At 39.5% G+C, this 266,943-nt stretch overlaps 2 protein-coding genes, 1 non-coding gene and 1 pseudogene across 10 annotated transcripts; 2 read left to right on the forward strand and 2 right to left on the reverse strand.

Moving 5' to 3' along the window:
- Positions 1 to 12,711: 12,711 nt before the first annotated feature.
- Positions 12,712 to 157,407, reverse strand: ATP6V1H (ATPase H+ transporting V1 subunit H). 3 transcript variants are annotated; one of them, XM_032846579.1, is made up of 14 exons: positions 157,262 to 157,407; positions 155,797 to 155,952; positions 147,857 to 147,959; positions 146,279 to 146,368; positions 136,170 to 136,283; positions 135,232 to 135,336; positions 131,889 to 131,942; positions 110,517 to 110,614; positions 102,040 to 102,232; positions 87,707 to 87,885; positions 84,990 to 85,115; positions 72,926 to 73,027; positions 53,576 to 53,689; positions 12,712 to 13,073 (listed from the first exon to the last, which is right to left on the reverse strand). In XM_032846579.1, the coding sequence occupies exons 2-14, from the start codon at positions 155,907 to 155,909 to the stop codon at positions 13,013 to 13,015; spliced, it is 1,452 nt and encodes a 483-aa protein (XP_032702470.1). In that variant the 5' UTR covers positions 155,910 to 155,952; positions 157,262 to 157,407; the 3' UTR covers positions 12,712 to 13,012. The 3 variants fall into 3 exon arrangements, with proteins under 3 accessions (XP_032702470.1, XP_032702471.1, XP_032702473.1); XM_032846580.1 differs by lacking the exon at positions 157,262 to 157,407 and adding an exon at positions 156,537 to 156,572; XM_032846582.1 differs by lacking the exon at positions 131,889 to 131,942.
- Positions 108,148 to 108,255, reverse strand: LOC116860553. Its single transcript, XR_004381320.1, has one exon. It is a non-coding gene; the product is annotated as a U6 spliceosomal RNA (small nuclear RNA).
- On the forward strand, positions 143,613 to 143,978 carry LOC116860533 (annotated as a pseudogene).
- Positions 157,408 to 181,785: 24,378 nt separating the features above from the next.
- RGS20 (regulator of G protein signaling 20) lies at positions 181,786 to 257,424 on the forward strand. 6 transcript variants are annotated; one of them, XM_032846591.1, is made up of 6 exons: positions 181,786 to 182,060; positions 205,856 to 206,158; positions 241,365 to 241,513; positions 248,446 to 248,532; positions 253,925 to 254,159; positions 256,932 to 257,424. In XM_032846591.1, exons 1-6 carry the CDS (start codon positions 181,908 to 181,910, stop codon positions 257,118 to 257,120), a joined length of 1,116 nt encoding a protein of 371 aa, XP_032702482.1. In that variant the 5' UTR covers positions 181,786 to 181,907; the 3' UTR covers positions 257,121 to 257,424. The 6 variants fall into 6 exon arrangements, with proteins under 6 accessions (XP_032702482.1, XP_032702483.1, XP_032702487.1 ...); XM_032846592.1 differs by lacking the exon at positions 205,856 to 206,158 and having other exon boundaries at positions 181,893 to 182,060; positions 256,932 to 257,422; XM_032846596.1 differs by lacking the exons at positions 181,786 to 182,060; positions 205,856 to 206,158 and adding an exon at positions 206,975 to 207,053 and having other exon boundaries at positions 256,932 to 257,417.
- Positions 257,425 to 266,943: the final 9,519 nt, after the last annotated feature.

Consider the following 266,943-nt stretch of genomic DNA (forward strand, 5'->3'; position numbering starts at 1 on the left):
ACTTATCCACAGAGACTGGCAGGCCAGAAAGAGCTGGCATGATATATTCAGAGCACTAAATGAGAAAAACATGCAGCCAAGAATACTATATCCAGCTAGGCTATCATTGAAAATAGAAGGAGAGATAAAAAGCTTCCAGGACAAACAAAAACTGAAAGAATTTGCAAGCACCAAACCATCTCTACAGGAAATATTGAAAGGGGTCCTCTAAGCAAAGAGAGACTCTAAAAGTAGCAGATCAGAAAGGGACAGAGACAGTATACAGTAACAGTCACCTTACAGGCAATACAATGGCATGAAATTCATATCTGCTGCTGCCCCTCGGAACAATTTGTTACTTAAACTGTAACCCCTGGAGGATTTTACTAGTTGCCAAGCACATTTAGATATGGCCTTAAGAAATACATATACTGGCAACAAGTCTTTGGGGAGAAGGACGATATACAACTGTGAAGCTGGGCAGCTGGGTATGCCTGGCTCGCTCAGGGCAGAACACTGCCCCTTCACAGAAGCTGGGCTGCTGGGGATGCCCGGCTCGCTCAGGGCGGGAGGCCGCCCCTTCAGAGAAGCCGGGCAGCCAGGAACACCCAGTCCACCCAGGGCGGAACGCCGCCTGCTTCAAGGAAGCCAGCACCCAGGAACACCCGGTCAGCTCAGGGTGGAACGAAAACCGCCTACTTCCCTTTTCTGTTATCGCTCCTTTCTCTTCCCAGAAGCGCCCGTTGTTAGTTAGATGAGTCCTTTGAATGTGCTTGGTTAATTATAAACTTTATCCTCCTCCTTGCTTGTCCGCAAGACATGACTAACGTTTGACCTTCAACGGTCCTTCTGTTGGCTATTGTTTCTATCTAATAAAAGTGAGACTGTGGAGTTGCTCATGGCAGCAGTCCTTTTCAACTGTTGTCCCCTGCTCCCAATCTCTTGCAGCTGACTTGTTTGTGCCTAATTCTTCTCCCATCGCCAACTGGAAGCAGCAATATCTCTCAATAGTTACCCTGAATGTTAATGGGCTAAATGCCCCAATCAAAAGACACAGGGTATCAGATTGGATAAAAAACCAAAACCCATCAATATGCTGCCTACAAGAAACTCATTTTAAACCCGAAGACACCCCCAGATTTAAAGTGAGGGGGTGGAAAACAATGTACCATGCTAATGGACATCAGAAGAAAGCTGGGGTGGCAATCCTTATATGAGATCAGTTAGATTTTAAGCCAAAGACTATAATAAGAGATGAGGAAGGACACTATATCATACTCATAGGATCTGTCCAACAAGAAGACCTAACAATTTTAAATATCTATGCCCCTACCATGGGAGCAGCCAACTATATAAACCAATTAATAACAAAATCAAAGAAACACATCAACAATAATACAATAATAGTAGGGGACTTTAACACTCCCCTCACTGAAATGGACAGATCATCCAAACAAAAGATCAGCAAGGAAATAAAAGCTTTGAATGACACACTGGACCAGATGGACAACACAGATGTATTCAGATATTCCATCCCAAGCAACAGAATACACATTCTTCTCTAGTGCACATGGAACATTCTCCAGAATAGATCACAACCTCGGTCCTAAATCAGGTATCAACCGGTATCAAAAGATCGGGATCATTCCCTGCATATTTTCAGACCACAATGCTCTGAAGCTAGAACTCAATCACAAGAGGAAATTTGGAAAGAACCCAAATACATGGAGACTAAACAGCAACCTTCTAAAGAATGAATGCGTCAACCAGGAAATTAAAGAAGAATTGAAAAAATTCATGGAAACAAATGATAATGAAAACACAACGGTTCAAAATCTGTGGGACACAACAAAGGTAGTCCTGAGAAGAAAATATATAGCGGTACAAGCCTTTCTCAAGAAACAAGAAAGGTCTCAGGTACACAACCTAACCCTACACCTAAAGGAGCTGGAGAAAAAAACAACGAAGAAAGCCTAAACCCAGCAGGAGAAGAGAAATCATAAAGATCAGAGCAGAAATCAATGAAATAGAAACCAAAAAAAAAAAAAAACAATAGAACAAATCAACAAAACTAGGAGCTGGTTCTTTGAAAGAATTAATAAGATTGATAAACCCCTGGCCAGACTTATCAAAAAGAAAAAAGAAAGGACCCAAATCAATAAAATCATGAATGAAAGAGGAGAGATCACAACCAACACCAAAGAAATACAAACAATTATAAGAACATACTATGAGCAACTCTACGCCAACAAATCTGACAATCTGGAAGAAATGGATACATTTCTAGAAATATATAAACTACCACAACTAAACCAGGAAGAAATAGAAAACCTGAACAGACCCATAACCAGTAAGGAGATTGAAACAGTCATCAAAAATCTCCAAACAAACAAAAGCCCAGGGCCAGACGGCTTCCCGGGGGAATTCTACCAAACATTTAAGGAAGAACTAATTCCTATTCTCCTGAAACTGTTCCAAAAAATAGAAATGGAAGGAAAACTTCCAAACTCATTTTATGAGGCCAGCATCACCTTGATCCCAAAACCAGACAAGGATCCCATCAAAAAAGAGAACTACAGACCAATATCCTTGATGAACACAGATGCAAAAATTCTCACCAAAATACTAGCCAATAGGATCCAACAGTACATTAAAAGGATTATTCACCACGACCAAGTGGGATTTATTCCAGGGCTGCAAGGTTGGTTCAACATCTGCAAATCAATCAATGTGATACAACACATTAATAAAAGAAAGAACAAGAACCATTTGATACTCTCCATAGATGCTGAAAAAGCATTTGACAAAGTACAGCATCCCTTCCTGATCAAAACTCTTCAAAGTGTAGGGATAGAGGGCACATACCTCAATATTATCAAAGCCACCTATGAAAAACCCATCGCAAGTATCATTCTCAATGGAGAAAAACTGAAAGCTTTTCCGCTAAGGTCAGGAACATGGCAGGGATGTCCGTTAACACCACTGCTATTCAACATAGTACTAGAAGTCCTAGCCTCAGCAATCAGACAACAAAAAGAAATTAAAGGCATCCAAATCGGCAAAGAAGAAGTCAAACCGTCACTCTTCGCAGATGATATGATACTATATGTGGAAAACCCAAAAGACTCCACTCCAAAACTGCTAGAACTGGTACAGGAATTCAGTAAAGTGTCAGGATATAAAATCAATGCACAGAAATCAGTTGCATTTCTCTACACCAACAACAAGACAGAAGAAAGAGAAATTAAGGAGTCAATCCCATTTACAATTGCACCCAAAACTATAAGATACCTAGGAATAAACCTAACCAAAGAGACTAAGAATCTATACACAGAAAACTATAAAGTACTCATGAAAGAAATTGAGGAAGACACAAAGAAATGGAAAAATGTTCCATGCTCCTGGATTGGAAGAACAAATATTGTGAAAATGTCTATTCTACCTATAGCAATCTACACATTTAATGCAATCCCTACCAAAATCCCATCCATTTTTTTCAAAGAAATAGAACAAATAATCTTAAAATTTATATGGAACCAGAAAAGACCTCGAATAGCCAAAGGAATATTGAAAAAGAAAGCCAAAGTTGGTGGCATCACAATTCCGGACTTCAAGCTCTATTACCAAGCTGTCATCATCAAGACAGCATGGTACTGGCACAAAAACAGACACATAGATCATTGGAACAGAATAGAGAGCCCAGAAATGGAACCTCAATTCTGTGGTCAACTAATCTTCAACAAAGCAGGAAAGAATGTCCAATGGAAAAAAGACTGCCTCTTCAACAAATGGTGTTGGGAAAATTGGACAGCCACATGCAGAAAAATGAAATTGGGCCACTTCCTTACACCACACACGAAAATAGACTCCAAATCGATGAAAGACCTCAATGTGAGAAAGGAATCCATCAAAATCCTTGAGGAGAACACAGGCAGCAACCTCTTTGACCTCAGCCGCAGCAACTTCTTCCTAGGAAGATCGCCAAAGGCAAGGGAAGCAAGGGCAAAAATGAACTGTTGGGATTTCATCAAGATCAAAAGCTTTTGCACAGCAAAGGAAACAGTTAAGAAAACCAGAAGACAACTGACCGAATGGGAGAAGCTATTTGCAAACGACATATCAGATAAAGGGCTAGTATCCAAAATCTATAAAGAGCTTAGCAAACTCAACACACAAGGAACAAATAATCCAATCAAGAAATGGGCAGAGGACATGAACAGACATTTCTGCAAAGAAGACATCCAGATGGCCAACAGACACATGAAAAAATGCTCCACATCTCTCGGCATGAGGGAAATACAAATCAAAACCACAATGAGGTAGCACCTCACACCAGTCAGAATGGCTAAAATTAACAAGTCAGGAAATGACAGATGCTGGTGAGGATGCGGAGAAAGGGAAACCCTCCTACACTGCTGGTGGGAATGCAAGCAGGTGCAGCCACTCTGGAAAACAGTGTGGAGGGTCCTCAAAAAAAAAAAAAAAAATGAAAATAGAGCTACCCTATGACCCAGCAGTTGCACTGCTGAGTATATATCCTAAAGATACAAACGTGGTGCTCCTAAGGGGCACGTGCACCTAAATGTTTATGGCAGCAATGTCCACAATAGTCAAACTATGGAAAGAACCTAGATGGCCATCAACAGATGAATGGATAAAGAAGATGTGGTATAGATATATAATAGAATACTATGCAGCCATCAAAAGAAATGAAATCTTGCCACTTGCAACTACGTGGATGGAACTAGAGGGTATTATGCTTAGCAAAGTGAGTCAGTCAGAGAAAGACAACTATCAGATGATCTCCCTGATATGAGGAAGTGGAGATGCAACATGGGGGGTTTGAGGGGTAGGTAAAGAAAAAATGAAAGAAGATGGGATCGGGAGGGAGACAAACCATAGAAGACTCAATCTCAAAAAACAGACTGAGAGTTGCTGGGGGGAGTGGATACAGGAGAGGGTGGTGGGGATATGAACATTGGGGAGGGTATGTGCTATGATGAGTGCCATGAAATGTGTAAACCTGGCAAGTCACAGACCTGTACCCCTGGGGATAAAAACACATTATATATTTATTTAAAATTTTAAAAAGAAAAAAAAAGAAAAGAATGGGAGAAGAAACCCTTTTCACAAAAATTAAATTAAAAAGTAGGTGGAGGGGCGCCTGGGTGGCTCAGTGGGTTAAAGCCTCTGCCTTCGTCTCAGGTCATGATCCCAGGGTCCTGGGATTGAGCCCCGCATCAGGCTCTCTGCTCAGTAGGGAGCCTGCTTCCCTTCCTCTCTCTGCCTGCCTCTCTGCCCATTTGTGATCTGTCAAATAAATAAATAAATAAATAAATAGGTGGAAATAATTTAACAGAATTTGTAGGCTTTGTATGTTGAAGCTATCATCACTTTAAATGCCCTGACTAAATGGAGAGAGCATTTAATTTTTTTGGATGGGACAAGTTAGTGCTATAAGAGCCTTCCCAAATTTATGTAGATTAAAATAAATTACATAAAAATCTCAATGGTCTCTTTTGAATCTAAAGAAGTAATTTAAATCTCATCTAGAAAAATCTAGGGAAAATCTAGAGAAATCTAGGGGAAAAGGAAAAACCTACAAAGTGAGCGGAGGAAAGCATCACTCACCTGCCAGTACCAGATATTATAGTGTATTTTAAAACATCAATAATCAAGCCAGCATGAACTGGAGCTGAGACATAAGACAGCTCTTTGTACTATTCTTGCTACTTTTCTGTATGTGTGAAATTACATAAAAATGATGAATAGTATTATGTCAAAATAAGTCAGCACCTGAGCTTGTTATGCTGCCAAGACTAATTGGCTATGTCCGCATGCATTCCAACTCCATGGTCCTTGGGAGGGGATCCCATTGGAGCTAGGCTACCTCTGGGAGGGAACAGGAATGTGGAGTGCCCACTCGGAGGCCAGGGGTCCTTTGCTGGGTCAGGTGGGAGATTGTTCCTGGAGGGTGAAGCTGGAAGCCATTGCAATGGCGTATTTGATGAGGCAAGTAGACTGAACACTCACTGCCACAGAGCTCTGTATTCAGGAGTTTCAGCGTCTGCTGTGGAGAATGGAGGCCAACAAGTCCATCTTCATAATCACTGCCAAGTCTTGGAAGCACTTAGCTCTCAGTAGAAACAAACCTCAGTAAGATGATTCAAGTGATGGATGGGTAGATGGACAAATATGCAAAGAGAAAGATGGATGGACATGGGAATAAACCTCCCTCGATGGCAAGGAAGAGTTCTGAACTTTCTACCATGCCCCTAAAAAGTTCCCTTTCCTTCAAAATCATCCTGACTCTGCAAGTGACAGAAACTTGTTTGCCCAGGTAAGTTCATCCCATCATGCAAACCTGACTGCACCAGCCTCTTGTCCACCTAATGTGGATTGAGACCACACACAAGACACTCCTAGGGCATCCTCCAGTGCGTGCTTCAGCCTCCTTCAGAAGGAATGCTCAGGTTAACCAGCCAATGAGAACAGGTAAATACACTCTGGGAAGCAAGGGAGGCAGAAGCTCCACCAGCACACAGGAAGGACCCTGTGCCAGCAGTGCCCCAGGTCCCCAGGGCTGCCAGCTTTCAGCCAGGTGAAGAAAGGGCCACCTCTCTGCCTCCCTGCTGCTCCCACCTAGCTGTCATCCAACTCACCTGTCCACTCTTCACCCCCTCTATCTTCCTCTCTAACTCTTCTGTCTGTATCATCTCACTGCCTGTTACTTCTATCCATCCTACATGCCATTGGCTTAAAAGAGAGGTCTGAGTCAGCCGTGATGGTCCTGCTGGGCCCCACACCTGGACTGGGATGCCCCAGTCCCTACCACCATCTCCCTATTTGCTGCTTGTAGGTTTAGTCAGCGGTGCTGATGTACAGGGCGCCTGAGCGCCACCAAGGCAACACCCCTGCACAAAGCCCCTGTCCAGACCACTCCTTTTGTGGTGACCAAGGGCACAGCCCAGCTGCTCTCTCTAGAGGGCTACCTCTAACACTTGCAAATGCCTTCCTTTAATGTGGTTTTGGGATAACCAACCAACCAACTCAAAACTTCACTTCTGCAATGGTTTCTCCAGACAGTTCCTGATGTCTAGGCTGCTGGGAGGAGGGCCACGTGACACCTGTTTTCTTCAACTTTCTACATCAGAATGTGATCCAGAATGTTTAGCATTCAAATAGAAATATTTTACATGACAAGGAGTTATTATTTTAGAATGAATGCTTTTAAAATAAAGTTGAACCTGAAAGATCAGACTTGTTCTATTATTCCAAATACTTGGCTCAAATGTTGAGAATTACTACAAACTGATACTGGCTCAGAGGGAGAAAACACTCTAACTAGAGTTGTTTGCAATAAAGCAGGTTGCCTGTTGCTGGTATTAATCACGAAGAGGCAGGATATCCATCTGTCTATGATGCCAGCTAAAATAATCCCATGTAATGATTACAATCTGTTTTCAATCCTTTACACTAACACAAATTTAATTCTCACTTCAGATGGTAAGCGTTGTTGGAACAGACTCTAAAATCCTTCCAGCTCTGAGGCTATACACTCTGGCAAATCTGCCCTCTCACTCCCAAATTTAATCTCAAGCTATTCTCAAATGAACTTTACATGTCAACTTTGATTAAAAATACAACTTTAGGGACTTTAGGTTAAATATAGTGAACGTTCTAAACACACACATTTGGGTACCTGGGTGGCTCAGTCAGGGATAAGTATCTTCCACTCAGGTCATAATCCCGGAGTCCTAGGATCAAGCCCAGCATCAGCTCCCTGCTCAGCAGTGAAACTGCTCCTCCCTCTCCCTCTGCCTTGTGCTCTTTCCCTCTCTGTCAAATAAATGAATAAAATCTTAAAAAATAGAAAAAACAAACACACACATTTATCTCTGCTTCTTCCCCAACCTGGGCAAACAGGTTTCTGTCACAAAACAGGTTTCTGTAGCAAAAGGCTACAAAGGATTAAAAAAGGAATAAAAAATAAATCAAAAGGAATAAACCTACAAAGACAGAGACAAAAGAGATCATAGCCAATGCTATCATGAAAATTTGGGAAGCTGTACAAATGGTAACTAACTTCAATGTCTGCTTTTCTACTCCACTAAACAGCCTGCAAAGGGGTAGATGAGAGGAGGTGATGGCAACCAGCCACATAGCACTCCAGGACATACCCTCTTCTCAAATCTTGGGAACTAGAAGCAGTGGGGCTTCCTGGACGTGGTAGGGCTAAAGAGTTAAAATTCTGGAGGTATATAGATGGGCGGGAGACCAAGACCCCTTCTGTGAATGTAGTTATTGTTGGGTTAAATCCATTTTCTCTTTACGTTCTGTGTCCCTTCCTTGTTCCTCCTCTCCTGCCATCTTTTATGTTAATCAAGTATTTTGAGTACACCATTTTATCTTCACTAATGGCTCCTTAGCTATACCTCTTAGCTTATTGACTCAGTGGTTGTTCTAGGGAATTATATATGCATCCTTAATTCATCATGGCCTATACTCATGTTACACCACCTCACGCGTAATGGAAGAACCTTACAAAAGCGTAATTCAATTTCCATCTCCTTCATATTTTCTTTCTACCTGTTACTCAGTAATCTTTGTGCATTGGTTCTTTCAACCAAATTCCCTGATCCTTTCTTCCTTTGGGAGGGAAAAAAGACAATGACATAGATGGTTACTGGAAGGTAAAGTATCTAGAATCAGTATTCCTCAGTCATGAAAGTGGCTATTCCACTTTTATTCCATTTTTGGAAAAGTAGTCAACATTCTCTTCTAAAATCTGAAAGAGAATGTAAATTCCATGTCAGTTTTGCATAAATGAAGTAACATTATTTGTAGCTCATTCATCTTTCTGACTTTTCCACTGGGACCTTGTTCAGAAAGTTAAAGGAGCCACATCTCTTAACCAGAACAGAACATTTTGTACAGCAAAACAAAAGAGAACTTTGAAACTAAAAAGTGATTTCATCAGAAGGTTCAGATTTGGAAAATAACTTTGACACCTACTAACATTGAGTGGTTTCAAAATTCAGTCTCAAATATTCTCTATTTTCAAAGGCAAAGATAAGAACAGACAACCTTTTAGGTGATTATGAAATAAATCAAAAGCATTAAAACTTGGCTCTGAGCTTTCCAAGATTTGACAGCTAGAGGTTACAGAATTATTTAAATTTTAATTACATGAAAATTAACTTCAATTATTCTGCTGTGGCTAAACAAGAAGGAAAGGAGTTTTTTCTAATTGGACATATTCTATCAATCTGATACGTGTGACTGGCCTGGTGCAATGTGTAGGACGAGGCTTCACCTGTCAATGGGAAAGCTTTTCCCAAATTTTAAAATATAAGGGTCAACAAGATCCCCACAAGGGGAATTTTTCAGAAGAGTAAGATATTATTTCATTCTCCCTTTAATGTGAATGTCTATGTACCTCTTAAGATCTGAAAATCTGGTCTTTTTTTTTTTTTTAATTACTGTGCATATCTACTCAGGTTAATTTTACTATAAATGATCAATGTATGATAGTTTAGAAATTTATTGAGTTTTCTCTCAAACTTTGTAGAACCTACTGTGCCCTCAACAAGAAAACCAATAACACCTGAATTCTATAGCAACTTTTTTCTAATATATTTTACTTTTAGCAAAATTATTTTTCACAAGTTGAAAACAGACTGATAGCCAATGAAACACAAAAGGATTTTTAAAACTACATAAAAATAAGTACAGAGAAACTGTTGAAATTATTCAATCCTGTATTTGATGACACTGTGTAAACTGTGTTTATTTAGATGGATTAACAAATTCTATAATCATCATGCTCTTTGTTTAGACTATTTTTAAAGATGTTTAAAAATGCTTAACAAAATTTGTTCTACTAAATGTATGCCTGATTAGATTTATAAGCATTAACTACTATCTGTTTGTCAAATTTATAAGTCTACCCTGTCAGGTGTTTGCAGTTTTGTTGAACATACAAGTGGTATTAAATTTTTAGGCAGATTTAGTTAATGAATGTTAAAAGCCTTAAGCAAAGATAAAAAATGTTTTTGTAATTCTTAGAAATAAGTTCTATAAGCTGAATGTAAAGATTTGAAGGAGAAAAAGGTGCCTAGAGATCATTTTATTACATGGGATAATAATTAAAATATGAGGACATGGGAGTATTGCTTCCCATGTCCAAAACCATTTCTTGGGAATTAAAGCATTAACAATTTCCATCAGAATGACTGTCATTAAATCTACTTCAGAATTTATGCAAAATGAAACTAAAATCAGAATGATGTGCTCTTATGAAATTCAGAAAACTGCACTCATTACCAGAACTTCTGAAAACTGAATGTCTTTCAAAACCTAATAATGTTACAGACCATTATGTTAACATGAAAACTGATCTTCTGCTGACGCAGAATCTGTAATTACTACATAGGAAACTTTTTTATCTCTTGTTTTTCCATGTTTGGGGAAGTAAAAATTTCTAGGTCAAAGCAATTTAGAAAACTTTCAGTCAAAAAAATTGGTTTGGGGTGCCTGGGTGGCTCAATTGGTTAAGCATCTGCCTTTGACTCAGGTCATGATCCCAGGATCCTGGGATCAAGCTCCGCCCTGGGCTCCCTGCTCAGCAGAGAGTCTGTTTCTTCTTCCTCTCCCTCTGCCCCTCTCTCACTCTTCTCTCTCTCAAATGAATAAAATGTGGAAGGGAGGGTGGGAGGGAGGGAGGGAAGGAGGGAGGAAGGATTAGTTCAATCAGACTACCTATTTTCTTGGCAAATATGAAGTCAACTCTCAAAGAAAACCCTTTCATCTTCTTTATCCATTCATCTGTTGAAGCACGTCTTGGCTCTTTCCACAGTTTGGCTATTGTGGACATTGCTGCTATGAACACTGGGGTACATATGGCCCTTCTTTTCACAACATCTGTATCTCTGGGGAAGAGATGTGTCCATATATACAATGGAATATTACTCAGCCATCAAAAAGGATGACTACCCAACTTTTGCATCAGCATGGACGGGACTGGAGGAGATTATGCTAAGTGAAATAAGTCAAGCAGAGAATAATCTATCATATGGTTTCACTTATTTGTGTAATATAAGGAATAACATGGAGGACATTAGGAGAAGGAAGGGAAAAGTAAAGGGGGTAAAATCAGAGGGGACGATGAACCATGAGAGACTGTAGACTCTGAAAAACAAACTGAGGTTTTTAGAGGGCAGGGGAGGTGGGGGGGATGGGTTAAGACTGGTGGTGGTTATTAGGAAGAGCACGTATTGCATGGAGCACTGGGTGTGATGCATAAACAATGAGTCAAGGAACGCTACATCAAAAACTAATGATGTGGATGCCTGGGTGGCTCAGTTCGTTAGGCGACTGCCTTCAGCTTGGGTCATGATCCTGGAGTCCCAGGATTGAGTCCCGCATTGGGCTCCCTGCTTGGCGGGGAGTCTGCTTCTCCCTCTGACCTTCCCCCTCTCATGCTCCCTCTCTTATTCTCTCTCTTTCAAATAAATAAAAAAAAATCTTAAAAAAAAGAAAAAAACAAATGATGTACTATATGGTGACTAACATAATAAAAAAAATAAAATAAAGTTCTCCTCATTAAAAAAAAAGAAGAAAAGAAAAACCATTCTGGCACATGAAATCACTAACCAAGAAAAACATCCATTATCTTAACTAACTTTTCCCATAGGATCTCTATGCTGAAAAGAAAACAATATTCAATCGTTGAACACTACATCAAAAACTAAAGATGTACTATATGTTGGCTAACTGAACATAAAACAATAAAAAAAGAATAAAAACAAAATAAATAAATTAATCTATTAAAGACAAAAGGCTCAGATTTGGGGGTAGGGAGGGGGGACGTATATGCTAGGCATGCCCTGTTCAAGGCCTGTAGTTCCAGAGTAAAGAGGGAAGAGGACAGAAATAAATATCTACTGGCAATATTGAAACCAAAAAGTATTAAAAGAAAACGGACTTGAGGGGTGCCTGGGTGGCTCAGTGGGTTAAAGCCTCTGCCTTCAGCTCAGGTCGTGATTCCAGGGTTCTGGGATCTAGCCCTCAATTGGGCTCTCTGCCCAGCGGGAAGCCTGCTTCCTACTCTCTCTCTCTGCCTGCTTGTGATCACTCTCTATCAAATAAATACATAAAATCTTTTAAAAAAAAGAAAAAAAAGACAGACTTGAGGTACTAAAATACAAGAATGAAAGTACAGGAAATCAATGAAATAAAAATAACTCTAGGGGCGCCTGGGTGGCTCAGTGGGTTAAGCCTCTGCCTTCGGCTCAGGTCATGATCTCAAGGTCCTGGGATCGAGCCCCACATTGGGCTCTCTGCTCAGCGGGTAGCCTGCTTCCCCCTCTTCCTCTGTCTGCCTCTCTGCCTACTTGTGATCTCTCTCTCTGTCAAAAAAATAAAATCTTTTAAAAATAACTCTAAAGCTAAAATTCTTCACTGAGCTCCACAGGCAAATCTTTTGGACCATAGCATTATGTTAAAAATGTATTTAAAATTTTAAAGTTCTTTAAATATTAGCAGAGGATTGCTGTAATGTGTATGTGCACATGGACAGATGGGTGGATGGATGGGTAGATGGACACAGATATGCAGAATTTCAGAATATTTACTTACCATTCACTACCTTACAACAATTCTCCCAAATTGGCTAGGAAAAAAGATGATTTTTGTTATAGTTTGAGTAAGGAATAAGTAAATAGCAAAACCTTTTGAAGCAAGAATCCTTTAATAACGATACTCATTTCCAGAGAACAATAAATACAGAAATTACAAGCGGTACATGTAACAGTAATCTTTTCCTTAGCAACAGAAAGCACCTACTTTTATACAACTTACAGGGCAAACCCGTTTAATGAAAATCAGCACTGTGAAAAGCGACAAAACAGAAGAAAATTGCAAGTAAAATGAAAAATTACTTGTTCTTGACACTAACTAGTGAGATTCACACTCAGGTACTCCGTCCCAGGTGAAACAGGAAGGCTGGAGATTCTGAGGTTGGAGGGCATGTTCAGCTTCGGGCAGCAGCAGTCTGGGGCTGCTCAGATTGGAGCTGTTTACCAAGATATTCCCTAAAACAGTAGGAATAAAATAACAAAGTTGTTTAACAAAGCTTAAAGTTTAAACAAAGTTTCGAAATCAAAGCACAATACACCATGTCATCTATACTTACTTTAACATCTAAAAATTAGTGAAATACCTCCAGAAAAGTAAACTTTTCCAGATTTGAAAGGTACCTGTACTGCATGAATCTGAAACACTCTCTTTACCGTGCATAAGTCATTACACACACAAACAGGTGATTCTGCATGCAACTACAAGGCAGTGTCTACCTCCCTGTCTGGGTCAAGTTTTGTTTACTACAGTCATACTTTTGCAATAAAAGAAGTTCAAAATAAACTGAAGCAGGATTCCAAGTAAGTGGACTGATACATGAAAAACACATTTCCTGATACCAGTGAATGAATATTAAGTATCTAGACCTCAGGATGAAAATAAATCACTAAAAAATACCATCAAGATTGACAACATGTAACGAAACTTCTCATTACTGAGCACTTTCTCTGCACCAACATAGTCTAAAACCTTCACAAAGATGGTTATACTGAATCCACAAACAACCCCAGGAGCAGAGAAGTAGTATTCTCATTGTACAGGTAAGGCAACTGAGGCTTAGAGCAGAGGTTTCCAAACTACTTAGGTCACATTCTCCTTTAGAAAATGAACATCTGCCCAGAGAACGTGTATACTTAGCTCTAAATTACACACAGGTTTCACTGTTAATTCCAGGGGAAAAAAAATCTCTTTCCTATTTTCCTGTGAATAACTTGCCCCAACTTTTGTTTCTGAACAAAAGAAGAGATTTTGTGAATAACATTTTAAAAAGTCCCTGCTATGAAAAGGAAAGAGCGTGAGTTTTGGATAGAGACCTGGATTTACATTCTGGGTGCATGGCCTCCCATGGACATACTGGTTCCAGAGGCTGTGGGATGAGGGCACCTGCTGGTGATGAGCAGCAGGCACACGCAGTCACACTGTCATCTTCTCTCCTCATCAGCTCACATTCAACCTCTCCTTGTCTAAGCACCTCCAGGAAATGACCTGTGGGCCACCAGCATGGACCAGTAATGTAACCCTACCTTTCTCCACAAAGGTCCAGAGAAAGGGGAGAGAGGTGGTCCAAGGATTTTACTATGTTGCTCTACCTCCACTATCACGGCCTTTGTCCAAAGCTATCAAAGATATGAAGCAAGACTGAGAAAAAGAAGACGTGTTTGAGATAGGAACCAGAGGGAATTCTGTGGACTTGGGCCAGTGAGGGTTTAGGGACCCCCAGCTCGCGAAGGTAAACTAGGACTGAAAATACTGAGGGACTGACTGAAACCTCCTATAGCATGAACATGATTTGTGTGGGTTTTTTTTTACCCTTATACTGACTTACTAATTTTGGGTGTCATATTAAAGCACATAATATATTTTTGTGTCAACTAGGAGCTACACAAACATAATCTAGACAATGGGTATAGATCTTACTTTCAACCAACAGTAAGGAAGTAGTTCTGTCTAACTCACGCAAGGGCAAAAAGGGAGACCACCTATAAAGTTTATTAGGAAAAAAGTAAGTTTATTGTCACTATAAATGCCACCACTCTGGAGAGGCCTGCAACTATGGAGTATGTGTGACTGCATAAGTTTGATGTGCTGTGCTATATTGCTGTTCTTGGGGGTGGGGGGGAGGAAAGATGAGAGGTAGGGTATAACAACATTTACCACAAAATTTCCAGATCTTATATATATATTATATATGCATATATAATATATACATATATTTTTTTCTCCTATATGTATCTAAAAAATCAAGCCTGAAATTAGACATGCTTCATTGCAAGAGGGCCCTCTAATATTCCAATTTTAAAAGTTAGACTCTTTAGTGTAAAGGATGAGCAGAATATGCCACCTCAAAATATGCCACTTTGGTGCACTATTGTGAACTGTAGATACTTGAAAATAGCCAAGTGCAGGGAGAGGCTTTCTCTGAACTCCCCTTATCTACCTAAAGACAGGTCCTCCAAAAGTGTCCTAAGTCCCCTCCCTGGGAGTTTCATCAAACAGGGAGGACTGACTCTTATCACAAGAGAACAGTCTTAAAGTCCACATGACATCCAGAGAGACCTGACAGACCATGTCACAGTCTCGTATCTCCCACCTACTTTGCTATGGGCCCAGCCATCATTCCTAAAAATCAAATACTCTCTTATAAGAGGCCTACATCCCCACTCCTTGTTCCCTATTAAGATGGAATTTAATCTTAAATTCTAAAGCTACACCTTTAAGTTACCCATTTTTTCCTGGGTATCTCCCATGTGTATGTGAGGCATACATGTTAATCAATAGCTTTTTTCACGTTCATCTGTCATTTACTACAGGGTCTCAGCTAAGAACTCAAGAGGGTAGAAGGAAAATCAGTTTTCCTCCCTTCTTAGAAAACATTTAAAAAGTGTACCTAAAGATACCATGCCACCCTTCAATTATAATAAGCTGTGGTACTTTCAGTAAGGACCAGTGCAAAGAGTCATGTTCTAAATAGAAGTTTCCAAATCACAAGGGAACAGAACAACGCCTTCCAGAGCTCAGTGCTCTGAACTGCCAAGAGATGGAAAAGGGTCTGGCTGGATCTGGTCATACACAAAGGCTCCCATCAACTCCGCACCTTAGAGAGACATGAAGGGTGGTTCACTTCCCATACGAGATTTAACGGATACTCAGGGATGAGAGTGAATACTTGGGAGGTGAAAAAGCTAACTGATTTCCTCACAAAAAAGACATCGTTGAAATAAGGGTCAAAGAGGAATAACAGAACAAAACAAAGATGAGCTGTTCTGGCAGAGTATTGTCCAACCATGGCTTTTTGCCCACTGGTTTTCTGCTTCTTTGTTTTTCCTGGTCAAAGGTCTTTATTATGGATGACATGCTCTACTATACTCTCATTTTATTCCTACATACAAAGTGGCCCTGAGGCATCTACTTCTTTTTCACTACCTTAGTGCCTGGGATGCAGAAAACACAAGCCTTCCTTTGTGTCTGTTAAATAGAGTTTATGCAACTTAAAGATTCAGACAAAGGACAAGAAAGAACACACATAAGGGGTTCAACTGTGAATGTGTACATCAAGAATCCCAGAGGAAACTTTGTGAGCCTAACTTGTAGGTCACAAAATGCTGAAAGTCTAATAGGAGAAGAACCCAAATGGGACCCATGGAGAGAAGAATCAAATCTCCTCAGGCTTTTCTGAAAGTACTGTTTGCAATGGCTTACTGAGTTGTTAAAATATCAGAAAGACAGGAAACAACATGTGTTGAAGAGGATGTGGAGAAAGGGGAACCCTCTTACACTGTTGGTGGGAATGCAAGTTGGTGCAGCCACTTTGGAAAACAGTATGGAGATTCCTCAAGAAATTAAAAATAGAGCTTCCCTATGACCCTGCAATTGCACTACTGGGTATTTACCCCAAAGATACAGATGTAGTGAAAAAAGGGCCATCTGTACCCCAATGTTTATAGCAGCAATGGCCACGGTCGCCAAACTGTGGAAAGAACCAAGATGCCCTTCAACGGACGAATGGATAAGGAAGATGTGGTCCATATACACTATGGAGTATTATGCCTCCATCAGAAAGGATGAATACCCAACTCTTGTAGCAACATGGACGGGACTGGAAGAGATTATGCTGAGTGAAATAAGTCAAGCAGAGAGAGTCAATTATATTGTGGTTTCACTTATTTGTGGAGCATAACAAATAGCATGGAGGACAAGGGGAGTTAGAGAGGAGAAGGGAGTTGAGGGAAATTGGAAGGGGAGGTAAACCATGAGAGACTATGGACTCTGAAAAACAATCTGAGGGGTCTGAAGGGGCGGAGGGTAGGAGGTTGGGGGAAACAGGTGGTGGGTATTGGAGAGGGCACGTATTGCATGGAGCACTGGGTGTGGTGCAAAAACAATGAATACTGTTACGCTGAAAAGAAATTAAAAAAAAAAAAATATATATATATATATATATCAGAGAGAGCTGACCTGAGGCCCAACTGAAAAAGATACTAACTGTAGAAAAAGGATTTGGCCTACCCAAAGCTTTGGCAAAGATCTACTCCTTTGAACTTAGCGTATAAAATGTTACAGTCTGTTTCCCTCATGTCAATTGGCAACATGCAGTCCATTAAAATATTCCCCAAGATTGATCTAAGCCTGCCTGTGAACTCCCCCATGACCCCCCAGCCATAGGGAAGTCTTGGCACTAAGTGCCTGGGGCAGAGAACACAGGACGGTTACCACATTCCACACATTATTACAGCAATCATGGACACTTGCTCGTAGGTATGCCCACACGTTATCCTATGTTTAAAGCATCCGTGTGAGATGAGTGTTATCTCCATTTACAGTGAATCAAATGGAGCCTCAGAAAACTTCTAATAACAGGCTCAAGGATAAACTGAGCAAATGGCTGGACAGGGCTCAGATCCTATTCTCTTTAATACTGTGAAGCTGCCAGGCCCCCAGAAAGAGCCCCAAAAGGTGTGAAAAGCAGCCACTATTCCTAATTTTACACATTAGAGAATAAGAAGAGGTTATGAATAATTTCTTCAGGTTAAGGTAACATTACTGTCAGGCAAAAGGTAAAATAATTATGGATTTTACTTCCAGGGATTATAATGGATCCATAACAAAGGACTCAAGAAGACTTATTTTAAGTGAATTATCTATGTATTGAGTTGGTCTTTCTCTCTGTACCTGAAAATCAATACAAAAATAAAATTCAACTCATAATTTGCTCAGAAAGTACCCAATTTGTACCAGCAATCCACAGGAGTTTGACATTAAATCTTTACTTCTACTAAGAAGCAAAATTTGAGAAGTATAATATTTTCTCCTCTTTAACTTCATCCATAATTTATATCATTTGGGATTCTAAATCTCTGAAACTGAAAAAAGAAAGGGTCTGAAGACCTACTCCCCTTTTTAAAAATCCAAGTACAAAATTTCTCACAAAAGAAACCATGCTGCATGCTGGGAAAGCATTGACATCTAATTAAGAAATATCTATTTTAAGGGGCACCTGGGTGGCTCAGTCCATTAAGCATCTGACTCTTCGTTTTGACTCAGGTCATAATCTCAGGGTTGTGGGACTGAGCCCTAGGTGAGGCTCCATGCCCAGCAGGGAGTCTGCTTGAGACTCTCTCTCTCTCTCTGCCCCTCCCCCCACAGGTGCCCATGCACGCACACATGCTCTAAAATAAACAAATCTTTACCACCCCCCCCCAAAAAAAAGAGGGGCGCTTGTGTGGCTCAGTCAGTTAAGTGTCCAACTCTTAATTTTCGCTCAGGTCATGATCTCAGAGTTCTGAGACTGAGCCAGTGTGGCGCTCCATGCTCAGAAAGGTGCCTGCTTCAGGATCTCTCTCCCTTTCCCTCTGTATCTACCCGTGCTCACACTTGCTCACATGCATGCTCTCTCTCTCTCTCTCTAAAATAATAAATAAAATCTTTAAATTAAAAAAAAAACACCTATTTTATTCTCTTGTTAATGGCCATAAAAGATCTATACTTTGGCACTGACCATAATACTGAAAAATCACTTTCCAATTCCTGATAAAGCTACACAGGGCTTGAAAGAGGCAGTCTGAAGATGACATTAGCTACCTAGGTTCCAAGCTGTTAGCAGCTAGCATATCAAGAAGTGTTTACTGTGTATTTTTAACTCTTAGACAAGAAAGGCCTTCACCATATTACAATTTTCACATACTTAGAGCTGTGTAAGTAGTCGAACATTTTTATTCTTTCTTTAAAATTATAGTTGAAAAAAAAAAAAACCCGTACTTGAAGGAACTATGTTATCATCCAATATGCTTCACCTATATATAATTTAAACTCACAGTGACTTCACCCATACAATTTAGTGCCCGGAAAAAGAGAATTTTCTCCTGACAAACATATTAATCTGTGAAAACTACAATCTCCCTTATTTCCCTTTTTCTGTTGGTTGCCAAAAAGCTCAGTAGAAATTCCATGGTTACTCTCATTTTTATATTATTTTCTTTAGTCTCTATTTGATGTGTAAGCTTTCATAACTAAAATTATGAAGGACGTACAGAAAGAGCTGATATCCCACATCCTTCTGTGAGTTTATTACAATAATTATTAAAACTACAACTGAGGTCTAGAGGAGTTCCCTGTGAACGATAATCCTTCTGCTGTGTGGCTACTACAGAACATCACTCAACACAAACTACTATCCAGCCCCAACTGTGAACTGTGAGAAGGAGAGGCCCAAAGATGGCAGAAGAGGAGGGGATCCTATCTCAACCAGTGCTGAGTTGAGCTGAATATCTACCAGGCCATTCCAAACACCTATGAAATCAGCCTGTGATGTAAGAAGATATATCTGGATCCCTACAAACACAGTATCTCCAAGGTTGGTCTAGAGATATGAAACAGGGAGCCAAGATTCTGCAGGCAGATATCAGAAGATAAACAGAAGGAGGAGGGAGCCTCCAGGATCCCTGCACCACTGGAGCACAAAAGCCTCCGGTGCTGGGGACCAGGCACAGACTGGTGGACTGGTCGCAGCAGGGAAAGGACTTTAGGTCAGCTCCCCAGCCTTCCAGTCTGAAACCTAGAGATTGTGAACTGAGGGGCAGCTGGCGGTTTTAGAAGCACAAAGGGCAGAGATGTGCCTGGACCTGGAAGCAAGGGCTGGTAATGCTACTGTGGGGCGCACAACCCAGGATCCTGCCATTTTTAGCAACACAGACAAATGGAGACAGTGTGGTCTGGAGAGCTCACTGAAGAACAGACTGTGATCTCTCTGTTCTGAAGAGGTTTGGATAGTCACTTCTGCTCTGACTCTCAAAAGAAATGTGGAAAGCCACTAGGGAAAACTGCCAGAGAACAGAAGTCCCAGGAAAACTGTTTTCACTGACCCCATCGCCCCCTGCCCCCACAGAGGAGGCAAGGCAACTCTGCCCAAACAGAGTTGCCTGAGTAACATCGCTGCAGGCCCCTCCTCCAGAAGACAGGGTGGAAGTACAAGAGGCCGACAACCCTAAAGTCCCTATAAAACAGGTGCATCTTGCTTCTATTGTGGTCAATAATCTGGAGTCTATATATTCCCTCAACCACCCCTCAACAGAATAACTAAGAGGAGGAACCCCCAATGTAGGAAAAACTCAGACTGCGACCTCTGCCACAGAACTAACTGTGGATATAAGAAAGATGTCGGAAGCAAACTTCAGCGTTCTGAAGACAATAGCTAAGATGGAGAAAACTATTAATGGCAACATAGATTTTCTAAGGGCAGAAATGAGAGCTGATCTGGCAGAACTTAAAAATGCTATCAATGAGATCCAATCTAACCTAGATATTCTAACAGCTAGGGTAAACAAGGCAGAAGAACAAATTAGTGATCTAGAAGACAAACTGACAGAAAAGAAGGAACAGGAAGGAGGCCTGGAACAAACAGCTTAAAATCCATGAAAACAGAATTAGAGAAATAAATGATGACATGAAACCTTCCAATGTCAGAATTACTGGGATCCCTGAGAGGGTAGAAAGGGGGGGTGATCATTAGATATTTGACCAAATCATAGCTGAGAATGTCCCTAATCTGGGGACTGAAACAAACATCCGTGTCCTAGAGGCAGAGAGGACGCCTCCCAAGATCAAGGAGAACAGACCAATACCCTGGCACGTAATAGTAAAACTTACAAATCTTAGAACCAAGGAAACCATCTTAAGGGTAGTTAGGGGGCAGAGACTCCTTACATACAGAGGGAGGAACATCAGAATAACATCAGACCTGTCCACAGAAACCTGGCAAGCCAGAAGGGGCTGGCTGGCAAGACATATTCAGGGTACTAAATAAGAAGAACATGCAACCAAGACTCCTTTTATTTTTTTTTTTTTAATTTCTTTTCAGCATAACAGTATTCATTGTTTCTGCACCACACCCAGTGCTCCATGCAATCTGTGCCCTCTCTAATACCCACCACCAGGTTCCCCCAACCTCCCACCCCCGCCCCTTCAAAACCCTCAGATTGTTTTTCAGAGTCCATAGGCAACCAAGACTTCTTTATATGGCAAGGTTGTCACTCAGAATGGATGGAGAGATAAAGAGCTCCCAGGACAGGCAGAAACTTGAAGAACAGGTAAACCACTAAGCCGGCACTACAAGAAATATTAAGGGAGGTTCTATAAAAGGAGAAAAACCCCAAGAGTAATACAGAACAGAAATATACAAAGACAGTCTACAGAAACAGGACCTCACAGGAAACCTGGTAACAATAAAATAGTATCTCTCAATAATCACTCTCAACATGAATGGCCTAAATGCTCCCATAAAGTGGTACAGGGCTGCAGATCGGTAAAAAAGACAGGACCCACAAATATGCTATCTACAAGAGACTCATTTTGAACCTAAAGATAGATCCAGACTGAAAGTGAAGGGATAGAGAACTATCTTTCACGCCAAGGGACCACAAAAGAAAGTTGGGGTAGCAATTCTCCTAACAGATAAATTAGATTTTAAGTTGAAGACTGTAGTTAGATACACAGAAGGACACTATATCATTCTTAAAGTATCTATCCAACAAGAAGATCTAACAATTGTAAATATCTGTGTCCCCAACATGGGAGCAGCCAACTACATAAGCCAACTGTTTACCAAAAAAGACATATTGAGACATAAAGAGACATATTGGTAAGAATTCATTAACTATAGGGGATCTTAACACTCTACTCTCAGCAAGAGACAGATAATCTAAGCAGAAAATCAACAAAGAAACAACAGCTTTGAATGACACATGGGACCAGATGGACCACATAGATATATACAGAACATTCCACCCTAAAACAACAGAACACTCATTCTTTTCAAGCGTACACAGAACTTTCTCCAGAATAGACCACACTGGGTCACAAATCAGGTCTCAACTGATACCAAAAGATGGAGATCATTCTCTGCATATTCTCAGACCAAAATGCTTCAAAACCACAATTCAATCACAAGATAAAGTTTGGAAGAAATTCAACCACTTGGAAGCTAAAGACCATCCTGCTCAAGAATGTCTGGGTCAACCAGGAAACCAAAGAAGAATTTACACAATTCATGGAAACCAAAGAGAACAAAAACACATCGGTCTGAAACCTATGATACAGCAAAGGTGGTACTAAGGGGGAAATATATAGCCATCCAAGCGTCACTCAAAAAAAATAGAAAAATCCTGAATACACAAACTATCTTTACAACTTTAAAGAACTGGAGAATCAACAAGAAATTAAGCCTAATCTATGCACAAGAAGGAAAATAATTAAGATTAGACCAGAGATCAATGAATTAGAAACCAGAAATATAATAGAACCATCTATGAAACTAGAAGCTGGTTCTTTAAAAGAATTAATAAGATCGATAAACCACTGGCCAGATTTACCCAAAAGAAAAGAGAACAGACCCAAATTAATAAAATTATGAATGAAGCGGGGTAGAGCACGACTAACACCAAGGAAATAGAAATCAACATCATCAGAAATTAGAAGCAACAGCTATATGCCAATAAGTTAAGCAACCTACAAGAAATGGATGCATTCCTAGAAACCTATAAACTTCCAAAACTGAATCAGGAAGAAACTGACAACCTGAATAGACCAGTAACTAGAACAAGATTGAAGCAGTAATCAAAACCCTCCCAAAAACAAGAGCCCAGAACCTGATGGATTCCCTGGGGAATTCTACCAAATATTCAAAGAAGAAATAATACCTATTCCCCTGAAGCTGTTTCAAAAAACAGAAACAGAAGGAAAACTTCCAGACTCTTTCTATGAGGCCAGCATTACCCTGATCCCCAAACCAGGCAAAGACACCATCAAAAAGGAGAATTTCAGACCAATATCCCTGATGAATATGGATGCCAAGATTCTCAACAAGATAATACCCAACAGTACATTAAAAAAGATTATCCACCACGACCAGGTGGGACCAGGTGGGATTTATCTGTGGGATGCAGTGGTGGTTCAACATTTGCAAATCAATCAATGTGATAGAACAAATTAACAAGAGAAGAGAGAACCACATGGTCCTCTCAATGCCGAAAAAGCCTTTCACAAAATACAACATCCTTTCCTGATTAAAACTCTTCATAGTATAGGGATAGAGGGAATATTCCTCAATTACATAAAATCCATCTATGAAAAACCCATAGCGAATATCATTCTCAATGGGGAAAGCTGCGAGCCTTAAGATCAGGAACACAAGAAGGATGCCTACTCTCGCCACTATTGTTCAATATAGTACTAGAAGTCCTAGCAATAGCAATCAGACAACAAAAAGAAATAAAAGGTATTCAAATTGGCAAAGAAGAAGTCAAACTCTCTCTTTTCACAGATGGAAAGCCCAAAAGACTCCACACCCCCAAATTACTAGAACTCATACAACAATTCAGTAATGTGGCAGGATACAAAAATCAATGCACAGAAATTAGCTGTTTTCTTATACACTAACAATGAAACTGTAGAAAGAGAAATTAGAAACTCGATTCCATTTACAATAGCACCAAAAACCATAAGATAACTGGGAATAAACCTCACCAAAGAGTTAAAGGATCCATACTCTAGGAACTACAGAACACTCATGAAAGAAATCGAAGAAGACACAAAAAGGTGGAAAAACATCTCATGCTCATGGATTAGAAGAGTAAACACTGTTAAAATGTCTATGCTGCTCAGAGCAATCTATATTTTCAACACCAATCAAAATACCATCCCAATCAAAATACCAATGGCAGGACACCTGGGTAACTCAGCTGGTTAAGCAACTGCCTTCAGCATCTTCAGTCCTGGGATCGAGTCCCACATCAGGTTTCCTCTGCTCTGTGGGGAGCCTGCTTCTCTCTCTCCCTCTCCCTCTGCCTGCCACTCTCCCTGCTTGTGCATATTCTCTCTCTCTCTCTCTCTGTAAAATAAACAAATAAAATGTTTAAAAGAAAAATACCAATGGCATTTTTCAAAGTGCTGAAACAAACAATCCTAAAATTTGTATGGAACCAGAAAAGACCCCAAATCACCAAGGAAATGTTGAAAAAGAAAAACAAAGCTGTGGGCATCTTGATGCCTGATTTCAAGCTATATTATAAAGCTGTGATCAGTAAGACAGCATGGTACTGGCACAAAAACTGACGCACAGACCAATGAAACAGAATACAGAGCCCAGATACGGACCCTCAACTCTATGGTCAACTAATCTTTTACAAAGCAGGAAAAAATGCCCAATGGAAAAACAACCGTCTCCTCAATAAATGGTTCTGGGAAAATTGGGACAGCTCAATACAGAAGAATGAAACTGGACCATTCTCTTACACCATATACAAAGATAAACTCTAAATGATTGAAAGACTTCAATGTAAGACAGGAATCCATCAAAATCCTAGAGGACAACATAGGCAGTAACCTCTCCGACATCGGCCACAGCAACTTCTTTCAAGACATGTCTCCAAAGGCAAGGGAAAACAAAAGTGAAAATGAACTTTTGGGACTTCATCAAGATAAAATCTTCTGCACAGCAAAGGAAACAGTCAACAAAACAAAGAAGGAACCCATGGAATGGGAGAAGATATTTGCAAATGACAATATGGATAAAGGGCTGATATCCAAGATCTATAAAGAATTTCTCAAACTCAACACCCAAAAAATAAGTAATAAGTCAAAACATGGGCAGAAGACATGAATAGCCACTTTTCCAAAGAAAACATACAAATGGCTGACAGACGCATGAAAAAAATGTTCATCATCATTAGCTATTAGGGAAATTCAAATCAAAACCACATTGAGAGACCACCTTACACCAGTTAGAATGGCAAAACTTGACAAGGCAAGAAACAACAAATGTTGGAGAAGTTGTAGAGAAAAGGGAACCCTTACACTGTTGGTGGGAATGCAAGTTGGTGCAGCCACTTTGGAAAACAGTGTGGAGGTTCCTCAAAAAATTAAAAATAGAGCTACCCTATGACCCAGCAATTGTATTACTGGGTATTTACCCCAAGGATACAGATGTAGTGAAACAAAGGGCCATATGCACTATGTCCACAATACCCAAACTGTGGAAAGAGCCAAGATGCCCTTCAATAGCCATCTGTGTTCAAGAAGCTATGTCCACAATAGCCGAACTGTGGAAAGAGCCAAGATGCCTTTCAACAGATGAATGGATAAAGAAGATGTGGTCTTCTCTGGAATACAATGGAATATTCCTCAGCCATCAAAAAGGATGACTACCCAACTTTTGCATCAGCATGGACGGGACTGGAGGAGATTATGCTAAGTGAAATAAGTCAAGCAGAGAATAATCTATCATATGGTTTCACTTATTTATGGAACATAAGGAATAGCATGGAGGACATTAGGAGAAAGAAGGGATAAATGAAGGGGGGAAAATCAGAGAGGGAGGTGAACCATGAGAGACTATGGACTCCGGGGAACAAACTGAGGCTTTTAGAGGGAATGAGGTTAGGGGAACGGGTTAGCCCAGTGATGGGTATTAAGGAGGGCACGGATTGCATGCAGCACTGGGTGTTACATGCAAATAATGAAACATGGGACACTACATCAAAAACTAATGATGTGCTGTATGGTGACTAACATAACATAATAAAAAAATACTAAAACAAAAAAATAGAAAAATAAAACTACAACTGAGCCATAATTGTATTCCTCTTAACCTTTACATATCCCGTCGGAAAACAAATGGGTATAATATAAATCAAAAATGAAATAACTTTCTCTGGATGTAGAAAAACAATTTTTTTTAATATTAAATTTATATTGGCTTACAACACAGATTTCTATTGGGTGAAGAGTAAACAATATTTAAATATTTTATACAGGCCTGGGTTTTTTAATGCTAGTTCACTATAGTTATAAGTTGAGTTATTCCTCCAGCTTTTGTCATGATTTTCCATATCATACACAAAGCAAATTTTGTTTTTACAAATCAGTTTTCCTATGTAACTACCAAACTATGTAAAAAATCAGTGTTCTCTCCCATCTGCATCTGATTTACATAGTTAGAGACACAGTTAAATTCCAAATATAAGTATCTTCTCCCATTCCATGGGTTGCCTCTTTCTTTTGTTGACTGTTTCCTTTGCTGTGCAGAAGCTTTTGATCTTGATGAAGTCCCAAAAATTCATTTTCGTTTTTGTTTCCTTTGCCTTTGGAGACAGACATATCTTGAAAGAAGTTGCTGTGGCTGATATCGAAGAGGTTACTACCTATGTTCTCCTCTAGGATTCTGATGGATTCCTGTCTCACGTTGAGGTCTTTTATCCATTTTGAGTTTATCTTTGTGTACGGTGTAAGAGAATGGTCGAGTTTCATTCTTCTACATATAGCTGTCCAGTTTTCCCAGCACCATTTATTGAAGAGACTCTCTTTTTTCCACTGTATATTTTTTCCTGTTTTGTCGAGGATTATTTGACCATAGAGTTGAGGGTCCATATCTGGGCTCTCTACTCTGTTCCACTGTCTATGTGTCTGTTTTTATGCCAGTACCATGTTGTCTTGGTGATCACAGCTTTGTAGTAAAGCTTGAAATCAAATAAAACTTGATGGCCCCAGTTTTATTTTTGTTTTTCAACATTTCCTTAGCGATTCGGGGTCTCTTCTGATTCCATACAAATTTCTGGATTATTTGCTCCAGACCTTGAAATTGCACTACTGGGTATTTACCCCAAAGATACAGATGTAGTGAAAAGAAGGGCCATCTGTACCCCAATGTTTATAGCAGCAATGGCCACGGTCGCCAAACTGTGGAAAGAACCAAGATGCCCTTCAACAGATGAATGGATAAGGAAGATGTGGTCCATATACACTATGGAGTATTACGCCTCCATCAGAAAGGATGAATACCCAACTTTTGTAGCAACATGGACGGGACTGGAAGAGATTATGCTGAGTGAAATAAGTCAAGCAGAGAGAGTCAATTATATTGTGGTTTCACTTATTTGTGGAGCATAACAAATAGCATGGAGGACAAGGGGAGTTAGAGAGGAGAAGGGAGTTGAGGGAAATTGGAAGGGGAGGTAAACCATGAGAGACTATGGACTCTGAAAAACAATCTGAGGGGTCTGAAGGGGCGGGGGGTAGGAGGTTGGGGGAACCAGGTGGTGGGTATTGGAGAGGGCACGTATTGCATGGAGCACTGGGTATGGTGCAAAAAACAATGAATACTGTTACGCTGAAAATATTTTTTTTTTTTAATTCCAAATGTAAGGACATAGAATCAAACTGTTTCCACAATACTTTAAAAATCTCAACCTAGGAATAGTGACCACCATGATGTGTACCATTTCCTAGTGCCTGCTATTTACTTAGCACTGCACTAACAGCTCGATGTACATTTTCTTATTTACTCTCCACCATAATATTCATAAAAGCTGTGGATGAGCCCCATTTTTATAAATAAGGAACAGGAATTGAGCAAGGAAAATGACACACTGCAATGTTAGGGTAACTAGTTAATGGCCAGAGGGCATTTGTATCCACGTCTGTCTGTATTAAAAACTCAAAGTCTTAATCACTATATAGTACCACCTCATGGTACACTATTCTACCTCACACTGACTAAGGCCGTATTATTGTGTAGATGTAGGAGTAAAGAGCTTAAGAACATCACAATGTGAGTCCTCAAATTTATTTCTCAAATATATTTTCCAACCACCAGCCATTTTATTTCCTAACAGCATCTAAATTCAAAGATTAATAGATTAGCAGTATCTCTAAAGAGGTCAGTGATTGTAAAAGTAGAATCTGTTTATGTGAATTCTGGTCCTAAGAAACAAAGATGTACATTTTAAACTCAATTGCATTAGAGTCTATTACAAAAGCAATTTAGGCAAAGCTTACAATAACAAAGTTATTTTTTCACACAGGAATTCCAACAATCATTTTAAACTAGCTACTTAATCTAAAACATCCAGCCATAAAATCTATAAAATCTAAATATCCAGAGTTTCTTTAGCTCCAGCTTATTTTCAAGATTAGTCCCTCTTTACCTATTACCACCAGCTTTATCATTAGATCAGCAGTGTCTTTCATACTTTATCATTTTTCCAACATATGGCAACGATATGCAATGCACTGAGCCACTGAAAGTATCAGAGTTGGCAGCAGACACTTCTTTTCCTTTTATCTTTCTTTTTAAGACTTGTTTTAGTAGAGCAGTTTTAGGTTCACAACAAAACTGAGAGAATGGGACAGAGATTTCCCATATACACCCAGCCCCAATGCAGGCACAGCCTCCCCTACTATCACATCCCACACCACACTGGTACATTTTTTTACCAAGGATGAACCTGCATTAACATATTATAACCATCCAAAGTCCATAGTTTACCACAGGGTTCATTCTTGATGCTGTCCATTTTATGCCCTTGGGTGACTGTATGATGACATATATCATCATCATACCAAACAGTATTTTTAGTGCCCTCAAAACCCTCTATAGTCCAGCTATTCATCCCCTCCTCCTTCCCCACACAATTGATCTTTCTATAGTCTGCACAGTTTTGCCTTTTTAGATGTCACATGGTTGATTTATACAGCATGTCGACTTTTCACTTTGGCTTCTTCCACTTAGTATGCGTTTCAGGTTCCCTCACACCTTTTCATGTCTTGACAGCTCATTTCTCTTTCATGCAGAGTAATATTCCATTGCCCTGACGGACCCAAGTTTATGCACTCACCTACTAAAGGACAGCTGGGTAGCGTCCAAATTTTGGCAATTATGAATAAAGTTCCTATAAACATACCTGTGCAGATTTTCGTGTGGATTTAAGTTTTCAACCCCTTTGGGTAAATGCCAAGATGCATAGTTGCTGGACCATAAGAATATATTTAGTTTGATAAGAAACCACCAAATAGTCTTCCAAAGTGGCTGTACTATTTTGCATTCCTACCAGCAATAACTGAGACTTCCTGTTACTACAGTAACAGTATTTGGTTTTTGTCAGTGTTCCAGATTTTGGCTAATCTAACAGGTATATAGTGGTATCTCATTTTTGTTTTAATTTGCATTTCCCTGATGACATATGACGTGCATCTTTTCATATATTTATTTACCAAAAGTGTATCTTCTTTGGTGAGGTGTCTGTTAAGGTCTTTGGCTCATTTCTTACTGAGGCTGTTTTCTTATTGTTGAGTTGTAAGAGCTCTTTGTATATTGCAGATAATAGTCCTTTATCAAACGTGTCTTTTGCAAATAAATATTTTCTCCCAGTATGTAGCCTGTCTTCTAATTCTCTTGACATTATTTTTCATAGAGACGATGTTTTTAATTTCCATGAAACCCAACTTCTCAGTTATTTCCTTCACAAATCATGCATGCCTTTACCATTGTATTTAAAAATGCATCACTATACCCAAGGTCATCTAGGCTTTCTCCCATATCATGTTCAAGGAGTTTTATAGTTGCACATCCTGCAGTTAGGTCTATGATCCATTTTAATTAATGGAGTTAATTTTTGTGAAGTGTGTAAGGTCTATGCCAGATTCATTTTTGCATGTGGACATCCAGTTATTCCAGTACTGAGACTATCTTTGCTGTACTGTATTGCTTTGCTTCTTTGTCAAAGGTCAGTTACCTATATTGGTGGGGGTCTATTTCTAGGTTCTCTACTCTGTTCCATTGCCCTACTTGTCTGTTCTTTCATCAATACCACACTGTCTTGCGTACTGTAGGTTCAAATGAAGTCTTGAAGTCAGGTAATGTTAATCCTCTTAACTTCATCCTTCCCCTTTAATACTGTGTTGGCTATTTGGGTGTTTTGTTCTGCATATAAATTTTGGTATCAGTTGGCTGAAATCCACAAAATAACTTTCTGGGATCTTAACTGAAGTTGTACTGACTCTATAGATCAAGCTGAGAACTAACATCTTGACAATACTGAATCTTCCAATTCATGAACACAGGGTCTCTCTCTACTTAGTTCTTTGATTTCATTCATAGAGTTTAGTAGTTTTCTTCATGATGTAGCTTATATAGTTATATATTTTTTGTTAGATTTATACCTAAGTACTTCGTTTTGGGGGAGGGAATGGCTTTTTAATTTCAAATTCCACTTTTTCATTGCATGTATATAAGAAAGTGATTTACTTCTGTATATTAACCTTGTACCCTGCAATCTTATTGTAATCATTTATTAGTTACAGGAAAGTTTTTCTGTCAAATCTTTAGGATTTCCTACATAGACAATACTGCCATCTGCAAACAAAGTTTTATGTCTCCCTTCCCAATCTGTATACCTTTCTTCCCAATATTAGTTCCAGGAAAGTTTTTCTGTCAAATCTTTAAGATTTCCTACATAGACAATCATGTCATCTGCAAACAGTTTTATGTCCCCCTTCCCAATCTGTATACCTTTCTTCCCAATCTGTATATTTTTCCTTTCCTTTTCTTGCCTTACTACATTAAGCAAGAATTTCAAGTTTGATGTCAAAAACGGAGCCACACGTGAGAGGGGATATCCTTCTTTGTACTTGATCATTGTGGTAAAGCTTCCAGTTTCTCAATATTAAGTAAGATGTTAGCTATAGGGTATTTTTTTAAGATTTTATTTATTCCTTTGAGAGAGAGAAAGAGCAGGAGCAGGGAGAGAGGCAGAGGGTGAAGCAGATTCCCCGCTGAGCTGGGAACCTGATGTAGGGCTCTATTCTGGGACCTAGAGACTGTGATCTGAGCCAAAGGCAGAGGCTTAACCATCTGAGTCACCCAGGCACCCTTGTAGGGTTTTTTAATAGATATTCTTTATTAAGTTGAGAAAATTCATCTCTATTCCTAGTCTACTGAGAGTTTTTATCATGAATGCGTGGTGGATTTTGGTGAATGCTTTTTCTGCATCTATTGATAAGATAATGTGATTTTTCTTCTTTAGTTTGATTACAATAATTGATTGTTTTTGTTCTATTGTGTTACGTTAGTCACCATACATCATCGGTTTTTGATGTAGTGTTCCATGATTCATTGTTTGCGTATAACAGCCAGTGCTCCAAGCAATCCGTGCCCTTCTTAATAGGGAGGCTCACCCAACCCTTCCCCCCCTTCTAAATCCCTCCGTTTTAGAAGGTTCATCTCCCACTCCAATTTCTTCCCCTTCATTTTTCCCTTCTCCTAATGTCTTCCATGCTCTTGCTTATATTCCATAAATAACTAAAACCATATGGTAACTGACTTTCTCTGTTTGACTTATTTCACTTAGCATAGTCTCCTCCAGTCCTATCCATGTTGATGCAAAAGTTGGGTATTCATTCTTTCTAATGATTGAGTAATATTCCATTGTATATATGGACCACATCTTCTTTATCCATTCGTCTGTTGAAGGGCATCTTGGCTCTTTCCACAGTTTGGCTACTGAGAACACTGCTGCTATGAACACTGGGGTACATATGCCCTTTTCACTATATCTGTATCCTTGGGGTAAATACCCAGTAATGCAATTGCTGGGGGATAGGGTAGCTCTATTTCTCATTTTTTGAGGAACCTCCTGCAACTGCCCCTCAGAACAATGTATTAATTAAACTATAATGCCTGGAGGGTTTTACTAGTTACCAAGCACATTTAGATACGGCCTTAAGAAAAACACATGCTGGCAACAGGTCTTTGGGGGAAAGGACGATATACGGCCATGAAGCTGAGCAGCTGGGGATGCCCAGCCTGCTCAGGGCGGAAGGAAATACCGCCTGCTTCCCTTTTCCGTTATCTCTCCTTTCTCTTCCCAAAAGTGCCCGTTGTTAGTTAGATGAGTTCTTTAAATGTGCTTGGTTAATTGTAAACTTTACCCTCCTTCTTATTTGTCCACAAGACATGTGACTAATGTTTGACCTTCATCGGTTCTTCTGTTGGCTATTGTTTCTATCTAATAAAAGTGAGACTGTGGAGTTGCTCATGGCAGCAGTCTTTTTGACTGTTGTCCCCTGCTCCCAATCTCTTGCAGCTGACTTGTTTGTGCCTAATTCTTCTCCCGTTCGCCGACTGGAAGTGGCAACCACCACACTGTTTTCCAAAGTGGCTGTATTCCCACCAACAGTGTAGAGGGTTCCCCTCCCTCCACAACTTCTCCAACATTTCTTGTTTCTTGCCTTATCAAATTTTGCTATTCTAACTGGTGTAAGATGTGGTTTTGATTTGACTCTCCCTGATGGCTAATGATGATGAACATTTTTTCATGTGTCTGTTAGCCATTTGTATGTCTTCTTTGGAAAAGAGTCTGCTCATGTCTTCTGCCCATGTTTTGACTTATTACTTATTTTTTGGGTGTTGAGTTTGAGAAGTTCTTTATAGATCTTGGATATCAGCCCTTTGTCTGTAGTGTCATTTGCAAATATCTTCTCCCATTCCATGGGTTCCCTCTTTGTTTTGTTGACTGCTTCCTTTGCTGTGCAGAAGATTTTATCTTGAAGTCCCAAAAGTTCATTTTCACTTTTGTTTCCCTTCCCTTTGGAGACATGTCTTGAAAGAAGTTGCTGTGGCCGATGTCGAAGAGGTTACTGCCTATGTTGTCCCCTAGGATTTTGATGGATTCCTGTCTCAGATTGAAGTCTTTCATCCATTTAGAGTTTATCTTTGTGTACGGTGTAAGAGAATGGTCCAGTTTCATTTTTCTGTATAGAGCTGTCCAATTTTCCCAGTACCATTTATTGAAGGGACTGCCATTTTTACACTGGATATTTTTTCCTGCTCTGTCGAAGATTAGTTGACCACTGAGTTGAGAGTCCATATCTGGGCTCATTAACTGATTTTTTTAACATTGAACCAACCTCACATATCTGGGATAAATCTTACTTGGTTGTGGTACGGAATTCTTTTTACACAAACATTTAGATTCAATTTTTGTTGAGGAATTTTTGCATCTATGTTCATGAAAAATACTGGACTTTAGTTTTCTTGTAATGTCTTTGTCTTTGGTTTCAGTATTTAGGTAATGCTGGCCTCATAGATGAGTTACGAAGTATTTGCTCTACTTACATCCTCTGAAAGAGACTATGGAAAACTGGTCTAATTTCTTCCTTAAATGTTTGGTAGAATTCAACAGTAATCCCATATGGGCCTGATGCTTTCTTGTTTTGGAAGATTATTAATTGCGGATTCAATTTCTTTAGTAAAGGCCTATTCAGATCATCTGTTTCTTCTTCTTTGAGTTTTGGCAGATTGTGTTTTTCAAGGAATTTGAAATTTCATCTAGGTTATCAAATTTGTGTGTACCAGACTATTCACAGTATTCATTTATTATCCTTTTAATTGCCATGAGATCTGTTGTGCTGTCCCCTCTTTTGCCTCTGATATTAATTTGTGCCTTCTCTTTTTTTCCTTCAATAGCCTGACTGGAGGCTTATTAATATTATTGCTTTCTTCAGAGAACTAGTTTTTGGTTTTATTGTTTTTTTTCTATTTGCTGTTTTCAATTTCTTTGATTTATTCATATTATTTCTTTTCTTCTACTTATTCTAGATTTAATTTTCTTTTCTTTTTCTCATTTCCTAAGTTGGAAACAAGATTACTGAGTTTTCTTCTTTGCTAATATATGCACTCAAGGCTATATATTTTCCTCTAAGCACTGCTTTCAGTGTATCCCAGAAATTTGGTCAGTTATATTTTCATTTTCATTTATTTAAAAATATTTTTATGAAAGAGTCTGGAAATTTTCCTTCTGCTTCAATTTTTTGAAACAGCTTCAGGAGAATAGGTGTTTTTTCTTCTTTGAAAGTTTGGTAGAATTCCCCAGGGAATCCATCAGGTCCTGGGCTCTTGTTTTTTGGGAGGTTTTTGATCACTGCTTCAATCTTGTTACTAGATATCGGTCTATTCAGGTTGTCAATTTCTTCCTGGTTCAATTTTGGGAGTTTATAGTTTTCCAGGAATGTATCCATTTCATCTAGGTTGCTTAGCTTATTGGCATATAACTGTTGATAATAACTTCTGATGATTGTTTCTACTTCCTTGGTGTTAGTTGTGATGGCTCCCTTTTCATTCATAATTTTATGAATTTGGGCATCATCACTAGCCATCAGGGAGATTGAAATTAAAACCACATTGAGATACCACCTTACACCAATTAGAAGGGCCAAAATTAGCAAGACAGGAAACAACGTGTGTTAGAGGGGATGTGGAGAAAGGAGAACCATCTTACACTGTTGGTGGGAATGCAAGTTGGTGCAGCCACTTTGGAGAACAGTGTGAGATTCCTCAAGAAATTAAAAATAGAGCTTTCCTATGACCCTGCAATTGCACTACTGGGTATTTACCCCAAAGATACAGATGTAGTGAAAAGAAGGGCCATCTGCACCCCAATGTTTATAGCAGCAATGGCCACGGTCGCCAAACTGTGGAAAGAACCAAGATGCCCTTCAACGGACGAATGGATAAGGAAGATGTGGTCCATATACACTATGGAGTATTATGCCTCCATCAGAAAGGATGAATACCCAACTCTTGTAGCAACATGGACGGGACTGGAAGAGATTATGCTGAGTGACTTAAGTCAAGCAGAGAGTCAATTATCATATGGTTTCACTTATTTGTGGAGCATAACAAATAGCATGGAGGACAAGGGGAGTTAGAGAGGAGAAGGGAGTTGAGGGAAAATTAGAAGGGGAGGTAAACCATGAGAGACTATGGACTCTGAAAAACAATCTGAGGGGTCTGAAGGGGCGGGGGGTAGGAGGTTGGGGGAACCAGGTGGTGGGTATTGGAGAGGGCACGTATTGCATGGAGCACTGGGTGTGTTGCAAAAACAATGAATACTGTTACACTGAAAAGAAATTAAAAAAAATACATATTTTTAAATTTCTCTTGTGATTTCTTCTTTGACCCATACATTATTTTAGAAGTATGTTGTTTGATCCCCACATGTTTGGTAATTTTCCAGTTATCTTTCTTTTACTGATTTCTAGTTTAACTCCACTGGAGTCTGAAAGCAGACAATGAATGACTTCTAGTCTTTTAAATTTGTTAAGGGGGGTTTTATGTCCCAGAATGAGTGTTACTGATTGTTCCCTTAGCTTGAGAGAAATGTATATTCTGTTGTTGGTGGGTGAAGTAATCTATAGATGTCCATTATATCCAGCTGACAATGTTGTTGAGTTTAACTATGTCCTTAGTGATTTTCTGCCTGCTGGATCCATCCATTTCTGAAAGGGATGTTGAAGTCTCCAACTATAAGTGTAAAATTCATCTGTTTTTCCTTATAGCGCTATCAGTTTTTGTCTTGCATAGTTTGATGCTGTTGTTAGGTGTATACATGTTAACAATTACATTATCTTCTTGGAGAACCCACCCCTTTATCATTTGTAAAGCCCTTCTTTATCCCTGATAAACTTTCCTTAATTTGAAGTCTGCTTTCTCTGAAATCAATACCCGACTCCTGCTTTCTTTTGATTACCGTTAGTATGGTATATTTTTCTCCATCTATTTACTTTTAATCTATATTTGTCTTTGTATTTGAAGTGGATTTCTTATAGACAATATAAAGTTGGGTCATAATATTTTGATCCCCTCTGACAATCTCTTTGGTACAGTTAGACCACTGACATTCAACTGATCATTGAGATAGCTGGATTAATATCTACCATATTCATTACTGTTTTCTATGTGTTGCTCTTGTTTTTTTGCTCCTAGTTTTGTCTTCCACTCTATTTTTTTTTTTTTTTGCCTTTTGTGGTGTTAACTGAGCATTCTGTATGATTCCACTTTCCTTCCTTTCTTACCATTATCAATCATACATATATTTTTATATATATATATATATTTTTTTTTTTTTACTTTTTTAATGGCTGCCCTAGAGTTTGCAACACATATTCACAATTAATCTATGTCCACTTTTAAATAACACTATATCACTTCATGGGTAGTGTGAAAACATTGCTGTCACCTATTTCAATTATGTATAAGGGTACATAAGCGTATACACACACAAACATCATAATCAAATATAGTGTTGCTATTAGTATTTTTGAACAAACTGCTGTTGCATTAATTAAGAAGAAACATTTTTATTTTACCTTCAGCTATTCCTTCTTTGATGTACTTCCTTTCTCTATGTAGATCTGAATTTCTGACCTCTAATATTTTCCTTCTCTCTAAAGAACCTCTTTCCATAGTCCTTGCAAGAAAGATCTACTAGCAACAAATACCTACAATTTTTGCCTGAAAAAAATCTTTATTTCTCCTTTACTCTGGATAGTTTAGCAGAACACAGAATTTTAAGGTGGTAGGCTTTTTCTCTCAACACTTCAAATATTACACTCCACTCTCTTCTTCCTTGCATGGCTTCTGAGAAGTTTTGTTCCTCTACAGGTAAAATGTTTCCACCACCGAGCCCCCACCCCTACCCCAGCAACTTTTTTTTTCATTGACTTCAATTTTCTGTGATTTGAAAATTATATGCCTCAGTGTAGGTTTCTGGCATTTATCCTGCCTGGTGTTCTCTGAACTTTGTCAATCCATGGTTTGAGGTCTGTGATTAATTTGAGGGAACTTCTCAATCATTACTGTTTGAGCATTTCTTCTGTTCTTCTTTCTTCCCCTTCTGACATTCCCATTACATGTATTTTACACCTTTTGTAGATGTCCCACAGTCCTTGGTTATTCTGTTTCTTTCAGTCTTTGTTCTCTTTGCTTTTAGGGTTTGGAGGTTTCTACTGATATTTTTTCTAGCTAAGAGATTCTCTCCTCAGCCAAGTCCAGTACATTAATAAAGCCATCAAAGGCATTTTTCATTTCTATTATGGTGTTTTTTTTTTTAACTACAGCATTTCTTTGTGGTTCTTTCTTAGGACTTCTAGCTTCCTGCTTACACTCTTCACCTCTTCTTGCATGCTGTTTATTTTATCTGTTAGAACCATTAGAGTCCTTAGCATAGTAATCATAGTTGTTTAAAATCCCCTGCCTGATAATTCCAACATCACCGCCATGACTGGTTCTGATACTTATTGCTTCTCCAAACTGTGCTTCTTGCCTTTTGGTATGACTTGTAATATTTTCTTGATAGCTGAACATGATGTACTAGGTAAAAAGAACTGCTATAAATAAACCTTCAGCAATGTGGTGGTGAGATGGAAGGAGGGGAAGTATTCTATCGTCCTATGATTAGGTCTCGGTCTTTTAGTGAGCCATGGCCTCTGGACTGTGAACTTTGCAAGTATTTCTCAGGGTTTTTTCTCTCCACTTGGGTGGGACAGGATGGCTGGAGTGAGCTAAAGTTGGTTATTTCCCCTCCGCAGGCCAAACAGACTCTGATAATATCCCAGCAGATAAGGCTCTATCTAGTTAGCTAGTTTCCCCTTAGGATACGCTTTGTTAAGAAAAACAGGGTACTCAGGCATATTTCAAGATGGTCTTGTCCCCCTGCTTCTGCCAGAAGCATAAGGGGATTTTTCTCAGATATCTACTGTGGGAACCTGTTCTAACTTCTGGAGATAAATCTCACTGTATGGTAAGGACTTACTATGACTGGGTCCCCCTGGAGTTTTTAACTCCAGACCTGCCCACACTGAGCTTCCTGAAATTCCTGAAATTCAGTACAGTTCCAAATCAGGCACTGGTTCCCTCACTGGTTTCTGCTTATGGGTCTGCTCCAATATGCTTAAACTCTGTATGTTACCTGTCTATCTGTCTCTCCAGTCTTGAGAGCTGCTAGCCCAAGTCTTCCTCTCTCTTATGTATCCAAGAAGAGTTAGTTTTTCAGTATGTTCAGCTTTTTACTTGTTAGGATGGAGTGGCAAATTCCAAGCACCCTACACGCAGAACCAGAAATAGAAGTCCTTCCTTTTCCTTTTAAATGCTGGTCTGAATCAGCACGTGGTTATAACCAAAAGTAATCTGTGCAATGCAGAGTATATACCCTAAATAACCTTAATACATACAAATCTAGTTATGCACAATGCAATGTGGGAGAAATGTCTGTGTTGTTATAGGCACTTTTTAAAAAAAAGTTTATTTTTTTATTAGTTATCAAAATAGTATGTAGCAAAGTCCTTATTTAGAGCTTATTACAGACTCTTTTTTCTTGAATTATATTTAGAATGTTAAGACTTTTAAGTACATGACAGTAGAGAGATTGTCCATTTATCTTCTTTGAGTATTAGTCAGTACCTGGCATATTCTAAGAGGTCAATAACTATTGAATGAAAATAGCTGACGAAATCCTACAGGGAAGTTAGAACCCGAAAAAGAATGCCTTTTTCTCATAACAAGAAAATGTTCTGAAACACGAGATGAGACAAAGATGCCAGCAGTTAAACCTACCAAATACTTCATATCTAAGCCAGTTCATTACTAGCAGAAACCTCAAAATTTAACTTTTAGAATCTGCTTAAAATACAAGAAGGCTCAACTAAATCCACAATAAAGAAACAATATTTTAGAAGACAAGTTCAATGTTTTAATGGTATGTAGCAGAAAATGTATTAAATTAGCTTTATAATTAAGCATAAAAGATCCTCTAAGCCTACAGAATTATTCTTTAGAGAAGAATTTCCCTGCAATATATGCAAAAACAAAAATAAACCAAAACATGTGGGCCAGTTGTTCCTCTAATATGAATTTATAATCACCTGAAATGAATCTCAGAACTATTTAGAGAACAAAGTAGATTATGCAAATTTGGAAAACAACGTGCACAGAAATAAGAGGTTTTTGATTTGCTTGTCTGTTTCATAACTAAGAGTATCAACTATAAACCTTTAGTGTCACAGGTCTCCTCCCTCTTTTTCCCCCATATCCAACTTACCTCTAGGTTTTCTAGATTCTATTCTCTCTAACCCCTGACCTGCCTTACTAAATGGACATCTTCATAACCCACCGCCTGGCTTGAATCTGTATTCTCCTTACTGATGTTTTTCCCTCCAGCCTTATCCTTTCAATTCCACCAGCCCCTGCTATCTCTAAAATGATCTTTCTAAAATGACAGTGTGATTATTTTTACTAACCTCTGTCATTTTCCATAGTCTTCAGAAAAGAGTCCAAACCTAGCACAGCAAAGATAACCATCATCTGGCCCCTACTGTCTCCAACTATATTTTCGGCTTCATAACCAGATTCCAGCTGTCTGGAACCAGTGGAAATTCCCCAAATGGGTCAGGACCTCAATGTAAGTGCACACATAACTCTCTCCTTAGAATCCACCACACACATCCTGCTCTCCCCCTCCCCTTCATTAGCTACTACCCCTTCATCTACCAACAGCTCCTATATCCCTTCTGCCTAAGACCTGCCAGGCCTGGACTAGGGCCACTCTCCACATGGCCACACAGCCTCTCCCCACATTGCTACAATGAAGCATGTGCCTGTCACACTTTACACACAGGAGTGGCATTACATTACTGTTCAATGAACAGTCTAACTTTCCCTTGAAAAATACCCGTAAAGTTAGCTTTCTTCAAATTCAGAAGTCCAGTATAAATTTTTTAAGTACAAGATTAATGGAGTTGCCAATTATATCATCAACCTTCTCTGTCAAAAACTACCTTTCAAATTAAAGTAAAACGAATTTCATTTAAATAAAAACAACAAGCTAATTTTTTCATTAATCAATCAGTAGTGGTAGTATAACTACTTCAGTGGTTTTAATTTCATAAACATTTCAAATATCAAATCTTAAGTTCTGGCAATGCCTATTACCATAAGGATTCCCAAACATTAACTTTCAAGGGATTATAAATAATTTTTCTAAAACCCTTAAAGGAAGAAGGGATTTTAAAAGAACATCAACCCCAAACATAATCACAGCTTCCTCAATTAGCTATGACAATGGAGGTAGGTCATATTGGTCCCAAAACCTAATAATCAATATCAAAGCACATACTTATCATTTTAACACGTAAGATTATATAAGCATATTTAACTTTTTTGAGTTAAACTTCTTGTTCTCCAGCAGCCTTTTTCTCTCCTTCTTCCTCAAAAATAGAACCAATGAACTTTTTTAGTAGGACATGTGACTTTAGCAAAGCCTTCATTTTCCAGTACCTTAGCCACATAACTAAGTACTGACTAATAAGGAGAAGTGTTGGGGGTGCAATTCTAGGAGACTCCCAGTTGCCTGGCCCATCCATCACCACCCAGAGTGATAAGAATGAGGGCCACACCCTAGGAATGGCAGCATGCAGAGCAATACCTCTGTACTATCAGTTCTGGACTACCTAGCCCTACCCTTTCATGAGAGACAGTTTAGAACAAACATCTATCATGTTTCAACTACTGTTATTTTGGGTCTCTGTTATATCATTAGCTTATCATTAACTTATCCTTCCCATTATTTTTCTTCTTGAATAAAAATATGAGTATCTATACTAGATACACACTGGCTTTAACACAAGTGTATGTGACTAGGTCAATTAACCTGGCATGTAAAAATATGCTAAAATAACAGTTCCCTGACAAACTTAAATAAATCCAAACAGATGGCAGAACTCAGATTTTTTCCAAATACTGAAATTCTGACATTTTCCTCAGTGTCCTGCTTTAATACATAGTGGTCTCTGACACAATTTCCAACTGATAGCTCATCATTTATGTGTTGCCTGTCCTAATTCTCACCCATGCAGAGATGAGCACAAAGGCTGACTGAGACGTCAAGCCAGAACTAACAACAACAAAAAAAATTTAACAACAAACAAGTTAGAAAGCCTTAAGCACCACAGAAAATAGCAAATTATGACCATATAATATGATCATCTATCCCAACTGAGAAACTAGCACATTATTCAAGACTAGTTAAACAAAGAGACAGAAAAGCAGAAATCAAACAAAAATAGGTACAAAAAAAATGTCAGAATGTGATGACTTGCTTTTATATTATCCTTTGGGAAAAGTTCGAGGTTTCAGGTGGATTTTAATGATGTTTCTAAAAACATGATATTACGAGCATCTTGGTCTGAAGAGCATTAATCACTGATAAGAAATCATTTATTGGAGAAAACACAAAGTAAATTATTCATTAGCAAAATGAAGGGGAAATCAAAATTCTTTGTTTTAAACATTTCAGGCCACAAATTATATTCAAAACTGTGCCAAAAATCATTCAAGTAAAAAAAACCAGCAGCTACTCTAATAGCTACCTATTTTCTAGTGCTCTGCCACAAATACTTTTGACAGTAAATATTCCATTCTACAGACAAACCTATTTGTTTTTATTTATTTGTTGACTTTAAAGATTTATTTATTTGAGAGAGAAAGAGAGAGGGCAGGGGGAGGGGAAGAGAAGGAGAGAGAGAGAGAGAGAATCTCAAGCAGACTCCTTGCTAAGTGCAGAGCCTAACTCAGAGCTCGATCTAATGACCCTAAGATCATGACCTGAGCTGAAATCAAGAGCGGGTCACTTAACTGACTGAGCCACCCAAGCACCCCTACAAATGTTTTTATATTTAATAATCAACCTAATGCCTATTATTTATTACACTCACCCTAATTTAACATGATATTAAGGTAAAATAACTTCTCCTAACAATTTTCTCCAAATTGGGAGCTTTGTTCTAAAGCTTCAACTTAAAAATTGATTTCAGGAAAGTAATTAGTCTCTTTTGTCACAATGTAAGATGTCTATTCTTATAGTCCCAATTTTTTAAAGTATATATTTAATAGTTAAAATCTAAGTTACTTAAATTTTTTTATTTCTACAGGGTTAAAAAATCAACAACTTTAACCTTGTTAAAGTAAATCATGGGTACCAAACAGTAAATAGATACTATTCTATCATGATACCTAGAGGAACCTCAGAATATTATTCATGAACAAAGGCCCAAACAACTAACATGTTTGCTATCACCCAACAAATAACTTCTGTATTCTTGGAATCCTCAAGCATTAAAAAAAAAAATAGTAAGAGAAGCGTGAGAAACATTACTTCAAAGAGACTATAAATGATAAAAAGGTGTTCCAAAAATGTATGCTAAGAGGGGCACCTGGGCAGCTCGGTTGGCTGGGCAGCTGACTCTTAATTTCAGCTCAGGTCATGATCTCAGGGTCATGAGATCAAGCCCCGTATTGGGCTTTGCTCTGGGCATGAAGCTTCCTTGGGATTCTCTCACTCTCCCTCTGCCCCTCTCCTCCTGATTCTGTGCATGCTCCCTAATGAAGGAAGATAGGAAGGAAGGAAAAATGGGAGGGAGGGAGGAAAATGTATGCTGATATATAATAAAACACATATAGTTACTTGGGGTGAGAAAAAACAGGTCCTGAAATGGCTACTGGGGCCGATCCATGAGTTCCTGTGTGTAGGAAAGGAGTGTCTGATTGCTGGGCAAGATCTACACACTGCTAGCCTTTCTGCACAAAAGACAGGGTGTGGAAGGAACAAAAGGAATGAAGAGATTCCTGTAATTAAGTCCAGTCAGCAAACAAACCTGGTTTCTGCAGTCGAGACAAACATAGCAAGGACTTGGGGGCAATGGGACGAGGGTGAGGGGAATGATCAATACTCACAATGTTGATTGTCACTGACACTGACAATAAAATAGACACTGACAATGAACAGGCAGAGAGGAGACAGAAGGTGGGCTAGTGGTACAGCAATGTCACCTGAACACCAAAGCAAAGCCCTGCCAAGTGTCTTAAGAAGTGTCTTACTATTTAGGTGTAAAATGGGAAAGTGTATACTCATTAGGCCCCCAAGTATGCTTTACACAACAGAATGACAACTTGGAATTTGAATTATACAGATGCATGTTCAAATCTAACTCCATAAATGGGAGAACCTGGGAAATCACTTAACCATCGTTATGCACTGGACTTCACATCTGTAGAACTGAGAACAGAAATGTCCATCTTGCAGAAATGTGTGAAGACTATGTACATCCCTGGCTACTGCCTTAAGAGAATTCTCTTCTCTCTCACAGTTGGGAATAGAACTGTTCCACTCCACCTTCATCTATTATCTATATAGCACACCCAATAACTGGTAAGAGTGGGAAATATTCTGAACACTTAAAGAATTGTGTTGCTTCCTAGCCACTTCCTAGTGCCACCTTCAAATATAAAGTCTGAAACATACAAAGTGAAATCTTTAGCTAGGAGGAAAACATGTGCTTGGCACAAACTGGACACCTACCCTCCCCAATTTACCAATTCATTTCAATAAATATTTATTTGCTAAATTGGTTCAGACAAGAGTTTTAATCTCACCAAGAGAAGAGGTACTGGCAGGGAGGTTTGTCTACACAGTTAATAGTAGACAATCTCCACCGAATTACCTTTCCAAGTAACAATCCCATCCAGCTTCTTCAAGGCCTTCCCTTTATCAGTTTCTCCCATCTAACTGCCCCCCCCCCACCACCAATTGCATTTAAACATTTCTTAATACAGAAATAAGTGATGACAGCAAACATCCACTGTCTACCTCAGACCCCCCACGAAATGCTGTCCTTCCTCCTCTTGTCTCCTAGAGGGAATGACCACTGTGACTTGCTTTAATTCTTCACCATCTCTGGGGCAATCTGCCTGCTCATGACCACCAAGTGCCCTGGGTCAGGGCACCAATGGTTTTCTTGCTGTCACATCCAAGATGCATGTACATGCCTCCTTGCCCTGGTCCCCTTGGTGGTAATTTACACTGCCTACCACTGACCCAGTCTTGCTTGAAATATACTCTCTTTTTCTTCCCTAATAGCATATGTTCCTGGTTTTCTCCTAACCCCATTTCTCATTAGAATCAGTCTTTCTCCCACCCCCACCCTCCTTGTGTAAATCTATTGCTATTCTGTCGACACCTTAATACTTTTGTCTCAGTCTCTAACAGTGGTTCTTAACCTCTTCTGGCCCCAGACCCCTTTGCAAATTTGAGGAAAAGCATGTACCCTGCCCACAGAAAGTATTTATACACAGGCTTTTGCATACAATTTCAGGGAGTTAATCCAAATACCTCCTGGAGAAGAGTCCCACTCTTACATATATTTGGGGGGTAATCTCATCTACTGCCATGACTTCAATCCTCTATTATAGCTTTAGCTCTATAAACTCTAGCTCACATCTTGCTCTGGAACACCAAACCTGTATTTCTATCTTTTGAATTTCTCCTTGGATATAATACAGGGACATCAAATTTGGGGGTCCAATATATCAACTCTTCACTGCCATTCATGAATCCTGTTCCTCCTTCATCAGGTACAGAAGAGACAAGTGACCAAGGAACAGGCCCAGCAGGAAGCAGGGAATCTGGAAGGGCATACATATAGTCAGCTCACTACAGGAAGCTCAAGTAGACAATCATGAAGACAGTGAGGGGTTAGCCTGCAACTGTGGAGAAACCCTGAGAGGACCCTGGGCAGAAAAGCCAGCCTACAGAAAATAACTAAGCATATGGGCTACAGATGTGAAGATCCATGTGGTCAGAAGGAAAAGGAGGTAGAAAAACTTGCTGCCTTGCTTCCCACCAGCTTTCTGGTTCCCAGTTTCAGTGAAACTGTGTGACTTCACCTACTAATGGATTCCGTGAGCGAAGCCGACATCCTTCTAATAGAGTTTCTTATATTTATACTAACTTGAGTAGATTTTTGTTTCTTATAAATAAACCACTCCTGGTGAAGTAAAGCACACATATACAGAAGTTCAGATCATAGTTTACAAAGGTACTCTCACTAGTGTACTAGAACCAATCACATTCTTATTTTGCTCTCACAGAAACTTCTAGTGGCTAATTTGTTTCTATAATTTTATCATTTATATTACTTCTTGTGCAGCTCCTATTTAAATATGCGGCCTCTACTGGCAATCCACAAAAACACTGCAAATATTTTTTATTGTCATCTAAGAATAAATTTTTACCACCCTTCAATTTTATCAGAAATATAAGTTAACAAGTTAGCACACATATTCTTACTTAAAATAACTTTAAAAAATAGCAAAATTGCTGTAGGTTGTCAAAACATAATAAATTGGGTATACTTGATTCTAAACATGCAGAATATACAGAAAATATCTTAGAAAATAGGTATATATGATGCATCTATACACACATGCATATACACACAATTCTCTTATGTAGGCAAAACAAAATGAGACAATGAAAAAGTAGTGTCAAAATAATGTTTGGGGCGCCTGGGTGGCTCAGTGGGTTAAGTCTCTGCCTTCAGCTCAGGTTATGATCCCAGGGTCCTGGGATCGAGCCCCACATTGGGCTCTCTGCTCAGCAGGGAGCCTGCTTCCCTTCCTCTCTCTCTGCCTGCCTCTCTGCCTACTTGTGATCTCTGTCAAATAAATAAATAAAATAAAATAATAATGCTTTACTAACATTACTAACACAGTAACCATCAACATATAACCGCCTTACCAAATAAGACATCTCATTAATTTATATGTCTAATATGTCTGAAGAAAACAGATGTCTGCTGTCATCTAAATACCTTATGATTAAACTTCCTTAAAACTGTGTTAATGTTTGAATACATTAAAACAACACATCGCTCGGTGTGCCAAATAAAACCTCTACTACTAACATCTGATGAAAGGTATGGTTAGGAAATGTTTTTTGAACAGCTTTGCAATGTCTATTATAAAAACACTCCTGAAGAGATCAAAGATATAATGTCATTTTCAGAAAATAATAACTAAGATAGGAAGCTGCTATCAAGTCACATTTCTCTCAACATCACCACCAGTATTTACAGTCTCTAAGTACTTCCCCAAAGATTACTTACTAATTACAAGAGGGAGAGAAGCTCATTACAGTAGAGAAACCTTATGCCACTTTAAGCAGGTGTAAGTTAACACTACCAATAATAGGGTAAATTGACTCAAATGCTTCCTGATTAAGACACTAAGAAGAACATGACATCCCCTCTGTGGTATTCCTGAGAAAAATGCATACCCTAAATCTAATCGGGAAGAAAGAGCAAACTGAAATTGAGGGACATTCTACAAAACAGCTGGCGCTGTAGTTATTAAAAATACCGATGCTAAAAAAAACAAAGAAACACCAAAGAACTATTCTATTTAAATGACACTAAAGAGATAGGATAATTAAATGCAATGTATGATCCTAGACTGGACAAAACATATTTGCTACAGACAACAGTGCAAACAATAGACAAGGAAATATGAATATCAACTATGGATTACAGAAGCACATCACTGTGCTAAAGTGATATAAAAAATCCAGGTCCTAGGACTTACGTGCTGAAGCATTTAGGGCTAAAGGATCATAATGTCACTTAGTCTCAAATTCTTCAGAGAGAGAGACAGGGAGACAGAGACAAAAAGAGAACATACAAATGCAGCAAAAAGTCAACAAGTGGTGAATCTAGAGAAAACAGCACTAGTTCACCGCATTGTTCCTTAACTTTTCAGTAGTTTAAATTTTTTCCAATTGAAATGTTTTTTAAAAAAAATAGAAGTTTTTTTTCATATCCCCCTTCTCTTTTGCAACTGGGGGGTGAAAACTACATCCGAGGGATAGGGGAGCAGGAAACTGAACAATCCTGGTTCTTTTATGACCTTGTTCACTCACTCAGTGATTATACCAGCTCTGGATTTGCCTTGCCAACAAGTACAGTTCACATTCCATGAGAAAGATAAATCCCTGATATAATCCCTTCTGTAGGTACAGAGAATTATAGGGAAATGTTCTAGAACTCTGATACCATGTATGTCTAAGGAACCTGAAGAAATAAAATTGTGTTCAGATTACTGTGGTTGCATTAAATCTTCCTGCAATACTAAGGCATATGACCTCAAAGGTGACCTTTTAGGAAAAGCTCAGCCACTCCCAGGCTCCCAATTTCCTTTCTGGTGACACAGCTGGGGCTTCCCATATGCAGCGTGCTGACAGAGTGCCTCTGCCTAGAAGTCGTCCCTATCTAGACTCCTCTTCACCAGCTAACTCCTTCTTGATCCTTAAGAATAAGCCTGGGCATCATCTCCTCGGGAAAACTTCCCTTTTGAAGGCCCGGGAAGAATGAGCCACAGTTCCCAAGCTCCGATGGCACCTACTCATACTTCTGCCCCAGCCCTCATGACACTGCACTGAAGGGGTGCTATGTCATGTGTGCTATGCCCTTATTTTCTACTTCCTATCTATATTAGCACATATTCAATCATCTAGTAAGTATTCCTGTCCATGTCTAAATCAGAGACAAGAGTAATAACTACAGAGATAACAGTAACCACTCCCTCAACTGGGAAAGTAACTGCTACAAATAGAACAGCACAGTGTTTAACCAAATGCTAAAATATTTTCTCATAAGATATTTCTGGGCTGTTGAGCAAGGCAGAGGAAACTGTCATTCAAGACACTATTTTTGTTCAAGCATCTCCAAATACCTGCCCTTAAGGAAAGTGGGGCAAAAAGCTTCTGTAGGTACAGAGAATTACAGGGAAATGTTCTAGAACTCTGCTACTGTGTATGTCTAAGGAACCCAGTCTTTTAGGAACACCACTGGCTCCTATACTAACTCTTTTTACTGAATTCATTTTTTTTTAATTTATTATTTTTATTTTTTTTAATTTAATTTATTCTTTTTTTTAATTTATTTTCAGCATAACAGTATTCATTGTTTTTGTACCACACCCAGTGCTCCATGCATTCTGTGCCCTCTCTAATACCCACCACCTGGTTCCCCCAACCTCCCACCCCCCCACCTCTTCAAGACCCTTAAGATTGTTTTTCAGAGTCCATAGTCTCTCATTGTTCACTTCCCCTTCTAATTTCCCCCAACTCCCTTCTCCTAACTCCCCATGTCCTCCATTTTTAAAAATAACAAGTGAGGGGGCGCCTGGGGGGCTCAGTCATTAAGCGTTTGACTTCACTCAGGTTATGACCGCAGGGTCCTGGGATTGAGCCCCACATTGGGCTCCTCGCTCGGTGGAAAGCCTGCTTCTCCCTCTCCCTCTGCTTGTATTCCCTCTGTTGCTGTCTCCGTCAAATAAATAAATAAAAAATCTTAAAAATATTAAAAAAAAAAAGTGAGGACTGGTGATGAACATTATATAATTCACGATGAGGGTTAGTTATATAGTAGGTACCTAATGCATCACTGTATAATTCTTTTAAAAAGTAAATCTAATACAAACTTAATTAAAGGAAATTTACATCAAAAGCTGTCTTTGTTTAGACGACAGACTTATCACCATTTTTTAAATGTATACCTCAAAATTTCAGTGGTGGTGAAAACTTACCAATTCATTTGTTACCCATAAGATTTTGTTCCCCATCAAGAGAACATCTGGATGATCTACTTAAATGGAAACTAAGAAAATAATTCAAAAATTTAATTAAATCTCTAAGATGAATAAATATAAAGTTTGCTAAGTCTTTATCTAATTTTTAGCATACTCTAGTCTATGGAGCTTTATTTAATACACACACATAAAGCCCATGACACATTCATGTGATCACAAACTAACTGTCCCACCCGCTGAAAGAGAAAGGAGAAAAAGCATTTAAAAGCCAAGCATGTTAGTCCATTTTTCTCTGCCTCCCTCACTAGACAAGACTTTTCTTTTCCCCACACTTTACTGACCCTTCAAAACCCCAATCAGGTGTCTGTCTGTCTAAAAAGCCAAGCCTAATGGAACAAACAACAACATGAATTTGATCCACAGATACACCCGTCACATGCCCTTAAATGTGAAATCTGCATTTGATTTTACACTTAATTATAAAGTACAGCGACTCCATTGTCTATCAGTGGTTTTATACTCTTTTCTGTCTAAATGCTCATTGTCTACTTCTTCCAAATGTTTACTTAGGCTGGTACTTTGCAACAATTTAGGATTTATGTTATGCTGCCATCTCCAAAGCAATTGTAATTAAGTGGACATAGTGTCCAGACAAATTAGTACAGCCTCAATACATCTCTAACTAGCAAAGAAGAAGCAATTTTAGCCACCAACTTCATGGTGAAAAACAGGCTATACAGAATTCTTCTTTACTTGGAATTGGTTTTGATATATTTTCTAATTGAGTTATATTTGTTTTTGAAAAATACACAAACTGATACTAAAGACATTTTCAAAGATTCTTCCACTAAAAACATTGTATGAATAATGTGGAAAATTCCAACACCCAAAGGGTGGCCACAATTTTCTAAATTAATCCTGGAAAATGTTAAATCTGGAAATGTTTTATGCTTATTAAAAATCACAAGGAATGTTTTAGTAACATGATTTTTAATGATAAAAGGCTAATGTAGAATTTTTTCCCTTCAGTTCAGTTCATAAGTAACTATTTCAATCACTGTATTTATGGCTATGTACTTACAGAATAATATTCTAAGCAGACATAGGCATTAGAGAACAAAGTAGTATCACTCATACACTTGGCTTGGTGAGGTCTCTGTTACATTATTTACCTACACATAAAATAACTGGAGGGAACAACACTCTTATAACTTATTATTCAGCTTAAAAAAAACTGAAAAATAATCTAGAAACAAATAGAAAATTCTACACAAGATCCTCTACCTACAAAATTCAGTGTTTCTTTCCTGAAGTCCTGAGCTGTCCATATGCACATACTGTTGCTTCTGAATTAGAGGCTGATTACATTTAAAATCATTCTGTAGGAGAAAAATGATGACATTTTATGATATTGAATTATAAAGTATAAACTAAGGGTATATATAAAAGTTCTCTAGAGTATGTTGTTACTGTTTATATATTTTGGCAAATTTATTAATATAAAAATCTGGAGCTGTTCAAAGAATAAGAGGCACAGAACAAATGCACAGTGGGTATGGGAAGAGCATTTAGAAGGAGGTTGTTAAGTGGGATTGACCTGCTCAAGACCTCCTGAACTGAGGAGACATGGGTGTGTTCCTACCATCCCGTCCCTCCCTGGCAACTCGATTCCAGCCCCCATCGACTCCCCAACCACATCATTGAGCCTTTTTGTGTTCCATCACTCCATGTAAACATAGGAGAAGGGGATAAACAACAGCAACGCTAAGACCTGCAATTCATGATACTTTTGAAATCAACCATAAAATCGTGAAAAGAATTAAGAATTTTCCCATGATACACAACTCTGTTACATAAACTCAAATCCATCTCTATATTATCAAAAACTTAGTATTTAACTCCTTAAAATTAAGAATCAAAATCAAAATCCATAGACAGCTCAGTTCTATAATTTCATAAGTATCCAATTTATTCTTAAAATGTAATTTTAAACACATTTAAAACAAAAAATATTCCATGCAGTAAAAAATAAATATTATTTTACCATATCCAAAATTATGATTTAGTCTCATAAACAGAAGCTTTAGAAGGAATGCAACATCAAAAAAATCTAAAAATCACGTAGGGTAGAAAAGTGAAAGAAAATCCAGAGTGTGTGGGAAATCTGAAAAGTGTGGCCTAGGAGCAAACAATGAGTACAAATAAACGTGCAAAAATGTCATGAAAAGCTGCTATTGCCATTGAGGCAGATTTCCATTCTACTTTGATCTATGATTATATTTTAATTATGCTCAACTAATTTCTTTCACTACACAGTACTAACATAAATCATTTATAAAAACTCATTTTAATTAAAACAAACAAAATGCCAGAAGGAAACAAAATCAACTCTGTTTTCATGTTTGTATCTGTGTGAAAATAAAACAATTCCAAGAGAATTTTGTAAGACTCAATCAATAAACATCTTTAAGACACCAGTGCCATATTTTCAGGGGGAAAAAAATCATTTACTTTAGGCGAGTAAGAAAGGCAGTCTCCACCAGCATGATTTAATAAAGACAAATTAGATACCTGCATAAAGGCATAAGCTCAAAATCCTTTTTACAACCGGGGATACACTTTGCGGAAGATTTACTTTCCAAACTGCATTCTATTTGATCTCATGTTAATCTGACATTTAAATAAACTGCTATTACTTGAGCAATTTTCATACTCTGGCACAAAGAGACATGGAAATGTATATATCACAACAAAATACATGTCACAAAAAAAATTTTCTTCATACGAAAATTTTTTTCAAAAAGTGTAGAAAAATACTGACATTAAGCTTCTCCATCAAAGGAGATTTGTCATAATTAAAACAAAGTTAAAAGAGCTTAGCATATAATTAGAGAGGAGGAAAAAGGATATTCTCTCATCAGCTAGTCAGTGATAGAGAGCAAAGAACCAGTTTCTGGCTATAAAGACATTTATTTTTTTCTTTTGTAATCATACACTGAAAAATGTACCAAGAAACTAAATCAAGTTCCTAAATTCAAGGAAAATATTCCAATTGCACGTGTCATCTTCAATGCATGATAATTTTCAACCAAAAAATTTTCTCCACTAGTAAAGAAAAAAGGTTAACTAACATCTTATCTTATACCCATCTTTTCTTCCACATCAGAAGTATATATCAAAAAAAAAGATAAACCCAACAATAAATCCTTCATGAGAAAGAACTATTAAAATGAATTTTTCTTATTGACAAAGCAGGATTTATATACTTCAGCAACCTTAAATTCAACAAAAAGAGAAAGTAAAATTGTGTTTTACAGAAGGCAAATATAACTTTGCTGGTTGCAAAAGCCTCAAATTCTACTAAATGCAAACATTCTTTAAACTAATTTCAAGAAAGAGGCACAAAGAAACCAAGAGATATAAAATTACTAATGAATTCATTTTTGTTGAAAATGTGGCCCATGGTAAAGTGAAACAAGGAGAGAAATCCAGTGGAGTATTCTGTTTTATTGATAGCCTTGAAAAGTTTTTTCCTCCTGCTAAAGAGATAAAAACCATTTCTAGTGCCCTCTGCCTTGATTCCTTTCTTCTTGCACTGAGTATATGAAAACAAGTAAAAACACCTTCAGTCCATCAAGTGCAGACAGCACTAGCTCTGAAATCTATCCAAGTTCACCTACTTGTCATCTCAACTTTCAGTGTTCTAGTCCAAGCCACTAGCCATCTCTACTCTCAACCACAATGAGAATCTACTAAAATAGTCCTTTGCTTTCACATTTACCCATATAATCCACTCTGCCAGAGAGTAGCCTAAGAGATCTTTTTAAAACATATATCAAATATTCTCGTTCTCCCATTTTAAAATTTTTCAAAGGCTTTCAACTCATCTTGTAAAAGGAAGAGCCAAATGGTAGCCCACAAGACCCTACATGATCGGTTCTCTGACAGCATCTTCTTTCCCATTTTGTTCCATGCTGGCCCTCATACCACCCTCAAATTAAAGTCTCTCACACCTGGTGCTGTTGACAGATTGGGAAGAACACTTGTGATGGGGGGCTGTCCATGCATTTTAGGATATTTAGCAGCACCCCTGGCCTCTACCCACTTATACCAGTAGTACCAGCACCCCCCATTGTCTCTGGACAACCAAATATGTCCCCAGACATTGCTTTTAAAGAAGCCCAGCTTCATGGCCCTTTCCCTCTCATCCTCTTTACCTGAAATGCTACCCCTAATACCTGGATTGTATGGCTAGTTCCTTATCATTACAGTGCCAGCTTAGCTGTTTTGGCCTACTCGGAGAGGCCTTCTCTATTCATCCTATGTAAAGCTACACCTATTTCCATCATATCTATAGCCCAGCATTTCATACAGGGTACAAAGTCCTCAAAAGGTGGTTATTGAAAAAATGCAAAATGTATTTATGAAAAAAAGTGCTTAAGTGGCAACATCTTCATATCTCATGTATGATGCCACAGCAGCGCTCCTGGATAGTCCCCTATACAGCATTGCCTGCATCTTTCAAATGCATGTCTTCCAAAGCACCATTAATTCTTTCCTTGGAGGTACTGGTAGTGTTACTGCCAGTTACAAGGAATGTTATTTGTTCCCTGTGCCTTAACAAAAACAGCCCAGCCCTAAAGCATCCTTCCAAATGGTGAAGAACAGAGAGGTACATGACCTCTTCAGTAGAGGATTGGAAGCACTCAACACCCAACTCACAGTGAAAAACAGCCAGAGCAAAGGGAATTCCGGTTTGTTCCATCATGGACACAAAAGGCTCACCACTGTATCTAAACAATCACTCTTCAATTTATCTTGTTTTAGGTAGGTACAAAAGGTCCATAACTTTTATTTGAAAAATAAAAACAAATGAGAGGAAAAACTGACTTCCATTACTTCAAAAGCAAAAGGCTATAATGAATGAGATGTGAGAGAGATGAATCTTAGTTGATCAATCAGCTTTTAGCGTTTTCTTTAGTGTTTTCACATGAACCAGTAAAAACCATTCAGGTTAACCATATGTTGAATAGTTACACTGTGCAAAATTGTAAAGCCTCTGATTAGTAATCCAACTGGATTCCATTCAACTCCAAAAAAGCTGGATTCCCTTAAGCCACAAATATCCTTTTAGTTATTTCTAGAATTGTTTTTGATATTAGTACTGTGAATACACATTTTTTGAGAACATCAATGCAGTTAGTCTTCCCAAAACATTATCATTGCTCTTGATTACTAAAATATATTTCTAGATATTTCATCAAAACTGCTGATTTAAAAAACTATCATTCGTCATTGCATTTATCAGAGAACTTTTCAAAGGGACAAGTGAGAGCTTACAGATCAATATGGGAGAGGAAAGAAAAAGCCAGCACATACCAGTTGTGCACCATGAGTTTCTGCACAGCCAGAAGAGCATTGTAGCGAACCTGCTGGTCCTCGTGGTGCATGTGGTTCATGACCAGCTGCTTCCCACCAAGCTGTTCAATGACCCTGTGGAATAGAAGTCACTTTGTGAAGATGCTACAATTCCTTGCTAACTCACATTGTTAGTCAGCAGAGAGCCCATATACCAGAGTGCCAAGGGATTTTAAAGAGAGAAGTTCCAATATAGGTGAGTAAACCAACACGTCTTTTTCAATATCATTTTTCCTAACTCACAGATTTAACATATTCAAGTATTTTCTCTTTTGAATTCTTACTGGGGAATCCAGCTGTTATTCTCATTTCCTAATCCAGGCAAGTATCCTCTACCTGGATACCTCACAAACTATTGTAGTATTCTAGAGTACAGTTTTCTAAGTTGTTGAGTATTAAAACTGATTACCAGTATTTCTGGCCTGCTTAAAAGCAGTATACTGAACACCACCTAATGTCTGTAACAGTATCAGATCAGCATTAAATCCACCAGTTGCCGTGCTGTGAGCGAGGCTCAGATGATGACAGCAGGGAACAGAGGGTTAAAAAACACCCAGCAGAAGTCGTGTTAATTTCCTAAAAAAGACTTGGTTTATAAGATATCTGCCCTTTCTTATAATGATGAAAGATGCCACATGACCTCCTGGCCAGTGAAACAGAGGAGAAAATTCCTATTGTCAAGAGCACCAAGGTGTTGACAACTGACACTGCTTTTTCGAAAATGGTGATTTGCTTCATGAAAAGAGGTTCTCTGTTCGTTACAATGGTGCAGCTGTGGCTAGAGCTGTGGAGGCTTTTAACCCAGCCCAACAGTGTGGAGTCTTCAGCCCACACCCTCTCGTGGGAACCACCATCACTACCACACAGTCAGCAATAATGCAGGCAGGGCTTTGGTGGTTGCAGACAGTCTCAAGGACAGGTGGATGGCAGTCAAGAGTGTGAGAGAGAGGCTTTTGTCTGTAAAGCTTTTTATACTTTATTGTTAAAGCATCTTTTAAAAAAAAAAATACACTGAATTGAGGGGGGAAATACAGTATAAGTATACCCAAACATCAGTTGAGTGCTTGTTATGCACCAAGTACTATGCTTTAAAATGTTACTTATCTAACACCAGCTCTGCTCATTATTGGATAGATTACATTAAGTCATTTAACCTAGTAAACTCCTTCCTGCTAAGTGAGGGGAACAAAGACACCTCTTTCATGGCATTGCTGTGAAGACCAAAGGCCATAAAGCCCTGGTCCCTGCAATATGGTACGCCCATGTCTGTTGTTATAATGATAATGACACTGGTGATGTGATGGTGATGCTGGTGATAAGGACACAGGGGCTGCTTCCCTTCAATCCATTCTCCTCCAAGCAATCTTTCCAAAAATCTGAATTATCACTTTCCCTGCTTAAAACAATGCCTGACTGGGTCCTTCACAGTCTGACTTGGAGTCACAGTCACACACCTTTGCTCTCTGCACTGACTCCCAGGCCTTCTTTCAGGTCCTTCAACCACAGGTTCTTGGCACATGCCAGAAGCTTTCCCACTTCATATAACATCCCACTATATAAAGATAACTTCTATGCACCTTTAATATCTTGCCTCAATTGCCACTTCCTCAGAGAAGTCTTCTCTCAGCCCATATTAATCCCTCAAATATGCCCTTTCATGGCGCTATGTATCTTTCCTTGTACTCATCTGAGTTGCAATTTTATACCTGAATGACTTCATAAACTATTAAATTTGTCTTCCTCATTATACAAGAAGATCCATGAAGGACAAACTATGCATGGTGTTGCTTACCCTATGTTCCCAGGGCTCAAGACAGAAAGTCCTCATCAAATACCTATTAACTAGATTATTGTATTTTCTTAATATGTACTACATTAATAACAATATCTATTATCATCCAGGTTTTTTTTTGTCAAAATGACATCATTAAAGGACAAATAAGCCTTCAAAAAAGATAGCCTTTTATTGTAGCAAAACTGCCTAATGATAACCCTCCCTCAATTGCTCTAGCATACTATTACCAGAATCCCAACAGCGAACATTTACGCACCACTTACTATCTGCCAATTGTTCATCTCTGCACTTTCCATTATTAACTCTTCCAAGAGTTTTAAGTAGCCTAGGATGGCAACTGGGATTACTGATGGAAAACGAAATTTAAAAGAAAAACATACAAATTAGGCATAACATTCAGGAAAAAAAGTCATAAGGTCCAATATGCCTTTTTCTCGCATGTGCTTAGAATTATCCATTGCCACACTAGAAAATAATGATCTCCCTAAGGGGATGATTTAACTAGACATCAGTTTACCTAACATTTTTGTAATCATATTAATTTTGTGGAACTGCTAAAACTCATAGGTATACATGTACACATGGGATGATGATGATAATATGGAATTCCTTCTGCCTCAATATCACTGAGATGCCAAATCAGTAGATATCAGACACTAAAGTGAATCTGTGAGAGAACATCACATACAGAATTCATAAAGAATTCTAATAATTTTTAATCCCCTTGGGGAATTCTATGTCAAATATTAAAGGATCCAGGAAGGAGAAGGATGATTTGTAAGTGCTCTGTGGAACGTGATGAACCACATGGTAGGTCCCTCCCCAGCAGAAAAGAAAAAGATGGTGATGGCTTCTAATCCCATGCCAAGGAAACCACACACAGAGACAGGCACATATTCCCTGCAGTGGCCCAAGCCTGAGAGGTCATGGTAATCCACAGCAGCAAAGTAGAGGGAGCCGCGTCATGATCAGCCGACATTCCCAGAGCCTGGGGGTACAAAGAAGTTTGAGTGGCACCACGAGCCAGATGAAACACAATACCCAGCCTAGGAGAGCTGTGGTGAATGGCCCAGAAGAGGTACCTCCAATATACCCAAAAATGTGCTCCAAAGAGAAATTCTCAGCTTCAGACATCCACCAAGGTGGAAAAACATAAAGCAGCCATCAATAATACCAAGTAAAAAATCCCTGCTTCTCCCTGTTGCCTCTTCCTTCCCCATTCACAGCCTCAGGAAGACTGAGGCAGCAGTAGGTAAGCTCAGGGTAACAGAGCCAGGGGGCGCCTGGGTGGCTTGGTGGGCTGGGCCTCTGCCTTGGGCTTGGGTCGTGGTCTCGGGGTCCGGGGATCAAGCCCCATGTCAGGCTCCCTGCTCAGTGGGGAGCCTGCTTCCCCCTCTCTCCCTGCCTACTTGTGATCTCACTCTCTGTCAAATAAATCAACAAATCTTAAAAAAAAAAAAAAAAAAAAAAAAAAAAAGAGAGAGAGAGAGGAAGAGAAAGGACTGTGGGCCTGCACTGCTGTGGGCATCACAGATAAAACAGAGAAGTACTATTTTTGAATAAGTAGCATGAAGGGCTACCAAATGTCTTCAACCAAATCATTTTTGTGATTTAAAATGATTATAGGGCTGTGAGGGTAAAAGTCATAACCCACCTAGGTTTTCATCCAAAGGCATGAAAAGATTATCATCCCTGAATAAGTTTTAAAGGGGTTTGGGGGAACAAATGTGAAGACATTCTTATTTCACCACAACCTCTTATTCAACCAACCAATCTGGTATTAGTATGTATGAGCTACTTTGGGGGGTGCTGGCACAGCTGACTTCTTACTCCCCCTAGTTAAGGTAATGCCCCTGTCTTCCCCTGCCTGTGCCTACTCCTTACAGGGGATACTTCTGTGCATGGTGATTTTGCAAGCAGGAATCCATGACACAAAAATCCACTTTCTTTTCTCTTCCACACTGGTTCAGTGCCACCTGGGGCTAACGGGTTCAGTAACAGGAAGGCCATCTGTCTATTACTGACTTTCTCAGGGAAGATTCTATTTCGGCCTCTATCTGTTATCTCCTTTGTCAAGTTTCTCAATAGTCTGGAACTCAGACAAGTAGGAAGGGATTTATTTATTGGGCCCCATCTGGATCCTCCAACACATGGAAAATACAGCCGATTCTCATTATTTATGGAGGTTGTGTTCTATAAAGTCACCATGAATGCTAATTTAGTGAATACTGAGATTCTTAGGGGAAATACAGGATTATGGTCCTGCAAGCCTCTGGTCATGACATTCCCAACAACTTTTCAATACATAGCCTTGTTTTACGTTTCTGTTTAAAGACAACTTAACATCTATTGTTGATTCATCAACAATGAACTCATAGCCAACAGCACCATAACTCACGCTGGAATAAGCCTTATCTAACACATGCACTTCCTCCCTAAGGTACATCCCAGCCTTCATGTGCTCAGGACACCAGACAGCACTTCAGCTTGGAGGCCATTTTACACAGTGAAATCATCAAAAAAGGCACAAAAATGCAAAAAACATGGCACTAAACAAATCTCAAAAAGGGCACCAGTTTATAGTATAAGAGCTAAGACAAGAAGGCTGAGCATTGCCCTCTTGGACTTCAGTTGTGTGCCCAGCAACTCAAACTTTCCTCTGCCCTGCATGTGTCTAAAAATGATCTTGAAAGCATGAATATTAATTTAAGGATTATCCATAAATTTTATTTTTTCAGTGTTCCAAAATTCATTGTTTATGCACCACACCCAGTGCTCCATGCAATATGAGTCCTCCATAATATCCACTGCCAGACTCACGCAACCTCTCACGCCCCTCCCCTCCAAAACCTTCAGTTTGTTTCTCAGAGTCCACAGTCTCTCATGGTTTGTCTCCCCAGCCAGTTTCCCCCAACTCACTTCTCCTCTCCATCTCCCAAAGTCTTCCTGTTACTCCTTATGCTCCGCAAGTAAGTGAAACCATATGATAATTGACGCTCTCTGCTTATTTCACTCAGCATAATATAATAATTATACATAAATTTTAACAAACAGGGAAATTCACAAATACAGAACCCATAAAAAACAAGGACTAACTATACATGAATAAACATAATCTCAAAAAGCCACCATCATATATGTACATTATGATGGGTTTAAAAAATCAGAGATCACATACCATTTATAACAACAACAGCAGCATATACATGCTGGGCACAAAGCTAAGCATATTTTTTTATGTCATGTAATCCTCACAGCAAATGTGCTGCCTACCCCTCTACACACTGGTGTTTTTGACATTTTAAACCCTTGCCCTTTATACTATCTTCTCATATTACCAGCAGCAAGTAAATTTTAAAGAATTTTGCTTTTAATAATTTATATTATTATATTTATTCATCAAGCCTTCATTTCCAAACTCCAGAGATTCCAACAGATCTCACAGAGGGATGGACAATCTCCACTCCATGGAAATTCAGTGCTGTAAAATGAAAAGACATTTCCTGTCTTCTAAATTTAATTGAAACACCAATTACTTCTAGATTATACAGATGTCCAAAATCATTGATGCTTGAAAAAATAGTGAGAAAAGAATCTTCCTAGTTAGTATATTAATACAAGATATCATTAACACAAGACACCATAAAAAGGCAGGATAGTTGAATGATTTAATTTAGGACTTAGATCCAAGTACCTTGTTCATAAGGTATTATCTAATAACAGAAAACTTGTTAACTGTATTCCGAAGCAAGTCCAGTCACTAGCACATTAGGCTTTAAAGACCGCAGTATTTAACAAACTCAGTATTGGCAAGAATTTTTTTTTTAAGCGACTGAGAGAGGGGTTGGATAGAGAGAAAGAGAATACACACAAGTGCATGAGTAAAGGAGGGAAGGATCAGAGGGAGAAGCAGACTCTCCACTGAGCAGGGAGCCTGATGTAGGGCTGATCCCAGGACCCCAGGATCATGACCTAAGCCAAAAGCAGATACCTAACCAACTTAGTCACCCACGTGCCCCCTGGCAAGAACTTTTAAGAAATGTGCAGCTGGTGAACAGAGGAATATAATTTTAGAGTAAACTTTAAATATCCTAAGAAGCACAGCACTATTTTTGTTTGTTCTAAAGGTCTTTTCCCCTCTTAATGTAGTTCTACAATATATAATAGAGTTACATAAAATATCTTGATAAGGATTCTACTGCTCAGTATGCTACTCATGGTTAATGAAGTTATGTCACACTATAACATATTATGATTTCACAACTTATTGCCAAAAATGGTTAAGTTGCATGTACTTACACACAAGTGGATACTTGCGTATCTATGAAAATAATGCACCCTCTAGAGTTTGTAAGTTTAATAACACAGAAATCACTATTTTGTTCACTATTTTGTATTATTCCATTTTGTTCCCCTTAAAGAAGGTCATTAACTTTCTAAAAATAAAAATAATTTAGGTAAATATTTACCAGGTTTCTAAACGGGAACATTCCTTCGAAGCTTAAAAGTGGAAGAAAACACAAAGATTTTTCACTGCAATGTAAGCTCCATGAGACAGTACTGAGAATGGTGCCCAGCACACAACTGATGTCAAATAAAGCCTTAACGCCTAGTGAATTAATGAATTTCACCATATGGTTAACTGACATTAACATGATAAAAATTTTATGAAAAAAAATGAGGTAAACAGCAAACTTTGAAAATCTCTATCTCAAATGTAGCAGCTAAATTCCCAATAAGTCATATAAATAATTAAAGTACAAATTAAAAGCACCAGGTACCAGTTTCCCCCATGAGAGTTTAAAGAAAAATGGTAACACTCATTGCTGCAGATAAGGTGGTAGAGATGCTATTCTCACACACTGCTGCTTGGAGCTTGAAGTCTTCTCTATTTAATAATGTTTTTAAAATCTCAGGGCGCCTGGGTGGCTCAGCCATTAAGCGTCTGCCTTCGACTCAGGTCATGATCACAGGGTCCTGAGATAGAGCCCCAAATCAGGCTCCCTGCTCAGCAGGAAGCCTGCTTTTCCCTCTCCCACTCCCCATGCTTGTGTTCCCTCTCTTGCTGTGACTCTCTCTGTCAAATACACATACACAAAAAAAATCTTTTAAAAAAAAAGTAAAATAAAATAAAATTTCAGAAGTACTTATATACTTTCTCTCAGTGAATGTATTTAAGGGACCAGAAAAAAAAATAATCAGAAATGTCTGCAAAGATGTTCGCTCTGTTTTTATAATAATGAAAAATTGGAAACATACCAAATGGCCATTTAGTAAAATTTGAGCACAATGGAATACATTTATCTATAGGCAGCATTAATATATGTGTTTTAAAATTTGTAGATGGGAAATTCCCATGAAAAATGAATAAAAATAGGAGATAAAATAGGAGATATTACATGATCAATATTCTGGAAGGAAAAAAATGTACGTATAGAGGAAAAAAACCTGAAAATAAACTATTACTTTTACCTCAAAACTACAGTCTTGTTTTTTTATTATTCTTTTCTGTATTTTTCAAGTTTTATATAGTAACTTGTTACTTTTCATGATAACTCTCAGAAAAGATAAATGAACAAGTTATTAATTTTTATTTGTACATACTATGCTAGGCTTTGTACAAAGGGAAACAGAGCTATTTGCCTCATATTAAAAATGTGCATTTTAAGAGAACAAGCAGGAATTCTTTTGATAGCTCTTTCTCTCAACATTTACTCTGCCCTACTATGGTCAATGATATGCCTCATCAGATATATAGTTCCTCTTTTTGAGAGCTCAGAGACCAGTTTCAGTGGGGAGAAGGGATATAATGAGGAGATCATTATGTATAAGCTGAAAAGGGCTATGGATATATATACTGAACACCGGCAGCACAGAAAATTGGACAGATACTGTGTTTTGTTTTAATAGCAATATACTGGTTTTCCAGGTTAAAAAGAGAAGCATTTTTTTATCAGTCGGTATTTTTACTTGAAGAGATAGAAACTTGCCTACCTAAAGACAGTTAAAGAATCCCTGAAAGGCAAGTACAGCTTGGAAAGCTGGGGAGCCAAGCATGAAGGCTGTCCAGACTGATTCACAAGCAAGTGACCAAATTAGCAGTCCAGCAAGTGTGCTACTGGGGCAAGGCACAGAACCTTAAGTTTCCTCTGCTCATCCCAAGACACAAGGTGCTACGGTCTCCCATCTTCATGGAGCCCAGCCACGGCTCCTGCCTGAAGGCAATGCCTGCCATACCCACTTCCCTCCACTCCTCATTCCTATCAGAAGTCTGGGGCAGTGAGATCTGATTTGCTGACTGAGGCCATAAGCATGTGGCTGGAAGCAGAGGAGTTTAGGAAAGCATGCTGTTGGCATTTTTATCTTTTACAACGAAAGGGAACACATGCTTTGGAAGGTGGGAATTCCTTGAATATAGGAAAATTGTTTAGATGTTGTACTACTTAAAAGAAAAAAACAAACATTCACTACAGTATTCGAGGCAGAGAGGGTAGTGCACTTGCACAAGGAGGGTTGGATGGAGCTCTGGGTTGCTGTTGTGATGTTCTGCTGCCTGGAAAGATGTTCACCACACCATCTGCACCAGTGAATTACGCATGCAAAGGGGGAACGCTCTCTTCTTCGGGACAACTCTCAGGCACTAGTCATCAAAGTGTGATTTCTGGGTATTCAGCAGGGCCACAGGTGGTCTTGTGTTTTTCGAGGACAAAACAATGGAACAGTTTTATTCACATCCCATCATACACACACATTTGAAAAATAAGATTAATGAGTGGTGTTTGTTTCCTGGAAATTGTATCACAGTCTTAAAGGCTGTGGGTCCTTCATAAGAACTGAACTGGCAAGTACAGTTGACAGAATAAATTCATTTGGATAGTTTACTTTCATCTTATTTGCATTTACTGAGAGCACTTATTAAATTCGCAGTTTTGGGGGAAGTTATGTTCTACACCTGAATTTACAAAAACAAGTTACTGAATCAAAATGGTTTCTTTAAACTACAAAAGGAGTCATGAAAATAACAACAAATAGGTGAAACAACAGTAAATAGGACTCCATTTTGAATATCATATGTAAATCTGCATGCCAAGACAAATCTCAGTGTGATGAAAGAGAATGACATATAGGAAATACGGCGGTATTGCTACCTAAATATTCATCACTGGACCAGCAATATATTCACCTGTAGTCTCCAAAACACTTTTGATATGAAACTTTGTCAACTGATCGATTTTCTGTTTGAGATGGAGAAAGGGACAAAATTCAAAAGGAGACAATGCCTGCTTTGTGATGAGTATAAATCATTCCCAAGAAACTTGTAAAAAGAAAAAAGTCCACCACAAGAACACTATATTCTTAGAGAAAGCCAAATTTCCTTATTAAGTAATGTTTAAAATCACATGGTATCAAAAAATTACAGTGGAGAAGAGTACAGCTAAGCTTTGAACAACATTGGGGTGGAAGAGGTTAGGGACACCAACCTCTCACACAGTTAAAATCCACATATAATTTTTAACTCTCCCATAACTTAAGTACTAATAGCCTACTGTTGAACAGAAGTCTTACCAGTAACATAAAGAGTCAATTAGCACATATTTTGTATGATACACCATATACTACATTCTTACAATAAAGTAAGCTAAAGAAAAGGAACTCTTACTGAGGAAATCGTAAGACAAAATACATTTACAGTATTGTATTATAAAAAATCCACATATAAGTGGACCTAGACAGTTCAAACCAATGTTGTTCGAGGGTCATCTGCAATTGCTATTGCGCAGGAGAGCAGATACTTAACAAATGGACAAAATTACTCATTTAACTGGTACTTACTATGTGTTAAGCGGTGTTTAAAGCACATTACATATGAACTCATTTAGTTCTCATATTTACAGAGGAGGAAACTGGCACAGAGAGGATATATGGCAAGGTCGTACAGTTACCAGGTGGCAGGGCTGAAATCTGAACTTAAGCAGGCAAGTTTAGTCTGTGCACTTAACCACCGGGTAATTCAGTACAGATGACTGTGGTACCCATTAGCTATTAGCATATGTACTGTGCATGTATGGAGGAGATACTCCTGATTTCTCTGGAGGGCATAATGTGGACAAGAAGTTGTTGGACTTAGTACTGACAGAGGACTAGTTACGTTTGCCAGGGAGAATTAGTACTACATGGACCAAGAGATTAACTCAGTTGGACCTTGCCTGCCTACTAATCTTGTTAGTGTTAAAAGAAATTCAAGTGTGAATTTGATCGAGTTATAAGAACTGAGTGAAGAAAAACATGGGGGAGCATAAGACTGCCTTTCCAAACAGAAATGTCATTCTTTTTTCTGGGGGTGGGGAATTTACTTTCTTTGCTCATATTGTTTTTCCTCAAGTAGTAGGAAAGGATAATTATTGGTTTCCTCAGTATGTGATACATAAGACAGCACTTTCAGTGATAAAAACCAGTAAAAATCCTTTCCATTATTCTAAGCAACTTAGCAATGTAGTAGTCATCATCTGAATAGGTTAAAAAATATCAACATCAGAGTGCCAGGGTGGCTTAGTCGGTTAAGCATCCGACTCTTGATTTCAGCTCAGATCAAGATCTCAGAGTCCCGAGATCAAGCTCCACATCAGGCTCTGCGCTCAGCGCAGTCTTGCTTGTTCCTCTCTCTTTGCTCTTATCCCACTTGCATTCTCTCCCTCCCTCTCTCTCTCTAATACATAAATAATCTTAAAAAAAAAAAAAAAAAAAAGAAAAAGAAAAGAAAAAAGAATATTGGGACACCTGGGTGGCTCAGTCAGTTAAGCAGCTGCCTTTGGCTCAGGTCATGATCCCAGGACCTTTGGATCAAGTCCCACATCTGGCTCCTTGCTCAGTGGGAAGCCTACTTCTCTGTCTGCCTGCCACTCCCCCTGCTTGAGCTCTCTCTGTCCCTCTCTCTCTGTCTGACAAAGAAATAAAATCTTAAAAAAAAAAAAAGTATCGACATCAAATTTAAGATACCAATACAATTTTTTAGGGTGACTGATTTGTAATGAAAATGGATATATCATTGAAAGTCTGAATTTTTCCAAATCTAAATGTTTTTATTTTATTCATGAAGGAAAAAAAATGAGGACTATAGTTAAAAACACATCCACAAGTTACAATTGAATTTAAAGAGATACTTTTATATGGCCAACTGCAACCACAAAGTAGGTTGGGAATTTTTTCACCTCTGTCTCACAAGTAGCAACATTCAATTTCCCTGCTTTTACATGGAATGGGCCAGTCAACTTAATATATGATGAACTGTTAAAGCAGGTTTCAGGGAAAAGTCTTTCTGAGTCCACATATGATCTGAATATCCAGAACTATCTGCAAGAGACTTTAAACTGTTGTAGCCATTCCTGCCAACTTACTGTAATGGGTTAACATTTTTTTAAATTTAGTAGCAATAAAAAAGAGAAAGTGAATAGAGAACTTGACTTATGCATGACTCAAGCATTCTATTCTTGATACCTTGGTAAAAGATCATGAACAAAATAATTCCTATAACTGACACGAAAGAGTTATCAGTACTTCAAACTATAATTACATTTTTTGAGTATTAATTAATTTTATTACTGTTTATTTCAAACTGTGGGTCTGCAAAGCCACCAACAGTCTATTTATTAAGTTTGAGAAATACTCCTATGTAGGAAGATGTGGGAATGACTTCACAGAGAGAATGAGAGTCTTCAAGGGGCTATGTGATGAGGAGAAAATAATTTGAAAATATATTTCAAAGAAGGAGGAACAGAAAACTGTACAGAAATTAAGTTACTCTCAGATAATACTGGTGAGTGACTTCAAAAAAGAATGAATATACTGGTCCATGGATCCATGTAAGCCACTGGAAGGACAAAGAAAAGTAGTAGCAGTGCCAGAGTTGCAGGCAGGCAGGCATGAATGAATGAATAACTGTTTTAGGAAGTGTTTTAGCACTGAGGATTGATGTATGTATGATACCAGCGATATGTAGGCTGAAGAAGTTAAGCCTGGTGTCCAAGATAATCCTTAACTGGGGGAGACACTTGGAAGGGGAGAAAAGAAGGGATGTGGTAGAACTGGATGATGTGAAGGCATAACAGGTTTCTGATTAGCAGCAGATACGGTGTAAACAGTGTATCCATAAGACACAATTGAAGTCTTAGGGTTCAAGACGTTGGTAACAAGTCAGTACTGTAAGAAAGTAAGTTCTTAAATAAGCTTTTCACCAGTTTTATGATTTTAGAATTAGGATATTTTATCTATATTTGCTTTTTCCCTTTCCAAAAGTACTATAAATAAGCGATTATATAATTATGGAGGATTCACCTATCCTCTCTCTGTTTTTCATGTTAAACACATCTTAGGTGTGCCTGGGTGGCTCAGTGGTTTAAAGCTACTGCCTTCGGCTCAGGTCATGATCCCAGGGTCCTGGGATCGGGCCCCACGTCGGACTCTCTGCTCAGCGGGGAGCCTGCTTCTTCCTCTCTCTCTGCCTGCCTCTCTGCCGACTTGTGACCTCTGTCAAATAAATAAATAAAATCTTAAAAAAAAAAACAAAAAACCACACATCTTAGATGGGCTAGGGACCTGGGTTATTAGCTATATTTATATAAAAGCAAAGTTCATCTTTGTCTTATCTGAAGATTCTCAATTTTTCATAATAAAATAGGCTATTTTAAAGTGGTATTAATTAATGTTAGATAGTTCTTAACATCAAAGTGTCAAGAACTACAAAAGGTCTTGGCTTTCATCCCACTTGCAAGCTAGCAAGTAAAGCTGCCATAGTTTCATGGAGACCTGTAGAAGACACTGAGCCTCTTGGGTCAAAGATAAATGCTAGTTTGTTACTCAAAGCAATTGCAGTAGCAAGAATATTAGAACTTTGTGCTGGTTCCCCAAACCACAATTTCACAGGAAAACATGAAGAGAGTTCAATGAGCCCTGCACATACAGTGTAAAGAAGAGGAACCCTGAACTTAAGGTACCCAAATCTCTCCTAATGGACAGTAAGCATCCTGCCCTTTGCTCCCAGGAAGATATCTATTTGAAAAGAGCATTCAACGTGCAAGAAGGACAGAAAGCTGAGAGAAATATCTCCCCACATATAAAATCTTTATTTATACTTTATCTTCCTTTCTGGCAAGTTTACCTATGAATATACATCACTACACTGGTCACTGTGATTAATCTGGCTGATGCAGGCTGGAATCAAATCCATAGCACCAGGATAAAGCACAATGATCTTATCCAAGTCCCCCAAGGTCCTGGATCTAATCAGCTGGAAAAACGCCATAAACCACCAGGGTCTACTTAAAATTCACGGGCTTTCCCCTTAAGTTTCTGTAGTGACCTTTACACTTGGCATTAATCCAAGTATAGATGGATACTTTATAAAGAATGTGCAGATTCTTCCTTGGCGCAAGAAGGAAGTCTAGGGCAATTCTGTCAACTATAACAAATGCAGGCCAGTGAATTGAATGGCTGAATAAGACATCCTTCACATGTATCTCTCTTCCTCTAAAGCAATAATTTGCTATCCATCCATGGAAAACTGCCTTCCTGGGAACTGTGGGATACAGGTAGGGACTATGAAAGCCTGGTGCTCTCTCCAACTGAAGAAAGACATTTTGAGAGGGCAGGATCACACCCAGGCAGCTGATTCACTGTGGCCCTGGCTACAAACCCAGAAACAGCTCTAGAACCCTGAGAATTCTACCATCCCCACTGGCTCTGATTCTACCAAAATAAGGGACCTTGGAAGAGTCACACCTACCCATCCATCAGCTAATAGGCACAGAGACCTCAGTCCCAATTGTGTGGACCCTGAAAGAGCCTTTGAACAGGCTCCAGTATCTCTCTGCTGAGTTCTGGGAGTCCCTCCCTTACCCAAGAAGTAAAGCCTGATTAACTTTGTCAAACTGCAGATTCTGAAAGGGTCCTATAACTGGTCTCCAGCTTATTCTGGCCAGTCCCCAAACATACTTGCTGGCACAGAGACCTAGCAGGAAACTTCTGGCTGCACCCTTATAGATTCTGAGGGGTCCTATACATGGCTCTAGCTCCATCATAGATGGCCTGCCAGCAGGCCAACCAGCTTCAGGGACCTAGCAAGAGATGCTCTGACAATACCCCAGAGATGGTAGAAAGGGCCCTATATTCAGGTCCATCCCTTCCCAGCCAATCCATGAGCAGTACTGCTGGCCCAGAAAACCAGTGGGAGACACTCCCGTCTGCACCCCAAGATCCTGGAAGGGTCCTATACTTGGTTCAATTCCCTCCAACCTGCAGTTACAGGCAGTCCTCCAACATAGGGACTTGGTGGGGGACACTAACATCTGTGCCTCAGGATATCTTGAAACGATCCTATACTCAGCTTCAGTTCCTTCAGCCAAAGTCAGGGAGTAGTTCCACCCACCCAGGGACCTGTGGCACAAATACCCATCTGTGCCTCTAAAACCAGATATGCAGACTTCAGTTGTGGCTGGGACACCTGAATCAGCCCTGGAGCTTGGTTCCAGTCCCTCTCAGCCATGGCCCAGGGCCTATCCTGCCCACCCAGGGATCCATCAGTGACCAGGTAGCAGTGCTCCCTGGGACCTGCAGGAGCTACACCCAACCATACACCTGGTAAGGGGATAGCTAAGGACACAACTGTGGAGACTGAAATGGATCCTTGTCCCAGCACTATCCTACTAAATAAGGTACCTGAGGCAGTCCCAGCCATCTGAAGACCAGACAGGAAACACACCTACCTAAGACCCCAGTAACAAACCTGCCAACCACGGACACCCCTGCAGACTCATATCTGTGCATAACCCACTCCAACTCAGCATGAATGTACTTTCAAAGGTAATGCCACCCATTAGCCCAGGCGACAGAGAAGAGTTCATTATCTGCTGAAAATGGTCTTAAAGACTAGACGAGGTACTTACTCCTTTAAATGCACAGACATCAATGTGAGGCTACACAGCCCACAAAGAATCAGGTAAATATAACACTACCAAATGAAAATCAATAAAGCTCCAGTAACCAATCCTATAAAAATATATATCTAAAATTTGCCTAATAAAGGATCAAAATAATCCTCTTACAGAAACTTAATGACATGAAAGAGAACACAGACAACTAAACAAAATAGAAAAACAACACATGAACAGAATGACAATAAAGAAAGAGAAATAAATAGAACCAAACAGAAATCTTGGAGCTGAAGAATACAAGGACAAAACTAAAAAATGCAACAGAGATCTTGTACACACAGACTTAAAAATCTGCTGTATCTGTGCCATTTGCTTCTGACGTGCATCCGGAATAAAGTTCTGTGTAAGACCAGTAACAGCTCTATACAGAAAATTGAAACTGAACCAGTCTCTTACACCAAACACAAAGATAAACTCTAAATAGAGGAAAGACCTCAGTGAGAGACAGAAATCCATCAAAATCTTAGATGACAACACAGGCAGTAACCTCTTCAGCACTGGCCACAGCAATTTCTTTCAAGACATGTCTCCAAAGGCAAGGGAAACAAAAGCGAAAATGAACTTTTGGGACTTCGTCAAGATAAAGAGCTTCTGAACAGCAAAGGAAACAGTCAACAAAACAAAGAAGCAACCCACGGAATGGGAGAAGATATTTGCAAATGACACTACAGATATCCAAGATCTACAAAGAACTTCTCAAACTCAACACCCAAAAAACAAATAATCAAATCAAAACATGGGCAGAAGACATGAACAGACACTTCTCCAAAGAAGACAAAGAAATAGCTAGCAGACACATGAAAAAGTGCTCATCATCATTAGCCATCAAGGAAATTCAAATCAAAACCACACTGAGATACCAACTTACACCAGTTAGAATGGCAAAAATCAACAAGGCAAGAAATAACAAATGTTGGAGAAGATGTGGAGAGAGGGGAACCTACTTACACTGTTGGTGGGAATGCAAGTTGGTGCAGCCACTTTGGAAAACAGTGTGGAGGTTCCTCAAGAAGTTAAAAATAGAGCTACCCTATGAACCAGCAATCGCACTACTAGGTATTTACCCCAAAGATACTGATGCAGTGATAAGATGGGCAACATGCACCGCAGTGTTCATAGCAGCAATGTCCACAATAGCCAAACTGTGGAAAGAGCGGAGATGCCCTTCAACAGATGAATAGATAAAGAAGATGTGGTCCATCTATACAACGGAATATTACTCAGCCATCAAAAAGGATGAATACCCAAACTTTTGCATCAACATGGATAGGACTGGAGGAGATTATAATGAGTGAAATAAGTCAAGCAGAGAAAATCTATTATCATATGGTTTCACTTACTTGTGAAACATAAGGAATAGCATGGAGGACATTAGGAGGAAGAAGGGGAAAATGAAGCAGGGAAAACCAGAAGGGGAGACCAACCATGAGAGACTATGGTCTCCAAGAAACAGACTGAGGGTTTGGGAGGGGAGAAGGGAGGGGGGATGGGTTAGCCTGGTGATAGGTATGAAGGAGGGCACATATTGCATCAAGCACTGGGTGTTATACACAAACAATGAATCATGGAACACTACATCAAAAACTAATGATATACTGTACAATGACTAACATAACATTTAAAAAAAAAAACAGTAACAAAGGCTTGCTGGGTCAGAATGAAAACATCCTGCAGTTCAAACACTGAGTGATTCAGTAGCTACACTCAAGAATTTTCTATTTTTCCTAAAGTAGGTATCAGTATCCTGAGTAGTTTCCCATATGACATTTGCCTAATGTTCTCTCATTTACCCTCCATAAAAGAGGCATTTTGCACATTTAACCATCATATGGAGTTCAGAGATGTTCATGCTCATTATTCCCACCCAGAAAAAGTGCAAGAGAAACTCTTCACTCCAAATGGACATGAACAACCTCTTCTCATTTCTGAGAGCAAAGGTAGGCTGACCCTTACTAACCTCAACCTACTTCTCCATATAGCAATGTCAATCCTGACAACTCAGCACATGATCCATGTGATATCCCACAGCCCTGGCAAATTCTGCTCCAGATGAAACTGTCATAATTTTGGAAATGGATTTTACCAAGGTCCAATACAAAGCAGCCCGAGCAGCCAAATCAGATCTAGAAAAAAACAAGTTGAAGATCAAAAATAATATAGGTCAGAGACACTTGGAGAGAAAAGATAATTTCTCTGCATCTGGATCCAGTCACTGACATGATGTTTTATAATGCTTAAATATTTATACACTATAAGGAGAAGAGGAAGTTATGAAATAATTGTGGAACGTTAAAGTATGCAATTACTTCTGTGGCTCTGCCAATTTTTCCTCACATTCTAAGATGTTCTGGGCTTACTTGACACTGTTTAATAATAAATAAGATTAATACTGTCATGTCTTCCTTATAGATAGTTTTGATGAATATAAAATATCCATATTAGTAATAGTAAAAGTAGCTAGTACTTACTAAGTACTTGCTGTGTATCTCCTGGCACAACTCTGATCACTGTATTGGGTTAACTCATTTAATCCTTATATCAGCCTCATGAGAAAGGAATATGACTATTGTCCATGGGAAAGGAATATGACTACCATCCCAATTTTACTCATTACAAAACAAACTAGCAAGTGAAACAGCAACAATTCACACCAAGGCACTATGCATTTCTGCTTTTCCAAATAACAGAAAACACCCTTTTCTACCTTAAATGTTTTCTCCCTTGATATAATATTGGTACCCTGATTTCTTATTTTTCCCAGAAAAAGCCTAACTTTTCATTGTTGATATATTTAAATGATTTTAAATTATGTGGCTACCATCACCACATCTGTAAAGTCTTACCTATCTCATCCCACATGGAATTCCTCTCTTCTCAATACTCTGAAATATGTAATTTTATCACTATACCTCTACTATAACTTTTCTTTACAGGTATTATATTTTCTTCAATATTGTGAATCTAAGAAGAGAATCTAAGACCCTCTCTCTCACTCTCTCTCTGCCCCTCCCCATCATGCACATGTATGCACACTCGCTCTCTCTGAAGGAAGGAAGTAAATTTTTTTTTTAAGATTTTATTTATTTATTAGACAGACAGAGATCACAAGTAGGCAGAGAGGCAGGCAGACAGAGGGGGAGGGAAGCAGGCTCCCTACTGAGCAGAGCCTGATGCCGGGCTCAATTCTCAGCACCCTGATATCATGACCTGAGCTGAAGGCAGAGGCTTAACCCACTGAGCCACCCAGGTGCCCCAGTAAGTAAGTAAATCTTTAAAAAAAAAATAGTAACAATAGGGGTGCTTGAGTGGCTTAGTCGGTTGGGCTCTGCCTTTGGCTGAGGTTGTGGTTGTGGCCTCCAGGTTCTGGGATTGGTATCAGGCTCCCTGCTCAGAAGGCTCCAGCGGGGAGCCTACTTCTTCCTCTCCCTCTTTCCCTTCCCGCTCAGTTTGTGCTTAATTTTTCTCTCTCTCTCTCTCAAATAAATAAAATCTTTTTAAAAAATTAAAAATAATAATAATAATAATGTCTCATCGTCTCTGTAACTAGCAAGACAGGAAACAACGTGTGTTGGAGAGGATGTGGAGAAAGGGGAACCCTCTTATACTGTTGGCGGGAATCCAAGTTGGTGCAGCCACTTTGGAGAACAGTGTGGAGATTCCTTAAGAAATTTAAAATAGAGCTTCCTTATGACCCTGCAATTGCACTACTGGGTATTTACCCCAAAGATACAGATGTAGTGAAAAGAAGGGCCATCTGCACCCCAATGTTTATAGCAGCAATGGCCACGGTCGCCAAACTGTGGAAAGAACCAAGATGCCCTTCAATGGACGAATGGATAAGGAAGATGTGGTCCATATACACTGTGGAGTATTATGCCTCCATCAGAAAGGATGAATACCCAACTTTTGTATCAACATGGATGGTACTGGAAGAGATTATGCTGACTGAAATAAGTCAAGCAGAGAGAGTCAATTATCATATGGTTTCACTTATAACATGGAGGACATAGGGAGATGGAGAAGAGAAGAAAGTTGAGGGTAATTGGAAGAGGAGATGAACCATGAGAAACTATGAACTCTGAAAAACAATCTGAGGGTTTTGAAGGGGCAGGGGGGTGGGAGGTTGGGGGAGCCAGGTGGTGGGTATTATGGAGGGCACGTATTACATGGAGCACTGGGTGTGGTGCATAAACAATGAATTCTGTTATGCTGAAATTTTTAAAAAATTAATTAAAATAAAGGGAAAAAAATTTTTAAAAATAATAATAATAATGTCTCATGTCTCTGTAACTACTAGTAGTAGTCGAAAAATAATGAGTACTCACAAAATGGCTACTAAAAACCAAAGAAAATCATGAATGTGAAATTTCTAATGTGATCTCTGCTAGCCACCACACAATAGTGTTATAGTTGTACTGATACTTTTATACCACCCATTTTTAGTTAGGTTTATTATAATTACCCATATTAATTAGGCATTTTGATTTCACTTACTCCATTAGTTTCTCTGTTAGACTACTTTTCCCTTACCGTTTGCCTCGTGGATAATGCCGTACATATTCTCCAACATCATGAGCAGCAACAGCTAAGACTTGTGGATCATCCGACACCTCCAGAAGTTTTGTCAAAATTCTGAAATAAATTTAATCCAAAGAGAGACTGATTTCTAGTTGTTCTAGAGGGCACAACAGAGCACAGTGTATTTTCAGGTATCTCCTGAAAATAGACATTTACAAAAGGATTTTCTACAGCTCTTACTATTACACATAATATATTACGTATGAGTTAGCAGTTTTCAAATCTTTACACATTATTATATCAGGTTACTTTCAAATTCATAATATATACCACACACAATCCCCAAAATATCAAAAAATCCCCAATGTAACTTTCCTGCTCTCTCAAAAAAGACAACTAGAATGTGAGTTAATATTATTTTAATATACAGTTACCAGCAAATCCTTGCCAATTATATTTTGAAGATTAATCATTTGTAAGCCTTTTGTTAGTATTAAGAAGTTGCTTTAAGTTGTGATCAAGATGGAACATGAGCCCTCAGCATAGACATTCCTTGTGCCCCTCTCTCCTGCCTTCTTTCTCACTCCAAGTCTCAGGAAGAACTTGAACGGGAACTTCACAAGTAAAACAATGCAAAACAGCAAGTAAATGTTTCTGAGAAGATGGGCACCCAAATTCATAATCCTGGTTCCCTTGCTGTCCTTTCTCCACAGCAACTGCACAGGCAGAGTGAAACCACTGCAGGAGCCTGATGGTGTTTCTAAGAACAGGAGCCAACCAGACACAGAGAATGCTCTCTTCTGCTGGGAGCTGGAGCCTTGACCACTGATTTCTGCTTCCTCGAGGACCTTCAGGAAAAGGGTTCATCTCACCCAGGAGATATTTCTGGGTACATGTTTCCTCAAGAGTGAAGGCAAAGAGGGAAATGTGCTACCCAGAATCCAATCCAGTGGGAGAGAGAGTCTTCAGCATGAGTGTGAGGGAGATCACTCAAGGAACAGATCATTCCTGTGTTACTGAAACTACTCAAGGACACAGAAATTGAAAGAAAGCTCAACTCATTCCACAAACAGAACATACTGGGATAATCAATCAGAATCAGTAATTATTTTAATTGCCAGGCAGAAGACCAACATATAAAAAAAACTGCTTTCTAATATGCCAGCAACAGTCACTCCCTTAGACACAGATACATGAAAACCTTACAGAACTAGCTAATTCAATCAGTACAATACTGAGAGAATATCTTTTCAGTTCTCAGCTCAAATATCACCTCTTGCTTAACAATCTCCGATCCCAAGATAATACCCTCCCCCTCATCATTTTCTATCCCCATTTCTTGATTTATTTTTCTTCACAGGACTCATTACCACCAGCCATGGTATTATGTAGTTTCTTGACTATCTGTTTAGTCTCTTTCTCTACAAAATACAATGTAAGCCTAATGATAATAAGAAATTAATTTCATTTGCAATTGTGTTTGCAACACCTAGAAAAGTACTGACCATACAACAGATGCTCAATACATACTTGCTAGAAAAAATGAATACACAATATAAGTATAAAATGGTGATGCCGCCAACTGGGGAAACAATGTGACAGCTCCTAATGGAATTTAAAATGCACAGACCCTTTGATCCAGCAATTCTACTTCTAGGAATCTAACCTACAGAAATACCTTCACATTTCTACAAGGATAACTATGTACACTAGCTTAAAAAATGACTAAGAGGGGCGCCTGGGTGGCTCATCTGCCTTCAGCTCAGGTCATGATCCCACATGGGCCTCTCTCCTTAGCAGGGAGCCTGCTTCCTACTCTCTCTTTCTCTGCCTGCCTCTCTGCCTACTTGTGATCTCTGTCTGTCAAATAAATAAATAAAAATAAATAAAATAAAATAAAATAAAAAATGACTAAGAGAAAAGGTTAGGGGGTAGAGTCCACATGCAAGAGTTAGGCTTTTCCCTCCATTTCTTCTTGCATGCTGGTGGCACCTGCTTTGTCCTCTGTAAACCAACTATGTCATGTACAAAGCAGTTTCACATTCACCATTTTATCAAAATCTCTACGACTTAGGATTATTGATTCTTCCTATTTTACAGAGCGGTAACACCAGAGGCTCAGTGGAATAAAGTGGCCCAATTAAAAAGAAAATAGATTTCAAATTTTAAAAAATAATAAAACTAAGTCATTTTTTAACAGACCCCAAGCCATAATTAGTGAAAAACATAAGTCAAAGACTAACATATTTAGATGGAACATGTATAAATTACTCTACATAAAGATGCAGATACAGATATGTCTATGAATGAGAGAACACTGGAGAGTATATCACCTGACTCTGGTTACCACTGGGGAAGACTATGAGAGAAAACAGCAGTGAAGAAACCTTTTCACTTTACTTCTGTATGCCTACAAGAGTACTTAAATGACATGGCCCAGGCTGTTCTATATAACTTAGAATTCAAAAATTCAGCACACATATTTTTTCTAAGTTACTTAATTTTACTATGATGCTCAAGAAGTTACTATCCCTTAGAATTTCTAATTTTTTTAATTTAAATTCAATTATCCAACAGATAGTACATCATTAGTTTCAGATGTAGTGTTCAATAATTCATCAGTTGTGCATAACACCCAGTGCTCATCACATCACATGCCCTCCTTAATGCCCATCATACAAGTACCCCATCCTCCCCTACCCTCCTTCCCTCTAGCAACCCTCAGTTTGTTTCCTATAATTAAGGGTCTCTCATGGTTTTTCTCCCTCTCTGATGACTTCCCATTCAGTTTTCCCTCCCTCCCTATGATCCTCTGGGCTGTTTCTTATATTCCACATATGAGTGAAACCATATGATAATTGGTTTTCTCTCACTGACTTGTTTTGCATAATACCCTCCAGTTCCCTCCACACTGATGTAAATGGTAAGTATTCATCCTTTCTGATGGTTGAGTAATATTCCATTGTATATATATACCACATCTTCTTTATCCATTCATCTGTGGATGGGTACCACTTGGCATCAGGGAAATCAAATCAAAACCATAATGATATACCACCTCACTCAGTCAGAATGGCTAAAATTGTCAAGTCAGGAAACAACAATTGTTGATGAGGACGTGGAGAAAGGGGAACCCTCTTACACTGCTGGAAGGAATGCAAGCTGGTACAGCCATTCTGGAAAACAGTATGGCAGTTCTTCAAGAAGTTAAAAATGGAGCTACCCTATGATCTAGCAATTGCACTATACTGGGTATTCACCCCCAAGTAAAATGTATTGATCTGAAGGAGCACCTGCAGCCCAATGTCCACAATAGCCAAACTATAGAATTGCAAATTTAAAGTTCAAAATATTTAACATAAAAAAAGTTTTGAAGCTATTTAATTGCCTATTTGCATACAAACTCTTCAATTACAAAATACAAACCTTATTTCTTAAGATCTGTATTAGAAAACATCTTGAATCACAATGATATTTGCTCATATCATTTGCATTAAAACAAAAACTTAAATACTTAAAATACTTAAAGTAATAAGAATCTACTTTAATAGTTCAAAAACCTGTACAAGTCTATGAAGCTTGTGTACTTCAGTTTCTGCAGCTCATTTATTTGGTAACATCTCCTAAGAGTATGGATCAACACTTCTTTGCCTACCTTTTTCGATCATCATCTCAGCATGTCACATATCTAACTCTATAAACAACAGGAAACACTAATAAAAAACCTAACCGTCAATCAGGGAATTATTTCTTTAGGAAGTACTTACATGCCTTTTATCTTCCAGACTAACTGAGATATCTGCATTTCCAAATAACAGAAGAGATAAAATGAAGATTTATTATATGCATATATATTCCAAATTCGATGTAAATATATACCTCACAAGAACCCGTAAATGAGAAAATGAGACCCAGAGAAGTTCCACAGTCTGCCTACAGACACAACAAATGTTGAAACAGATTTGAATCACTCAGCTGTTGACTCTAGTCCACGCTAAGCACAACTGCACCATGATGGCAGTTCACTCAACTGAAGCACATGTAAACCCACAAAGAAAAAGCAAGACATACAGTCAATCTCCCACACAGTTACTTTAATTTCAAACTTGCTCTTTTTAAAAGGCCAACTTGCAAAGTATTCTAAAATTACATTTAATTCAACTGAAACATTTTAATAATTTCAAAAGGTTGAAGTACTTTGATGTTATTTTTATTATTTTGAATTTTTATTAAGATATCATTTTAGGAAATAAGAAAATAATCAACATAATCAACATAAGATTCCCTAAAAGCATAACAGAATATTTGTTCTGAGTACCTTAAACCAGAAACTAGCAAATTATAGCTGAAGTCCAAAGCCAGCAGCTTCCTGTTTTTGTACATGAAGTTTCATCAGAACACAATCACACTCATTAGTTTACATACTGTCCACAATTGCCTTAGCACTTTAGTACTGATGCTCAGTAGTTGTGACAGAGAACAAATGGCTCACAGAGTCTCCACTGTTTACTTTCTGGGCCTTTACAGAAAAAGTTTGCCAATGCCTGCCTTATACAACCTGAGCCATTCTTCATATAGCAGAGACCTCTGATACTCAAAATATGGCCTACAAAATCACAGCATTGGTATCAGCTTAGAAATGCTGAATTACAGAACAAATCTTGGATCTCCAGAGCTAGAATATGCATTTTAACAAGATCTCCATTAACATTTGAAAAATATAGTCTTAGACTCAAAAAAATGGTGAAGTAACTAAAATCAAATCTAGAAAATACGGAAATGATTTTAATGGCTATCCTTTACGACCATTTAGGCCACTGAATATGTTCATCAACAATGAAAATATTTTTGTATTATTATGTGTAAACTGAGCATGCTTTCCATTTCTATATTCAAGTCATCAATGGAAATTTTCAAAAGAATAGGTTCAAAAAAAGAAATTCTGTGGTAAGCAAAGAAAGAGCTCCCTCCAATTCTTCTCTGAATACGGTTTTTTTAATTGTTTTTTTTTTACATTTTTAAAATTTTATTATGTTATGTTAGTCTCCATATGGTACATCACTAGTTTTTTTTTTAATTTAATTTTTTTTCAGTGTTCCAGAATTCATTGTTTATGCACCACATGCAGTGCTCCATGCAATACATGCCCTCCTTAATACCCACCACCCGGCTAACCCAACCCCACACCCGCTCCTCTCCAAAACCTCAGTTTGTTTCTCAGAGTCCACAGTCTCTCATGGTCTGTCTTCCCCTCTAATTTCCCCCAACTCACTCCTCCTCTCCATCTCCCCATGTCCTCCGTGTTATTCCTTACGCTCCACAAGTTAAGTGAAACCATATGATAATTGACTCTTTCCACAAGTAAGTGAAACCATATGATAATTGACTTATTTCACTCAGCTTAATCTCTTCCAGTCCCGTCCATGGTGATATAAAAGTTGGTTATTAATCCTTTCTAATGAGTGTGTAATATTCCATTGTACATATGGACCATATCTTCTTTCTTTAATTTCTTCTCAGTGTAATAGAATTCATTGTTTATGCACCACACCCAGTATGCAGTATGTGCCTTACATAATATCCACCACCAGGCTCCCCCAACCTCCCACCCTTCACCCCTTCAAAACCCTCAGATTGTTTTTCAGAGTCCATAGTCTCTCATGGTTCATCTCCCCTCCAATTTCCCTCAACTCCTTTCTCCTCTCCATCTCCCCATGTCCTCTGTGTTATTTGTTATGCTCCACAAATAAGGGAAACCATATGATAATTGACTCTCTCTGCTTGACTTATTTTACTCAGCATCATCTCGTCCAGTACCATCCATGTTGATACAAAAGTTGGGTATTCATCCTTTCTGATGGAGGCATAATACTCCATAGTATATATGGACCACATCTTCCTTATCCATTTGTCCGCTGAAAGGCATCTTGGTTCTTTCCACAGTTTGGCGACCGTGGCCATTGCTGATACGAACATTGAGGTACAGATTGCCCTTCTTTTCACTACATCTGTATCTTTGGGTTAAATACCCAGTAGTGCAATTGCAGGGTCATAGGGAAGCTCTATTTTTAATTTCTTAAGGAATCTCCACACTGTTCTCCAAAGTGGCTGCACCAACTTGCATTCCCACCAACAGTGGAAGAGGGTTCCCCTTTCTCCACATCCTCTCCAACACACGTTGTTTCCTGTCTTGTTAATTTTGGCCATTCTAACTGGTGTAAGGAGGTATCTCAATGTGGTTCTAATTTGAATCTCCCTGATGGCTAGTGATGATGAACATTTTTTCATGTGTCTGAGAGCCATTTGTGTGTCTTCATTGGAGAAGTGTCTGTTCATGTCTTCTGCCCATTTTTTGACATGACTATCTGTCTTGTGTGTGTTTAGTTTGAGAAGTTCTTTATAGATCCTGGATATCAGCCTTTTGTCTGTACTATCATTTGCCAATATCTTCTCCCATTCCATGGGTTGCCTCTTTCTTTTGTTGACTGTTTCCTTTGCTGTGCAGAAGCTTTTGATCTTGATGAAGTCCCAAAAGTTCATTTTCATTTTTGTTTCCTTTGCCTTTAGAGACATATCTTGAAAGAAGTTGCTGTGGCTGATATCGAAGAGGTTACTACCTATGTTCTCCTCTAGGATTCTGATGGATTCCTGTCTCACGTTGAGGTCTTTTATCCATTTTGAGTTTATCTTTGTGTACGGTGTAAGAGAATGGTTGAGTTTCATTCTTCTACATATAGCTGTCCAGTTTTCCCAGCACCATTTATTGAAGAGACTGTCTTTTTTCCACTGTATATTTTTTCCTGTTTTGTCGAGGATTATTTGACCATAGAATTGAGGGTCCATATCTGGGCTCTCTACTCTGTTCCACTAGTCTATGTGTCTGTTTTTATGCCAGTACTATGCTGTCCTGGTGATCACAGCTTTGTAGTAAAGCTTGAAATCAGGCAATGTGATGCCACCAGTTTTGTTTTTCTTTTTCAACATTTCCTTAGCAATTCAGGGTCTCTTCTGATTCGATACAAATTTTAGGATTATTTGCTCTAGCTCTTTGAAAAATACCGGTGGAATTTTGATCAGAATGGCATTAAAAGCATAGATTGATCTAGGCAGTATAGACATTTTAACAATGTTTATTCTTCCGATCCAAGAGCATGGAATGGTCTTCCTTCTTTTTGTGTCTTTTTCAATTTCTTCCATGAGTGTTCTGTAGTTCCTCGAGTACAGATCCTTTACCTCTTTGGTTAGGTTTATTCCCAGGTATCTTATGGTTCTTGGTGCTATAGTAAACAGAATCGATTCTCTAATTTCCCTTTCTGTATTCTCATTGTTAGTGTATAAGAAAGCCACTGATTTCTGTACATTGACTTTGTATCCTGCCACGTTACTGAATTGCTGTATGAGTTCTAGTAGTTTGGGGGTGGAGTCTTTTGGGTTTTCCATATAAAGAATCATGTCATCTGTGAAGAGAGAGAGTTTGACTTCTTCATTGCCAATTTGGATACCTTTTATTTCTCTTTGTTGTCTGATTGCTGTTTCTAGGACTTCTAATACTATATTGAACAAGAGTGGTAAGAGTGGGCATCCTTGTCATGTTCCTGATCTCAACAGGAAGGCTGTGAGCTTTTTCCCATTGAGGATGATATTTGTTGTGGGTTTTTCATAGATAGATTTTATGTAGTTCAGGAATGTTCCCTCTATCCCTATACTTTGAAGCATTTTAATCAGGAACGGATGCTGGATTTTGTCAAATGCTTTTTCTGCATCAATTGAGAGGACCATGTGGTTCTTCTCTCTTCTCTTATTGATTTGTTCTATCACATTGATTGATTTGCGAATGTTGAACCATCCTTGCAACCCAGGGATGAGTCCCATCTGGTCATGGTGGATAATCTTTTTAATGTGGTGTTGGATCCTATTTGCTAGGATGTATCTTGATATCTTTGTTAATGGACTCAACTTTCCTAAGATAAAGGGGGATTAAAAACTGGTTTACCTATAGGGGTTGTATTGATTGGGGAAAGGGAATTACCTTGAAGATTAACTCTATATGAATATTTTTTTTAAAAAGAATAAACTAAAATAAAATAAAATTAAATTTAAAAAAAATTAAAAAATAGAAAAGCAGAAGAAAAACACAGGTATATGTATCAAAAAGTTCAGGTTAGGGGCACCTGGGTGGCTCAGTGGGTTAAGCCTCTGCCTTGGGCTCAGGTCATGATCTCAGGGTCCTGGGATTGAGCCCCTCATTGGGCTCTCTGCTCGGCGGGGAGCCTGCTTCCCCCTCTCTCTCTGCCTGAATCTCTGCCTACTTGTGATCTCTCCCTCTCTAATAAAAAAAAAAAGTTCAGGTTAAAAGGTTATTATGGAATTTAATGTACTGGACATCTCACTGTGATGGTAAATAGGTTAAAAAGTTTTATATATTTCTATATATATATATATATTCTATTTATATATTTCTATATATATAGAAATGAACCAGTATTGTGGGAATGAATTAAAAATAAAAGTTGTATCTATGAAGTAGTGGTGGTTGTCCTCTTGTCCTTTTTTTGGGGGGAGGGGGTTAGTTTTCTGGGGGAGGGGCCTGCTGCAAGGGTTTTCAGGCAATGTCCCTAGAGTTAAGTCCTCCGGCCCCCATCAAGGGGGTGGGCTCTGAGGAAACCGGTTTTTCAGGCTTTTGTTCTCTGGAGATTTTGTTTGTTTGTTCATTTGTTTTCTCTCCCCTTGGCAGCTTTTGTTGGTTTTTGGAGATTTAGAGGAAAGAAACTGTACCCAGACCTCCCGCTCAGAGAGAAGCCTCAGTCTGTTCCCCTCTGGGTGCTGCAGAGCACATAAATTCCCCCTCGGCCGCTGGCAGAACACGTTCCCAGGCATGTTCCCAGTCACGGTCTACGGGGTCACAGGAACTCCTGCTTGTACCCAAAACCACCATAGCCTTGGCTGTCTGGGCAGCTCCAGACCACCAGAGAGGTTCTAAGCAGCGAGAGCGCACTGAGATTTTCCCGCTGGCCCGGGCTGGGAGTGTTCAGACTCCCCGGTCCAAGAGAGCACTGGCTGGCCCCTGCAGACACCTCTCTCAGGGAGGGGTGTGGGGGGTGACTCAGACTCTGGTAGCACGGTACGCGCGGAGAGTGCAAAAGGCTGTGGTTCTGCCGGCTGGGGAGGCTCCCTGCCCTTCACGCGAGCCACCACCCAGATGCTCTCAGGGACTAAGACCTGGTTTCTTCACAGCACTCTCTCTGGCTCAGCGCCAGGGGTGGCTGCCCTGGGTCTGGGGACTTAAACCCCTGTCCCTAACCATGCCGATTCCCACAATTTCCCCCCACGATCCTTTGCTCTTTGAGTGCTTTCAACCAGACTCCAAGTTAATGCTGGTCCCCAGTCGCAGGGCACTCTTGTATTGGGGTATTACTTTCCAATAGGTCGCTTCTGGTGGCTCCCTCCCCCTTTTGTTTATCTTCCAATATCAGTCCGCCTTTCCCACTCTGCTTTACCTGCCCCCATAGAGATCCAGAAGTGTATAATTCTAATCTCAGGTTGATTTCATGGGTGATCAGAGTTCTTTGGTAGGTAATCAGCTCACTTTAGGGTACAGGTTGAAATGGCACCTCCTCCTACTTCCCCGCCATCTTGTCTCCCCCCTCAATACAGGTGTTAAGTCAATGATAGATTCATTAATCAAGAGCCAAATCTCAATTACCACATTAACCACAGCTGAGATTCTGTCAGACACTCCAATGGGATCAAGACAGCAACATAGCTTTGGAGTTAGAAGAAATGTGAATTCTGACTCTGACATTTGGTCGAAAATGTAATCTTGGAAAGTAGGCTTGTTCAAATCCAAAACAGAATTTATATTATTATTCTGACTGATCACTCCACAAATTTGTTCTTGTTCACTTTCACAATGTTTTTCCTCTGTTTTAAAAGCCTGTCTGCTCCTTCAGATTCTGCTTTTATTTTTAACATCTTAATTTTATTTTTTTCAGTGTTCCAAGAATCATTGTTTATGCACCACACCCAGTGCTCCATGCAATACATGGCCTCCTTAATACACACCACCAGGCTCACCCATCCCCCACCCTCAACCCCTCCAAAACCCTCCGTTTGTTTCTCAGAGTCCACAGTCTCTCAAGCTTCCCCTCCGATTTACCCCACTTCACTTTTCCTTTCCTTCTCCTAATGTTCTCCATGTTATTCCTTATGCTCCATAAGTAAGTGAAACCATATGAAATTACCATCTACATGGTTTCTTACATTTCAGAATATTTCCTTATTCAAAATACGTACTTATTTCAAAATTTTAACATGGAAGATTACAAAGTACTTTCTGTATACTATCATACTAAAATTGATGGAGAAAAAATGAACTTACACTGTATACTTATAAGTTTGAAATTACCTGATAAAAGAGGTCAAAGTCTCAGGTAAGTACAGTTCTCCACAGATAAAAAGAAGGCTAGTATTCACTGGGTTTTGTTGTTGTTTTTTTTTTAACAACAGAATGAAGATTTCTCCTATATCTATTTTATCAGCTAGTTTGAAGAGCGGCACTAGCATGCCCCTCCTTGCCAATCATCTCCATACAGACAACTTATAAGAACAGAAGCTGAGGGGGTGCTGGGTGGCTCAGTTAAGTGTCTGACTCCTGATTTCAGCTCAGGTCATGATCTCAGGGTCATGTTAAGCTCCATATCAGGAGTCTGTTTGTCCCTCCTCCGCCCCCTCACCTGCTCCCAACTCACACAAATATACACACTCTTGCTCTCTTTCTTTAAAATAAATAAATTTTTTAAATCTTTAAAAGAAAAAAAGAATGGAAACTAAGAACAAACAATGACTTCAAATTTCTCTAAAACTGAAGTTCGACATGTCATTGTTTCTGGTTATTTAGAAAAACCACAAAGGCTCATAAGAAGGTAAAGAGTAATATGAAGGAACTACAAAATTTAAAACCTAATGACAGAAAACAGAACATGCAAAAGGCTCTTTAAGTGTATCATAATAAAAATACACGTAATGCTTTAGTAATAATTTATAAAACAGCTCCCCTCCATTATATTCAAGTTCTCCAAAAACTAGATTTAAAAGCATTATTCAAGCTCATTTTGCTACTTTTAAAAACTCAAAGGAGCACAACAATGCTGAAAAGATAATCCACTTCTTCCCCCATCCATTCTCCATCAGTCGCCAACGTCTATCAATCACTCACTCTGGTTTGCCAAATGTTTAAATAAGCATAATGTAACCTTTTTGGTAATACAGGGAAAATAAGTATAAACAATAAGGATAAATCTGTGTAAGGTCTACATAAAACTGCCCACTGGACACTTGTATATATTTCGTCTCCTCCTTCTAGATATCTCATTAAAATGACAATAAAAGAATTTTTTTTTTTCTTCAAGTTTTTATTTCAATTCCGGAGGAGAGTATGCCTTCTTGAAAGGCCCTAGGGGGGCCTTTTTGGCTCAGTGGTTGTGTGTCTTACTCTTGGTTTTGGCTCAGGGTCTTGAGGGTCTCCATTTCAAGGTCTTGAGATGGAGCCCGGCATCGGGCTCCAAGCTCAGAGTGGAGTGGGCTTGAGATTCTTTCTCCCCTCTCTCCCTCCTCCTCTGAGCCCCCCCACCCTGCTCGCAGGAACACTGTCTCTCTCACTCTCTCTTTCAAATAAATAAATAAAATCTTTTAAAAAGGGTGTTTTTTAAAAAGATTTTTATTTATTTATTTGAGAGAGAAAGTGCCCACAAGAGAAAAAGAATGAACAGGGGAGAGGGACAATCAGGCTCCCCGCTGAGCAGTGTTCATGACCTGAGCTGAAGGCAGATGCTTAACTGACTGAGCCACCCAGGTGCCCCTAAAAAATTTTTTTAGATGCTTGAACAGTCGATTCTGGAAAAACATATATCTAAATGACCAATAAGAATATGACAATGTATCCAACCACATAAGGAAACAAGAAAATACAAATTAAAATCATGAAATGGCTAAAAATTTTTAAAGACTAACAAAAACATGTTGGCAAGGATGTGATACAACAGGTATTAACAGTGTAAACTGGAATTTAACGACTTACTTTAAGAGCTCATAATTCTTCTCATTCAACCTCACAGCATTTTCTCTCCAAAATTTCTCAGATTTGTGCACAGGACTCCACTCCAATCTTCCAGATTTAAGTTCTGAACTGTATTCATCAAATGAGCTAAAAAAATTTTTAAAGAATTCAAAGTTTAGGAGAATTAAGAGTTACTCAAAACTTAAGCAAAATAAAACATTTTTACCATATCAACTATACCTTAGTAGGAAAAAAAAAAATCTTCACTGATGATTTAACTGCAAAGACTGACAAACCTTTGTACATTAACAAACTACCACTAAACAGTTTCAACAGCTTGAATAATCTTTAATAAATCATGTGAAATTTATTCAAGGTCCTAATGTCCAATACTCCTGTCAATTTGAATGCTCATCATGAGATATTAAAAGGAGCACCTGCTTTCAAATCTTCATCCTAATAAATAAATGAATACCAGCAAAGTATCTGATAATCTAGCAGTTTCCACCATGCCACTTAAAATAATGCATCTGCCACCCACTAGATACATTAATGTAAATTTATATAAAAGTATGTTACCTAAACATAAAATAAAATAGCATTTTCTAATACTACAAATGTCAAAATCCATACACCACACTATACAAATAAAAATACACATATGAATATAATATTGAATAATGTGATTACATATACTGCAGAGGTAATTCACTAAATTAACACATTACAGATTAATTAAAAACAAAAAACCCTGTGCATATAGCAAACTGCAATGCAATTTAATTCAAAAATCATTCACTATGTATCAAGTAACTTAACTATTCAAAATTTTATAATATAAAACATGTTTAATGTTGTTAGCCAGTGGACAGTGACAGGATAAGCTTGAATATCCCTTCAAGTGAAAACTTAAAAAAGAATTAGCCATTTCAATACTGATTGGTAATTCGTAATAACCAGGATTTTACTGGTCAAGTTGAATAGAGTGTCTTGTTGAATAAAATAGTAATTCATTTTAATGTAAAGTCAGTCTATGTAAGAAGTAAGCTAATATCATTTAATATTAATATCCTAAACCTATAACAGGAAAACAGAGACAAAGCTATTTTACCTGCTCCCATCACCCTACTGGCATTAATGTAAATACCAGTATTTTTCAAATTACCAAATTCAACATGAAAAAATCAGTAAGTATTAAAAATTGGCTAACATGGATTAAATAACTTAGAAAGCTAAGTATCACTAATATTATTTTTTTAAAGAGACCTTAAATCATTATTACAGGAGAACTGATAATAAATTTTTTTAAATGAACTTATAAAACATAATTTATAAAAATTGCAAGTCTACTGCTGGCCGGGCTACTTTATTACAATCAACTTATTCATATTTAAAATTATAGAGAGACAAAAAATCATTCACTTCTCCCCACAAAACTCCATTACAAATCACTGACGTGAGTAATACACCCCTCTCCATAAAAGCATTTGGGCCTTGGGATTACAAACTGCATTGAATTATCTTGTAAATTTACATTTCTGGAACACATACTATACTGAAGGCTAGACACTTGCTAGACACTTGAAAATTCACAACAAATCCTACGAGGTTAGAATTTTTGTTGCTATTTTACCAAAAGGAAAACTAACACTTTAAAAAGTCAAGCAGCTTATGAAGGCTACACAGGAAGAAAGTAGCCAAACAATTCAAGCTTGGCTCAGCCTGACTCCCAAACCCAAACCACCTACAAAGAAAGATCTACTTCTAGACAGTTATTCTCTTCTAAAGATGTATCAATAGTTTAAAAACAAAGAATACATAGATTTAGGGGAAAGACCACCAATACATTATGAAATAAAAAGGAACAAGGTCCAGAAGAGTATACAGAACCCCATTTGTATGTGTGTTTAGCATGCTGGAGGGGCAGAGCTAGGATTTTTTGGAAGTAAACACAGGAAATGAGGCTGGGGACAACTATGTGGAGGAGACATGAAATCCCTTCTGAAGGGTTTTTTTTTTTTTCCTTATTGCATTGTACATCATTTGCATAATTTTTAATATAAAAAATAAATAGAGGCACCTGGGTGGCTCAGTTGTTTAGGCGTCCAACTCTTGATTTCCACTCAGATCATGATCTCAGGGTCTTGAGATCAAGCATTATACTGGGCTCATGCTGGGAATGGAGACTGCTTGAGGTTCTTTCTCTCCCTCTCCATTTGCCCCTCCTACCCAACCACCCCCACACCTCTCCCCCCCAACACAAACACACTGCGTGCCCTATCGCTCTCTAAAAAATAAAAAATAATGATACCAACAGGAACTTACAAAAGTAGGGAAAAAAAAATACTCATTTCATTTATGGCCAAACCTCCTCCACAAATTAACAACCAGTACTGCTTAAAAAGATTCTAAACCGGGGGAGATTCTTAAGGGGTTCTAGGGTGACATGAACATCCTGTGGGAGACCAACAGTCAGATTTCAGATAAGAGAATGGTGGGAATTTCTCCAAAAGAGAAGAGATAATACGTAGCTAAAATTAACTGCTACCATAGTGATGAGCCAGTCTGTTTTGAGTTTTTGTCCCTCATATCCCCCAATCCTTAACAGAAGACACAAGAGTTTTAGTGAACTCTTTTGAGTTTATGGTTAGTAACAAATTAAGACTTTCTTAAAATACTAGGAAAGTCAAACAAGGCCCTATATATCCAGCCTGTAAGAATTTTAAAAAATTACATACCTAAGATCTTGGACACTCTCACCAAGTTTTTCCAAAAGAAATTTTATGTCTTCACTGATATCTTCATCATCATACTTCTGCTGTTCCAAGTTCTCCAACTGTTTCAGAACTTTGCACTGAATCATAGCCAGAGCATATTCTTGGCGAGTTTCTCTTTCAGTCGATTTTTCCAAAAAGTTCTGAGTTAGACAAAGACACGAAAAACTGTGTAACTTCTTACATGTGATAGTCTCAGGTCTCTGAACTTTCTCTTGCACTTTCTCTCCTCCTCTATTCTCAAGTTAACTGAGAATATGCAATGACTGTATCACAGATCCTTATTTCTTTGCTGTACACTTGTCCCATAATAAAATCGAACTTCTGATTCCTTGCTTACTTCCTGGCTTAACCAAACGTTTTAAATTACTGACCGAGACAAGTCTCAAAACACTGAATATGTTTACAATTAAATCCATCAAAGCCTTTCTCACAGCCTGTTCCTGAGCTTCTGAGAGTTTCCAGTGAACTCTCTGTTTGTTCATTAGCCACCTAGAGTACTCAGGATACTAAGAGTTTCTTCAAGTTATCTCTATTAGAGGTTCTCAGTCAGTCTCCTTTTTTCCCTTCCAATTAACTTAAAAGGGACAAAGGGCAGTAATTAAAAAAAAAAAAAAAAAACTCTCTTGCTTGAACAATTATGAGAAGAGTTTTGTGACATCCTGGAAAATCCCCTAGTTTTCTTCTGTGATTTTTCCATTTATTAAGTACTTACAAAAAGAGCAAAAGAATCCTAAATACACTTGACCCAAAAACAACATGGGTTTGTCTTGTGCAGGCCCACTTACATGAGGATGTTTTCAAAATTCCAGTACAGTATTGGAAATGTATTTTCTCTTCCTCATGATTTTCTTAACACTTTCTTCTTTCTAGTTTACTTTATTGTAAGAATACAGTAATATAATACATATAATATATAAAATATATATACTTGGCCATTTATTTTATCAGTAAGGCTTCCAGTCAACAGTACGCTATTCATTATTAAGTTCTGGGGAAGTCTAACGTTATACATGGATTTTTTTAACACCACAGGGGGTCAGCACTCTTACCTCTACATTGTATAACTGTATTTATACAAATAAACTGTTCATTAAATTGACCAGTATTTCTAAGCGAAGACCATGCTCAGGCTTAGGGACAAAAACAAGCTCCGAAGAAAGCTACTTTCACCAAGATGGTAAAGAAGACCTGTCAAATGCCTCCCCTCAACCCCACCAAAAAAATCCTATAATGACAATTTCAAGTCAACAATACCAAAATATGAAATTTTTAAAATTTATTTTTTGTAGGCAAATTATATTCCTAATAATTATACTAAATAAACACAGAAGGAAATTTAAGTTAACATATGGAAATTAGTGAAGTCAATCCTTACCAAAATTCCAATGACATTCTTCATAGGAGTAGAAAAAACAATCCTACAATTTGTGTGGAATCACAAAAAACCCTGAATAGCCAAAGCAGTCTTGAGAAAGAACAACGAAGCTGGAAGCATGATACTTCCTGATTTAACTAAACTACAAAGCTATATTGATCAAAACAGTATAGCAGTAGCATAAAATAGACACACAGACTAGATGAACAGAATAGAGTACCCAAATAAAAAACCCCATGTATAAAGTCAGCTAATATTTGACATGGGAGCCAAGAATACTCAATGTGGAAAGGATAGTCTTTGTAACAGCATTAGGAAAACTGGATAACAACATGCAGAAAAATGAAAATGGAGCCCTATCTCACACTTCTCACAAAAATTAACTCAAAACGGATTTAAAGACTTAACCATAAGATCTGAAGCTATCAAATTCCTAAAAGAATACATAGGGGAAAGCTCCCTGACCCTGGTCTTGGCAACAATCTTTTATATATGACACTAAAGCATAGACAACAAAAGGAAAAATTAACAAGTAGGTAACATCAAACTAAAAAGGTCTGCACAGTCTCCTAGATCCACTACATTTAAGAGACTCTGCACAGGAAAAAATAAAAAAATTTAAAAAATAAACAAAATGAAAAGGTATCCTATAGGATGGGAGAAAATATTTGCAAAATATGTATCTGACAAGAGGTTAATATATGAAAACTCCTACAACTCAATAACAACAAAATTTTAAAATGGGCAGAGTATCTGAACAGACATTTTTTCAAAGAAGGCATACAAATGACCAACAGGTACATAAGAATATCACCATTCATCTGAGAAATACAAATCAAAACCACAATGAAATATCACTTCACAGGGTGGCCTGGATGGCTCAGTCATTAAGTGTCTGTTTTCCACTCAGGTCCTGATCCCAGGGTCCTGGGATGGAGCCCTGCACAGGCTCCCTGCTCAGCAGGAAACCTGCTTCTCCCTCTCCCACAACCCCTGCTTCTGTTCCCTCTCTCACTGTGTCTCTCTCTGTCAAGTATATAAATAAAATCTTAAAAAAAAAAAAAAAAGGAAAAAATACCATATCACATATGTTAGGATGGCTATCATCAAAAAAACAAAAGACAACAGGTGTTGCCAAGGTTATGGAGAAAAGTGCACACTTGTGCACTGTTGATGAGAATACAAACTGGTACAGCCTCTGTGGAATACAATATGCAGGTGCCTCAAAAAATTAAAAACAGAACGACTACATGCTCCAGACATTCTACTCCTAGATATTTATCCAAAAAAAGTGAAAACAGAGGATATCTGTATTATTATCTGCATTCCCATGTTTATTTCACCATTATTCACAATAGCCAAGATTTGGGAATAATCTACCTGTCCATGGAAGGATGAGTGGATAAAGAAAATGGGGTATATGAGTGTGTGTGTGTGTGTGTGTGTGTGTGCGCACACACACACACACACACACACACACACACAAATGGAATATTATCCAGCCATTAAAAAAAAAAGGAAATATTGCCATTTGTGACATCATGGATAGACTTCCAGGTCATTATGCTAAGTGAAATGTCAGAGAAAGACAAATGCTATATGATCTCATTTATATGTGGAAGGTTAAAAAAAGAAAAAAATTCAGTTAAAAAAAAAAACCAATCTCATAGATACAGAAAACAGAGTGGTGATGCCAGATTGGGGGGTGGGGGCGGTAGGGGGAGAAGGGAAGCAAACTAAATGAAGGGGATTAAAAGGTACAAATTTCCAGTCACAAAATAAGGAAGTCCTGGGTGCCTGTCTGGCTCAGTTAGTTGGGTATCTGCCTTTGGCTCACAACCCACGCCAGGCGCTCTGTTAGTTGGGTATCTGCCTTTGGCTCACAACCCACGCCAGGCTTCTCCCTCTCCCTCTGCCTGCCACTCCCCCTGCTTGTGCACATGCACGCTCTCTATCAAATAAGTAAATAAAATCTTTTGAAAAATAAAATAAAATAAGTAAGTCTGGGGATATAATATACAGCATGACGACTGTAGTTAATAATACTATATGTATTCCCGAAAGGTGCTAAGAAAGTAGATCCTAAAAGTTCTCATCACAAGAAAAAAAATTTGTAACTATGTGTGGTAATATATGTTGTTAATTATTAATTAGACTTACTGTGGTGATCATTTTACAATATATACAAATATCAAATTATTATTTGATAATAAAATGTATGTCAATTATATCTCAATTTTTATTTTTTATTTTTTTTTAAAGATTTCATTTATTCATCTGACAGAGATCACAAGTAGGCAGAGAGGCAGGCAGAGAGAGAGGAAGGGAAGCAGGCTCCGTGCTGAGCAGAGAGCCTGAGGGGCTCGATCCCAGGACTCTGGGATCATGACCTGAGCCAAAGGCAGAGACTTTAACCCACTGAGCCACCCAGGCGCCCCTATATCTCAATTTTTAAAGAATAAAGGTAAATAAACAATTTTTAGATATTGAAATTAAGATAACTGGTCACTAGCAGACCTGTGGTAGAAGACATGCTGAAGCATGGGTGGGCAGACTTTCTAAGAAGTGCCAAACAGTCAATATTTTAGGTGTTGAGGTCTCTATCACAGCTATTCAATTCTGCAATTACAGTGCAAAAGCAGGCATACAAAATACAAAAAAATAAATAAATAAATAAGCATAGCAGTGTTCCAACAAAGCTTTACTTATAAAAACCGGTGGTGGGCCAGATTTGGCCCATGAACTACTACAGACTGATGAGCCCTGAACTAAGGGAAATTCTGCAGGTGGCAGAAAATGACACTGTACAATGGAAAGATGAATCTACAAGAAAGAAATAAAGAACCACAGATACGATAAATAGCTGAATAAATATAAAAAACAATTTTTCCCCTCTTCACTTGGTACCTTCACCATGAAAGACCATAAGATGAGCCATAAAACAAGTCTCAAATTTCCAAGAACTGAAACTTATTAGAGTATGTTCCCTGGCCATAATGAAATTCAATTACAGACCTTATTCTGTGGGGAGCCCTAAATTCTGATACCCTCTCCCTTTATGAAACTCTTCCCTTGTTCCTTTGCTTTTGTTAAGACTTTACCATTATTTTACTGAATTTTCTGTTACTTTTTTAAGTTATTTTTCTTACTACTTTCTTCTAACTTTAGAAACATACCAAAACTCTTGCTCATATGATCCTTTGTTATTTTTACTATCTATCTGCTGACTAGAGAATTAAATTTCATATTTGAGGTATTAGCATAACTAGTGATTTCAACTCTAACCTCAACACAGTCAATATAATAACTAACATAGAATACCACTATTATATTCTTCTAAAACCACCTCTTCTCTCAACTATCCAAAATAATAGTACTCTAGAACTTGGTCATACTTGATTCTCCCCTTTACTTTAACCCTATGTCAAATCAGTCAATGAGCCTTATCATTTTCCCTTTATGTTTTAATTTCATCTTTGGCTCTCATTATAAAGAACAAAAAGGATTGAATGAATTATGAAAAGCACTTAAGAAACTGAACTTGCCAAAAACAAACCTAGATAATCCAGCAGCAATGTACTCTTTAAAGGCCCTAAAATTCAATGTCATCTTCACCTCAACAAACTCAAAAGTATAAATATATCATTTTTATCTTTTTGTCCAAGTAAAGGTGCAGAAATCTTCCCTAAGAGCACAGAGGAATCATGTGACAATTCAGCTCTTTCCTTCACCAGAACTGCTATAACTTGTGAAATTATACAAAACAGGGCTTATATTATATATATATATTATATTACATTATATTATATCATATTATAACAAGACTTCTCAAACCATCTGTGGTGAAAACCAGTTGTGTTTGTTTTTTAACTTCCAATTAGTCATGAACAAATAGTTCTATAAAATACAATAAAAATGACTTTCTAGAAAAATGCATTTTAAAATACACACAAAATACAAGCTCAAATTTCATATTATTAAATTTAACAGATATGCAACTATTCCATCAAGTTACTGTAAGCTTCTAACAGCCACCCCTTACTTTCTATATGTACCCACTGCAGACTGCTAACAGTTCACAGCTCTGCACTGACATGCACACCACACTTGAAGTATCACTGTATAAACACTTACCATTGAGATTAAAAATTGTCTCAATATTACTATACCTCATTCAAACTTGGTACCTAATGAGCAAGATAGATAAATCCCTGAAATAAGGAGTGAGGTACAGACTTGGGAGTAAAAATTTTTTTTTAAAAGATTTTATTTATTTATTTGACAGAGAGAGATCACAAGCAGGCAGAGAGAGAGGAGGAAGCAGGCTCCCCGCTGAGCAGAGAGCCTGATGCGGGGCTCAATCCCAGGACCCTGGGATCATGACCTGAGCCGAAGGCAACTGAGCCACCCAGGCGCCCAAGGAGTAAAATTTTTTGATAACAATACCTCCATGCCAAAGCAGTAGGCAAAACAGCACCCACACATTTGAACTAGGGTGGACCTACCTGAAAGGGCGACAATTATAAACAGCCTGTACAGAAAGATGTAGGTAAGTACAGGTCTGTGTCTGCTTGTTCATGTGTGTGGGTGTAAATTAAATATCATGACTACTATAGCCAATAAAAATCCAAGTCCAATTTGGTGGTATTTCTTTTGAACTAAGCCTTTCTGAAAACCGCTGAGTTGTAAAAATATAATTTATCTTATTATCTGACATATTACGTAGGCTCTTGACTAAGGGGAGCCAGAAAGAGAAATAATACTCACAACCGATGTAAAACTCTAAACAACAAATATGATCTTTGATGTCTCTTTCAGCCACAAGCTCAAAACATACTAATTTATTTTAGGAACTAAAGATTGACAAATCAATTTAACCAACAGAATAACATTTGCAGAGACCTGGGGTCCAGCACCTGCTATGAATAAGTGAGACTGACATTTTCAAAAATAAAATTCACCAAGCCAAATGGAAAAAAAATAATTAGCCATTTTTCCAGCTCACAGCAACTCAGCAAGCTTCCTAAAGTGTTCAGCACAAAAATTTCCTTCCTGAGTTTCAAGATGTGGGAAAAAATACATGACTAGACCATCCTTAAACAACCTCATCAGTGAATCTTCTTTAACAGTTACAGGAATGTGAGAATGATAAAGAAAAAAAAAAAAAAAGACATCATGTTTTCACCTACTGATGGTCTAAGTCAAATGGCTTTACTATGCCACTACTAACTACTTAATTTTAACTTGTGTTAAATGTTTAACTTGTGTTAAAAAGTTACGGATGTCTAAAGATATTCTTCTGATTTTCGGCCCTTAGAATATTCCCCTAATGACTGTGCTGTCCCAAATTTAGCACAGCAGAGTCTAAAAAACCAATATTCTTGCCAAGAGATTGAATCTATTTTACATAATCTGAAATCCAAATGAGATAACAGAAGCCCAGGAATTAGCCTAATAATTAGTTCCATGTGCTGTGGGTATAAAATTCAAACTGTAAATAAAGTTTAAATAAGGTTTTTAAATCTTGTTAAATGTTAGTTAAATATTCATGCTGCCTCTTCTAAATCAAACAGGTCAGCACTAAATCTTTGCCTATGTTCAACACCAAGCAAGAACTCAATTTACAGAGGTAGGGGATTTAATAGGCAAACTGCTATTATTCTCTGACTTTCTGGAGAGAAAAGGCAAAAACTGTATATTTACTATTGCCAGGCTCCTGCTGTCTCACTGAATCCTTCCCTAATCTCAAAATGAGTTAAGTATTACTAACGACCTTTCACAGACAGAGAAATTCATTCTAAGTTCAGGTCATTCTCCCAACAACACAGCATCGAATTCACACCGACATCTTATCCACTTCAGAGACTACACTCTTTCTAATAAACCATACTGAAAGGAAAATCAGAAAAGAGCTACACTATTGTACTTCTCAAATTTCCATAAAAAGTAGATAAGCAATCTAGACAGGTCAAAAAAAAAAAAAAATAGAAAAGAAAAGAAAAAACCCTAAGAACCTCCGTCTGGCTCCATAGTTCTTTGGGACTTTTTGAGCTTTTTATGTTGTAAACCTTCTTCATGATGACTTCATGAAGTCACTGCATAAAGACAAGAATTTTTTTTTAGAGATTTATTTAGATGAGAGAGAGAGTGCATACAGGAGCAGAAGGAGGGGCAGAGGGAGAAGAAGAGTCCTTGCTGAGCAGGAAAGCCCGATGCTCAATCCCAAAACCCCGGGATCTTGACCTGAGCGGAAGGCAGCCACTTGACCAACTGAGCCGACCAGGCACCCCTAAGGACAAGCATTTAAACACAATACAAAATTCTGAGAAAAAGTATCTTATCTTATTCATTCTTCTATTTGTTGAGTAACTAACACATTGCCCGTTACCACAATTGGTCTTTAGTAAACATCTGATAGATGAATAAAATAATCCATGAAAGAGGAAGAAAGAGTGGATGGGAGAAGGAAAAGGATAAGAAGACAGAGGGAGAATCTCAAAGGTAGGATTCAATTAATATCAACTAACACCTCTCTTCTATGATGCGGCAATATTAGAAATACCTGCTTCCGATGGCCCCTTTATTTTACATAATAATGGTCTAAAATGAAAATTAATGAGAGGGAAGAGGAACTAGGCAGGAGCAAAATATTAAGCAGGATTTGTAGGCTCAGATAAAAAAATGACCATATATATTATATTTAAGGCAGCTTATCCTAAGCTTTAGATTAGATCTTAATCCATTACTATAAATTACTAGTAACTGATTTCTTACTATAAACTCACAGAAGTTACTATATTACCTAAATAACATTTATTAGAAAATACAAGTTTATTGGGGCACCTAAGTGGCTCAGTCGGTTAAGCATCTGCCTTCAGCTCACGTCAGGATCTCAGTGAGGGTCCTGGACTCAAGCCCCACCTCTGGCTCCCTGCTCAGTGGGGTGTCTGCTTCTCCTCCCTCTGTCTCTCCCTCCTCTTCTGCTATCACTCAAATAAATAAAAAAAAAAATTTTTAAACAAAGTGTAAATTTATGAAAACTGAGGGGAAAAAGTTAAAAGTGTAGAGATCTACTCTTTCAAACAACGGAAGAGCTAAATTAAGACCCTGGCTTTTAGACCATTCTCTCTTCCACATCTTACCTTTAAAAAACAAGTTACCTTATTATCAAATTATAGGAAGAAATAACTTTCGATAAATGTTTACAATCATCAACATTTAGAACAAACATTTTAAAATATATAACTAACATACAAAAAAGGATAAGTAGATATAAACTGAAAAATACTATTCATTTGCAAGTTAATTACTTAGACAACTGTTGATTTATTTCCCAGAAAAGAAAGTCATACAAAGAAAAAAGTAAATAATAATGATCCAAGTCATCTTTCTAGGATAATCTAATTGCAGACATGGAGCTAAGGGTAACTAACTTTCTGAGCAATTTAGCAATTACTAAATATATCTCATTTTCAAAAAGAGTTTTCATGACAACTTAGGAAGAGTTTCCAATTTAGAAAAAAGTCTGTGCACTAACAGAAAATGGGGACTCTCTCCTTCTAGTCTTGCTTTCCACAGTAAGTTTTGTTAATTAGATTACTTTAATAAAATTCTAACATATCAGTAACCTTAAATACTCGTGAAAACTAGAGTAGGAGACTCATGGGTAGGTTCATTCTCAGTGCAGAAGTATTTGCAAGTAGATATTCTGTCACTGAATTTTATTATCATATTTTTAAACATGAGAACCAAGCAAAGCAGCCAAAAATTTAAAAAGGAATTTAACTCAGTCAATAAAGAAAAAAAAAACAATAAAAATACCAATAAATTCAGTACCACTACCCGACTCTTTATACTCATACAGTCACAGATACTTGTAATACTTATCGAGGGCCTACTATGTGCCAAGTACTCATTTAGCAGACATTTATTTTTTCAAAGGGCATTATCATATAAGCATAAAGTCCAATGAGAGACTTAAGACAGATGATACTACTCTCACCAGACAAACAAACCTGAAGCATGGAAAGGCTAAGCAAATTTGCCAAAGGCACAGAAGCCAGCCCAAGAGCCCAATGAACATGAACAAGAACCCACTGTGCATGCTGGGCATACACACTACCACCAATCTGAGTGCACACACTCTTCGTAGAAACTGACACCCAGCGTGATCTGCCCAAGCATGATCTGCGAAGAGATGATAATTCAGACCCCCTCTTAACCATTGTTTTCAGTGCCCACTACAATTCATCCAAAGTTGATCCACCATGTAGAAAGGGAACAAAGATCATAAATTACAGGTATTAAAATATCAAAAGGCTTAGGTGCCTGGGTGGCTCAGTGGGTTAAGCCTCTGCCTTTGGCTCAGGTCATGATCTCAGAGTCCTGGGATCAAGTCCCGCATCAGGCTCTCTGCTCAGCAGGAAGCCTGCTTCCCCACCACCCCTTGCTCTGCCTGTCTCTCTGCCTACTTGTGATCTCTCTCTGTCAAATAAATAAATAAAATCTTAAAAAAAAAAAAATATATATATATATATATATATATATATATATCAATAGGCTTCCATTTCTGGGAGTGAGACTATGTTTAATGTTTATAATTTTTCTTAATATTTTTCTACAGTACCTTTTTTTAACCATAAAGCATATTATTTTCATAAATAGGAAAAAATCAATTTTTTCCATTTTCTTGATTACAGGTGCTTAATTTGGAACAGGAAGTTTTAATAAATTAAAGACTCCTATAACTACCACAGGACAGAAAGGAAGAGAAACAAGGGAGAAACTCAAAACAAAGACAACCTTTAAGCCTTCAGAAAATAAATACATGGAGTTGAAAAGATATAATCCGTATTCAGCCATAATGAATAGATTTTAAAAATGCAATCAGCTCTCCCTCATGTCCGTCAGAGTAGGCACAATATACAATAAAGTAGCACGAGCAGATCTGACAGAGCCTTGTTCAGACACACTGGGCTTTGGTGGGTAATGCTCCAGAGCATGAATACACCTTAGGGTGATGAAGTGACAGGACGGCTGAAGGATTTACGTTGGCCCCACCAGTTCAATGCCCAGAAGCATAATACAGATCAGCAAAGCAAATGCTCCATTTTACAGAGCATGTCTGTTCCTTCAGGAAGCAAATGGTCACAAATCAGGACCATACCTTCAACAGCCAGACTTATGTGCTCCATTTATTCCCTTAATATTCACTTCAAGGTGGGGACAGGGGGCAATTAATAATCAATCTACAATAACAAATTACTGACAATTCCAGAAGTCAGCCTCTTTATTTGTTAACATTTATTAACCTCTCTCCACCTTTGTATTAAAACATCCTTCCAAAATCTCTGGGAACCTTCTCTTCTCCAAAGCTTCTCCTTAAACCCACCATTCTCACCCTCCACCTTTTTTTTTCTTTTAAGATTTTATTTATTTGACAGAGAGAAACACAGCGAGAGAGGGAACACAAGCAGGGGGAGTGGGAGATGGAGAAGTAGGCTTCTTGCCAAGCAGGGAGCCCCATGTGGAGCTCAATCCCCAGACCCTAGGATCATGACCTGAGCCGAAGGCACACACTTAACTGACTGAGCCACCCAGGTGCCCCCGCCCACCTCTTTTACATTACTTTTCTTCTTATACATTACTTAATGCTCCATTAAACTGACATTATTTACTTACATATTCTGTCTTCACTAAACTACATGCCTTCCAGTGTCAAGCTATATCTCAGGCATTTGTGTTCCCTATTAATTATATAATGGCTGAAATATAAAAGGTACTCAAAACTTGGTTTTTGTGAATTAAATTGAGCTCTAGCAATGAAAGGAAACTGTTGGAAGATCCTAATTCTAGAATTCTTCTTTATTAAATAAATAAGACAATGAATAATGAAACACTCAAGTAGAAAAAAGAAGTATACTCAACTTAGCTACTAAAATACTTCAGCGTAGAGTCTTATTAATACACCTACTCTGATTTAAAACTGATTATTGGGGTGCCTGGGTGGCTCAGTGGGTTAAGCCTCTGCCTTCGGCTCAGGTCATGATCCCAGGGTCCTGGGATCGAGCCCTGCATTGGGCTCTCTGCTCAGCAGGGAGCCTGCTTCCCTTCCTCTCTCTCTCTGCCTGCCTCTCTGCCTACTTGTGATCTCTGTCAAATAAATAAATAAATAAAATCTTAAAAAAAAAATAAAAATAAAAATAAATAAAACTGATTATTACCTTATCTGGACTTAACTGAAATTTACCTTGACAATTCACATAGTTTGCTAGAAAATCTAAAGGCAGAGCCAGTATGGTGAGGCATAGAAGGTACCAATTTACCTATTTCTTAAGAGTAAACTATAGAACAATTTCTACATGAAAAAGAATGTATTTTCTTCTTTTTTTTTTTTAAGATTTTATTTATTTACTTGACAGAGAGAGATCACAAGTAGGCAGAAAGGCAGGCAGAGAGAGAGAGAGGAAGCAGGTTCCCTGCTAAGCAGAGAGCCCAATGTGGGACTCGATCCCAGGACCCTGAGATCATAACCTGAGCTGAAGGCAGAGGCCCAACCCACTGAGCCACTCAGATGCCCGGAAAAAGAATGTATTTTCAAGTAAGCAATCTGAATTCCTCTCTCAGCAGGACCTACAGTTCTCCTTTTCATGGTTTCCCTCCCTTTTAATGCCACTCTTTAAGATTCCTAAGAAAATGCACTAAGAAAAGAAACAAAGGAGATGACAGAGTTGTTAAGATGGTGGCTTTGGAGCCAGACAGCACTCACTAAAACTCCAAATTCCAATCCTACTGCTTACTAACTGAGGAATCAATCTGCAAATCTGGTTTCCTGATCTATAACATTAAAATAATCACAGAATGTATTGGATGATCATGAAGATTAAGTAAGGCAATGCATGAAAATTATTAATAAATTACAACAGTTATTATTCTTAGCATCAAAGACAGGTTAGCATGATGGTTGAGAGCATGAGTTATACTGCCTGAGACTTAATTCCTGCTCTGCCACTTCCCAGCTATTTTGGCAAATTACTTAACCTCTTGAGGCCTAACTAATGCCCATTACATGGCGTTCTTGGGAGATTAAATGAGTAACACATTTAAAGCAAAAAGAACAGTGCCTGACACTGAATAAGCTCTCAATAAACATTAGTTATTATTGCTATTAACTATAAATATCTAGAAAAGAGTTCCTACACATCAAATTTTAAAATTTTAAAGGTGACAAATGCTATAAGTAAGCAATTTATAGGAAGAACAGAAACAGCTGATAAAGATACTAAACAATGCTCAGCTTCATTCATTATTAACAGAATACAAATGTAAAATAATGATTTCACTTTTCAGCTCATCTTTCACAACAATTAAAAGAAATGCAAGTGAAAGAAAGGAAAAGCATGCACTCTCAATATGTAGCTGATGGAAACGTAAATTTGCACATTAATGAAAGGTGATTTGATGTTACCCTAACAAAACTGTAAAAGTTTATTACTTAATTCAACAATTCCATCTACAGAACTATATCTCAACAGAAATATTCATCAAAGTGGGTAGACATGTAGAAGAAACTGAAAACACCTCACATGCCCATCAATAGGACACTGGTTAAAGAAACCACTTTATATCAACATAGAAGAATGCAAACATTTAAAAAATTACTAAAGACCCACATATATGAAAATGAGCAGATATTCATTATATATTATTAAGAATAAAGTTATGGAACAGTACTTATAATATGATGTCATTTTATTTTTAAATACAAAATAAAATTACACACCTATTTATATATTTATCTCTATGTGCTTAGAAAAATCTGGAAGATGTTAGTCACTATGTTCAGCAAATGTGATGTCTATGCTATTTAAATTTCTGCAACACATCTGTACTATTTTCTAGTTTTGATTTGCTGTTGTTTATTTAAAGAAAGCATAAAGAACAAATAATAGTTAAAAGGAGACTGTGAAGCCATTAACTTGGATTTGCATGTCTATCAGCAATGTGCCTTCTCTGTCTCAGTATCCCCATTTTTAAAATGAGAAGACCAATACTAATACTAATGATACCAATATACTAACAATAACAACAATAATCATCATGTTATAGGGCAGTGGTAAGCATTAAATGAGTTAACAAATGGAAAGCCTTAAAATGATGCACTGCACAGAGTAAGCACTCTCTGAACTGCCCACTATTATTACTCTTGGGTAGCATCCTTAAAAGACACTAGGTCAGCCAAGTCATCCCTCAGAAACCCAATTAAATCCTAAGGTGACCAACAAAATAATCAACACACAACTGCTACAGCAAATACACTGGGTCTGGACAACCGATTAACAATACTTTATTTCTGTGTTATAGCTTCCTGGCAGCCAGAAGACCTAGAATTCCGGTTCTAACTCTAGTCCCCCTCTTGTCCTCAATTCCCTCAACTGTTCAAGAGAGGAAGCTGACTTAAATATCACCCAAATTCTAATATCCTAACAGGAAAACTTTACTAAACAAAATGATTACAGATCTTTGGAGTTGCTTCAGAAATACACTCATCAGCTCATCAGCAGATCCAGAATCTGAAATACAACTCTATATTAAAACAAGGGCCCCTGAAGAGAAAAGCTTCCATAACAGCGTCTTGGAACACTGCAATGAAAAAGAATTTCCTCTATGTGAACATCATACAATTACATCTCCTACACATTTTATCCACTTAAATGGCTATTCCCCAATCCCAGTCCCCAATGCCACCATGAATTAGTGAGATTTTACTCTGTGTTCACTAAGGCCCCATAGTTTCATAACTACATGGAGAACAAGCAATTTTTTCCCACCTGCTAAAAGCCCTCAAATGTACTTCACAGGAAAAATGCCACACACACACAACTGAAAAAAAAAAACAAAAACACAATAAAACACTTACACGGAATGCTGCAAGAATAATTCTTGTCACTTTCTCTTTGACGGATTCTTGAAGAATATCAGACAGGACAGGAATGATATTATAGCGCCGCAGGTGTTCACACATTTGAGGACTGAATGCCAGGAGCCATATTGAAAAAATCATTTGATATTGGAGTTGAAAGCCACACTTGTTACTCAAAACTCCCATGATGCTAAAAAGGAAAACACGTTAAGAAGACATTTACTATAACAGTGCAATAAGAAAGAAAAAATCATTGCTTATTCTCTTTCTGCACTAACAGAACAAGTCTCTCTGAATTATGTCCTCAGTTTCTTTTCGGCCAGATATAAACAAGGTAGATCTCTACTTATAGAGGCCCATTTCCAGCACAGCCTCACTTAAATCTCTCTCCAAAAATCACAGGACTTCAGTGTTCAGCAGCAGCTGCTACAGGGAAGCAATGAGAAAGGAAACATAGACCTGCAATACAGTGGAAGAAATGGTAAGACAGACATTAAAAAAAAAAATACAAAAGGATTTGTTAACACAAATGGATGTAGACCTTGATGATGTCAGAAGGTATATCAAGATTTTGAGTATGGATAACCAAGAGGATCATTTGTAGACTTAAAAATACTTAGGAACCTCAGACAGAGAAAGGGGAAGATTGGGGAAAAACCTGTCATGAATCTGAACTGGACACAGCCAATCTTTAACTCTGGGGGTTAAAACCTCAGAAGCTTCTAGATGAGCCTCCCATTTTACTGATAAGGAAACTGGGAAAGCCATATGGAAATGGTTACATCAAGGAAGAAGACTAAGGAAATTTCCCTGGGGAATGTCTACATTCAAACAAAAAAGAAGATAAACCACTAAAAAATGACTAAAGGAGTTATGGGGAACTCAAAACAGAACACAAAGAGTGAATCCTAATGTAAATATGGGCCTTAGTTAATAAGAATATATCAATACTGGCTCGTCAAGTGAAAGAAATGTACCATACTAATGTAAAACATTAATACAGGAGAACTATGGGAGGGTAAGTATATATGGGAATTCTGACTTCTGATTTCTAAACATAAAACTTCTCTTTAAAAAGTCTAGTAAGGGCACCTGGGTTAAGCAACTGCCTTCAGCTCAGGTCATGATCCTGCAGTTGCAGGATCAAGTTCTGCCTGAGGCTCCCTGCTCAGCAGGGAGTCTGCTCCCCCCTCTGACCCTCCCCCTTCTCCTGTTCTCTTTCTCTCTCATTCTCTCTCTCAAATAAAAAAAAATAATAAAAATTTAAAAATTTTAAAAATAAATAAATAAAAAGTAAAAAATAAATAAAAAGTTTATTAATAGAGCTACCCTACGACCCAGCAATTGCACTGCTGGGTATTTACCCAAAGATACTGGTTCATTTGGTAGAGTATGAGATCCTTCCTTCCTTCCTGTAAAATCAATGTAGTGATCTGAAGGAGCACCTGTACCCTAATGTTTATAGCAGCAATGTCTACAATTGCCAAACTATGCAAAGAGCCCAGATATCCATCAATAGATGAACAGATAAAGATGATGTGATAGATATATACCACAGAATATTACATGGCCATCAAAAAAATGAAATCTTGCCATTTGCAACAACATGGATGGAACTAGAGGGTATTATGCTAAGTGAAGTAAGTCAGTCAGAGAAAGACAATTATTATATTGCTCTCACTGATATGTGGAAGTTAATAAACAGGGAAGATCAAGGGGAAAAAAAGAAATAATGAAACAAGATAAAACCAGAGAGGGAGACAAAGCCTAGAGATTTTTTTTTTTTAATTTCTTTCAGTGTTCCAGAATTCATTATTTATGCACTACACCCAGTGCTCCATGCAATACATGCCCTCCACAATAACCACCACCAGACTCACCCAACCTCCCACCCCATTCCCCTCCAAAATCCTGTTAGTTCCTCAGAGTCCACAGTCAACTCTAGAGACTCTTAATCTTAGGAAACAAACTGAGGGTTGCTGGAGGGCAGGCTGGTGGGGGGAAATGGGGTAACTGGGTGAGGGACACTGGGGAGGTTATGTGCTATGGGGACCACTGGGTATTGTAGAAGACTGATGAATCACAGACCTATACCCCTAAAATAAACAATATATATGTTAATAAATGAATTTTTAAAAATAGATAATAATAAAGTCTATTAATAAAAATAGATTTTTAAATATAATCTTACAATCTGCAACTACTAACTTATTGGAAGGCTTATATTTATGCCATTTCTCTATTTTTGTGATTTGTATACAGTTATAAATCTACTGAACCGCCCTTAATTTTCTCAGGCTTAATTTTTCCCTTACCTCTTTTCTATTTGGGGATGTTATTTAAGACTTGCTTTTATTTAATATTGATGTCAGTGTTTCAAAAACTGTAAAATCAAGTCATTTTATACTATTAATACCCTAGTACCTAATTTCCTTTTGCTCTCTTACTGTTCCACTTATTAAGGTAAGCCTTCTACACTTTGCTTTGTGACACTGTGGCTGAGACTTTAAGCCACAGTTCTGCTCTGCCAGCTGGTTCTGCCAACAGAAGCAGCTAGAAGCTGACTGCCAAGATGGAGGAAGAAGAGGCTTTGTCTGTCAGCTTCCTGCTCCTGTGGGTGTCACTTCAGCAACAGTCCTGCACTTCCACAGCAGCAACTGCGCTGGCTGAACAGCCTCACTGCACACGCTCACAGAGAGCAGCACCAGCTGAGGCCCTTCCTCTGAGTTCAGGAACACAAGCCCTGGATTAAATTTCAGTTGAATACACATGTCTTGAAGCAGGAAAATTTTAGTAATTCCAATCTCTTACCTTTGCTCCCCAACTGCAGGGGAAGCATCTCTACTTGCTACCTTTCTTGACACTTGAGAGTACTTTTGTTTTCAGAAACCTAGTTAACAAATTTATACCTAGTTAACTGTTCTTTGTATTAAATTAACTCTGTTAACAAATCATGTAAATGTCCAGAGGGGTTATACAGAGCTCTAGATCAATACACTATTGCTGACACCAAAAAGGAAAGATTCCAAAGAAAGCAGCAGTCAACAATGAACACTGCAGAGAAATTTCAGAGTTCAAAATCTGTCTACAATATATATGATTCTACTGAAAAAATAAGGAAGTCTTCTATACCCAAATATTAACCACAAGAAAAACTTTAATGAAGCAAAATAAAGTTCCTAGTTAACAGGAAAAGGAAGGGTTTCCCCTAGGGGCAGGAACCCTACCTCTGAAGATAGTGGAGCATGAATATGTGCTAAGGGGATACAAAGGACACAAAGGCCTAAGATAAACCTAATTTAGTAATTTAACAAATATTTGTTGAATATCTGTATGGCAGGTACAGTGCAAGGCACAGGGGACATAATGGTGAACAAAAACAGACACTGTCCATGTTCTCAAGGAACTTACAATCTAGCAGAGTGGGAGGGAAGGATTCTTAAAGGAAGTGACCCTTGAGCTGAGACCTGAAGAATGAATCATATCTAGTCCCATTTAGGTCTCCACTATCCTTCTTAAACTGATGAGTTTAGTGTTATTTTTAATCATTGAAAAAGCTTCCAAATGATGCTACAGAATCCTGAATGCTACCTTTGTTAGCTATATAATACTTTCTAACTAGATTATAATTTTTTTAAAGGAAAGGGACCATCTGTTTCTTTGTATTTCCTATAATATACAGTACAACATTAATCAGAACTCAAAAAACACAAATGGTCAAATCCAAAATTAGAAGGCTAAGGTCCATGCACCAAAATAGTTATTTAGTGTTCTATGTTTTTTTTTAATCCAGTGACATTTTATTTTATTTATTTTTTTTATTAAGTTTTTTTTAAATTTTTTTTTAATTTTTTTTTTTTAAATTTTCAGCATAACAGTATTCCTTGTTTTTGCACCACACCCAGTGCTCCATGCAATCCGTGCCCTCTCCAATACCCACCACCTGGTTCCCCCAACCTCCCACCACCCACCCGTTCAAAACCCTCAGATTGTTTTTCAGAGTCCATAGTCTCTCATGGTTCACCTCCCCTTCCAATTTCCCTCAACTCCCTTCTCCTCTCTAACTCCCCTTGTCCTCCATGTTATTTGTTATGCTCCACAAATAAGTGAAACCACAATATAATTGACTCTCTCTGCTTGACTTATTTCACTCAGCATCATCTCTTCTAGTCCCGTCCATGTTGCTACAAAAGTTGGGTATTCATCCTTTCTGATGGAGACATAATACTCCATAGTGTATATAGACCACATCTTCCTTATCCATTCGTCCGTTGAAGGGCATCTTACTTCTTTCCACAGTTTGGCAACCGTGGCCATTGTTGCTATAAACATTGGGGTGCAGATGGCCCTACTTTTCACTACATCTGTATCTTTGGGGTAAATACCCAGTAGCGCAATTGCAGGGTCATAGGGAAGCTCTATTTTTAATTTCTTGAGGAATCTTCACACTGTTCTCCAAAGTGGCTGCACCAACTTGCATTCCCACCAACAGTGTAAGAGGGCTCCCCTTTCTCCACATCCCCTCCAACACATGTTGTTTTCCTGTCTTGCTAATTTTGGCCATTCTAACTGGTGTAAGGTGGTATCTCAATGTGGTTTTAATTTGAATCTCCCTGATGGCTAGTGATGAACATTTTTTCATGTGTCTGATAGCCATTTGTATGTCTTCATTAGAGAAGTGTCTGTTCATATCTTCTGCCCACTTTTTTATATGATTTTCTGTTTTGTATGTGTTGAGTTTGAGGAGTTCTTCATAGATCCTGGAGAAAGGATGAATACCCAACTTTTGTAGCAACATGGACGAGATTGGAAGAGATTACGCTGAGTGAAATAAGTCAAGAAGAGAGAGTCAATTATCATATGGTTTCACTTATTTGTGGAACATTAAAAATAGCATGGAGGACAAGGGGAGTTAGAGAGGAGAAGGGAGTTGGGGGAAATTGGAAGGGGAGGTGAACCATGAGAGACTATGGACTCTGAAAAACAATCTGAGGGTTTTAAAGGGGCGGGGGGTGGGAGGTTGGGGGAACCAGGTGGTGGGTATTGGAGAGGGCACGCACGGATTGCATGGAGCACTGGGTGTGGTGCAAAAACAAGGAATACTGTTATGTTAAAAAAAAAAAAAATTCCAGAATATACAAAAAAAAAAAAAATGCAGCAATGTTTTATTATTTTTTTTTTCTGTAGACATCATGTATAAATAAGGAAAAACATCATTTGTCTTTCCCCGAAGGCCTTATTTCACTGATGGTAATGTCTTGCAGGTCGACTCATATTGTCACAATTAGCAAGACATATTTCTGGGAAGGCTCATGGAGTAGACATCATTGTGCACAGGTTGGGGTGATCTTGTCATGGTGCCTCATTGCCCCCATACTCTGTAGACCACTGACAAGCCCTATTGTGGCAGGAAAGAGGAGGAGGGCACAGTCAGTGCCTGTGGGCTCAGGAAATCTTTTGCCCTGACAGTGTCAACTGTGTGTCCCTCACATCTGTGGGATCTACTTCATGCACCTTCCCTAAAGCAGTCTCAGCATTTTATAGCAATGCTAGAGCCTTACCCTTACCCCTACAAGCCCCACTGAGAGGTCTGTGAACAGACACTCGAAGTTCCTCCCAAGGCTAACTACCCTGTCCTGACATCACAGTTGAAGTCATAGAACCCAGCTGCTGTGGCAGCCCAGCTGTGCACCTGGAATGCCTCCTGTTTTGAGTCTTCACTCAGCACCAATCTTAGTGCTTTGTTCCTGAGACAGAGAGCTTCTCAGCCAACCCTGAGCACAGGATCCTGGAAGGAAGGAGGGTCTTTGCTCTGATTCCAGGAAGAATAGTGTCCATGCTGTGGAGAACTGTCCAACTGCTTGGATGGTGTGCAGTCTCTGGCCAAGAAAACTAAGAAAGTTTGTGTATCTTTATAAAGAGAGAAAAAAAATGACAGCTCAACTGGTTCTGATTTTTACACTTGGATCACCAAATAAAGTTTCTCCATTTAAAAAAAAAAAAAAATTAAAGACTAAAATTATAAGAAAACTGGAGAATGGTGGAATCATCTAGGAAGATGATATAATAATGAAACATATAATTACCCTTTCTTATTGTACTGCCCAAAATATGCATCATTTTTACAAATTTGCATGTCATCCTTGTGCAAGGGCCATGCTATTTTTCTCTGTATTGTTCCATTTTTAGAATATGTGCTGCCAAAGCGAGCAGTGCATCACTATTAAAAAAGGTAAAAAGGCTGGAAACATCAACTCTGTAGTCTACCTTTAGATTTCTGTGCAATAAAAAAATTAACATATAGTCAGTCCTGAAACCACTATTCTTAGAAAAGTCTGCCTGCAAAGTGAGCCTTTGGCTGGCTTCTGAGTATCTGAGCAGTAAACAGTCCCCTATACTGATACAAAACTTTCCCTAAATGATAAAGGTGGCTCACTAAATCTATACTGTATGCTCAAACAATATGCTTATGTTTATACTGAACACCTGCTGTCCTTCTGGAGTCTGGAATTCTCCTGTATGCGAGGCAAAGGGTGCCTACTTGACAAACTTCCAATAAAAACCATGGGTAATGGATCTCCAGGGAGATGCCTGAGCAGGAAAAAAAAAAAAAAAATCACACAAATGTTGCTACATTCTCGCTGCTGGTGAAAAAGTACATTGTGTGACCCCCACAGGAGGGATACAACATAAGGAAGCCTAACATGGATTTCTCCAGATCTACTCTCTCTGAAATAAATCCCAGCCATGAGAATGATTACATGCTGAGTCCCATGAGTCCTTATGCTGAGTCTTCTGACACTGTGTGAACACAGAAATTCAAAGAATTCAGAACTTTTTATTTGCCATCCATAATGGCAATTACCTGAGGAAGGCACTTCATAATTATTAGAAGAATCACAAGTTGAAAGCAAAGAGAGAGACAGCACTCTGTTCTAAAAAATGATGATGAAATTGGTCATATAAGTGAAATCTCAAACTATGAGTCTTCAGATGACTGTATCATAAATGCATTTTGCCAAATTCAAGAATCAGTAAGTGAAAATATATCTCTAAGGACAAAAAAAAAAAAAGAAAAAAAAAGGAAATACAGCATTCTCACTTATTTAGCTGTTCAACATGAAAGCCTTCAACATAGTATTTTGCAAAAAGAACCTGGACCATTCCATTTTGCTAAAAGGACATATGATGGTTTTCCTTCATCTCTCAGGGTGTTTGTGCACCAAAATTCACTTACTACAGAAATATTTACCATGAAAAAATTTTTATTTCAGAGAGTGTACAAGCGAGTTGGGGGAGTGGAAGATGGGGGAGACAGAGATGGAGACAATCTTAAGCAGACTCCCTACCGAACACAGAGCCTGACAGAGGACTCAATCTCATAACCCTGAGATAATGACCTGAGCCGAAATATATCAATTAAGCCACCCAGGTGCCCTTACCATTAAAAATTCTTATTAGAATTTCTAGTGGTTGTTTTCACTATTTCTTTTTTCATAATTGTTAATTATACATAAAATGGCCAAATATATGTTTTCCAAAAGAACCATGTGGCAAATTGTCATGACTATTTTTCCTGACATACTGAAAATTAAATAAGTATAAACAGATTGAAATTTTGCATAAGAAATAAAACATTACTAATTTACTGAGTCAACAGTATTTGAGTATTTTATTACAATTCTATGAAAGTCATACGAAAAGCCATTTGCAGAAGTAACTCAGCTGAGGAAGTTGCATGCAAATACTGGCTGAGGAAATCCCTCTGGCAGGTGTATCCCTACACTGGAGATGGAGAAATCAGCCTAGTAGAGTCTGATGACACAGAATCAGGGGTCTTCAATCAACTCTTTTGGCTCACCAAGCAATATTCTGTTGACAAACTAATTTCCCGTATAGGTTTTCCAACAGATAAACAACATCTTCACTAACCAAAAAGACTACTTGGTTTAAGAGTAGAAAGATCTCTCATTATGAATAAATAAGTTGGCTTTTTGGTAAAATGAATTTTGTTTGTTTGGGGAGGGGGGAGTTGTTTGTTCTATAAGTACATTTGCTGACCTCAGAGGGTAGCTCCTCAAAGTTTCTGGACCTACAAATTAGGACTCCACAGAGAATGGTCTAATTACATTACGAAGAATGGATTATGTTTATTCTTGTGGATAAGATCTTGTTGATTTCTGCCTACATTTACCACAAGATACTTTTATAATTGTTGTTCTATTCTGAATACTAGAATTTGTTCTATCAAGTGTTAAGAGTTCTTAACCTCTTAAATACCACAGGCCAAGTGAGGTTAAGGGGAAACATTCCATTTAGTAGTTACTGACTTCCATGAAGGTTAGCATAATCTACTGTTAAACAGACATGAAAAAAATGTAATTTTAGACGATTAAATGTATTAACTTCCTTAAAAATGTCAAGGAGAGATGCATTCAGATGTTATTCTACATTAAAAGTAAAAGGGCACTCACCAGTTTACCCCATCTGCTTCTACCCAGGCAAAGCGGTACTCATTGACCCGAAGCATCAACTGCAGACACCCAGCAACACACTGCACATACTGAGAACTCTATGCAAGAAGAAGCACAAGGTTTTTAAATTGGAAAACATTTAAAGACATGAGATCATGCATATACAAAAAGTCTGGATTTTTTTTTTTTTTTACTGAGTTTCTTATCGTAAGACATTCCAAAAGTTCCTGCCACTTTTTCAAGATCATCCTCCATTTTTGTTTTTCTCTCCACCTCTTAGAAATGCAGTTGACTTTCTCTGTCAAATTAAACCTACATAGTTCAAGACTACTTAACACACAGGGAAATCAAGGAACAAAGTAACTATATCCTTGATAATGGCTTGACAAATGTTATCATCTTGCAATGTTTCACTTAGTCCTGAAGAGAGGCACTACAGAGATAATACTGCTCTCCAATGCAGAAATATCAAAGAATGACAATAAAATTAAAAAGATAAAACTGTACGCTTTGAGATGAGTCTGTATTTAAATGGTCTGAGGTGAGTCACTGATCCTTTCCAATACTCAATTTCTTTGTCCATAACAAAGATGACACCCCCCAAATATCCCAAAGGGGTACTGTTAGGATTAAGTAAAGTAATTCATTTGGCATACAGCTAGACATTTTGTAGAAATTCAATAAACAGGAATTTAGAAATATATATATATATACATATATGTATGTGTGTATATATATATACACCGCATACAGGAAGTCTAATTAAATATTTGAAAAAGATCTTTGCTCTATAATTTTTAACAACTATTAGTTCAATAGTACCATTCTAGGGAAACTGTGGTTAAATCTGGAACCTGAAATAAACAGGAATAATATTCCCAGGAATAATGAGGACACCTCCATTTTAGCAAAGCTAATAGCAACACCTGGCCTAGGCTCTTCTCTAAATGTTTACCATGAGCCTAACATCTCTAAGAACAGAGACAAGAACATGAAATTAAAATTTAATTTAATTTAATTTAATTTAATCTAAAAAATAAAATGAAAAGGAAGGAAGGAAAAGAAAAGAAGAGAAGAGAAGAGAAGAGAGAATAAGTAAGTAGGGAGGGAGATAATCAAGAATGTTATAAAAATTCACAACACCTAATGTATACGATGCTACTAAGTTCTGTGTTTTAACTCAAAGTTCATTAAAACCTAACACTTCAAGGAAATTCTAGGCACTCAATTACAAAAACACAATGATACACTGTGGAATTATCAAAAGTTATCAACAAAAGGTTATCTTAGATTTTACCTAGAAACTAGTAAACATAGATTCCCAAAAGCATTATATATCCAGTAATATAACTTGTCTAAAAACTCAAAACATTATTTAGCAGAAATGACCCAAAAAAAAGTGAATTTTCAGCTCTAAAACAATCTTCCATTATGGGAAAAAGAATGTTATTTTTCCAATTAAATCAGCAGGTAGTAATCCTTTGTGAAAGAGGAATTCCATTTTTTCTTGTTTAGAGAGATAGCCTAAGCAAGGTTTCTACATATAATGAATAAAAATGCAACCTACGGCACTCTCTCCTCTTCCATTTATCATCAATTTCCTCTCAACACAAAAATATCTTCGTTCACTGGAAGCTTTTCTCTTCTCTGTCCATTTTACTACATTACATTGAAATACACGATACATTTCAAATATGGATTATTCACTGTCACAGGGCTTCCGGATTCACATTATAAATGTGCATGTTAAAGATCCTGGTTCTAGGGGCGCCTGGGTGGCTCAGTGGGTTAAAGCCTCTGCCTTCAGCTCAGGTCATGATCCCAGGGTCATAGGATCAAGCCCCGCATCGGGTTCTCTGCTCAGCGGGGAGCCTGCTTCCTCCTCTCTCTCTGCTTGCTTCTCTGCCTACTTGTGATCTCCGTCTGTCAGATAAATAAATAAAATTAAAAAAAAAAAAGATCCTGGTTCTAAAACTATATTTGCACCTATTATACATAATGAAGTAGTTCAAATACCATCCCAGAAATCACTTTCAAAGTATACAGTGATAGCAACACTGGCAAATGATAGAAGTATTGCCTTCAATTAAACAAAGTAAATCATATCACTTCATTATCTTTCACTCACATGTGTCCTATTATTCTCATGTATAAAATTACTCAACAAATTTTTTTTAAAAGATTTTATTTACTCATTTGACAGAGAGAGACAGCGAGAGAGGGAGCACAAGCAGAGGGAGTGGGAGAGGGAGAAGCAGGCCTCCCGCCGAGCAGGGAGCCTGATGAAGGACTCGATCCCAGGACCCTGAAATCATGACCTGAGCCGAAGGCAGAGGCTCAACCCACTGAGCCACCCAGGCACCCTACTCAACAATTTTTTTTCTAAAAAATCAGTCTTCAATCAAGCCAACAAGTCACCATCTCTACTCCCAGACTAAGGTAATTCAATACTGCTAGAGAAAATTATACAATCCTGCAAAGCCTCCAAGCAATTCTGGTCTGTTCTCTCTGCCATTCCCCAGGCACCCATACTCACCACTATCCTCCTGTCCTACACCGTTCCCTCCCTCTCAGCAGTATGAGAAAATATACATACCATTAGTTAGAGATTTGCCAGCAGCCAACATCTCACCCCTAAACCGAACCACACTTATAGCCATTCTTGCCTCTCTCTCACCTAGGAGACCAGCAAACTTATTCCTGTCCATGACCCTCAGCCCCAGAAAAGTCTTAATCCCATTCCTCCTACACGATGCTCTGTCCATCCAGACCCCTTTCTACATCCTGTCTGATAGGTTTCCTCTCCTCAGCCTCCAAATATATTCAAACCTTGCCCACCTTAAAGCTGTCCCTAAACCTTGTACCAATCTTGGCATCTTTCTTCCTCCCAATACATGAAGTTTCTTGAATGAGTTATCACCAAACTTTTACCTCTTTTGTATCTTATCAACCCATTAATATGGCAAATTCTAGGATCACCACTGAACTTAAAATGTCAGTTCCAAAAGTTAACTCTCACCTGAGAACCAGACCTTTATCTCCAACTACTAACTGAACAACTCTGCCCCATTCTCTTCACTTTCTGAATGGACTTACCTGCTCCAAGTCTTACTTAGACCAATTGTTAACTCCCCCACCGTGAAAGAAAGGCAATAGTACATAGTATGGTAATGGTATAGTAGTATAATAGTAGTATATAGTATATAATCTTGCCACAGCCTGCCACACACAGCCACTTGCAAACTACATAATCTTGAATGAGCTTCCTATCTATAAAATGGGGATAACGGGACAAATCCCATGGAATGTTGGTATGATTTCATTAGTTAATGTATGAAAGAGTTTTCAATGGTACCTATCATACAATATTCAACAAATGTTTGCTGCTGCAACTACTACTGTTTTCTGATTTCTCCAGATGGAATTAATCACTTCCATGTGCCACATATAAACCTCTATTTGTAAATCCCTTTGCGTGAGTGTGTGCATGTGTCTCAGTCATCTTCATTCAACCAGAGAGCAAAAGAGGAGCCTTTCTTTTTTTTTTTTTTTTTAAAGATTTTTTTTTATTTATTGATTTGACAGAGAGAGATCACAAGTAGACAGAGAGGCAGGCAGAGAGAGAGAGAGAGAGAGAGAAGCAGGCTCCCTGCTGAGCAGAGAGCCCGATGCGGGACTCGATCCCAGGACCCTGAGATCATGACCTGAGCCGAAGGCAGCGGCTTAACCCACTGAGCCACCCAGGCGCCCCCAAGAGGAGCCTTTCTTAATCTCAGCATTTAAGCATAGTCCCTGGCAAAAGAAAAAAAAAAAAAAACAACAATAACAACAACAAAAATCCAGCACTTTAAAAATGCTTGTTTGCTAATTGAAAAATTAAATATTCATTCCATTCATTTTTTTTATCATGCTATTTCATTTCCAGAGGAAAAAAGTAAAACTTAAAAAGTTTTAAGATATATATTGTCCAAGTGAAGTGATTTTTTTCTGCCTAGTAAGATACGGTTTCTTTAAAAAAAAAAAAAAAAGGGGACAAAATATAGAAGCCCCCGAATTCTGTATTATCCATTCCCTTAAGCTCATTTCCATGAGAATAATATAAAAATGTATTACTACCCTCCACATTGTTCAATGTAAACATAATCTTGATCTTTTCCTGCTGCATATATTTTTCTTTTTACTAGAATTTCCTATTCTATTAGGACTTTAAAAAGCATTCTTGAAATAGCTGTAATTGCTAATAGAAAATCCTGAAATCTCACAGGATTTCAAAGACAAGCTGAACAAGAAGTGAATGACAGAGAAACAGTCTATCTTACAGGACAATATCAAAAACTGCCAAACTGATGAAGCAGTATTTGAGATAATCAAATCCTGCTCCTTCCAAACAGAAATGTCACAACAAAGAATCAAATAAGGAAGAAAAAAATCTCTGTGCCTTCCCTTGGAGCTGTACTGGAGCCTCACCTTTTCCAGCTGACTCCCCTTGACTCCTATGAGTCTCTGAGTCTCCCTGACTCCTATGCTCAGAACTCCAAAGGACATCCCCTATGCTCAGCTTCTGGGCCTAAGTATAGTTATGAACTAGAAGTATGACTTGACAAGTAGTATGGAACCTCATTAATATTTGTGTACATGAATTTTACTGACCTTAATTCTACATGAAATTCTTTGTACACATTTATGATAAAATCAACGGGCATGCAGGTGGTGCAGTCGGTTAAGCACATGACCCTTGGTTTCAGCTCAGTTCATGATCTCAGGGTTGTGAAATCAAGCCCTGCATCAGACTCAGTGCTCAGCAGGGAGTCTGCTTGAGATTCTCTCACCCTCCTGCCACTTTCTCTATAGAATAAATAAATCTTTTCTAAATAAATAAATAAAAATAAAATAGAATCTTTTTTTTAAATAGCCAATCAATATAGAATGGCATAAAATAAAACCTCCCACTTATCACCCTTCAGTACCACTGTGTAAAATGCAGATTCTATGCATTATATGTACATCTTTTTTCAAAAAATACAAATAAGATTATACCCTAACTTTCATTTGCAATTTTCTTTTTCCATTTAAGAAATCTTACAGAGATCTGCCACATTTTTAATCATCTATATAAGGATTTTAAATCCACTATGCTCTCTCAACTTTGAAGAATTCCTTCATTCAACAACATTTACTCTGTTGCTTACATTATCTGGTATGCAGAAGGAACTCCACTCTTTTTTCAAATATATTTGTAGTTGGAATCCAACCAAAGATGAAGAAGCCCATTTGCCCTTGCAGTTCTAGTAAACTGTTCGACAGCTACAACCCCAGACTGCCTGGAATGTCAGAAACTATTAAGGAGCATAAGGCCTCCGTCACTCTAAGTCCTCAACTAGTCCCCAGAAAGGTTCTACTAGTCTGTATTCAGTATTGATTCAACAAATATTTACTGAGTGACTGCTATGTGTAAGACACTGTACTTGCACTGAACACACAACCATGCAAACAGACCTCAATCCCTTCCATCAGGGATCTTACAATCTAAATGGAGAAAGAGGAAAAGCGCTGAATTACAGAGCATACTGGAGTTTGACATTGAACTAGAGTGCATACAACAAAAATACCATTAAGAAAGGGAACAGGAAATGCAGAGGAGGAGATGGGTGCTCTTTTAAATAGGATCCTCGGGGAGGATCCTCACTGCTAAAGAGACAAGTGACAGAATCCCAGGAAAGTAAAAAAGTAAGCCGTGCAGCAATTCAAAGGGAAGAGCACTAATGCTGCAAGATGGCAGAACCAGGGCCATGCACTTATAAATGCTGCCCTCCTTCCTGTGGCTGCTCTATGCCATGTGACTCCTTAATATTCTTAATATTCTTCAATGGCTTCCCCCTGCCGAGGAAAAGTCCTAAAACCCTATGTGATCTCTAAGGTCCTGAATACCCTGGGCCTGCCTGCCTTACTTCCTCACTCTCCCCATGCCTGCACCCCTACAGCACCACTCGCTCTCCTTTCTCTGCCCATGCTCTCCAAACACTTCCCCACAGTGGAGGTACAGGCCTCATCCCTCTGCTTCCTCAGTAAGGCTGAGCAAACTTGCCCAGATGAGACCCCTAACTGTAAAGGACCTGTGCTTCTCTCTTACAAGCACTGACAGAAGGGTACTAAAATAATCACAGTGTGTAATTACCTGTCTAATGCTGTCCTAAGATGAAGTCCTGCCCATCCCATTCAGTGCTATGCTTTTGGCACCACGCACTGTTCCTGGTAGGTACTCAATATATATTTCTTGACTGAATGAGCAAACAAAAGAAATACAACCAAATTTCATTATATCTTACACAAATTCCAAATGAGTGGGACTTTAATAGATATGGTCCCATAATTAACATTTTTATCCTAGTAACAATCAATACAGCAGATATATATACAACACAGCACCATTATCTTATTTCTTTTTGGAGCTGAAACTAAATCTGTTTGGTAGTATGGATTTTATGTAACTGTCTAGTACTTTCTTTTAATTTATCTCAATTTGAAAACTAATATAAGGGGCGCCTGAGTGGCTCAGGGGTTAAGTCTCTGCCTTCGGCTCAGGTCATGATCCCAGGGTCCTGGGATCAAGCCCCACCTCGGGCTCTCTGCTCAGCAGGGAACCTAGTTTCACCAATCTCTCTGCCTGCCTCTCTGCCTACTTGTGATCTCTCTCTGTCAAATAAATTTTTAAAAATTAAAAAAGTATGAAATAAAAAAATAAGCCAGTCATAAAGAGACAAATACTATATGATTATTCCAATTATATGAGGTAGCTAAAGTAGTTAAATTTACAGAAACAGGAAGTAGAATGGTGGTGGCCAGGGGCTGGGGAGAGAGAAAAAAAGGAAGTTATATAATGGATATAGAATTTCAGATTTCTAAGAAGAAAAAAAGGCCTACAGATCTACTTCACAGTAATGTGAATATATTTTACACTACTTATTTAACTGTACACTAAAAAAAGGGGGTTATGATAAATTTCATTGGTTTTTTTTACATTATTTATAAGAAGTTATACACCACGGCCAATAATGTAATCTACCATATCAACAAGCTAAAGACAAAAAATGCCATAATCTTATCAATTTGTAAAGAAATAGCATTTGACAAAACAATATCCATTCACAGGGAGCCTGCTTCCCACCCCCCCCACTCTGCCTGCCTCTCTGCCTACTTGAGATCTCTGTCTGTCAAAGAAATAAATAAAATATTAAAAAAAAAAAAAGTTCGCCATCTTTAAAAAAAATTTTTTTTAAAAGAAAACTAATATAATTTGCTAGTCAATTCCAGCTATACCTTATATCACCCTATTTTACTAGAAAATATTTATGGTAAAAGAGCTCACTTAAGCCAGATGATAATTTTCATTTAAATTACTGAAGCAGGGATGCCTGGGTGGCTCAATCCATTAAGCATCTGCCTTTGGCTCAGGTCATGATCCTAGGATCCTGGGGTTCTAGGGCAGAGCCCTGTATCAAGCTCTTTGCTCAGCAGGGAGTCTGCTTCTCCCTCTCTCTCTGCCCCTCCCCACTATTCCCTACCACCGTGCTCATGCACTCCCTCTCTCTCTCTGTGAAGTAAATAAAATCTTTTTATAAATAAATAAAATCTTTTTTATAAATAAATAAATAAACAAACTGCTAAAGTAATTCACTTCTCCATTACAAAGGTATCACCCATATGGGCAATTTGGACTGACTTAATAACAGCAACAAAATACATACACACAAAAAAGATATTTTAGGTACTCATTGCATTGTTTCCTAAATTCTATTTGTTTAAATGTCATCCAACCGGAGTTCTTCCTTAAGGTAAACTTTTTGTTTTTTCAAGAATCAAAATATATCTTCTAACCTTTACAACTAATCAAAAAACTGTCAAAAAAGAAATTTAAAACGTTTTATAAAAATAATTTATTAACATTTTTCAAAGGATTTTTAAACAATTAAAAGGGAAATTAAATTATAAATAAAAGGGAAAATAAAAGGGAATTAAAATTTAAAATTAAAATAATTAAAAATTATTAAAAATAAAAGGGAAAGGGGTGCCTGGGTAGCTCAGTGGGTTAAGCCTCTGCCTTCGGATCGGGTCCTGATCTCAGGGTCCTGGGATCGGGCCCCGCATCGGGCTCTCTGCTCGGTGGTGAGCCTGCTTCCTCCTCTCTCTGCCTGCCTCTCTGCCTACTTGTGGTCTCTCTCTCTCTGTCAAGTGAATAAATACAATCTTTAAAAAAAAAATAAAATAAAATAATAAATAAAAATAAAAGGGAAATATTACGATACCCAATTTTTCAGATGAGCCTTAAAAAGGAGATGTAATTTGCTGAAATTAAAAGAGTGAGTTAATCTTGGACTAGTCCTAGGAATCCACTCTCTTCATGGTTGAGCCAGAGTTTTCTGTGCTGTACCAGACAATCTGGGCTGAGAATTGGCCACAAGATGACCTCTCACTGCTGCAAAACTCACTGGTAGAGAAAAACTATTTTTACTTTTCAACACATTTAAGAGAAATTTTCCAGTGTTGCTGAAATGTAAACTCTCCTACTTTATGGTGGAATAATCACATCACAGGAAAAACAGCAACTGGTAAAATTCCCCTTTGTGGCAAATATGATCTCAGAGATCCATATCCTGCAGAATTACAAAGTAATTCAAGAACTAAGGAATCAGAAAGCAGGCAGGCAACAATAGATAAACATAAAAAACAGTGATATTGTACCAAAATAAACTAATGTTATAAAAACATTTATAGACGTTATTTTCAATATTCACTTCATAATGCTGGGATTTAAGTACAAACTAAATGAGAAAGAGCAAATATTCATTTAAATTTTGGAATCATGGGCACTTGAAATAACAGGTCTTCATTGCAATAAAAAGCACCTGTCCCACAGAGTAAAAATGCACAGTACAGTGGAATTGGTGAAGTGCCAAGTTGAACTTTTCAAACACATATGTGACTAAAATAGATTCCAGAAACCAGGTTTACATGAAATGGAGGACTGCTGATTTTAACAGTCCCAAAAGTATTTAATGTTTCATGAATATTGTACAAATCTTTTCTTGTAGAACTAAAAAGTGAGTGTGAGCATATATGTGTGTCATTCTTAATTCTATTACAGACATTCATTTTAAAAAATAACACAAGACAGAAAAAATAACACAAAACAATGTAAGTGTCAGGACTGGAACAACTGAAATTCTCCATAGTTTGTTGAGGGACATGTAAATTGATTGAGAACACTGATTTGTATTATCTACTAAATTTACATATACCTCACAACCCAGCAATTCCATTCTAGAATTAAGTGATTACAGTGATCACATCTATCCAAAGACAGGTACCAGAATGTTCATCGCAAGATTATTCATAATAGCCAAAAACTAGAAGTAACCCAAAATATCCACTAATAACAGAATAGAGAATATTTGTATAATGGATTACTACTACTATGGCAATAAAAAGAATGAATTTCTGTTAAATGCAACATGAATGAATCTCACTAGCACAATACTGGCAAGAGAAGTCAGATACATAAGAGCATACTGTATATGATTCCACTACAATGGAGCTCAAGATTAGGCAAATTAATCACTGGTAATAGATACCATGAAAACAATAAACTTGGTGAGAATTTATTCAAAGGGAGGTATTGAGCAGGAGGACACAGGACATGTAAATTCATTTAGCTGAACAGTTAAAATCTGAGCATTTTACTTTGTGTGAGTTAAGACATAATTATAAAAACACAACACAGTGGCTAACTGAAGATAACAAAAAAATTAATTAAAAAAAATGTTTAAAAAACAAGAAAGAAAAGAAAAAGAAAAAAGACAAAGGAAGGAAGGGAAAAGAGAAGAAGCTTTGCCTATCAGGAGTTTTGCCAAATTATCTTTGGCAAATCACTTAAAATCTTCAAAACTGTTCTGTCATCAATAAAGAGAAATACCAGCCCCAACAAATTAAAGGGAGAAAATCTCCTCAAATCTGAACTCTAATCAGTTCTACAAAGCACAAAAAAACCATAAGGTATATTATTATTACCTCATATGCAGGAACTAAAATACATATATAAGCTCAAGAATTCCCTTGAAATTAAAAAAAAAATTAAAAAAAAAAGAATTCTCTTGAAGTTGGCTCACTCAAAGAGATCTAGTCAATACTCATAAAATACTAAGATTAAGTTAATGCCTAAATTAGGATAATTTAGTCTTACACTTGTTTTACCAAAAAAAAAAGTAATTTCATTATTAATTTACAAATATCTAAATCTCCTTCAAGCGATGCTTTCAACCTAATTGGCTCAGTCATGTAACAAGATTCTTTACTATACAGAAAAATTGTGAACTTGAGAAAATATTACTTACTTTATAAAGTATTGCTTTGTATACAACTTCAAAGAACACATCTAATGCACCATATTAAATTACTTATTGTTATTATCAGTGCTGTGCTTTGGCAATGATTTGTAAAAGAAAATCTTATACTGAAATACCTTATCGCTTAAATTTCTTTTGTATTGCCAGAATATAGCTCGAGACAGTCCTCCCAAAAAATCTGATCAGAAAAACAAAACTCACAGATTCTTATCTTCCTTCCTTAATGTTCATTCTGTGCATTTATTTTAATGATCCCCAATATTTAAAATGCATTAATTTTGTGGCAAGAAGATAAAAGGCAATTAAAAATGAAAATCCTCCAGGAACTGCTTTAGGTAAATAACAATGCTCCTGAAACTTACACAGACGCCTAACTGATTGTGAATTACTTTGAGTCCTCACAGAATCCACAGTTCACCAGCCACAGCAGACCACAGTTAAATAACGGGCCTGAGCTGTATGAATTCCTGACACAGCCCCCTTGTTTCTGCTACTTGGGCATAACTTTCAATGTAGTTAACAATGAAGTAATAAAGAACTAAATCATTAAAGTACTCTAACTCTTCTGGAAGACTGAAAAGTGCTGCATCAGTGCAGCATTAAATTAAAAACAAAGTCAAAACAGTAAAACTATCTTCATATTAACAAGGATATTAGAACTGCCACAGAAAACAATTTAAGAAATTTGGCCAAAGCCAAATCTATCATTTCTCTCACTCTAAAATGCTATTATGTGCTAAAACATGCATGAATCCTAAAGACATTGTGCTAAGTGAAAGAAGACCATCAAAGTCAGGAAATGACAGATGCTGGCAAGAATGCGGAGAACGGAGAACCCTCCTACACTGTTGGTGGGAATGCAAACTGGTGCAAACTACTCTGGAAAACAGCATGGAGTTTCCTCAAAAAGTTGAAAATAGAGCTACGCTATGACCCAGCAATCACACTACTGGGTATTTACCCTAAAGATACAAACGTAGTGATCTGAAGGGGCATGTGCACCCGAATGTTTATAGCAACAATGTCCACAACAGCCAAACTATGGAAATAACCTAGATGTCCATCAACAGATGAATGGATAAAGAAGATGTGGTATATATATACAATGCAACACTCTGCAGCCATAAAAAGAAATGAAATCTTGCCTTTTGCAACCAAGTGGATGGAACTAGAGGGAATTATACTGAGTGAAGTAAGTCAATCAGAGAAAGACAATTATCATATGATCTCCCTGATATGAAGAATTTGAGAAGCAACATGGAGGCTTAGGGGGTAGGGAAAGAAAAAATGAAACAAGATGGGATCAAGAGGGAGACAAACCATAAGAGACTCTTAATCTCAAAAAACAAAATGAGGGTTGCTGGGGGAAGGGGGGTAGGGAGAAGGTGACTGGGTTATGGACACTGGGGAGGGTTATGTGCTATGGTGAGTGCTGTGAAGTGTGTAAACCTGGTGATCCACAGACCTGTACCCCTGGGGCTAATAATACCTTACATGTTAATTAAAAATTTAAAAAAAAAAAAAAAAAGCCAGTCATAGACAACCACCACACTACATGTGCTTTACTTTTATGAAAAGGCCAGAAGAGACAGAAAGAGAAAGAGAGACAGGAGACCAGTGGTTGCCAGTTGGGAGTAGGGAGCAGGAATGAGGAATAACTGTTAATGTGTACAGGGTTGTCTTTCTGAGGTGTTAAAAATGTTATAAAATTAGATTGTGATAATAGCTGCAGAACTCTGTAAATATACTAAAACCTACTGAACTGCAAATGAATGGATTTTATGGTGCGTGACATATATTTTGATTTAAAAAAACTTATAATTGAGGAGTCAAGATGGCGGAGAAGTAGCAGGCTGAGACTACTTCAGGTAGCAGGAGATCAGCTAGATAGCTTATCTAAAGATTGCAAACACCTACAAATCCAACGGGAGATCGAAGAGAAGAAGAACAGCAATTCTAGAAACAGAAAATCAACCACTTTCTGAAAGGTAGGACTGGCGGAGAAGTGAATCCAAAGCGACGGGAAGATAGACCGCGGGGGGAGGGGCCGGCTCCCGGCAAGCGGCGGAGAAACGGAGCACAAAAGCAGGACTTTTAAAAGTCTGTTCCGCTGAGGGACATCGCTCCAGAGGCTTAACCGGGGTGAAGCCCACGCGGGGTCAGCGTGGCCTCAGGTCCCGCAGGGTCACAGAAGGATTGGGGGTGGCTGAGTGTCGCAGAGCTTAAAGGTATTAGAAAGGGGAAGCCGGCTACAGAGACAGAGCCGAGGAGTGAACTCTAAGCTTGGGGTTACCTTGAACCGGTCGCAGGCTCGGTCAGCTCGGAGCGCGGCCAGAGGCCAGCGTGACGGGAGCAATTGGGCGCTGTTCTCTGAGGGCGCACTGAGGAGTGGGGCCCCGAGCTCTCAGCTCCTCTGGGCCGGAGACTGGGAGGCCGCCATCTTCATTCCCGTCCTCCGGAACTCTACGGAAAGCGCTCAGGGAACAAAAGCTCCCGAAAGCAAACCCGAGTGGATTACTCAGCCACAAGGGCGGTGCAACTCCACCTGGGGCAAAGACACTTGAGAATCACTACAACAGGCCCCTCCCCCAGAAGATCAACAAGAAACCCAGCCAGGACCAAGTTCACCTACCAAGGAGTGCAGTTTCAATACCAAGGAGAGCAGCGGAATTCCAGAGGAGGAGAAAGCAAAGCACGGAACTCATGGCTTTCTCCCCATGATTCTTTAGCCTTGCAGTTAATTTATTTTTCTTTTTCAATTTTTTTTTCTCTTCTTCTGCTAAATTTTTTTAACTTTTACCCTTTTCTTTTTTAACGTTTTTTAACTAGTTTATCTAATATATATATATTTTTTCCTTTTTTATTTTTTCATTATTGGTTTTCTTTTTTTATTTCTTTTTTCTTTTTTCTTTTCTTTTTTTTCTTTCTTTTTTTTTTTCTTTCTGAACCTCTTTATATCCCCTTTCCTCCCCCTCACGATTTGGGATCTCTTCTGATTTGGCTAAAGAATATTTTCCTGGGGTTGTTGCCACCCTTTTCATATTTTACTTGTTCCTTCATATACTCTTATCTGGGCAAAATGACAAGGCGGAAAAATTCACCACAAAAAAAAGAACAAGAGGCAGTACCAAAGGCTAGGGACCTAATCAATACAGACATTGGTAATATGTCAGATCTAGAGTTCAGAACGACGATTCTCAAGGTTCTAGCCGGGCTCGAAAAAGGCATGGAAGATATTAGAGAAACCCTCTCGGGAGATATAAAAGCCCTTTCTGGAGAAATAAAAGAACTAAAATCTAATCAAGTTGAAATAGAAAAAGCTATTAATGAGGTGCAATCAAAATGGAGGCTCTCACTGCTAGGATAAATGAGGCAGAAGAAAGAATTAGCGATATAGAAGACCAAATGACAGAGAATAAAGAAGCTGAGCAAAAGAGGGACAAACAGCTACTGGACCACGAGGGCAGAATTCGAGAGATAAGTGACACCATAAGATGAAACAACATTAGAATAATTGGGATTCCAGAAGAAGAAGAAAGAGAGAGGGGAGCAGAAGGTATATTGGAGAGAATTATTGGAGAGAATTTCCCAAATATGGCAAAGGGAACAAGCATCAAAATCCAGGAGGTTCAGAGAACCCCTCTCAAAATCAATAAGAATAGGTCCACACCCCGTCACCTAATAGTAAAATTTACAAGTCTTAGTGACAAAGAGAAAATCCTGAAAGCAGCCCGGGAAAAGAAGTCTGTAACATACAATGGTAAAAATATTAGATTGGCAGCAGACTTATCCACAGAGACCTGGCAGGCCAGAAAGAGCTGGCATGATATATTCAGAGCACTAAACGAGAAAAACATGCAGCCAAGAATACTATATCCAGCTAGGCTATCATTGAAAATAGAAGGAGAGATGAAAAGCTTCCAGGACAAACAAAAACTGAAAGAATTTGCAAACACCAAACCAGCTCTACAGGAAATATTGAAAGGGGTCCTCTAAGCAAAGAGAGAGCCTAAAAGTAGTAGAAAGGAAAGGAACAGAAACAATATACAATAACAGTCACCTTACAGGCAATACAGTGGCACTAAATTCATATCTCTCAATAGTTACCCTGAATGTTAATGGGCTAAATGCCCCAATCAAAAGACACAGGGTATCAGAATGGATAAAAAAACAAAACCCATCTATATATTGCCTACAAGAAACTCATTTTAAACCCGAAGACACCTTCAGATTTAAAGTGAGGGGGTAGAAAAGAATTTACAATGCTAATGGACATCAGAAAAAAGCAGGAGTGGCAATCCTTATATCAGATCAATTAGATTTTAAGCCAAAGACTATAATAAGAGATGAGGAAGGACACTATATCATACTCAAAGGATCTGTCCAACAAGAAGATATAACAATTGTAAATATCTATGCCCCTAACGTGGGAGCAGCCAACTATATAAACCAATTAATAACAAAATCAAAGAAACACATCAACAATAATACAATAATAATAGGGGACTTTAACACTCCCCTCACTGAAATGGACAGATCATCCAAGCAAAAGATCAACAAGGAAATAAAGGCCTTAAATGACACACTGGACCAGATGGATATCACAGATATATTCAGAACATTTCATCCCAAAGCAACAGAATACACATTCTTCTCTAGTGCACATGGAACATTCTCCAGAATAATTCACATCCTCAGTCCTAAATCAGGTCTCAACCGGTTATCAAAAGATTGGGATCATTCCCTGCATATTTTCAGACCACAGTGTTCTGAAGCTAGAACTCAATCACAAGAGGAAATTTGGAAAGAACCCAAATACATGGAGACTAAACAGCATCCTTCTAAAGAATGAATGGGTCAACCAGGAAATTAAAGAAGAATTGAAAAAATTCATGGAAACAAATGATAATGAAATCACAATGGTTCAAAATCTGTGGGACACAACAAAGGCAGTCCTAAGAGGAAAATATATAGCGGTACAAGCCTTTCTCAAGAAACAAGAAAGGTCTCAGGTACACAACCTAACCCTACACCTAAAGGAGCTGGAGAAAGAACAAGAAAGAAACCCTAAACCCAGCAGGAGAAGAGAAATCATAAAGATCAGAAAAGAAATCAATGAAATAGAAACCAAAAAAACAATAGAACAAATCAACGAAACTAGGAGCTGGTTCTTTGAAAGAATTAATAAGATTGATAAACCCCTGGCCAGACTTATCAAAAAGAAAAAAGAAAGGACCCAAATAAGTAAAATCATGAATGAAAGAGGAGAGATCACAACGAACACCAAAGAAATACAGACAATTATAAGAACATATTATGAGCAACTCTATGCCAACAAATTTGACAATCTGGAAGAAATGGATGCATTCCTAGAGACATATAAACTACCACAACTGAACCAGGAAGAAATAGAAAGCCTGAACAGACCCATAACCAGTAAGGAGATTGAAACAGTCATCAAAAATCTCCAAACAAACAAAAGCCCAGGGCCAGACGGCTTCCTGGGGGAATTCTACCAAACATTTAAGGAAGAACTAATTCCTATTCTCCTGAAACTGTTCCAAAAGATAGAAATGGAAGGAAAACTTCCAAACTCATTTTATGAGGCCAGCATCACCTTGATCCCAAAACCAGACAAGGATCCCATCAAAAAAGAGAACTACAGACCAATATCCTTGATGAACACAGATGCAAAAATTCTCACCAAAATACTAGCCAATAGGATCCAACAGTACATTAAAAGGATTATTCACCACGACCAAGTGGGATTTATTCCAGGGCTGCAAGGTTGGTTCAACATCTGCAAATCAATCAATGTGATACAACACATTAATAAAAGAAAGAACAAGAACCATTTGATACTCTCCATAGATGCTGAAAAAGCATTTGACAAAGTACAGCATCCCTTCCTGATCAAAACTCTTCAAAGTGTAGGGATAGAGGGCACATACCTCAATATTATCAAAGCCACCTATGAAAAACCCATCGCAAGTATCATTCTCAATGGAGAAAAACTGAAAGCTTTTCCGCTAAGGTCAGGAACACGGCAGGGATGTCCGTTAACACCACTGCTATTCAACATAGTACTAGAAGTCCTAGCCTCAGCAATCAGACAACAAAAAGAAATTAAAGGCATCCAAATCGGCAAAGAAGAAGTCAAACCATCACTCTTCGCAGATGATATGATACTGTATGTGGAAAACCCAAAAGACTCCACTCCAAAACTGCTAGAACTGGTACAGGAATTCAGTAAAGTGTCAGGATATAAAATCAATGCACAGAAATCAGTTGCATTTCTCTACACCAACAACAAGACAGAAGAAAGAGAAATTAAGGAGTCAATCCCATTTACAATTGCACCCAAAACTATAAGATACCTAGGAATAAACCTAACCAAAGAGACTAAGAATCTATACACAGAAAACTATAAAGTACTCATGAAAGAAATTGAGGAAGACACAAAGAAATGGAAAAATGTTCCATGCTCCTGGATTGGAAGAATAAATATTGTGAAAATGTCTATGCTACCTAAAGCAATCTACACATTTAATGCAATTCCTATCAAAGGACCATCCATTTTTTTCAAAGAAATGGAACAAATAATCCTAAAATTTATATGGAACCAGAAAAGACCGCGAATAGCCAAAGGAATATTGAAAAAGAAAGCCAAAGTTGGTGGCATCACAATTCCGGACTTCAAGCTCTACTACAAAGCTGTCATCATCAAGACAGCATGGTACTGGCACAAAAACAGACACATAGAACAATGGAACAGAATAGAGAGCCCAGAAATAGACCCTCAACTCTATGGTCAACTAATCTTCAACAAAGCAGGAAAGAATGTCCAATCGAAAAAAGACAGCCTCTTCAATAAGTGGTGTTGGGAAAATTGGATAGCCACATGCAGAAAAATGAAATTGGATCATTTCCTTACACCACACACGAAAATAGACTCAAAATTGATGAAGGACCTCAATGTGAAAAAGGAATCCATCAAAATCCTTGAGGAGAACACAGGCAGCAACCTCTTCGACCTCAGCCGCTGCAACATCTTCCTAGGAACATCGCCAAAGGCAAGGGAAGCAAGGGCAAAAATGAACTATTGGGATTTTATCAAGATCAAAAGCTTTTACACAGCAAAGGAAACAGTTAACAAAACCAAAAGACCACTGACAGAATGGGAGAAGATATTTGCAAACGACATATCAGATAAAGGGCTAGTGTCCAGAATCTATAAAGAACTTAGCAAACTCAACACCCAAAGAATAATCCAATCAAGAAATGGGCAGAAGACATGAACAGACATTTCTGCAAAGAAGACATCCAGATGGCCAACAGACATATGAAAAAGTGCTCCATATCACTCAGCATCAGGGAAATACAAATCAAAACCACAATGAGATACCACCTCACACCAGTCAGAATGGCTAAAATTAACAAGTCAGGAAATGACAGATGCTGGCGAGGATGCGGAGAAAGGGGAACCCTCCTACACTGTTGGTGGGAATGCAAGCTGGTGCAACCACTCTGGAAAACAGCATGGAGGTTCCTCAAAATGTTGAAAATAGAACTACCCTATGACCCAGCAATTGCACTGCTGGGTATTTACCCTAAAGATACAAATGTAGTGATCCAAAGGGGCACGTGCACCCAAATGTTTATAGCAGCAATGTCTACAATAGCCAAACTATGGAAAGAATCTAGATGTCCATCAACAGACGAATGGATAAAGAAGATGTGGTATATATACACAATGGAATACTATGCAGCCATCAAAAGAAATGAAATCTTGCCATTTGCGACGACGTGGATGGAACTAGAGGGTATCATGCTTAGCGAAATAAGTCAATCGGAGAAAGACAACTATCATATGATCTCCCTGATATGAGGGAGAGGAGATGCAACATGGGGGTTAAGGGGGTAGGAGAAGAGTAAATGAAGCAAGATGGGATTGGGAGGGAGATAAACCATAAGTGACTCTTAATCTCACAAAACAAACTGAGGGTTGCTGGGGGGAGGGGGGTTGGAGGGTGGGGTTATTATGGACATTGGGGAGGGTATGTGCTATGGTGAGTGCTGTGAAGTGTGTAAACCTGGCGATCACAGACCTGTAACCCTGGGGAAAAAAATATATTATATGTTTATAAAAAATAAAATTTAAAAAAAAAACTTATAATTTAAAAAACTAAACAAAATTGAAAATTTATTTCCTCACTTGCCACCTTTCCAAGTCCTCAATAGCCAAACAGTGGCTACCATAATGGAAAGTTCCAACATCATGGAAAGTACTGATGGACAGAACTGCTCCAGAACATTAAAATGCAAGAAGAAATAATAAGGAGAACCTGGCAACTTCATCAACTTACTTACTATTAATGAAACGATGTTTATCTAGTAGTAACTAATGCCAAACTGTATCCACAACAAAACAGCCAGAGATCAGGACACAGTCAGACAAGGAATCACCTTGGTTCTTCCTACACAAGTTTAAGTGAAGCTGGACAGAAGAAAAAGAAAAGAAACAAACAAGAAATTCCCAGATTCTTACTAAATGCTGCAAAGCTTCTGAGAGATCACCGTATTCATCTTCTTATCAGGGCATCAGCACTAATCAATGTTCACAGCTGTGCAGCTTTCTCAGAAGACTTGAGTACTCACATTAGACAGTTAGTAAAGAACTGAGCAGCTTAAGGCAAGTGTGTTAAGATTTGGTATCATTTATGATTTTCATCTCCAGGCAAAGACAACATAATGCATGCTAAGGAAAGTCTACTTATATAACATCACTTAAATAAAAACGTTTTTAATGATCCACTCATAACTTACAATGATGCTTCCGTGACCATTTTAAAGGTAAGACTGTTGAATCATTCTTATTTCCCTTTTTGCAGTATAAAACTTGTGTTTGTTTTACACTGACATCAAGTGGCAATATCGTGTAATGCAACTTCCCAAACTGCTTTTCTATGCTCTTGGAAAACTGAAAGGGATTTTTAAAATATAATACCAATATTTTTACATGGCTGAGCAGGCTATGCGCCTTGGAGAATGCCTAAAGACCCAACTGCAACTTCTATTGCCGCAAAAGGAATTGTCTTGGCAAACAATTCCTTCCTTTGGGGTTTTTGCCACTCATTAATTGAATGACTTCACAAAACCTGGTATTGCCATTCTGTGCAGCCTCACTGCTCCCATCTATACAGTGTGGCTTACAGTAAGACCTAAGTCAAGAGAGGAAGTATGAATATTTCAAGGAGATGTAAATGTAAATGAATAAACCTGTGCCGAGCACGTAGTAAGAGCTCAATATTAGTTACCAATTCAGATTCCCCTATTAAATCATATCAGAGCAGAAGCTACCATGTTACGCTCAACTTATTAATGTCTGCTTTCCAAGTTGATAGCCATCTGAAAAAGTAAGAACCTTCAGGATGATACAGCAAGTATGTTTAAAGTTTGAAGGGTATGAAAGGGAAGAAGGTCAAAAATCAAAGGTCATCTTTTCCTTACCCACTATTACCTCTGATGCTAATTCTCTTTGGGATGTATGTGTAGGAGTCTACCAGGTAAACCACTTTGACTAATGTATGCCAATTCAATTAATTAGTTTTATTTTTCGAATACACTGGACAGAAGAGAACATCATGTCACCAGAACTTGCAAGTCATTATGTAAGCTTTAATAATTTACAAACACGTTAATCACTCAAATAAGCTTTTAAGATATATAATTCTGTAAACACCTTTTTAAAAATGTATCAATAATTCCAAAACATGAATTAAATAATTTTTCAGAACTTCAAACCCGTAAAAATTCAAGTCATGAAATAAAAGATTCTCAATTTAAACATGTGCTTATGACTGCATATCTAGACTTCCAACCTATCACCTCCTTACCCCACTCTGACCCCAAGATTGCTCATGTAGTTCTACACCTTGTTCTGATTCCTCTTCAGAAGGTTAACAGCCATTTTCTGGCCTAACACACTATTTGTCAAGTCCTTCAACACCTTCCCCAAGAGAAGCCCTGCTCTTGGCTTTGAAAATGGGTTCTGCTGTCAGTGTCAGTGTCAGAGCACACAAACAGATATATTCCATGCTGATTACAGAAGTACTGTTAATTAATATGGATATGAAATGGCTCCTACACAGCTTCATTTAGGTCTACCACAGGCAGGTGGGAGACCCCACCCTCTGAAGATGCCTTCCAGTTTCCCAGAGATATTTCCCACTAATGAAGATAGATGCACCTCACCTACATTTCTAACTTTCTTTTTTCCCTATCTTATTCTCAATTAGCTCTAATCATGCCAACCCTTACTTGTCCAAACTTATTGCCAGTTCTTGAAGTATTCAGAATATAACAAAGATAAACTGCTCCCAAATGGGGAAGATAAGTCCAACCAAGAAGGAAACTTGGGGAGACATGATTAATTTTAACCTTTACCCTTTTGGCTCTACAAAAATGTGGGGAGAGTTTGGCCAAAAAAAAGGGCAGGTAGGGGTTCTGCCCAACATATATCCCCACATAAAGCCTTGAACAACACTGTGCGAGTAACGAGCTTTATCCCATCAGGAAACTGAAATGTTTTCAACTCCTTACACACTGTTCACATATCTGTTAAGCAGATGTTGGACAGGTTATCAAGCAATGAAAGCATGAAGAGAGTAACTTTATGATTTTTTACTCCAGCTGTACATCTGAATTCAGACTCTTGTCTTGATTCTCAGGTCTAAGATAAAGGGACCTGAAAAGAAGAGCAACAGGGGAGAACAAGTCTCCTGTCTACCAATAGACCATAAATATTTACATATACATAAATATAGAGTTTTTACAATGCTATTAACCTAACTGGAGGTTAATATGGATTTACATTTGGGGAATTAGTAAACATCTTAAAAATTTAAATGACTCAAAATAACTTATATTCATGGTGTTAGGAGGCCAGTGAATTAAGAAGGAATATACTTACATCACTTGAAGAGACTGTTCCTGTTTCAACAGCGACACCGCTACCACGCAGTTTCTATTATGAAATAAATAACTTATTACTTAGTTTTGTTTTTAATTTTATCCTAATTTATCAGCTTATGAAAGGGAGCTAAGCAAATTTTATATATTTTTTTTCCTAATCCTACTTAATGGAGTATCATCAGCTAATAAAAAGCATGGGGATGACACAAAATATTCTAAATATTACACTCTTCCAGACAACTTAATTAAAAATGGAACAATAATAAACTGAATACTAAGCTCCACTAAATTTCGTAAGTGAAGCTGGTACAAATTTCCAAGTCTCGGAATTTACTTACTGAATTGTTTTTCAAGTAAGAGGACTATCTTAAACTGAACCATCTACAATATATTATGTGGCAAAGCTTTTAAAATAGGTGTCTAGTAATGGGAAGACTCTACACAGAACTTAGATTATTGACAGCAATCCTAGCAAGTCATAATGACAATCAGAACTTCACATGTTATATAATGTCTAAATGATATATAAAAATGACTGAAGAAAAGTTAAGGTAGAAAGCCAAAGGTTGAATGTACAAGAGAAAAGTAGTAATGAATTTCTGAAAGGAAATTTTTATTTAGTTTTATTCAAACTGATTTTATTTACTATCTACTAATTGCCAGGCATGAGGCCACCTGCAACCCATATAGAATACTTAAACTACCAAAAAAGAAAAAGCTCTTAAATGTCACTATAAAGTCAACAAAATATCCAAACTTGCAACTAACTTGGACTTTTGAAAGTTTATTTCTATTAAAATTATGAAACTGTGGTTCTTTTTATGAGGGAGAAAACACTAACAATAGAGAAAAAGAGATCTAGTGTCATCACATGACATTTAAGCAAACAGCAAACAGAATGCCAAATAATCCCAGGTTTCATTCCTTAAACAAGAAGTCTGTAATTTGGTCCTGATAGAAAGCTATGGACTAAGTGTCTGTCCATAGCAAAAGAGACAGCGCAATTCAGATCCTAGCAGAAGCAGTGACCAGACTCTGAGAGGCAAAGCCAGAAGGGGCCTAAGCACCCTGAAGAGTCACTTTGTAGCAGGACTTGCAAAGCAGAAACACTGAACCAGAACTACTTAAAGCCAAAGACTTGATGATATGAAGAATGTACCAGAAAGATAAAGAAAAGGTCTTTTAAAGCATTTATCTAATACCAAGAAGCTCTGTTCTAATGAAGACTGTTCTAGACACTGAAGTATTTTGCTTCCACTAGCGATGATAAAGATATTCCCCCCAATTCTTGGACACAGTTATAACCATAGTTAATCATTCCAAAAGTAATAAATCATCTGCAAGGCACAATATAAATGTTATTCTGTGAGGGAAAATCTAAGATGAAACAACCCAAAATGTTAGTGGCAAACTACAGTATACATTCTTTTCTACCAATTTTCATTTTATGAATCCAGTTACAACACAGCCTCACTACCATTACCATAAAGCTAATGCTAAAACAGATTGAAGTTGTTCAAAGGAAGAACTAATTTCAAAAAAGAAAAAAAAGGGGGGGGAGGTTAAGCATTCTGACCCTAAATGATACACACCTAGAAATTTAAAAGTTCATCTTCATATACCTATTTTTCATGTTCTAAGTATGTTTTTTAAATACCTCACAAATTCAGTAAAATCTGAAAATTTGTGGCTCTTGTAAAAATACCTCTGAAAACTAAGCCATAGGCGCCTAGGTGTCTCAAGTCAGTTAAGCATCCAACTCTTGGTTTCAGCTCAGATTGTAGGATCGAGTTCTGCAACAGGCTCCATGCTCAAAAGAGTTTGCTTCTCAACAGAGTCTGCTTCTCCTCTCCTTCTCCCTCTGCCCCTCCCCTTGCTCTCAAGTTCTCTTTCTCTAAAATAAATAAATCTTAAAAAAAAAAAAAACTAATCCATACAGACTGTTAAAATTTATGCTATTGACATAAAAAATAATAATGTTCAATACACTCCAAAATATCCCTAGCCAAATATAAAAGACAATTAGATTTCCCCAAAAAGGCAAGGAACGATAAGACAAAAAGTAAACCCAAGTAAATGTCATGGTGTCTCTCCTATGTCTCAAATTAAAATCTATTAAAATGTCACCTGAAATCTGAATTACAAAAATTTATTTCAAATAGACATTTATTTGTAATCGAACACTATTACAATGCACTAAGTACCTATATTATTTTCCTGGTCCCATTCCTCACATAAGACATTCCCACACCAAAATCTCATTCTCTTTTATGCTTTCTCCCCCAGAATACTCCTTCCCCACCCACCTTCATTTCACTCCCTTTCTGAGGATCACTCCCAGTTCCCCCTTACTACTAATATTAGTCACTGGAAGCCTAAAGGAAAGAACCACTAAGCCACCATAAGTGTCCTATCTTTTGCCTGTCCAAGGAACCATGAAGACAAAAACAGAAAACCTGTCATTTTCCCCATCATTTAATCACCAAGTTATTTTCTTCATGGAGAAGTAGAGCTAGAGAGGTCTGAAAGCAACCAAGATGACCACTAAGCAGGCTTCATGTTTAACCTTAGGACCAAATGTTCTAAGTGACAGTAAATCCTGGGAAGGTGCCACTGTGCAATGGTTACCTCGCAGCTATACCCAGCAGTTCCAGGCTTACCTGGGGGCACCTGGAAGCCTGGTATGGACTCTTGAGAAAGACCAGAATAACTGGATTGATTAAGCAATGATCTGTGTAATGTGCTGTCTGTAAAACTCCCCTGACAGCACCCAGAGACAGTTTGTTTACTGGTGTAACAAGTCAGACAGCTTGGCCTGGTTTTGTGACCAGAAGGACATAAATGATCCCACTAGAAACTTACGAAGAGCTCTCCCCAAACCCAAGATTTCCTGCACAAATCCTGAAAGTTCAGAGTCTCCAAGGCAGACATGGGAGCTGCACCTGAAGTCTCTCAATCTGAAGCTTGCCTACACTCTTTATCCTACTATACTGTTTCCTTTTTCCTTCTTACAAGCCTTACAGGAGTATGCTGTCTGGAATGTGCAACTCCTCTCAGTTCTTCCACCTATGTAAGCTTGGTAGCAACCCGAAAGGAAGAGACTCCTTGCCCACTGAAAAGCATGAAAGGAAAATCCCAAGTGGCAGAAGACAGGTCTGAGTTGAAACTAGTCAGTGAAAGAAAAAGTGAAGCATACTACCATACCTGAGAGTAGTTTGACTTACTTATCAAGTTCAAAACAGCATAATTTTAATATAACTTTTTTGTAATTTCACTAATAGCTTAATATGGGAGTCACATTCCCTTCAAAGATACTAAAAAAAAAATAGAGCATCTTTTACCTGTGAACTCAGCTGAGTTTTTATCCAATTGAAATAGTAATTTAAGTCACTGCCTTCCATTAGTTCTTTCCCCCAAGCTGCTAACTTTGCAATAATTCTTGCTGCCTGAAAAATAAGAAATGTATTTGAATACTACATTGGTTGATTCTAAAATCACATCATATACCTTTAAAAGCAGGACTCACAACCACTTTGCTGTGATTTTTTTTCAGTACTCAACTCCTCCCAAATAAGTTTGTATTTCATTTTTAAAAATATATTTTGCAATACAGTCAAAATGTATTTTTAAATATTTCTTTTCACATGCTCAAAAATGTTTTACTAACAGCAGTTCTTGATTTGAAAAGTTTAAAGACATCTACTGAAATGAACAGCCTCAGAAGCTCTGCTACTGCAGCCCACTCCACGCTGGGAATAGAAAAGGCTTGTACAAAGATTTACTCTCTCAACTCTCCTCTCATACCTTCTCTATACTCCATAATATGGTCAGTGTTAAGGCTTCCAAAGATAGTCTTTCAGGATAAGTTTAAAACAGGAGTGTGTTTAAAATATTAAAAAACAAGTAATACTAAATTAAAATAAAAATTAAGCATAAAAAAAATTAAGCACAGTGGCTACTTCTAAACAAAATTTTATTTCTATAGCAAAACATAGGTTAATCCTATCACAATCTAAAGCTCTTTTTGCATGTAGTCTAGCAAAGAATTTTATGCTAATGAACTCTACAAATACTCTACAAAACTTTAACTGTATCAAAGCAACTCCATCTCCTCTGTCTTCCCAATATCCCCACATTACTAACCATCAATAAGGAAACACTGCTTTGAAAAATTAACATTACAGCCTTTACTCCTCTGGGAACTGGGACATTACCAAGTCATAAACAGCCCAAATGTGTTTCTTCCCCAAATCAGAAATTTGATCAATTCAAAATTTACCATATGAACAGTAAAGAGATCCTGCCGATTCAACATTGGCAGAAAGTAGGACCAGGCAGTGTTCTTGCTGCGTTTAGCATAGTCAAAGAAAATACTAACCCGCTGGTGATTTTCCTAAAAAAGAAAAGAAGTATCATTAATCGGAATGCATTTTACTACTCTGCACTGCTTCTCAACCTTTCATTCTGTGTCCCATCAGTCAGTGTGATTTTCTTCCTCCAGTTGTTATTATGGGTCCAGGGTGATGAGGGGGGCAAGCATACGTACTTTAAAAATAAAATTTTTATTTTTAAAAAAATTTTTATTTTTTTTAAATTTTTAAACTGACTGGGCCTCGGTGGCACAGTCAGTTAAGCACCTGACTCTTGATTTTGGCTCAGGTCATAATGTCAGGGTTGTGAGATCAAGCCCTACATTGGGCTTCACACTCAGTGGGGAGTCTGCTTGAGATTCTCTCTCTCCCTCTTCCTCCACTGCTCCCCACCAGCACAAGCACATGCACAGGTGAATGCTCTCTCTCCTTCTCTAATAATTAAATAAAACTTTAAAAATATAAAATAAAATAAAATCACCTTTAATTATTGTGATTAGCTTTAAGTCAAGTGAGCCAAGCTAGCAGATCCCAACCCTGCAGGATGTAACAATCTAAATTACATTTAATCTGAGCCTGCACCTCTGACCTACCGTTCCCAATGTTTTTCCACACAAATAAAATCAGGTTACTCCTAAATATTATGATAGAAAAATCAGGGCAGATAAAGATATCAAAAGAACAGCATATAACACTAGCAGAAAGACAGAGGATTTGGAAAACAATTAATTCTTAGCTCAAAACAAGCATACTCTACCTCTCACCTAAATTTTACCTGCATTTCACTGGCTCACATATACTTTCTGATTCACTAAATGAATATGGTTCTAAGTAGCAGTATTTGGTAAAAGCACAAAAAAAAAAACCCACATAAACAATAATTTTTCAGATCAACATTTAATTCTTTTTAAGTATATTGTTTTTAATCTTGGTCTGCTAACAGTTACCTATTTGAGGAAGAGACTAACATCTCTAAGTAATGAATCATTTATAATTCAATTGCAAGTTACAATGATTTTATTAAGGACTCAAAATTTGGATAGGTCATCATTTACTCCATTGGTGGGTTATTTCCCAAGTTAAAACTGTAATATCACTGCACATAAATGAACAAAGTAGACTAGATACAGAAAGAACAGAAAATATTTTTGAATTTTAAATAAGTTTAAAATTCATCTCCATTGAGGTGCTTGGGTGGTACAGTCAATTAAGTCTCTGACTCTTGGGGTGCCTGAGTGGCTCAGTCATTAAGCATCTGCCTTCAGCTCAGGTCATAATCTCAGGGTCCAGGGATCAAGCCCCACATTGGGCTCCCCACTTAGCGAGAAGCCTGCTTCTCCCACTCCCCCTATTTGTGTTCTCTCTCTCGCTCTGTCTCTGTCAAATAAATAAATAAAAACTTTTTTTTAAAAAGTCTCTGACTCTTGATTTCAGCTCAGGTCGATTTCAGAGTTGTGAGATCGAGCCCCACATGGTGCTCTCCACTCAGCAGGGACTCTGCTTGAGATTCTCTCTCTCCCTACCCCCTGCCCCTCCCCCTACTCTCTCTTGCTCGCTCTCTCAAATAAGTAAATAAAATCTTTCTTTTAAAGATTTTATTAATTTATTTGACACAGAGAGATCACAAATAGGCAGAGAGGCAGGAGGGGTGGGGAGGGGAAAGCAGGCTCCCTGCTGAGCAGGACTTGATCCCAGGACCCTGAGATCATGACCTTAGCTGAAGGCAGAGGCTTAACCCACTGAGCCATCCAGATGCCCAGTAAATAAAATCTTGTTTAAAAATTCATCTTTCTTGACTTTGTGGTCAAGAAAGATGTTTTGTGGTTTCAATTCCTGCTTAAAAACATATCTTACAGAGGAGGAGTTAAGATGGCAGAGCAGCAGGGCACTCTGAGCTAGCCTCATAGCTCAAACATAGCTGAATCAACAAATCATTTTGATTTGAGGATTAAGAAAATCTGCACAACTTAACTTTTTTTTAAGATTTTATTTATTTATTTGAGAGAGTACAAGAGAGAGCATGAGGCAGGGGGTGGAGGGAGAGGGAGAAACAGGCTCCTTAGCCGAGCAGGGAACCTGATGCGGGGCTCCAAACCAGGACCCTGGGATCAGGACCTGAGCCCAAGGCAGACGCTTCATCAACAGAGCCACCCAGGTGCCCCCAGGACTCTGTGATTTAGAGTATTTTAGAAATGGAAACTATAACTGAAGGAAACACAAACACTAAATTTTGGGATATTTAAAGACCAGCCCTACCAATTTTCTCTCCTCCCAATCAATACCCTCTTTGCTGATTCCCTTGGTGACGGATTTAAGGCTCCCAACCCTTGAGACTGGGATTTTAAGGTTCTGTCATTTTCAATTGTATTGAATAATTTATAATTAGTTACAAATAATTTGGTGGGAGGTAGCTCCTACACCCTCTTCAGTTGTAAAACTCTTCAGACAGAACATGGCTGCTGCAAAGTTCAAAGACATGAATTAGGGGAGAGAAAAGCCATGGTGCCCTAAAGGGGAGGCAGCCCTCTTAGTGTAGGGAAGTCAGGGAGAGTGAGAGAGCAGGGGAGCAAGCAGCGTATAGGGTTCACAAAAGATGCTGCAGTGGGGAACCCCTGGGTTGCACTCTCTGTCCTGAGTATACTTGGATGAGGCTATGTATTGACTCTAAAGAGGAAAGGCCCACCAAGCAACACTCATCAGGCAGACAGATGTGTACACAGAGGACAGAAAACCTGGTCTTCAGCTTTTCCTGGGGCACAACAGACTCCAGCCACCCTGCATAAGCCCTGAAACTGCTTTTCTGGGACAGAATGGAACAAGGCATATCAGGAGGCTCTCTACTGTGGGGTAAGGGAGAGGGTCTGAGTCTTGCCTGGCCCTTTAAGATTTGGAGTTTTGAATCCCAGTCCCTGGCCAGAGCTAAAACACAGAACCATGATGCCAGGCATGCCCAAGCACAGACAGATTGAGGGCAGGGGTCTGACAAAAGCCAGGGACAGACAAGGAAAGACTGTTCACTATACTGTGAGGACTTTGTAAACAACAGTGGCTGTGAGTTCCCCTTCTGGGGGACAAGAGGGTAGGGTAGCACCATTTTTCCAAACATGTACACTCACACACACCCAACCCACCAGCACCATAGGACTTCAGAGAGAAACACAGTGCCTCCAGTGGAGGCTGGAGTCCCCTACACCAAACCCCACACCCCTGCACCCAGCAAGGGCATCCTTATAATGGCAAATATGACTGTAAGCCAGCCCAGCAGGCCTCTCTCCCAGAAGACTAACACAGGCCCCCGTATGTGACAAGCATACCAATCACAGAGTGCTCCAAAGAATCAGCTTCAGTTCTGGTGGAAACAGAATAAGGGTTTCTTTTTATTTTATTTATTTATTTTTTAACTTACTTTACTTTTTATTTTTTATTTAATTTTTTTCTTCATTTTCTTTTTTTCTTTTTTCTTTGATATCAGGTTTAGGTTTTTTTGTTCATTTGTTGGTTTCTTTCCTATTCTCATTTTTTGGATCAGGTTTTTTTCTTTTTCTTTTTCTTTTCTTTTTTCCTTCTTTCCTTCAAATTAGGCTTATGGTTTCTATTTGTCTGTTTGCTTTTTTGTTCCTATTCCTTTTCTCTGTTCTTGAATCAGAATCCTTTTTTTTAAATCGGACTTAGCAAACAAATCAAAGCACACCTAGTTAAAGGTCCAAGCAGGAGGAACTCTACAGAGTACTGACCTGTGGTACAGAGCTACCAAAAGACAACATCAGAGTCCACACAGCATACACCAGAATCACCCCCTGAAGCTCCAGGCCCTAGACAGTGTATGACCTCTTTCTAATATAGTATTACTCTCATGAGCAGGAAACATAACAAGCTTTCATAATACGCAAAAGACAGAAACCTAGACATAATGACAAGATGGAGGAATTCTCCCCAAAAGGAAGATCAAGAAGAAACCACAGCCAGGGAATTGCTCAAAACAGATATAATCAATATATCCGAACAAGAATTTAGAACAACAGTCATAAGGATACTAGCAGGGTTTGAAAGAAACATAGAAGACACCAGAAAAACCCTGGCTGCAGAGATAAAAGACCTAAAAACCAGTCAGGCAGAAATAAAGGCTATCACTGAGATACAGAACCAACTGGATGTAATCACAATGAGGATGGAAGAAGCAGAGGATCAAATACATAATATAGAAGATAAAATGAAGGAAAATAATGAAGATGAAAAGAAGAGGGAAAGAAAACTATTAGATCAAAAATATAGACTTAGGGAACTCAGAGATTCCTCAAAGCACAGTAATATCTATATCTGTATCACAGAAGTCCCAGAAGAACAAAAAAAAAGGGATAGATAGCCTGAGAACTTCCCTAATATGGGGAAGGAAATAGTCATTCAAATTGAAGAGGCGCAGAGAACTCCCCTCAAAACCAACAAAAACAGGTCAACACCAAGATACATCATAGTAAAATTTGCAAAATACAAAGATAAAGAGAGAATTCTGGAAATCAGTTAGGGACAGAAGGTCCTTATAACTGACAAAGTTGGACACATAAGGTTAGCGGAGACCTATCCATGGAAATCTGGCAGGCCAGAAAGCAGTGGCATGATATATTCAATGTGCTGAATGGGGAAAGTATGCAGCCAAGAATACTTTATCCAGCAAGGCTGTCATTCACAATAGGAGAAATACAGAGTTTCCAAGATAAGCAAAAACTAAAGGAGTTTGTGAACACTAAAGCAGCTCTGGAAATATTAAAGGGAGCCCTTTGAGTGGACAAGAGAGACCAAAAGCAACAAAGACTAGAAAGGAACAGACAAAATCCACAGGAACAGCAACTTTACAGGTGGCACTAAATTTATATCTACCAATAACTATCCTGAATGTAAACTGACTCAGTGCTCCAATCAAAAGATACAGGGTATCAGAATGGATTAAAAAAAAAAAAAAACAAGACCTATCAAAATACTGCTTACAAGAGATCTCATTTTAGACCCAAAGACACCTCCAGGTGAAAGTGAAAGGGTGAACAACAATCTATCATGCTAATGAATATCAAGAGAAAGCTGGGCTAGTAATACTTTTAGCAGACAAACTTGATTTGTAAATCAAAGACTGTACCAAGAGATGAAGAAGAGCACTATATCATAATAAAAGGTTCTATCCATTAAGAAGATCTAACAATAGTAAATATTTATCCCCAACTTGTGAGCAGCTAAATACAGAAATAAATTAATAGCAAACATAAAGAAACTCACTGATAACAATATAATAATACTAGGGTACTTTAACACACCACTCACAGGAATGGACAGATCATCTAAGCAGAAAATCAACAAGGAATCTATCTATGGCTTTCAATGACACACTGGACCAGACAGACTGAACAGATATATTCAAGGCATTTCATTCTACAGCAGCAGAATACACATTCTTCTTGAGTGCATGTGGAACATTCTCCAGGACAGATCATATACTGGGTCACAGATGAGGCCTCAACCAGTACAAAAAGACTGAGATCATGCCATGCATATTTTCAGACCACAACATAAGTTCAACCACAAGAAAAATTTTGGAAAGACTACAAATACATAGAGGTTAAAGAATAACCTACTAAAGAATGAATGGGTTAACCATAAAATTAAAGAAGAAATTAAAAAAAAAAAACACATGGAAGCAAATGAAAATGAAAACACAACAGTCCAAAAGCTTTGGGACATAGGAAAGGCAGTCATAAGAGAAAAGTATATATAACAATAAAGGCCTTCCTCAAGAAGCAAGAAAAGTCTCAAATACACAACCTAACATTACAACTAAAGGAGCAGGAAAAAAGAACAGAAAAAGAACTAAAACCAGCAGAAGAAGGGAAATAATTAAGATGAAAGCAGAAACCACTGATATAGGAATCAGAAAAACAATAGAATAGATCAACGAAACCAGGAGCTAGTTCTTTGAAATTAACAAAATTGATAAACCCCTAGCCAGACTTATCAAAAAGAGAAGAGAAAGGACCCAAATAAATAAAATAACAAATGAGAGAGGAGAGAGATCACAACCAATAGCACAGAAATGCAAACAATTATAAGAGAATATTATGAGCAATAATATGCCAACAAATTAGGCAATCTGAGGGAAAAAATGGATAAATTCCTAGAAGAAACAGAAAATTTGAATAGACCATTAACCAGCAAAGGAACTGAATCAGTAATCAAAATTCCCCCCCCCAAAAAACAAGAGTCCAGGACCAGATGGCTTCCCAGGGAAATTCTATCAAACAATTATATAAGAATTAATACCTATTCTTCTATGGCTAGCCCAAAAAACAGAAGTGGAAGGAAAACTTCCAAACTCCTTTTATGAGGCCAAAAACTTGAATTTGAATAAAACAAATAAGCAAAACTTATCTTCCACCCATCACTGTTCCAGGTACTTAAGTCACAAACCTTTAATAGAATAAGAATAAAGCCCTTCTTCTCAAAGCCATTTAATAATTGCTGTTGATACCTGAGCACCAAAAAAAATCTTAATCTTCAAAATTATGTACCTAAAACTGAACACAGAAGAAAAAAACAAGCAATTCTGTCCAAAACTATTCTATCCAGAAGTGTGAAGAATGAAATAACTGAATCACAAACAGGAAACTATTTGAAATTACGGTATTTTTTAAACAGCACAAGAAATAAAACAGTCAAAGTTTGTGCAAATTTCTCAATATAACTAAAATGTTACCAATAAAATCAACTGTTAAAATGTATTTAATCAATAACTAAGGATAATGTCAGCTACCTAAATCTGAATCCCTCATAAAAAATAGGTCAACAGGAAAAGAAAAAAAACTGTATTTGAACATGTTCAACTTTAGATCCATCTTGATTGGCAAAAATGTCAAAGTCTAACAATGCCCTCTGTTGGCAAGGTTGCAGATACACAGGCATTCTCGTATGTCAGTGGCTGCAAAATGGAATTTTATGGCAATAGCTAACCAAAACTATGTATGTAGTACTCTTTTGCCCAGCAATCCTATTTTGAGGCATTTACCACGAAGTACACTCCCAACCCATATGAAAATACATTTGCCCAAGGTTATCTTGGCTTTCTTTCTTTTTTTTTTTAAGATTTTATTTATTTGTCAGAGAGAGAGAGAGAAAGAGTGAGCACAGGCAGACAGAGTGGTGGGCAGAGGGAGAACCAGACTCCCTGCCGAGCAAGAAGCCAATGTGGGACTCGATCCCAGGACGCTGGGATCATGACCTGAGCCGAAGGCATTGGCTTTATTTCTAATTACAAAATATCGGAACCACATTTTGGTCCAACATCTTAGCGAGGCTGCTCCCCACACCTCGTGATGCCACCCAAGGACAATAAGAAGAAAGATGCCAGAAAGTAGGCCAAGAAAGACAAAGACCTAGTGAGCAAATCCGAAGGCAAAGCAAAAAGAAGCAGCAGTCCAAAGGCAAAGTTCAGCACATGCTCAATAAGCTTGTCTTGCTTGACAAAGCCACATATGACGAATTCTGTAAAGATGTTCCCAGCGATAAAGGTTATAACCCCAGTTGTTGCCTAAGACTGAAATTCATGGTTCCCTGGCCAGGAAAGTCCTTTGGGAACTCCTCATAAAGGACTTATCAACTGGTTTCAAAATAGAGCTCAAGTAATTTACACCCAAAGCACCAAAGGTGGAGATGTGCCAGCTACTGGTGAAGATGCATGATCAGGCCCAGCCCAATGAACATTTCAAAAAATAAACCTTTATTCAACTCAAATAAATATGTATATGAGCTAACCTCAATGTCATCACATGAGAGACTGATTAAGTAAACTATAGTACATCCAGTACTTTGTTGTAAGGAGCCTGACTGGCTCAGTCAGTGGGTGTGCAATTCTTGATCTCAGGGTTGTAAGTTTGAACCCCACACTGGGCGTAGAGAATACTTAAAAATAAAGTCTAAAAAAAAAAGTATTTTGTTTTTATCAAAAAAGAGTATCTCAGAATGGATATGGAATGATTTCTGGCATATTTTGTTAAGTGAAATGAGCAAAATATAAGAGATGATATTTGGTACATGTTTTTTATAAGAAAGAGAAGGAAGTCTGTATCTGCCTATTTATGCAGGGGGAAAAAAACAGGAAGAATAAACCAGAAATCAATGATACCAGTTACCTAACAAGAGTTAGATAGGAAGGCAAGGGATAGGAGTGAGGGTTTGGTGACATTTGTCTGAGCATTATCTTTTCCGTATAGTTTTGACTTCTGGAAGCATGTTAGTGTTTTACATAATCAAAAATAATAAAACAAAATCTGTAAGAATGAGAAGAAAATAAGTAGAATACCAAAAAACACAAATGAACTAACTGTATTTCAAGAAAAATGATATAACCACTCTGAAAGAAACCTGAACACAATTCACTGGCTACATACTCTCAGCTTAAAGAAAAGTACTGCAAACAAATACTGAACTCTAGATAAAGGGTTCACTCTTCACAGCTATATGGGTCAGCCATTTTGAAACTCCTTTCCCTGTGCTGGGTGGAACAGACAAGTAAATATACAAAGGATAAGAGGAACTCACAATTTCACTGTCACAGAAGAGTTACAAATACGGAAAAGGGAGATTAGAATGAACTGGTGTTGAGCTGAAATGAAACTGGACGTAGTATGAACTCATGGTCTCTAATTTAAAGATATATGTATAAAAAGTAAGGGTATTTGTGGGGCACCTGGGTGGCTCAGTCAGTTAAGTATCTCTTTGGCTCAGGTCATGATCCCAGGGTCCTACAATCAAGTCCCTCATCAGGCTCCTTGCTCAGCAGAAGGAGCCTGCTTCTCCCTCTACTCCCCACTCCTGCTCTCTCTTGCTATCTCTGTCTCTCAAATAAATAAAATCTTTTTAAAAACTGAAGATATTTGTGTGTGCATGCATGTATGTGTTGTATGTATGTATACACATATAAATAAAACCAAAGTCTGCATGCCAATTCAAGCCTGCTCATTCTAGGTACAATCCTATATAGTAATCAGGATAACCAAGGCAGACCACAACATTCCCCATTTTTCTTAACTTTACTAAAGGAAAAAATGCTGAAAGAGACCATGATCATTCTCAGACAGGCCTGTATCAGCCCAGGCTGGATACTGATCCTTACTCATATTATAAAATCACTACATTACTTTAAGTGACATGAGGGTCCCTAGGTACTTCTTAATTAGAAGTATTCTTAACTGGAAGTACTAGGTCCCTAGTACTTCTTAATTAACTTCTGTACCTTCAATTACAATCATTACAACAACTGGAATATAGTAGGCCATCAATAAATGTTTTTCCTTATAAACTGACGAACAATGCTCCACATAAAAAACACACTGATACTGTTCTTCAAGTCCTGAGACATGCAGTCAGGTACTGGATTTAGCAGCCAGGTGCCCTGTCTCAAAGAGAACCACTCGGTACATCAACATTTTAAACCTAGATTATACTCTAGTGTAAAACACAAAACTGTGAATAAGGGAGGCCCCTCTGTGTTCAGAGACAGTAAAACAGTAAATAGAAACTTTATGCAACTGGAAAAGTCTGATGATAAGCAAAATTGTTCTCCAAAGAGACAAGACTTTGAGGGCAAGCACACTGCCTGCATTCAGCACTGAAGCCCCAGTGCTTGGCACTGACTTGAAACATAGCAGGGGCATTGAAATCTGTTGAATGACTGAAAGGGAAAAAGCCACATCGCCTATAAGTACAAAGAACATCCAGAAAGCCTCAAGTGATTCACCCCAAATTGTTGATATTCGACCTAGAACTCCTAAGGTATTATGGGGAAAAAATACAGATTGCTTACTAGACATCCTAAAAAACAAAAATAGCCCATGTGGGGGCATTCCCATCTTTAACACTATTAGCAATTACAACTCTAAAAGAGAACCCATGGTGTAAGTGAAACCATCAAAAATACTGTTACTGCATGGAATACAAAACAATGAAGTCAGCAAATGTATTAAGTAAAGAATATACCTACCTGCAGCATATCATCCACCATAGTTAATATGTACTGAACGGTCTGTTCTTTGGAGATATGGGTCATCAAATTTATAAAGGTTTTAGCACACTGAAAAAGAAAAAGTAATGTTAACTTATTTTCAACTACAAAACACATTTTAATGGAATTTCAGTAAAATGTTATTTCTCTTGCATAAATTCTAATACAAATGCTATTACCAACAGATCTCAATTACAAAAAATGGATACTTGTTACAAATACTGTGAAGTATGAGAGAAACATACTATGACTCGTGTTCAATTTTTGACCATTTTTAATGATCAATTTCAAAGTGTTTACTACTTTTAAACAGACCTAGTAACTATAACTCTTGACTGACCATGGTAACATAAAGATTAAGTTACACAGACAACCAAAAATTATCAGTGATTTTGATTGGGGTTATGTTTTTGTTTTTGTTTTTTCATTTGCTGGGAAGCAGAACACTACAGCAACAAGGGATTAGGATTAGAATCAGAAAGCCATGAACTGTCTCCACCCTACAACATATCAACTATGTGATAATCTCTGGAATTCAACAAAAACTGGAGCTAACATTATGTTTCCTCACAGATTTCCCAAGATTGTTCTTAGAATCAGACTGAGTTGCATACAGGCTCTTACAGGCCATCAGGACCCCACATCAGATTGTGGAGCATAACAAATAGCACGGAGGACAAGGGAGTTAGGAGAAGGGAGTTGAGGGAAATTGGAAGGGGAGGTGAACCATGAGAGACCATGGACTCTGAAAAACAATCTGAGGGTTTTGAAGGGGTGGAGGGTGCGAGGTTGAGAGAACCAGGTGGTGGGTATTGGAGAGGGCACGGATTGCATAGAGCACTGGGTGTGGTGCAAAAACAATGAATACTGTTACACTGAAAATAAATTTAAAAAATTTAAAAGGGGTGCCTTGGTGGCTCAGTGGGTTAAAGCCTCTGCCTTCGGCTTGGGTCATGATCCCAGGGTCCTGGGATCGAGCCCCGCATCGGGCTCTGTGCTCAGCGGGGAGGCTGCTTCCTCCTCTCTCTCTCTCTGCCTGCCTCTCTGCCTACTTGTGATCTCTGTCAAATAAATAAATAAAATCTTTAAAAAAAATAAAAAATAAAAAAAAGACAAATGTATGTTTCCATAACCCACCTTTGCTGACATTAAAATTGAACTCTAGTTGTCTTAAAAAAAAAAAAAAAAAGAAAGAAAATCTGACGGTCATATTCTAGAAATTTTCTTAAATTTCTTAAAAAATGTTCTTAAAAAAAAAAGTTAAGCAACTTTAAAAGCAACATATACTTTGAAACTTAATTTCCCTTCTAGGAATCTATTCCAGAAAGATTTTCAGAAATGCAGAAAAGGATAGAGGAATAAACATACCCAACATAACATTTTTCCAAAATGAGCAAAGAGAACTGGAAATCATTCAAATGTCTTCCAATAAAAAAGGATTTTTAGCTAAATTATGGTGCATACCTACAATGGAATGTCATAAAGTCATTAGAACTCTTTTCTAGTATTTTTAAAGACACAAGGAGGTGTTGATGACATAATGTTTATATCCATCACCTGACTGCCTTCAGTTTGGAGCATCTCTTGTTTCTCTTCAGGACTTCTTTTCATTTCAAACCTTTGAATGAATTCACAATCTTCAGCAGAAATCATCTGCCCCCTAGAAAGTAAGAATAAGTTGGGTTTTCTCAGTAAGAGTGGAATCACCACCGTGAGCAAGGGATACAGGAATTCCCCATCTTTCTCCTCTCTCCCTGGGAGTTAACCACTAGGGTGGGCACACAGGTCCTGGCATCAGACAGACCTGAGTGAAAGCCTGGCTCCACCACATACTGATCATCCAACCTCTCTGGACCTGAGTTAATTTATCTGCAAGGTGGGAATAATATCCACATTGCCTTTAGGGGCTGATTTGAAGATGATATCAGATGACTCATTTAAGGTGGTTAGCATAGTGCTTAGCTCACAGGAAGCACTAAATAACTGACACCTCTTAGACTGTCCAAAGTCTCACCCTATCCCCCTCACAGCCAAAGAATTCACTTGGTTTTCTACTCCATCAAGACCAAAGCCACTTTATATGAACTTCTACAATCATTACCTCCAGCATATTCTCATATTCCCTCCAGACTCAGAAAAATGTGATCTTCCTCCTCTCTGAAAAAATAACCGTTCCATCCCCACTTGTCCTCTCACCAATCATCCCACACTATCCTGTTTTCCTCTTACTTCTTTCAGGGGTCCCTTCTTCAATGGTTCTTTGCTCCCCAAGGCTTCTTTCCAAGCTCAATCCTTGGAATCTTATTTTTCTCTCCCAAATTCTTTCCTTCAGTGAGATTCAAACCAAGAGAGTCTAGTCTTTTCTCTCTGCCAAACCATCTCTGTCTTCCACCTCTTACCATTTTCACAAATTCAGCATCATCACAACTGAACCATCATCACCTTCCCTTCCAACCCGGCATGACCTCACAGCTGACTAGTCAACAACTCACGCTTCCTTATAAAAAGACCTGTCAGCAAAACAGCCTTGCTAGTCTCTATGACACTGGACACCTCAGGACATACATCAATATTTTCAGACTATCAGTATAGTGGGGAAAGTAGAGAATTTGTATCAATATGAGGAAGAGTTCCAACTGCAACTGTGAAATTCTGGTATGTCACTACCCCTCTGAGCAATGTTTGCCACACCAGTAAAATGGCAATTATAATACTACCTACCCTACTCCACTGAACAGTTGTGAAAAAAATATAAGAAAAAGCACCTGATGAATATAAGCATGAAGTAAATACAAGTTTAAAATTAAAAATGTCTTGGGTGCCTGGGTGGCTCTGTGGGTTAAAGCCTCTGCCTTCCTCTCGGGTCATGATCTCGGGGTCCTGGGATCGGGCCCCATGTCGGGCTCTCTGCTCGGCTGGGAGCCTACTTCCCCCCTTCTCTCTGCCTGCCTCTCTGCCTACTTGTGATTTCTGTCTGTCAAATAAATAAAATCTTTTTTAAAAATTTTTCTTTAAATTAAAAATGTTTATAATATGTTCTGTCATTCAAATAGCATCAATATATTTTTTTTAACTCAGTAGTTTTAAAAACTGCCCTTCCCCACCCCCTGCACCCACGTATATTGAGAGACTAATGTACCACAAAAGCCCAACAGTGGAAACAATGAATTTGAAGCAGGTTTCCCCCACATGCATAGTTACATGTAGCCCTTTTTCAGATCTTTGATTGGATTCCTGGTGGCAGGCCTTGACATGGAGATTGGTGTGTTGGCAATCTATGTAGGCAGTGCTCCCTAGAGAGCCCAGGGAAAGGGTGGAGAACACCAGACGTGGAAGGTAAAGAGCCCAGCCAGATTCAAGCAAAGTCCTGAAGAGAACAGGTCTCTGACCACACAGGAGAGTCTGGGAAGGTGAGGTCCTCAGACCTATGCCCTCCCCCAATACAAGGGAACCAAACTTTCAAACTTCCTGATACTCCTCCCCACAACCCCACCTTCCTCCAAAGATCCTGACTTTCAGGTATTCAACATGTCAGTGTTTTATTTTACCCCTTCTGGGTTTTCTATATACTACTACTATATACTAAACTATTTTATATCCTGTTAACTTGCTTCTGGATTTTGTAATCTGCTGCTGTCATTCTTGTATCAGCTACACAGTTTGAAGCTTGTAACCTTGTTTTCACATAGGCTTTTTTTTTTTTAACATGGCTTTTTTTTTGTAAACTATTCTCATGCATTGAATTTTTTTTCAACAAACCTTTCCTTACCAACCCAAAGGGGAATTTCAAGTCCTTATTTCTCTAGATTCCTAAGGCAGGTGAAAACGTGACCATTTCCTGACACTCTCTTCCTGAGCTTCCGGATTCTTCTTGTCCTCCTCAAAAGACTCATTAGTGTTCTTCATAGACTCCTTATCTCCTTTCCTGTGCCTCAGGTTCTATGGAAGGCTCTCTCCATTTGCACTCCCTGAAACCTCCCTGAGTGCTCCCCACTAGCTCTGCATAGGTAGCTCACAGTCTGAGGCCCAGGCTGCCCTCCTGCCGTCCCCACTCATACACGGGGACCTCTCCTTCAACAGAAGAAGCACATAGGCACTCCAAACCCTCCAGGGCAGAACTGACATCACTAACATATATCCCTACACACACTCTACTGCAGCCTGGTTAATGGTATAATGAAAGTGCAAAGAAAGGGGAAAAAAAAGGCACTTTGCCCTGTTTTCTCCACGGCTACGCACTTCACATACCAGGCAGGAATAAATGCACTCTGTACCCTGGCTTAGACCAGCAAGGTCATCCCGTCTAGCTATGGCCCCAAAATAAACACGGTCTTTTTCATAAACCTGAACTTCCTAGCTAAACCAATTTCAGCCCCAAATTTTGCTATGCTGATGTATACAAGCATATCATAACCTTTGCAGATAGGATAATCATGTGAAAAAGTTGTGGTTTTTCTACCATGACTAAAGCGTACAATGAAGGTTACACTTGGTAACCTTATCAATTCTATGGCTTTCTTTTCCATTTAAATAACTGTGATTTTTATTTTGTAAGCCAGTTCTTCCGAAATCTGTCTTTCCTGCATTTGTTTCAAGTAACCTTCTTCAGAATTTTCTTGCTTAAATTCTTTTGTCTCTCAATCTTCCTTGGACAGTCCCATAACCTAGCAAATTAGGGACTCTGATCTCTTTTCTAATGACCTGAAACCACTCAGACACCAGTCCTAGCCATCCTTCCACCTACCATCAGTCTCCTCCTGACTTCCCTGTCTCTGGAGTGGCTCAGGCCTAAGGTAACAATCCACTAAAGGGTTTCCTTGCTTTTGATCCACCCCTCCTCCACATCCCTCTTACCTACCACCAGCCAGCTTTCTCAAGCACACATCTAACAGTACTTCTCCTTTTGTATCAGTCAGACTGTGAATTTGAATGGCAATTCTACCTAGCACCTAGGTAAAGGCATTCAGGAAAAATCTTTTGAATCAACTGACTAATTAAAACCTGTATTGGCAGGTACATGTTACTTAACCTATCTGCACAGCTATCTGCTCTTCTTTAAAATAAGGCCAAAAATAAATAAATAAATAAGGCCAGAAAAACAGATCCGACTGTTGACATGAAAGCAACATGAAACAGTCCATGACTTACCAAGTACATTACTCCTTTCCCAAATACTGTCTCCACCACTGCCCAACATCTACTCTACCCATTAATGATCTAATCACCCAAGATCAACCTTATGTCTGTTGGTGGACACTTAGGTTGCTTCTATATCTTGACTATTGTAAATAATGCAGCAGGTTGACTCTTTGGTTTTGGCTCAGGTCATGACCTCAGGGTCTTGAGATCAAGCCTTGTGTCAGGCTCCCTGCTCAGTGGGTAGTCTGCTTTTCCTCTCTCTTCCTCTGCCCCTCTCCCTGCCTGTGCACTCTCTGTCTCTAAAATAAATAAATAAATCTTAATTTAAAAAAAAGAAGAAAGGCCTTCACTGTAATCTACCAAGAATATATTCTTTCCTCTGTTAGCATTTTCTAGCTCTTTACCAAGCTTCAGTTTTGTTTTCATAGCATTTAGTGTCCTGGCATTAAGTTAGGAAGTAAGACACAGAGACAAATCCTGCACATTTCACTTATGTGTGAAGTCAAAAAAACAAAACAGAAACACATTCATAGATACAGAGAACAAGCAGTGATGAGGAGAGGAGAGGGGTGTGAGGGGAAGGGCAAAATAAATGAAGGGGATTAAGAGGTACAAACCTACAGTTACAAAATAAATAAATCATGGGGATGAAAAGTACAGCACAGGGAATATGGTCAATCATATTGTACTAACTTTGTGTGGTGACAGATGGCAGCTAGACCCACCAAGATGATCATTTCATAATGTATAAAAATATCCAATCACTATGTTGTACACCTGAAATTAACATTACATTATAGTCGAGACGCTGGGTGGCTCAGTGGGTTAAGCCTCTGCCTTCGGCTCAGGTCATGATCTCAGGGTCCTGGGATCGAGCCCCTCATCGGGCTCTCTGCTCGGCAGGAAGCCTGCTTCCCCTTCTCTCTCTCTGCCTGCCTCTCTGCCTACTTGTGATTTCTGTCTGTCAAATAAATAAATAAAATCTTTAAAAAAAAAATTACATTATAGTCAATTAAATCAATTTTTTAATTTAAAAAAAGCAGAGTTGCTCCTATGGGGGACAATGAAACCTGAGACAGCAGGCAAGGGTCTGTTAAGAAGAGAGCATGTGAGAGATAATGACAGCTTACACACGGCAGTGAAAGTGGAGCTAGAGAAAAAGTGTGTAAGATCTGGGATGGGTTCTGACGCAGAGCTAAAAGAATTTGTCTGGATATGGTTAGTTATGTAAGAGAAGCGTCAAAATGCCTGATGGGTTTGGGCCTCCAAAGCCAGTGAAGGAAGGTGCCACAAACTGGCCTGCAGCAGCCAGGAGAAAGCCCCACCCAACTACCTGAGGCTCCCCTAGTGCTGCACGTTCTTCCCCAACTTAGCCCCCAGACAGCAGTTTCCTTCACCACCACCCACAGCTCCTCTGCTTGGCCAACTCCCATGAGTATCTTCATGTATTCTGTGAAGTCATTCCTAAAGCTCCCAAATAATTATTCGTTCCCTGCTTTTGTTATTTGAGAAAACTTCACATATATTTCCATTTTAATGCTTCCCACTTTTTATTATTGAATCTTTTTTCTTTAAAGTTCTGTTTCCTCATCAGACCTTATACTCGACTGGAAGAATGATATTTTACAGTATTTTATGGTTCTTGGATCCTTGGGATAGAGTTTTACTAGATTCTAGCTTGACTAAGAGATAGCCATGTCCATTCATTTAAGTACGGTCTAGTTCAATTACTAAGAAAAAGTTTAATCAAACAAACATACATTTTTAAAACACTGTATTTTCATAATAACGTGTTAGTCCATATGGGCTAGAGCATATTGGCCTTTTGACATTAGAGGACTTTTCCAAGGGTTTTATTTTTATCGGAATAAGATGTGATACAAGATTCCCTGAGAACTCATGTGTCATGGATGGCCCCAATGACTTATAAGCTCTTTGGGTACATTTAACATCCACCAATGTCCCCAAAACAGTTGGCTCAACAGCAGGCACACGGTATCATTTGATGAACATTTGTATACAGATATACATAGTAGAAAGGCTTTATAAAGAAATGCATGAGATGGACAACAAAGTAAAGGACAGAAGTAGGAATGAGACTACAACTTAGTAGTACAGAGGCCTTGGAAAAGGAGGAACAGAAGAGAAAGCAATTAAAAATCTACATGGGGGCGCGCCTCGGTGGTTCAGTGGGTTAAGGCCTCTGCCTTTGGCTCCGGTCATGATCTCAGAGTCCTGGGATCGAGCCCCGCATCCGGCTCTCCGCTCAGCAGGAAGCCTGCTTCCCTCTCTCTCTCTGCCTGCTTCTTTGCCTACTTGTGATCTCTGTCAAATAAATAAATAAAATCTTTAAAAAAGAAAAAAAAATCTACATGGAATTAAAAATGTTCCATGCCCATGCTAGGGAACTTCTGCAGTCAGCCAGTGCCTTATGGTCAGTAACAATATCACTCTATTTAGGTTATAAACAGAGTCCAGCTTTATAAACATGAAACTCCTTGTCCTCTAGTCTAAACACACTCTGGACTAATATTAGGAAACAGAACTCAAAATCCTAATTTCACAGGGGTTTTAAACAACTACACAGATAGAGATAAAGAGAGAAAACATCACAAAGTCCCTCCTCCTCTTGCCCTTGAGTCCATGGCCCCATAACAATCCAGTCCCTTAAAGTAGGAATCCAGACTCATCTTAGATCTTTTTTCTCACCCTCATACATTAAATCGATCACTAAGACTTTCTCAAATCTATCCAATTCTATCCATTCCAATAATCGGAATACTGATAAGGTCTCACCCTTAGCTCTAGGTTTGTTTCCACAAATCTACCCTCTACTTTGACAGTAGAACAATCCAACCAAAAGGCAATCTGACATCTAACCCCCACTTACAAACATTGGTTGTTCTCAATACCTACAACAGCAATTTTAAAACTCTGTTCCTGGAGGAGTCTTCACAACTGGCTCCTTGCTGCCTCCAGCCTCAGCCCTCTGCACTGCATGCCTCCAAAACATGTTTTATTCCCCACCTAAAATCCTGCTTTTAATTCCCTACCTTTGAAAATCCCCCACAGGAAAACCTCCCAGAGGTAGGATTAACTGTCATTTTTCTGCCCACCTATTGTTCCCTGTGCACCTTTCTACTATCTCAGTTAACATACCAAATTTAAATGATCTGTTTATATATTTGACTACCTACCAGATTATAAATTTACCTTTTGAAGCCTCAAAGCCTAGAAAAATGCCTCACACTTGAAAGGCAGGAATAAATGTTTGATAACTGACTAAATTAACAGATATAAATGCATCATTTTTATACACTGCATGTCCCTCTTACAGCAGAGAAAACTGTTAAATACAAAACTAAAGATTCCTCGGGGCACCTGGGTGGCTCAGTGGGTTAAAACCTCTGCCTTCGGCTCAGGTCATGATCCCAGAGTCCTGGGATCGAGCCCCGCATCGGGCTCTCTGCTCGCTGGGGAGCCTGCTTCCTCCTCTCTCTCTCTCTGCCTACTTGTGATCTCTGTCTGTCAAGTGAATAAATAAAATCTTAAAAAAAAAAACTAAAGATTCCTCAATTTGTTTTTCAAAATGTATATAATCTTAACTGAATTTCCTTAATAAATCACTCATAAGTATACCAAAATAAAGATATAAAGTAAAGTCAGTATGATAAACTATGGTTAAGAAAAAACTCTTACTTTACAGATAAATACAGAACACCAGCATGCTAAATCTTAATGCATACAAGAAAGAAGAGGAAAGAACCAAAATTTATTAAGAGTATATTCAACATACACAGTTTGTATTCAACTGTGTTAATACTTTAAGTACACTATTTGAGCAACAACTCTGAGATATCTATCTTCAGTGAACCTCAGAGAAGTTAACAGATTTACCTAAAATTACCAGTCTAGTAGACAAAAGAACCAGAATTCCTAAACCCAGGTCTTGAAATTCAAACTCTACACTGTTTTTACTAGTTCTATAAGCCATTCTGCAAAACCTCTGTCCCCACATTGATCACCAAGGTACAACAAGCCAGTCTGGAAGGCTTTGCCCATTATCCCCTTCCTTGGCTACAGCTCCCATGAACACGCTGCCCACATTTCCCACTCATTCAAGAAGTACAACTTTCCAGACAGAAAAGATCAAAACTGCTATAAGCGGCTCTGTTACCCTGCTAGAGCCTCAGGCTGTTTCCAGCACTTCTTAGGTCAAGTAAGAATTCTAAGGAGGAAGTGTTTTCTTCCACATTCATTAGCATTTTTCCAGTATTCCTCTCACAGAAGCATGATCATGGACAAGTCTGATGTGAAAGCACATGATTATCCATGACTCACAGCAAATGAGCACTTACTGAAGATAGGACTGCCAGTTCACTTTATTCGCGCGGACCTCTGCAGCCTTGGCGGCAATAATGTTTGTCGGAACAGCAGCATCTACGGCACCTCGGATATCCATTTTGGTCATCTAGATTTTATGATCTGAGATGTTTTTCAACAGATCTTCAGTTCTGATGCAAGATGAAGTCAGAATACCAGATGTTACCATTTTTTAACAGCCACTATTATCATTGCTGTTATAATTAATATCATCATTATCTTACACTCCCCAGACAACCATTCAACTCAAATATTGAATATCCTAAATATTAAATATTATTATTATATTTCAGATCTTGCCCAATTTAAGAGTGTTGCCTAAAGATTTTTTCATTTCCAAGAAAAGTTTTTAATCATTGAGTCTAGTCTTGCAGTAAATTTTTCAAAGGAACTCTTAAAGATACTGACATCAGAAATCATCCTTTAATAAAGCAGGCATACAGTTTAAATGTATGCAACTGGGATCATACTTCCTTCTGACAGAAAAAATAACTTGCAGAGATAAAACCAATTATTTCATTTACATTTACTAAACATCATTTTTAAGTGACATATATGAAAAACCCACAAGTACCTTCTAAGATGACTCATTCAAATTAAAAACCCCAAACTGGGAATGTCATTTCTTCAAAGACAGAACTTTCTTTTTTCAACCAATTTCACAGTATTTTCATAACCAATTTTAGGAGAAAGTTTTGGAACGAATACCAACTACAGTTTAGGTACAACTGACAATGGAGTCTGGTGTTATAACAAGAACCTACAAAATGAGCTTTCATGTAATTCTCACTTCTAAATTCACTAGTAAACGCTTAAGCCTTATTTTATCTCAATACAAAATATGTAGATTCTGATTCACAAAATGTTAAATTCACGCCATGGCCACAAAGAAACTAAAGCCATACCCAAAATTCTATTCTACAATCCCAATGACCTTAGTCAGTTTGGAACTTAATCTCTGCATCTGAGGATTTGCTGCCTAAACAATCAAAAGCAATACACACAGGTACGGCGGAGATAAAACTGGCTCTGTCCGGGTCAGGCTGGAACCCTGGTTCACCCAAGCGGACTCGGCCCGGCAGCCTCTCCTGGCGTAGGTGAAAGTACCTCATTACCGTCCTCTAAATCCCTGAACAACTCGAATTTTCAGCAGGCCAAGGCCTGCCCCAAACCTGGGGAAAGTACACTTACCTTTCCTCCCCCTCCCCCCCTGCTTCTCTGCGGTGGAGGAGCTCCAGTTCCGTAAACCTACTGGAGGACTGAAAGGAAAGAAATCTGGAGACCCAGGCGAGAGGAGAGCAGAAGGCACCTGCGCAGCGAGAAACCAGCGCGCGCGAGGGAAGGTGGGGAAGACGCAGGGGTCGCCTCACTTGGGCTGCGGCAGGCGACAAAACGCGAGTGCGGCCTTACTTCGCGAACCCTGGGGACCCCACAACTCACCCAAAGGCGGCGGGGACGATGCACGGGTTCAGGCTGTCGGGGCCACAGCCCGGCTGGGGCGCCTGAAACAGCGTCGAGTCGGCGTCTCCTGCCCGGTAAAGAGGCCTGAGAGGCGGAGCGAGCCACAGACCCCGGGAAGTGCAGAGATTCCCGCACCCAGGAGACGTTGCGGGCGGCACAGGCAGAAGGAAGCAGGAGCGGCCGCCTTAGAATGACAGGAGGGTCGGTCACATGACCAGAGACACGTGACAGCCCGGAAGCCGGAAGCCGGGAAGATCCAAAACAGCTCGCCGAGCCTCATAGCTCTTAGAAGGGTCTTGTACACGGAGGGGAGCTAGTGTTCAGGCGACTGGCGATGGAAACTCCGGAGGGACGTAGAATTTAAGCCCAGGCTGTCCCGTCAGGAGGGAGGGGAACAGGATGGGTACGTAGGGACCACCACCCCAAAACCCAGAGCCCCGCTTGGGGGCAGCCGGCGTCCCCACCCCAAGGCCGAGTCAGGCCAAACTTTGTATCTCTTAACCGTCATTCTTTTGAAGTGTTTGATTTAACGTTTTTTAAATAGATTGACTTCCATGTAGATTTAACAGCTCAATGTAATAGGCGTTCTTACTCTGATGTTAAATATGAAATTGATCCTGCAACGTGGATCACAAGAGTTATCTTGCCCTCGGTTTCAGGTTTAGCAAATTATGCTTCATGTAGTATTTGCAATTACATTTTAAAAAGTTTTCGTGTTGGGCGCCTGGGTGGCTCAGTGGGTTAAAGCCTCTGCCTTCACCTCAGGTCATGATCCTAGGGTCCTGGGATCCAGCCCGCATCTGGCTCTGTTCAGCGAGGAGCCTGCTTACCGCTCCGCCCCCACCGCCTCCCTTTCTGCCTACTTGTGATCTCTGTATGTCAAATAAATAAATAAATAAGTTTTCGTGTTTAGTGAAAATGCAAATTTGACAACCCTGCCTTAAGCCCAAGTTGCCCCAGTCCAGGCCTCAGCTATCTATCCTCCTTGTCTTAAGATAATAATGAGTGATATTACTCAATACTACAACTAGTGGACAGTCGGGTATATGTAACAGCATGTTTTTGCTAATCAGCACTGAGAGGGATTTATAAGTAGAACCAACACATTTCTACTAAAAATGTTACATTTCAGTCAAGTTTTAAACACTTATGAGTAAACACATAGTGTGTAATTGTTTTTCCTATTGCTGTTTTAACAAATTACCACAAATTCATTCTTTTATAGTTCTTGAGGTCAGAAGCCTAACATGGGTCTCAATCCATTTCCCTGCGATCTCCAGTTTCTAGAAGATGCCTGCATTCCTTGGCTCATGTCCCCCTTCCTCTATCTTCAAAGCCAGCAACATCACAGCGTGAGTGTGTGCCCTTTCCCTTTCTCTTTTTCTTCTTCTATTACCCCTCGGCCTGAATCCCCCCCCACCCCGCCCACCTTCTCTCCACACAGCTGAGAAGCCTTCTCTGATTTTATGGCTTCATGTGATTAGATTGGGTCCACCCGGATAATGCAAGCAACTCTCTCCATCTCTAGGTCCTTAACCTTAACCACATATGTAACCCTGTTTCCCTTCTGCCATGTAAGTTAACATATTCACAGGTCCCAGAGGTTATAACATAGACATCTTTGAGGAAACATTATTCTGCCCATCACAAATATAGAGTGAAGGATCCACACTAGTGAAACTGGTTGAGTAAACATACAGAAGGGCCCTACGTGATATCTACATTATATTTCTAAAGTAATTTTTTTTAAACTTGACCTAATACTGCAAAATGTTAACCTTTTTTTTGAAGATTTTATTTATTTATTTGTTAAAGCACAAGCAGGGGAAGTGGCAGACAGAGGGAGAAGCAGGCTCTCAGCTGAGCAGGGAGCCCGATGTGGGGCTTAATCCCAGGACCCTGGGATCATGACCTGAGTCAAAGGCAAATGCTTAACCAACTGAGCCACCTAGGTACCCCAAATGTTAACCTTTTTAAATCTAAATAATGTACATGGATATTCCTTATGTTCTTTTTATTTGAAATTTTCTTTTAATAAATTTGATGTTATGGATTGAGTACACTTATATGTGAAATTCTAGCCCAAATTAATGTAGGACTTGCTTAACTAAGAAAACTGTAGAATTAGAATCAAAAAAAGATTGCAGATGCTAACCACAATAATAGCTTGGTAAAAAAATAAATTCTTTGTTAACAAAGCTATAGGTCACAAAACTGTTTCTTTTAACTATATTTTTTTATTTTATTTATTTATTTGATAGACAGAGATCACAAGTAGGCAGAGAGGCAGGCAGAGAGAGAGGAAGGGAAGCAGGCTCCCTGCTGAGCAGAAAGCCTGATGCAGGGCTCAATCCCAGGACCCTGGGATCATGACCTGAGGTGAAGGCAGAGGCTTTAACCCACTGAGCCACCAACGTGCCCCACTAACTATAATATTTTAAACTTGCTATATGTTTCAGAGTTTCTGGTAGTGGGAAAGTAACCCCCTCAGGCGTGGGACTTTTGGACTTACAGCAAAGACATGTGATCACATGTTGCTGGCATTTGGTTTACAGTGACTAGAGATAGTAAGTGTTGGGGAAGGATACCAGCTCAATACCACACACAAGACATTTTCTAGCCAAAAATGTCAGCAGCACTCCTATGGAGAAAGCGAGATGATGACTACCTCTACCTGATCAATCTGTAATTCCAAACATGAACGCATATTCTAGGCTGTGGTGAGAATACATGGCCTTACCATTACAGAATGACATCATTGTGGTGCATCTGAACACTAAGAGGCATTGCCAGAAAGAACAGCATAAATATCTACTCAAATGTTACATGTGCACACACCATAACTAAGCAATCAAACTTGCAGGAATCTCTGTTAGTACACCTTCAGCATAAGGGAGTGAAGATAACTGTACAAGGATTTTCAGGGCAATATTTCATTATAATAGCAAAAAGAAATAGAAAACTCTATTTGTCAGGTCAGACTGCCATAACAAAATGCCACAGATTGAGCGGCTTAAACAACAGGACTTTATTTCTCCCAATTCTAGAGGTTGGAAGTCCAAGATCAAGGTGCTGGCTATTTCAGTTAGTGATGAGGTTCCCTCCTGGCTAATAGATAGCCACCTTCTCACTGTTTCCTCCCATGATGGAGATAGAGAGAGAGAGAGTGCACACATTTACAATTCACAAGGTATTAGTTATTTTTTATTATTATTAAATGCCAGAACTGGTGAACTTTACCTTCTTGGGTGCAGGGATATTTTTTTTTATATTTTTTATTCCTATAAATATTCTTGGGTTTTGTTCCAGAACATGCTTCTATTACCCACAGTTTAATCATTTGGGGTCTTGCTTTTAAGCTTTGTTAGGCAGAACTAAAGCAATTTGTTATCTAGGATTAATTTTCCCCAATACTGAAGCAAAACCCTCTGAGTTCTGAAATACCCAATACCTTGTGAGTTGTAAGTGTTCCCACTTTGAGGACAGATGCTAATCCCAGCCTTTTATAAGCTACAAGGATTGTTTCTTCTATCCTTTGGGTATTTCTTTCCCCAGCCTCAACTAGTCTCCTTACACAAGTACAATGATCAGTACTCAGCTGAACATTCAAGAGGGACCCTGTGAAGATCCCCAAAGTCTCGCTCTATGCAGCTCTTCCTCACCAGTACTCAGCCCTAGGAACTCTACCTGCCATGGCCTCTCCAAACCCCCTGCTCCATCACCTCATCTCAGGGAGACCACCATTCCATACTTGGGCCCCCACCCCTAAGTCAGAGCCTGAAAACTCTCTCAAAGCAGTAAGCCAGGGCATCCATAGGACTCACTTCATTTGTTTCCTGTCTTTGGGGGATTGGTTCCCTTCATCGCTGACATCCAATGTCTTGAGTACTGGGTTGTTTTTTGTTTTTTGTTTTTTCATATACGTAGTCGAGTTTTTAGTTGCTTTGGTTGGAAGGGTAAATTCATCCAGTCATTCTGCCTTGGAGAGAAGCAAAAGTCTGGGTGTTTCCTTTTGAAAGCAAATATAAGGGCTTTCATAAAAAGAGGAGAAGCATGAAGTAATCATGTACTAATAAAAAAAAATGTGAAACAAAGGTAATATTATTTTCTCAAATTAGCAAAATATTTCTTGGTTTATTTCCAGCCTGAGAGGTAAATGATAAGTTAAGCTTTCATCAAAATGTTTTCAGTTCCTTTCTTCTTAAAGTGACCCTCTTTTGAAAAACATTTGACAAAGTACAACATCCAGTCATAATAATATCCCCCAACAAAGTAAGTCTAGACAGAACATATCTCAACATAATAATGGCCATATATGAAAAACATACAGTAAACATCATACTCAATGGGGGAAAACAGAACTTTCCCCCTCACATCAGAAATAAGACAAGGATATCCACTTGCACCACTTGTATTCAACATAGTTCTGGAAGTCCTTGCCACAGTGGTCAGACAACAAAAATAAAAGGCATCCAAATCAGTAAGAAAGAAGTCAAAGTTTCACTATTTACAGATGGCATGATACATGATATTCAATAAGGTTGCAAGATATAAAATCAATGTGCAGAAATGTTACATTTCCATATACTAATAAGCAGCAGGAAGAAAAATTAAGAGAACAATCCCATTTACAACTGTACCAAAAATAATAAGGTATCTAGGAATAAACCTAACCAAAGAGGTAAAAGACCCATACTCTAAAAACTATAAAACATTAATAAGAGAAGTTGAAGATGACACAAGGAAATGTTCGTGGATTGGAAGAATAAATATTGCTAAAATGTCCATACTCCCAAAGAAATCAATGCATTTAATCCAATCCCTATCAAAATACCAACAGCATTTTTCACAGAGCTAGAGAAAACAATCCTAAAATTTGTATGGAACCACAAAGACTCCAAATAACCAAAGAAATCTTGAAAAAGTAAAGCAAAGCTGGAAGCATCCCAATTCCAGACTTCAAGTTATATTATGAAGCTATAGTAATCAAAACAGTATGGTACTGGCAAAAAACAGACACGTAGATCCATGGAACAAAATAGAAAACGCAGAAATAAACCCATGATTATATGGTCAATTAATCTTCAACAAAGCAGGAAAGAGTATCCAATGGGAAAAAGACAGTCTCTTCACCAAATGGTGTTGGGAAGACAGACAGCAACAAGCAAAAGAATGAAACTAGACCGACCACTTTCTTACCCTGCACACAAAAATAATCTCAAAACTGATTAAAGAATTGAAACCAAAAAAATTCTAGAAGAGAGCACAGGCATTAATGTCTTTGACATTAGCTGGAACAGCATTTTTCTAGATATGTCTCCTGAGGCAAGGGAAATAAAAGCAAAAATAAACTATTGGGACTGCCTGAAAATAAAAACCTTCTGCACAGCAAAGGAAATAATCAACAAAACTAAAAGGCAACCTATGACATGGGAGAAAATATTCGCAAATGACATACCCAATGAAGGGTTAGTATCCAAAATCTATAAAGAACCATTCAAACTCAAGACCCAAAAAACAAATAATCCAATTAAAAATTGGGTAGAAAACAGGAACAGATATTTCTCCAAAGAAGACATCCAGAGAAATACATGAAAAGATGCTCAACATCACTCCTCATCAGAGAAATGAAAATCAAAACTACAATGAGGTAACACTTCATGACTGGCAGAACTGCTAAAATCAACAACACAAGGCATAACAGTTGTTAGATGTGGAGAAAGGGGAACACTCTTACATTGTTGGTGGGAATGCAAACTGGTGCAGATAATGTGGAAACAGTATAGACCTTCCTTAAAAATAGAACTACCCTACAATCGAGCAATTGCACTACTGAGTACCCCAAAATACAAAAACACTAATTCAAAGGGATACATGCACCCAAATGTTTATAGCAGTATTATTTACAATGGCCAAGATATTGAAAGAACCAGTTTCCATCCATAGATGAATGGATAAAGAAGATGTGAGAGATCTCTCTCTCTCTCTCTCTCTCACACACACACACACACACACACACGTACACACACATATTAGTCAGCCATAAAAAAGGAAATTTGCCATTTACAACAACATTTATGGAGCCAGAAAGTATAATGCTAAGCAAAATAAGTCACAGAAAGATAAATACCATATAATTTCCCTCTTATGTGGAATTTAAGGAACAAAACAAATGAGCAAAGGCAAAAAAAAAGAAGAAGAAGAAGAAATAAAAAGAAGCATGAGAGAAAGAGAGACTAACCAAGAAGCAGAGTCTTAACTCTAGAGAATAAACTGGTGGTTGCCAGAGGGGACAGGTGATGGTTGGCAGAAGGATGGATGAAATAGGGGATGGGGATTAAGGAGTGCACTTGTTGTGATGAGCACTGGGTCATGTATGGAAGTGTTGAATCACTATATTGTACACATGAAACTAATATAACACTGTATATTAACTATACTGGAATTTAAATAGATAGATGATAGATAGATAGATAGAAATTTTAAATAGTTAATACCAATAAAAAATATGGTCCTCCTTTGGTTCTCCAACATCCTGAGTTTCCTGATGTCATCATTATCTTTATTCCTCACTTATAAGGGAACTAGTTTCCACTATTGAGATATAAAATATAGATCTCCACATATTGCATGGAGCGCTGGGTGTGGTGCGTAAACAATGAATGCTGCAACACTGAAAAGAAATAAAATAAAATGAAAAAAATATAGATCTCAGTGCTTCTGACATTGGAAGAAATGCTCTTGCAATTCATGTCATCATGGGTGCCTAAAGGACAAAGATTGGGTGTAGAATTCTGGAATTTAAGCAATGTAATATTGTAAGTCATGAGATGGCAAGAATTTCTGAGAAAAACAAGGATTTGAACTACACATCTGAAAAAAAAATCAAAATCTTCCCTTATCACTTTTGTTAATAACCTTAGTTATTGAATATGGGTTGTTATGCGAATAAAAATGAACTAGGATAAAATCGGAATGTATTCTATACTACACCCACGGTTTCATATATACTATCCATGTAAAGTTTCTCTTTGTAAGTTGGTTTGAAAGCGGGACATAAACTATTCCCTCTTAATACCTACGAGCAAAATATATTTGATCAAAACTGATCTCTATTTTCTGAAGGCAGTCCTGGAGGTCTAGATACAATAGACCTGTTGGTGTCAGTAACATGACATGTTGAGTTTGAAATTCATATGGAAACCCAGGGAGAAATGTCAAGGAATCAGTTAAACAGATCTTTAGAAAGAAAGTTCAGGATGGAGTCTGGACTGGAGATGTGATGTGGGTATCATCAGTGTGGAAGACAAAATTCCAGTCTTGAGAATGGATGCAGTCAGCCAAGAGTAGGAAGTGAAGGAGGCTAAAGGCAGAATCCTGAGGACATAATGTTTATGGGGGGATCAGGAAGAGGAAAAATAATAATGAAAAGAAATGTTCAGATAGGTAGGAGGGGAAAAGTCTATGGAAGACTGACAACATTAGGGGACAGAAAGTTGCAAAGCAGAGGGACTGGCTTACTGTGTCAGATGCTATAATCAGGCCACATGAAGGAGGACAGAAAAGGGACCAAAATATGCCGTTACTAGTGACTCCTGGCATTGGTGACAGAAGTTTCAGGGCAGACTGAAGGATGATTACAGTTTTATAGAACTTTTTTTTAAAGATTTTATTCACTTAAGAGAGAGAGTGCAGGGGGAGGAGGAGGGGAGAAGCAGCCTCCCCACTGAGCAGAGAACGGGACACAGGGCTTGATCCCAGGATCGTGGCCTGAGCCGAAAGCAGATGCTTAACCCAGGTGCCCTAGGTTTTATAGAGCTTTTTAAAAGCTGAAGTTAACATGATCAAAGAGCAACTCATTTAACTTGTCTGTGATTAAATTCCAATAACCAATCTTTTAACTTCAAGGAGCTATCTGGACTATTAGCTCCCTAAAATTTTATGAAGATAACTTCTCACTACCATGAATTAAACTTACTTATTCACATGGATGGAACAGGAGGGATTATGCTAAGTGAAGTAAGTCAAGCAGAAAAAGGCAATTATCATGTGGTTTCATATATGGAACATAAGCAATAGCAGGGAGGACCACAGGGGAAGGGAGGGAAATCTGAAGGGGGAGAAATCAGAGAGGGAGACAAACCATGAGAGACTATGGACCTGGGGAAACAAACTGAGGGTTTCAGAGGGGAGAGGGTTTAGGGGATGGGGTAACAGGGTGATCTGTATTAAGGAGGGCACATGTTGTGATGAGCACTGGGTGTTACATGCAACTAATGAATCATTGAACACTACATCAAAAACTAATCATGTACTATACGGTGGCTTACTGAACATAACCAAACACACACGCATTCACAGGCCAGGTTTCAAAGTAAACCAAGTGAAGAAATCAAGAAATTTTTCATTTTATTCATGCAGAATTTTTTTTTCCTGAGGCATCCAGATAAACAGGGTTTGCATTCACCCGCCCTAACACACATCTCCTCATTATCCTGTTAGCTCCAATGGTGAAAAGGAGCCCAGGGCTCAGGGCCAAATGCATGTCTTTATCTTCAAACTACTTTTTAAATATCATACTTCAAGATAGCACAAAAAATGAATGTTTAATGCCATTTTACAAAAAGGAGTTGAATGTCATTTGTAGACTTAGGAATTATTCAAAATACAGCACATACTGTATATAATTTTTGGTCAGAGTGAGGAAATAATAAAGAGAACTCTCATCATGGGTAATTTTCATATTTCAATTACTTAACCAAAAATTAAACTTGATAAAAATCAAGTAATTCAATTTAAAGTATTTTGATTATAATATCTTTGATTAACACATATAAACAAAGGACATAATAAGCTGGCATTTTCAACAAAAAGAAGTAAAAGCCATCCAAATCAGCAAAGAAGAAGTCAAACTCTCACTCTTTGCAGATGATATGATACTTTATGTGGAAAACCCAAAAGACTTCACTCCAAAACTGCTAGAACTCATATAGGAATTCAGTAAAGTGTCAGGATATAAAATCAATGCACAGAAGTCAGTCGCATTTCTATACAAGAACAACAAGACAGAAGAAAGAGAAATTAAGGAGTTGATCCCATTTACAATTGCACCCAAAACGATAAGATACCTAGGAATAAACCTAGCCAAAGAGGCAAAGAATCTGTACTCGGAAAACTATAAAGTACTCATGAAGGAAATGGAGGAAGACACAAAGAAATGGAAAAATGTTCCATGCTCATGGATTGCAAGAACAAATATTGTGAAAATGTCTATGCTACCTAGAGCAATCTACACATTTAATGCAATCCTTATCAAAATACCATCAACTTTTTTCAAGGAAATGAAACAAATAATCCTAAAATTTATATGGAACCAGAAAAGACCCCAAATAGCTAGAGGAATGTTGAAAAAGAAAACCAAAGTTGGCGGCATCACAATTCCAGACTTCAAGCTCTATTACAAAACTGTAATCATCAAGACAGTATGGTACTGGCACAAAAACAAACACATAGATCAATGGAACAGAATAGAGAGCCCAGAAATGGACCCTCAACTCTATAGTCAACTGATCTTCGACAAAGCGGGAAAGAATGTCCAATGGAAAAAAGACAGTCTCTCCTACGAATGGTATTGAGAAAATTGGACAGCCACATGCAGAAGAATGAAACTGGACCATTTCCTTACACCACATGCAAAAATAGACTCAAAATGGATGAAAGACCTCAATGTGAGACAGGAATCCATCAAAATCCTTGAGGAGAACACAGCTGGCAGCAACCTCTTCCTAGAAACATTGCCAAAGGCAAGGGAAGCAAGGGCAAAATGAACTATTGGGACTTCATGAATATCAAAAGCTTTTGCACAGCAAAGGAAACAGTCAAAAAACCAAAAGACAGCTGACAGAATGGGAGAAGACATTTGCAAACAACATGTCAGATAAAGGGCTAGTATCCAAAATCTATAAAGAACTCATCAAACTCAACACCCAAAGAACAAATAATCCAACCAAGAAATGGGCAGAAGACATAAACAGACATTTCTACAAAGAAGACATACAAATGGCCAACAGACACATGAAAAAGTGCTCCACATCACTCTGCATCAGGGAAATACAAATCAAAACCACAATGAGATACCACCTCACACCAGTCAGAATGGCTGAAATTTTTTTTTATTTCTTTTCAGCGTAACAGTATTCATTGTTTTTGCACCACACCCAGTGCTCCATGCAATCCGTGCCCTCCTAGTACCCACCACCTGGTTTCCCCAACCTCCCACCCTCTGCCCCTTCAAAACCCTCAGATTGTTTTTCAGAGTCCATAGTCTCTCATGGTTCACCTCCCCTTCCAATTTCCCTCAACTCCCTTCTCCTCTCCATCTCCCCTTGTCCTCCATGCTATTTGTTATGCTCCACAAATAAGTGAAACCATATGATAATTGATTCTCTCTGCTTGACTTATTTCACTCAGCATAATCTCTTCCAGTCCTGTCCATGTTGCTACAGAAGTTGGGTATTCACCCTTTCTGATGGAGGCATAATACTCCATAGTGTATACGGACCACATCTTTCTTATCCGTTCGTCCATTGAAGGGCATCTTGGTTCTTTCCACAGTTTGGCGACTGTGGCCATTGCAAAATGGCTAAAATTAACAAGTCAGGAAACAACAGATGTTGGCAACGATGCAGAGAAAGGGGAACCCTCCTACACTGTCAGTGGGAATGCGAGGTAGTGAAGCTATGCTGGAAGACAGTATGGAGCTTCCTCAAAAAGTTTAAAATAGAGCTACTCTACGACCCAGGAATGGCACTACTGGGTATTTACCCTACAGATACAAATGTAGTGATCCGAAGGGGCATGTGCACCCAAATGTTTATAGCAGCAATGTCCACAATAGCCAAACTATGGAAAGAACCTAGATGTCCATCAACAGATGAATGGATAAAGAAGATGTGGTATATATATACAATGGAATGTTATGTTGCCACCAAAAAAACAAAATCCTGCCATTTGCAATGACATGGATGGAACTAGAGGGTATTATGCTAAGCAAAATAAGTCAATCAGAGAAAGATAATTATCATATGATATCTCTGATATGAGGAATTTGAGAGGCAGGGCAGGGGGTTGTGGCAGGTAGGGAGGGAAAAAATGAAACAAGATGAGACCGGGGAGGGAGCCAAACCATAAGAGACTCTTAATCTCAGAAAACAAACTGAGGGTTGCTGGGGGATTGTGGGGTAGAGATAGGGTGGCTGGGTGATGGACATTGGGGAAGGTATGTGCTATGGTGAGTGCTGTGAATTATGTGAGACTGATGATTCACAGATCTGTACCCCCAAAGCAAATAATATATTGTATATTAATAAAAAAAATAAGTTGTAATTTTTACAAATAGATGAAAACACTAGTTTTCTTCATTGTAAAGCTGAAAGGAGATAGAAGGAAATATTATTCTATTATAACTTTCTTGTAAGTTGAGTCTGAAAATATCTAAGTTTCATATCAATGTGTCAAGAATACAGATGATGAGAAGAATAAATTAAGAGTGAATTTATTTTTATTCTGGGGGGAAAAACATTAAAAACTCAGATGTAACAAGTTAAACCACTGGTATAAAATTGATTTATATAATTATTGTTATGGGCCAAATTATGTCCTTACCCCCAAATTTCATATGGTGAAGTCCCAATCCCTCCTCAGAATGTGACTGTATTTGGAGGTGAGGTCTTTAAAAACATTATTAAGTTAAAATGAAGCCCTTAGGGTGCCCCAATGCAATTAACTGGTGTCCTTATTAAAAAAGAGAGAGAGAGAGATTAGGATAGAAGCATTCATGAAGAATATGCACCACCTCCCTATTAGCTGTAGAACAAAATCCAGACTTCCTGGTCTAGCATTCAATGCTCCCTGCAATATGGACCCAACATCATTTCTTCCCTTGGGCTCTAATCCAGCTGTTATCACAAGCTGCACCAGACCAGATGAGTTTTGTGTCTTCTCCTTCACTCCATCTCTCTTCTTGTACCAGGAATGCCCTCTTGTCTCTCCTCCACTAATCACCCACATTCATGAATCAAGGCCCAGGCCATGACTTACCTATAACACTATCTGTATCATTCAGTTGCTACTTAATCTAAAACTTAAGTTTTAAATTTTTAAGTTGGATTGCATACTGACTTTGAGTAGCTTTTTCTCCAAATATATCTTTTTTTAAACTAAACTATTAGACCTAAATTTCCACTGATTCCTTCCACATATTGATGATTCCTTCCCTAGTAATTGTCTCCTTTTTAATCATTTCCTATATTTCTAGACCTGTGCTCTCAGTGGAAACTGAGAGATAATATTGTCTTCAAGGTGTCAAAATGGTCCTTGAGGTTGAGAAACCCATAGACTTTACAATGGTCTGTGACCCACAATGGCTCAACCCTACCCGCCAAAATTTCCTTAAATGTTTAACTTCTCTTGTTAGGGAGAAACCAAATTCACTTTAAAATTTGGTTTACTCTGCCTTCAGCTCAGGTCATGATCCCAGGGTCCTGGGATCAAGCCCTACATCCGGCTCTCTGCTCAGCAGGGAGCCTGCTTTCCTTCCTCTCTCTGCCTGCCTCTCTGCCTAATTGTGATCTGTCAAATAAATAAATAAAATCTTTAAAAATAAAATAAGATTTGGTTTAATTTTTTTTCTCTTCTGGACCAGGCAAAAATGGAGAAAACGTTGAGAAGCACTGCTTGAGTCTAAGAAAAAGATTTCTGGCAGTGTTAGTTCCCCAGGACTGCTGTAACAATTTTGTCACAAACTTGGGGGCTGACTAAAAAACCCGAGAAGTTTCAGAAATGTATTATTTCTCAGTTCTGGAGGCCAGAAGTCTAAAATCAAGGTAACAGCAGGACTATGCTCCCTCCCAAGGGTCTGGGATAGAATTCAATCCTTGCCTCTTCCAGCTTCCGGTACCTATAGCATTCCAATCTCCACCTCCTTGGTCATGATGCTGCTTCCACCTCCATGCTTTATGAGGGCCTTGTCATTGGATTTTGGATTTAGGGCAATTGAAAGATGATCTCTTCATCTCAAGATCCTTAACTTAATTACAACTGCAAAGACCTCTTCCAAACAAGGAAACATTCACAGATTCCTAGGAGTTGATGGAGACATATCTTTTAGGGACCACCAATCGGTCACTACCCTGAAAAATACAGATCCTAATTATAGGAAGACAAAGGGTAGGAAACAGAGTGTGGCCAAGTGCTGCCTGGATGGCTGCCTGATTCCCTGACTTGTTAGGAACTATGTATCAGCCAGTTGGTCCTCAGCAGTGTGTAATATAATATGCTGTTGTTAAAGGAGGCCGTTAGACCCCAATGGCAGTAATGCCTGGGTAGCCTACATAAACAAACCTAAACCTAAGCCAGAGTTAATTCCTGTAAATGCACTTGTATTCCAGAAAACAAAATTTAAGAGCAACCAACCACAGGGCACCTGGGTGGCTCAGTTGGTCGAGCATCTGCCTTTGGTTCTGATGATGATCCTGGGGTCCTTGGATTGAGTCCCGAGTCTGCTTCTCCCTCTCCTTCTGCCTCTACTTCTCCGCCCCCCCAGCCCAACACCGTCTTTGCTCTCTCTCTCCCCGACCCCACTCTCTTCTCTCTCTTTCTCTCTCTCTCTCTCGCTCTCAAAATAAATAAATAAAATATTTTTTAAAAAGAGCAACCAGGGGTGCCTGGGTGGCTCAGTGGGTTAAAAAGAGCAACCAATCCCAAGCAGCCAACTAGGTTTTCTTAAATGAAGCACTTTCTTAAGCTGTGGCCAGTCAAATAATCCCCTTGCTTTCCTTCTGCATCTCCTCCGTAAAAGCCCTTTCCCCAACTCCTGTTCACAGAGTGCCCCTAATTACTTTTGGTTTGGCACTGCCTGATTTGAATCTGTGTTCTATTCTCAACATAAAATTGCTCAAACGAACTCTTCAAAGTTTTAATATGCCTCAGCTTGTCTTTTAAAAGTTCTGGTGTCAGCCATACACAAAGATAAACTTGAAATGGGTAAAACACCTCAACGTAAGGCAGGAATCTATCAAAATCCTAGAGGAGAACATAGGTAGTAATCTCTTCGACATCGGCCACAGCAACTTCTTTCAGGACATGTCTCCAAAGGCAAAGGAAACAAAGGGGAAAATGAATTTTTGGGACTTCATCAAGATCAAAAGCTTCCTTACAGCAAAGGGAACAGTCAACAAAACAAAGAGGCAACCCACGGAATGGGAGAAGATATTCGCAAATGACACTACAGACAAATGGGTTGATATCCAAGATACATAAAGAACTCCTCAAACACAACACTCAAAAAACAGATAATCACATCAAAACATGGGCAGAAGACATGAGCAGTTACTTCTCTGAAGAAGACATACAAATGGCTAATAGACACATGAAAAAATGTTTATCATCATTAGCCATCAGGGAAATTCAAATCAAAACCACACTGAGATACCACTTTACACCAGTTAGAATAGCCAAAATTAACAAGTCAGGAAACAACAAATGCTGGGGAGGATGTGGAAAAAGGGGAACCCTCTTACACTGTTGGTGGGAATGCAAGTTGGTGCAGCCACTTTGGAAAACAGTGTGGAGATTCCTTAAAAAATTAAAAATAGAGCTACTCTATGACCCTGCAATTGCACTACTGGGTATTTACCCCAAAGATACAGATGTAGTGAAAAGAAGGGCCATAGGTGCCCCAATGTTCATAGCAGCAATGGCCAAATCACCAAACTGTGGAAAAAAACAAGATGCCCTTCAACAGATGAATAGATAAAGAAGATATGGTTTGTATATACAATGGAATATTATGCCTCCATCAGAAAGGATGAATACCCAACTTTTGCATCAACATGGACAGGTCTGGAGGAGATTATGCTGAGTGAAATAAGTCAAGCAGAGAAAGCCAATTATCATATGGTTTCAATTACTTGTGAACATAAGGAATAACATGGAGGACATTAGGAGAAAGAAAGGAAAAGTGAGTCGGGGGAAATTGGAGGGGGAGGCGAACCATGAGAGACTGTGGACTCTGAGAAACAAACTGAAGGTTTTGGAAGGCAGGGGAGAGAGGGGATGGGTGAACCTGGTGGTAGGTATTAAGGAGGGCACGTATTGCATGGAGCACTGGGTGTGGAGCATAAACAATGAATCTTGGAACACTGAAAAAAATTAAATTTAATTTAAAAAAAAGTTCTGGCATCAGGAACAGGATCCAAAGAAGATCTTCGACCTTTCAGGGAGCTATTGGGCAAAGACACCTGCTGAGCTCACTGTTCCCACTTCTTTCTTTGAGGGTACAGAAAGTTTTGCTCACATCTGAGCTCTACAGCTTTTGCACTGTGAGCTCTCCAGCTTTGTTTGAGAATTTTTTCCTCCAGACTGGGTCTAAAGTTGGAGTTGGTCTGGCTTAAACTGGTCTGGGTTCATTATGAGGCCTCCCGTAGGTGAAATTCTCTTTTAATGGAAAAAGAGACAGAGCAAAACAAAAGGGGTTCCTCTAAGCCAAAGAGTCTGGAACTCCTCCAACTAGAATTCTCCCTAAGTATATATAGAAAAATTATGAGCCCAGAGCCTGTGTTTGTCTGAACAAGTGGATGAAACTTATCAAAGATAATCTTGAATTACATTGACCACAATGGGGAACTTTTAATCTAGATAAGATTATCCATTTATAAGATGCCATAGAGAAAAAGGCATTCCAATCCCAAATCTCCCCCCCAAAAAATGGGATACATCTTTTATTGATATGCAGAAGCTTCTAAGAGACTAAGTGAATTAGGAATGGCCTCTCAGAAATTTCCTTAAAAAACAAATGAAACATAAGTAATAACACGGGAGACATGGGGAGATGGAGAGGAGAAGGGAGTTGGGGAAATTGGAGGGGGAGATGAACCATGAGAGACTATGGACTCTGAAAAACAATCTGAGGGTTTTGGAGGGGTGAGGGGGTGGGAGGTTGGGTGAGCCTGCTGGTGGGTATTATGGAGGGCACACATTGCATGGAGCACTGGGTGTGGCACATAAACAATGAATTCTGGAACACTGAAAAGAATTTTTAAAAATAAAAATTTTTTTTTTAAGATTTTATTTATTTATTTATTTGTCAGAGAGAGAGAGGGAGAGAGAGCGAGCACAGGCAGACAGAATGGCAGGCAGAGGCAGAGGGAGAAGCAGGCTCCCTGATGAGCAAGGAGGCCGATGTGGGACTCAATCCCAGGACTCTGGGATCATGACCTGAGCCGAAGGCAGCTGCTTAACCAACTGAGCCACCCAGGCGTCCCAAAATAAAAATTTTTTTAAAAATGAAAAAAATCATACATTGTCTCCATAAATATTAATAAAAACCTTTAGGCAACAGAACGAGTAATCTTAATTTATTCCAACTGCAAGAAACGCAATTTGGATCCAACAGTTCTTTTAAAAACTAGTGAGTTTTGTATTATAACACTTGTCTCATGGATAAAATTTAAAAAGTGTCTGCTCTACATTTATTTATGTCTATATATGTGCTATAAATGTGTGACTTTTCTATCTCCAGATGGTATTGGCAAAATTAATTTGTAGAACTCTGTTTAATTGGCTTAAAGAAAAATAAAGCATTTACATAAATTAAGTATTCTCTCAGAAATATAGAAAATAACCCAAATGTTTTTTCAAGTTCACATGATCTGGCATAATCTGGGTATTTAAAAGCTAGTCTAAGTTTGGTTGGTTTAATTAAAACATTCATGTCTTCAGAGTTATCAACATTAAATATAATGCAGACACACAATTTCAGTTCTACCTAGGTTTACTAGTCAAATAAGCTGATATTATTGCTTTTGCAAAATATTTCAGCAAGAAAAATAACTTGAGATGATGGATAGCTGTTTGATACCTTGTGAAATTTTCAGGAGTAATCTCAACATCATTGTTTAGAACGAGTGAATTGAATAGATGTAAGTAGAAGTTTGTAAATGCACTTTTCAACAACAATTATGTTTTATGTTACATCTACTTAAAAGTAGTATCTCTCAAGAGTCTTAAATAAGAGGGCACCTGGGCATCTCAGTTGGGTAACCGTCTGGCTTTGACTCAGGTCATGCTCTCAAGGTCCTGGGATCAAGTCCCACATCAGGCTCTCTGCTCAGTGGGGAGTCTGCTTCTCCCTCTCCCTCTTCATGTCACTCTTATGTGCTCTCTCTCTCTCTCTGTCAAATAAATAAGTAAATAAATAAAGTCTTAAATATGTGCATATATATCAGATGGTCTCTCCTGAGCTGGGAAAATGAGAAACAAGACAAACAAGGAGATGAATAGCAAAAACCTTTCACAAACTGACATCACAGTTTTGTTTCACAGCAAAACAACTCAACCCTCATAGTGATTGAGGGTGACACTAATACTATTTTTGTGGTCAATCCATCATGTACAAGAAGATGGCCAAAAGGGGGAACTGTTAAAGTAATTAACCTAGGAGGCCATTAGACTGAGCTGCCTCTAATGCCTTGGTAGACCATGTGACCCAGAGTCAATTCCTATAAATGCACTTATACCACAGAAAATGATACTAAACAATCACAGCCACCTAGATTTCCTCAACATAGTCAACCGCCTAAGTTGTAGCCCATCAAATCATTTCCTTGCTCTGCTTCCACATCTGTTCTCTACAAGACTTTTCCCAAGCTCCTGTCAAGCACTTTCAGTTTGGTGCTGCCTGGTACAAACTGATAGTAACTCAAATAAGCTCTTGAAAATATTTATGTGCCTCAGTTTATCTTTTAACATTAGTAACTGAATGTGTTTTCCTCAAAATGCATGTGTTGAAGTCGTAAACTTCAAGTGATGGTATTTGGAAATGGGGCCTTCAGGAGGTAATTAGGGTTAGATGAGGTCATAGGGATGCCTTCATCATGGGATCAGTGTCTCCATAAGAAGAGACATCAGACACAAAGAAAGCCATCTGAGGACACAATGAGAAGGTAGCCGTCTACAAGCCAGAGAAAGGACTCTCGCCAGAACCCGACCATGGCAGCATCCTGTTCTCAGACATCTAGCCTCCAAAAGGATGAGAAATACATTTCTGATGATTAAGCCACACAGTCTATGGTATTTTGTTATGGGAGCCTAAGGTGATACTACACAATACCAATGAAGCCGCTCAATCCCACCACCAAAACAAAATATGATTAAACATCACTGGCAACAGAGACAAAAATTCCTGTGAACAGACAAAACACAAGAGCAAGCATGTTTCATTCCTCTCTCTCTCTCTCTCTCTCATCCCATTGGAGACACATCTGCAAAATTTGCCAGGCACTCCAATGTTGGGGGTAGGGGTCTGTTCTTCAGAGTTGCTCAGAGTCAAGTTGAGAAGCCCAGACGCAGACAGATGGTTTCAGTAAGTGGAATGACAGAGATACATCTCAAACTGCTCCATGCACCTGGAAGTGGAGGCTGATGCTGCAGCTCACAGAGAGGAGAGAGAGGTCTGGCATGCCATCTTACAACTGACACTTGTGCCCATCTTAGGCAAGACAGGCAAAGCACATTCCAGGCAAAAGAGAGAAAGACGGATTCATAGATTCTGAATGAGTCCCTTTCCTTCTTTCCACTCTTGATCCACCTGAAATTGTTGTCATTTTTCAGATGAAGCTGTTCACTTCTTGGCAAGATGCAGAACATGTCCCTCTGCATCACTGAGCCGAGCTGGTGACCAGGTCTGCTGTGCGTGGCATCTTCTCTGCACCACTCCAGCCCCAGACCTGTCATTATGCCTCAGGTTTCAGCAGATTCCATGAGTGCTCCGCTGTTCAGAGAGGCACAAATGCATGAAAAAAAAAATCAGGAACAATGCACTGAGCTGAGAGAAGATGGTACTCAGGTCACCTGGGATGGCCTTCTCCAAGCATCACCAGGGGCGTCTATCTGGCATTAGGGAGAAGAGGCAGGCTCCCCCTCATGATACGTCCCTCACATTATCTCATTAATACATCTGTTGGTGACCTCAAATTGCCTGATTATCAGTTATAGCATATGCAAGATATTCTTTGAGCTCCTTTGTAATTTCTTGACAATTGAGCTCCAGATTTGCTATTTAGAAATGACACAAGGGAAATAAGATAAAACTACACTGACAGGAGAAAAATAATGGTAATCATTAATGTGTTCTTTAAATTAAGTCAATATCCCATATGTTTAACTTTTTTTTTCCACTATAATAGGATCATGTTATATGTTTGGAGAAAATATACTACTTATAAGTCATCAGAAATAGAAAAAATATGAAATTTCAAAGGAATATCTTCAGTCTAAAACACAGTAAATGTTATGAACATCATCATTTCCAATCTTTTCTTTCCAAATGTGGATTAAACTTACATTTGCCCATAGAGATAGAGGAGTTCCAGTCAAAGCAAATCCTATTCTAAAAGATTATTGAACATGAAACACTTACTGCCCCTCGTGAACATTATGCTACCAGTCTGCCTTCGTTTGGGGGAAGACTTTGAGAAGTTTTTGCAGCTCACTAAATAAACTATTAGTTTAATGAAAGAATCAGTTTTTCCATTGTCTTTCACACAATAGCCATTTGCGGGAAGCTGACCTACTCTGGCCTAACAGTAACTCTGACTATTGATACCATGACACCTTTACAAAGTCCTCTAACTAACTATCCCAATAGCCTCTGTGTTAGTATTACCAAAGCAGACCTAATGTCAGTCACACAGGATTTCACGTATTTGTGATACCAGTGTCTAAATTCTTATGATAACTGAGCTTCAGGATTTTCCAGGTAGGTCAATTTTATTTTATTGCTCTCCCATAATTGGAAATTTTAAAAATAGCTTCAAAAGTGGCTCAAGTAATCCTGCCTCCCAGTGATTCCTGCCCTTCTGCAATCCTCTCTGCTTGAGAACGTGTGAGACCTACTGACTTTCTTCTAAGAAACAGAATACAGCAAAGGGAAGGGGATGTCCCTTCTGACATCAGGTTACGAAAGACTGTGACTTCCATCTTGATTGCATTCTGTTGGGTTGTTCTCACTTACTTGCACCAATGAAGTAAGCTACCAGGTGGTAAACTGCCCCGTGCAGAGCCTGATGTTGCAGGAGCTGAGCGTGGACTCCAGTCAGCAACCAACAAGGAACTGGTGCCCTTAGTTCACTTGAATTCGAGGAACTAAGTCTTGTCAACAGCCGTGTGAGGGAACCTAGAAGTGGAGCCTTCCCCGGTGGAGCCTTGAGATGACTACAGCCCCAGATGACACCTTGACTCAGCAGAGACCTTGAGCCCAAGGATGCAACAAAACTGAAACCAACTCCTGTTACCGTCACACAGTAAAAGTTATCTTAAATGGCTAAGTTGTGGAACACTTGTTATGTAACAATAAATAACTCACCTGTTATGCAATAATAAATATCAAGTCACAGGAGCCAAATAATAATAATAGCGCACGTGTAGCAAGAGTTTATTCTGTGTTGAGCACTCCAATGAGCCCTTCATCTGTCCTGCAGGTGAAAGAAAACAGATCAAGCTAACTTAAGCAAAGGGTAATAATATTCTCAAAATAAGATTTTTTTTTTAAGGAAGTTATTGGATCATGTAAATGAAGGGTCTAGGATTAGATCTTCAGGGACAGTGAACTGCTCAAATGATGTTAGGAATCTTTCTCTCTGCCTGCCTCTCTGTTCTGGTTCTCAGTGAGCTGATTTCATCCTTAAGCAGGTTCTGTGCAAATATTGGCAAAGTAGTGGCAACAGACTTATTTCTACTAGTTAGTCACCCCAGGGGAAAACAAGCAGTACTGCTTTTCTGATAGTTTTAGCAAAAGTTCTAGGGCTGAGCCTAATTGAACAATTCACACGCTTGACCTTGAGCAGTTATTGTGTGTGGGCAGGATGGAATTCACTAACTTGCCAGGTTGTGGCAGACCTGCAGCTGGATGCACAGTGAACCCTATGCAAATCACAGGGATTGAGGATGGGATAGATGTATTTTCCCAAAGAAAACTAGAGTTGTGCTCTTAGAACTAAATAGTGGACAAGAAAAAAAAAAAAAGAAGTCCACTCCATGCCACCTCTTCTCAGCCCCCTGTTCACACATACACACACACATACACGCACAAGCACAATCCCCTTTTTTCCATATATATACTTGTAGAAACGTTCCCACTGAACATATTTTATAATTTTATTTTTTTATAAACATATATATATATATATTTCCCCCCCCCCAGGGGTACAGGTCTGTGAATCTCCACTGAACATATTTTAAATGACATTTAAAATGTATTCACTCGGGGCACCTGGGTGGTTCAATTGTTAAACGTCTGCCTTTGGCTCAGGTCAGAATCCCAGGGTCCTAGGTTGGAGACCAGCACTGGGCTCCCTTCTCAGTGGAGAGCCTTCTCCTCTGCCTGCTGCTCCCCCTGTTTGTGCGCTCGCTCTCACTCTCTCTATCTCTCTCTCTTCCTTTGTCTAGTGCTCTCTCTCTCTCTCAAATAAACAAAATCTTTTTTAAAAATGTAATCACTGATTCTAAAGGAAAACAAACCAGAATCTTTTCTAGTCACTGTATCCAGCTGAGAGTCAAGGGTCAGTTGGTGATTTGCACTCCTTTCAGTCTGGTCCATGCATGCGTCCTCAAAGCTATAAACCCATGGTTAAGTGATACTTCTACCACAAACACTTCCAACACACAGTGATGAAGGAAAAACGAGGTAACTGTTTGGATCCATGACATAGACCAAAGACTGCCTATCCTACCAGTAGAGCAAGTGTGGGCCACAATGTGAGCTATGACAAGTTGGGCAATCTTGGAGAGCTCCCTTGTCTTGATCTTCCATGACTGTCTGAGATGGGCCCCTGTAAGGAATTCCCTCCCTGGACCTGCATATCATCAGCCTCATTTGCACGAAGGAAGAGTGTTGGTTGGGCTCCTCCAGGCTTAGGATCTGTCTGTTCATCTCCATTAACACTTACTTAATTGGCTGTCAATCCACCAGCTTTCTGCCACTCTCATGAGTAGCAACGAAGTCAAGGTCATCTAGATTAATAGTCCGTTAACCTCCCTCCTTCGATCCCACTCTGAACTGTTTTTGCTTCCTAGCCACAAGTCCCTCAGTCCTGCCTGTTGCACTGACCCTTTAGGAGATGTCCTTTTACTTGAGATAATGCAAAATAAATACATATTTGCCAGTAAGTGCTTTACTCAACTTTGACAGATAGTAAAATTCTTTTTCCAAGTTGATTCCTCTCACTGTAATCTCCAGAAACTTGGTTTACACAGAATGCCAGGGAAGGCTGATCAATGCTACTGTGCCACTATACACACACACCCCTCAAATACGAAAAAATAATTTTTACTAGGATCTCTCAAGAACTGAGTTTGCATTGCTTTATTAGCAGATCTAGATAAAGTTATCAAATTAAATTTAGGAAGATGAAGAATTTTCATAGAAATGATTGTTAACTAGAAAGACGTTTCCAAACACAAGAATTTTTGCAAACATGGAGAAAGTGCTAGAGAGAACTTAGCAATTTTTGAATGAAAGATTTCCTCCATGGTTTGATACCACAATAGATGTTGCAAAAATGAAAGCTGGAGCAAGAGAAAAATGCTGGTGGACCTAAGTGACATCATTAAAGAAAAAGAGAAACACGAATCATTTAGTTTGCAGAGTGGCTTTATTGATCATTTGTATATCTTCTTTGGAGAAATGTCTATTTAAACACATCACTAATTTTTAGTTAAATTTTGTTTTATTTTGTTAGTTGTAAGAACTCTTTACATATTCTGGATATAATTATTGTACTATGTATATTGATTTACAATATTTTCTTCTGTTTTGGGGTTATCTTTTCACTTTCTTTTTTTTTTAAAGATTTTATTTATTTGACAGACAGAGATTACAAGTAGGCAGAGAGACAGGCAGAGAGAGAGGAGGAAGCAGGCTCCCTGCTGAGCAAAGAGCCCGATGCGGGGCTCGATCCCAGGACCCTGGAATCATGACCTGAGCTGAAGGCAGAGGCTTTAACCCACTGAGCCACCCAGGCAGCCTATCTTTTCACTTTCTTGATCAGGTTTTTTGAAAATCAAAGTTTTTCATTTTGCTGAAGTCCAGTTTACCTGTGTTTTTCTTTTGTCCCTCATGCTTTCGGTGTTGTATGTAAGAAAGCCTTGCTTAAATCAGGGTCACAAAGATTTACCCCTACATTTTCTTCTAACAGTTTTGTAGTTTCATCTCTCACATATTAGGTTAAATTCATTTTGAGTTAGTTTTTTATGTGGTGTGAGGTAGAAATTCAACTTAATTTTTCCACCTCTAGTTATCCCGTTTTCCAGCACCATTTGTTGAAAAGACATTTCTTTCCTCTGTTGAATTATGTTGGCAACTTCTCAAAAATCAATTGATCATAAATGTATGGATTTATTCACAGACTCTCGGTTCTATTCTGTTATCTATATGTCTACCCTTATGCCAGTACCACAATATTAATTACTGTGAATTTATAATAAGTTTTATTAAGTTGTATTAAGTTATAATAAATATTAAAAGTTTTAAAAAGTTTTAAAATTGAGAAACATGAATCTTTCAACTTTGTTTTTCCTTTTATGAGATTGTTTTGGATATTCTGGGTTCCTTCCAATCTCATAGGTGAATTTTAAAATCAACCTATCAATTTCTGCAAAAAAAAAAAAAAGAAGCTGAAAGAAAATAAAAAAAGGAAGCTGAGATGTTGATAGGGATTGTGTCTGTTTTGTATACCAATCCTGGAGGCTTGGGGTCATTTTACAAAAGGAAATGTTTCCAGTTCATAACCCTCAGTAATACACACCTACGTCTTTACCTCTGTGACCCAGCAAGGCCTACTTGAGAATTAGGTATCCCTTGAGAGAAAGGTATTATGTTCTACTCTTTTGCATTCTGTTTAATAATCTTTATTTATAAGGCACTTTACAAATGTGAAGTACCATGTTAGAAGACAACTCTTGGCTTAATCACTAGATGATTAATTACTTCATTAGAAAAATCAGTTTAATCCTACATGATATCAATTAAGGTGTAATAATCCTGGTCTTAAGTTTGGGTATGAGATTAGTACACATTTCTAGCCACAAAGCTGACTGCTGCTGAAATGACCTTTCAAAAAACCTACATAGATTAAGTGGACCACCTGCCTCTGTATTGCATAGCCTAGGTACTAGTCCCTGTCACAACATGACTAATTCAGAATTTTACACAACGATCTATTCCCTTTGTCATTATATCCTAAACAATATATCTCTTATATCATTTCTTTCAATTTTGATTTAGGATTAAGTTTGAATTAAGAGCTCATTGCTGCCTGTAGGGGGCAGTCATAACATACCTAGACATTCAAAAATAGGAGGCTCTACCTGGAATAGAACACTAGCAGATAAACTGCTGATCCACAAAACAGATAATCCTTTTGCTTCAGATAGTGTAACTTTCCAGGGAGGTCCCCAAAGGACTGACAGATGGCCCAGCATCAGCCGAACGAAGAGAAATAGAGTGGACCCTGGGCTAGTGTTGTTAAAATCAGGTTGCAGGATTCATTTGGAACTTTATTGTAAAAATATGCCCAGTCCTTCCCAAGACAACCAAGAGTGCCTCCAGAAACATTTCTCCAGGCCATCTGCGTGGAAGCAATTCCTGCCCCTGCCTAGGGCTGAGGGATATAAAGCAAACATTCACCAAACCGTGGAAAATGAAGGCAGCACTAAGGTCAAGGTAAGACGATTTCCACAATCCATGACCCTTACTTAACAAAGAAAAGGTTTATCCAAAAAGAATATAAAACCATAAGCAAGCTTTCATAGTATTGTTCCTCTGTCTTACTGAGGATTTATCAAAATGTTTTCAAGCCAACCCCAAGAGAAAAACTAGAACCTTGATAATAATTATCAGATATGTCCAGTTTTCTCCAAACTAAACAGCTTCCCTTGTCCAGACAAATGCTTATTTATTGTTTGTTTGTTTGCTTGCTTGCTTGCTTCAGGAGGTAATGTTTTAAAAAAGCAGGAGACATAGTCATGGATTTTTCTGACTATTGATGTTCTGCAGTTATTGTGGCTCAGATGTTTTTCTCTGAAATAAAATTTATATCCCTTATAGTAATGAAAGACAAATTATAGACTGCTTTCTACAAAAATTGCTCAAGGAAAAAAAATGATAAAATAATACAAAAACATAAGAACATTAAGAAGCTAAGGGATGCTTTTCCTAAATTCATAGTTTTCTGTGGTGAATTTTCTAAGCATGAATTTCTACCAATAGATAACATTATTTCCCTGAAGAGTGACAATGTCCCTGCTCAGTGTAGTATCTTTGCACTTTAAGTCTGTAAATCCTCTTAACTATGAATAGAATCATCTCTAAAATGATATTCAGAGTGGAGGGGGATGGGCATGTGTTAATGCCTACCAATAATCAGAGCTCAGAATTACACACTGCAATCATACTACAGCAAACCTATTTAAATACTTTAAGACCAAAAAAAAAAAAATTGATCTGTCCTTGTGCCATGGCTCATATCCTGATAATAATCATGATTTATTGTCAGACATCTTATTTTAACAAATTGGCACAGGAAGAAGAAAAATGTAGAAAGGTACTGACCTTCAGTTTTGAGCTTTCAGACAGATGTGAACAAATAATATGCGATAATCCACAGCTCCTATTATCACCTGAGCACTAGGTCTTTAGGAAACTAAAATGAAATAGATACACTGGCTGGAAGTCCTTAATTAACAGGCATCTACACCTAAATGTATGGAACCCATGCAAAAGAGATTTCTGAAAGGTAGAATTTAGAGCTACTCTGAGGAAACAGACAGCAACAATAACTTAGGTATGTTTTATGTGTGTGTATATGTATATATATATATATATATATATATATATATATATATAATGTGTACACACATATAATATCAAAGTTCTAACTGTATTGAGGGGTATGCTTTAGACAGAATCATGGGCAAATACACTGGGAAAGTTTTTATGAATCAGCGGTATATCTTCCCATACCATCCTGGAATCAAATGCACTACCAGCACCAGGCAATCCAACCTGTGATCCTGACCTCACTCACCTAAATAAACAGGTTCCAGCCTGTACAACAGCAGGTTCGAGCAGTCAGGAGTGATCCATTTGGGTTGCTACTGGCCTCGCCACTCAATTTTGCCTCCTCAAAAAAGTCTTTTTATGTCACATCTGATATAGACACACATATAGGTGAACATGTTCCTCTTCTAACATATAAGGATGGTAGAACTCAATTCATTTTTATTCTACAAAGAGCACAGCGTCCTTACTATTTGCAAAACCTGGGCTAGGTTTCAAGAAAGAGAAAGATATGCTCCTTCTTCTTTGAGGACTTACAATATATTGGGAAAGACAAACATATCAACATATTATCAAATTATCATATTGTTGGCATGACTCATGTCAATAGTAGATTATATCTATGTGATTACATTGTTTTGATCAGGAAAGCAATAAGAAATAGAGATGATATATGACCGATATGGAGTAAAACAACTGAAAATGGCCTAATGAAAGAGTGAGAGAGATGAAATTTAAGAGAGAAGTGAAATAATGTTAGAAATATAGAAAAGTAGACAGGGAGAGCATGAGCTAGAATGTGTCTAGATGTCCAGAAGTCAGTGATAAAAACCTTCAAAAATCCTCCACCTAAACCTCACACATTATATAGATATTAGCTCAAAATGCATCATGGACTTATAAAATGTACAACTGTAAGTAAAATTATAAAACTTTTAGGAAAAAAATTTTAAATCTTTGTGAACTAAAGCTAAGCAGAGTTCTTAGACACCAAAGTATAGTCTATATAGAAAAGATTAGTAAATTGAACCTCAAAATATCAAAAATAAACTTTTGGTTTGCCAAAAACCCTGTTAAGAGGATTAAAAAGACAAACTACAGACTTAGAAAATAGTTGCAAACACTTATCTGACAAAGGCCTTATATTTAGAATATATCAAGAATCACAAAACTCAAGAATAAAATAACAAAAAATCCAACTAGAATATGGGCAAAGAAAATGAACAAGCGTTCCATCAAAGAGCATATACAGATGGTAAATAAATACATGAAAAGATAGTCAGCATCAAAGCCATTAGGAAAACACAAACTAAAAACCCAGTAAAGTATCACTACACACCTATCAGAATAGCTAAAATGAAAACCAGTGAGTGGTGCTTTGGTGGCTCAGTTGGTTAAGCATCTGATTCTTGATCCCAGCTCAGGTCTTGATCTCAAGGTCATGAGTTCGAACACTGCATTGGGCTCCACTTAAAAAAAAAAATTGACAAAAACCTAGTGCTGGCAAGGATATAGAGAAACTGGATCACCCATACATTCCTAGTAAGGACGCACAATGGTACAACCTGTCAGGGAAACAATTTGGCAGTGTCTTACAAAACCAAACATGCAAGGATCCTAGGGCCCAGCCACTTCACAATTGGGCATTTAGCGCAGAGAAATGAGAACCCACGTTCACACAAAATCTGTACACCAACATTCACAGCATCTTCCTTCACAACAACCAAAAACAGAAACAACCCAGAAGTCCTTCAACGGACGAATGAAGGACTGTGGTGCACCATACTATGAAATACTATGAAACAAAAAAAAAGAATCAACTGTTGATATACGGAAGAAATGAAATATTGATACATGTCCCTTGGATAAATCTCAAGGAAATGATACAGAGTGAAAGTCAAATACTGTGTGATTCCATTTATATAACATTCTTGAGATAAAATTATAGAAATTGAAAACAGATTTGTGTTGCCAAAGATTAGGATACAGAGAAGGTGGTGGATGTTACTACACAGGGGTAGAATGGGGGAACTTTGTGGTGGTGGAATAGTTCTTTATCTTGATTTCAGTGATGGCTACACAAACGTAGAGATGTGAGAAAATTCCTTAGAATTACACACACACACACACACACACACACACACACACACACACACACAGAGTGCTTGTAAAACTTGGGAAATCTAAACAAGCTCTATGAATTGTACCAATGTCAGTGTCCTGGGTCTGATACTCTACAAAAGCCATGCAGCTTCCATTAGGAAAACTGAGCACTAGGTGCCTGGGAACACTTTGCACATTCTCTTTTGGAACTTACTATGAATCTCTAATTATCTCAAAATAAACAGTTAAAAGAAAACAAAGGCAGTTAGACTGATGATACCAGCACAGTATTGCCTACATTTATTGTTGTGGTTCTTCAATTGTTCTTTCATTTGGGTCCTTAACCAATTTCACTGGGTCAGTAGCCCCGGTGTCATTAGACCTGTTTTAGAGATGAGAAAACAGGTTTGGAAATAGTGTTGGTTACATGTGTAAAATCGTCTGCGTGGTGATTTGAACCTAGGGTTTTGTTTTGTTTTGTTTTGCTTTTTTGGTACTGATTTTATTACTAATTCAATAGCTTCTGATAGTGATTTAGAAAGTAGGCTATAATTTCATAGGCTTGAAGCCAACGTTCTTTTTTTTTAATTTTTTTTTAAGATTTTATTTATTTGACAGAGAGAGATCACAAGTAGACGGAGAATCAGGCAGAGAGAGAGAGAGAGAGAGAGAGGGAACCAGGCTCCCTGCTGAGCAGAGAGCCCGACGCGGGACTCGATCCCAGGACCCTGAGATCATGACCTGAGCCGAAGGCAGTGGCTTAACCCACTGAGCCACCCAGGCGCCCGAAGCCAACGTTCTTAATAGTGTTTTCCCTGTGCGTTCAGCCCGAAGTGCCCCAACATGGGCCACTAATTTACGACAAAATGAATTAACACCTCCACCCACATAATCACACACCCATCTCCAGCAGAGTTTTTTTTCTCCATCAGGATTTTTGCTTCCTTTCATTTAGGACAACGAATGCAAGTGGGAGGCAGAGTATCCCCTGGGCCAATCACTCTTCCTAAGTGACAGACATGAGAGAGAAAACATTAAAGCCACACTGACAAGAGGTCAAATCCCTCTACCGATAGAGACTTATATGTATATGTCAGTGCATTCTTCAGTAATAAACATGGTCAGAGCTTAGACAAGAAAGTTTTTCCCACAAAATCATTTTTTTTAACCCTGAGATTAAAAGTCTCATTGTCTATGGACTAAGCCAGCCAGATGCCCCTCCAAAAAGCAATTTTTTGTATCATTCCAACATCAATGCACCTCTAAGAGCAGAGGCTTCTAACTGCTCACCTGTTCCAGACGTGTGATCCCTTGAGCAGCTGATCAAAGCACCTGTTTTAAGACGTTATATGCTAAAAGGAGAAAAATAAATGTCAAGGCCCCAAAAGGTAGCTACAAAGACAATAGACTTTTGTCCATTGTCCATTTTTATCCAAAAGGATTAAAAAAGAAGAAGAAAAAAAATCTTAGTAAAAAGGAATTGTGCTTCTGGTATCCAATACCTTAACATTAATGTATTCAGAAGAGAAAATTTGTCCTCCCACCACTTGTGAGTTAAGTTCAATAAGAAGGACAAATTTTGTTCTTATTTTTTTTAAGGCCCTCTGGAAAGAATTCTGTAGTAATTAGTTTAACACCTGAGATGCTGACAAATCTCTTCAGAAAAAGTTTCACTTGGAAGTTCATTGTGATTACATCTCCTACAGTTAGCAGGCAAATATTAATTGGCAATCCTCCCATACCTGCTGTAGGGTGTTCTAGATGAGGCAAAAAAGGAGTATAGTTATCTTTTATTATTAATAATATTATTATTGTTGTTAACTTTTTTGTTTCTTAAGTTCCACCTATGAGTGAAATCATATGGTACCTGTCTTTCTCTGACTTATTTCGCTTAGCACAATACTTCTTGACTTCCAAAGTACAGTGGCTGGGGCCACAGAGAGTCCTAATTATACAAAGGCAGGACACTACCACTTCAGTGGAAAACCCACATAGTGCTTCTCTTCTTACCTTATAATTTTCTGAATCAGTAAGTAACTGAAGATAATTGATTTATGGCAAGAGAGCTTTACAGAAAAAAAGTTATGTCCCAAGGATTACTCATAACCAAGTGTCACGGCAGCCCCGTGTCTGTATTACTGTCGGGAAATTCTGCCTACTGAGTCAGAATGTTTCCTGCTGCTACTGGCAGCTTTTGGCTGGCGTTGACTGTACCACCAAGGCATACTCCTGTAGAAAATAGAGGGAGAATTTTAATAATATATACCTGTGTTATATTCAAGAAGATGTTGCATTTCTGAAGTTAGAGAGGTGTCACCAAAAAAAAAGTAAGTTCTAATGGAGATAAGACATTCAGTCATTGATTTAAAAAGGGAGGGAAGGAGGGAGATTTAACAGCTGATTGGATGCTACAAAAATTAAGGTCAAAATAGAAAAATATATTTAAGAAAGTCGGTCATGGGGTGCGTGGGTGGCTCAGTCACTAAGCGTCTGCCTTCGGTTCAGGTCATGATCCCAGAGTCCTGGGATCCAGCCCCGCATCAGGCTCCCTGCTCACTGGGAAGCCTGCTTCTCCCTCTCCAGCTTCCCCTGCTTGTGTTCTCTCTCTCACTGTCTCTCTCTCTCATAAATAAATAAAATCCTTAAAAAAGAGAGAGAGAGAAGAAAAGAAACTTGATCACAATACGGAGGAGAAAGATAAAGAAACTGAAATTATGAAGACATAATAGAGAGGAAGGTCATATCTTGGAAACTCACTTTAGGGACAGATAAAGGAAACAGATAAAAGTGGAATCTGAGTAGCTGAAACAGCAATAATCAAGTTTTCTTTAAACATAATTTTATATTCCCAATGTAATAAAGATTTCAGACAATAATCTAATAAGACATACTGTATTATAAGCAAATTTAATGGAAATAGAACTAACCCTAGAAATACCCTCATAGAATGTTCAAATTTTAAAAATTAAGGCATTTCAGTAAATATCCAGAGGGGAAAAAAATAAGGTTACCTAAAAGGAAACAAGAAGGATTTTCACCTTATAGTCCTCACTAAATAACTGAAAATAATTGAATTAAGAGAGCTTTAAAGAACAAATTTTTACATCCCAAGAATGATTCATAAGCCAGTGTCATGCGTGCCCTAACTCAAGAGAAAGACATTTAAGATATGCAAGTGTACAGATTATGACACAGCCACACTTCCGGGATAAGTCACATGAAAATGTGTTTCAGAGCAATGAAAAATAAGGAAGCCACAGTTAGGAAGGATTGATGGTAATTATTGAAACAGTCACTCAGATGGAGATATTTGATGTAAAAAGGAACTGCAAACTGTGATTATTCTTTAAAAGTTGTGTTATATTCTAAAAAGAATGGAGAAATGAGTGAGGGACGAGTCTTACAGCTCCAAATCAAACTCACAGACACGAAGAGAGGAAGGGAGAAAAGGCGAAACAACTGCCCTACTCATCCTGTCCCGTAAAAGGAAGTCCGAAAAAACTGTGGTTCTGCCTTTTTTTTTTTTTAAGTCCCAAGGAGGCAAGAGGAAATGCTTTCAGAGGAAATGACATATGACCTTCGACTTCCTTTAAAATAACAGGGGATCTGGGGAGTAGGGAGGAGTAAGAGATGAAGCAGAATTGGCAATATGTTGATATTGAGTGATGGATATGAGAGTTGATGAGTGTATTTGCTCTGGGGCGTTTTTTTATTTGAAAATTAACATAATAAAAAGACTTTTTTTTAATCTCAAAGACTGGAGCTTAGAATTTACCCTTTGAAATTAAACAACAAATAGACACACAAATACATAAATACAACTTCCCATTTATCTCTTTATTACCACAGTAGGAGCTGTTAGCACACACTTCACACAGTCACTGGATAGCACAACTGATCTTGACCTTTCAGAAAAATCTTTAAAAATGGCAAAAGATCCTAAGAAAAAAATCATAATAAGTAAGTAAAAATTAAAAATAAAATAAAATAAAAGTGGCAAAAGATCCTGTCTAGAAGTATTAAAAACATACTGTGAAATTCCTGCTTGGCCTCATTATGCGTTTCAGGCTTTTTTTCGTAAATCTTATAATGCTCAGATGTTTAATTAATGATTAGGAAAAAATAGGTGTCTCAGTCTCATTTCCCCTTTTCAAAAGATCTCATAAAAATCATGTTGTTGGCTTTCTGGTCAAAATCAAATCAGCCTTGGGGCAGCCAGCTGGTTTAGTCAAAAGAGCATGTGACTCTTGATCTCAGGGTTGTGAGTTTGAGCCCCACATTGGGTATAGAGATTACAAAGAAAATAAATAAACTTTAAAAAAAAATCAAGCCAGCCTTCACAAAACCATAAAATCACTGCAAATATCTTTGGAAATTTACATTAAAGTTTTGCCTTCTTGGAAGGCAAAGATGTAGATGAACTTCACTGGAAGCCTCTTTTTTTTTTTTTTAACATCTTAAATTTTACTTTTTTTTTTTTTTTCCAGTGTTCCCAGATTCATTGTTTATGCACCACACCACTGGGAGCCTCTGACAGGAAACTTGTTGTCATAGGTTCTATATGAACCATGTATTTCCACTCTGTGGGCAAAAGCAATTCAGATTAGGCTTGTAATGTGGAAGTTTATTTTAGAAATGTCCACAGACTGGCTTCATAGTTACTGCATATAAAATGACTGAAAAAAGAAATTTTAAAATGAAGTACACAGGCTGACAGATAATATTCAGTTTAAAATGTGCAGTGACTATTGGAATATATTTCAAATATTCAAGAATGGAACTCAGATTGCAGACTACATAAGTAATTTAATTTGACATCAGTGATGTAACCAGATATGTTTTCCCTTAAGAATATATTGTGCTTACATAATGTTGAATTCTCAGCCTTAAAAATTCTAAGGATTCATTTTCAAGTGATAGAGCATTCCAAGGACTCTTATTTGCAATAAGACTAAAATATCGTAAGCATAATCTCAACACATTTTGGTAACTGCCTGTTCAAACTGTCTATGACCAGAAGATAAACAGCAGGAGTCTGGCCATTCAGAAACCTGAGGCTAGGAGTCCGTGGAAGGTGCTAGAAAGACAGCTCAGCACCAAAAAGCAGACTCCCATCACTGCATCTCCATGTTCTCATTTCCAATTCCCAAGAGAGAGAATCTGGCCCAGTATGGGTCTGGTATCCACTCCTGGATCAATCTGTTCTGGCCCTTCTATAGGCTGAGAGACCATCTTAGAGGAGCTGACCAGCATATTTTGAGAGACTGCAACTTTGAACCAGCATATGGCCTCCCAAAGTAACAATGACACTTGAAGGAAATAGTGCTAATTTAGGCATTTGAAATCTGGCATTTTTGTATTTATCACTTGCAGGGTTTATAATCACATTTCAGAGATAAATCCACACATCTCATCCATTTATCCTCAATTTAGCAAAGATCTGTGGGCAGTCCCCAAAGTAACTGAAGTCTAGAGTCACCAGACAAACCCCACCTTCACCAGACATGGGGGACTGTGAGGTTTTTGTGTGATCCTCTGTGCTCCCTTGAGTCAGTGCGGGTCATCCAGTAATCCAGACACACAGCTACATGAATATTTTTTTAAAGATTTTATTTATGTATTTGACAGAGAGAGAAAGAGGGAGGGAGAAACAGACTTCCCACTGAGCAGGGAGCCCAGCTGGGATCATGACCTTAGCAAAAGGTAGATGCTTATAGAATGAGCCACCCAGTGTCCCTCCATGAATATTTTTACCTATAAACTGTTATTAAAGGTTGCCTGAGGTTGTGAAAGAATAGTTGAGCAGAAATGACCAAATGGAATGAATAAAACGTTACTCGAAAGAAATGATCAAAGCATTTGATATTATCAATTTCACACATTTCTGCATTCTGTAATAAATCTGCTCTCTCTGCTTCTGCAAGTTAGATTGGACCCCGTTTTCTGACAATTTTCCCAGAATGTCACATGTTCAAAGCATATATTTTTTGAAGTTTTCAGTTGAAGTGAGAGCTGTACTACCAGCAGCATCATCCAAGGAACACATGCACTTAATTACATAGATAATTCTGTCACAGAACTCGTTTGATAGATTGAAAGACAGGCATATGATTAGCAAATAAAAGCCAGCGACTATGGCTTCCTTTTTTCATGTTTGTCTTCTCTTCTAAAATAGAGGCCAACAGCTGGGGGGAGGGGGGTTGGGAGGGGGGGTGGGGTTATGGACATTGGGGAGGGTATGTGCTATATTGAGTGCTGTGAAGTGTGTAAACCTGGCGATTCACAGACCTGTACCCCTGGGGAAAAAAATATATGTTTATAAAAAATAAAATTAAAAAAATAATAATAAAATAGAGGCCAACTAACTATTTTTAACAACTTGCTGGTAACATTAAGGTCAGTAAGTTTCACCTTTGCAAAAGTGGCAATTTTGGAAAAAGAAAGGCAGGCATCTTCCATCATGTGTTGGCACCTGAGGGAGTCCAGGCTTTGGGGGACCAATCATTGTCTTCTGTCTATTCTTCACAACATTTGAGACGGGCAAGTTGAAGATCCAGATGGTATAAGGGACAGAAAGCAAAAGAAGGTCTCTCAGGCACCATGTCCATTAGCCTGGACCAGCCTGAGAGATCACAGAAGTTTGCAATCCTCGCTGTTTCCCCTACCTCTCATCCTAGACCCTTCCCCCACATTTCCAGGCATCCCCAAGGCACCTCATTGTCTCATTCTGGCCTGGTCTCTCCCATTAGGAAAAAAAATAAAGTCCAAATTCTTTTGCACTTAGATGTAAAGGAATTCTTAGATTGTTCCTACTCACGAAATCTACAAGGAATGGTAATATTAGACCCACAAGGATGACCTTGCAGTAGTGTAATGTGGTATATGTGGAAGCTGAGCAGAAGACAGACCTGGTGTTTGGGGCTATTTCTGGTCCTTTGTCAGAAGCCACACTCCAGCCTGGTCCAAATCCCAGCCGCATCTGGCACCGGCTTCTGCTGTTGATTATAGAGAAGCCCAGCATTCCAGGCATCCTCTGGCACTTTCAAAACCTCCTCTTTTCCTGTACAGTCTTGGCCAAAGGCCAGGTTATAACTCTGCTTGCTCATCCATCAGAAATGAACTGGTTTTTAAATACATGAAACCACAAAGAAGAGAGGAAAAAAACGGATACCTTTGGGTTTTAGAAAATCAGAGCAGCAGAGGGCTCATGACATTTTCAAATTTGCATGGAGTCAAGATTCAGTGTTCAGCAGCATCCTTACCTCATGGCACATAACCCTTCACCTCATGCCCAGACATTTTGAGGCACCCAGGAGCGAAATGGGCTTTTCTGTCCTAATACTTTGTAACAGGAAGACCTAAGGGAGTGAAAGAACGGTAAATGCTGACACCTGGTGGACATTGCAGTATTGCAGGATCTCAAGCCAGTAAAACTTGAGGCTCAGATGTAACTGACAGAAATCTGATTCTTTGAAGACATCCTTTATCCCAGCTGAAGTTCAGTTGTGTGCATCTTTTTGGTGTATGCAGGTGCAAACCAGGCAATAGGATGACATAAAATCAATGTCTTTGTACTGGCCAGAACTGGTTTTTGAATTCAGGTCCAAGTCAGGTTTAATTCTCTTTGTCTTGGTTTTATCATCTATAAAATCAAGACAATAATACCTCTCGCAAGTAATTTTATTAGGTTTTTTTAATCAGATACTTTGGCTTTTAAAAAACAATCTGCACCCATGGGTCCAGGCTTCCCATTGGTCCTGCGCTGCTGTCCTGGGGAACCCATGCTTGATTTGTACCCAGTTTCCCCCAAAACAGCTAATCTAATTATTCCCATCTAAAGGTAGAGCCTCACTCATATTGGGCACATCTAAAAGCCCAGTCAATACTGGTTTGCTAATTGATTAGTAGTAGAAGAAATGTATTATTTTCGTACTTTATTCCCACCACGTGGGTAAAATACTGAGTTTCTCTACCTCTTTAAGCTAAGATTGTTGTTAGAATCTTTATTCAGCCAAATGTCTCAAGTGCCATGAAGGAAATTAATGATAGTTATGAATTCTGGATGGTCTCAAAATATGAAATTTCAAGTCCGTGCCAACTCCCAGCTTCCTCAAGAAAAATACTCCTTTTAAAATGCAAAGCAAAGCAATCCAATTCAGTGGTGTGCAACTCAAAGAAATCAGTGAGAGCTAACAAGTTTTCCCAGCAGCCAAGCCAGGGGAAAGAGAAAGCCTTAGTACAGGGCCCTGTGCAGCCTGGGTGAGACTCACACAAAGCCTGGTTTATTAGGAACCACTGGAAAAGCTACAAAGCTCATGCTGCCTTCCTGAGCCCTGTCACAAATTTCCACTTTGGATGGAACAATGTCTCCCCTTGTTCTTGCCATCTTGCTTGTTGATTTTTGTGCTCTACCAGTGTGAAATTGGTGGATCCGGCCTAGGACCATGGGGACAAATAGAAGGCAGGCTCCTCTAGGAAGAACTGCCTGTGTTCCCTTTCACATCACACCTTCTCTGAACAGGCATTTTAATAAACCTTACACCTAGGAGGCTTGTACATAGAATTGTCGCAGCTTCTACCCTGCTGTCTCTGTTGTCTGTTGCAATTAAGATTTGAGGTATGTTGTTTAGAAGTTAAAAATCATGTTTTAAAAAAAAATTTTTATTACAGCATCTGGATGGCTCAGTCAGTTGAGTGTCTGCCTTAAGCTCAGGTCATGATCCTGGGGAGCCTGCTTCTCCCTCTATCCCTCCCCCTACTCATGCTTCCTCTCTCTCAAATAAATAAATGAAATCTTTTTTTAAAAATGCTCTTATTACAATAAATGTCAAATATACATAAAAGCAGAGAAAATAGCATAGTAAATAATAGCATAATAGAACCTGATGTACACATTACCAGATTCAACAATTACCAACTCCAGATCACATCATGTCTAAGTTCATTCATTTACAACTATTGATTGAACACACATTATGTCTCAGTACTGCTTTAGATTTTTTGAGACACAGGTCTGTATAAGGGCAAATTCCTGACCCTCACAAACTATCACAATTCAGTGCAGGAAATGCTGTGACAAGAGAAAGTATAGGGGCAGCTAGCCCAACCTGGGAGAGCTTCCTGGAGGAAATGGCTTCTAAGCTGAAACTTGAAGGCTAAGTAAGAGATGGCCTTAGGATAAAGGAGGAGAAGCAGATTAGGAATGGGTAATGATTCAGCAGAAGGAGAATGTATAAAAAGAGCCAGGAATGAACATGAACAAGGGGATTTTTAGGAACTGAGGAACATTAATATGATTGGAGCTTGAAGTACAAAGAGTGAGAAAGAAAGGTAGGTAAGAGTACAGATCAAATCATAAAAGGTCTACATGCTGTATTAGGGCCTAAAGAGAAATGAGGAGCCAGTGATTGGTTGGGGAAGTGGGGGGTGGGTAATGTGATCACACTTGCCTTTTAGAAAGATCCCTCCTTCTGCAGGGTGGGGAACAGGTTAGAGTGGACCTAAGTGCTGCACAGGCTCCAGGGTGGAAACTGTTTAGGAGAACGCTGTAATTTAATTAAGTGAGCTGGGGAAGCCGCAGAGGGGATGTTGATAAGTGCTTGCCTGGGGAGGTATGCTGGGCTCCAGAGCTCCCTGGGGATTCTGCTCTGCTTCTCTTCTCTAAGGTATAGGGTTAGTGTGTGTGTGTGTGTGTGTGTGTGTCCCTCCTCCTTTGGGGAGGGAGTCCCAAGAGAGGACAATGGAAAGTGATTACGTACGTATCAGAGAATGGGTCGAACAGTTCAGAAGAGCTGAACCCAGAAATCAGCTCTTTGGAAGCCCTAGAGACCATCTTCACTAAATCTGCCTGTGCAGGAAAGGAAAATGTACACACATTTCCCTGGGCAGGAAGGGAAAAGCCCAAGTGAGCACACACTTACCCGAAGTCACAAGGGATATGGCTAGTAGGGCTTCGGTCTCCTGACTCTGCCACCCCTTCCTCCATCTGCGGCTTTTCCACTGCTCTGATTTTATCCACCTTCTCCCTTCTCCCCTCCACCACCAGGCACCCCAGGGGAGCAACAGAACCCCTGAAAAATGTTAGCAGTCAAATGGCAGCAGTGCTGGAAACTTTTGTAGACAGACAACATAAGAAAAAGAAGACTTCTGATTATGCGAGCAGCCCCGTCCCCTGCATTTCTCACGCTTACATTGTTCAAGATTCTGTTTGCTTCCACCAGCTCTTAGGATTTCAATGACAGGGTTTTTCATTTCTCATAGTCACTGACACGGATCCTTGAAAAGCCTTAGGACGAAACATTACAATAGGAACCCTTGTTGACCTGTTCCATATCTTCTTAAGAGAAACTGCATACGATCTGAAAAACAAATGTTTGATTTACAATTATATTGGACTCTGCCAATCACTGTGCAAAGCTTGGCTGCACTAAGACTAGAAGCTTTCTTGAAAAAAATAAATAATTAAATAGGAACTTTATAAATTATACAGAATTTCAACTATATTGTATTTCATTTCAGAATAACCATATTCTTCACTCCAAGGATTTAACTTACCAAAGGTGTCTGACACCTGGGAGGCAGAGTCTCCCAGAAACTTTACTCTGATGTGTATTCTTCAGTATCTAAAATTTTAGGGGATTCTCTGTTGGTGCTTGAAATACTGTTCTTTAGTTTTAAGTAAATTGGGCTATTATGAAGCTATATAGCCCTTTTAGGATCTCAGAGAAGTAACTGTATTACTAAGCGAAGTAGAGAATGAACAGCCATGTGATCAATGGACCCAACGCCTATAGAGTTGAAGTCGGGCATTCAATCTCCAGTGGTAGTTTGGAAGCAAGCTCATCATGGAATTCTCATTACTTGCTGGGTGTGAGAAGGAAGGGAAACCGGAATTTTAGTTTAAGAGAAAGAAAGTGGTCGAAGGTACTTCACATTTAGCTGCCATCGGAGGCATTCGGAGATATGGATCAACATTATTGCTGTCCTTGATGACTGTCACTGTCAATCCTCGTTACTGACATCAGTAAATAATGACCATGTCTCCTGGATGTGGTTCAAGAAGCACCAGTCAGGAAGCACCAGTCTGTGGCCCAGTTCCGCTCCTTGCCAGCCTAACAGATATCATCTGAGCTCACTGGTCTGTAGCTTCCTCACCAAATAGCAATGAGGAAGGGGATGGTGAAGTGAGATGCATGTATGAGAACATTTTGTAAGTGTTTGCACATCAGGGTAAAATATGTAAACAATATGATGCAAGGAAGTATGCAAAATATAGGAAGGATTTTGTTGGAGCACAGCTTACTATACTTCAGGAATAGCTTGGTTGGAGATATATATATATATATTTTTTTAATTGTAAGAATCCATGATTTTTAAAAATATGGCAGTTTGGACAAATGCAATTTTTATAGAGCTGGAGATCCCAGAAAAAGATCCCTAAAGCTTCAAAAATTAATTTTGAATTTTTCTTTTTAATTTTATACTTTACATAATAATTCCCTTCCTGATCTCTAAAGGTATAGAATATTATGGAAGAAAGAGCACAGATTTTAGTTCATTTTAGTTTTAGTTTTCTTTAGTTTAGTTTAGTTTTCTTTACCTTCTCAGCCTTTTTAATGATTTAACAGATAAGAAAAATGCCCATATGGATCTTAAAATCTTAAGACTTTGGGACATGGGCCTTTTTAAATTCTTACCATTTAAAAATGTCCTGGCTAACTTATATTTTTGAATTGGAATATTCAAAACAGACTCGTCCAGTCTTACAGTTGTCACCTAATACAATTGTTGTGGTCACCCCTACATAGGCAGAATGGGCCTTCCCACCCGTACATCCCCAATTTGATTCTCTTGTCCAGACCAATGAGGCCACATAAATACCAAGAGGGCATAAAGAGATGTATTACTCCCATAATGAGGCTCTCTGAGGAGAGCAAGGCAGGTTGCTTACTAACCGGTCCAAAAATGGCTGAAGAGAACAGGAGGAGAGTGGCTTAGAATTTTATGGTGGGGCTGGAACTGAGGGTTCTCCTCTGCAAGAGTCAAGACCTACATCGCTTAAACTCCCTGCAGGTGCCAAAGGAGAAAGCATCGAGGCTGTCCTATCAGTTTGCCTGGATATGAGGCAGAAGGGAAAGGAGAGGACTGAAAGCTGTCAGCTTTCAGCAGAAGGGAAGGGGACTGAAAGCTGTCAGTAGTCAAGCATAGAAAGAAAGAAAGAAAGAAAGAAAGAAAGAAAGAAAGAAAGAAAGAAAGAAAGAAAGAAAGAAAGGGTAAGAAAGAAAGAGTAAGAAAGAAAGAAAAGGAGCCCAGTCTTTATTACAGACTCTATTACAAAAATACAGAGCATTACAGTGTATACAATATAGTAAGTCTCCATCTGGCCAGTCTCCAACCTCTACTCCCTGATCCACCCAAGGCAACCACTCTTCAGTCTTAGCAGCTTCTTTGTATCCTCCTAGAGATAGTCTACATATATACAAATATATGTACATGGGGACGCACGTGTGTATGTGTGCGCGCATACACACACACACACACACACACACACACAGGATTCGTTCCTTTTGGGAACAATCAAAGGGTAGAAACTTCACAGTCCAATGTTTGTTTAAATTCCTTCAAACTTGATCTATTATTTTCTGTATGAGTGTCTTTGACCCAGTTATTTCACTTGAGTCTCAATATAGTCTTCTGTAAAACGGAGAGGACATCAAGAACTGCCTGCAGGGTTACAAAAAGAAATAAATGACATGACATCTAACCAGAGTCTGAAACATGACAAATGATGTCCCTTTTGTCTTATTTTCTTCTACTTCTCTGGCTGCTCCCTTTCAGTCTCATTAAAAAAAATTTCTCTCCCTTTACTGATTCTGAAAAATTGGAAGTTCCCTAAGTTTTCATCTTTGGTCCTGTTCTCTTCTCACTGGAATCATTTTCCCTGGCTAATCTGGGCAGTGTCAAAGGTTCTAAGACAGCTTATGGATTGATGACTCCACTCAGGCTCTGTCTCCTGCAGTCCACACATGAACTTACAAAAGTCTACTGACCATGCAGATTTAGATGTCTAACAGGCACTTCAAAATTAGCAATTGTCTTCACTTTTGCCCAAACTTCTTCTCCTAGGTTCTCTATCACAGTAAAAATGGGTACCATCGGGATGCCTGGGTGGCTCAGTGGGTTAAGACGCTGCCTTCGGCTCAGGTCATGATCCCAGGGTCCTGGGATCGAGTCCCACATCGGGCTCCTTGCTCGGCAGGGAACCTGCTTCTCTCGCTGCCTCTGCCTGCCTCTCTGCCTGCTCGTGTGTACTCGCTTGCTCTCTCTCTCTCTGGCAAATAAATAAAATCTTTAAAAAAAAAAATGGGTACCATCATCCACCTGGTTTTGAACTAGCAATTTGGGAGGCAGAACCCTTGACCTTGCTCTTGTCCTCATTTCACATGTCTAATCAATTCCCACGTTTTGTTCACACTATTCAAAATTATCTCTTGATCTGTTAATTTAGTTATCTCTACTCTATTTAACACTTTCCTAAAGCAAGTCATTATCATCTCCCCAAAAATTATTGCAACAACATGTTCCCTCATCCCTCTTTCCAGTCATGCTTGCCTCTAAGTAACATCATAGGACAGAGAGATTCTTTCTAAAATACAAATCTAATCCTATTAACTCCCTGATTAAATTTTGTCAGTGGTTCCCCATTTCCATCTGGATGTGGTTCAAACTCCTTAAATTGATTCAATCTTATTCTATCTTTTCATCTTTTTCTTAGAATCTTACCCAATTCCAATAGCTTTAAATACCATTTTATGCTAATGACTCCTAAATGTACATCTCTCCTGGACTCCCACCCAGACCTCTACCCTGAGCTCAAGCCTCTTTTATAACAACCTATTTAGCAGCTCCATTTGAATGACTCATAGGCATCTACGAAATATGTTTATCAGGATTCTTTTTTTTTTTTGAAGGTTTTATTTATTTATTTATTTGACAGAAAGAGAGAGATCACAAGCAGGCAGAGAGACAGGCAGAGAGAGAGGGGGAAGCAGGCTCCCTACTGAGCAGAGAGCCCAACTTGGGGCTTGATCTCAGGACCCTGAGATCATGACCTGAGCCGAAGGCAGAGGCTTAACCCACTGAGCCACCCAGGCACCCCATACCAGGATTCTTGATTTCCCTCCTCATCTTCCTCATTTCAGCAAGCCACCCAACTGCTCATCTCAAAACACCTGGGTAAGATCTTTGATTCCCTTTTTCTCAGCCTGCACATCCAATCTACCTGAAGTGCAATTAATTCTCTCTAAAACATATCTCAGTCTGTCCATTTCTCTGTATTTTATCCCCATTACTGTCCAAGTCATCAACTTTTCCCACGTGGACCACTGCAAAGTCTCCTGTTTTCACTATTCCCAAGCGTGTCCCCTTCCGATTCACTCCAATACAAAGCATCAAAGGAGTCTTTTAAAAATATAAGTCAGATCTTGTCACTTTCTTGCTTAAAACCTTTCAGTGACTTCTGATTGCTTTTAAAATAAAATCCAAAATCCTTGCCATGACTTACTTGTCCTATTCAGTCTACATAGATTCTTACTACCCCCTCCTTCAGCACACTATAAGAACAGATCATTTTCTTCCTCTCTCAGTTTGACTCCAGAGCCTCTAGAGCAGCCTGATACTGAAGAGATGCATGATAAATATTTGCTGAAAGGATGAAGAAGTGATTGGCGTGCAAGACCTTTCTTGGACCCTGCTTTAGCTATTCTCCTTCTACCTCTACGTATCACAATCTGTGTCCCCATACATTCTAGAATAGAATGGAAGTTGGCAATATCTATCTTGAAAGCACATTTAGGTGAGGGAAGCAAAAATCAAAGCGAGGGAACCCCAAGAGATTCTGGCAGAATCAGGAGTGATTTACTGAGTTGTTTTTCCCTGTGGGGTGGACATTCTCAGGCTCCTCTGAGCTCACACCTTGAAGAGTTTTTAATGTTTTCTTAAACTGTGGGAAATTATAAATAATATAAATAAATTACTATTTTAACCTGTTTTTAATGTGTCATTCACAGACATTAAATACATTCACAAGGTTGTAGGGCCATCACCACTGTCTATTTCTGTAACTCTTCCTTCAACCCATACACTCTGCATCCATCAAATAGTAACTTCCCATTCTCTCCCACCAGCCCCTGGTAACCACTATTCTACTTTCTATCTGCATGAATTTGCCTATTTTGGGTACCTCAGATAAATGGAATCATATAATATTTGTCCTTTTGTGTCCAGCTTCTTTCACTTAGCAAGTTTTTGAGGTTTCCATGCTGTAGCATGTACCAGAATTCCATTCCTTTTTAAGAGTGGTTAATATTTGAGCTTGTTTTTGCATTCATTTGTCCCAAAAAATACTCACTGAGCACTTTAAGGGCTAAGCACTATTCTAGACACTACTGACATAGCAATGAACAAAAGAGAAAAAGTTACTACTTTTGTCATTTAAAGAAGTAAATACGTAGTATGCCAAATAGTAAAAAGTGCTATGCAAAACCAGTATTGCAAGAATAGCTGCACAGGTGGAAGAGATCTTCGTGGTAGGATGGGGCCATTCATGTTGTACACTGAGGGCTAATAGTAAAGACTTTGGTTTTTACTCTGAAATAAGAAGCCAATAGAAAGTCTGGAGTTAGTGACATAGCCCGACCTGCATTTTGAAGAAAAATCCTGTCTTCAATATTAAGGGGAAATAAAGCAAAAGGGAAGTAGAAATACCAACTAGGAAGAAAATTCAATAGTCCAGGTTAATGATGATAAGAACTGTACCAGAAAGTATTAGTGAAGGTTCTCTAGAGAACTAGAACCTACAGGACATGTACATGATAGACAGATGATGAGAGAGAGAGAGAGAGAGAGAGAAGCGGGGAGGGGAAGGAAAGAGGGGTAGGGAAAGGAGAGGGAGATTCAGCTAAGGAATTGACTCATTCAGTAGTGTTGGCTGGCAAGTCTCAAATCCAAATCCGTAGGGCAAACCAGCAGGTTGGAAATTCAGGTGAGAATTGATATTTCATCCTTGATCTAAAATCTGCAGGGTATATCAACAGGCTGAAAATGGAGGCAGGTTTTCTATGTTTTCATCCTGTAGCCAGATTTCTTCGGAGAGAGAATCTATTCTATGCCTCTTTTTCATTTCTGATCATTTGCTGGCAATCTTTGGCATTCATTGGCTTGTGGATTCTTCACCTCCATCTCTGCTTTCATTTTCACATTTTCACATGGCATTCTCCTGGTGGATGTGTCTGTGTCCAAATTTCTCCTTTTTAGAAGGACTCCAGTCATATGGGATTAGGGGCCCATGCTATTCTAACATGACTTAACTAATTATACGGTCTACCATCCTATTTTGAAAGAGGCCATATTCTGAAGTACTGGGGGTTAAGACTTCAACATATGATTTTTGGGGAGACCCAATTCAGTCAACAACACAGAGAGATAGCTGTGAATATAAGCAGGGATACCCCAGTGTTTTTGACCTGAACAAAATGATCAAGTTACCATTCACTGAAATGAAGGAGAAAGTCTGGAAGAGAAAATCAAGAGTTCAGTGTTGCATATAATTCAAATGAATATATGTATATATATTCAAATAAAGACCCAACTCTTATCTTAAGCTCCTCACTCAGTTAACAACACCAGCAGGAAGGCAGAGGGCCCAGTTGTCTCTGAAAGGAGACAACCGTCAGTGTTTCCCTTTTCCAGACATACATGTCACCTAAGTAGCCCTTATTTCTCGTCCCGTCCACTTCCATTCCTAATCCCACCTTCCTCGCTATCAATGCTCATTATGTAACATCTACTTATATAACACCTCCATATAAGTCCTAGGCATAGATCCACTTAAAAAGTTATTAAAAGAATGGATGAAATCAGAACTAATTATGAGATATTCTTTTTAACAGTTGTACTTTCACTAAGAACATCAAGATTTGAAATGAACCCTAATAGAAACATGTTATTAATAGTTTGGTTGACCTCAAACTAATATTAACCTGTGACTCTAATATCCATGATCTGTCTATTATATCTTGCCATTTTCCAATCTGCATGCTTTATAGTCAGCAAAAGCAAAGACTTGCCAGTGGAGTTTTAAATCACTGCCAAGTGGATTCTTATATCCAAGTGAAGGAATTGTTTCTCCAAATAATGGAAAATTAAAAAGTATAATATGCCTAGACTAAAGCAAACAGAATTTTTTAAAAAGAGTCCAGGGTGGAAAAAAATAGATCCTTTCATAAAATTAAATCTAATTTCAAATTCCATTCTGTGATTTTAATTCTAAAAGCTCTGAGAAAGTTTTGGTTAAAAGTATTTAATCCTCTGGTACACTGAAAAGAAATTTAAAAAATAAATAAAGATTTTTTTAAAAAGTATTTAATCCTGCCATGGATGCTTCTTTTATGAAAGGCTATTGAGGGGTGAATGAAAATTTTCAATTTGCCTTTTAAAAGCATGAGATTTTTCTGTACATTTGGGTGTGGTGGTTTTTTTCCTCTGCATGGTTCGATAGACAATATGATTCATTAAGTAGTGGATATTCGATCTTTATAAAGTATTCCCTAAGTCTTCTGGATCCTTACGGAGTGGTGCTTTCAGGAATACAGATTCCAAGGTGATTCTGTTTTGTGGCTAATATTACTGAAATCCTCAGACTGTCATCTAGAATCTGGCCTAAAAGGAAGAACAGGGATCTCTGGAGCACTGCGGGTAGCTGAAGGTCTTTCCTCAGATAACTTTTCTCAGATCAAATTTTGTGGTACATTGATACTCCCAGAGCTCTGTCCTTGCCAGGAGGGCCAGAGGAAGTCAGATTTCAGTACGCTGCACTTATCATGCTTCAGATCCCTGCTTGTTAGGGAAGCCTGTAGCCCCTGCCCAGACTTGCTCTGACTGCAGAGTGTGTCCAGTCACCAGCCAGAATTGGAAGGTAGGCTGCTTGCTGATCCTGAGAAAAAAGACCAGTCTATGGAAGGGTAAAAGCTGAATGTCTCCAAAGGAGCAGTGGAGCCGGGGCTTTGTGCTTCTGGGGCTGAGTTTGAGACTTTTATTCTGTCTGAACATTTCCACTATTTTCCTCACAAGCCTCTCTGTCTTGAAGCAAAGGACCGAAGCGAAATGCCTAATGAAGCGTGCCCGGGGGAAGGGGTGTGCAAAGGACTTGGGAAGAAGGACTTGGGAGGGGAGAAGAGAGAAGGGTCAGGTTACCGGCTCACACATTCACAAGAAACCATTTGAAAATACGAGCTGGAGACGAAAATTCGGGGACCCACCGAAGTTCCCTGAAGCTTCCTTTGGGGCCCTAGAAGTGCGGCATGCGACCCAGAAGTATGCCTGCTACTCATTTTCAGGGATTTAAACTTTGCTCAAGCCGTGGAATGAAGGCTGGTTGGGAAGGGTCGCGGGTGGGCTTAGTTAAGCTCTAGGTCGCCAGGGGCTAAACCAGTTCTCTCTCGACTTCCTCTACATGGGGTCCTTGAGGCCTCAGTGCTCGCATCCCCTTTGGTTTTTGCAGCCATCCAGCAGCGCACTCGGGGTAGGCGCGGTGGCGGCCGCTGGCAGGTGCGCACGAAGGTAGCTGCGAACCGCCCCAGCCCAGCTGCCCGCGGCATCCGAGCTCTACTGAAGCCGGCGAAGCATACACACCGACCCCAGAGCAAGGGCCTGGTCCCCTCCCCTCCTCCCCCACGAGACGAAAGCTGGGCGCCAAGGTCGGCTCTGAGAGTTTTCCAAATCTCTCCTCCTCCCCACCCACCCCCCCGCCCCGCTTCGAGTGAGCTGTTGGCACTTCTCCAGAAGCCTCCCGGGGCTCTCAGGGCCATCCCCTAAAATAAACACATGGTGCCAGAAAGCGGGGGAGGGTAGAGAAGCGTCTGAACTAGGATAATGAAAATACTAGGAGAAAGACTCCATTCTCCAGGAAAAGGTATAAGGGAAGCGAAACTGTGTGAACTTACTCGGAAATGCAAACCAAGCTCCACTCTTTCCCCGATCGCATACCAACGACCGAAAGACAAATCCGCCAACACGTTCGTTGGCTTTCCAGAAAGGGCCTCATGAATGAGAATGGGTTGCTAGGTTTCCTCCCTCCCTCCCAACAGTCGCTTCCCCCAAGACTTCCACCGCCTAAAGAAAACATGCCGGGTCTGGCAACTGCTGATCTGGGGAACCTAGCCAAGCCCACGGAGGCCGCCCTCGGCCTCTCCCGCCTTCAGGACCCTGGAGAGCGGCCGCTGCGCCCTTGGGACTCCCGCCCGGCTCGTCCAGCAGGGTTCAGCGCCTAGCCACCCTGTCACTTTTATTAGCTGCTTCCCGCCTCCAACCTTCAATCTTCTTGGCAACCGCCACTCTTGTTTTTCACAAACAGATTAAATTGCCTTTTTGTTTTACTTGAGGGAGCTGTTTGGATGGCTGAGTTAGGTTCTGGATTGTAGCTTCTCTGAAGGTTAGTGGACCAAGAAGCTCTAAGAGCTCAAAAATAAGAGCCTGACAAGGCAGGTGACCTTAAGAAGCCACTGAGTTCAACCCCTTTACTCTATAAATGAAGCAGATAAATTAAAAGAATAAAGAGACTTTCCCAAGGTTAATTGTGGAGTTAGTTGCAAGCCTCAGCCTAGAACCCCGGGCTTCTGACTTTTAAATTAATGCTTCCCTCTACTTTCAAAGAAAATAATAATGATTTTACCTTTACACTGGCCATTTAGATATCCTAAGCAACAAGTGGAAGGTGTAAAGCCCTGTGTTCCTGGGAATAAGATGGACACACAGAGTGCAGAAAGGGGCCTTGCATAGTGCACACTCATGAGACCCAACACAGTCCTGGTATCCCACCCACACCAACCAGACCAACCCAGGTCAAATCAGTCAGGCCCTTTTCCACCCAGCCTACGTCTGGGATTGCTCAGTCTTCGGACACTAATCGATTCTCTCCTAGGCACTTCCCACACCTGAACCTAGTAACCAAGTCCAACTTCAGCGCCTCGGCAGAGAGAGCTCTAGGCACTTTAGGAGGTGGGAAAGGTCAGAGGGAAAGAAGGAGAAGAGCAAGAGTTGCAAAAGTGAACTAGATGTTCATTCACTAGAAAATCCTAAGAACCAAGAAGGATGAATATAGATACTTTTATACACTGCATCTCCCATTCAAGGTGCATATGAACCCCCTGGGAACATTAACATTCAGATTCTGACGCTAAAGTTCAGGATAGCGTCCCAGATTCTGTATTTCTAACAAGCTCCTGGTTGTCATTGAAGCTGCTGGCCAAGAACCACAATGAGTGCAGAGTTAGAAAGGGGGAGAGGAGAAGGGGGAAAAGGGGGGAAAGGAGAGAAAGGAGAGGAGAATCCAACCAAAGGCCTTTCCTTTTGCTCTCACCTACCTTCTCTTGCTCCTCAAAGTACAGCCTTAAAATGCTGCAGTAAATGATACTAAATACACATTTTCTTCAGTCTGTAGCTAGACCCAACAGTAATGGTGTATTGCTTTTGTTTCTCTCCCCTTACCTCTTGCCCTTCCTGCCGCCGGCCCTGCACAGCTCCCAGACTGGCCTGCTGCCCCGAAGCTGCTCGGTCTCCTTTTTAGCAAGCTCTCTGGCCTCGCGCGATGCTTCTCTCATCTTCTCCAGCGACCCCCTCCTGGGGGTCCCCAGTGGCGCCCGGACTTCTCCCTCCGGCTTCTCGCTTGCTCCCTACCAGCTGGGCTCTCACGGGGGTACGGGGAGCGACAGGGCCGCCTCTTGCTCCTTCTGGGGTCAGCTCTGACACTGCCCAGCCGACCCCCAGGGGGACGCCCGCCCAGAGAAGAGGACGCCTGCACTGGGCAGAGCTCGCCCATGCCCGTGAGTATAGTTGTCTCCACCACGCCCCACTCCCCGCCTCACCCAGGCACGAGCATCCCCTGCTCTTCCCTAACCTCGACTGACCCACTCCACGCCAGGCCAGCAGAGGCTCCAGCCCGCAAGGGGCTAGGGCGGAAGGGGGCAGGGGAAGGGGCAGAGAGTTTTGGTGGGAAGGGCAAGAGAGGCTACAGCTAGTTCAAGGAAAAGGCGCCAGCGCCTCGCCTGACACCCCCTTTCCGCTGTAGACCCTCGAAGCTACTTTTTCCTGGACCATTTCCTTCCAGTGTCAATGGAAACTGTGGGAGCGGAAGGGAGTCCTCGCCCGTCCTGAGTCTGCTTCTCAAACTCTGGTTCCCAATGGTGTAGCTCAACCCCCTTCCTACAAGCCTTCCCCTCGACGCGCCACCGCCCCCTCCTCGCGCTCCCACTCCCCTGCCTTCTCAGCGTCTGCAGGCTCTGGAGGCCTGGGAGGAAATGACGTGATGTTATTTTTGTGTCAGGTCAGCTTCCAGCTTCAGTTTAGCCCTCCAAGCTCCCGCGCCGGGCTCAGGCGGTCGGTCTGCGTCTTGCTCTCGAGGGCACACGGCGGGGTCTATAGGGACACGCGGTGCTCTGTGCCCGCTGAGCTGGGAGGCAGCGTTTTTCCCTCTCTTTACCCCTGCACTTCGGAGCCTCTGGGGACGGAGGGCAGCTGCCAAAAGTCTCAGCGGGATCCGAAATCCGGAGTTAGCCAACCCTCCTACCACTACCCCTACCCCCACGCCGACCTGGTGGGGCCTCCGGCTCCGGCAGCAGGAAGAGGGCGTGGAACTCCTTTCCAGGGAGGGAGCAGCAGAAACCATACCGGGGTGGGACGGGTGCAGCTCTCGGAGTGGCAACCGGAGAAAGAGAAAAGGTAGGAGGCTGCCCTCCAGATGCGGGGTAGTCGTGGCGTGACTCTCCAGGGCTAGAGCACGCCCTCCGCGCGCGGCGCACCACCCCCCTCCCCCGGCACACTCACACTTGCGCCTCCCACGCCCCCCCTTCATTCACAAGGTCTGAGCACGCATTCCCGCACAGCCGAGTCTTGCTCAGCCCCCGCGCGCCGAAGGGAGGGAGCGCAGAGGGGGTCTTGCAGACTCTGTTCGCGCTCGCCTGGCTTAACGCCCACACTCTGGATTCTGCCTAATTCCGGACTGGAGGAGGGGGCTACAGTCCTGCTGCGGGCTGGGTCCAGCTTGGAGCGGGGCTCCCGCCATCCCCACCGCAGTGGAGCGCGCCGCGACAAGAGGGAGGCGAGACCGGGATAGCCCGGCTGGGGAAGCGGGAGTGAGGGGGCGGAGAGGAGGGTTAGCTGAGGGAGCGTGAGAGAGGGAGAAGAAGGTGAGAGAAAAGACCGAGAGCCAGAAGAAAAGGAAAACCGGGGAAAGCAATCGCGGGCGTAGTAAGGCCACCAGTTGGTAATGTAATTTAAAAAAAAAAAAAAAAGGCACACGCGAAACGCATGCGCACGGCCGACGGAGGCGAGCTAGCCCGAGCTTCCCCTCCGGCTCGCCCGGCAGACGGTGAAATTGTGAGTACCCGCATCTTCAAACGCTTTTCCCCTTCTCGGTCTCACTCTAAGGCCTCGGGCTGGGAAGTGGCCGGGGGCTAAGCGGGACGCTCACGCAGGGCAGGACCTGGAGCTCTGGTCGTTGCCGAGATGGCAGAAGTCTGCTCATCCACGGGTCCTGCCGGGTAGGTCATTCAGTGTGTATTTTGGGGGTGTATGGGCTTAGGGTGTGACCGGGTCTCAAAGGGGACCCCCAGCCACCAGGATCAGTTTCTGCGGGGTCCAGCGGGGCGTGCGTGCGATTCAACCTCTGTGGCCTGGGGTCAGTGAGTGGGTAGCCCTTAAAGACTAAAATACGTACTGACCCCCCAAGTAGATTTGGGGAACTCGGGGTTGTGGAAACGTCGGCATTCTCACCGGGCCGGGCGCCCGAGACAGTTTGAGCGCAGGTAGGACGGAAGAGGAGACACTCCCGGAATCACAGAACCTCCCTTTAAGAAAAGCGCAACTCAGGCGGGGGACGGGGAAGCACCTGCACATGCACCCCGGAGGGTCTGACTGGGTGTCCGCATTTACGCTCTTGAAAACCTAATGGACTGAACTGTCCGCGCACCCTTGGACAAGGCGGTTAAGGTGCAGGCGCCGCGGGTGTTTTTCTTGAACAAACCTGGGCGACTGAATCTTCCGCTCTCTCCGAGAGGCGCTAGGTAAGTTGGAACGTGTCGCGGCAGCGAGGCTGCGGAGACTGGAAGGGGGCGTGGGCGCGCGGAGGACCTAGGAGGGACGTCGCGCCCGCGGGAAGGGATGGTAGGACCTTTTAGGGTGGGTGTGCGTGGCGATTCCCCTCCCCCAGCTGTGGGGAGAAGGCAGGGTAAGGGCCTAGGAGCGAGCTGGGCGGGTGGGCGCTTGCGGGCGGGGTCTCTGTGCTCGGCGTCCGGGGGTGTGAGCTGAAAACGGTGGGCACTGGGGAGTCTCGGTTTTACGGCCTGCCCACCAGGCGTGGGTGGTGAGTGGGCGGGGAAGGGACTGCTGGAGAACGCGCTCCGAGGCAGGAGTGGGACTCGCCAGTTTCGGAGGAAAATCCGGGCGAGCGGCCAGGGCCCTGCAAGACCCCAGCGGCGGCGGAGAGTGCTCGAAGCCGGGGACGCGGGCACGGACTGGGAGCCCGGGGTGCTGCTGCGGCTCCGTCGCGGCCAGCAGCGGACAGTTACAGGGGTGAAAGTGAGTGCAGTTTCTATCCAGAAGAAGGAAAGCTCCAGAGGGGAACTGTCTCCTCCCTTCTTTTCTTTCTCTGAATCCAGCGAAGGCCCAGGGCTCTTTCGGACCCCAACTGTGCCTACGGGGCTGCCTAGCTGGAGTTCCCAGGGCGTCCCAAACCCGGCAAGTGCGGGCGGTGAGGGCTGGACTCCTCTCGTTCACCGCCTTGCAAAAGTAGTTACTCGCCCGCTGGGCTCCTTCATGCTTCTGGACTGGGGAGAGCAGGGAATTTCCTGCCCCAATCCCCAGTCATCCCACTTGGGTCTGACCTCCTTATCCGGGGCACTGGGCCCCAGCGTGGCTTGGCTTCATTTTTCTTCTAGTGATTGCAGATTATGGAATTGACTAAACAAGTGTCCGAGTTCAAAAAACGAACTGATTTCGTCCCTACACTTGGCAAGGACATTTGTAAAGAAAGGACTCCATCTGTAAATGCTTGGTTTTGTTCGTAACCTAATTTTTGCTCATAACCTCTACTGGGCCCCATCGTATGTACTTTCTACTCATTAAATAACATCTTCTATCTCATGTATCAGTAATGCATATGAGAAGCAGTATTGCCTGATAAGTCAGAGTCCAAGTTCTGTAACTGTCTGGATTCAAATCCTAGCCTAGCTGTGTGACTTCTGGAAGTAACTTAACATTTTGGTGCCTTTTATCTTCTGTAAAATGAGGATAAGAAAAAGTACCTGTACCTACTTTACTGGGTAGCTTCTAGCTTTCAGTAAATTAATACTGTAAAGCTCTGTCACATACCAAACAAGAGCTAGTATTACTATTGTTGTATTTATGCAAAATTGGCTAAGTAGCTTTCAAAATACTGTATAATAAAATCAGGAACAAAATGCATTTTTTGGATATGCTATAAAGAGTATGTATATCAAAGTAGAAGATGTCTATCACCAAAATTAGAAAAACAGTAAATATTTCCTAAGTTGATATGTAAATTTTAAATATAGTGCATTTGTATACCATCTGGACTCTTTTTATTTCAAATAGTGATGAAATACTTATATACACTTTTCAAACAGCATTTTTGAAAATTACCTTTAACCTTCAAAAAATGTTTCATTTTGTTAAATGATGTGCATAAAAAATACACACTAGGTCATGGTATATACAGAAAATCCAAGGTCTCCATTAAAATATTGCATCAGGTCAGTTGTATTTAAAATCTGGAAATTTACCTTGCAAGCTAGAAATGCTAACTTCTCTAAGATGATTGTAAACATTTTAGCCAAAATACTCCTATAATATCAAGAATATAGAAAGATAGGGGTGCCTGCTGGTTCAGACCCTTGATCTCTGGATTGTGAGTTCAAGCCCCACAATGGGCACAGAGATCACTTCAAAAATAAAGAAAGAACTACATAGAATAATAAAACTCAGATTCCTTCACTTTACAGCTGAGAAAACACTCACAGAGGGTAGAGGTCCCTACTGATGATCTCCAGGTAAATAGGGCTCCAAAAAGGATTAGAGTTAGGTCTTCTGACTCACCACCTAAGGCTCTTATACACCACACCGATGTGTTCCTGTTTACTACAGGTTTATGAACCTGTAACAAGTAGGAAACTGGAAGTCCTTACATAAGGGAAAATATACAAGCATGTGTTATATACAACACTAGAAAGACAGGACAATAATTTGGCTACTGTCCCACAGCTTCATCATGGTCCCGCACAGCAGAAGGTAGAACTACATAACTTACTAGGCTGAGGTCACAGATCAAGAAAGAGGCAGAGCCACACTAGAATTCAGGGTCCCACTGGAGTACACATTTGGTTGCATATTCTGTTAATCCCTTGTAGCAGTTTTTCCTTAGAAATCACTTTTGAGCTTTTCTTAAATTCTGAAAATTTCCTTCCTGCTGACTTAAGAGAGCTTTTTAGGAAAGGCCTTCAAATTTACATAGAAGGAGATTTTATTATTCCAGATTTTGTGGACAAGCAAGAGTGAAGTGGGGGAAGCTTTCTTATTCTAAGGCAGTGGCTTGGTAAATAATGGTTTCCACTCCAGGCACTTGAATATCAATTCCTAAAATCCTGCAGTTCTTTCATTACTGTATGTATAATGCATGTATAATGACATTCACCTCCCACAGAGAGGTGCAGCAGGTATTTTCAAGGTCGAGCTCTCACACAAGCAGTTTAGGAATTGTATGGCAGAGCCTTTCAAGTAAGCATCTAGCCTTACAAAGTTATTTAGGATTATAGGAACGACGTGTCCTTCAAAGAAAGCACTTGTAGGAATGGTGCTTGCCTCCTTGATGAAGGAAACCATGGTTCTCTCCGGTGCATGAACTGGGATATCTTACCCTTGACTTTGCACCTCTGTATACCTACCACATGTTTTTAGGCAGAAATACAGGGCATTAAGTAGGGAGTGACTTTGTAGCAATCTCCCAAGCCAGTTTAGCAGAATCAGGTTTTGAAACCACATGTGTTAAGTCAAGTCCCAGTATGATTAGGATGTGAATCACTGTCCAATTGGGAATATTTCAGATTGGTTTCCAGTGTACCACCAGGTGAGTCATGGTGTGAGCTGCTTCTAGTCAAATACGTATAGTATCAGTCTGCAGCTAACAGGGTTCACTCTGAGTCAGAGCTTAGCATTTAACACAAGAAGTGTGAGTCACTGACTACCCGGCTCCTACTTGAGATGGTCTCTGAATTTTACCTTGAGCACCTCAAGAATCTAGACAACACTGCATTGGGTGAGTCAGTTCATAGTACGATTGAATGGGCTTCCGTGGCGGCCATTCATAATAAAGTTTGATGTGACCAAGAGCACAAGGGAATATTACATGATGATGGATTCGTAGAATAAATTGCTCTGGTTCTAATCCGAATCATTAGATTCTAGCTATTTGTGCGGGGAATCTTTGTGAAATAGGAGTAATACATGCTATTGCCTCGCAGGGATATTTCACTTCAGTTACTTGAGTGATTTTTTAAAGTCAGTTCACTATTCTGGTTTGGATGTGCTCGATTTCTACTTACTACTTAATTTTACTCCAAACTGTAAAATCCTTTTAAAGTACATGTTAGTGTTTGGATTTTAGACAACCACATCTCAGGAAGTTACTTAGCAGTTTGGCTTCCTGCAGTCCTCGGTTGTACATCTGCAGGTCAACCCCACAAGGAGGTACAGGAGTACACTTCGTTCTCCCGTTTGGCTCCTTAGGTGCCTATCACCCCTAACACTAACTGAACGGTATTCGCTCAGGAGCTGGAACACCAGCTTGTGGTGCTATTCCAAGCCTACCAGCTCCCAGCACTTGTAACCCTTTTTGGGCTGCATGGCTAGATCAGCATAAACTTAGACAGCTGTTGCATTTATGCAAGACAGTGGAAAGAATGATGCAATGTATACCTTACCCCACCTTTGCCAACAAAATTGACATCTCAGGGTGGAGTGGGAACAACATGTAAGGGACCAGTAGATTTCTTAATTATTGGTAATTAGTGGCAAAATGTTATTACCTTGGGAACAAAGGTTAGACTGCTGCTTAAAAGTACATGTATATTTTTCTGTATCTTCTGGACAGAAGTACAGGGCATTAAGTAGAAAGCAGCTTTGCAGCGATCTCCCAAGCCAGTTCAGCAGAATGGCTCCAAGAAAATCCCAGACATGTGGAATTTACATACACTTTTATTGTGTTTATACAAATATCCTTTCCTAGCAAATAACCCAGTTACTAATTCATACATCTTCTGCTACACCGGGAAGTATAGATACTTCTTGGCATTTAATGGGGATGAGAACTAAAGGGTTCCATTCTTCCTAACTTCTGTAATTCCTGCCAAATTCAGGTCATTAGGACGCTAATGAATTAGACTTACACATAAAACTGCAACACAGTTTCTATATAAGTTTGCTAAATTTCAGAGCAGAGCTCTAAGTACTTTTGTGATGTTATTACTTTTACCCTTCTCTATTTGAGAGAATAACTTAAATTATTAACTTAATAATAATTTACTTTAATAATAATTAACTTAAATAGTAAAGTGTACACATCTTCAATATACAACTTAATCAACCTTACATGAGTATAGGCCCATATAACATCCTATCATCTAGATGAGCATTTCTCAACCTCAACATTATCGACATTATGAACTAAATACCTGCCTATTTGGGAGACTGTCCTGTGCATTGTAGGATGTTTAGCAGTGTCCCTGTCCCTAGATGCCAGTAGCACCCTTTCCTAGATGTGACAACAAAACACGTCTCCAGACATTGCCAAATGTTTCCTGGGGGGCAAGATCACTCACCACTGCTCTAGATCAAGATATCGGATAATTTCAGCTCGTATCCATAAGACTCCCTTTTACTTTCTCCCAGTCATTACTCCCACAGATAACCACTCTCATAAGTTTTCAAACCATATACAGTTGACCCTGAAAAACAGGTTTGAACTGCTTGGGTCAGCTTATACATGGATTTTATTTTTTTATGTATTACACTACTATAGAAGAATTTTCCTTCTGATTTTTTAATAACATTTTATTTTCTCTAGCTTACTTTATTGTAAGAATACAGTGTATAATACATATAAAACATGCATTAACCAACTGTTTATTTATCAGTAAGGCATCCAGGCAACGGTAGGCTCTATAGTTAAGTTTGGGGGCAGTCGAAAGTTATAGGCAAATTTTCAGCTGCATGGGGACAGTCAGCAACCCAACCCCCAATGTTGTTCAAGGGTCACCTGTATTAGCTGGGCCTTTTCTTAGGAATTATATAGTACATATTCTTTGCATCTGGTTCTTTAGCTCAGCGTTATTTTTTAGAGGTTCTCTTCTTGTTGCATGTATTGTGATGTTTCAATGCTGTGCAGTGTTCCTTTGTGTTAACACAATACAGTTTATTTATCTATTTCATCTGTTTTATTTATCTATTCCTTCTGTTGAAGGATATTTGAGTTGTTTCTAGTATGAGGCTATTATGAATAATGCTAATATTAGTATTCTTATTCAAGTCTTTTGACAAACATAGGCCTTATTTCTGTTGGAAGCCCAGGAGTGAAATTGCTGGGTAAATATGTTTAGCTTTAGGAGATACTGTTTTTCAAACTGTTTTTACACTCCAAACTAATTTACAACCCGACCAGCAATATATTGCTTCGTGACCTCACCAACACTTACCACTGTCCACCTATTTAGTTTTCGTCATTCTGGTGGCAGTGTTTTGGTAATTCATTATGGTTTTAGGTGGGTTTTTTTGTTTTTTGTTTTTTGTTTTTTAGGGTGCTTGGGTGGCTCCTTTGGTTAAGTGTCTGCCTTCGGCTCAGGTCATGATTCCAGGGTTCTGGAATCAAGTCCTACAGTGGGCTCTCTGCTCGGTGGGAAGCCTGCTTCTCCCTCTCCCATTCCCTCTCTTAAATTTTTTTAAAAATTTTTTTAAAAAATTGTATTTCTCTAATTGCTAATGATGTTGAGCATCTTTTTGTTGGCTTCCTTTCTTTTTGTTGGCTTCTTCATCTTTTTCCATTGTGGTATTTGTCTTCTTTTTCACTCATAAGAGTTCTTTGTATATTCTAGATATAAGTTATTGTCAAAAATGTGCGTGTGTCCGTATGTATTGCACATCCCAGTCTGTGCCTTGCCTTTATGTTCTCAAAACATTATCTTCTGACTTCTGTAAGTTCTGTTGAAAAGTCCTGCTTCTCTGAAGGTAATACAGCTTGTCCTCTGACTGATTTAAAATTCTTCTCTTTGTTTTTGACTTGCCACAAATTGTGTGGTTTTGTATCTGTCCTGCTTTCAACACACTGAGCTTTTTTATCTGTAGATTGGTATCATTCATCAATTTTGGGAAATGTTCACTCAACAACTTCTTGCCTGTTTTCTCTCTTTCTCTCCTGCTTCTGGGACTCAAATTCTACAGGGGTGCCAGGGTGGCTTAGTTGTTTGGGATTGAACCCTGCATGGGGGCTTCCCGCTCTGCGGGAAGCCTGCTTCTCCCTCTCCTACTCCCCATTCTTGTGTTCCTGCTCTCGCTGTCTCTCTCTCTCTGTCAAATAAATAAATAAAATATTTAATTAAAAAAAGTTCTACATATGTTAGATTTGGCCTTTCTTCCCTTGTGTCTCTTATTCTATGCTCTGTTTGATCCGTTTGTTTGTTTGGTCTCTCTCTCTCTTCTTCGCTTTGAATACTTTCTTTTGACCTGTGTATTTTTTTATTTAATCTGTCTCCTGTTGTGCCCAGGCTTCTATCAAGCCATCTAGAGAGTTGTTAATTTCAGAAACTGTTTTGTTCACAATGTATTATATCTATTTGATTCTTTTTAATACATTTAAATTCTCTGATGAAATTCTTCATCTTTTCATCAGTTTTGTGCATCAAATTCTTATCTACTAAATCCAATATTGATATTGTTTGTGAGTCTGTATCTATTATTTGTTTCTTCTGTCATATTTTTCTGTCTCTTCACATACCTCCTGACATTTATTTTATGTACACATCGTATATAAAGAAATTGTGTTTGTTCAGATAATATGGGTTCCCCAGCAAGGACTCTCCCTTGGAGGGGTTTCCTGTGTGAGGGTGAGAAGCTGTCTACTTCAGTACTAGCAGGTATTGAAATGAGTTGGGGCCAGTTGCAATTTTAATAAGAAATGGGCAACCTCTGGCTTTTTCCCATTCCTCAAGTGTTTCGTCCTGGGCTTCAGAGTTAGAGCCTAGTGGGTTTCTATCTCCTCAGTCTTGAAAGACTGAGACACTCGGTGTCCCCTTCAGAGGTTTTGAGCTTGCTTTCTGCGCCCACCTTACCCAGGTGGCTTCCACATCTGGTAAATGCCTGGAGGAGGCCAGTTACGTGTTTGAGAATGGTCTTATTACACATGGGGACTGGCTGTCCCACATGAGACTATGGAGTCCCTTTATATTCTCAACCCAAGTCTAGAGTCAGCAAATGCCCTCAAGGGGAAAAAACACCTGATGACAAACTTCGCACTTTTGAAGAGCTGTGCCTCTCAGAAATTTTAATTTAATCTTTTTGCTTCCACAGCTCTTTGATGTCTTTAGAAATGTGATTCCAGTTATTTTCCTGACCTTTTTGCAAAGGAACTGTGGTCTGCCCTGACCTGTTGTCTTTTTTCTTAAAGATATTTTTCCTGAATTAAGTTTCTTTTCTTTCTTTCTTTCTTTTTTCTTTTCTTTCTTTTTCTTCTTTCTATCTTTAGATCATATTTTCGTCTTTCTATTAAATCGCTTGTTTCCAATATAACTGAGAAATTTAACATTAAAAATCTTGTCATTTAAAAAAACCTTGCCATTTACAACTGTAAAGTGTACTGTATGTTTTATGAGTTTAAAAATGTTAAAAGGAAAAGAAGTATGTTATGATCCTTGCAACTCTTTATGCTTCGCATTGCAGTTACATAGGGTAAAAAACATGAGCATTGGGATGAAGGAAAACTGAGCTTGAATTTTAATTTTGCTCAGTTTTCTGAGCCTCCAATTCTGAATACGTATAATAGGAATAATTACACTGACTTTATAATAAGAAATGTGCAGCAGAAGTTTCAAGAGAGCATTCAGTAAGTGGGACCTATTATCATTATTCCTCTAATATGTATCCATCATTATTTTAGGCCCCTGAACATGTATAATTTTATTTTCAACACTTATATTTTGATATATTTTTATCTGGTACAGATACTAAGATTTTTACCATTCAAACAGGGTTCTGAAAAGGGTTTTTTTTTTAAATATATAAAAAGCCTATACCTATGACTTAATACCTATGAAAATATTACTTAATACATCTATGAATTCATATTTTGCCAAAATTTTTGTGTTTTGTAGATCACAAAATAAATAAAATTTAGTAACAGAAAGAATTATATTCAAAATAGTTTGCTTGGGACGCCTGGGTGGCTCAGTGGGTTAAGCCGCTGCCTTCGGCTCAGGTCATGACCCCAGGGTCCTGGGATCGAGTCCCGCATCGGGCTCCTTGCTCAGCAGGGAGCCTGCTTCTCTCTCTCCACCTCTGCCTGCCTCTCTGCCTGCTTGTGTGCTGTCTCTCTCTCTCTTCCTCTCTGACAAATAAATAAATAAATAAAATCTTTAAAAAAAAAATAGTTTGCTATCAGTAAAGTCCGCAACTGACTATTTGGTGTCATACCAGCATGGTTTATTACAAGATGTTGCCAATAAGAAAACAGTACTAGGAAATACTTTAAAAAGTCTACCAGCATTCTCTGGAAAGGACAGCTGGTTCATTTTTGCAGAGAAGAATCTGTGTGGGGGCTAGAAATAATTTTAACATTTTCTCCATGAATGCTTCAAATATAACTAATCTTCATATTAAATTTTCTGTTATAAGCCACACTTTTATTTTGACTTATGCATTTGTTTCTTTTTTAAAAGACTGCACTAGGGGTGCCTGGGTGTCTCAGTTGATTAAGCGATTAAGTGTCTGTCTTCAGCTCAGGTCATGATCTCAGGGTCCTGGGATCAAGTCCCGCATCGGGCTCCCTGCTCAGTGGTGAGTTTGCTTCTCCTTCTGCACCTCCTCACTCGTGTGTGCTTGCTTGCTCACTCTCTCTCTCTCTCAAATAAAAAAATTAAATTAACTTTAAAAAAGACTGCACTAGTATATGGAAACAATTAGATTCTGCTCTAAATAGAAGGTGAGAATAGTAGACTTAGAGTCAGAAAGGTGTTTCTGGGATACACAGGCCTCTCCTGACCTGAGAGAGCAGGACAGCACCTCCGGTCTGTGTCCCCAAGGCCACAGATGTACCTCAGCCTTTAGTTCCTCAGCATCGTGAGAGTGGGCTTCACTGGTCTGACCTCCAAATTCTAGGGAGACTGCACTCCTTACAGTTTGTGGGCAGATTTAAGTCAAGGCACAAGAATTGTAGGATCTGGTTATGCAACAAACTGGAATTTATCAAATTCCTAAGGAGAGCTAAGGCTTTGTTGGAGAAGTTAAATTACTTCTGGCCCTTTAAATGACTAATTAGACTGTGCTATTCTTTTGGTGAAATGTAGTACTTAGTAACTAAAACATCTGAACATCATGACCAGATGATGTTGAATAAATTTGGGTTAAAGGAGGGTGAATGAAAGGATGCAAAGAGGTATGAAAAAGGTACAATTCTGCAAAATCTAAGAAAGTGAAAAACTCACCTGGGCATATTAAACAAATGTCATACATGAGAAAAAGTGTTTATTTCTTTCCCTTATCTTTCAATGATGTATTCAAAATCATGAACGTGGTAAAACTATAAATACTAATTTATGGGGCACCCGGGTGGCTCAGTCAGTTCAGCGTCCAACTCTTGATTTTGGCTCAGGTCATGATCTCAGGGTCATGAGATCAAGCCCCACATCCCACTTAAGATTCTCTCTCTCTCCCTCTACCCCCCAAAAAACTATAAATACTAATTTAGATAGAGCATACATTTATTTAAAATATATCATATGTATTCTAAGAATCAGGAGCTACATATACAGAGATTATGTTTTCTTAATGGAAACTGGTTGTCAGGGTGCCTGGGTGGTTCAGTCAGTTAAGTGTCTGCCTTTGGCTCAGGTCATGATGCCATGTCATGATCTCATGACATGATCCCCATGTCTAGCTCCCTCCTTGGCCAGGAGCCTGCTTCTCTCTCTCCCTCTGCTCCCCTGATCCTGTTCTCTCTCTTTGTTTATCTCAAATAAATAAATAAAACCTTTAAAAAAAAAAAAACTAGTCATCTATGAATTTTTTTTTTTTAAAGATTTACTTATTTCAGAGAAACAATGCATGAGCGGAGAGAAGGGGCAGAGGGAGAGAGAAAAGTCCTCAAGCAGACTCCCCACTAAGTATGGAGCCCAATGACACAGCGCTTGATCCCAGGACCCTGAGATCAAGATTTGAGCCAAAATCAAGAGTCAGATGCTCTGTGAGCCTTTTAATGTATCCCTTAGGATGGGGGTTTTATTTCTGGATCTCTGTATCTAACCACCTTATATTGTCTCACAAAAAGATTGTCAAATAGCTGTGGTACTACAGGGAGGCCAAAATGCATAACCACTAAACATTTCAGTTACTTGAAATTTTTTCGGTTTGAGATGTTTGTTCTACATATCTAGCTATTTAACATTTTATGCCAAGGGGGAATGGGAACCTAAACTTCAGTAGCTATTCTGGCACAAATTGTAGAAAACCAGAACCTTGAGGACCAGAGATTCTCCCACATATACCCTGGGAACAGCAGACAAAAACATTCCATCAGCTCAGCCCCCAGAGACTGTCTTGGGAACACTAAGGGAGCATGGAACCAAGGTAGTACATTGGAGTTTCCATTCTAATCAGAAGCAGCCCTGCTAGAAAAAGGACTCCAGAGGCATTTACAGAAGGCTATCCAAAAATAACCCAAACCTGTCCAACTGTGGCCCGTGCACAGCTGTGGTGTCAAGAGCAAGGCCCTATGGGGTGGTGGGATGGACCTGAGCCTAGAGCCGAACGATCTACGTTCAAGTCTGTTTGGGGGCTGACTTTGGGGATTTGGGCGTATCACACAAGCTCTGTGAGTCTGAGTTCCCCATTGATAAAAGGGGATCTTGAAATATCCACAGAATCATTTCACAAATGAAATGTAAGGTGTGATGACTACTACCTTTGCTCATATAGATAAAGGAGAAACTGCATTATTTGGAAGCCATACTTAGAAAAAGTAGGCTCTGATAAAGAGTTTAGATTTTCTTCCGGTGTCGTAGATTGCCACTGAAGGCCACAGGAAGGGACTCACAAAATGTGGATTGTATTTAATCAGTAAGTATTTTAGAGTTTATGGGCCACGTGGTCTTTATTGCAACTACTCAACTCTTGCCACTGTCTTGGAAAATCTGAGGGCAATAAAGTGCAAGGAGATTAGAGCTCACTGTAGTGGCCCGTGCAAAAGATGGTGCCCACCTGGGCTGGGCAGGCAGTGGAATCGGAGAGAAGTGTGTAGACCCAACATCCACTCCAGAGTGGCAAGCTTGCCAGTGATTGAGCAGCAGAGAGAGGAATCAAGGTGATTCCTTGGATGTGGGTAGATAGGGGCACCATGTATGGACTTGGAGAAGATTGAAGAGGAAACAGAGGGAGCAGAAGAGGAGACTCAGGAGTCTATTCTAAACCCTAAACTCTTTGATGCCCACAAAAGCTCCAGCTGTGGTGGTGAGTAGATGCTGGTTTGATGTGTTTTGAAATGAAGGGATTGGTCTGGGCTGCAGGCGGAAATGAGAATTTGTTAGGCTCTTTATGAAATGTGGCTTGCTGTGCTGTATACTAAATTCTCATGAGGTTCTGGTGGGAGATTCTTTGGCATAATCAATGGGATATTACTGTCCTAGAATCTGCACTTTCTTTTCTAAAACCATAAACAATCTACTGAGATTTTCTACATATTTACTGCAGAGGTTAGCAAACTAGGGTGCCTGGGCCACATCCAGACTGCTGCCTGGCTTTGTATGACCTGCACACCAAAAATGGTTATTACATTTTTTAAAAATTATTTTGTGTGTGTGTGTGTGTGTGTGTGTGTGTGTGTGTGTGTAAAGAGAGGGAGAGAGAGAAATTTATTTCGAGGAATTGGCTCACATGATTGTGGAAACTTGGCTCATCCAAAGTCTTAATGGGCTAGGGCTGGCATGTTGGGGACTCAAGGAAGAATTATAGTTCAAATCCAAAGGCAGTGTGCTAGCAGCATTCCTTCTTGCACGGGAGAGGTCGGTAACTCAGCCACAGCCCAGTGGAAGAGATGCTGAGGGAAAGGCATGGGGGAGGGATGTGGAGCTTCCATGCTCTCTGTGGGGACACTGCTCTCCTAGCATCTAGATGTGGTCACCAACTGAGAAGTTCAGTATTTACATTTTTTAATTGTTGGGGGGAAAAATCAAAAGGAAAAGAATATTTCATGACATATGAAAATGTTAGGAAATTTGAATTTCAATGTCTATAAAGTTTCATTGGAACACAGCTACATTCATTCAGTGACATGATGTCTGTGACTGCTTTTGCACCAATAGAGGCAGAGCTGAGATGTTGCTATAGAGACCATATGGCCCGCAAAGACTACAGTACTGACTCTCTGGTCCTTTACAGAAAAGTTTTGCTTCCCTCTCATCTATAACCTAAATATAAGTGTGAAGTATTACTGCATTAGACTTTCATATAGACTGTAGGAAACAGTCTATGTGAAAGTAAATATAACGTTCAACCACTTAGCAATGTTTTTTCTTAGAAAAACTGTTCACTCTTAAAAAATTTTCAGAAAGACAAGACCAAAAATTCAATGAAAGACAGTCTCCAATAGGAAATGAAGTCAGAGGACCTAACTTAAGTTTCCTTTTGGTATCCACCACCTTAATATTCAGCATTTTCCTATGAACAGGAAAACTTAAGGACATTTAACAAACCCCAAAAGTACTAAGGAAGAAGGGCCAGAGGGAAATAATATGCATAAAGGCTGTGTTTATAACTCTGATGCTCGAGGCTTCAGAAAGTCAAATCACTTACAATCTAAAAAGTTTAAATGGGATGGAAACTTGCTATCATCACAGGATGAAAATATCTAATAATGGACATAAGGCAAAGTTTGAGGACCCAATGCTTCTATGGGATCATGGAGAATTTTCTATGTGGGAAGGTAGAATTTGTAAAAAGAGACATAGCAAAAAATTTGCCCAGACAGACCTGTAAGGAGTACAGAAATCTAGCTAGTTACTTAGGAACACAGATTGTCTACACTTTTATTATCCTTAATTTGCATGTACATTAACACATTTCACTACCCATCTGCTCTAATTGGTGGAAAATTAGTTCCTCAACTAGCAAATAGTCATGCAGGCCTAACATCTGTAAGATCTGTGGCCAGATAAACAGAACAGATTAGGAGAACCCCAGTAGACTGGACCAGAGTGGTGGGGGGCTTCTGCAGCCCTGGATGAGGGCTTACTCTCGCTTGTGATCAAAGAAGGAGGCTTTGTCCATTAGAGTTTCCATAGTTCTAATTGCTTTGGGACAATGATAGGAAGCTTCATTACAAATGTTATTTACTAAAGACAGTTAAAATAAAAATGTTATTTTTAAGAAATCTAATAACCTTATAATAAGCACATTTAAAATGTAATTTCCATACAATAGTAGCAATGCCTTCATCATACCCAACAAAGTTAACACTATTTTAGCATCACTTAACCTCTCTATTCATTTGCTAGAGCTGCCATACCAAATACCACCAACTGGATGGTTTAAACAACAGAACTTTATTTTCTCACAGTTTGAAGGCTAAACTTTCAAGATCAAGGTGTCAGCAAGTTTGGTTTCTCCTGACGTCTCTCTCTTTGGCTCGGCACTCAGCTCTCTTCTTTGCCCTCACATGTTCCTCCTCTGTGTGCACACATATCTTCAGTGTCTTTCTTGTGTCCAAATTTCTGCTTCTTATAAGGACACCAGTTAGATTGGATTGTGCCCCTACCCCACTGGCCTTATTTTACCGTAATCACCACTTTTAAAGACCCTGTGTCCAAATACAGTCTGATTCTGAAGTATGAGTATTAGGACTTCAACATAAAAATGAGGGGGACCCAATTCAGTCCCTAACACTGACCATGTCACATTGTTTCTCCTTAGTTTCTGTCTGACTACTTCGTCTACTCTCCATCTTCTTTTTCACATTCTAACTTGGGGAAGAATCTGGATCCAGTGCCCCGGGAATTATTCTACGTCATAGATTTATTTACTTTTTCTTCATGACGCTGAACGTGTTCCTCTACTTCCTAAATTTCTGCAAACTAGATGTTATATCCAAAGGCTGGAATAGCCTTAGTTTCCGTGACTTGACCAGACCACTTCCTGGGTGGTGCTTGAACTGCCTACTGCATTGCATCAGAAGGGCACCATGTCTGTTCCACCAGCCTCTTTTAGTTATACTAAGAACATTATTTCCTAAGGGCCTTTCAAAAGTTTGGTAGGTCAGTTCAACATTGACAGAGTGGCTACCAGGCTACTCTGGGCATATGCAGCAAGGGTAACAGGAGACTCTGTTTGCCCAAAGATCTTGGCAGTGTGTGCTCCAGGCCAGCTCTTTGATGAAGTCTTATCCCACACTGAGGCTGGAATGCTTCCTTGATTTGCAGCCCTTCACTACCCCCCTACCCCCACTTTCTCCACACCTCCTACCCTTCCCACCCCCGCCCTTACACAGCCTCTTCCTAGCTGCAGTTTCCCTGGCAGGCCTTGAGCAAGGATGATGGTGATTATATTGCATTTCCCCCTCCACATTGTTAATTTGGAGAACTCTCTGGGTTGAGGAAACGGTGTCACCTCCAGAAATGCATCTGAGGATATCAGAGGTTTCCAGACCCTTGTCCTGGTATGGAAAGGAATTCAGAGTGTACCTGGGAGTAGGAGGCCAATTAGGAGAGCAAAGAGGGCCTTTATCCCTTTTCTTGTTGGGAGGGTATATTCCTTGTATCACCTCAGAACCAAAGAAGAAACTGGCTTCACTCTGAAGTTACATCCTTACTGTAGACAGTTTCGTAAGTGTGAGTTTATAGAGGATTTAAATTCACATCAAATTTCAGTTCACACTCCTAGGGCTATATTGAAGCATGCATAATACATGATACCCTCTGGGCTCTAGATGTATTTAGATCTCAAAACCAGGGAAAGAGATGAAATATGCAGATTGAACACAATGAGGGCTAATGTGGGATTAACTGCACTTACTCACTATCCTCTCTATCAAATAAAATTTGAAATGTAACGAGTTAAGCTTTACTCATGTCCGTTTCTCCACATGCACTTTGAGAACCATGTCTCCACAGTTGCATGTAGGAAAGACTATAAACATGATCATTCTCTGGGCCAAAGAGCACTACTTGTGCTTTTAACCAGGGAAAGAGCTTGCATTCTGGATCTTTGAACCAACCAACTCCCATATACAAGAGCGTACTGAAATGCTATATAAGGTGCCTGGCATGTTCATCTGAATTTCCCACTATAACATGATGTTTATGGAAGTATTTGCTTTTTTTTACTTATTTGGGAGAAAGAGAGGGAGAGAATGCAACCAGGGGCAGAGGCAGAGAGAGAAGCAGACTCCCTGCTGAGCAGGGAGCCCAACTTGAGACTCAATTCCAGGACCCAGGAATCATGACCTGAGCTGAAGGCAGATGCCTAATGGACTGAGCCACCCAGGTGCCCCGGGAAAGTATTTTCATGACACTTCCTTTTTCAGATATAGACTTGAAAATCTGTCTAAATATGAGATATTATACACAGTTCTGGGCCATGATGGAGAGTTTCCTTCGGGAGTCGGGTGGCTTGTCCACGCTCCGACTACACCCCAGTGCTGGGTCATGCACCCCACAGCCCTCTTCCCCTCGCTGCTTGCAACTCTGTGTTACTCGAGTGTCACTGCTCCTCCCTGCCACGTGTTGTCTCCTTACTCTTCTTCCCTGCCCGTCTTTCTTTCCTTGCCCTGATGTGTCTCAGCTCTAAGTCATGGAATTCCTTTGTCATACCTAACAAAAGTAACAATGCCTGATTAAATACCATGCCCAGTGAACGTGAAGTTTACAAAACAGCAAGTAGAAATGACTCAGCCACCAGAAGCCCAGCACAGGCAAATGACTTATGGAAGGTCACCACGTTAGGGCCAGAACAGAACTTGCAGCCAGCGTCCCCGCTCTTCTGGACTCATGCAGCGCAACATGCTGCCTTTAAATTAAATTGAAAAATGGCATCTAAAAAAATTGTTTTAATTGTAATTGATAACCATGTTACATTTGTTTCAGGTGACAAGTCTATATAAAGTAACAGCATTTTAATAATATTATATTGGGAGATATTTTATAGTACCATACAATTCACCCATTTAAAGTGTACAGTTCAGTGGGTTTTTTTACTCTATTCAGGGTGTGTAGCAATCACCATAATCCATAATCACCATAATTATAACTAATTATAATTAAACTTACAATAATAATCGCATTAGAGTAGCACTTACTAGTCTTCAGAGACCTCTCATGTACATTCTCTCATTTATGACTTTGAGCCAGTCTGCAGGTGGCTGATATCCAGATGAGGAGGTGAAGGCTTAGGAGGATGAAGTTGTTTGGTCCAGACCACACAAGTGGCAAAGGTCAGAGTAGAAGTAGACCCTCTGACTCGATGCCCCATGATCTCTTCCCTTCATGGTGCAGGTCACTACACACTGTTGTAGAAATTCTGGATCAATTGCCCCATTATTTTTTTATTAATTTATTTTTTAAAGTTTTTTTTTTTTAATTTGAGAGGGTGGGGGAGAGCACAGAGGGAGAAGCAGGCTCCCCATTGAGCAGGGAGCCCAATGTTGGGATCCCAGGACCCTGGGATCATGACCTGAGCCAAAGGCAGACATTTAACGGACTGAGCCACCCAGGCGCCCATCATTGCTCATTATTTTTCAATGATTATTCTTTAAGTGCCAGCCCAAGACTTGTAGGACTTCTCCAAATAAACCTGGTATTCCCACTTGGCTTCTGATCCTGGTCACTACAGGGATGCATACCTCCACGATCTGGCTTCATCGGATGCCCCTCAGCCTCCTGCCCACCGTGCTCTCTGGAAATCAGTCTGCCAGCAGAATGCCCCAGGTTTTCACAAGCGTCTCAACATCCCTTCCCTTCCTTCTCTCACTGAAATCTGGCTACTCTCAGAAGACAGTGCTTTCCCCCATGGCCCTGGTAATTGCAGGCATTTTTCCACTGAAATTCTACCACTTACTTCCATTCTTAGAAGTTAAGTGGGAGTCTCTATGGCCACTTGGAAAACATTCTTCCCTCAAATACCCTACTCTTAAGTTCCGAGACAGGCTACAACATGGATGAACCCTGAAGACCAATGCTGGGTGAAATAAGTCAGATATGAAACGACAAATACTGTGTAGTCCCACTTTTTCAAGGTACCTAGATGACTCATATTTTTAGAGACAGAAAGTAGAATGGCGGTTTTCAGGGGCTGGGGAGGTGGGGATGGGAAGTTAGTGCTTCATGAATTCAGAGATTGGAGATGAAAACGTTCTGCAGACAGATGGTGGTGATGGTTGGACAGCAGTGTGTCTGTGCTTAGCGCCACTGAACTGTACACTTAAAAATGGTTAAAATGATAAATTTTGTTATGTAAATTTACCACAACTAAAAAAAAAAAATACTTCTTTTGAGGGCATGTCCTTAGAGTGAACCTCAGCTTCTGCTCCTTTCTGTCATCTGCTCCCTCTCTGGCCCCTGCCCTCAGGTAGAAGACTCTAGAATGTGGACGTCATTTTCTCTCCAGTGCTGGCCCTGTCTTCATTCCTGATTTCTTCAACATTCCTGTAAATGACCTGTGCTACCCTCTGGTCTCTCAGCTTCTTGATTTCTCACTTCCAGAAGGCTTTTCCCCTCCCACACCTCAGCCCTCATTTATGTGATCATCCATAGGGTCAGCCATGACCAACTGCACCAACATGGAAACCTCGTCCTGAAACCCAAATCCATACCACCCATTCCCTCATTCTGGTGCTCTCCTCCATAAATTCTCTGGTCTCTGAGGCCTCTAGCCCATTCTCATCTCCCTGACTCACGTGTCCTCAGCACCCTCCCTCCCTTCATCATTCACCATCCTTCCTGCATGTTCTGGGGATGGGCCAGTATCATTTGTATTTGCAGCTCCTTCTTGGAAGCACTGTCGCCCACCAACATCCATGTATACCCACCGCTACATCGTTGGTCTCACTTTAGGTGTCCCGTCCTCAGAGACCTTCCCTGCCCATGACCCCTTATCATGCTATAGGGTATCGACCATTTTAGCATCTCACCAATATTTTCTCATGGTTTTGTGTTTCTCTACCTAGAACATAAGCCCTTGGCAGAGATAGTCAGGCTCACCCCACAGGACACCCGTCTGCAACACAGACGATTTCAGGTGGAGCTCAATAAATGTGTGACCAGTTCAGCAGGAAAATCCTTTGAAAACAAACAATGTGGTCATATTTTTAACCTTTTACCCTAGGTTTTTAATCAGGTCATTCTTTTTTTTTTAAAGATGTTATTTATTTGAGAGAGCACGAGCAGGGTGGGGGAGGAGGGAGGGGGAGATGAAGAAGCAGACTCCCCGCTGAGCAGGGCCTCGATCCCAGACCATGACCTGAGCAGTTGCTTAACTGACTGAACCACCCAGGTGCCCTTTATCAGGTCATTCTTTGCCTGATCCTCCTGCTACATCATCAAAGACTTCACATATTTTCCACATTTGAGAATCTGTGAAACAAAAGCTTCCAGGAAGGATGTGAAGCCCATATCCCTGCTACCATTTCTCACAGTGTCTTGTTGACAATATCCAACAATGCTGGAACATACAAAAATCTTTCACAAGGCCATGATCGTGCTTATTGGGCTCTAGATTTATGCCAAGAACTTCGTAGGATGATTTCTGTATGAAATGGACACTCATGTCAATCATCATTACACATTTATTATGTTCTGTTAGCCACCGTATTGTATGTCATTAATTTTTGATGTAATGTTATGTGATTCGTTAGTTGTGTGTAACACCCGGTGCTATTACACATTTTTAAAAGTTCCTCCTTCATAATGCTTTCTGGCCCTTAGACATACGGGTCAAAAACATTGAAAGCACAAGGCAAACACCTTGTGTTAAGAGTAAACCAGAAAGGAACACTTCAAGTGGAGAGAGGAGGCGAGCCAGCATGTGGAGTCTGGCATACAGGCTGTTAGTGCTGGCAAGACTTCCCGGGCGCGTCGCTCCCTGGCCTCATATTCCCTGGGAGGCTCATGAAGTCAGACGCCCTGGCAGGTGACAGACATCCGGATAATTATAAACCTCTGTTCCTCCCATCTTTCCTTACCATGTCTTCTAGTCTGCCTTGTTTGCATTTTAGCATTAATACCATGCCGTACAAACAGAGACGCGCACATACGTTTTCACCACCTCAACACACCCCTGTAACCTGTACCTGCATTGCGGCGGCAGCACATTATAGGTTCCCAGAAACCTCCTCACCGAGGTGAAGCACTATTCAGACTCCTCGCAGCAGACAGCTGTTTTGCCGGGGCTTGTATTTTTCTCTTAAGGGAGTCATGCAGTGCATGGTCTGTTTCACCTGGCTTCTCTTACTCAGCGTTGTTGGTCCGATTCATCCACATGTCGAGGTAACTACAGATCAATCATTGCTGAATCATAGCTTGTTGTATGAATATACCACAATTGACGCATTCTACTGTTGACATTTGAGTAGTTTTAGGCGATTACCTATTACTACATAATCCAAGAATATCCTAGTGTGTGCTCTTGGTGCAGCCTTTCTGGAGAGTGGATCCCAGGGGCTGCAGTGGCTGGGTCAGAGGTGTGCACATGGTCAGCTTTTGCGGATTATGAGAGTGTCCAAAGGGTTGTGTCAGTGTGCACTCCCATCAGCAATGTAGGTTTTTCCATAGGATCACCATACTTGGCATTTTCTTCATTATTTTACCTCTTCTGGGGTGTGTGTGTGTGTGTGTGCATGTGTGCCTTTCCCTGTTTTAGTAGTTGGCTAAATCTGCATGGTATCCTTAGACTGATTTTAGGTTATGGATTGCTATGAAAGTGAAGGAAAAGCGGGGCACCTGGGTGGCTCAGTGGGTTAAGCCACTGCCTTCGGCTCAGGTCATGATCTCAGGGTCCTGGGATCGAGTCCTGTATCTGGCTCTCTGCTCAACGGGGAGCCTGCTTCTCCTTCTCTCTCTGCCTGCTTCTCTTCTTATGATCTCAGTCAAATAAATAAGTAAATATTTTTAAAATTTTAAGAAAAAGCTGAACTTCTAATTTTTAAAATAAGATGTATTTATTTTAGAGAATGTGCGGGGGGAAGGAGTAGAGAGGGAGAGAGAGAGAAACAAGCAGACTCTGCACTGAGTGTGGAGCCCGATGTGGGGCTCAATCCCACAACCCCGAGATCATGACCTGAGCCTAAACCAAGAGTTGGACATTTAATCAACTGTGCCACCCAAGTGCCCCAAAAAAGCTAAACTTTAGATATAAAAACAAAAATGACTGATTTTTATATTTTTGACAGAGGGGTCAGGTGGAATCCATTCATACACTGGCAACTTATTTCCTCTACGTGAAAATGGGCAGCTTAATTTATTAAGCCATTGTGTTATCATTATATATAAAATGTATGTAAGTGTATATAGAGACATATATATGTACATGTATAAATATATGTGTATTATTTCTAGTCCTCCTGTATGTTAGGCACTGCTATCCTGCCATCATGAAAAAAAATCACTGTATTGATGTTTTGATGTAGGTTTCTTTTTAAGATATTTTGGATATGGTAAACAAATGAGATGTCCAACAATTGTCATAGGAAAAGAAATATCAGTTTAGAAAAATGTGTCAAATTTGACTAACATAGAATGCTAGTTACATACTCCTAGAATTAATATTAACCTTTTTTTGACTACATCTGCTCTCCAGCTAGCCATCTTCCACAGCAGTTAGGTCCCTGAGAGATAGCACATAAGAAACTATGAGGAGCAGACCACATTCCTGCCCAATTTCTGCCCACGGTCATTGTCAGGTGTCTAACCCTCCTGACCTAGCTGATGACCTAGCACTGTCCATGCTTCTTTCGAGGTTCTTCAGAGTGTAAGCCAAAGCAGCATCAGAAAAACTATTGTTCTCCTTTTTTAGGGAGGGGCAGATGGGACAGAGAGGCAGAAGGAGAGGGAGAAAGAGCGAATCTCAAGCAGGCTCCATGCCCAGTGTGGAGCCAATGCCGGGGTCAATCTCCCAACCTTGAGATCATGACCTGAGCCAAAATCAAGAGTCAGATGCTTAACCAACTGAACCAGCCAGACACCCTTCTTTTTTCTTTTTAAGTAATCTCTATGCCCAATGTGGGGCTTGAACTCAACCCAAAGATCAAGAGTTGCATGTTCTTCCAACTGAGCCAGCCAGGCGCCCCCAATAACTTGTGTTTCTTCGGTTCCCCAGCCTTACCTTCATCCAAAATGAAAATGTATCTCCCCAGCAAAAGTGTACTCATCCCAAAGGCAACTCCTTCCCTACCAAGTACCACCTAAAATGCTGCCTTAGAAGGAAGAGTAAAAAAGAAATACCACAGAGGGGAAAAGGGCAGTGATAACTCTCTCATACCTCCTTCCAGAATGCTACCCCTTTTCCAATGACCCAAGGCCAGTATAGAGGCAGAATGATTGATGTGGAGACTTCTTCATGATCCAATGCCAGAGATGTTAACTAGGACTTAGGCATGTGGAGAAAGAAAGGGGGATGGACACAAAAGAATCTTGGGGGGGAGACTTCATTTGGCTTTGCCACCAGATGGAAGTGGGAGGCGTGGAGGGTGGCTTCAAGCTTTCTTAAACAGAGTAGACTGCAACTCTGCTTACCAAGATAGGAAGAGGGAGAAAATGGGTAGGTTTGTCCATGGAAATAAGTTTGAATTTGGACTTTAATTTTTCCATGTTGCAAATATGTTGTCCTGTGGGGTTTGTTTTTTTTTTTTTTTTTTCTGTAATTTGCGGTGATTTACTCATACATTCTTGGAAGAGGGCCTGTTCCTTGCTGAGAAGCACTAAAAAAGCTGGCAGAAATTCTCGTGCAAACCGTTAATGACTGCCTGACACATTCCTTCATGATCTGGAGATTTCCTAAAGCAGCCCCACAGACAAAGCTTGTAATACACATTTAGTACTTTCCAAGGTGCCCTGAGCTACTTTATTACTGGGAATACATCTATCTCCAGTCTCCTTGAGAAATTCCCCATGGTCTTTGGGATAAGGAAAGCCCGGATAAAGATTTCAGTCAGTACTTGCAAAATGTTCCTTAATTGTTGCCTGATATTTAAAAGGAACAAGTTAAAATATGCATAATTGATTAATTTCCTTCAGATCATACTATTCTTATTATTTCCCATAGGCAATCATAAAAGTTGAGTCACACAATACGTCCATTTAATAATAGCAGAAAAGAAGAGAAAGATGTTACTATTATGGTCTTAAACTTGGTGGTGGCTATTTAAACAGCAGAGTAAAGATTTCCATTCACAGGCCCTGCGAAACAGATGGTAACATACTTACATATTTTTTTAAGAGGTGAGGAAATGTGTAAACATCCATTTGGAAGTAATTACAATTCTAAAATGCCTATTGTTATTAGTATGCTTTCAGTTGACTTCCCCTCCTAGAACAATGAACCAGCTTTTTCTAAAAATAGCCCCCAAATTATTCAGACAATAAAATCAAAGACAAATTTTTGAAAACTCCTAGTTTTGCACAGAGGAAGAGCTAAGATCTTCCGCCACCCCATGAGCTCCTAAAAACTGTTAGCTCTCTGTGTCATGGAAGTGGAAGATACAGCTCTGATTGGAGTTCTGGTCCATTTGACTATGTAGAAGTCAGTGCAAGTAACTTCCAGCTTTTAATATTTCATGAGGTGCGGTGAGTTGGACTTCTTTCTGGTGATGACTGTGGCACAGGGTAATGTGCCCACATTCCCTAAAATTTGAAATTGGTTTATTTCAGGATCCAGCTAAACAAAATGGAAACATCACTGTTGACCTGGGTTCAGCTTATTTCCTGGCAGCTAAGAATAACAGGTGGAAGTCTTAGGCAGACAGTGGGCGTGGCTGTGACTTAATAAGCCTCAGGTGATCTGGTGTCAAGGCTTGGACTCTGACTCAGAGAAAGCCGCCTTCACCTCTTGGTGTTTTCAGACGAAGTAGCTAAACCCAGGAAGCTCAGGAGTGAATGAATGGGCCCGGCTGATTTCAGTTGGTCTGTTTTTCAAACATCATAGTGTAGATTCTTGAATGAGAGAGACTTCCTGTGGGTTAACCACCCTCAAAGCCAAGCACTCTCAGAAACAACTCCCTTGAGATCCTGAAAGCCCAGTGCTGATCACACCTGATGTGCACCTCTCTCCAACCTGTGTAAGGACTTTGAACAGTCCCTTTCCCCAGCCTGCTCACTTGATTGTTCCAGTTCCTCAGAAGTCAGGCGCCCTCTGAGAGAAACCCAGATCCTAGGTTCCTCCACTGCCCCCGCCCGTCCCCACAGGTGAGCACCCAACTCCAAGAACAAACGCTGCATCTCCTGCAGAAGGCTCACAGGCGGCTGCATGCCACGCGGCCATTGAAGACACCTTGGGTGTGCTTGCCCTGTGGCAGGGTCGGGGTGCAGAATACAGGCCTAAAGGTGGCATCTGTGAAAACTCATCACGCATCCAGGGCAAAATCATGTTAGAAAAAGCTGTTCCGGGGCGCCTGGGTGGCTCAGTGGGTTAAAGCCTCTGCCTTTGGCTCAGGTCATGATCCCAGAGTCCTGGGATGGAGCCCCGTGTCAGGTTCTCTGCTCAGCAGGGAGCCTGCTTCCTCCTCTCTCTGCCTGCCTCTCTCCCTACTTGTGATCTCTGTCAAATAAATAAAATCTTAAAAAAAAAAAAAAAAAAAAAAAAAAAGCTGTTCCAGGGTGGGGAAACTTAAAAGGCAGAAAGACCAAAATCAGGGTCAGATTAGGAGCAAATTCTGCTAACTACTCAGCATTGTTACTGCAGAGCAGGGAAAGGAGAGTGTCTCTTGAGGCGGCAGCACAGAGAATATTCCTGGAGTTACCACCGCCATTCTTTTGACGCAGCTCGGCGCCCCTGGCAGTGGCAGCTCAGCAAACAGTGTGGATAGATGAACAGAAGTGGCTCCCGAGGAAGGGAGCTTTGTTCCTGGTACAGACCTGATCATTTGAACAGGCTCGAAAAATTTTCGGGGGGAGACCGATAGAAGACATGGCGGGGAAAAAATATAATTCGCGTGCACCACGTAGCGCATGAGGAAGCTTCACGCCCAGGGTCTCGCGCTCATTTGTAAGTCAACCTAGTAGAGCTGATGTATTTGGAATTACTAAAGCTATCATATAACAGAGATAGTTCTCCACCTGCACCTCCCACCCCATTTGGACTTCATTTGTAACTCCTTCAATGTGAAAACAGGAAGGGCAAAACTCAAATCCGTTACTTCTGCAACTGGTAAATAAGGTGTGAGGTGGGGGAGGGGGGATGACTGAGCTCATGGGTGGCGAGGAGGCAAGGCGTTCTGTGGTCTGTGCCCACCCCATTCCCACTCTTCTTTATCTAAGATGAGGGCATTGCATAACAATTCCTCACACTCATAAATCACCTTTCTTGTGAAACACGTGATGTTTTCAACGTGCTGACAGCCTGCTTATCTGTATTACAATTTAGAGTCTTTCCAAAATATGTAAAGAATCAGAGACCCCATTTGGTCTGGGAGGTAATGATTCTACTGTGAAGCAAGTGACCAGACTAACGGGTTCTTGATCCCAATGACATTATGATCCCAGAAAATGATTGGAAAATTCTAGAAGTGGCTACACACTATATGATTTCCTTTATATGCCATTCTGGAAAACATAAAACTAAAGGTAAGCAAAGCTATATCCTTACTCCCAAATCTCAATATATTCAAAACTGGACAAGTCATAGAGGCCACATTTTCTAATCTGGAAAAAAATATATATATATATATGTATGTATGTGTATATATATATATATGTATGTGTATATATATATATATGTATGTATGTGTGTATATATATATATATCTCCTAGTGACAGGTTAGTCAAGAAACTAAAACCTTGTTTCTGAAAAACCTTGGATAAAAAGAAATCTGAGCTTAAATTTGATCTGAGTTCTTTGGATTAAACAGTAATGCCACATTCAAAACTCATAGTTAAGATCAAAGCAGTAATTGGATAAAAATGTGTAGCCCAAAATGCATTAATTAGAAAATAGCAATGATGGAAAATAAATGAACCAAGAACTTAGTGCCATAAGTGAGGAGAAAACAAAAGCAGTTTTTGAGAAAGATAAAGAGTAATGGAAATGAAAGCAGTAATACATGAAGTTTACAGTGATAAAAATAAAATTTATTTTACAAGCAAAAACAGGTTTATTCAAGAATACCAGAGAATTGTAATTGAGGACAGGCAAGTCACAGCAAAAAATCATGGGCTAGCACAATAAAGGAGAGTAAATGTTATTTAATAAAAGGAGGAAGCTGGGAAGGGGGTTGTTTTGAAAAAATGTCCATTTGAGAAAAGCAAGAGTTCAGGATGATGAGGGTTTCTCATTGGCTGAGTTGCTGGGGTAGTTGATTTCTTGGAGGAGATGCAGTGTGTATCTTTTCCTGTTGTGGCCTGTAATTGATGGTTCTTTCCTGTTGAGGATTTTTCTGTTGGGGTCTGTAATTGGCAATTCTTCCTGTAATTGACATCAATTGGTAAGGAGTGAGAGCTCCCCCTTCTGGTCTCCTGACTCCTTTTTAGTGAGGTTTCCCTTTATTAATTTTCATACACTGGTGATCCACTGTGGAGTACTGCCCAAAGATACTTCAAGAGGCAGGGTGTGTTAAAGAAAAAGGAAGTTAGAGGTTGTATAGATGGATTTGGGATTTGGGTTGCTTTGGTGGGAAGTTGGCCTCTCTAGTTTCCTTATATATTGGTTTAACCTTCAGGGTCCTAAACTGTCACCTGATGGTAGAATCATTTTCTAAGAATTGCTCAGAATGGTCTTGAATTTATGCCATCTAAGATTCTTGGTTCTCCTTCATTGGCATTTTGTCTATAAGTCAATACCCTTGTCTATGATTCTAACAGGAGCTCAGGTCATAGAGAGAAGATTTTTTTCATACAAGACTTGATGTGTCATCATATTCCTAATGCATAATTCAAAAATGGCTGTTTTCAGAGGTTGGAAACTATAATGAAAATAAATAGCTATTGGGGCGCCTGGGTGGCTCAGTGGGTTAAAGCCTCTGCCTTCGGCTCAGGTCATGATCCCAGGGTCCTGGAATCGAGCCCCACATCGGGCTCTCTGCTCAGCAGAGAGCCTGCTTTCTCCTCTCTCTCTCTGCCTGCCTCTCTGCCTACTTGTGATCTCTGTCTGTCAAATAAACAAATAAAATCTTAAAAAAAAAAAAAAGAAAATAAATAGCTATTAATGATCATCCAAGCACCAAGTTTAAGTTTACCAGAAATTAAATATTTTTTCTGAGCTAATTATGGTGAGGTTAAATTTTTTTCTAACAAGATACTACTTTTGATTCCAAATTACTAAAAGAGTATGATCAAGATTAAGCGTTTGCCCTGGCTTTTACTTGAACTTTGAAAGAATTCTCTTAAATGCCAGGTTCCTAGAAATTGGGAAAAGCCATGTTTGAGTAGGATTATCTTTTGGTTAAGATCTGAATACTTAATAAATTGCCAACCTATATTATTCACATTTCCTCAAGCTGCTCTTTAAATGCCATAAATTATAGAATAAAGCATCTGAGGTCACTGACATTGGTTTGCATTCCTATAACTTCTCAAGCAAAGGCAGCCAGTTCCTGGCTCATTATGCATGTGACATCCCAACAGACATTGAAGTGATACCCAGCAGTCCATGCCAGATACTCACCTCAAGAGGAAAACAATAGCAAAGATGAAGAAGCACCGATTCCATGTTATTTAGAGAGAATTAATGGAATTTAAATGTGTGCAGAGTTCTCCCACAGATATGGTGATGGCAAAGGAAAAAAGATATGTGAAGCTAATTTGGCTGACCAGACACCAGTGTCTGAAAGGACTAACTGAGCTGATACATACCAATGGCATATTTTAAAAATCTTTAAAACGGGTGGCATTCATTCCATACACGTTTTTAGGGACGCCTGGGTGGCTCAGTGAGTTAAGCATCTGTCTTCAACTCAGGTCATGATTCTGGGATCGCACCCCACCTCGGGCTCCTTGTTCAGCAGAGTGCCCTTTTCCTCCTCCTTCTGCATCTCCCCCTGCTTGTGCACTCTCTGTCTCTCTCTGACAAATAGATAAATAAAATCTTTATAATACATGTTTTTAGGCCTCGTATTAATCAGCTATCACATTGAAAAATTAAGTCTCTACAAGTATTTTGTAACATTAAATATGCAACTCTCCCATAAGCAATCACACATTTGTCTTTTAAACAAGCAGGCAGTAATGAAAAGCATTACATTCTGACAGTGATAAGATGACTATTAATATTGATTTTCAGTAAATTTGCAAACTAGATGAAACGGATTTTTTTTTACAGGAGATGAAAAAATACCATACTGACTCAAGGAAAGGAAGAAAGGAAGAACAGAAATGAAAGAAGGAATTGAAAACATAGTCAACAAGCCACTCTTGAGAGATTTCAGTAATTTTACAGGCAAATTCTATAAATCTTCAGGACTGACAAAATAATTTCCTAATAAAGATAGATAGGGGTGCTTGGGTGTCTGAGTCAGTTGGGCATCTAACTCTTGATTTCTGCTCAAGTTGTGCTCTAGGTCATGTGATCAAGCCCCACATCAGCTCCATGGAGTCTGTTTCAGATTCTCTCCCTCCTTCTCCTTCTCCGACCTCCCCCCAACTCTCTCTCCCTCTCTCTTGCAAATATATTAATTAAATCTTTAATCTTTAAAAAAAGATTGATTTTTTAAAAAACTCCTTATAAATTTTATCAAACTTATCTCAGCAGTATAATAAAAGAATAACCATCTTTTTTTAAGATTTTATTTATTTATTTGACAGAGATCACAAGTAGGCAGAGAGGGAGGCAGAGAGAGAGGGAGAAGCAGGCTTCCCACTGAGCAGAGCCCAACGCAGGGCTGGATCCCAGGACCCCAGGATCATGACCTAAGCGGAAGGCAGAGGCTTAAACCACTGAGCGACCCAGACGCCCCAAGAATAACCACCTTTTTAAACCGAGGAAGAGTTTACTTAGTAAGGTAAAGGTGATTCAAAATTAAGAAATTCATTAATTTACTTCATTCACTATTCAAAGAAGAAGATTCATATTCTTAATAGATTCATATTCTCAAGAGATTTTTTAACTGATAAAATTCAACATTTTAAAAACTTTAAAGAAGATTTTCAAACATTTTTAAGTGTACAGTGGAAGGGGGCACCTGGGAGCTCAGTCGATTAAACATCCAACTCCTGATTTTAGCTCAGGTGCCTAGCATGCCTAGCATGGAGCTTAAGATTCTCTCTCCTTCCCCTTAGCTTGTGCCCTTGCTATCAGAAAAAAAAAAAAAAAATTGTAGAGAGGAGGTATAACAAAGTCCATGTGTTAATGACACAACTTCAACAATTATCAACATTTTGCTAATATTTAATATTCAGCTTTTATTAACATTTTTTGCCTTTTCTCATGCTCTCCTATTCCACCATGGCTCAGTAGGGCATAAATCATCAAGACTAACTACTCTGTCCACTGAACACTCTAGCACCTAGTAACTGAGTAAAAACCATTTCTATTCATTTAAAAAGCTTGGAAATGAGAGGAGATAGGTTGCTTGTAGATTTTATAGGAATAGCATATATTTATTGTTTACCCAAAGTTTTAAATAATTCAAGATGTCAATGTTACTGAACCACGTGTAAGGTTTCCAAGAAACCATACAAGAAATTCTAATGTTGAACAGAAGAAAAATTAAATAGATTATGAAGCTAAGTTGAAACTCTATAAAGATGAATTGAAACATGAAACACTGAGAAAAGAAAGGAGGAATTTTAAGTGAAAAAAAAATGGCTAACAACCATGTCTAGTCCAAGAAATACCAAAAGAACATAATCATCAAGCATTATTCAATGTGGAAGAGCAAACTAGAAACATCGCAACTGTATACAGTGCTGTAAATTTTAATACAATCACAGCCACATGCACCTCACCTGATAAAAGACTTCTGTGTTCAAAAGAAGAAAATGGGGCGCCTGGGTGGCTCAGTGGGTTAAGCCCCTGCCTTTGGCTCAGGTCATGATCCCGAGGTCTTGGGATCGAGCCCCACATCAGGCTGTCTGCTCAGCGGGGAACCTGCTTCCCCCCTCTCTCTGCCTGCCTCTCTGCCTACTTGTGATCTCTGTCTGTCAAATAAATAAATAAAATCTAAAAAGAAAAAGACAATGCCATATATATATATATATATATATATATATATATATATATATTTCCTTCAGGAACCATCAGTAAGGTATAAGGCCAGCAACAGGTGCAAGGATGAGCAAATTGTGTTCATCTAGACAATGGAATGCTGCTCAGAAATTTAAAAAAGGGATAAAGGATTGATACACATAACCATCATGAAATAATCATGCTGAGTGAAGGAAGCCAAACAAAAAAGATCCCATTTGTATAAAATTCTTAACAAATGCAAATTAACATAGGGTGGGAGAAAGTAGATCAGTGATGGTTGAGAGCAGGCAAGAGGAGAGAGGGGCCTGATGGAGGGATTCCCAAGGGGTGTGAGGAAGCTTGCGGTTCATGATGTGCTTATGATTGTAGTAGTAGCTCACAGGTATGTACATGCTAAAGCATACCAAAGTATACCCTTTAAGCAGTATGTGCAGACTGTATGTTTCTTGCATCTCAATAGAGCTGTTTGAAAAATGTGTAAGAATAGACTTGGATGTCATTTGTCTTTGATTTCTGAAGGCTGTTAGTCATGAGCAACCCCATGACATTCTCTCAGAGTTTGCTCACTAAATCATTAAGTCTTCCCAGGATTTACAGACATGAGGTGTATACAAGCAAATAAAATATGTTAACTAAAAAGATAAGCGGAGGGGGGAATGACTCCTGGGTGGCTCAGTCAGTTGGGCAACTGACTCTTGGTTTTGGTCCAGGTCATGATCCCAGTGCCCTGGGATCGAGCCCTGCATCAGACTCCACGCTGAACTCGAGTCAGCTTGAGGTTCTCTTTCCTGCGCCTTCTGCCACCCCCACCCCCACTCACACTCTCTCTCGGCAAAATAAATAAATAAGATTAGGAGGCACAGCTTATTCTGTGCTGTGTAATTAACAGAAAAAATATGCTTAGCTCTGTAAAATTATCTTCTCCCAGAAACCTCCAGCACATATTCCACATATGGGCAAAGTGCCATCGAGTCTTCTTGTTAAAGTCATGAAGAAGTGAAAGGTACCTAAAAGTACTGCTACTTTTCGATATTTATGTGGCCAGTGAAATTAGACCAAGGAGAGGAAGGATCTTGGACTTGGAAAGGTATAGAAAGTAAACAGACAGGTGTAACTATTTATAGACTCTATGATCATCCACCTAGAAAACCAAAGAGGATCAGCAGAAGGACTACTAGAATTAATTAAAGAATTCAACGGGGAGGCCAGATACAGTACCCTTAGCCTTCCTATACACTAAAATAACTACTTAAAACCTTGAAGCGGGGAAGTATTTACAACAGCAACAAAAACGAATCTATAAAATACTTAGAAATAAATCTATCAAAAATATGCAAGACCTGTTTGAGGAAAGTCTTTAGAATCTACAGAGAGGCAGGCTCTCGATGAACACATAGTTCATGTACTGATTGGGAAAACCCAGTGTTGTAAAGACGTTGGAAGAGTAGTCCCTTGAAACCCATTGACGTTACCACGTTATAATCCTTCCTTCTGGGAAGCTGTTGGGATTTTTTTTTTTCTTTTTAATGAGGCAAGTTGCATCAGTATTTCCTAGAAAATAATTAGCTGGGCTATCTCCTGCTCCCAGCACCTCTGTTTAGAGCCTGTGCTGGCTTGTCCTTGTCCCTCAGTGTCCTGAATGAAGGGAAACCATTGTCAGTCTCTCTCTGCTACAATGCCAAGATGCCTGGAGGAGCCCCAGGTTTCTACCCCAGGGGCATTAAAAGGGGCTTGTCTCCTCATGGTGCCCATAAAACGTGGCTGTGAGCTGGACAAATGTCTCTGTCTCCACCCTTTGAACAAGCGAGCCACCCCAGTGCAGGCATCCTGGACTGATCGGGCTGGGCACTGTGGTTGGGTGTTGTGAGCGTTGTTCCGGCTGTGGATGGAAGGATGGTAGACACTTGACTGTGTCTCTCTTGCAGTCCTGGAACTACCTCCTGGGATAATTAAAAGAGCTACTCCAGAAGGGTCGCCCTGATTTGGCAGGTACTCAAACTGATGTCATTTCTCATAAATTTTCTGGACCTTGAAAAGCTGATTGCAAAATTCAGCTGGATGAGAAAACAGACACAAACAGCCAATACCAATTTTTTTAGATTTGTTTAGAGAACTTTGCCTACCCAATATAAACACATATATGAAAACTATGATCATTAAAGCAAAGTCCAGGGACACCTGGGAGGCTCAGTCCGTTAACCATCTGCCTTTGGCTCAGGTCAGGATCCCAGGGTCCTGGGATCCAGCCCTGCATCGGCTCCTGGCTCAGCGGGGAGTCTGCTTCTCCCTTTCTGCCTCCCACTCCCTGCACTCATTCTCTCTCTCTGACAAATAAATAAAATCTTAAAAAAAAAAAAGTCCAATAGACTATAAGAATCGGTAATAGTAGGAAGAGATAAATCTAGTGTTGGAACAGAAGAACACATCCAGAATTTAATCCCAAAATCCCATCTAAGGTTCTTTAATGTGGCTTTGGTATTTTTTGCTTTTACTTCACCAACATTTGAATGACAGCATCAAATGGAAAAGTTCACTTGGCAATTTCTCATTCTTACATTGCTTTTATGCTTCTCTCTTGTGGTCCTCAGGAAAAGGACAGGTTGAAGGACATAGACCTTGTTTGCAATGGCATACTGTCCACTGAAGTAGGCCAGTGGCAGGGGGCCGGGGGTGCTCCTGCAGAAGGCAGGACTGGAGCAGAGCTTCGGTCCCTAGCCCTCCCTTGCTTCCTGGGACTAACTGAGCAAAAACTAAGTAGCAGGCAGGGTCTAGATGCTTTGCACATATCGCAGTGGAGTATCTTCTTCAAAGTTTCACAGCTTGTTAAGACTTGAACCTGTCAGTAGGGTCTCAGAAGCCGGTGGCCTCCCAGGACTTCCATCCTCCCTCTTGGGATGTTTCCTCTCACAGCCTCGTTAACATGCCTGCCATCTTGGCCTGGCTTCCTCCCATATGCATGCTCTGGTCCACAGTGCTCACACCGTCATGCCTTGTGGGCATCCTTAACTCAGCTGTCACCTGGGACTGCTCCCTGGCAGTTGAGCCCAGAAGGGACATCAAAAGGGACATTTGAGGGCTGCAAAATGCCCTCATCATAGCCGTCACCATGATGGCCTCATGTAGGTGAGGTCAGTGTTTGAGTCCTCTCCTGACCTGGAACTGCCTTAGAATAGGGACCCCTGCACTCGCCCCTTTATTCACAGTGCTTGGCAGATGCCAGGCATGAGATGTTGGCTATAGAAATGAATGATAAGCACCAAATTTTGCCAGAATTCTCAGAAATGACTTGGAGAGAGTCATAATTGTGTCTTCTCTGCGATCCAGACAACTGACTCTCTGGCTTTGTGTGGTGGTAATGGGCTCCCCTTTTGCTTGCCCTGTTGCAGCCCATGAGATCTGAGCGGACGGAGATGCGGAAACGGCAGATGCCTGCACCCCAGGAGACCACCGGCTCCATGCCAGACCAGCCCGGAGCAGGGGACCGCGGGTCCAACGCCTGCTGCTTTTGCTGGTGCTGCTGCTGCAGCTGTTCCTGGTAAGGTTGGGGCTTTTCTCAGTCCTGCCCTCCTGACTAGCAGAGGGCACCCTGGAGTAGTGCCAGCTTGTGATTAACTCAATACATGTTTTTCATTTTATTTTTTAAAATATTTATTTATTAGAGAGAGAGAGAGCGAGCATGAGTAGGAGGGGTAAAGGGAGGAGGAGAGGGAACCTCAAGCAGACTCCATGCTGAGTGTGGAGCCCAGCATGGGACTCGGACTCCCAACCCTGAGTTCATGACATGAGCCAAAACCAAGAGTTGGATGCTGAAATGACTGAGCCACCCAGATGCCCCATGCATGTTTTTTAAATGACTACTATATGCTTAACACTGATTTGGATCTGTGAAGTACAACAGCAAATACACACACACACGCGCGCGCACACGCACACACACACGAGGGGCTCTGTATTCCAGCTCTCAAGGGACTTCTATTCAAATCCCTGGCATCATGTTTGTGTGTTAAACAACTAAAGAAGAGTCCACGGCCATTCGCGATCGAATATTAATATTTGGGCAGAAACAATTACTTAGATGGTTAGAAAGGAGTGAACTCAAGGCAGCCTACTTGGTAATAAAGGCTTTGTAGAGGACATAGAATTTAAGGTGGGTCTTAAATATTGAAGTAAAGTGGAGGGCGCCTGGATTTGACCTTCAGCTTTGCTTTTATTAGTTTCATGTTTTCATAAAGAGAAATGTCAAAATATATTCTTAACTGAAGAATATAAAATGATAGGGTAACTTACTAGTACAGGAAGATACATAATCTTTGCTTCAAAAGAGAGATACACAACTTGAACGGAAGATATCCTTGACCCCTTGAGTCACTGTCAAAGGTCTGGAGAAATGTATAGCGTTTACATCATAAGAACATTAGGTGGCATTTCTGAAATCTTGGTTACGGAAAGTGCTTAGTGCCTCCCAAATGTGTGCCTGACTTTAGGCAATTAAGTTATTGTATATTTATGTAGGCTTGACCACAAGTTGGACCAAGACCTCACTCCAAAGTAGAGAAGACGACAAGGTGATAGTGCTATCAAGAACAGTGACAGGACTGTTAGAATGGGGGTGAGGCAGGTGGAGACTGACATGAAATGTCCAAGAAAATTTGGTCTCTTGCTTGATTTGATCTACTGTTAACTTCCAGGAAGTTCCAGTCTGGTGGACGAGACCCAGCAATACAACACTGACAACTGATGGAGTCCTGATGGTGGGTGGTTGCCCTGTTCAGAGAAAAACCCCAGGTGGCAAGTGGGAATATGAGGGACATGGGGCTGGCAGGAGGCAAGTGGTCTGGCACTCCAGGCAAGGCTTCAGTCCCAAGTAGGAACATAGAGGACTCAGCAGGAAGCCAGAGGAGAACCCTGTGTGGGTACACCTTACACATGTGGGTGTCCAGGATCCACTGTAGACCAGGAGGATATCCACCAGGGATGACAGGATTTCATTTTGGCCCCTCTTCCAGTCCTTCACTCCACTAAGCAGTTTCTGTGAGATGATCAGAGATGATTGTGTGAGAAATGGGCAGAGATATCCTAGTGCTGGGAAGACACCTGTTGACCCAGTCACCCTTCCTTCTCTGGTACCTCAGAGAGACGTAAGAGGCTGAGATTGTGTCCTGAACAATGTACGGGACTGACAGTGTGAGCATAGCAGGTGGTGGCATGCTGTTCCAGAGCAGGCTCCTCCTACTGGCACCAACTGTGGTGACTAAATCATGGAGCTGTGCTTAGACATCATCATCCTAGCCAACACTTCTGCAGCACATATTGTGTGTGTACTTAACAGACAACAGAGCAATGGAAAACAATGTTGAATTGTTATATTGTACACTGAAACTAATATAACACTGTTATGTTCATTATACTTCAATTAAAAGAATACAATAGAGCAATATCTTCAAAGAACTGGAGAAAAGTAATGGAAAACTAAGTCAAACTATAATTCAAGGGCAGGAGTAAAACAAGACATTTTTAGACATCCAAAGGCCAAGAGAGCTAACTGTCTTCAGACCTTCCCTAAAAGAAAGGGTGTACTTGAGGAAGAAAAAATGAAGCATTAATCTTATTGAGAAAAATTGAAAATGTCCTTAAAATTCATGAACAGAGAATGGATAAATTTATTGCAGTGTAGTTATGCAATGCAATAGCAAATAGCATTTAAATGTATGTGCTGGAGGGGAAAAAAATTGTGGGGTGCCTGGGTGGCTCAGTCAGGCGTCCAACTGTTGATTTTGGCTTAGGTCATGATCTCAGTGTTGTGGGATTGAACCCCACATCGGGCTCCATGCTCAGTGTGGGAGTCTGCTTGGAATTCTTCCTCCCCTTTCCCTCTGCCCCTTCCCGCCCCTCTCTCTCAAATATATAAACAAATAAATAAAATCTTCCAAAAAAAAAAAAAAGTACGCAGCAAACTTTAACTGTTTCAGTGTTTACTCTCCTTGATTTTCTTTTTCTCAGCATGCTTTTAAGACTTATCCGTGTTGATAATACATAACAGAGACAATTTTTTTTAATTTTATTTATTTATTTGACAGAGAGAGAGATCACAAGTAGGCAGAGAGGCAGGCAGAGAGAGAGGAAGGGAAGCAGGCTCCCTGCTGAGCAGATAGCCCGATGTGGGGCTCCATCCCAGGACCCTGGGATCATGACCTGAGCCGAAGGCAGAGGTTTTAACCCACTGAGCCGCCCAGGCGCCCCAAGACAATTTTTAAGAAAAGAAAAAGGCAATGTGTTTTCTAAACCCTTGTATTATCTTTCTCAAAATTCTGCTTCATGGCCTTCTGGCATTTCATTTTATCAAAGAAGTCATGCAGGTGCTTGATTTCTTTAAACTTTTTTTCCTTTCTAGAAGATTGAAGAATTTTTTCCTCTTTGTAGCTCAGAAATTTACCAAAATATACCTAACCATGGGGCTCCTTTTACTGAATGGCTCTTAAACATAGTGAACAACTATTGTGGCTTCCAGCAATGTTTTCTTGTTCTACTGTAACAATAACAATACACTTGGGTTAAAAGCTTGACACAAAATATATTTTTCACTTTTTTAAGAACAGAGTATCTCATTGAGAAATATTCCTACTTTTAAAAAATAAGACATGGAAAACATGTCAAAGCTTAAATAAAGATTGCATTGTTTAATTCACAATGTAACTTCCAGTTCTCTTAGAAATCTTGTTTCAAATTCATCCTTTCTGTTTCGCTTTGATTTTTCATACCCATTGTGTATTGATGTTTCTGCTTATAAAAGAAGCCTAAGAAGTCAAGCAGTATTTACCCTCCTACAGTGAGAACACCCTACAGATGCCTCTTAAGTTTGTTTTTGTTTCAAGAAACCATTATTTACTGAAACTGGCATCATGAAAGCAACAAGTCAGAAGAGTTCCTGCATTTCTAATGACTTTGCATTAACGAAAAACAGCTGCATGTGCACACACACAATTACTGAAAATCCATAAAGCAAACGTGCTAAAACTAGGCTGAATGACTCTTATAAAATGGTGGAAAGAGTGGAAAGGAAAGATATAATAAAAGGAATAGAAAAGAGTATAGGAACAATAGTCAGATAAAGCAAACTCAGTATATCCAATAGTAAAAATCCATTTTGAAATTAATGGGGAACTAAAAGCATTTCTCCTGAAAACAAGAACAAGACAAGGATGTCTATGCTCTCCCCTATGGTTTAACATTGCACTAGCTATCACTTGGTGCAGCTGGACAAGAGAAAACAACCGTAAGATTCAGAAGAGAAGTGGTAAGACTCTCCCTACCTGCAGAACATATGAGAGTATACCTGGAAATCCCAAGGGAACAGTCGCTAAATTAATGCAAATACACAAGAATTCAATATGAAGAAAGATATAATACTAGTGTAAAAAAAGAATAGTCTTCAGAATATAAAGAACTCTTACAATTCAGAAATAAAAAGACAAACCAGTTTATAAGTAGGCAAAAGAGGGGCACCTGGATGGCTCAGTCAGTTGAGCATCTTGACTCTTGATTTTGGCTCAGGTCATGATCTCAGCATTTTAAGATCAAGCCACGAGTTGGGCTCTGTGCTTAGTGGGGAGTCTGCTTAAGATCCTCTCTCCCGGGGCGCCTGGGTGGCTCAGTGGGTTAAGCCACTGCCTTCGGCTCAGGTCATGATCTCAAGGTCCTGGGATCGAGTCCCGCATCAGGCTCTCTGCTCAGCGGGGAGCCTGCTTCCCTCTCTCTCTCTCTCTGCCTGCCTCTCTGTCTACCTGTGATCTCTCTCTGTCAAATCAATAAATAAAATATTTAAAAAAAAAAAAAAAAAAAAAAAAGATCCTCTCTCCCTCTGTCCCTGCCCACCCCTGCTCTCGCTCTCTCTCTCAAATAAATAGGTAAATCTCTTTTTTTTTATTTTTAAGACATTTCAGGGCACCTGGGTGGATCAGTCAGTTAAGTGTCTGCCTTTGGCTCAGGTCGTGATCCAGTGTCCTGGGATCAAGCCCCAAGTCACATTAGGCTCCCTGCTCAGTGGAGAGCCTGCTTCTCTCTCTCTTCCCTGCCTGTGCTCTCTCTTGCTATCTGTGTCTCTCTCAAATAAATAAATAAAATACTTTAAAAATTAAAAAATTTAAAGACGTTTAAATTAAATTAAATTAAATTAAATTTTAAAAAAAATATGGGGGCACCTGCATGGCTCAGGCAGTTAAGCATCTGCCTTCAGCTGAGGTCATGATCCCAGGGAGCCTGTTTCTCCTTCACTCTGCCTACTGCCCCCCCCTGCTTATTCTGTCAAATAAATAAATAAAATCTTTAAAAGGGGGGGCGGTCGTAGGGGACAGGGAGGGAAAAATGAAACAAGATGGGATCGGGAGGGAGACAAACCATAAGAGACTCTTATTCTCACAAAACAAACTGGGGGTTGCTGGAGGGGAGGGGGATGGAAGGATGGGGTTGCTGGGGGATGGACATTGGGAAGGGTATGTGCTATGGTGTGTGCTGTGAAATGTATAAACCTGATGATTCATAGACCTGTACCCCTGGGGCAAATAATACATTATATGTTAATAATAAATAATAAATAATAAATAAATAAATAACATATTGTGACGTTGAAACATTAAAAAAAGTAATAATAAATAAATATAAAAGTAGGCAAAAGATCTGAGTGGACAGGTCTCCAAAGAACACATATAAAGAGCGAATAAACACATGAAAAACTATTTCATCTCATCAGCCATTAGCAAAATGCAAGTTAAAAGCACAATGAGATACTACCGCCTACCCCCTGAGATGGTAAGAATCAGAAAGACAGACACAAGTGTAGACAAGGATGTCGAGAAACTGAGTCTGCCAGCATTCCTGGTAGGAAGATAACATGGCATGACTGCTTTGAAAAACAGTGTGCGACCTCCTCAAAATGTTAAAAATAGAGTTATCATAGGAAAGCATTTCCACTCTGAAGTGTCTACCCAAGAGAAATAAAAACAAACGTCCACAGAAAAAAACTAGTACATGACTGTGCACAGCAGAATTATTTGTAAATAGCCAAAGAGTGCAAATAACCTAAATGTTCAGCAGCTGATGGATGGATAACAAAGTGTCACATATCCACACTAGGGAATGTTATTAAGCTGCAAAAAGTGATGAAGTACGGATATACCCACTACAACATGAATGAAACGTAAAACCATGATGCCAGGTGACAGAAGGCAGCCACCGAAGACCACGTGCTCTAGCATTCAGAAGAAGCGTGTCTATAGAGACAGGAAGTCCATTAGCATGTTTCTGGGGCAGGAGGACGTGGGATATAGGGGTGATGGGGAGGAGCTGCTCTTCAGGCCTTCCTTTCAGAGTGATGAAAACGTTCTGAAGTTAGATTGTAGTGATGGTTGTACAACCCTGTGATTATGCTACCAACCACTAAATTGTACACTTTAAACAGGTAACTTCCTGATGTATAAATAATGCTCAATAAAGTAATAGCCTTGATAAATACAAACAGGAACCAGTTAGGAGATGAGATGAAAACTGCATTTGCAATAACAACACAAACACTTGGAATAAGTGTACAAAGAGATGTATAAGATGTATACAAGGAAATTTAAAGTCTCCTGAAAAATACAATAAGTTTTGTTTGTATGCTTTCCTCTAACACTTTTTCCAAGTATACCTATAAATATTTAAAACCTCCATTTTGGATTGGAAACACAAACACATTTTGCCTAGAGAATGTACACTTTTTTTCAAGGTGCAGAAATGAGATGAAAACCCAAAACATCCCTGATAACCTGACCTTTTTATTACTTTCTAATGGACATGTTTTTATGAAAATTACTATTAATGAGGGTGCCTGGGTGGCTCGGTCATTAAGCGTCTACCTTTGGCTCAGGTCATGATCCCAGGGTCCTGGGGTTGAGCCCCACATCAGGCTCCCTGCTCAGCAGGGAGGCTGCTTCTCCCTCTGCCTGATGCTTCCCCTGTTTTTGTTCTTTCACTCTGTCAAATACATAAAATCTTAAAAAAAAAAAAAAAAGAACTATTAATTTAAATGTAAACTCTCCCTCAACTAGTGTAGACCATAATATTATAATTTATTCTGTTAATATTTTAGCATCATATTTCTGGTTTCTTTTTATTTTTACTATTATTTATTTATTTGAGAGAGAGTGAGCACAAGTGGGGGGCAGAGGCAGAGAGGGAGAAGCAGGCTCCCTGCTGAGCAGGCAGCACAACAGGGCTCCATCACAGGACCCCGAGATAATGACCTGAGTTGAAGGCAGATGCTTAACCAACTGAGTCACCCAGGATCCCTACTTTCGGTTTTAAGAAAACCAGTCAGGGTCAATTTTTTTCAAGAAAAGAAAGAAATTCTACGTGGTGATCTGGAGTTCCCTTTAAAATATTCCTCGATGCAGAATGATCTCAACTGACATGGAAATGTCTTGTTTCATGCAGTCTTACTGTTAGAAACCAAGAAGAACAGAGACCCAGGAGGCCCTCCCATGAACTCAGAAGAGAAGACCTTCCAACCTGTGAAGAAAGGTAAATCTCATTATTGTTTAGCTCACTAAACTGACAAAAATGCCAGCTTTATTGTTTTGATTTTTTTCGGCATTGTAACAGTTTCTCTAACTGCAATTTAATAATATCAAATCACAATTTCCACTCTGCAGAGTTCATTGTGTGACAGGGAGAAAAATTAGTTCCATATTAAGTTCATCCCTGCTAATCACAAATACAAATCGATGCTTCTTGACAAAATGTGACATTATCCTATTTTCATCTGATAGACTTTTTAAAATAAGAGACCATAGTGAAACATATATGTTTGATTTTCAGAAAAGTTTTAAAAGTCCATTTTTTTCTTAACTATTAAGTTTATACTCTGGCTAATGTAATACTGTCTTCATTTTAGTATTTTGAAAAAAAAAGTTGGGAAGAAAACACATAAAATTACTTTCCATAATATCAGATTTTAAAATTATCTCTTTTTGTCCTGTATTATTAATTGGCTTACTTTCACTTAGCCATTCTAATACCTTTTCTTGATATTATACCTATATTATCACATATACTAGACATATATCCTAAAAGCATTGTTCAAATACATCTTGTATTAAATTGCTTATTTTTGAGAGGAAAAAAACAAGTAGACTAAAAGGTTACTTAAGTGTTTCTTTTTCATTCTTTATCTTATTTATCCTTACCCAGATTTTTCAAAGTCTGGGAAACATATTAAAATCTTATTTATCCTTACCCAGATTTTTCAAAGTCTGGGAAACATATTAAAATCTTCCACAGTCTGGGGCACCTGGCATGCTCTGGAGGAGCATAAGACTCTTGATCATCGTGAGTTCAAACCCCATGTTGGGTATAGAGATTTCTAAAAAAAAATAAGTAAAAACTTTTGAAAAATATTCCACAATTTATGAGTTTGTTTAAAAATAACTTTTATCAAGGGACATCTGGGTGGCTCAGTGGGTTAAGCTCAGGTCATGGTCTCAGGGTCCTGGGATTGAACCCCACATCATCGGGCTCCCTGCTCAGTGGGGAGCCTGCTTCTCCCTCTGCTCCTCCCCCCACTTGTGGCACTCTCTCTCTTTCTCTCTCTCTCTCTCAAATAAATAAATAAAAAGTATTCTAAATAACTTTTATCTTGAGGCATCTGGCTAGCTCAACTGGAAAAGCATGCAACTCTTGATCTCAGGGTTCGGGAGTTCAAGTCCCATGTTGGGTGTAGATTACTAAAAAAATAAACTTTTTTTAAAATGGCTTTTATTTTATATATTCTGTTATGTTGTATTCTGTACCAAAGCTTTGAGGCTTTTATATCTGGAACCAGAATGCCTCGTTGAGGCCTGACTCTATCCATCCTGACAGTGGGACCTTAGGCACTTTACTGAGAAGCCACACTCTGCCTCAGTTTCCTTGTATGTAAAATGGGGATCACAGTTTGCTGTTGGCTATTGTGAGCCTGGCAAGCATTCAATATATGTTGGCCATTATTTGTTCTCAGTCAAATTCCAGAATATGAAATGACTTTATCCAACATAGTGCTTTTCGTTTCCAATTCTACTTAGATATTAATATTATTCTTATTGCATTTACCTCATATATCTTTGCCTATTTGTTCTTAACTTTTGTAATATTTTGTATGATTTGTATGATTGCTGAAAATAGCATTATGTTAGATTTTGGTCCCATAGCAGTCTGTCTCTAAATGGGGAATTAGAATTCAATGACATTGGGTCAGTTATTTTGATGACTGGTAAATTTAATCTTCTAGCATATTCTTTGATTCCTTGTAATACCTCTTAATTACTTCCTTAATTTTGTTTGGTTTTGGTTTTTGCTATTTGAACTGTGCCTTCTTTGCTTTTAGGTCCTTCAGTAATGCATATTGCTTTCTCTTATTTTAAATATTTTTATCTATTTGTTTGTTCCTGTGTGTTTGTTTTTAAGTAGGCTCCACACCAAATGTAGAGCTTGAACTCACAACCCTGAGATCAAGAGTTGCATGCAGTACGGACTGAGCCAGCCAGGCACCTCTGCTCTCTCTTATTTTTAAAAAAAATGTACTAGCAATTGCCTTTAAGTTTTTCAGAATCATCCTTTAATATGTATTTCTTAAAACTGACAGGAATAAAAAAGTATCTTTTGACTCCTCATATTTAAGGAACATAATTTAGGATACTTAGCCACACCAATTTAACTTTCTGAAAAAAATCCAAGATTTTTATGTAGATTACTTTAAGTTACTATTTTTAAATTATGTTTTCAACATCTTTTAAAACATTTTCTTTCAAAACTAATTTCCCTAAGTATAAAGGATACTTTGTTTCCATACACAATGCTTTTTTACATGATAAAAAGTCTACCCACTATAAAAATAAAACCCAAACACTACAAAAGTTTTGCAATAAAAACTCAGTCTTCCTTTTTTTCTAGACCTTGTCCCAATCTCCAGATATAACTGCCATCATGGGTTTTTTTTTAATATGTCTTCAAAGGAATTTTCTATGCATTCACACATAGTTGAACAGAAATGGGATCCAACTATACACAATGAAGCTAATTTGGAAACTAAACTTGAAACTATTGTTTCAATATCCTTTTTGGGGGGTCTGCTCACTCCCTTCTCTCCATAATCTACTTTCTCTGGTCTTAAACCTTTCATGTATGCTTCACTGCTAGTTCATTATAATCCATCTTCAAGATGTGGTTTCAGGAAAAGGACATAGAATTTCCACTGTGAACCTCTATATATGTGAGTGTGGTTTTTTTTTTTTTTTTCTATGACCTTCACACAACTAGGACAAGTAGCCACATATCAAATTTTGGGGTATACATCTTCTACCCCTCCAAACTAAATACAGAATTTTTGGCAGTGTGGCAGAGTAGATCACCGGAGGGGCTTCCCAATGTGGAACAACATATTTTGCATTATTCCAAAGCTTTTGCATCGCTGGAATCCTAGAAAGTAAGGAAAACGACAAAGTACCTGAAAAACCAAAGCAAATTTTAAAAGTAAGCAAAAACCTGAGAGGTGAGACTGCTAACCACAGGAATGAAGGGTTTTCTCTGAGAAAGTACAGAGCAGGGTGGGGACGAGGTGTTGAAACTGAGATCCCAGATTAAGCCCTGATTTATGAAAGGAGCCCAGGTAGTCCTGGGTCAGTTACACCTCCTAGATCTCAGGAGACGCCAACACACAACCTCTCTGGAGGAAAGAAAATATACCCAATTTTGACTCTCAGTTTTCTAAAGAGTAAGACCAACCAGAATCTAAACTAAAACTTAAAGGACACAACCTACAACCCGTGACAGTCTGTAGAAATGACGCTTGGATTTAGAGCCCAAAGGACTTTCAGATATTAGAATCATCTATAAAAATATATAAAATAATGGTTTCTGAAACGTATAAAGCAATCAAAGATGGAATCACAAAAATAAGTGAGCAGAATCCAACTATCAGAAGTGTCCAGGAGGACTGTGAAGTTGTACTATAGTTTTGCATGATGTCACCTTGGGGACACTGGACAAATGACACATGGGATCCCTCTGTATTATTTTTTCTTATATTGTTTTTCTGAGGCCAGAAGTCTACACTTTTCTTGAGGCCAGAAGTCCAAAATCAAGATGTCAGCAGGGCCATGCTCTCTGATGGCTCTAGGGGAGACCTCTTCACTCTTAGAGCTCCTCTGATGGCTCAGGAGTCCTTGGCATTCCTTGGCTTATAGATGCGTCATGCCAATCACGTGACCATCCTTCCCCATTGTGTGCCTGTCTCTGTATCCAGATTCCCCTTTGTTGTTGTTTTTTCCTTAAGATTTTATTGATTTATTAGAGAGTGAGAGAGAACAAGCAGGGGGACCAGTAGTCAGAGGGAGAGGGAGAACCAGGCTCCCTGCTGAGCAGAGCCTGGACTGGATCCCAGGACTCGGGAATCATGACCTGAGCCCAAGGCAGACACTTAACCAACTAAGCCACCCAGGCGCCCCCAGATTCCCCTTTGTATAAGAATATCAGTCCACGGGCACCTGGGTGGCTCAGTCATTAAGCGTCTGCCTTCAGCTCAGGTCATGATCCCAGGGTCCTGGGATGGAGCCCTGTATCAGGCTCAGTAGAAAGCCTGCTTCTCTCTCACTGTGTCTCTGTCAAATAAATAAAATCTTAAAGAAAAAAAAAAAAAGAATATCAGTCCACTGGATCAGGGCTCATCTTAATCACCTCATCTTAACTTAGTTAAATCTACAAAGACTCTATTTCCAAATCCAGTGACATTCTGAGGTACTAGAGTTACGATGTCAACATATCTTTTCTTAGGGGATAGTACTCAGCTCACAACAGCCTCCTACAAAATAAACACTAAATTCAATGGGTTTTTACAGATTGGTTCCACAAAGCAGTTCTGGAATTAATCATTCCAAGGTTATACAGGTTGTGTATAACTACCCAAATGTCTCAGAAATCAATTCAACAGGGATACCGAAATCAGATGAGGACAGTACAAGATTGGGAAGTTGGAGATAAATCCTGAGTACTCAGGAACTCTAGCCACATGGAGCCATGCGGGCGAATCTTCGAAACTTAGTGTGGGGTGACAAAACCAAGTGGCAGAAGAACATAGCGTCAGCCATTTTTATAAAGTGAAGGAAAAAAAACACTGAAGAATATATTCTTCAGGGATAACTACCTACATAAACACGATGAAAAGGAAGGTGGGGGGGAAATATTTAATAGGGATCATTGTTGGACAGATGATTCTTTCTGACCTCAATATAATTAAAATATAAGTAAAAAATGAACTAAACCAGGGTGGGTCCAAAGTCAAATCCAGCAGTTCCCTCAGGGTGGGGGAGTCAGGAGAGGGGGGTGCGGCCAGGGGACTGCAGGAGGCGCGGCTGGTGGTGAGGAGCTGGTTCTCACGATGAATACTGAACTCCAGGGTGTGCTTGTTATCATCCTTTAGAGCTCGCACTTATGTAACCTATTCTTTCCCCTTTCTCTGTAAAATTCTAAAAATCTGTGGCTGTTCTGGAAGGTAGTGTGCTAAGGTCTGATGTACTTCTGTCACAGGTCACTGGGAAGCCTTCACATGCTTCTAGGATTTTTCTTTACTGTTACAATTTTAAAACTTTGTCAGGACTCATCCAGATGTAAATAAGTACATTCTTAGCAGTTCTAACAATCGGTCTGCGAGCATTTAATGGGCAACAGCCGTGCACTCCAGCTGAACAGCTGGAAAGGATCATATTCATGTGTTTTTGCCAAGGGCCTATGGAAGCGAGCACAGCTCTCTCCTTTCCTAAAAGGGCCAAAGGGGCACATTTTCATCCTCAGAGGGGAAAAAGGTAGGTTTCTAGTGAGGAAATTCAAAGTAACTACTGATAACATAGCTCCCTCTTGCCCCTTTCTTTCCATCTCTGCTAAGCCCTAGTCCCACCCTGGAGGAAGTCAATGCCTGGGCTCAGTCCTTCGACAAGGTAATGCTCACTCCAGCGGGAAGGAATGCTTTTCGGGAATTCCTCCGAACAGAGTTCAGTGAAGAAAATATGCTTTTCTGGATGGCGTGTGAGGAACTGAAAAAGGAAGCTAATAAAACGATCATTGAAGAGAAAGCAAGGATAATCTATGAAGACTACATTTCTATTCTTTCTCCGAAAGAGGTATGTACCCCCACAAAGGACTTCCTCCTGGGAGGCCCTTGGAAAATGAACACCGTCAGTGTAGGGTCACCGGGCACAGTGACAGCTGGTCCAAAACAAAGATGACTCCACCCACACTCATTCTATCCAGATGTCTTTGACCGTGGTCCCACACGCGGGCTCTCCGTGGGCCCTGAAATCTGTGAAAGACTTTGTGCCTCTTTCTGGAAAAAGTATTCCTGACTTTCACCAGATTCTCCAGAAGGGGGAGTCTATGCATTTTATTGTAAACACTGTTTAAAAACATTAAACCCTGTAAGCATTTCTTTAAAATTGTCCTTTTATTCTGAGCACCAATATTTTTTACAGGTATTTTTATTTGACTAGAAATAGCCTCACTAATATGAGAAAGAGCTTTTCCCTGAGGTGTCCTTCCCTTAGAGCAGAGAGACTGTCCGGGAGACATCAGTCAAGCTTCCATTCCCCCCAGTTTTTTTGTTCCTTCGTATCTAAAATCTGTGGGGTCAGGGTGATCTCAAAACCGAGCTCCTTCTTTCTTATTTCTTTTTTATTTTTTATTTATTTTTTTTTTTAAAGATTTTATTTATTCATCTGACAGATCACAAGTAGGCAGAGAGGCAGGCAGAGAGAGAGGGGTAAGCAGGCTCCCCGCTGAGCAGAGAGCCCAATGTGGGGCTCGATCCCAGGACCCTGAGATCATGACCTGAGCCGAAGGCAGAGGATTAACCCACTGAGCCACCCAGGTGCCCCTTATTTCTTTTTTAAAGATTTATTTATTTGAGAGAGATCATGTGAGTGAGTGGGAGGAGGGCCAGAGGGGGGCAGAGAGAGAGAATCTCCATCGGACTCCCTGCTAAGCATGGGTCATGATCTCACGACCCTGAGATCATGACCTGAGCGGAAACCAAGAATCAGAAGCTCAACCGACTGTGCCGAGGCAACCCTAGCTCCTTCTTTCTTAAAATTCCAAGTGGAACTCCAAATTCTTTATATTCTTGAGTGGAATAGTAAGGTAGACCAGGGGAATTCGTGGAAGCAGATCATAAAGGCCTCCTGACTGTAAACTTCGGACTTAGCCTGAGTGCCTGGCCAAGTCAATGCCGGGTCTGAAGTTGGAGTGTCAGAATGGGGTTTGCTTTAGAAGAAGGCCTCTGACCAAACAGTGGGGTGGTGTGGAGGGGCACTCGGGAGACAGGAGGCCAGTTAGGAGGCCAGTGAACCAATCCAGCAGGAAACGGTGAGTGACCTCCCCAAGGGTCTTGGCAGAGAAGAGGGACGAGGTAGACAGGTCTGAGAGGGTTTAAAGAGGCAGGGTGCCTGAGACTTTGTGACTAAACACAGAGCCAGAGTGAAAAGGATGAGAGGGACTTGAAATTGGAAATAAAACGTTCTCTTCCTCCACAAGCTATATAAGAAAGAGATCCAGAGATGCTGGCAATCTGCGTTGAATGCAGAGTTGGTCTTTGAAGAACACAGGGTTGGGGGCACTAACCCCACACAGTAGCTAACCTATGTGTAACTTTGACTCCCCAAAAAATTACCTACTAAGAGCCTACTGTTGACCAGAAGCCTTAGTGACAACACATACATACTTTGTATATGTATTCTATACTGTATTCTTCCATAAAGTTACAGAAAAGAAATTGTTACTCAGAAATCATAAGAGAAGAATATAATTCAAACCCATGTTGTTCGAGGTCAACTGTATTGAGCTACCTATGGGTGGGCACAAGGGGCTTTCCAGGAGGAAAGTGGGTATATGCATCTGGGAAGACAGATCACTGAAGTCAGTATTTACTGATTCAGCTAGTCAGATTTTCAGGTTCATACGAAAGAGGAGCATGTGCATTGTACAGCACTAAAACTACCATGGCCTCCTGGGGCAGAGTTGGTCCGGCCAAGGTCCTTCGCACGGAAGAGAAGATGTGTGAGCTTGGCTCTGCAGCCCGTAGGCATGTTTGTCTGGCATCCTATGGGGAGAGTATGAGCCCAGTAGCTTGCTCCGGTCTGAGACCGCCTTTTCTAGGATGAGAAAAACATCAGAGAAAGAAGAGCCAATGTCTCCTAAGGACTTAGTGCATTCCAAGCACCTTACATAAATTCTCATTAAATCCCCACCAATCACCATTATCCATCACCATTTTCCTCTTTATGGAGGAGTTCATTAAGGTGCAGCTTACTTTGTCCCAGGCCCCACAGATAAGCAGTGACACATAGCTGGGCTATAAACACTGGCCCGGTGCTCTCACCCCTTCCACAGCGCTCTGAGTTAGCATCCATTCACCAGCCAGCCTGATGCTCATTCCCAGAATCTGCAACTGTGTTCCACCTGGCCACAGCCTGGGACCTCCAGGGGTTAGACCTAATGTTATTAGGAAATTAGCAAGTCTGTTCTTCAGAGGACACAGTACAATCTATTTAAAGAAGGAAAACAATGTTGTGGTTTTCTAGAACAGTGTGATCCCACCAGCACTACCTAGAACTTGTGACAAATACACCTTTTCAGGCCCCTCCCCAGACCCACGGATTCAGAAGTTCTGCAGGTGGGGGCCAGTAATCGTTTAACAGCCACTCCAGGGGCTTCCGATGCTGCTAAAGCTTGAGAAGCCCCTGCATTATGTGTTCAGTTTCTTTTTCAGCAATTTAGATTTTTGGATGACTTTTTGTTTGATTTGGGATTTTTTTAAAAAACAGAACAAGTCATCGTGCGTTGGGGATGGATTTCCAAAGAGAAATATGTCTAATACCACTCTTATGTGTTTCTACTGACAGGTCAGTTTGGACTCCCGAGTAAGAGAAGTCATCAATAGGAATATGGTGGAGCCATCCCAACACATATTTGATGATGCACAACTCCAGATCTACACCTTAATGCACAGAGACTCCTATCCCCGGTTCATGAACTCTGCCCTTTATAAAGATCTGCTTCAGTCCTTAGCTGAGAAATCAGTTGAAGCATAGGATGTTATCAAATATATTTATTATTAATAAAATAATAAAAGAACTGATGGACTGCATCTAGTACAGGGAACTTATAGGTAGTAGTACCTTCTACTAGAGTAATACTTGGGCTGTTTTAATAAACAGATGCTTCCTTTTACAGAAGCCTATATATTCACAATGTAAACTGTCGCCACCTGTACTGATACTTTCAGGGGAAAAGTGGGGTATGGCCGTCTTAGAAAAAGATAGGATAGTTACATTTACGGTCACCGCAGCATGTCGTCAATGGCACAGAGATACTCTAGAAGACTCCTACTGCCTGGGGCACATGCGTCCCATTAGAGCCAAGAGGACTGCCTTTGTTTTGCATGAGTGCGGTATCTGATGACTCTCCTCCCAAGGGAAAGGCCTTCAAGTGTTTCTTAGCTACTCCTTCCTTCCGTCTGGCTGCTTTGAATATTTTGCTTCTCAGTGCCATCACAGAACCCAAATTCCCATTTTATAAAGATGTGTCACCACTACTTATAAAATGGAATTCCGCTTTTATCTTAGAATCTGTGTATGTGTGTGCACGTGTGTTTCTAACAGTTAATGAAAGTACTGTGCTCTTAAGTGGATCAGTCGCACCTGTTTGGTAAGAGAAATAGTGTTCAGAAAATGCATTTGTTGAAAAGTTACCATGATTTTATTATCAGAATCTGCCAACTTAGAGAATGAATTTTTAATTCGCAACTTAGTCCCATTCATAACCGAACTTTCAAATAAGTGTATTTCCATTTTTATTATTCAAAGAAATATGGGCATTTTCAGTCTAAAAAAATAAAGCACAAGAGTTTTATCTCCATTTTTATTCCACATGTTAAATACTGGGGACTCTAAGATGAAGTAAGTAGGGAGATCTGCAAGGTATCATTTAGCTACCAGGCGAGGATTCTGACTTTTTAAAAAATTTTTCTTGAAGATTTATTTATTTATTTGATAGAGGCACAGCAAGAGAGGGAACACAACCAGCAGGAGTGAGAGAAAAGTAGGCTTCCTACTAAGCAGGGAGCCCGATGCGGGACTCGATCCCAGGACCCTGGGATCATGACCTGAGCCAAAGGCAGATGCTTAACAACTGAGTCACCCAGGCATCCCAGGATTCCAATTTTTAGATCCCACTATTTATAATTGTAGGCACATGAAATAATTTTAACAACTTCCAGGTAAAACTAGTAGTTTGTATCCCTGAGTCATCCTGAAGAAACCCATCACTGCAGTGAATGGGAAAGACATCCAAAATCTGCAATGGTTTGAGTAGTGGCTTAGAAATTACATGCAAGGGGCCCATGGCAGGCTTCACCCCATGGGGGGGGGGGTCTTTCCTTCTTGTTACCCTCACCTGGCCTGACAATTTCTTCATTACTCTCTTCAAGCCACAGACTAAGCCCCTTGTCCTCAGTGAAACATCTTAACCTCCTACTTTATGGTGAAAGTGGGTCCCCACCCACTTCATCTTCCCATGTAACCTACAAATATGTCTGGACGGGCATCTGTTCTCACCTCCGCCAGTCCAGTGTCAGAGGATAATGGGCTCTTTTCTCCTTTTCAAGGCACCCTTACATGTGCCTTTAATGCCATAGTCTACAGCCTCATTTTTTCACTAGGCAGAGGTCATAACTGTGATTGGGGTTATAAACTCTGCCCTCTGGTTTACATGTAAGTAAGGATGATAGGTGTCCATGGCCGCTACGGTATACTGTAGCAAGTACTAGAACAGGGAGGAACTGAGAGAAGTCTTGAGGGTCTACAGAAGATTTTGGCAGAGGATGTGAGGGTGTGTGTGGGGGGGTGGGGGGGGCAGAGTTGTAGGGAAGGTATTTGTAATTGAAGCAACCCCATATGTCTAGTTGCAAACATGCAGTGTACGAAGTGACTGTTAAGACTGATAAAAGATGTCAAGACATCAGTTGGATGTCTCGACCTGGGTGGTTGAGATTTTAGGCTGGATTATTTGGGATTTTTCCACACAAATGAATAAGATTGCTAGAAGAGTTAGATATAAAAAGAGCTAAGGGTAAATCCTGGCATCAATGGACCAAGAAATAAGAGTTTCCAAAGAAAATTTAGAAGGATTTGCCTTCTCGGTTCCATTAAGAAAGTGGGGGATATGGCAGCAAAGGAACGGTTGGGGGCACTCCACTCCCTCTATTCCCTCATGCTCCTGTGTCCTCAGTCTGACCTTGAGATTTTCCCACACCACGTGGGTCCTTGGGTTCCCCAATTCGAAAGGAGCCTGTATAACATAACTGCTGACTCCCCTTCCTTTCCCATTAGACTCGGCACTCCCACTGTCTCCCTTTGCTCATCTCTGCATGTGCTTCTTGTACCTCCGCAGCGCACGCACCCACGTGGCGGGATCTGCACCAGCCCAGCCTGACACCACCGCACTCCCAGTTGACTGCCCAGCTCCCTGACACTGCCCGTGCCTCACTGGAAACACAACTTCCTTGTCTTCTGTGAGGCTTTTGCGCGCTCTGTGTCGTGTCATGTCCTCTTCTCCCTCCACTCCCTTCCCAGCCAGCGGGGGGCACAGCTGCGAAGGGTTTGGGCTCTGGGGCCAGAATGACTGCTGCTCACTGCTTGATGGTGGGTACGTAGTCTTTCTGGGCCTCTTTCCTCGCCTATACAAACGGGGATAATAATGGTACCTTATCCCTAGCATTGCTGTTTAGATTTTTTCCCCCAAAGGAGACAGAAGTTTACCGAATATAGTGGAAGCGAGCTGCAGGCCTGACATCGAAGGAGACTGTAGGCTTGCTGTGCAGATTCAAACCAACCCAGGTGGGGGTGCCTGGCTGGCTCAGTCAGTAGTGTACAGGATTCTTGATCTCAGGGCTGTGAGTTCCAGCCACGTGTTGGGTGTAGAGATTATTTAAAATCTTTAGGGGCGCCTGGGTGGCTCAGTCAGTTAAGCATCTGCCTTGGGCTCAGGTCATGATCTCTAGGTCCTGGGACAACCCTAAATGGAGCTCCCTGCTCAACCAGGAGTCTGCTTCTCCCTCTCCCACTCCCCGCCTCTCCTCCTCCCAATTGTGCACTCCTTGCTCTCTCCCAAATAAAATCTTTAAAAAATAATAATAAAAATGAAATGTTTTTTTAAAGACAAAAAAAACCACAAAAACCTAACCCATCTAAAATATATTAAGCAGTCACTGGATGTTAGTTATTGCTGTTATTGTCTACTAAATGCCATGGCCTCCAAGAATTAGGTTTTGGCTTACTTTTCTTGCTAATCTATATGGTTCCCCTTCTCATTGTTTAAATTACCGCCAACATGTTCATGGCTACCAGATAAGGACCTGGTGTAGACTTCCTCAAGCTCTTCATAATCAGCTGCCTGTTGGACATCTCCCTTTGCATATCCCACAGAGAAGTGAAATTCATCTTAATTCTGACTTGTCATCCTGCTGCCCCCCCTCCCTCCAAGCCTCACCTCTGCCTATCTCCCCAATTACCCAGCCAGTCACCTAAGCTCTTCTCTAAGTGCTAATTTCTCCCTTGTTTCTCCTTGCACAGTCACCAAGCCCTGCTGATCTTAACTCCAAAATATTTCTCATGTGTCTCTTCTGATCCCCATTACCTCACATCTGCCAGTAAGTAGCATTGCCAAGAGCCTCATAAGTGGTCTCCCTGCCCCTATCTCAGCCTTTCAAAGCCACCTTTCAAAATGCCACAAGGTGACCTTTCTCACACATAAATCTGCCCGTCACCCTCCCTCTGCTCCTTAGAATCTTCAGTTAATTCCCGACTGCCCAGAGTACCAATACCAAATTTCCGGTATGAGATACAAGCAAGGACCTCTATATATAGTTGGGTTATGCGTCCTTGCCAACTCTCCACATATACTCTAGAATATATACTTATAGACAAGTATATCCTTTCATAACTGCTCATACTTTCTGCTGCCCCCACCCTTCTCTACAATGCCACCCTTCACTCAGTGAACTTTTTTTTTTTTGAACTGTCATACTTTTAAGATTTACCTCACACATCACTGCCCAAAGGAAACCTTACCTGACCTCTTGATTCATACTTCCATTTGGTGCCATTCTTTAGTATTCTGGGATTTTCCTGTTATCATCTGAGTTTACCAATTATGTTGGTGTATCTGTCTTTCCCATTAGACTATAAGCTCCAGAGGCACTGAAAATATACTTTACCCTATATCTAGTTAAAAACAGTATTCAATAAATGTTTGTAGAACTGGAGAGTACAGCATGAAACTGAAATTCCCATAGTTATAGAACAAAAATTCCTTGCCAAATTTATTTCACAATGTGTCACATCTCAGAAAGAGATTGTCACAGTCCATGTGGCTATAGAGCTCACTACAAACCAATCTGGTGGGTAATCGCTAGTGACATCTATGTATATGAAAGAATCCTGGAGCAGTCCCAAAAGGACCATACAAATTCAATGTAATTCTAAGGTTTTTAAGAATTCTTAAGTAAACTTTGAAGGGATTATTTTGTTGGGATAGACGACGCTCCATTTGGGAAAAAATGGATATATAAACAAATATAAGTTCCAAACTGTTTAAAGATCTAAAATTTTTTAAAAAAGAGAACATTATTAGAATATTGGAAGAAAACATAGGCCATACTTTTGTAACTCAGATGGAAAAGGTCCTCCTCAGCAAAACATAAAACCCAGAAACCATGAAATACTAATAGATTGGATTGTATGAAAAAACAAATTAAATTCTGTGCCACAAAGACAACATAAAAAGAATTAAAACACAAATATCATGGGGCGCCTGGGTGGCTCAGTGGGTTAAAGCCTCTGCTTCGGCTCAGGTCATGATCCCAGGGTCCTGGCATCAAGCCCCACATCAGGCTCTCTGCTCAGCAGGAAGCCTGCTTTCTCCTCTCTCTGCCTGCTTCTCTGCCTACTTGTGATCTCTGTCAGATAAATAAATAAAATCTTAAAAAAAAAATCACAAATATCAGGCTATAAAACACTAAAGACTACTATGCAGAATGCATTAGGAGTACCTACAAACTAACAAGACAACTCTATAGATTAAAAAGGAAAGACACAATAAAAACAGAACAAACATAATAAATCAACTGGCTATAAACAAGAAAAGATGAGGATAATAAATACAAAAAGATAATCCTATGAATTCGAATTAAAATGAGAGCATACTGGTTACTATTTCCTCCCTAGATTTGCCCAAACCATAAGGTTCAATACCCAGTATTATTAGCAAAGGTGTCAGGAAATGGGCCTTTATATGCTGTTGACAGGTAGATAAACTAGTTTGACTTTTTGGAAAGCAATCTGGCAATATCTATCATATAAATGTGCATATCCATTAGCTAGCCAGCTAAATTGTTAAGAATCTATCCTACAAAACATCAAAACAATGGGGAAGAGTCTTTATTTTTTTTTTAAGATTTTATTTATTTATTTGACAGAGATCACAAGCAGCAGAGAGGCAGGCACATAGAGGGGAAAGCAGGCTCCCTGCTGAGCAGAGAGCCCGACGTGGGCTCCATCTCAGGATCCTGGGATTGTGACCTGAGCTGAAGGCAGAGGCTTTAATCCACTGAGCCACCCAGGCGTCCCTGGGGAAGAGTCTTTAAAGAAAATGTTATATATGTGCATAGACTGCTCTACAGTGAAAATGAATCCCATATATCTATATCCACTCAGAAGCAGTGTTAGGTCAACTGTTTAAGGAAAAAAGCAAATTCTAGGATATGTATGTGTGCCTATTTATGTTAATAATGGCCATTCGAGGGGCATCTGGCTGCCTCAGTCGGTGGAGCATTCAACTCTTGATCTTAGGGTCATGAGTTTGAGCCCCACACTGGCCACAGAGACTTTTTTTTTTTTTTTTAAGATTTTACCCATTTATTTGACAGAGAAAGATGGAGCAAGAGAGGGAGCACAAGCAGAGGGAGTGGGAGAGAGAGAAGCAGGCTTCCCACTGAGCAGGGAGCCCGATGCGGGGCTCAATCCCAGGACCCTGGGATCATGACCCAAGCCAAAGGCAGATGCTTAATGACTGAGCCACCCAGGCGCCCCCTTATTTTTTTTTAAATGGCCATTCTAAAAAAATTCCCTCACTGACTAAGATGGGTACTACTTCAAGGCCTTTACAAATTATTGTTTGGCCCTTCTTACTCACAATTCTAAGGGAGGATGGTATTACCCTTTACAGAGGTGACGTTCCTTGCTCTAAGTCTTACAGCTAATAAATGGTAGTCAGATTTGAATCTGCGCAGATCAAAAGCCTGTGCTCTTAACCACTATGCAACACTGATTCCCTAGGAAGAGAACTAGAAGGCCCAGTATGAGCACATACACACAAATACAGACACAGAGAAAATTACAGAGCCAGGGAGATCATTTTTAGTTCATGATTTTGACCTAAAAGACAAAGGTAATAAAACCAGTTTCATAGGTGGTAGTTAAAAGTAGCCTTGACCAATCTCTTCTGCCCTCATGACTCGTGAAGGCTCAGGTAGCAAGTTTTTCTTTTTAAAACATAACATGACAAGCATTTATTAAAAATCAGTCTTCATAAAAAAAAAAACTTAAAAAATAAAAATCAGCCTTCATATATAAAAATACTACTACTGTCTTAGATAAGGCAGCTTTTTTTTCCTCCACTAGTTACTGAATTTGGAGCTAAACCATCTAAGCTTTCTTTCCTGGTATGTGCATAAGCGAAAACTTCTATTTTGAGTCATCTAAAGTACAACAGTCACCAAACAGGATTCTTCCTGAATAATGCCAACTTAATCTCATGGGAGATGAAGTGTGGCCTTGGCATTATAAACTATCGATCTGAATTAACTGTCCCAGTGGAATACAGTGGAAAAGCAAATAATCAAAATATTAACTATAAGAAAAGTAGAAGTTAAAACTTGATTAGCCTAAGAATGAGAAGTCTGAGTAAAGGAGTAATTATCTACTTAAGCATAAAAATTTTTAAAACTAACGGTATGGTGACTATAGTTACCAATGCTATATCGTATATTTTGGAAGCTGCTAAGAAAGTAGATCTTAAAAGTTCTCATCAGAATAAAGTATTGTAATTTTGTGTGGTAAGTGATGTTAACTACTTATTGTGACATCATTTTGCAAAATATACACATACTGAATCATTATTGTATACCTAAAATTAATACCATATTATATGTCCATTATATTTCAAAATTTTTTAAAATGGGAAGTGGGGTACCTGGGCAGCTCAGTCAGTTAAGGTGTCTGACTCTTGATTTTGGCTCAGGTCATGATCTCAGTGCTGTGATATCAAGCTCTACATCAGGCTACATAATGGGCATGGAGCCTGCTTAAGATAATTCTCTCTCCATCTCTCTCTGACACTCCCACCCCCCAACAGAGAAATAATAAATAAATAAATAATAAATACAGTTTTTAACAGGGAGAAGATTAATAAGCATTTGGTCTTATGGACTTGTTCTGATGAATTTTGAAACAGGATTAGGACTGCAATCATTAAGAGGGGAAATAATGGACAGATTAGTGAAAAAATCCTGAGGTAAATCAGGCTGATAAATAACTTGTGACTTTAATTGCCCTTCCAGATCACTTAAGCTTCTTCTGCAATTACCTGGATATCTCAGTAGTACTCTCAAAGATTTTCGTATTCTGACAGCAGTACTTTTATTTAGAATCATTTTACATTTACCCAATTCAAATATTTATCCAAAACAATTTAGGATTTTAAAAAAATTTTTCAGTTGCTCATTACAGAAATCTATCTGAAACTAGCTTAAACACAAAGGAAATTGACTGGCTTGCATAAGCAGGAAGTCCAGGGTGGTTCTAGCTACAGCAAGTTCAGATCCAGACACTCAGTGTTGTCCAGACCTTCTCCATCTCAACAGCCTTCACCTTCATCACACACAAAAGGACTCTGTATATTGTAGGCAAAATGGTACAGCAAGCCCCAGATGCAGCTCCTGCTAGTTTAGCTATTCCAGTAGGGATAGCATTTATCACCTTTCAGAGAGCAACCCCAGAGAAGGGGCATGAGGTGGAGTAGGATGAATGACAGACCCCCAAGGTCAAACAGAAGTGAGAAGGCATCCCCTAAATGAATCAAACAAGAGGTTACTGCCAAAAAGACAAAAGGCAGAGCTAAGCCATTCCATTCCACTGCTTTTATTGGTTTGTGCTTTTTTATTTTACATCAGCTATACTTTCAAATGGCATTATTACAAAAATAATTTGGATATATACTGTAAACCATATGTAAGGGTTTAAAAAAACAGTGTTTTGAGCTGGTCACATGGCAGGTCATAGATGAAATGTTGTTGCTATAATGTCATGCATTAAGGGGAAAAAATAATAATAATTAACTGTCTTTTTCTAGCACCCAGGGAGAGGAATCAGAACAAGTCATTTGAGGTAGGCCTCTGTGCTTTCATTTTCTATCCACTAGTTGGGTAAACAAGTAGAGGAGTACCCAGGTCCACTTGAAAAAAGAAAAAAACTTTTTTCAATCAATATAATAAAAACTGTTACATCACTTTGCAGAATTCAAGTACCAAAAGAGATCTCCCAAGACTCTGGCTTCATTACATTTCTTCCTTTAAGGCTGGGAGTCTAAAACATTGACAACCAATAGCTATTTATCCTACTTCTACAGGTCCTCAACACGTGGGTTATTCCTCACATCTCAGCTCCTATATGGTCAAGAATAAATGTAATGCACAAACACAAAGATAACCAGGAAAAACTACTTCCTGAGCATCTATAATGTGACAAATATACTTCTAGGTGTTAAAGATACAGCAGTTAACAAGTTTCCCATAAAAGCTTACTGACTCCATCTTTACTAAGTTAACAGCTATTGGTTATCTAGTAAAGCCACATGACTTCCAATACACATCTTTTATTACTTTTGACTGACTTCAATTAACCTTTCTACAACATAATTCTTCCATTACTACCTAGGAACTTGTCAATCAGTAACTGTTCTATTTACTGTAAAGCATCATCTTCAATCCTGGTATTTTTCTTATTTTGAAAACTGACAAAAATGTGTGGTTTTTATGTCAGTGACTATTCACATCGCATTTCCCAGTGGATATTCAACTCTTCTTAAATGGCTAATTTTCTATAGCAGAAATGTGTGTGTGTGTGTGTGTGTGTGTGTGTGTGTGAGCAGAGCTGGAGGAAGAAGAGCAATTGCAGATTAAAACTCTTTAAACCACAGCATTCTAATTGCAGTTTTTATTTTGAGAAGTAAATTCAATTCCAATCCCTGAATTACACTTTGACCTCTAAGAACAATCACTGTGTACCTATAAGAATTCAAAGTATATATTATTTCTTTCAGTATCTTTTTAACAAAATTATTCTCCATTTGTTATATACAAATTTCAATGTTTGGGTATACATAAACATTTCGGGGTGCCTGGGTGGCTCAGTCAGTTAACTGTCTGACTCTTGGTTTCAGCTCAGGTCACAATCTCACGGGTCGTGGGATCAAGCCCCGAGTAGGGCTCTGAACTCAGCGGGGAATCTATTTAAGGAATTCTCTCCCTCTGCTCCTTCTCCAACTCATTCTCTCTCTCTCTCTAATAAATAAATCTTAACAAAAGTATTTCGTCACTTTTGCCATGGCTTACCAAAACCTGTAAACCAATGCTTATCACCTCTGAGCTAGAAAACAAAAATGGTTATTTTCTGCTTTCCCAGGATGGTCCTTCATTAATTCTCACTGCCTATGTTTCATTTAATTCTTCTGTATATTCATTTAACAGTTACTTTTACTTCCCAGTACTTTACAACTGGCTAGTATTTTTCTCTACTA

This window comes from Lontra canadensis, unplaced genomic scaffold, assembly GCF_010015895.1.
Source record: "Lontra canadensis isolate GAN:19392208 unplaced genomic scaffold, GSC_riverotter_1.0 scaffold177, whole genome shotgun sequence".
Lineage (NCBI taxonomy): Eukaryota > Metazoa > Chordata > Mammalia > Carnivora > Mustelidae > Lontra > Lontra canadensis.

Coding starts and splice junctions, on each gene's coding strand:
- RGS20 (XM_032846591.1), top strand. CDS start 181,908: ATGCCCAGTCCTTCCCAAGACAACCAAGAGTGCCTCCAGAAACATTTC. Junction 248,533..253,924: donor CTTCCAACCTGTGAAGAAAG/GTAAATCTCATT, acceptor ATCTCTGCTAAG/CCCTAGTCCCACCCTGGAGG. Junction 254,160..256,931: donor CTATTCTTTCTCCGAAAGAG/GTATGTACCCCC, acceptor TTCTACTGACAG/GTCAGTTTGGACTCCCGAGT.
- ATP6V1H (XM_032846579.1), bottom strand. CDS start 155,909: ATGACCAAAATGGATATCCGAGGTGCCGTAGATGCTGCTGTTCCGACA. Junction 136,284..146,278: donor TGGTGGATGATATGCTGCAG/GTAGGTATATTC, acceptor TTTCTTTTTTAG/GAAAATCACCAGCGGGTTAG. Junction 53,690..72,925: donor CATTATCCACGAGGCAAACG/GTAAGGGAAAAG, acceptor TCTATTCCACAG/GGTCATTGAACAGCTTGGTG.